We start from the raw sequence: 243,793 nt of genomic DNA on the forward strand, positions 1-243,793 counted from the left end.
CCAATTACGTTGGGTATAGTAACTAATGATTCCTAGGATCATGCCACTTATTTCCAAGCTTTCAAAGTATAATTATGGTGTAAATCAGATAGAGCGTAAATCTTTTCCATACGTTTTGGTTGGTAATTGAGGGATAAAATGGTTTCCAAATGTATTCTCCCCCCCCCACACACACACCCAACTTTTCGTTTTTTTTGTTCTGCAATAGATTTCTCTTGGGACTCTTTAAAGCATACGGAAAAGGTGATGTCAACAGCACTATATGCTGGGCAAATGGAGACGGGACTAATTAATAGAGATACAAAAGAAAATATTTCCCCTTTCAAATTTTTGGTTCAGACATTAAACACAGGCGTTGCCCCGCAGTCCTGAGATGAAGGAAAGCAGGTCAGTGAACGCCTAAGTTCCATCCCTCCCTCCCACCAAAAAAATAGATTGATAGGTGAATTTAAAAATCTGTTATTTGTAATGCATAACTCCTAATGCCACTGCTCCTGCTTTTAAAATGATTTAGTCTCTGGAGCCCTTCCCTTTGAAGTTTAATATGTAGTTCCATGTCTGCACAACATTTTCAATGCATTAAACAAATTAGTCTCTGGTTACAAAAGTTTTTCGACGTTTTCAAGTTGCCACTTAACTAAATCCATTATGTGTCAATGAAGCCGATCATTTAAAAGAGCGAACTTTTTGGGGGGGAATGATTAATAAATAAAACAGCTTCTCTCAACCTAAGTGTTTACTTGAAAGCAATCCACTTTAGAAAGACATTAATATCCCTCGAATTATTATGAGAATAATTGCTTTTTTACTCGCCTCAGAACGACACACTTTCCCCTCCTCGTTTCCCTTCAGCTCAGACAGCTTTTCACTCAGATGGAAACTTCCTATTATTTGTCCCCCAACCCACCCCCGCCCAGCAAAATGAAGAATAGGAATTATACACTTTTCACTAAGGAATAATTAATATGTCTCAAGTATTAGAAGAGAGAATTGCAGTGTGACTTTGAATGGTAGCCTCTGAGGAATAGCATTGTTTGTTCTCTCTGGTCTTTAATGAGCTTTAGTAAATGGCCAGGAAAAATTACCTTCTTTCTGTAATATGAGAGAAGTGAAGAATGAAGGGAAGCTATAGAATCCCTAAGAGAGAAGCAGGCAGAGCTTGGCAAACATACACACCCGATTTTACGGCTGTGCTTCTCTCTCTACCGTGGGTTTTTTCTTTTTGGGCTGTGGTCCCCAGATACATTTCCCACTCCTACTGCAATTAAAACATAAAGAATTATTTTTTAACGTTTGTACATCACCAAATGAGGCAGAATCCCACCCACCCCCCACCCCATGGCTTTCCTCAATATGATGACAGGATCTGGCTTGTGTTGGGGGACAATTACATTTGGCTGAGTGCTCGGGAGTCTTTCTTTCTGTCTTTTTTTCTTGTAAAAGTCTGTAAAAGTTTCTGTTTCCTTCCTTATTTTCATATTCGGAACCTGTAAGCTGCCACGTTTTTGAAATCAAACAGGCCGGTCTCCTTAGCCTCGCAGTTGCGCCCCCCCCCCAAAAAAAGGTAAAGTGATTTGGACGTTTCGCAAGTGGAACCTGAAATAAAATGTCCCACACAGAGCAGGGAAGTCAGAGAATTTCAACAGAAACAGAAGTGGAAATGGCTTATTTATCCCATGTCCAGCACAGAAATCAATCCAGAAATAATAATAATAATAGTTGCGTGTTCAGACCTTTAAACCTCCCCTTTAAATAAATTCACACAAGACTCAAATTTTGGTTTGGTTTTTGGCAGAGTTTAGGCCACAACTTTATTGATTACAGCAAGTGAGTGGTTGCATAGGCTCTGGTTCAACTAGCTCCCTGCACCCTTGCAGGTAGCACTGACCAGCATAGGTCAGCCTAGGGTGAATACCCAGATAGGCGGAAAGCCAGGAACAGGCTATGTCCACCACCCAGATGTCCCCCTGGACTCAGGCACAGGCACAACGCCCCTCACAGGGTTGACCAAACCATTGAGTCCCTGGATTCCTTTAACGGAATACCCTTCACATAGGGATGGCGAGAGCGTCTCCCCATCCCTATCACCTGAACCAGAGCCTATCCGCAACCTTACAAGTTGTGATGATTTGCTATGCAGCAGGCGAAACCCAAATGGCAACAGCCAATCAGCCAAGTGAGGGAAATTCCTGCCGTGCCCCAGTCCCAATGACAGATGACACATGACGGCATAGCAAGGTCAAGCACAGAAGCCCTAAAAGTAGGGAGAGGTGGGGGGGTGTTCCGATGCTCGCACCAAAAGAGGAAGCTCTGGGTCACATGCATAGGTATTTATAGGTCCCTCAATCCATTTAGTCTGCATCCCATTGGCCTGATTGAACCCTGCATCGAGAGACCTACCAATTGGATGCTCTGGCTATCCAATCATACCCACCCACAACACAGGGTTTGGTTGCCAGGTCTCACCACAACACGTGCCCTCTTTAAGGGAGGACAAGGTTAATGTTGTTAAAGCTTATTAGTTGCTTTTTCTGCCATGGAAACTCAGATGTAATAACTATGTAATTTGCATAATTCATTAAGTAAATTGCATGTTATGTAATTTGCCACAGTGGACAGGCACTAATAAAATTCAAATCCTTAAGCAGTTTACACTAGAAAAATACAATGAAAATGCGAACAGCATTTGATAAAATCACCTTTAACAAGTTCATTAAGGGGAAGCAGCCATAGGAGCCAACTCCTAGGGCATCTTTGTTCCTCAATAAAATATTTGAGGAGGCTGCCCCCCTCAAAAAGTTGATGGGCGTTGCCATTCAAATGGTGTGTGTGCAATGCATCATGTGATCAACTATGTGGGGCGGTGCTTACCTCCCCCATCCCAATATCTTGTTCAAGTTGGCACCCCTGGAAGCAGCCACACAGGCTGATTATCTTTGCATCTTGAGGCATCATTAAACACATGATCAGAAGAACATGCAAAGATATATAGGAAAAGGCAATCTCTTATGAGTATGAGGCCCAAGTCTCGGATCCCATAGGAAGTTCCCTTATACTGAGCCAGACCACTGGTCCATAGCTGCCAAGTCTCCCGTATTCCCCGGGAAACCCCCGTTTTTCCAGCCGTTTCCCACTGGCAGCCTGGATTTCAACACCCCCTATAAATCCCCCGGATTCTTACCGGCCCGGGGAGGCTCCTTCTGCACATGTCTGGAGTCTCTGGACATGCGCAGAAGTGATTTCTGGCGCTGCGGCCATTTTGGAAATGGGCAAAGCATGCGTAGAAGCAACTTCCGGTGCCACTCTGTCCAGTTCCAAAATGGCTGCACCGCGACTTCCAGTGCGCAACGCTGCCGATCCCGGATTTTTCAATCTGGGAGTTGGCACGTACGCACTGGTCCCCTCTTGCTCAGTATTGTCGCTGACGGGCAGTCGATCTCCAGGGTTTCAGGCAGGGTTCTCTCCTAGGCTTACCTGAAGATGCCAGGGATTGAACAGGGAACCTTCCGCCATAGCTGCCAAGTACCCCGTTTTCCCCGGGAAACCCCCGTTTTTACTTACCTTTTCCCGGTGGTCCCCCGTATCACTTCGTCTCCCGTTTTTCTCCGTTATTTTCTCCTGCCTGCGGCCATTTTTTCCTTTCTGATTTGCCCTTCTATGGGCACCATAAATGGCCGCCGCCGGCTTCAAAAGTTGCATCTACGCATGCCCGGAAGTGCATAGACGCGACTTCCGGTGTCGGCCATTTTTTGTGCCCATAGATGGGCAGAGCGACACCGGAAGTTGCATCGATGCACTTCCTGACATGCGTAGAAGCGACTTTCCTCCTCCTCCTCCCCCTCCCCCTCCTCCTCCTCCCCCCACAAGGGGTGGGTTGAGCAGGAACTGGGAGGAACCAAATTCCCTTACCTTTTAAAAATGAATTATATGTTGTTTCCCCCCTCTGGGGCAGCTGGAACAGCTATACACCCAATGCTGGAGCCATAACTCCACCTATATCTGTAATCAATAAAATTGTGGCCATTTCTAACCCAGAACATTACCTGCTTGAGTTTATTAATCTCATTCTACATTGAGCCACTGCCGGGGAGGAGGTGGTAACACCGCGACTGGGCCTGCAATAAAGAAACAAACTTTGTGGTGAGTTCCCCCACCTTTCTTCACTTATTGAAATATGGCAATCCCATATAACACTCATGCAAAAGCACCGGATCCTGCTCTAGCTCACCGGTTAGTGAGACCTTACTTCAAAAGCTAACTGCAATAAAAGAAACACTTGCTAACTATCTAAAGATGGAGTCCAGTGGCTCTGGAGCAGGACTTTCCAAGGTCTTGGCATCGCCACCAAGAAAGCTCTGTCTCTTGTAGCTTCCTGCCTCATTTAATGGCTGGACAATGCAGAGAGCAGGGCCTACGAGGCCATTCACAGAGGCCGGGCTAGTTCATACGGGAAGATGCAGTCTCCAAGATAAAGGAAAGGTGTGTGGGCTGCAATCAACAAATGAGTTGCAAATGTGCCATTTTGGGTGCCAGAAACTAATTAGTCAGAAAGATCCTCAGATGCAACACAGCTTCGCTTTCCAGAACTGCAAAATAACAAGCATGTTTCAGACCAGAAGACACACACACAGGAACTCTTTCTTCCTCCTGTGACTTTCCAAGTTATATCTCCCCGGTTGCCTGTGAACATCCATAGTGTTATTATTTGAGATTGTTATACTATCAGCTTTAAAATTTTATAAGCCATGCAATAGCACAGGTGTCAGCCTGAAAACTTAAACAGGGTTAATAAAGAAATCCTAGATAAAATGTGAGGCAAGGTGGGGCAGGAGGGTGGGCATTGTTGAGTTTGTTTGTTTTTTAAAGAAATAGACACAGGCAGATGAAAACCAGAAGCCTATCTCAAAGCTGCTGAAAGGATTATGCTACGGTTCCTATGAATCCTCCTACATCTTTGCATTTGTGCTCCGAACTAGGCACCCTGAGGTGGCGCTGTGGGTTAAACCACTGAGCCTAGGGCTTGCTGATCAGAAGGTCGTGGTTCGAATCCCCGCGATGGGGTGAGCTCCCGTTGCTTGGTCCCAGCTCCTGCCAACCTAGCAGTTCGAAAGCACGTCAAAGTGCAAATAGATAAATAGGTACCGCTACAGCGGGAAGGTAAACGGCGTTTCCATGCACTGCTCTGGTTTGCCAGAAGCAGCTCTGTCACGCCGGCTCCCTCGGCCAATAATGCGAGATGAGCGCCGCAACCCCAGAGTCGGTCACGACTGGACCTAATGGTCAGGGGTCCCTTTACCTTATATATATATATATATTTTAAAACTCTCTAAATTGGTTGCCCAAAGCAAAGCAACAAACAAAATGAAAAAGTAAAAGTCAGAGTCCAGGAAATCTTGGGTGAGCCTATAACTTGTGTCGCCAAATGTTGCTGGACTACAGCTCCCATCATCCCTAGCTACGAGCACCAGCAGTCACTTTAGTCTTTATGTGTTTATTCAGGTGCTGTAGGCTTGGCTACTTAATAGGCTAGTTTTTGCCTTTTAGTTTATGTAATCCAGAGTGCTTTAAGGCAGACGGAATTCTCAATAATATTTCCCCCCTTTTTTTCCTCCTTAAAACAATGATCGCACAAACAATCTTGTAAAAGGTAAAAAACAAAAACAAAACAATTTACTTGCTCAAAGTTGCGAAATAACAGATACAGCAGCTTTGTTCAGGCAGGCTCAAAATGGTAATTCAGTTTCAAAGACATGCTTAAGATAAGAGCCTGAGCCGTAACACAGACTTAGTTGTTCTCACATTTCTGGCTTGGTGATGAGATGAAGACGGAAGAGAGGGAAAAGAGGATGTACCCATGCAGGTAAGGGGAATATATATGACTGTGTAGGAGGGGCTCTCAGAGTCCTCTCTAGCAAACTTACAGGAAAACTCTGTGAGCTACAGCTCCTATCATGTGCCTATCTTGCAAACATGCAGGGTTGGTTTGACTGCATTGCATATATCCCACACCGCCAACTCATAATGTCTCTGTCTCCCCAAGATACTGGTTCTTATCCACCCCACCGCTGTGCCCAGACAACAGTCCGGATCATGCCCAGCCTCTCCTGACTCTGGTGTTACAGAGAAGGAGAACTGCATGCCATCAACATATGGCTGGCACTTTTTTCCTTTGGCTATCTATATGATTCGGAGAAATCAGGAATCACAATTCAGAAACAGCAATGGGAAAGGTTTGGGGGTGTTGGTTGGTTTGGTTTTTAAAAAATAAATAAATAAATAAAATGGAACTGCAAATGGCAGATCGCAGAGATCTGAGAATGACACAAGAAAGGAGTTTCCAGAAATGTCAATAGAATAAGACTTCATGACTGATGGAGAAAGCCCAGGCAGTATGCTGAAGTATGTTGCCTGTCCACCTTGAACACAGAGGATTATGATTTACGTGGCACTTAACCCCCACTATGCAGAGCAGAGAATTAATTTGCTAAGAGGAGGCCATCAATGGGCTGTGCCCCCACACAGCGCTTTTATGTCTCTCTTTCATCAAACACTCTGCAACTTCTTTTGAAAGTTTAATGCATAGTGCGGCTTGATTTTAATCTCCTGAAATGAAGATGTGTTCCCACTAAGACATAGCTGCCAAGTTATCCCTTTTTTTAAGGGATTTTCCCTTATGCTGAATAGGCTTCCTCGCAAGAAAAGGGAAAACTTGGCAGCTATGCACTAAGAGCCTCCTGAAACATCCCTGCATAGCACAGAAAGGCAAGGTTTTTAACGTCATGCCATGCATTTTCCCCAACCCTAATCTTGTCCTTATAAGACACCCTCATGCTTGAGCAGGCCACCTTCCTCTCTCCTCCTGCCTTCTGTTTCTCCCCATTTTTCCATTCAGCTTGCATCCTTCCTACCCAGGGATCAGCCATAGGCTAAATTGAGCAACTCACACAGTCTGCCAGATCACAATTTCCTTTTAGACAGGAAAATTAACTGTGAACCCCAACATTTGCGAGCCTCTCCAAACTGGTGCCAAAGTCCTGCAGGTTTGTTGTTGGTTTTTTGCAGTGTTTTGCACCACTTCCAAGGTGGAAATCAGAGTTACCCATAGAATTATTATACATTATAGAATTTTAGCACTGCTAAACAAAAGAACAAACAAACAGGAGAGGCAAAGACTCCCGGCTCCTCTCTTTGGTATTCCATGTTATCATGTGCAAGAACCACAAGTTGAGTTACTCCAATATCTCTTTATCTCTCTGCCTTCAATCCTGGAACCTGGTAGATATTTCCTGGGCCATCTTGGGTGTTATTTTTATTTATTTTAAAAATGTTTTTAACTTAGTGTGATATAAACTTCTGCATATTGACAGAATCCCCAACAAATATAGAAACCATTCCTTTAATTTAGGGTGGCCCCATTTGAGTTCCTTTACTCCCACCTCCAGTAAAGTTTTATTAACACTTTTCACATTACAATAAAAGACAAACTAATTACAGGTTAGTTTGGGTTAAGAACTTAATTCGTTCTGGGGGTCCGTTCTTAACCTGAAACTGTTCTTAACCTAAGGTACCACTTTAGCTAATGGGGCCTCCCGCTGCTGCTGTGCCGCCACCACCACACAATTTCTGTTCTCATCCTGAAGCAAAGTTCTTAACCCAAGGTACTATTTCTGGGTTCTGGGTCTGTAACCTGAAGCGTCTGTAACCTGAAGCGCCTATAACCTGAAGCGTCTGTAACCCGAGGTAACACTGTACACAAAAAAGATTAGAAGAACGGAGAAAAGAAGAACAGGGAAAAGATAGAATCCTGCCTCACAGGTGTATCTTAACCAGGGGTCAGCAAACTTTTTCAGCAGGGGGCCAGTCCACTGTCCCTCAGACCTTGTGGGAGGCCAGGCTATATTTTGGAAAAAAATATGAACGAATTCCAATGCCCCACAAATAACCCAGAGATGCATTTTAAATAAAAGCACACATTCTACTCATGTAAAAACACCAGGCAGGCTCCACAAATAACCCAGAGATGCATTTTAAATAAAAGGACACATTCTTCTCATTTAAAAACATGCTGATTCCTGGACCGTCCGTGGGCCGGATTTAGAAGGTGATTGGGCCGCATCCGGCCCGGGGCCTTAGTTTGGGAATCCCCTGATCTTAACTTTTGTCCCATACAGAAAAGCAGCTCACACCCAATCTCTCACCCTGAGAGATTTCCCCTTCCCTGTCTCTCACACAGGTCCTTCATCTGTAGCCCCACAGACTTCCAAGCAGGTAGACATTTGACCAAAGGAATTGCCTTCTTTCAGGTGAGACTGTTTGCCCATCTAGTCCAAAAAAGTCTCTCTGACTAGCAGTGGCAGAGCAGGGTCCAAGACAGAGGTCCTTCCCATCACCTGCTGCCTGTTCCTTTTAACGCTAAGGATTGGCCCTTCTGCATTCAGAGCATGTCCTTTAGCACCGAGCCTTGATCGAGGGAAGTAACCAGTACACTGCGTCATTCAATCCTCTTCATTCAAGGAAGTCGGCAAAGTATCACCTTTGAAATGCCACAGCGGCTATGCCAGAGATAAGAAGATACAGAGAGATCACTCAGCAAACATCCCGAGCCGTTCCCCTGGAGGCCGCAGGTTAATATCCAGCCAGGTAAATTGTAATTAAACACAGCCATTTTATAGTAACGTATGGGAAACACGTTGTTCGTCTCTGTTCGCTTCCCAATTGGCAGATATCTGCTTCATTACTCTGTGGCTGCCAGCACAGCTTACAAAGCATCAGCCTGGCTTGGACAATGACCTTTGTCTGTCAACCTTAGAAAGGGTCTCTCCAAATTAGGGATGATTAACACTCTAGGGAAGTTTGTTCTGTAAAGACACTGTAGAATCTCTCCAGGCTTGGGAGCCACAGTTTCCATCTGGCAAGTTAGCCACACATTAAAACACTATTGATTTTTATTTTATTTTTTTGCCTTTGGAAAAAAAGAAAACAAAAGTTCTGGGGAGGGAGGGGGGGGGACGACCATCAGGACTGGCCTGTTTCTGTTCTGTTTGTTTTTCAGACAGGCTACTTACCTAATTACTGCATCTTAAAAAGAACACTGAACAGCAATTCACATTGGGCCTATCGGACACACACTGTGGGCATGCCATAAAAGTTGAAAGAGTGGAAGGAGGCGCATGGCAGAAAATCAAAAGTGGAAAAAGTTAGCATTTGCTCCAAGGCGAGTATTTATAACTTAACAACTATGGTTTTGGAAGAAGATTGGGGCATAGGGACCAAATGTAATGGTTCCTACCCCAACGCAGAGTTAAAGGTGCTTAAGGCTTTTGAAATCAACATCTTTGCTGCGGCCAAAAAAAAAAAAATGTTTCCTTGATGTAAAAATGACTAACATAGGACCTTCTGTAGCCAGAATACAATAACTTTAACCACTTCCCCCTTTACTTCCTGAACCTTAAAAAAAAACCCAACCTTGTGTAATTGCAGACAATGTATTGTACCTCACCAACACAGTGGGACAGGGGTAGCCAGCATGGTGACTGGGGAGTTGCGGGCCTACCATAGTTCCCACTGTCCCTGACTATTGTCATGGACTGGTTGGATACAAAGGAATGGTGGGAAGAACCAGCAAGGGAAGAAGGCTCAGAGCCCAGGGAGCAGTGGTGGGACTGGCAGGAGGTGTCATCGCAAGCTGAAGAGGTAACAGAGTTTAGTGAGCAGGGAGAGTCTGTGGCAGAGAGAAGTCCAGAAGCTGAAGCAAGAGAGGAGGGAGACCAAGAAGCAGAGATGGGTGAGGCTTGTGAAGAGGTGTTGCTCTCTCCTACTGCGTCCAGCTCCCCTCTCCCAGAATCAGGAGGGGCATGAAATGGGAGGAGCAAAGGCAGGCGCAGTCTCTGATTGCTTGGGGGAAAACACGGAGAAGAGAAGAGAAGAGAAGAGAAGAGAAGAGAAGAGAAGAGAAGAGAAGAGAAGAGAAGAGAAGGGGAGAGCAGTCTTGGCAACTGCTTCACAGGCGCAAGACCTGACGGAGATTAGTTGCTCTGCTTGTTGGGCCTGACACTCCCGTGTAGATCCTGTTTTGCTATAATAAAGAGTTAACGCCAACTCACTCGGTGTGAATTACTGCTGCTCGCTCCTGTCATCTATTGACTGCTCTGGCAGAGGCTGGCTGGGAGCTGGAGTCCAACAACACATAGAGGTCATCCTGTTAGCTAACCTAGGACCACCATGCGGCCACCACCAAGATGGCCGCTAGGCATGCGTAGAAGCGACTTCCGTAGTAGCAACTCTACCCTATTTCCGGTGCCCACACATGGTCAGAGCAGCACCCAAAATGGAGGCTCCCTGGCAGGTAGGAAATACAGGGGATTTCTGGGATTTTTCTCCATTCGGGAGAACAGCGGGAAACAGATTAAAATCCGGGGGTTTCCCCGCGAAAAACAGGATACTAGGCAGCTAAGCCCCTTTTGCATGATGACATGTGCTCTTCCACTAAGCTGTGGTCCCAAACCCCTCCTTTAGCTTGCTGCTACAGGATGATTATGATGTATTAGATTGATATACCACCCTTCTTCAGGGCGGTTCACAAGAAAAAAGCACAAATGAATACCGTAGTTAAAACAGAAACAACAAAACAACACCTCCCACCTCCCTGAAAGGTGAGCTTCATGGTCTCACAGGTCTTAGCCTAGCACTCTAATCCCTCGCATGCTGGTTAGATTTTTGCGAGACATTTCCTTTCTAGCATAGAGAGCCACTAGCAGAGCTTTTTCAGAAGAGTAGACTATAGGACCATGTAGGAGCACCAGAAGCTACCTTAGACTCAGAGGACTATAGTGTTGTAAAGTTGGAAGGGATCCAAAGAGTTGTCTAGTTCAGACCCTTACAATTCAGGAATCACGGTCTTAATCTAAGTCAGAATATCCGTCCCTCTAAGTCAGCACTGTCTACATGGCTTGGCGGCAGCTCTCCAGCATTGCAGACAGGTCTCTCCTAGCCCTACCTGGAGGTGCCAGGGATTGAACCTGGCACCTTTTGCATGCAAACCACTCTGAGCTGTGTGGCCTGTATGTGCCCTGATGACTGAGAACATCTCCTGTTCTAGCCACGCACATGCAACCTCGAGAACTTGTTTTTGAGCTCCGCAGACGGTTGGCGGATTTGAAGAGGTGATGCAGTCACTTCAAAGAACTCAAGCTGCAACAACGGGGTTTTAATCCACTGTGTCCCAACTAACAGCACAATCCAAACCCAAGAGACGCTGGTGGGGGGAGAGTTCGGTTTCTGCAGATCTTGGGCTTTCCCAGCTCAGCCAGTGAAACTTACACCAGTATAAGTCCCCCCCCCCCAAAAGGGTCGTTCCAGCAGTGTGATGGGGACAGGACAAGGGTGGGATGGTGTAAGGAGAACCTTGCACCTATTCCAAACCCCTTTTGGGGTCAGTCACATGACCTAGCAACCTGGCGGAACTTAGCCGGGGAAAAGGTGGTGTAAGTAAAATTCCTCCTCAATGGTATAACTGGAGCTGAAATAATTGATGCCAATGTAGATAGGTAAAGGTAAAGGTAAAGGACCCCTGGCAGTTAAGTCCAGTCAAAGGCGACTATGGGGTGTGGCGCTCATCTTGCTTTCAGGCTGAGGGAGCCAGTGTTTGTCCACAGACAGCTTTCCGGGTCATGTGGCCAGCATGACTAAACCGCTTCTGGCACAACAGAACACCATGACAGAAACCATAGCTCACGGAAATGCCATTTACCTTCCTGCCACAGCGGTACCTATTTATCTACTTGCACTGGTGTGCTTTTGAACTGCTAGGCTGGCATAAACTGGGACAGAGCAACAGGAGCTCACCCCGTCACGCAGATTCGAACTGCCGACCTTCTGATCGGCAAGCCCAGAGACTCAGTGGTTTAGACCACAGCGCCACCCGAGTCCCGCTGATGCCAATGTAATTTACGCCAGCTTTCTATAGTTAGGATTGCTCTGCAAGTCAACAAGGCTAGTTTAAAGCCCAGGATCGGTCCATTTATTGATTAGCACAATAGTTGTCTCAATCCTCATATATCTTCTCACTATGTGCAGCCCTGTATTAATGTTGCTCTCTAGCAACTTTGCTTAGGACTACAGTCTAAACACAAGGATGCGGGTGGCGCTGTAGGTTAAACCACAGAGCCTAGGGCTTGCCGATCAGAAGGTCGGAGGTTCGAATCCCCGCGACGGGGTGAGCTCCCGTTGCTCGGTCCCTGCTCCTGCCAACCTAGCAGTTCGAAAGCATGTCAAAGTGCAAGTAGATAAATAGGTACCACTATGGCGGGAAGGTAAACGGCGTTTCCGTGTGCTGCTCTGGTTCACCAGAAGTGGCTTAGTCATGCTGGCCACATGACCCGGAAGCTGTATACCGGCTCCCTCGGCCAATAACGCAAGATGAGCGCCGCAACCCCAGAGTCGTCCGCGACTGGACCTAATGGTCAGGGGTCCCTTTACCTTTACCTTACAGCCTAAACAAGGCTGCGTCGCTTGTCGAGCAACTTGGGGCAGCGAAAGGATGGGAAGTAAGTGCCAGAGATGAAGTGCCTCCATTATTAGCATAATTGATAAATGTGACAATTAACGTCAGAAATTGTGACAAATCCTCCCTCGCTCGCTGAGACTTCCTGACAGCTGGGGTAACTGAATGTCCTTACATTGCCAACCTCCTAAAAACATGAGTCATCCCAACCTTCTCCCCTCTGCCTCAAAATAACAAAAAAGTGGATCTGAATTTATGAGATTCTTAAAACAGAATGGATTTTACATTGTTTCCTAATGGCATCAGATTATACTGTGGGAAGCCCGTCAATGCTGTTGCTATTCAGTCACAAAGAAAAAGAGGGGGCCTATGTGGGAATGGAGTTTGATGTAAATCAGATGGGCCCCTATCACACATCTGGTCTCTGCACATCTGGACCTGTGCAGATCCTTTCCTGGTTTCTGCATGCACATTCGACAGGTGAGACAAGAACGCAAGGCAGTTGCACCTGCAAGGGTCACTTGCATGGCACCTGCTGAAATTCTCTTTATTAAAAGTGCAAGGAGGAGTCTTGTCCTCTTTCCCAACTGACTGGACTAACAATCCTCTGGAAAGTTGAACTCCAAACATATTGCAACAAAAGCACAACACAGGCCAAAGTTCTCAGGAAGGTAAGCTCTATCACATACTGAAAGCCTCCCAGAATCACCCCTTAGGGAAAATTCCTCACACCCACCCTTTATTTTTCATTCTTTTTTGGGTGGGGTGGAAGGGCTACTGTCTTCTGTATGCAGTTCACTAACTTTGGGGTAAAACCGTAGAAAAAGCTCAACAATTTCAATCCTAAGAAAAGCTCAACAACTTTGGGGTTAAATCCTTAAAAAAAGCTCAACAGCTTTGGTCGGCCCTCACACATGTTTACTTCACCAAATTTGGCCCTCTTTGAAAAAGGTTTGGACACCCGACTAAGACAGAAAAACGAGCCCCATGCCATCTGAAAAAAGCCATCTCCAGCTTCAAATTCCTATGCATCACTTCAAATTTAAATAGACAAGGGGTAATTAATATTAAGACACTGAGACTCATATTGGCCATGACCCAACCAAAGTTGTATCATTTCAGACCTTGAACATTTCAGCCACAGTGCACCTTAAATTGTATGTAAATTCAAAGTATTATTTATGAATTTGAAGCTTGGGGTGTGTCTTTTCAGATGGGCCTAGAATCAGGGCATTTTTTTTCAGCCAGAAATCGCCAGAACTCAGTTCTGGCACCTCGCAGATGGGCGCCATTGCCATTACAATGGGACCTCGTGTTACATACCCCCTCCCTGCAAATGCTTCGGCTTACGAGCTCCGCTAACCCGGAAGTAGATGCTCCCAGTTGCAAACTTTGCCCTGGGATGTGAGCAGAAGTCGCGCGCCGGCATCAGCGGGAGGCACCATTACCAAAAGTGTGCCTCATGTTATGAGTGGTTTCGGCTTAAGAACGGACCTCTGGAACTAATTAAGTTTGTAACCGAAGGTAAAGGGACCCCTGACCATTAGGTCCAGTCGTGACCGACTCTGGGGTTGCGCGCTCATCTCGCTTTAGTGGCCGAGGGAGTTGGCGTACAGCTTCCAGGTCATGTGGCCAGCATGACAAAGCTGCTTCTGGCGAACCAGAGCAGCGCATGGAAACGCCGTTTACCTTCCTGCTGTAGCGGTCCCTATTTATCTACTTGCACTTTGACGTGCTTTCGAACTGCTAGGTTGGCAAAGGTACTACTGTATAAAAGAACAAGGCGTTCATGGTGAGTTCCGACACCTCTCTTTCTAGAAAAATAGCATCGCTTCAAATCATTTTCCCATCTTTCTTCAGGAGAAAAATGTTGCAAAAGGTTGAGGTTAAGTACACTTTTGAGCCAGATTGACTAGTATAAGCCCAGTGTGGTCTATCTATTCTCTATAGCAGGAGTGTCACCTTCCATTCAGATTATGGAATTATAGGATTGGAAGGGGTGACCCGCAACAAGTGTTTCGGTCAAGGGACCACAAGACGAATGGGCTGAGCCACAAGCTGCTTACACCTGTGTCGGTAGATCCTGAGACAATTGATCTCAGGGTTGTGGGTTCGATCCCCACCTTGGGCAAATGATTCCTGCATTGCAGGAGATTGGATTTAGGTGACCCGCATGGTCCCTTCCAACTCTATGCTTCTACCAAAGTAGAAAATCCATTTAGAAATGGAAATGGAGGAGAAGGGCTCGGACCCTGGGAAGACTCAAACAAGGCCTGTCAAGAGATTCCGGGACTTGACTTAACGCCAAACTTCTCAGAAGGAGAAATGGCTTGCATTCTTAGGTACTCAACACTGATTTGTGCTGGGGAACCAGGGAGAAAACGGGGGGGGGGGGGACAAACTGTCAAATGAAGGCAGCTTGGGTGGGGATTGAGCAACGGGATCTTTCAAAGTCCTCCAGTCTTAACTTTCTTTTCAAAAACCCAATAATAATAAGTCCTATCCTCCCGTTTCCTCTTCCAAAATGTGACGAAAGGTACCCTGGTGGGCGGATTAAAAGAGAGCAGTTGCTGCAATAAATATTTCTTTCCAGAACGTACTTGCCGTGGCAGATTTCAGTGTCTCCTAATGAAACACAGGTGTCTTCCCCATGCTGTGACCTCCCTTCCCTCCGTCTTACGCCCTCGTGAATGGGATCTCATCAGCTGGAAGGCAAACTGGGCCCTCTTAGGCGCCTCCTAATTGTTTTAGGCTTAGGACTGCGCCCAAGACAAAAGAAAGCATTCCTCAGCTGAACCTGAGCAATACTTAATGAGTCCTTGTATCTTGTGATAAATTTCATAATTATTCAGCCCCTACTACTAACGCCGAAATTCATCAGTCAAAGCAAATTAGCCGAGATTCATTAGAATAAGACATCGAGGAGCCACATGTACTTTATTAGCCTCTTACACCAATAGTTTTAATTGGGTACATATTTCACAGCTTTGGAGCTACTCAAGTGAAGGGCTCCTTTTATCTCTTTTATTTACAGTAACAAGCTATCAGACAAACAGCGCCATAATTAAACTTGCATGCAGCAAAAAAATAAAAAAATAAAAAATAGTGTGTGTGTTTTTCTCCGTTAACATCAAGACTATTGAAATCTTGAGGATTTTGTAAGCCTTATTCATTAAACGCACAAAGGACAGGAAGCAATTGTGCACACCTTCAGCAAATGACTTTTTTGTAGTCTCTTTTCCCCCTGCTTAGTAGTTTCCCTCTATTTCACCTTCAAGCTGGGGGAAGGTTGGCTGGATAGATCTCTCCATTAGATATTTTAGTGATGAGAAAAGTGATTAAAATCCTGAAGATTTTTAATTATTAATACGGAATGTAAATGATGTTATAAAAAGGGAAATGCGGGAGAAATTTTACACATTCATGGGATTTTTTTCGCTCATGCATAATAATAAGTTGAAAACACTTTGGTTATAATACTTTCTAAATTAAAAGGGAGAAAATAGCTGTTTCACGAGTGTCAATAAATGATAAATGGCGCCATCTGCTGGCTAACGTGGGAAACGCGGTGCCCCCGTTAAATCGATGCTTGAAAACTTGCTCTTTGTCTGCCGGAACATTTTGTATATCTCCAGAGATGCATATGCCAAGAACTGAACTCATTCTAAGCAGTTCCCTAATGAAGATAATGAAAGGGCAAGTTATCTGAGATCCTAAGACACAGCCGTAGTGCAAACGGTTGAAAGGGCAGCACAAGTAGAAGGCTGTGTATCGGGTATCATGTTTAATTACACGTCTTCCCTGTCTCCTCGGTTGCAGGGAGCGCGGTGCCAGCATCCTTCTCTGAGCGTGGGCCTGTGGAGGAGGGAGAGTTAATGAGCTCTTGTCTCTGCTCCTCTGGCACACAAACCACGGCCCTTGCGAGGCGTCTCCTGCGATAATCCCATTGCTTTAACACATCGCTATGCAACCCCCCATGTCCAAACATGGAGAGGCTCGAAGGGGCTCCAGCACATTCCTCCGAACGAAGGTCACTGGAGGCTGAGGGTGCGTCTGTGTCGAAAGGCAGAGCAGGAGATGCCAGGTTCAGAGCAAGGCCCAGGAGTTTCGCCGATCCTCCATGTGTCCCTGTTTTCCGGGGGCGTCCCTGATTTGGAGAAGCCATCCCAGTTTCTGATTTGATTCCGGAAGGTCCCGCTTTTCCTTAGGACGTCCCTATTTTCACGGGCGAAATGTTGGAGAGTATGGAGTTATCCGACTCCCTGAGCTGTCTGAAGGCAATCCTGTACAGTTGTACCTTGGTTCTCAAATTGAATCCCTATCAGAAGTCCGTTCAACTTCTGAAAATGTTCGAAAACCAAGGTGCAGCTTCTGATTGGCTGCAGGAGCTTCCTGCACTCAACCGGAAGCCGCAGAAGCAGCGCCAGATGTTTGAATTCCAAATAACATTCACAAGCCAGAACACTCACTTCCGGTGAGCCAAAACGTTCGAGTTGCAAGGCATTTGACAACCAAGGTACGACTGTATAGGGGAAAATGTTTAATGTTTCATTATGTTTTTATATATGTTGGAAGCTTACCAGAGTGGCTGGGGCAAACCAGTCAGATGTGTGGGGTATTAATAGTAAAATTATCATTATGGAATGGGATGTTCCTATTTTCATCAGAGAAATGTTGGAGGGTATGGTTTCAGGCCCAAGAACCTGAACCTTCAGGCCTCACCATCTGCTTCTTCAGACTCTTGGTAGGCCACACACCCATCTCAGGACACTCCTTGTCCCCACACTGCTCTCCTCGCCGACTCTGTTCCATACGTCCTTGGGCGTTGTGGCCTAGCTGATATCTGTCTTACAGCCTTAATCATGTCCTCTTGCTTGGCTGGATGGAGGATGAAGAGAGCTGGGCACTGGGTGTGGATGTAAAAGCCTTGTGCACGACTGGGATGTAGCCTACTATACAAAGATAGGGCTCACATCCATCGCTTGGCCAACTTTTGCCTCTGGCTCGGACTGCCGGTGGACCAACATTTTGGCAATGCTGTTTTTCTAGAGAAAGAGGTGCCGGACCTCACCATGAACAACCCCCTTGTTCTCTTAGAATGGCACTTCACCCACCTGAGAAGTGCCCGAACTGAGTTCCAGCAAGTTCTGGCTGGGAAAAAAGCTCTGCATTTTGGGTGCCCTGAAGCTTGAACTGTCATGGGAGGCCCTTCGCGACGAGGTTTAGGTAACTCCTGTTAAAACCTTTCATGGGGTTGTTCCGCAACCGATCTCCAAACCTTTGCCACATCTGTCAAACCTTGGTATTGTGGAAATAGAGATGACCAAAAAAAATTGAATCCATTTGGCTCAATTCCATGCAACTCCATTTGGGTCTACTAGACCCCCCCCCCCAAAAAAAAAATAAGCAAGGTGGACTCAGGTTGCTTCTGGCACTCCTCTGGGATCAGGGCCCCTGAAGCTGAAGCTTCATGAGTTTCAAAGTAGATCCGCCACTGGCATGTGACCCTTGGAGGTTTGCTGGCATCTGTCTATCTCGGGAGACAATGGAGGAGTACGCCTATTTGGGGTCAAACTGCTAGCAGGTTGCAGCACAGAGCTACAGTTGCTGTGGCTGTGGAGACAGGAGAGACATGTTTTGTTGCAGCTGGGGCAGATGAAGGTGTCGAGTTGTGCTGCTGCAGTGCTCCACTGTGTTCCTTCTCTCTGTGCTCCTCCCTGCGGTCATTCCTCCTCTGGTCGCTGCTGTGGCTGTCTGTCTCCAGGAGTTGTGGTCTTCCACAAGGGATTGCCACACAGCGGGGTTAATGTTGCCAGCCTCCATGTCACATTTGCAACATATTTAACGAACCACGGTTACCAGTATTCGGAACTGTATGGTGTGTGTGTGCAGCCAGAGAGATTTGCCAAAACAAACTTGTGCTCCTGCGCATTTGAAAAATAAAAATAAATTGGTGCACTGTTGCCATCTTACATTAGGGAGACAAAAGCCCCAAATGTTTTCTCTCTCTTTCCTTTATTCCTGCACCCTTTGCCAAACCACCTGCCTCTGTTTCAACCTCACCCTGCTCTTCAGATGCTAATTGAATAATTTTTTAAGAAAACGGTATTCCGAACAGCAATTATGCAATTATAGCACCTTCTTCTTGAATAGCTTTGCTCCAGGTGTGTGTTCTGGAATAGGCCTATTAGTTTTTGTTGCTGGGAGGCGGGGGGGGGGGGATTACAGGATTTTCTTCCAGACTTGCAAAACTCATATAAATGTGTAGCAAACACTGGAGGTTCTTTCTTGGTTTCTGAATCGCAGGCAACAATCTCAAGAACCTTCGGTAAGCACAAAATGGGAGAAAGGCTGGCATTGTAAAAGGAAGTAGGAATCCTATCATTACCTTCCTCTTCTTCTTACTGCAATACAGCTACATATCAGGTACAAGATGGTTTCAAGAGTATAATATACTTAATATAATTCAAGAGTATAATAACACCCTCCTATCGTTACCTATGGCCACTCAGTTGACATTTCAGATGGGCCAACACCTCTCCACAGGAAAAATTGTTCCCTACCTCTTTCCCAGCCGGTCTGAAGTCCAACAATCTAGAGGACACGACAATGGCTCACCCTGTAGTAGACTCCTTCCATTCACTTAATTTGCCATCACTGGTGTTTAAAAATCACCAAGCATAATACATTACTCCTCAAGGGGAAGATCACAGAACCAATTGTGTTGTGGTGACGGTCTAAGGATTGCTGTTTTTCGATTCTCATACTCTTTCAAAAAGCGCAAATTTGATCAGATTTGGCCATAAATGTGAGCTGAATAAAATTTATCCTCCACCCCTGACACTTTTGTCAAGGAAAAATCAGACCCTCCAAGTGTCCCTATTTTCCAGGGACAGTCCTGGATTTACAGAAGCCACCCTGCTTTCTGATTTGATCCTGGACTATCCCGCTTTCCCTTAAGAAGTCCCTATTTTCATTGGAGAAATGTTGGAGGGCACGAAAGATTTCTCTACCCCTGTACTACGGCAGTGCAGCAAACCACTCCTTTCTGAGGGGCAGGTGAGTAATGGGAGATGGCACAAGGAAGCACAGGAGCCAACTCCTAGGGGCCAAGGGGTCTTTACCCCCCAAAAAATATATTTGAGGGCGCCAAGCCCCTCAAAGTTGATGGACATTGCCATTCAAATGGTGTGTGTGCACCACATCATGTGTTCGGTTATGCAAGATCTGACTTACCTGGGTCCCCAATATTTTTTTCACGTTGGCACCCCTGCAAGCAAGCAAACCAGGATCCCATGCATAAAATGATGATGATGATGATGATGATGATGATGGATGATTGGTATGGCACAGAGCTCAAGTTGGTATATACCAGGGGTGGCCAACTCCAAAGAGACTGCGATCTACTCACAGAGTTAAAAATTGGCAGTGATCTGGGGGGTTCAGGTCAAAGTTGTTAAGCTTTTTAGGGAGGAGGAAAGCCCCATTTTTAGGGGTTCAGCTCAAAGTTGTTGAGATTTTTTTTTAGGAAGGTGAAGTCCCATTTTTAGGGGTTCAGGTAAGAGTTGTTTAGGGGAGCCAAAGTTGTTGAGCTTCTTTGGGGGGAGCCAGTGATCTATCAGTGATCTACCACAGATGTCCAGTGATCTACCGGTAGATCAAGATCTACCTGTTGGACGTGCCTGGTATATACCGTATTGGCCTAAATTTGAGCTGCACTCGAATACAAGCTGCACCTTTAAAATTGGAGGGGGGAATACCCAAATATAAGCCACTCCATTCCTTGCTGCTCCTGGCTGTATACCGGGGGGGGGGGCACGCTGTGTTGCCGGTGGCCTTTCCCCTTCCTTGCAGGGGGGGACTACTTGCGGGGTGGGTGCCGCTTTGCCGCTCTCCTGGCGCTGTTTGCCCTGTGCTCCTGGCTGCATGCCGTAAGGTCACGAATATAAGCCACACTTTAATTTGTCACGGTCGGAATTTGGGGGGAGAGGTGAGGCTTATATTCAGGCCAATATGGTATGAACGTGAGTTACCCCACTCACAACCGCCCTGTGAAGTAGGCAGGAGAGGCCAACTAGCGCAAGATTACCCAGCGAGTGTGAAGGATGAGTAGGGATTTGAAGCCTGAGCTCTCTGGCCAAAGTCCAATACTCTGGTCACTATACTACACCGAAGGATCGTGCTTCATCTGCCGTGGTACATGACGCTACTTGAACCACTGTCAATTACGCTGCTCTGCAGGATCCCGTTACCAGGCCTCCTAAAGTCAGCGTTAAACGTTTCAGCTTGATTGGTTTCCAGGCTAGAGTGAGTTATACTTACAAAATTGTCTTTCCATTCATTTCCTGAGATCTGTCATTTGGCTGATGGGGCGTAACACTAAACTTTGTTGATCTGCACAGGCCTGACCCGGAATGGCCGTTTCTTGCGTTCCTTAGGTTACGTACAGAAGTAGCTTTTAGACTGAAAAGAAAAGATAAAGGAAAAAGAAAGGAGTGGAGCTACGGTATATCCATAACGTATGTCTCAGAGCACACTTAACAAACTACAATTCTCAGCATTCTCTTGGAGAAGTCATTTGCTTTGAATGTATGGTGTGTACACACTACACAGCCACAGTCTGTTTTTCCTCGAAGGAGCGCAAGCCAATGTACATGGTTCTCCCTACCGCCACCATTATATTCTCCCAACAACCCTGCGAGGTAGGTTAGGCTGACAAAGTGACTGATTGGGGAATTTGAACCCCACTCTTTCCAGTTTCAGCCTGACAGTTTACCCACTATACTGGGGTATATTGTTGGCTCTTGCTGTGTGGGCTCAACAGATCAATCAATTAAAACTCATGCAATTAATTTATTAAATGTCTTCAATTGGGTGACAGCCCATTTTTAAAAATAATAATAATAATAATAACATTTCCATTATCTTACAAGAGCAATCAAAATGACCAAGGGTCTGGAAGCCAAGCCTTATGATGAGCAGTTGAAGGAGCTGGGTATGTTTAGCTTGGAAAAGAGGGGGCTGAGAGGAGATATGATCGCCATCTTCAAATATCTCAAGGGCTCTCACATGGAAGAGGGAACAAGCTTGTTTTCTTCTGCTCTGGAAGGTAGGACTCGAACCAATGGCTTCATGTTACAAGAAAGGAGATTCCGTCTAAACACCAGGAATAACTTTTTGACAGTATGAGCTGTTCGACAGTGGAACAGATTCCCTCGGGAGGTTGGTGGACTCTCCTTCCTTGGAGTTTTTAAGCAGAGCTTGGATGGCCACCTGTTATGGATGCTTTAGCTGAGATTCCTCCATTGCAGGGGGTTGGACTAGATGACCCTCGGGATCCCTTCCTAGTCTACAGTTCGATGATTCGATGATTCTAATAAATCCATTTTAAGGCACACACAGCACGGGTAGGAAGTTTGTCCCAGGGTCATCTTCCCCCCACGTAGCAGGAAGGAAACACACTTCCTGGCAATTTTCCTATTTTGTTCACCTTTCCCCCTTCCACCGGCTGGTCTGGCAAAATAAATAAAGCGCTCGTGAGATTTCCCAGGCTTTATTGTGCAGTCATTGCAGAGTCACCCAGAGCAAGTGCTTATATTTCTATTGTGCATTTCGCTGAACCGAACAAGGTGTTCAACAGAACATTTTAATTATAATCCCATTTCTAACAGTGTGCGCAAAGGTGTTGAAGAAGCACAATCAAGCATGAAACAGAACGGTAAACATGCCATTTCAATTACGCTATTATGCCTATGTACATCACTGCAAAACATAACCTTCATATCTTCCCTGAATTGACAGGGGGGCAGGGGGGGAGAAAATGTTCCAGCAGAAGAAATACCTTTTGCCTTACATGACGCATCACCTCACCTAAGGGAAGGAACAGGACAAAAATTTGGTTTGGTTCACCAGTTCAGTGGAATCCTACCTAGTTCACACTTCCCAACACAATACATGACTGAAAAGAAGAGGAGGAGGAGGAGGAGGAGGAGGAGGAGGAGGAGGAGGAGGAGGAGGAGGAGGAGTAGTAGTTTGGATTTGATATCCCGCTTTATCACTACCCTAAGGAGTCTCAAAGCAGCTAACATTCTCCTTTCCCTTCCTTCCCCACAACAAACACTCTGTGAGGTGAGTGGGGCTGAGAGACTTCAGAGAAGTGTGACTAGCCCAAGGTCACCCAGCAGCTGCATGTGGAGGAGCGGAGACGCGAACCCGGTTCACCAGATTATGAGTCTAGCACTACACCACACACAGTGATCCTTCGCAATTCACGCTTCTCCAAATTTTGCAATGCTCTTCGCCAGCCAAAAAAGCTAATAATTAATAATTAAAATGGAAAGAAGCAGAAGTCCCAGCAATTATTATTTATTTATTTATTTATTTATTTATTTATTTATACCCCACCCATCTGGCTGGGTTTCCCCAGCCACTCTGGGCGGCTTCCAACAGAAAAATAAAACACAGTAATCTATTAAACATTAAAAGCCTCCCTGAACAGGGCTGCCTTCAGATGTCTTCTAAAAGTCTGGTACTGTAGTTGTTTTCCTCTTTGACATCTGTTGGGAGGGCGTTCCACAGGGCAGGCGCCACCACAGAGAAGGCCCTCTGCCTAGTTCCCTGCCCTCGGTGCTGGACCTCAGTGTCCGGGCAGAATGATGGAAGAGTGGGTACAAAAACTTATGGAATATGCAGAAATGGCAAAACTTACTGGAAGAATAACTATATATATATATATATATATATATATATATATATATATATACACACACACACAAACGGAAATGGTTTATTGAATATTTACAGATAAATTGCAAACAGATCAAAACATTGGCAGGATTACTGTAATAACCTGCAGTTTCATAAGAGTATATATTTAAAGTACATAACTACATGAGTAAATTAAATGAATTTGGATATGCAGAAGGTATTAAAAAATAAATTTAAGGGACCGCAGAAAGAGGGGGAAGGAAGTCAAGCTTTGAAATGATAAAATGCTTGTAAAATTAATGAAATGTATAGACTTGAAAAGTATGAATAAAAACTTTTATGGGAATGTGTAGATGAAAATAGAACACATTAGTAAAAGAAAATGTGCAGTATTAGGGGGAATTGCTTGAAAAAAATAGTTACAATGCATATGAAACTTGTGTACGCTGGGAGAGATGTGCACTGGAATGCTAATGAACCTTTTGTGGGTTAAAAATGCTGATATGGAAACATGGTGAGCGGAAATTAAGATTGGGCAAAATGTGTAAATGGGAGGAACCAAAATACTCCATCCCTACCAGAAAGTTTGTCTTGGAGTCTGGATAACATCTTTCTGAGGTTGTCATCTTCAAATACGTTTGAGTAAGGAACCGGCAAGCACGTAGAAAGATTTGTGAACGGCTAAAAAACATTGCCCTAGATAAATGGTCAGCAACTACCGGCCTCCTAGGCTAAATCTGTCTTGCTAATAGATGCTGTCTGCTCTGCCAGCCCAGCGAAGCACATCTCTGTCATCTGTTGCCTCACAGCCATGAAGCCTATTCAGACGCCAGCTATTCAGGACGGATCCCTGGGCTGAGTCCTGGAGAGCCCACGCTTGACTCCAGATTTCTACTAGTTGCCAAGAATCGAATTGTAAATGAAGGGACAGGGAGAGAATATAGCTCAGCAGCAGAGCCCAAGAAGGTCTCCGGTTCAATCCCTGGCACCCCCAGTTAGAAGGATCGTGCTGGAGGCGATGGGAAAGACCGCTGCCTCAGACTCGAGAAACCCACCGCTGGTCAGAATTGAAGAGTCAGGAGGGACCACGAGGGTCATCTAGTTCAAGCCCCTGCAAGCCAGGAATCTTTTGCCCACCGTGGGGCTCAAACCCACGACTCTGAGATTAAGCATCTCATCATGTGCTACCAACTGAGTTTATCTCAGCAGAAGAGGCACTAATGGCCTCGATGGGAAAACAGCACAACGTGGTCTAAGGCAGCTTCACTCCTACAAGGTGAATGATGGGATCTTTTTATTTTCTGTTTCATGTGCAAAAGTGGGCCATGTGGTTCTCTACTCCTCATTCGCCAAACTGGCGCTTTCAAATATCTAACAACTGTTTGCCTTTTTGGTGGTGTAGCTTTATCAATGGATGGTATGAATAGCATCAGGCCCCAGAAACACAAAACAAAATGGTTTTGTTTTGGACCATTTGTTTACTGCTTTTCATAATACATATCCCAGGGCTATATGATACACATTATAAAACACAGCATTCCAATAACTGCCTTCTATGTTGGCATGTGAAAAGTCTCTCATTGGGTGGCATCTGACTAACTTTGTACTCAGAGTAGACCCACTGAAATCAATGGACTCAAATGAGGCTGCAGTCCCAACCCCATTTACCTGACAGTAAGCCCCATGCAATCGAATGGGGCATACTACAGAGTAGACATGATTAGGATTGTAGCCTTAACTTACTTACTTACTTACTTCTTATTATTTCACTGAGTTGACTCTGAGCATGACTTAGTCCAGGCATAGGCAACCTTGGCTCTCCAGATGTTTTGGAACTACAACTCCCATGATCCCCAGCTAACAGAGCCAGTGGTCAGGGAACATGGGAGTTGTAGTTCCAAAACATCTGGAGAGCCAAGGTTGCCTATGCCTGACTTAGTCGGACACCACCTTATGATCAGGGCTTCCTTTGAGATGGGACTTATTTCTTTATTTATGTCAGGGCCCGGCTTTGTAAGGTGTGACATGATAAAGAAGAGAGTGTCTCTGAGCAGGAGTTTCCACACTGGTGAAGAAGCACAACCCATTTTGGACTAGAGAGCAGGATTACTAAACCAAAGAAGAGTGTGGCTTCCAGGTAATCTTGAACCATAACACCTTATTTTTCAGCTATATATATTTAATTAACCGGTGTGTTGATTGATCTCGTTTTGAGGCTATATCTGAGGCCCTTCTCTGTGTCCCCCATCCCAGAGAGGTTTGGGGGGGGCGACAAGAGAACGGGCTATTTCTGTGGTGGCTCCCCAATTGTGGAATGCTCTCCCCAGAGAGACTTGCCTGGCACCATCATTGCATGTCAATAGGCTTCAGGCAAAAACATTCCTCTTTACCCAGGCCTATGGCTATCAAACCATCTATGGCCTGTGAAAGTGTGGGGAAGAGGACTGTTATTAGGGTGACTATTTTATTATTAGGTTGTCTGTCAGTATGCTTTTTTATTATGTATTTATCATTGATGTTCTGTAATGTGTTTTTAATATTGTGCACTGCCCTGGGATCTTTTGATAAAGGGCGGTATATAAATTGAATCAATGGTATAACAATAGTAATAAACAATAACAATAATAATACTTTTCAAATCACAAATAGCAGGGAGCTGCTTTAGATAATTGTGATCTCCACCTGCAAACAAATATACGCAACTTTTTTTGCCTTCTAATTTGCGTTTGACAGCGTATCTCAACAACTTGCATAACAGTCTTTTTTAATATGTTTGTGCGCGTTTGCCTTGCAAATGGAGAGATGTGTACCCGTGGTCTGCAGAGCTGCAAACCTTGTCATATATGTCCACTCAGCTTACAGTCTTTCACACTGTTTTGACTATATTAAATACGCTAATATCCCCTGGCGATTTAAGTCAGATCCATCTTCAGCTCCATGGCCCTTAATGGAATGGTTCAGGTGCTCTTTTCCTGAGATAGCGGTTACTGCTTTAGGGGGGGCATTAGTGCCCTTTTGTCACGAAAGATTTCAGTGCACTGATCATCGCATATCTGACAGATCCTTTGTCATCGTCAAGTGCCTTTTGTGGCTAATCCCAGCAAAGCTAAAAAACAAAAGGTCTCATAGATATTAGATCTATGGTGACATTACTGAATACACTTGAAGGCAGTAATTTTTTGTCAGGCTTGTGATAAGAAAAATGGACCCAAACAAAAAGATGATGCAAGATTGCCTTCTTAGCTGTTTTATATATCATCTGCTATGATTGACATGTGGCCAAGCACACCCCTGCATCTAAGGATGCTGATGGCATTAAGCGGCTCAGAAAATAGCAACCAGGAAAACACAGTGGAAGAGAAAGGGAGAAGGTGTTTATTTATTCTGCTTTTAAGGTCTTTAGCTTCAAACGAACAGTAACATGGGGAAGACATAGCTTTTCTCCCCACCACCGTCCATAAATTAATTTGAACTCACTTGGTTTTCTGGGTTCTTTCCTTCCTTCTGTCCTTCATTCCATCGTACCTTCTGTCCATCCATCATAACAGCAGGATCTGAAGCTAGTGAAGACTGACAAGGAAAATAAAGACACCCATACCTAACTGCCACAAAAGGTCCACGTCTTAAACAGTTGTCAAGGCTGTATTTTGCAAGACCCACCCCCACCCCCACGGAAACATTTGCACGACAGACATCTCCACATCAAATAGCAGGGCCAGCAAGTCAGTTTGGTACTTTGGCTTTTCATGTGCACAATATCTAGTTCCCATCTGTGTGGGGAAAGCGCGCTAGGAAAGGCCGGTGGCCACACTTCCTGCTCTGCTGCCATTACGTGACTCTAGGAATTAAGAAAGAGGCTATTACAGTCCTGGGACTCAGCTACATTAGTAAAGAAAAAGCGTTTTATGTGCGTTATAACACTGTGGCACCAGGTGGTGCTATGGAGCCACGTCTTTTGCCCATGATTTCCCATTACAGTGGTACCTTGGTTTAAGAACAGCCGTGTTTACAAATGATTCAGTTTACAAACTCCGCAAAACCGGAAGTAGTGTCCCAGTTTGCGAACTTTACCTCGGTCTAAGAATGCAATTCAAACAGTGGCAGGGCACTGGCGGCGGGAGGCCTCATTAGGGAAAGCGCGCCTCGGTTTAAGAACGGTTTCGGTTTAAGAACGGACTTCTGGAATGGATTAAGTTCGTAAACTGAGGTACCGCTGTATAAAGTTTACAACTCGGGGAAAGTGGAGGACAACAAGAGAACAACCCACAGGTCCTATGCTTAACGTAGTGCTCGGTTGTGGAGACCTAATCATACTGATGAATTAGTCTCAAGTCCACACTTCTAACAACACTTCGGTAACACTGTCCCAAATGAACCAGTAACAAGTGAGGCTACATTTGAACCTACCTTTAGAAACGCCAGTGGCGCTTACTCCTGTTAAATTTGATGCCCGTTATATCATGTTAACTTAATCAGTAATTTCACCGTGGCAGGGAACCAACCTCCCTATATATATATACACAACTTCTGTTTCATAGGGCCAAACACTTTTTGTTTCCTGGAAGAGGGCATCTCTTCCAGATCTTTATCTCCTCCCACCCTCCCTGGGGGCTAATTTAACAGGTGCACCCAGCTGCCAATCATTTGACAACTCTAGGATCCTGTGTCAGGTAGGCTTGCCATACGTCAGGAAAATTCATGACATGTCCTGGTTTCCGGGTGTAGAAATGGCATTGGGGGGATTTTGCTGAATCGTCTGGTAATCAAAAACCCAGATGTGTGTCAATGTGATGGAAAAAGCAGCAAAAACAGCCCCAAAAGCTTCCTGGTGCAACTGGACTTCTCTGCGACCCTTCCCCTCTGCAGGGAGGTGAGACCGATTCGGATGGTCTGCCCCCGCCACTTAATGGATCCAAATGGTTTCCAGAGAATGGTAGAGGATGCTTTATTCCATGTTGATGGCCTTTCAGCTGATTCCCTGGTGGCCCGCTGGAATGTGAAGTTAACCATTGACTATTGACTATCTGGCTCCGAAGCGCCCTCTCCGATTGCATGGAGCTCAGACAGCCGCATGGTTTTCCACGAATCTGAGGGCAATGAAACAATCGCTGAGACAGCTAGAGTGCCGGTGGTGGATAACTCATTCTGAAGCTGACCGGACACGGGTTAGCGCTCAGTGTCGAGCCTACCAAGTGGCGGTAGCGAAGGCGAAGAAGACTTTCTTTGCCGCCTCTATTGCATCTGCAGAAAACAGCAGCAGGAGACTCTTTCAGGTGGTTCGCAATTTAGCGGAACCACCTGCTCCATCGGGGCCCAGCACGGGCCACATGATCTCCTGCAATGATTTTGCAAAGTTTTTTGCAGATAAATTTGCTCAGATTCGGGAAAAGGTAGACTCCACCGTGGGAGCAGGGCCGGGGCGAGAGAGTGCTAGAGTCCTGTCTAGTCAAATTGTGTGGGATCAGTTTCAATCTGTTACCTCTGAGGATGTGGACAGGCTGCTTGGACGAGTGAAACCAACAACCTGTCTCCTTGATCCTTGCCCATCCTGGCCAGTGCAAGTAGATAAATAGGTACTGCTACAGTGGGACGGTAAACGGAGTTTCTGGTTCACCAGAAGCAGCTTTGTCATGCTGGCCACATGACCTGGAAGCTGTATGCCGGCTCCCTCAGCCAGTAAAGCGAGATGAGTGCCGCAACCCCAGAGTCATCCTCGACTGGACCTAATGGTTTACCTCGACTGGACCTTACCTTTACATTTTACGGTATCTCCTTGGAACACAGCCACAGCTGTTTTTTAATGATATTTATTCGTTTTAATCAAAGGAATCAAACAAAAATACAAAATACACAGTTATTATGGAAGATCCAGTTTCACCCAGTGTGCAAGAAAGTTAGAAATATTCCAGGTCACTCCGTCCCATGTTTTCTGGGCCACAATGTTGCATTTTTAGAGTGGATGCCCCTTTTTTAGTGTTTTACCTGATTTGTTTTTTTCTAGTTCCTCGCATAACTTCAGGGAAGCTGGTACTTTAATTCATCGAACTTGCTGGAGCTAAAAATGCCCATTTTAAAAAAATAAGTTCCCTTTCAATATTAAACACTGCCAAACAGTCGCTTCTTGCAGCGCACACTTAACTCCCATTAGCATTAATAACAGTTATGCTCACATACTGAGTGCAGAATCTATATTTCTTTGTCTCTTTGTACTGCACTGCAAGGAAAACTTTGAAGAAATTGAGAAAGGCAGGAAGACGCAGTATATTAATTTGAAGCAGATGAAAGCAGAACATGACATTCCTAAATTTCATGGAACATACACCGCCAGTAACAAAGATGAGTAGAAATTTTCTGAATAATTTTGAACAACATTAAAATCAGTCTCCCCTGATTTTCTGTTTTCTTATTCATTTCAAAGCACATACATTAAACTCATTTTATGCTTATAATGTACATAATGATTCTGGACAACATGAGAAGGATGCTATGATTTTCTCCCTCGCACCCATCCCTTCCTATTTCAATGTATAAACCAGTGAGCCAATTTATGCAGCTTAATCCATAGCTAAAGAAGATGCATCCAAAATTGTCTGTGATCATTACAAATAATAGCATAAAATGTTTGAACAGAAGCGGTTTTCTTATCATATTTTCATTAAAACATCTTTTCACCTGCTTTGCTTTTCCCCCCATGTCTGTTCCGTAACCTGCATCGTAATCAGTCTTATTAACTGAGAACATAAATATGATTTATTATGGCCTGATAATGGAAGCTGCGTGGTCCAAGAGAAGGGATATATTGTCCTTTGATAAAATGGCTCTTTTCTCTCCAATAGAGCCCTATCATGAGAGCTTGCAGGATGTTGTGAGTGATTATTTCCTAAGGGTGAGTGATGGCAAAACCCTACAGAAAATTCTTCTTGTTGGCCACGACATCCTCCGAGTGTCCCCAAATCTCACTGAGTTTGACAACCTGCAGACACTTTTGATGAACTGTATTCTTCAGTCAGAGACAGCCTGTCTGGGTGGAGAAAAGGGAACCTTTATCGTCTGATCTGCTGTTATTGTCTTGATCTTTTTATAAGCAATCTCTAATGCATACGAATATAATATCCTTTCGCACAAGTGCCAAGCATAATAGAAACGTAGTTAAAGGACCCCTTTTCTCCCCGTTATGTAAATGTCCTAATGCCATAATTAGAAAAGATGGGTTGTGAATGATAGGAGCAAGAAAGGGTAATCAAAATGTTATAACATTATCTTTCTTTTTTTTAAAAAAAGACACCCAAATCCGTGCATTTACAGCAAGAGACCCAGCTGAGACTGAAGCCTTTGCCTAAAAGAAAATAGCTTTCAGTAGGACGCAGGCGTTGTATTTTCATAAAGCAAGCAAATGGCAGCTGGCCTTAAGCCAAAAATGATTACTTCACTGATAGAACTTGGAAGAAAACGAGTATCCCGCTCAAAAATTCCCTGTATGACTGTTAACGGTGAGAACAAAAGGCTATTAATAAAGTACAGCACTTGGACAAATGACTCCTCAAACCCAAATAAAGTTCTCCAATAAATCTCTCTTTTATCTACTCCCCAAAGAGCAAACATAACAAAGCCCTTTTCAATTAAAAGATGCATCCCCAAGCATAACACCCACATTTCTCAGCCAGCTTATTTGTCTGACAACAGTGAAAGATACAGTACACAAGCAGCTTCCAAGTTGTCCCGTAAAACAAGTCACCCCACCTCTCCTAAGTACCTGGAAGTGGCATGTTCCAACATTAAATGAATTTCTGTTTTGGACAAGACGAAACAGCGCCAAAGTAGAACCTCGTTGCCTTTCTCCTGTAGCAACTGCTTAGCATGCAGAAGGTCGCAAGCTCCATTGGCCAAGGCTCCCATTTGAAAACATGGACAGCCATCGACACCGCCAGTCCTGAACTGAGCGGGTTAAAGGCAGCTTCCTATATCCCAAGTCATGTTTGGATGACAGTGTGGTTTAGACATTTTCAAAATAAAGAGAGAAAAACCCTGGAACCACTCAGTTGATTTGCATCTAACAAGGTGTCATGTAAAGGTCTGTGGCACGTCTCCAAGACCTGAAGGCCACAATTAAATGCAGCTTTAAGTGTGCTCAAGCCAGTTGAGATCTACTGCAAGCTTTATCAAGCATAGCTCTTTGTTGGATCTTGGCCACGGCATTTAATTTGCCACAAGTGGCTGGTGATTTCAAACGTCTTCATAATACGACGCAGCGCCGTCCAACTCTGCATTGCCGAGATCCTCTGTGAAACCGGAGCAACTAAGCCAATGGCAATCAGAGGGTTCTACATCGCCTCTGCCTCCAGAGCAGCCTCGAAGCATCAGTCACAGACATAATCAAGCTGGTGCGATTCCTGCGAAGTGGGTCTTGCATCTTCTCTAGAGGCAAAGCTGAAAACGGCTTGCAATCAGGCAACTTCAGTCTTTAATATTAATGTGAAACGGTTACCATTCAAGGTAAGTCAGGACAAACGCAATGTTAGTCCTGAAAATGCAAGCAAGCAAGGAAGGAAGCCCGCTCCCCGAATTTGCACAGGTGACACTCCATTTCGCAGGGGTTACAATCCAGGGATAGCACATGAAGCCAAACCTGCACATAGTCAAAACACATTGGGTTCAATGGCAAGTGGAATTGCTAAAGTCTCTCCCCTCCCCCTTTTTATTTTTTAACTTTTTTGACCAAGCTCATAAAACTGAATGTGCACAAGCTGCAAGTTACCTGTATTCTGTAGAATGGGTCACACCAGTATGACCCATCAGGTGCAATCCTAACACCTAGGGCAGGGGGGGGGGGGAGAGAGATCTGTCCATAGGCGTCAACTTCCGGATAGGGGAAAAAAGGGATCAGCAGCAGCGCAACTTCTGGTGCCGGCTCTGCCCGATTTCCGGTGCCCAGACATGGGCAAAGCGGCACCGGAAATTGGTTCTGCGCATGTCCAGACATGTGCAGTGTCCAGACATGCGCAGTGGTGACTTCCGGTGCTGGGCTGCCCGTGTCTGCATGTCTGGGCACCAGAAATCGCTTCTGCACATGCTCGGGCATGCGCAGAGGCGATTTCCAAAGCCAAGTGAGCGAGCAGCCAGCCGGGAGCCAGGATATGGCCGCCGGCACCAGCAGGAGCTGCAAATCTGGGGGATTTACGGGATCTTTTTCAATTCGGGAGACCAGCAGGAAACGGATTTAAATCCGGGGGTTTTCCGCGAAAAACGGGAGACTTGACAGCTATGGATCTGTCTCAGGGGTCACAGGATTTGGTGGATCTCTTTCCATAGGCAAAGATGGAGATCCACAAGCAGAAGAACCCATAGGCACTCTCCTGACTGCTGCCATAGAAAGCTAGGCATCTGTCCTGCAGTGGCAGCACAAAAAGGAGGCATTCAATCGGAGCGCCCTTTAGATTCCAACTTCCACACTGAAATGTGTTTTTGTCAAATGTGGAGTTTTATCCTTTTAAAGTAAGTACCACCTTTAGTTGGTGTTTGGGGTTTCCATATGGCTGGCAATGATCAAGGCACTCAAAAGCAAAACTGCTGACTTCTCCTAAACTGTCTTTATTTTTTTTAAAAAAAATATGTAAGTCATTGCTGTTCCGAAATAAAGTTGCATTGCGTCAGACACAGAGCATACATAATTAATCCAGACATCTTAAGCGCCACAAATCAAAAGTATATCAATCAAATCACAAAAAACCCTTCTAAAATATAATTTCAAATTAAGCTGCAAAATTGTACGAAAGATAGCGATCAACAAACGAGACAGAGAAGAGCAAAACAATCCCTGTACAGATGAGGAAAGTTCACTGTTGAGTTCGGAGAAGTAGGGGTTGTAAAAGTTTTGAGGCTAGGCAAGTTCTGGCTTGTGTGGCAGAGCAGTTTTCTTTATTGCCATGTGTCTTCATCATTCTCGTTCTTTTTTCTGAAGGATCTGAGGCCTGGAGCGTTCATTTTGCAATTAGATCCACATATGTCAACAACCTTTTTAAATGCAAAGTACTCTCGGGCGTATTTCACACATAGGCACCATACCATACGAATGAGGCACCGTGCACACAGAATCGCTTCTATATTTGTGCTGGTTTCCAGAAAAAATGAGGCAGCAGCTTTCCGCAGTGACCCTAACCAGTATATATGGAGAGTGTTTCTAGCATTCACCGCTTTCCTTGTCACAGCTGCATTTATGGATCCAGCACTGTTGAATGCGGATAGAAGCCAGGACCATGTGCAGTGGCAAATCTACCTGTGACATTCATGGGAAAGAATCATAGAACCATAGAACTGTAGAGCTGGCAGTGACCCCCAAAGGTCATCTTTACCTGCTGAGGTCCTACCTGCCTGTGCACTGTGTTGCCAAAGTGATACATGATCTGGTTATCTCCAGATTGGACTACTTCAATGCGCTCTACATGGGGCTGCCTTTGAAGGTGACTCAGGAACCAGAACTAATCCAGAATGTAGCAACTAGAATGGTGACTGGGAATGGCCACTGGGAGCATTTAACACCCATTCTAAAGGCTCCCAGTATGTTTCCAAGCACAATTCAAAGTGTTGGTGTTGACCTTTAAAGCCCTAAATGCCCTTGGCCCAGTATACTTGAAGGAGCGTCTCCACCCCCATCGTTCAGCCCAGACTCTGAAGTTCAGCTCCAAGGGCCTTCTGGCAGTTCCCTCATTGCGAGAAGTGAACCAAGCAGAGGGCCTTCTTGGTAGTGGCGCCCTCCCTGTGGAATGTCCTCCTATCAGATGTCATGGAGATAAACAATGATATACAACTTTTAGAAGACATCTGAAGGCAGCCCTGTATAGGAAGTTTTTAATGTTTGATGTTTTACTGTATTCTTTTATATAATTTGTTGGAAGCCACCCAGAGTGACTAGGGTAATCCAGTCAGCTGGCCAGGACACAAATAACAAAATTATTATCATTATCTAGTCCAACCCTGAGCAAAGCAGCAATCTCAACACGTGGTTCCCCATCCCATTTGAAACCATACTGGACCCTGCTTAGCTTTGCAAACATGCTAGCAGTTTGATTACTACACTACTAGGCTGCATCAGAGGACAAGATGGTTGGACAGTGTTCTCGAAGCTCCCAACATGAGTTTGGCCAAACTGTGGGAGTCAGTGGAAGACAGGAGTGCCTGGCGTGCTCTGGTCCATGGGGTCACGAAGAGTCAGACACGACTAAACGACTAAACAACAACAACAACTAGGCAGCATATATAGATTCTTGTTTCACCAGCAGTCCTGCCCATTGCCATATGCCAAACTGTGGATCTGCATCAAGATTGGAACTTACTGTCCGATCCTGTAAACTGTTGTGTTCATTCATTGGTTTACCACACTGGAATATCATCTTGCTTATAAAGTGGCAGTACAAAGCATATCCTTACCTGATCTGGGCAATACATTAAAGAACGTCATAAACAATAGTAGGATGAAAGGAAACTTCGTCAGCATAAAAAAAAGGCAACCTGTAGTATCTAAAGCCGAAGCTGTTGTCCATTAATTGCTAGAGAAAGACTGGAATTGCAGTAGGCCTTTTTAATTGCTATTTAGGGATTTAATAAGAGAAGAGCTGGTTGGGGTTTTCTTTCTAAAAGAAAGGAAGAAGAATAGTAGGCCTGTAATCAGTCTTACATGCCAATATGGGCTATCATATAAATGACTCGGACACTTTTGCAAATGCATTATTTACTCAATACCGTGTAATGGGTTCAATGCTCCTTTTACATGCTATTATGGAAGTTCATAATTGCATACTTTTCAAATGGGTTATTTCTTTTAGGCAATAGCCTATAATGGTTCTTTCAAAGCTCTTGGGCTTTTATCACATGAAATCCTAAGTAGAAAATGTTTAGTTCGCTGCTCATTGACTAATATAGGGCAACAGTACTTCAAAGCTGTTATTGTCTACCAGTTCACCACAGACAGCTTGCAAGACTTCTTCATTTTTGAGAGCAAAAAACCTCAGGTAAGATGAGCTGGGTGTCCTGCTCATTTTGGATACACCATGCCTCATCACTGTTTACAAGATGCAATTCCATAAAAAATTAAATAAAATAAAAATGACACAATAACATTTCCGTAAGCAAATCGTCCTATTTTGCCCATGGGTTGAAAAGCAGGTGGTGGTGGTTTTGAACTGGGAAATGGGTGGAAGGAAATCTCCCTGGAGACTTTCATTCTGAATACATGAAGATCGAGGAAGTAGAAGCAGAAATGATGAGGATGAGGCTGCCCCCACAAATGCACAGGGATGTTGAGAGCAGAGCTAGCAGTCCCGACTACGGTCTCCTCCCCTCCACTTCTCTTAATCGCAGCTAGCCCCCTCTGCATCCTCCGTAATTCAAACACTAGAGAGGATGGTCACTGCTCTGGAACAGTAGCACTGTATAAAAGCTTGCAACACAGTGCTGTTTTTCTAGAAAAAGATGTGCTGGAACTCACCATGAACGCCTCCCTTGTTCTCTTATAATGGCAATGGCACCCACCTGAGAGGTGCCGGAACTGAGTTCCAGTGAGTTCCTGCTGGGGGGAAAACCCTGCTTTGACAACAGTGTATATATGCACAATTCTTAGGGCAAACCTTCTCCAGACTTAAAATGGTACTCAAGCCAACTTCCCAGGAAATCCCAGGAAATGTACTTCGACTGGGTAGGGTGTTAGAATCCTCAGTGCCTTGATGGGTAATCTAATGGGAAACCAATCCAAGTTTACAACACGGATGTGCCCATCATGTGCTCCGTACTCGGGGCTGAACAAAACCCGATGTTGATTGGTCCTTATGTATTTGTCTTTTCTTTACTAAAGGTAAAGGTAAAGGGGCCCCTGACCATCAGGCCCAGTCGTGTCCGACTCTGGGGTTGCGGCGCTCATCTCGCTCTATAGGCCGAGGGAGCTGGCGTTTGTCCGCAGACAGCTTCCGGGTCATGTGGCCAGCATGACAAAGCTGCTTCTGGCGAACCAGAGCAGCACACGGAAACGCCGTTTACCTTCCCGCCGGAACGGTCCCTATTGATCTACTTGCACTTTGATGTGCTTTCGAACTGCTAGGTGGGCAGGAGCAGGGACCAAGCAACGGGAGCTCACCCTGTTGCAGGGATTCGAACCGCTGACCTTCTGATCAGCAAGCCCTAGACTCTGTGGTTTAACCCACAGCGCCACCTGGGCCCAAATCAGATTGGAAAGATGGAGTGAAGCAAGGTAACCATTTGGCCTCCATCCAAACTGGCCAATCCAAAGATTTTTCCTGCTGGGGCAAAGAGATCTGAATCATGACCATGACAGGGCAAAGAGTTTAAAGTCCCCCTCTTCCAACAACATGGCATTGATCCTGATAATTTCCCATGGCTGCTTCTGCGTAGCAAAGAAACAAACCTGCAAGGACCAAATATGTGCTTAAGGTTACATCTAGTTTGGCTATGTTGCGTTCGCCAAAATGAGTAAATGATATATATATATATATATATATATATATATATATATATATATATATATATATGGGGGGGGGAGGAAATTTATGCCCATGACATTTATAAAATGCAACTTTAACCAAGCTTGGCCAATTTTTTGTGCCTTTGGGTTCCCCCCTCTAATTCGGCAAGGTTGTGATATGGCTGTGCTGCTAGATAAAACCGGAATGGCTTATGCACGTAGCATTTAACTTTAAGGATTCTTCATGGAAACTTACATGGCAGATCATTTGCATATTCAATACCAGTGACAATTTACTTCTCCCATCTGAGCAGGGCTTTCAACTGTGCCACTTGAACTAAATTAATAAACAGTAATTACAGAATGTTGTGCGAGCTAGCTGTTGATGTTGAGCAGATTCTAATCAACACCTTCTTTTAAGGGCCAATTAAAGCTGAATGTATGCAATATAAACATCTTCTTGTATTTAGACATGAACTACAGAACAAGTTAGGGAGGGGGGATTTAAAAAATGCAATTACAGCAAGTTGATGATCGAATGGAAAGAAGCAGAGTCTTGCCCTCACACTCCATGAGCGAATTAAACCGAATTCATATCTCGCTGCTCGGCCCCCCACTTACTTTTTGCAATTCATTGCCACAAGATGTGAATATTCAATAACGTTGAAGCTAGATCAGAGTCACTCTCCATAAGAGATGAGAAAGTCTCTACCTCGGACTTAAGATGGTTTAATAACTGCCGTATCCCAGGGATCACTGGGAAATGTAGTTCTGGGCACATGAAGAGCAGAAGACAAGAGACTACAATTTAGAGGAGTCTTTCAGGGGAGCCATGGCAGTGAAAGTGGTATACAATATAAATCTGTTGCGTAGATATGCTCTAAAAAGTGGAGAAGAATTTTATGGACTATCTCCAAAGCACAAAAGTTAATACGATTTGCTTCTCGAGGAAAATATTTGGATTCATAGCACAGTGCCAAATATTTTTCCTGCATCTCCCACCCTTCAACTATTTTCCATCCATTAATAAGAAAAGAAATTGCACTCAAAAATTATCAAACGGAAGAGAACAAATCAGTGAGATACTTATGGATGAGATGCAAAGGGATTTTTTTTTGTCATGCTTACCGCTTTTTTTGTGGGTTCTTGCTTTCATTCTAGAACAATCTTACCAGTGGTCTGCACTCTGCAGCCTTTTCAGGGGCCCATGCTTCTATTAAGGCCCAAGAGGAGAAATCATCCCATGGGGCTTTTTCAGATCAGGAGGTCCAGGCACCCAGGGAGGCTGCAAAGTGCTAGATAAGTGCTCACTTGAAAGAGTGACCACTTATCTCACTTACCAATCACCTCACTAGAGCAATCAGAACAGATGGCAGCGAATCCTGTACAACATCGACAAAAGCATTAAAAATTGCTATCCTTTTACCCACACAGCCATAAGCATCACATCCAGAATTTGAGAAGCTAGCACGTTTTGCCTCCCTCATCTAATCATTTCAACCCACGACTCAAATGGCAGAGCCAGCCATTAGGCAAAGTGAGGTAGCCACCTCAGGCAGATGTTTTTGGGGTGTCATGAAGGGGCAAGACATTGTCCATTTAATATGTTTATTGTACTTTCACAGCCTGGGAGAGGGGCTAGTGGGGTTTTTCTGACTCTGGTACCAAAACAACTTGAGGGACAACACTTGGATATGGAAATGGAATGCCTCTTGTGAAAACCCCAAGAACCCCTTGCATATGTGAATGGGTTAACTCATGTCCCCGAGGTTTTCAAATATGTGCCTCTGCTGCTGAGCTGCTGTTTCTTTCCCAGGCCCAAACGGGATGTTTGCTTAATTACGTGGCATCCAGCTATGCATCTTGTTTTCTCTCCAACCATTTCAGGCACAAGGGAGCCCAGTTCTTACAGGGAACACAGCAAGCGGGGAGGAGAGGCTTATCTCTCCATTCCTCTGCCACAAGCAGAATGGAAAACCGCTGCCCCTCTGGGCACAGCTAGGAGCCTGGGGAGGGGGACGTTTCCAATGGGATACCATGCAGAGGGCCTGGTCTCCATGCTGGTCATATGGGGGAAAGAGATTAGTCTTCAGTCCCTGAGGACTGACTTCCCGGCAAGAATCAGGCTCTCCAGTGCCTGTAATTATTTAAAGAAAAGAAGTTATGTAGTTGCATAACTGCAGGCGCACACCCTGGAGAACAGCCACCAGTCAGTGTGGATGAAAGTGAGGTGGAATCTAGACACATATTAAAAACGCTGTGAAAATTCTTTTTTTTTATTATTATTTTTAAAAAGTATTTAAAAATATACAGTGGCACCGCGGGTTAAGAACTTAATTCATTCTGGAGGTCCGTTCTTAACCTGAAACTGTTCTTAACCTGAGGTACCACTTTAGCTAATGGGGCCTCCCGCTGTCGCTGCGTGATTTCTGTTCTCATCCTGAGGTAAAGTTCTTAACCCGAGGTACTATTTCTGGGTTAGCGGAGTCTGTAACCTGAAGCGTCTGTGGCCCAAGGTACCACTGTATTGAATTTGCCATTAAGCTCACGATCGTCATCTAGTGTCACTTTTGTATAACGCACTTAAAACTCTATATTTGCAGCTGTATAGCTGAGTCCTGAGTTGGAGAGACCAGGGGTCCGATTCTGCATAAATGAGTTTCCTGTTTTTCCTTGTCCAGAAGAGTGAAAGGAAACTCATCTGTCACTTTAAACTGAGGCAGAGGAGAAGGGCGGACCTTCCAACTTTCCCCCATGCAAAACCGGGATGCGCGTCTTCCGGGATACGCTCGCGGTCGAGTCACATGACCCGCGCCTTGCTCTGGGCCCCCCCAAAAGTGCTGTTTGGGGGGACAAGATCTCACGCGGTGCCAAAAAATGTGTGTGAGTACCACACAAGATGGCAGTCCCGAGAAAAGTGCTTTTTCAGGGTGAGAGCAAGGCATGAGATCTCAGCACCCAAAATGGCCGCCGAGATCGCACGTGGAAAAAAGGGGATGAGCAGGGAAAGGGTCCTGGTTGCTTATGTGATGAGGTAAAAGTATGTAAGCATTGGCTGGCTTGTTCCCCAACATGGGGTGGGGGGTGGCAAGAAAGAAAACCACCGTCTTCGTCTTCTGCCTCATGAATACACCTTGCCTAGCTCTGAGGGGGAGGAGAGTGTTGGGTAGGGATGCCATATGTCTGGATTTTCCCAGACATTACGTCTGGGGGGGATTTCCGAAATGTGGCGCTGGCTTTAACTTTTTGAAATATGTCAACCCTAGTGTTGGGGCACTATGTAGGATATCCTCCCATGAAGAATGCAACCCCTCAGAATTAAGGAAAAGGGGAGAAAAGGGGAAAGATTGCCTTTTCTAGTCTTTGGTGTTTGATGAGCTCAGCTACATGCCCCAACAAAAACCAACAGGGCATAGCCATTCTGGGAAGCTGGGTAGGGCCTACCCTTGGTATCCTAGCAACCTGATGCTTCCTATTGCAACACAGTGGTGCTATCCTGCATGTTATGACTGCCTCCCACTGGCACAATAGGAAAACGCTGCGTCCCCACCCTCCAAGACCAGTCTAGCTACAGCTAGTGATACACTCTGCTCTCTACCGCCTACTCATCTTCCCTCTTGCTCACAGAATTATTCTTGAATTCTGATCTGTGGAGAGGGTGCAGTATTTTGCCTCATCATGTAGCGGTGAACTTGATTGCTGTAGTCTAGCCTATGGCGGAAGGGAGATTGCTAACGTGTTTAGGTGACTGTAAAGGCAGAGTCAGGAGATATACATGACAAAGTCTAGCAACGCAATCGTCCGAGGGTGTTCAAAAAGCCCCTGTCCCCATATCAGATCTTGAGACACGGTTTAGAGTAGGAACAAGGCATGGGAAGGAGAAAATCTTTTTCTCCTTTGCAGTTGGATAGTTGCCACTTGCTGCATATAGGTGGGGACAGAATCATAGAATTGTAGAGCTGGAAGGGACCCCTGAGGGTCATTTAGTCCAACCTCTGCAACCCAGAAGTGCACAGCCATCCCTGGGTGGGTTTGAACCACCAACCTTCTGGTTAACCCACTGGCTCCTTTGCAGTGACAATAAACGTTGAGACCCTTCCTTCCTTTTTTAAAATGTTTATAGAACTCCAACTCATTAAAAAATCAAGACACTGTATAATATAATTATTAAAACTTCACAAAGCCATTAAATTATAAAAGCATAAATTACAGATGCTCAACACATTGCTATACCGACCGGTAAGCATTGTTTGCCTGGCCTGCCCATCTACTTGTTCAACTAGTCTGGTCTAATTTAACATAATCTGTTTTGTTTTCTCACATTCCGCTCTGCTCCTTTTGTTAATAAATTAAATCCAGTCCCTTGGGCACTTTCAAACCTAGAATATTGGTTTTCCGTTTTGGACAAGTGTGTTGTGTTGTGTTGTGTGTGTGTGTGTGTGTGTGTACATATATAACAAAAACTCAAGACTGGTTAGTTTTACCATCTCTGACATCACAAAGCAAGCCCGGGTCTCAACACTTTTCTGTGTACGCCCCAAATTCCATGCATAACTCTAACGGGTGATTAGTCCAATTAAATGGACAGCAATTTCAATGGCTTATGCAAGAGTAGATGGCACACAATATGCAATTTCAACTCTCTCTCTCCTCTCTCTCTCTATAGTCAGGGTTTTCAATCCTGCCGCGAACTAAATCATTTTATCAGCTCCTTCTTCCGTCTTTTTAAACTTGTCCCATTAAACCACAGACCTGGAACATATTCATGAATAAGTTTCTTTCGGCTTTAACTCTAGTAGTTCCTGACATAACAAAAAAAACTGGTAATTAACTGGCTCGAAGACTTTTACAATAGCCTCTTTAAATAAGTTCCAGTGTGTGGCCTTTGCAGCTTGGACTCTGCACTGCTGATGCTGCTGCAATGCACCCTCTATTAAACAAGCTGTATTGCTCTGAATCATCTATATCTAATAGCTCGGGGGGGGGGGGGTTGTTTTGTTTTGTTTTGGTTTTTTGTTCTGCAGCTTTATCTTCATCTGAGAAATACTGAGAAGTCCTCTCCTCTTTTCAGTATGTTCCAGACCTTTTGTGGGAGGTTGGAGGATATAATGCTCATGCGTTTGTGCTAGCCATGTGATCCAACATTCTTTGCAACCCCCATGGGCAGCGTATAAATATATTATTATTATTATTATTATTATTATTATTATTATTATTATTATTATTAGCTGGAAGAAGACAGGGGCAAGCCTTGCTTCCTGGGGATAGATATATTGGGTGCACAATGTTGATTACTAAGATACCCAAATCACTTATTTCATTCCCTTGCAACCTAACAATGCAAAGTTGGAAGCAAATCCTATCATGTCCTTTGAGCGGAATAATAATAATAATAATAATAATAATAATAATAATAATAATAATAATAATAATTTATTATTTATACCCCGCCCATCTGGCTGGGTTTCCCCAGCCACTCTGGGCGGCTTCCAACAGAAAAATAAAACACAGTAATCTATTAAACATTAAAAAGCCTCCCTGAACAGGGCTGCCTTCAGATGTCTTCTGAAAGTCTGGTAGTTGTTTTCCTCTTTGACATCTGTCGGGAGGGCGTTCCACAGGACAGGCGCCACCACCGAGAAGGCCCTCATAGCATCATAGAGTTGGAAGGGACCACAAGGGTCCTCTAGTCCAACCCCCTGTGATGCAGGAATCTTTTGCCAAACGTGGGGCTCAAACCCCCGTCTGTTGACATAAGTGCTATATGGATGGCACAGATTCAAAGGCCCGTGCTTAGGTATATTTAAAATTATATTGTAAAGAAACTAAAGCAGTGTCTTGTAACAGCACTGTGTGTGCACGGGATGGGAGAAATGACTGTTATTCATTATTACTGGAAAGCTGTCAATTGCATTCAATAGAAATTAATATCCAGATTAACCCTAAGGAAGAACCAAGACACAACATGCAGCAGACGTCTATTCAAATAAATGGTTCATGAGTAATTGAGGAGGTACTTGCTTCATATATTTCCTCTGTTTGTTATTTTTATTGTTTATTTATTTTTTTAAAGAGCTGTAAGAAATCCACTCCAGTTTGATCTTCTCACAATTGTGATATGATTTGCAAAACAATCCTATTTTACAGATCAAAGCTGTTTTCTTTCCTTATTCTTCAGCATTGTCTCCTTCACCTGAAATGTCATAATAAAAAAGTGTTTTATACTACAAACCTCATACCAGTGATGTAACTTTTTCCAAACCGTATACAGTGCAGCCAACTCAAAACGGAACTCTAAAATAATCTCAGACATAGTAATTGTGGGTTCCAAATTGCTGAAGGTATCAGCAGACCGAATTGCACTATTGTTCATGGAATACGTATGTGCTTAAACAGCTGTTAGAATGAATAGTTTTAATATATTAATCATGAACTGTTTTTTCCAAGCAGCAAGCCAAAATAGGACCACCCACACAACAAAGGGAAGTGTCCTCTTCTGGTCTGGTGAAGAAGCCCATTGGGCAAGGTAGGTCAGGTGTTGCCACCCCATGGAGAGTCCCAAGTACAACTTCCTCCAAGAAAGACTAGAGGTCAATGGTCACCTTTTGAGTCTACACCAGGCATCCCCAAACTGCGGCCCTCCAGATGTTTTGGCCTACAACTCCCATGATCCCTAGCTAAGAGGACCAGTGGTCAGGGATGATGAGAATTGTAGTCCAAAACATCTGGAGGGCCGATGTTTGGGGATGCCTGGTCTACACCTCCAGCCCACCTCGCCTAGGCTCCACCTTGTTTCTAAGAATGGCGATCCCTTAAAGGGCCAACTCTTTGCAGAAATTTGCAATAAAATTCTGGTGAATTTTGGGGAGGGGCTTCTTTTAAACGGATGTTGAAATGTGGAGAGGTGAACCTAAGATTGAAAAACAACCACCACCACCGAGAAACTCAGAGAAACTGAACTTGCTAGATTTGCCCATTCTCTAGTTAGGTGTCAGCTTTGGTGAGCCATTTCTTACACTTCCATTTATCCACATTATGTCTGACTATGGATGGTATACAGTGGGTGATACGTGGAACTAAGTGACAGTGTGCGAAAAAAAGCTCTGTATTCAAGAGTGAAGTAGGAAAGAGGCCTAAGTCATACTGACCTCCATATATGGATCTTCTCAGTTCTCTTTTCCCAAGCCTTCAACCAGACACTAGTCACAGGTTTCCCTACTTGACGGGCTAGAAAGCTGAACATACAGTTTCTTGGTGTCATCTTTAGTGCTTGCATAGTGAGCCCACAAAGGTGCAATTTAGACCGTTGTGACTCCCAGCTACCCCTTATTATTTAAATTTTGATATGGGTTTTCAGACATTCATAGGAAGATATACTCTGGCTCCAGATCTTTACATAAGCAGACCTTTACAAGAGGATGCTGATTAAGTATTTTTAGAAATCTAATGAATGTGTGTGCACACTTGAATACAGAGAGATAAATAGCTGATCACCTGGCAACCAGGAAGCCCAAGCCGCCAAATTCTAGCTACTAATACAGTGGTATCTCAAGTTACAAACGCCTCAGGTTACAAACGCTTCAGGTTACAAACTCCGCTAACCTGGAAGAGTTACCTCGAGTTGTGAACTTTGCCCCAGGATGAGAACGGAAATCGTGTGCCGGCGGCAGCAAGAGGCCCCATTAGCGGAAACACACCTCTAGTTAAGAACAGTTTCAGGTTAAGAACGGACCTCCGGAACGAATTAAGTTGGTAACTAGAGGTACCACTGTACAAGGAAAGAATTTGTAGGGGAGGGACTAGGGAGAAGCATCACCTACCTGGACATCACCTAGCTCCAATGAAAATAGGGACGTCCTAAGGAAAAGAGAGGGACGCGGGTGGCGCTGTGGTCTAAACTACAGAGCCGAGGGCTTGCCGATCAGAAGGTCGGCGGTTCAAATCCCCACAACGGGGTGAGCTCCCATTGCTCAGTCCCTGATCCTGCCAACCTAGCAGTTCGGAAGCACATCAAAGTGCAAGTAGATAAATAGGTACCGCTCCGGTGGGAAGGTAAATGGTGTTTCCGTGTGTTGCTCTGGTTCGCCAGAAGCGGCTTAGTCATGCTGGCCACATGACCCGGAAGATGAGCGCCGCAACCCCAGAGTCATCCACGACTGGACCTAATGGGCAGGGGTCCCTTTACCTTTACCTAAGGAAAAGAGGGACATTCCAGGATCAAATCAGAAACCAGGACGGCTTCTGTAAATCCGGGACTGTCCCCGGAAAATAGGGACACTTGGAGCGTCTGCATGTGTGTTCCTAATGCAGAGGGCTCCCCACAAAGTGTCCCCGTTTCAGCTTGGTGACCATTACTGCAGCTGTATCTGTAGGAGCTGCTGAGATCCCCTTCTTAAACACACAGAGAGGTCAGTTGTGAGTCATGGCATGGTATTTTTATCTCAGTTCCTCCTGCTCCATTTCAATCCCTTGCTCATCTTGTACATTCAGGACCTACCTTTTAAATATTTTCAGGAGGGTTTGGGGGTTGTTGTTTTTTTGGCTGAGGCTTTTCCCTCCTTCAGATTATATTTCCTCTCTTCCTGTGCAGGTTCATTGGAAACCTTTGTTAGCTGCTAGATGAGATCTGTTTAGCTTGTTTGGGCATAGTATCAAAGGAAGCTTGACTCCGAGAAGGGAATGATTACATCAAGGCCTATAAAAGACCCCAAAGCTATTGCTACCCCAGTTTTTATTCCTATGCACATGGGGACTCATTAGCTTCTACAGGTAATTCTGTCGGTGCTGAAAGATCCCATATCACTAAATCTACCATTCATGTATGGGATCCTTTGCATGGCTTCTCCTTCTCATTTCATCCCTCTGCAGAAAAGGCACGTTTGAGCCATCAAGAATGATGAATTCAGTCTAGGGCTGTTTCTTCTCCCTCACAGCAGTTATTTCCTCTTGATTATTTTAAATCTATTGTATTTTAACTTATTTTCAGTCTGAAGCCCAAGGAAAGCCTTGAAGTAGCTAGCACAGTGTGATAAAAGTCTGCAAAATGTTTTTCCCCCCCTCCAAATTTCATTCATTCTAACAGGTAGCAAAATTTCAAAGCACTCCGCTGGGATACTAAAATGGAGAGGGCTTACATTGGCAAGGAGGAATAGAGCTTGGCTCCGCAGCTAAGAATGTCTTCCGTTTCTTTAATTTTTAGCACTTTCAGAAAGGTAAGCTGTGCTTTTGCCCGTTCAGTGTTCTATGTGTGAAAAATCAATTTCTTATTGGGTTAAGTGTGCATATTTCGCTATCAAGATTTCCATTAACAATTTCTGGGCCTTTAAAAAACTCCACCTATTTTATCTGGGGACCTGCTTTCTTCCTAAAATCTGGCCACTGTGAAATTAACAAAAGCAGATTCACAACGTAATGTCAAAGGCTTCTCCTGTTTCTCAGAGTTCAACTGGACTACAGGCCGATGCAGGTAATTTTGACATTTTTCTCAATGAAAAGCAGAAGGCTGGGCGAGGGAGGTGGCTTAAGCTTTCACCATGGGCAATTTTCCATTCAAAAACCACACATTCCCACCTGTTTCCCCCCACCCCACCCCACCCCCACCCCTTGGAAGAAAAAAGAGCTTGGGCTTGAATATTTGAGTTGAAAAAAGCCCAGTAGAGAAAGAGCTAAGCATTCTCTCTCTCTGCCACTCCTCCAATAAAAAATGAAGGCAGAAAAAACTGATTGAAGTGAGTGATTTTTTAGTATGTTGAGGGATTTAAACCCCAGCCTGCCCGCCTGCCCTTGCCTTGCTAACCTTGTCCTCCTTCCTAGGGTGAGGGAGCTTCCTTGCCAGCTTAGTGGCAGGCAGGGCTGAGCATGGCTTGCATTCCGCTTTTGCACCTATAAGTGGCAGACAGAGAAAAATATATGAAAGAAAAGGCTGGTGAGCCCTGTTGGATAGGAGCAAAGGTTCATTTAGCACAGCGTCCTATTTCCCAATCGGCTAGCCAGATGCTTCTGGGATATCTACAAGTAGGAATTGTCCTCTTGCACCAGGAGCTGATATGCAGAGGTTTCCAGACTGCAGTGGAACCTTGGTTCTCAAATGCCTTGGCAGTCAAACATTTCGGTTCCCGGACGCCAAAAACCCGGAAATAAGTGCTCCGGTTTTTGGAACCCAAATGGTTCGTCTCAAGGATATCTGGCGCCCTGGTGCCGTGGTTCAAAAATCCCTCCAGAACCCCCCCACACATTCCAAGATCCCTCCAGCGCACACGCACACACACACACACACACACACACACACACACACACACACACCGTTCCACCTTTTTATAGCGGGGAAGAGGCAGAGGCTCCAGGGCTCGCCCTCAGCGACCGGCCGCCTCCTGGCAGTCCTCACGTGCTGCAAGGGTTTGGCAAAGCGTGTGCACGTAGTGGTGGACCTTGGCGCTTCAGCAGCTCCCGCCGCCATGCCCTGAGGGCCCCTCCGGGTAGGCAGCACTCCGATGGGACGGAGGCTCCGGGCGCAGCTCGGTATGGCGGAGGCGGGCGAGGGCAGCAAGCTGATGCGGGGAGGTGCCACTGCAGGCGCAGCGTGGCGCCCCCTGGCGGCCCGGTGCCCTGGCGCATTGCACCACCCAGCCTTGCCTTAGGGCTGGCCCTGTGTCCAGTGCGGTTGTCAGCTATTGTTTCTAGGGCACCTGCACCAATCGGAAGCCGCGCCTTGGTTTTCAAACGTTTCGGAAGTCGAACGGATTTTTGCAGCGGATTACGTTTGAGAACCAATGTTCCAGTGTACTTTGTTTTGTCTGCCCTGCATCTACTTCCAATCAATTCCATTCGGTGACTTTAAATTCTAGAGTTATGGAGGAAAGGGAGAAGGAACATTCCCTCTGTCCTCTTTATCTACACCAGGGATTCCCAACCTTGCTCCACATGTAGATCTTCACTCGCCTCTCCTTCCCATTTTGTAGTTCGCCTCAGGTGACTAAATGTCTTGGGCCAGCCCTGCTTCTTCGGTTTACGGTTGTAGCCTAAAATTAATGAAAAAAGCAGAACATAAAGCATCTTTTGGAAAAACTCTTCTGCTGATTCCTGGTCAAAGAATGCTAGCTCAAAGCTGGGAAAGTATTGTGTTTCTTCTAGAAGATAACAGAGAGGTTCTTCTGAGGGAAGACACCGGTGGGAACAAGTTACCAGGAAAACACTGGGATTTTTAAAAACCCTGGAACAAGGAGAGGAGGAAGTTTGACTAGGGAAAAGTGGATGAGGAAGAGGTGGATACATAAAGTGCTCCAAAATCCCTCTGGGCCAGGGCTTTTTTTCCAGCAGGAACTCAGTTCTGGCACCTCTCAGGTGGGCACCGTTGCCATTCTAAGAGAACGAGGGAGGTGTTCATGGTGAGTTCCGGCACCTCTTTCTCTAGAAAAAGAGCACTGCTCTGGACCACAAAAACATGTCCGTAACAGTGGACAACTGGGGGAAAAAACAAGGTAACTTCACACGCCAGCCATGCAGGCAGCCTAGGGAAGCAGTGTGAGCGCTCTCTCCCCCTCCAATTATGAGACGGTGCTAGCTGCAGAGTTGTTAAAGCAAAGCATCAAACAGCCTTTGGATAAAGAATGACTACTATGTTCCGCATTAAAGGTGAAAATGAAGTGCAAATTTATAGGAAGGCACAGTAAGTTTTCTTTAATTGTGTTTCATCCCTCCTAATAATTTTTAAAATTGTGCCGTTTTAAATCTCAAAGTGCGCTGAGCCACTGATTTCAGGATACCATTAGCAGCCATTTGGAAACGTTTCCAATAGGAGTCCACACCGAAATGTTTCTTGCTAAGTAGTTCTGGAATATTTGCGCCTGATAGGTTTCCCCATCTTCTCTGTTTTGTCTTTGATATAATTTTCAACGCCTCTTATTTCTCTTGATCCCTTTGGCTAGCATGAACTTTGCGGGACCTTCGTACTTTACAGCATCACAGTACTTCCCAAGATTCCCCCCCCAATAGACATTAATTAATTGCCCTGCTCTGCCAAAAAAAGGGTGTAAATATAATCAGTTGAAGTTGTGTTTTACAGATGGGGAAGTAGAGCAAGGGGGTGCAGAATCTGCCGAAGGCCACAAAATCTGTCTCTCTTCCTCCCTCTCCCCCCACCCTCTCTCAAAATAACTCATATATATATATATATATATATATATATATATATATATATATATACTTGGACCACTAGAGGATTCTATTTTCGTTTCCCCCCCTCCCCCCCTCTTTAGAATTCTCTTTTAAAGAAACAGGAAACAAATAATCTGTTAAGGGCAGCAAACTCTCTCATCTCATTTTCTACATCAATTAGAAGGCTGCACACTTTTATTGCTGACTTTAGATCTTCAGTTTATGTGTCCCTGTACCTCAGGGAGAAACTCCCCTGTTAGCATCTTGAGGAGATCTAAATATGGGCTTTTTAGGTGCCTGTAATGGCCCACAGAGCTGAAAACAAGGTGAGCCATTTGCCTTTAGGATGTGATTTTCAGATCTCGCCTCAAGTGACACCAGCACAATGTCCATTCGTTACTTTGCATAGGTGAGGCTTAGAGAGAGAGACATGGCCTTCGGGGGACAATTCTGTACATCATGCAACTGCCAAACATTTCAGGTCTCCGTCTACACTAGCGCAAACCTCGCAAGGCGGAGATATGCCAGGTAGCTGACTCCATGATCTGCAGTACAGCAAGATTGTCCCAAGAAGTGCTATCGCTTCTTGAAGAGTTCAGTCATGTTCATTCCTCTAATTTTCAGGAGCCTGTCAAGTGTGTCTAGCCTAAAAGCCAACTGATGTTTCCATTTAGCCAACTAAGAACCTCTTCCCCAAGCATAGGCAAACTCGGCCCGCCAGATGTTTTGGTACTACAACTCCCATCATCCCTAGCTAACAGGAACAGTGGTCAGGGATGATGGGAATTGTAGTCCCAAAACATCTGGAGGGCTGAGTTCGTCTGTGCCTGCTCTTCCCCATGTTGCAGCCTTCCAGGTGTCCCTATTTTCCAGGTACTGTATGTCCCTGATTTAGAGAAGCCGTCCCGGTGCCTGATTTGATCCCGGAATCTCCCGCTTTTCCTTTCCAAGCTGTGTGTCATGACACGCTACCGTGTCGGCTGCAGTGTGTAGTTGTGTCCTGGGAAATGTAGTCCCCCCCCACACACACAGCTATAGTTCCCAGCACTCTTAACAAACTACCAGGATTCTTGGGTAGTGTGTGTGTGCTTCAAATGTATGGGGGTATACATAGCCTTGGACTCTTGGTTATCATTCAAGCAGCAACTGTAGTGGAATCTACATGCATATAAAATGCTGTGGAAATACTTTTTAAAAATGTTTAGAAAAATACATTGAATTTGCCATAGCTCACTTTCGCCATCTGGTATCACATTTGTATATCTCACTTTACAACACATTTTTAAACCAAATTGGAGCTGTATAGCTGAGTCCATAGGATGGTGAACCTTATAGAAAATTAAATGTATTTTTAAAACACTTTTTTAAAAAAGCCCTTTCATAACTTTTTAATGTGTGTGTAGATTCCACCCTTCTTAGCTTGTCAAACAGCTTCTCAGAGCTGTTGTGTCCAAATCAGAATATAGCTCTTCAAATGAAGATTTAGCAATGCTGATTGAAGAGGTACTTTCCAAATCATGGTTTATTTTTTTTGCTATATACTTGTATATCATCATATACTTGTGCTTTTGGTGAGATGTTACATTTGACTTTACTGGGTTTCCTATTGCTGCATGCTTGATTCTGCTATTTGCTCAGCTATCCAGTTTACTAAGTTCATGTTTAATTTTAGCCTGTTGTCTCAAGCATCCTTCCCCAAACTGATGCTGTGTCCAGATATTTTGGGCCACAGCTTCCATCGTCCCTGACTATCAGCTATGCTATAGAACAGGCATCCCCAAACTTCGGCCCTCCAGGTGTTTTAGACTACAATTCCCACATTCCCTGACCAGGGGTCCTGCTACCTAGGGATCATGGGAGTTGTAGGCCAAAACATCTGGAGGGCGGCAGTTTGGGGATGCCTGCTATAGAAGTTGTCATTCAACGTATCTGAACAGAAGCAGGTTGGGGAAGGCTGGACCTTAGCACACCTCTCCTCTATATTTATTTAGAGAGAGTTATCTAATGCTAGGGTTGCCATATTCCCAAAAGTTAAAAGTTGAGCTTTTGTCAAAGTTGAGCTTTTGGGGGGAGCATCTCCCCAAAATTTAACTGTTTTTGTTTTATATTTAAAAACTTTTTGTTTGTTTACAAAAAAAACCCTTCTTGCCATATGTCCAGGTTTTCCCAGGAAGACCCAGACGTATGGCAGCCCAATCTAACACTGTCTCTTTTTCAGTGTTCATGGAATTGCAGCAATTGCAGTCAAGTCACTCTCGCACAAAACAAAATGGAGAATGTAATAAGATACCTCCCATGTGACCAGCATGAACCAATCACACAAGAGTTGCTGGGGAACATTCCAGAATTAGACACACAGTAATGCATTTAAGCACCTCACCCATTTCAGTAAATTAAATCACTATACCATACCCTCCAGCATTTCTCTGATGAAAAATGGGACATCCCATTCCATAATGATAATTTTATTGTTTGTACCCCACACATCTTACTGGGTTGCCCCAGCCACTCTGGGCTGCTTCCAACATATATAAAAACATAATAAAACATTAAACGTTTTAAAAACTTCCCTATACATGACCGCCTTCAGACGGCTTGGGAGTCAAAATAACTCCAAACCCTCCAACATTTCTCCAATGAAAATAGGGACGTCCTAAGAAAAAGCAAGACATTCCAGGATCAAATCGGAAACCGGGACAGCTTCTGGAAATCCAGGACTGTCCCTGGAAATCAGGGACACTTGGAGGGTCTGGTTTTTCTGCCCAGGTAGATGAGGTTTCTCCTAAAAATGTTGCGCTTCCTTGGAAGACGGCATTCAGAACATTACAAAAGCAAGAGATCCTGGGACTTCAGAGTCTTTGCAAAGCAGCCACTTCAGATATGTATAATAAGGCTTCTTTTCCTGAGCTCTCAAAAGATATCTGTGGGCTTCTGCGGGAAGCTCTTTTCTATTCGCTGAGATAAGGGGAGAGAGACTTGTAAAGTTTAGAATCATCCAAATGGCCCTGTTATCTGTCTAAAACCATAGCCAAATGACTCCTCCTTGGCGCTCATCCGTTCTATACCTTTTTACACAAATGACCTAAACCGGTCAGGTTCACATGTCCCCCGAGATGATCACATTTCAGTGCTTCAAAAGAGCTTTGGTCTGCACAGCCCTGTAGCAGCAAATTTACACTTCAAAAAGCAGACAGCTTTCCCCCACATCTTATTCACTTAATGGGTGAGAATGTAAAATTAGTTCCGTTGCTGATGAGGACCTTGAGCCAAATGAAAAGTGTTCATTTGTCAGCACAGACGTACCGCCTGCATCATGATTATATAGCTAATCCAATAATGGCTCTTGATGCCGAGCATTTATTTATACACAGCATATATTGTTATCTGTTGATCATCGGGAGTCTACAATTTTAGCCTTATTTTCCAAGTGCGTCGTTAGATACAGCAACCTCTCCCTGATATTATATGTGCTTAACGGGACTGCAAATGCTCGCGAACAAAACCTCAGGAACAGATTGCTGTATTTTGCTCTGCTTTTGAAAGAATCAATGTTGAATTTTAGCTTATGGAGCTTGAAATATTAACGACGAATCAAGCATTTTAAGATGAGAGCCTCCGCATATTATTTAACGTGGCACCAGATTAATTTTTTACACCCAAATGTTGCTGTTTCAGTATATGTTTTTATGAACTGATTTCGATTCTTCTTCTTTTTTATTCCCCTTGAGTGTTTATGTTTAATGATCTATGCCATATATATACTTTAAGAGAGAGAGAAACTTCTTAACTTCAGATCATCTTATAATATTTGACTAACTGCACCACTAATTCTCATGATTTACTCTTAAGAGTGTTAACATGTAAGATACATACAAATTGTACATTGTACACAGGATTGTATCTGGTTGATTGAAAGAAAACGTTGTAGGCAAAAAATACTTTGCAAGTAAGTGATATGAATAATATTTAGAATATGCATAATCAACAGCTGTACAATGCTGCCTTGGTTTTGAATAACTGTACATTTCTTTGAAGTTTAGCAACAAGTAACATGGCAGGTATATTTGTGTGTTTAGACCTTTAAACCTCACCCTATAAATAAATTCAGACAATACTCAAATTTTGGTTTGGTTTTTGGCAGAATTTAGGCCACAACTTTATTGATTACATCAGGTGAGTTGTTGCATAGGCTCTGGTTCGACTAGCTCCCTGCACCCTTGCAGGTAGCGCTGACCCAAGGCACCAGTATAGGTCAGCCTAGGGTGAACACCTGGAATGACAGAAAGCCGAGGACATGCTTTGTCCACCACCCAGATGTCCCCCTGGACTCAGGCACAGGCACAACCCCTCTCAGGATTGAAAAAACCATTGAGTCCCTGGATTCCTTTAATGGAATACCCTTCACATAGGGATGGTGAGAGCGTTCCCCCATCCCTATCACCTGAACCAGAGCCTATCCGCAACCTTATAAGTTGTGACGATTTGCTACGCGGCAGGCAAAACCCAAATGGCACCAGCCAATCAGCCAAGTGGGGGACATTCCTGCCATGCCCCAGTCCCAACAACAGACAACACACGGCGGCATAACAAGGTCAAGCGCACAAGCCCTAAAAATAGGGAGAGGTGGGCGGGTCTGAGGAAGCTCTGAGTCATGTGCATGGGCATATATAGGTCCCTTGATCGGTTTGGCTAGCGTCCCATTGGCCTGATTGAACCCTGTACCGCAACATGCGCCCTCTTTGAGGGAGGACATGATATAAATATTTAAGGGCAACATCCAGGGATAGCTCAGGTAGTAGAGCATGATATTCTTTGTCTCAGGGTCATGACTTCAAGCCCAACGTTGGGCCAAAGATTTCTGCATTGCAGGGGGTTGAACTAAATGACCCTTGTGCTCCCTTCCAACTTGGCAATTCATCCATTGATGTTTGCATCAATGGAAATCTGCATGCACAGCAGGATTTCTGGTTTCTCTTCTCCCCATCTCACCCACACCAGTCCTGAAAGACCTACACTGGCTCCCAGTACGTTTCCGAGCACAATTCAAAGTGTTGGTGCTGACCTTTAAAACCCTAAACGGCCTCAGTCCAGTATACCTGAAGGATCGTCTCCACCTCCATCATTCAGCCCAGACACTGAGGTCCAGCTCCGAGGGCCTTCTGGCGGTTCCCTCACTGCAAGAAGTGAAGTTGCAGGGAACCAGGCAGAGCGCCTTCTCAGTAGTGGTGCGCACTATGTGGAACGCCCTCCCATCAGATGTCAAGGAAATAAACAACTTTCTGACTTTTAGAAGACATCTGAAGGCAGCCCTGTTTAGGGAGGTTTTTAATGTTTGATGTTTTATTGTGCTTTTAACTCAGCCAGATGGGCAGGGTATAAATAATAAATTACTACTACTACTACTACTACAAACAGAAATCCCAGCGCCTTTTCCCCATTAAGTTGAAATTATTAATGCTACCATATCATACATTGTGCTGAATCATGTTCCAGATACAATACAGCATATGTAAAATAAATTTGCTGTGGTATTTAAATGATAATTTCAGATATGCAAAATACTGAGAAAACTCCTGATGTGCTTTTTATTTTATTTTATTTTTTAAAAAACCCATGGAGTTAATCTGGGGTTCATTTCCAAAAGACTCTACACACTTATTTGAGGAGATTATTAACTTTCTTTGAAATGCTCCCGGGAGAACTAGATCAGAAAAGATATAACAGAAACATCAAAGACATACAAAAGAGAACTCTGTCCACAGAAACATGCAGGACTTCTGATCCCAAACAGCATCATACACACGGAAGTGCTATTGTTGTTGGGGTTTGTTTTTTCGGAGGTTGTGGGTTAGAATTTGAAAGTGTGTGCATGCACGTAAGAATAGGCCAGTATAAACAATCTGCATTCAAAAGAAGAGACCTCAATATGAAGCGGCAACTTACAAGGTAGCAGCACAATCAAGGGGGTTAGTGCTCACACCTGATTCACAAGATCATCTATTCAATACTATTACAATCCCAGACTAGGTATCTAGACCATGGATTAGAAACCTGTGACTCCCAGGGAGTTGTTGCATTCCATTTGGCACTTGGCCCATGCACGGTGGCCAATGGTAAGTGATATGGGAGTCGTAGTCCAATAATGGGGTAAATGGGGTCTGAGGGGAGGGGTAGTACCTCCAGTGGGGGACACATCGTGTTCTTTCTGGGGTAGTTGGTCCACCTTTGGTCCCCACCCTGCACTCAGCTCTCACCTGTGGCTCCTAGAAGCTGTCGGCATGTGACAGTAGCCACATCCTGGGAAATGGCTTTGACTGGCCGGCTAGACCAGGTGAGGGTAGCCGATGGGTCTCAGACCCTTGGTGTGTTGGGGGCTTCCCCTGCATGTGAAGACAGGCTCCGGTGGATTGAGTGGGCGAGATCAATAGTGGGTCCAGCAGTCAAGAAGGCGGTTTCAGCATGTGCTGTCGAGGGAAGTGAGGGGCAGATGGGAAAACTCTGATCCTGAACCTCCATTGCCTTGTGGGAGAAGTAAAGGATAAGGAGAAAACTCTACACAAGGGTCCAGAGCAGAGACCCTGATGGTGGGATGGGGCCTTGTATGCCTCCTTCTGGCAACTCCTGCAATCAAGCTGGTGCCAAACATATTGCGGTGCTTTCCTTTGGACCACATCAGCGAGGCTGAGAACGGGGTCTTGTACTCTGGGCAGATCAGGACCTCCATACATGCTGCCCAGGCTTGCACCCCGGGCAGGGGCAGACGAAGGCGCTCTGGCACCCAGGGCAGCACCGTGGGTGTGCACCCGGGGGAGGGGCACCACCACGCAGCATGCATGTGCGGCGTTGCCACGCACGATGCATGCGCCTTACGCAGCGGCTCTGCACATGTGCGCTACGCAGCGGAGCCGCCAGCAAACCACCCGAGCGCCAAACGGGGATGTCGCCACCTGAGATCCTCCGCTCGCAGAGGATCCTGGCGCTAGAGCGACGCCACGAGCAAGCCGCGGAGCAAGGTTTTTTAAAAAGCCTCGCTTTGCTTCTTCCTGCTGGGGCGGAGGCAAGGGGTGGGCCAGGAAGGGGCATCAGCGGCCACCACTGACGCCCCTCTCTGGCCCGCCCCTTGCCTCTGCCCCAGCAGGAAGAAGCAAAGCACGCCGGCCGAGCAAGTGAGCGAGCAGCCAGCCGCCGAGCGAGGCTTTTTACTGGGTGGCGGCTGGCTGCTTGCTCGCAGGGGGCGCCGAGTGTCACCCCCCCCCAGAGTGGAACCTGGGGTGCCCCACCCCCTAGGCCCCCCTTGCTACGCCCCTGGCCCCACGGAGGTCACTACGGTGCTGCTAAAGCAGCAGTTTGACTTCACCCCCAGAGGCACACTCCATTGTCTCTTGGGACAGACAGATGCCAACAGCAAGCCCAACTGTGTCTGGAGGGTCACAGCTTCCTTATCCCTTATCTAGGGAAAATGCATTTACACAGTCCACCTCTGAGAAAAAGGAACACACACCTTCTTCAACTCAGCTGAAGACCTGTGGCAACTGAGCGAAAGGTGCATGTCTCAGAGTCAGAAGCTGTGTTACAGGCCAAAGCCTCTGACTGAGATTAGGCAGACACCCCATTTGCTGAACATTTGGGCGCATGACCCAAATGTCCTTATTCCAGCAGGCATTTTAAGGTCGTGTTCAGTTTTAGGATGACTATATATTGTTTTATTTCATGTGCACCGCTTAGAATGGCTTAATGATTTAAGTCGCAGTAAAGGCCTTTAAATAAACGAACAAATTCCTGCGCATGATCCGGCCAAACGGTAAATGTGGATAATGAACAAAATGGTATTCAAGTAACAAACGGGGGGGGGGGGATTTTGCCGCAGCTCATAACAATTTTAGTTCTGCCTCTGGTTATTAAAAATGTGGTTAAGAGGGGAATGGCCATATTTCCCTCATCCTTTGGCACATTATGCCGATGGCTGGCTGAGATGGTAGCATCCACCATGCATGGGAAGTTGGCTTGATCAATGGGCCTTCCAAAATGAATAGCTTTGGAATCCTTTTGCTTGCAATAGAAGAGTTGGGCATGTTATCAACAGTGCAATCCTACAGGAGGGTACTTTTTATCATATGTGGTGGGAATGTAGAGAAGTTGAAAAATATTGGGAGATGATATATAATGAATTGAAAAAAATATTTAAAAGAACATTTGTTTAAAAAAACCAGAAGCATTTCTGTTTGGGATTTAAGGTCAAGACCTGTCAAAGAAAACAAGGAACCTATTTATGTATGCTACAACAGCGGGAGAGTCTTGTGGGCACAAGTATGGAAGACTGAAGAAGTCCCAATGAAAGAACAATGGCAAGAAAAAGTGATGAATTATGCGGAACTGGCAAAGTTAACTTATAAATTGAGAGAGAAGGACAACCGTGATTTCAAAGAAGAATGGGAACTTTTTACAAACTACTTAAAAAGTAGAACATAGAGTAGACAAAGTAAAGATATGTACAATTTGATAACATGCAGAGGAAAACTTATGCTGATAAAACAGAGGGGGAAGTTGAGGGAAGTCCTGGGACGGGGAGGGGGGAATAAAAAGGGGGAAAATTGTAATTGATAATATGATAGGAAATGTATTGTGTTAAATATGTTTAATAAAAAATTATTTAAAAAACACAGTGCAATCCTACAATTATTTAGGCAGCTATAAGTCCTGTTGTGTAAGTGGGTATAGGATTGCAGCCCCAAAAATTCCCACTGGTATCTAAAGCAGCTTATCTTTTGTTGCATTGATGCTTTTCCTTTCATAAACTGGTTTGGGAAGGAACTGAGGATTGATAGATGTCAGCATGACTTTATTGGGTAGGTCTAGTCTCATCCCAACGCTGGCATTTGTTTCTCCTGCGCTCCACACTCCAGCGAGTTGTTCCAGTCTCTTCGCCTGAAACACGCCCCGACAGAAATACTCCTGTGTTGCTGCAGCATGATGTTTTTATTAGGTTTGCTTTACCTCACTAAAAACAACATTCTAGTCCTGGCCAAGCCTGTGGTTTTGCCTACAATTCATTTGCGCATGGAAATGCATTGGGAATGATGCAAAGCAAGATAACAAAGCAGATTAAGAAACAGCTGCATTATGTACATTTTACAATCCGTAGTGTGATTGCAAATACATTTTTCGTGGCTGCTGTTTGGCTTCTCTCTCACCCTTCTATGTGTTCCTTTTAAGTTAGGCAACTCAGTAGGTATTCGCACGGGTCCAGGATAAATGAAGACAACATACATTGCGTTGCCACTCTGGCTGCTGAAACAGATCTTCCTTGTAGCAACCAGTGTAATCTCCAGAGTTTTCCTTCTCGAAAGCACCTCAAGGGGAGAAAAATGCACCTTGGGAAGATTTACACTTTATAACTCTAATGATTCTACAAACATAGCCACGGTGTGATGAAAGGCAAAGCAGACCCGATCTGATTGAGAGCTAATAAAAATCAGTACTGAAAACTGAAAATAGCGCCCTTATCATCTTTCTTTCATTTAGACCTGATTACTAGGGGATTATAATGCAATCACAGCTATGTGTGAGAGGTAGCTATGGGAACCAGTTTTAACTGTTTATCTAGCCAAAGATCTTAATTTAAGTTTGAACACTCAGATTCATTTATATGTAAGACACCAAGGAGACAAAATGCAGAAGAAACAGATGCCTTCTTGTTCTTCCTCATTTCGCTTCGTAAGCTACCAGCCAATTTGTCTTTCAGGGGCAAAATTAATTTCCGATGACAATGTGAGCAAGTCATAAAGTAGAAGTTCCTGTCCTGGGAAACTGGGTAGGGTTGAGCAAATGTTCTGGGGTTATTTAGGAATGGGGTGGGGAGAGGCATGGAACAACCCCCCCTTCCCCCATACACAATTTGCTCATAGCTGAAACAAGGACATCTGCAACAGACACCTCTTTGTCTTCGCGCTGTTGCTCATTTTCAGCGGAATGGAGGTTGTGGCACATTTTTCCAGGAGAAAAAGAAGAAAATTCAGAAGGAAGCATATTGCCCGTCATGTTTTTCTTTCCCCCCTGTGGACTGTTTCCAAAGTTCTTTGTTCTCCTTTTGATCTGATGCCTAAATCAAGCCAACTCCCGCCTGCCTGCTTTCTCCCCTTCGTTTAAGAATGCCTCCCACACCCTGGTGCCCTGCAGATGTTCTGGCTGAAACTCCCATCAGCCCCAGTCAGCAGGACCAAAAGTCAGGGGGATGATGGGAGTTGTGGTCCAGCAACACCTAGAAGGCATCAGGCCCATTTAGAAAGACATTGGTTAACATTAATAAGAGACACACACAGAGAGAGAAAACCCCCAAAGCAAATGCAGTACATGTGCCGGCTGTTGTCACTCAAGGTTTTTATAAGAATGTACAGTCATACCTCGTGTTACGTTTGCTTCACATTGTGGCTTTTCAGGTTATGAATGCGGCAAACCCAGAAGTGTCTACTTCCGGGTTCGCCCCGCATGCATGCACAGAAGCGATCTGCATGCTTGGCGCATGGGCAGAAACGCTCTGTCGTGCTGCGCGCAGTAGTGGCACTCTACTTATGGACTTTTCGGGGTGCGAACGGCACCTCGAAACAGATCGCGTTCATAAGTAGAGGTACCATTGTACCATGAATAGCTTTCATGGCCTGCACATCATCCTTTGTCCCCTCTGGGGTAGTGATCAACTTCTACCTTGGTTTGGGGCTTTCCAGGGCACACTGGTCTATCAGCACAGGCAGGGAATCTGAAGGGAATTACCTGAGAGGAGTAGCAGTGCTTGAAGTCTGCTTCTTTAAGGCCTTCCAAAACTCCTTGAGGATGGTGTGGCACCTGGAAGTATAAAAGCCTTCCATCCAATAACAAATTGGGGCTGGATCTACACTGATCTGTTTAATGTTATTTTCCCCTATTAGAACGATATTAGATATGTCAATCTAAAACGTCACAGGGCATCCTTGTTAATTAAGACGTTTTTTAACCTTGGGTTTTGTTTTGTTTTTAATGGTCAAATGTTAGTAAAACCCGGCCATACCATTTTCCAAAACGATGTTTCTTTCCCTGCTGGTGGTCACTGCCTTCTGGAGTCCTATTTTAATTCTTCCTCCCTGAACGTTGCCCCTTGAAAATCATTGGAGGGGGCGGGTCAGAGTTTGAATGCAGTAAAAAAGAAAGAGGTAAAACTCTGCATAGGGACATATGAGCAGTGGTTCACCGACATAGCAGCACAAAACGATTAAAAAATAAATGATAAAAAAGACAAGGTCTGCATTATGAACGTAAAAAGTAGGACGTCGTGTGACCATCTATGTTATCAAAACCCTTCCTCGTCCTTTCCTGAATGTTAAAAACCATAAGTGTAGATCCACCCTCGTTTGGAGGAAGTTGCTCACTTGGAGAACGCCACAGAGTTTACTTGACCCATCATGCCATGTGAGCTTCTTGTCAAGGTCAGGAGAGATAGGCCCTCTATGGGCCTCCGGACCCTGACCCAGATGATCTCTGTGATTGCACCTCAAGATCTAAAAGAAAACAAAACAATATAGATAAGAGAGAGAGAGAGAGATGCAACACAGGTTACATACTGAAAAATGTGGTCTCTGAAGACAAATAGACACCAGGAACATATAGCATGCCACCTGCAGGACCGGCCCACCTATGAGGCAAGGTGAGGTGACCGCCTTGGGTGGCAGGATCCACAGGGGCAGCAGACCCCAATTTATTCCCCTCTTGTTCTTGATGTAGATCTTCACTTACCCCTTCTTCCCTGTTCAGGAGGGCAGCACCATTTTTTTGGTTTGCTTCAGGTGACAAAATGTCTTGGGTCGGCCCAGGCTAAAATGGAATCTTTGTACACCTTTGGTTTGGGGATGGAGCATGAGGAGCCATCAAAGTATGTGGGTTAACCATGATAATCCAATATCATCAAGTAGAACCAGAGAGAGAGTGGATCAAGTAATATGAAAGAGAGAGAGAGAGAGAGAGAGAGAGAGAGAGAGAGAGAGAGAGAGAGAGAGAGAGAGAGAGAGAGAGAGTTTCATTATTGCACCCACAAATAAGAAGAGACAAACTGAAGATATTTCTGTGTGCTGGTTATTTAACTGATACATTTACAGTCTTTTTTTTAAAAAAAAAATTTTTTAACCCTAGCAGGCATTGTCTCTCCTTTTTACTGTGTACTCCTTGAATACAATACTTCACTCTTGTAATCCTTTTATACATCTTGGCTTGACTATACATACTCAAAAGCTCTGTATCTCCTCCTTCCCACCCCCACCCCTCCACCTTGCTCTCTCCGTCTCCCCTTCCCTTCCCTTATGTAACTTCATACAATACAATATCTATCCATTAGTGTTTCTAAAAAACCTCTGCTATCTGCTGTGCTTAGCGTTCTTTTATAGTGGGATTTTTTTAATAATAAAAAAAGCCTTCCTATTAATGTTTCTTTTTTTTTATCCCTCCTTTTGAAGAAAGTTTAAAGTGAAGTTTCAAAGTGTTTTAATTTTTATTTGTACAGGAGAAATGAATTTAGGAGTAAGGAGAGAGAGCCCATGAAGAGCCTGGAGGTTTAGCGCTTTCAAATTTTCAACACAATCCAAAACACTTTTCTTGGAACACATCTATCGCGGAAAGCTATACAGCACCTGCATTTAAGCAGCAAAGCGTTCCCTTCCTCCTTCATAATGTCTTACGCTAATAGTGCCTTTAATCTAGTAAAATCCCAAAGCACTTTCCGTATAGATACGGTAATCTCTCCCATTTGCTGCTGAAATGCAGCTGTCTCTGGTATGGAACTTGGCAACGGCTAAACGGCGCAACAGTTTACCGAAAGAAATTATTAAAACATTATCCAACAGAAACAGTAGGATCAGGAAATCTGGGACACTTTCACACCAATTCACCTGGGGGCTATATATTGTGGGCAAGATCCCCCATGTACACCCCTCATTGAATGGAGATTCACAGGTGCAGATGAATGCTTATATAGACACAGTTCCTCAAACCACGGATTTATGCATGCGGCATGTCGATTAATAAATACATAATGATCTCGACTCCTCTCCTTCTAAAGAGAATTCAGGCTTCATTTACTACTTTTACATGAGCTCTGCATGGAAATTGCTTCTTTGTAGAATGAAAGTCCTCTATAAAGTGTGGGTATCTGATTTATTTCCCTGCACCTAGGCCTGGTCTGCAAAGTGATTCCCCCAAATCATGAACATGCACACAGAAATCCATGCAGGCAAATTAAGGTTGGGGAGATCAGTCTACTTATGGTTCTTGTCACTTTTACATTTGCTCGCCCATAAGCTTGTTCCATCACCTTTAAATTTTCGAATTATGCTTTCTAAAAATATGCATCTCTACACAAATTTTCTCTCAAAATATGTATTATTATAGATATTCCTAAATATATTTCGACCTGCTTTTTTCAAGCCAAGAACCACGTCAGAACATTTGGGAAATGGGGGGGGGGGAAAGTGCTAGATAATGCAAGTTATGATCCACATATGTGCCCTGGAGGTCAATTCCTCGGCAGCTGAGGGTTTGGGCCTCTTCTAGTCTGTATCACAGTTGCAGGAGTTGAGGTGTCATGTCAACCTGCCCTCCTACCTGTTGAAGCTGCTGGGATCATCAGAGCAGTCCACAATAAGGCCGACTTCATCCATGTTTTGGTTGTGGGTGAGGTGGCTGACCTGGTGTGATGTGCTGAGTTCCCCTGGGTACCACCAGAATCGGTTGCAGGCAAAGGAGCAGGAATAGTGAATGACAGTTTCATTCTCCCCCATATCTCCCACTCTTTCTTAACCTCTTTCCATAATTTAATATAATTATTTTCAAATAGTTTAGGATTTCTTACTGTTAGCCAAATTCCCAAACACCTAACATTTTTACTTATTTTCAGACGATACATCCTTTCTAAAAAATAATAATTCAACTACGCATCCATGTTTTTAACCAATGTTTTAGTTTTTTCTGAATTTGCTTTAAAACCCGCCACTCCTCCAAACCTTTTAGTTTCTTCTAATGCTTTGGGAATGCTCTCCAAAGGTTGTTCTAGTGTCAGCGCCACCTCATCAGCAAATGTCCCTAATTTATAAATGCTGCGTCCCACCTCAATACCTTTAATTTCCCCATTTCTCCTTATATTCTGAAGCAATATTTCTAATGTCATAACAAACAACGGTGGAGACAGGGGGCAACCTTGTCTCATTCCTTTTTCTATTTGGCATTTGTCTGAAAGAATATTATTTATTAATATATTTGCGGATTGATCAGTATAGATTGCTGCTAGGAAAGAGTTACCTATTTCCATTTTCTCTAAAATCTTGATCATGAATGACCATGAAATGTTATCAAAGGCTTTCTCCGCATCTAGAAAGATTAACACAGCCTGTTTTTCATTACTTACTTCCAAATACTCTATTAAATTAATTACATTTCTTATATTGTCTTTCATTTGTCGGTGGGGTAAAAACTCCAGCTAGCATCTCAATAGAAACATTAAATGCAAAATAAATAAATAAATCCCAGAACCACAACACCAAGGAAAACAAGTATACCAAGCACCTACACAGGGTGTTCTTACAAACCAGTAACCATAAGTAGCTCAAATGGAACTTCCAGGAGTGACAGCAAAATGCTAATATTTTTCTAATAAAGACTAGAGTAAATGGAGGTCTTATTTCTCCCGCACAGTCACTCAATAACTTTCCTGAGCGTTAAACTGACATAAAAATAATTGATAGGAAAGAAAATGCATTCTACTTGCAGCTCTGATGTTCCTCCATTATTTAAGATGAATCTGATCTGCTGCTTCCTGCTGTGGAGATTACATCTTGAATACTTAATACCAATTTGGTTACTTTTTAGGGGAAAGAAAAACAAACTTAAATACCACACACACAATTTATCTAATTGCATAGCACTAATGCAAAGCATGATTGTAAATGCAAGCAAGGAAGTGGAGGGCGAGAGAGAACATCCAGTAGGAACCTCCCAATGTCACGCCGAGCTGCTAATAATTCCCAGGACAGCTGCTTTTTTAAAAATAAAGTTTGATCAGCAAGGGGGGGAAACTATATTAAAAGTTAAACCTATCATTAAAAAATAATTACAGTAGAATTATTCACTCTGGCATTTCATTTCAAAATCTGGTCTCAATCAACATGCTTTAATGAGATAAACGTTGGCTTTCAGAGCTTTTATTCTTCCTATGCTGAATATATAAAATGGCTCCGAATGTGCTCAGCAGTGAAGCATGAGGGGAAAAGACAAGCAGCTTGTGCCATGTCTCACCTAAGCTCTTTTCTCTTCTGCTGGGTCTTCACCATAACCTGGCAGTGCCAGGTCTGTGGCAAATTCAAGTGCTAAAGAAAATTGCCCCTGCATGGTAGCAATCAGAGATCAAGGAGGTAAAGGCATCTGAGGTGTAGTATAAGGGGATTCTGGACTCTTCCCTGAATCTATCCAACCCACCATGAACACAGACCCTCCAAGTGTCCCTGTTTTCCTGGACAGTCCCAGATTTACAGAAGCCGTCCCGGTTTCAGATTTGATCCTGGAATGTTCCAGGTTTCCTTTGGACGTCCCCATTGTTGTAGTTGTTTTTTCTGTAAAAAATGTTTAGGGGTATTCTCAGAAGCCAGACTATCTTCCACCAGGGCCAGGGCTTTTTCAGTGATGGCTCTGACCTGGTGGGATGCTCTGTCCCACAAGACTAGGGCCCTGCGGGACTTGATCTCCTTCCATAGGGCCTGTAAGACAGAGCTATTCTGCCTGCCTTCAATTTGAATTAGCCTGATCCTCTATTCTCTATTTCCTTTTCCCTTTCCTTTTCTATGAAGAAACCCTTTTGGGACCCCACATTTAAACTCTTCCCTGGTCTCCTTGCTGGCCCTAGTAGGACCAACTTGGCCAGTTAGCCCTGGTGATCATTTGATGTTTACTGACTGGTTTTTTGTTTTGTTTCCCCCCAAAATGACCCCTGAATTTTTGAATTTTATTGACCTTGATTTATTGACCATTTATGTTGTATTTTATGCTGTTTTTAAGTTGCATTTTAATCAATGTTTTATATTTGCTGTTAGCCACCCTGAGCCCAGTTTTTAAACTGGGAAGGGCAGGGTATAAATAAAATATTATTATTATTATTATTATTATTATTATTATTATTATTATTATTATTATTATATTTTGACTCAAGAAAAACCACCATTTTATAGTTCAAACCAGGAAAAACAAATACAGTAAATGGAAAAAGTACAAAGATTAACAAAATGTTTAGGGCTATGCGTACTACATTTCTCATCAGAGGAATGTTGGGAGGTATGGTAGGATGTCCAGAAGAAATGCTGGAGGGTGTGGAGTTATGCGACCAAGAAGATAAGCAACTATGCAACCTGAAGGCAGCCCTGTATAGGGAAGTTTTTTTATATACATTTAATGTTTTTTTTGCATTTTTATATCTGCTGAAAGCTGCCCACAGTGGCTGGGGCAACCCAGTCAGATGGGTGGGGTATTATTATTATTATTATTATTATTATTATTATTATTATTATTGAATAGGACATCCCTATTGAGCATGAGACTCTCAATCTCAGGGTCGTGGGTTCTAGCACCACGTTGGGCAAAAAGCTTCCCTTTCAATTGTACAATTCTATGATTCTATTTTCTTTGGAGGAATGTTGGAAGGTATATGAACATACGTAGCTTTTCAACTGATAAACACAAATGTTGATTGTGAGGGACGCTGTAGTAGCAAATGCGGCTCCCTCCAGATCTTGCTGAGCTACAATTCCTATCAGCCCCAGAGCAGCATGGTCAATGGTCAGGAATGGTGGTACAGTTATTGTCCAACAACTACATTGACTACCCTTGTTATAAACTATCTCAGTATCTCCATATGTTCTCAAACATCATAGCAGATGCCACAATGCCATGCTTTTCTTTCTTCTTAGCAGTCCTGTGTGGCTGTAAGGATTTCACAATGCAACAGAAAAAGTATCGGGGTGTGGGGTCGGGAATGGTTGTGAAAAAGAAAGCAATCTGTTAAATAGTGAGATACGCATCTGGAGAGAATTCTCCCTTCTCTCATAAAATAAAGAGGAATTAAGAAGGCCAAGCTTATGAGAGATTTAAAATGGTCAGCTATCTGAAAACAAAAGACATATGTCACTCTACAGTAAGAGTAGAGCATGAAAAATGGTTGCCCTGTCAATAGTCCAGGAACCCAAGAAGAAATAAGAAAAAAATTACAACTTAGCAGCTGGATAGAAAGATAAACATGTGGATAGGAGTATGGACCTCCCTGCTTACAAGAGATAACAGAATTAAAAGAAAGGGGGAAAGTCAAAAAAGTATTTGTTTTTTCTTAGGTCATTGTGGTCTATGCAGTTTGTTATCATGATCAAACTGAACTTTAGTGGGGGTGGGGATTTTTTAAAAAAAAAATAATACTGATAAAATCAACACAGAGATGTCTCTGACTTCCACTGTCTTGTCTCCTGATGGTGCAAAATCTAAGTTACTGGTGCATGATGGAAGCTGATCTGATATACCTTGTGGCCTGGGGGTTTTGCCTAAAGAGAGCAATTGCAACAGATAGAATAACTGACGGAGGAGAAAATGGAGACTGGGTTTGTTGGTTGTTGGCTTTTAAGAGAGTGAAAATAGTCTGAGTGAGATTCACTTCCCGTGGAAAACTTGTAGCCCTTCAGAAATTAGACTCCAATTTCCATCAACCCCACCTAGCATGGCCAATGGTCAGGGCTGATGGGAATCATAGTCCATGAATTTCTGGAGGGCCACAAGTTCCCCCACCCCTGGCTTTCAGGTGCATTTCATGTGTCGCAATGTAGCCTGCGATTCAACAGGTTGAGCAGGTGTTTTGAAAGAATTCAGAAACCTGCAACATCTGATTACCAGAGGCAAAAATGAGGAGTGAAGACAACATGAATATCTGAGATCTTGGCGGAGGGATTAAGTGTCCCAAAGGCTGCAAGAGGCAATAGCAGAAGCCCAGCAAGGAAGGTCAGGCATGTGACTTAACAGCCGCCTGCTTCAGAAGCACGTCAGGAGATTCAGCTGCGGGGTGGCATTTGACAGAACACCAGAGAACCAGGGGAAGAATTTACATGCACATTTGACCTACCCCCAAAACTATTTTACTTAAGGACTCTTATAAATCCAGATGGTTCCAACTCTTACATAGCAAAATCAGATCTATTGCTATTGAGTGCTCACTGGAAGGACAGATCGTGAAGCTGAGGCTCCAATACTTTGGCCACTTCATGAGAAGAGAAGACTCCCTGGAAAAGACCCTGATGTTGGGAAAGATTGAGGGCACAAGGAGAAGGGGACGACAGAGGATGAGATGGTTGGGCAGTGTTCTCGAAGCTACGAACATGAGTTTGACCAAGGCAGTGCAGGACAGGAGTGCCTGGCGTGCTATGGTCCATGGGGTCACGAAGAGTCGGACAGGACTAAACGACTAAACAACAACATTGCTATTGACTTGGAACTCTTGTATAATTCAAGTGAGCAATATATTTATCGCAATATTCAAATCAGATTGAGGGAAGTTGCAAAACAAAACATCGAGTCAGCTGCAAACAAAATTCGCTCCCCCAAGTTTTATAGTTTAAATACAACAAATAGCAGGGTCACTTATATTTCAAAATTAATAATTCCAGTCCTGCGCATGTTAGCCCGCCTGAACGTTTTCCACTCAGCTTTTGTCAAGGGCAGATATTTAAACATCTCCAGAAATGATAGACATTGCGGATGTTTTTTGAATGTGCTGGACACAGAAGAACATCTTCTTTTCTACGGTCCATTGCACAACCAGCTATGCAAATGCATGCTATCCCCTTTTCTGGGCAGTCTAACAACACGGCACAATGAAAATATCAGATTCTAACTATCTGACATTAACCTGGAAGTAACAGCAAATGGTGGCTGAGTTTTTATCAGTAGTATCTCTTAGAGTGGTAAATGGCACTATTTAGTAGAAAGAAACTCCAAAGAAAATCTTCGTTTTACATGGCTGTTTATTTGTATATATTATAAAATGTTATATAATGGATGTTTTATGATAGCCTATATTTGAAATGCCTAACAAAGGTTTGGCGAAGTAAGAATTTTAAATATACCGGTATTTTTAGCTGCCTCGAGAACGTCAGTTAGTAGAGATTGTGTTCAACAGAGCACTAAGCAGGACTTATTTTCAGCCGGAACTCTCCAGAACTCAGTTCTGGCACCTCCTAGGCAGGCGCTGTTGCCATTATAAGAGAACAAGAGAGGCGTTGGTTAGTTCTTTTTCTAGAAAAATAGCACTGTGTTCAACGTAGCGCTAAGTAAATAGTTCTGTCGGCAAAGGATTTTGGTTTGTGTAGCTGAACTTTCCCCCTTCCACACGCCCCCTAGGTTTGTTCTAGCAGTTTCTCCAACCCCCCAGAGCAGATTGGAGAGGGGTGCATGTGGTAGGGGGGGGCGGAGTCCCATTGCACATGTTGTAACCCTTGCTCAGACGGGGCAGTTCAGTCGAATGGCACCCATGGTTGGGTATAAATACTTAAAGTATACGACAAACATGTTTGAACTGTCTTCAAACATATGTTTGCACAATGTTCTATACATACTAAGTTTTGGGAGAAAGCGCTGGATTTTGTAAGTATGACTGCACAGAAAAAGTTGAAACTTTCAGCAGAGAACGTTATTTTGAATTATATGCCTACCGTATGGAAGTTAACAGCAGGATGACAGAACTGGATTTGATGTGCCCCAATGGTGGCCAAGAGATTGATACGGATGACTTGGAAGAATAAAGATACGGCCCCTTTTATTCAATGGATTGACAGTATGGCAACACTCACAACTTATGAACGGACTGCTTATAGACGTAGACTTTGCTTGGATAAAAGGGACAACATTTGGAAGGAGTTTGTACAGAATGCAATAGGCTATTAAAGAAAAAAGGGGGGAGGGAGAGGTTGAGAACTTGGAAATGAGAACAATTAAGCGCCATATTAAATCAAGCATTAAATACTTTTCTTTTCTTTAAGAAACTAGTATTCTTCTTTTGAATGTCATTATTACCCACCCACCCCTTTGTATTCCTGCCTCTGTAACATTTGTGGTCATTCAGAATATTTTTGACATTGATCAGCATCATCTTTTTTTACTTTAGCATCTTGAAGAGTTCCTCCCTCTGCTGAAGAGCGAAAGGCTCCCTCATTAAAAGGCCCCGACTGTCCTCCAGCAAGCTCTTAAGAATTTCACCCCATTACAGTCCTACCTTTTTCCTTGCAGAGGTCAATAAATGGGCAGCATCCACCTCATCATCCTTATAAATGCATCATTTGAAGCATTTCAATTAAAGTTTCAGATCAGACCACTGTACTGAGACCGCTTTAACGAGGGAAAGTAATGACCTTGCATGGCAGGTTGTTCCTGGCTCGCCATCAGTTTTAATTCTTCTTGATCTTAACTGTAACCCTTTGATACCTTTGGATCAAGAGTTGTCTCGAAATGCTCCAAGCATATTGTTGGACTTCCAGGGACTGTTGTGGGGTGGTTCCGTCACTTCTTGTCTTAGCAAAACCATTCTGTCACCTATGAATCCTCCTTGCACATTCAAATTACCCAAGATTAAAAGATTGATGGGGGGAGAGGGGGGAACCCTTCCCCCCTTTTTTAAAAAAGGTGTAGAACAGTGGATACCTTCTTATTCCCCCGCAGCAAATGAACCTAAGGAAAATTCCACAGTAAGATGAAGGTAACTTCTTTGATCTTTGGTACCGAACTGGAATGATATCATGATTAAAAGGGGCAAGGGGAAGAAAAGAACATAGGAGAAACATATCTAATATGACAGTTGGAAAGAGAAAGCTGAACTTCACAACTAGTCTGGATGGTAACGTTGATACCAGACTGAAGCCCGTCATCTGTGCGAAAGCTGTAGCAGTATTTTGGGTCTTGGAATAATCACTGGTCATGAGCAATGTTGACCAAAACTCTCCACATCTTTGCAGCCTGACGAAGAGCTTCCAGATACTAGAAGACACAAAGTCATGAAGCTCTGCCTGTTTACTTAAAAGTAAGCCCCAATAAGTTCCACGGGAGACCCACTCCCCATACAATTTTGTTTTGTTGTTATACCAACCACGTTGGACAGTGGAACAGTCTCCCTCTGGAGGTTGTGAGCTCTCCTTCCTTGGAGGTTTTTAAGCAGAGGTTGGATGGCCATCGGTCATGGATGCTTTAGCTGAGATTCCTGCATTGCAGGGGGTTGGACTAAACAAACCTTGGGGTCCCTTCCAACTCTACAGTTCTATGATTCTATGTGAAAGAGGCTTCACAGAAGAGGAGGAGGAGGAGGAGGAGGAGGAGGAGGAGGAGGAGGAGGAGGAGGAGAAGAAGAAGAAGAAGAAGAAGAAGAAGAAGAAGAAGAAGAAGAAGAAGAAGAAGAAGAAGAAGAAGAAGAAGAAGAAGAAGAAGGACAATGACACTGAGAAGCTCACAATCTAAAGTTCTATACAGTGGAACCTCGGTTTATGAACGCCTCGGTTTATGAATTTTCGGTTTACGAACACCGTGGACCCATCTGGTCCCATCTGATTAATTCACTTTCCATTACTTTCAATGGGAAAATTCGCTTCAGCTTAAGTACGCTTCAGGTTAAGTACAGACTTCCAGAACCTATTACACTCATACTTCGGGTTAAGTACGCTTCAGGTTGAGTACTCCGCGGACCCGCCTGGAACGGATTGATCCACTTTCCATTACTTTCAATGGGAAAGTTCACTTCAGTTTATGAACGCTTCAATTTAAGTACTCCGCGGACCGTCTGGAACAGATTAATCCACTTTCCATTACTTTCAATGGGAAAGTTCGCTTCAGTTTATGAACGCTTCAGTTTATGAACAGACTTCAGGAACCAATTGTGTTCATAAACCAAGGTACCACTGTACAGGGAGAAGGAGGCAATAAACAAAGAAATTAATGCATACAAACATAGGTACAGCTGCAACAGAGAAGTCTGGAATGTCAGAAAGGACAGTGGGGTTTCATTAGTGGTATGTGGAACACAGGAAGTTACTCTGTACTGAGCCAGACCATTGGTCTGTCAAGCTTGGCATTGCCTACACCAGATGTAGCCAATGTGGTGTTCTCTGCTGCTATTGGACTCCAATTCCTATCAGTCCTAGTCAATATGGCCACAGGTCAAGGAAGAGGGGAGTTCTAGTGCAACAACAGCTGGAGGGCACCATATTGAGTAATTCTGGTGTGCACTGACCAATTGTCAATAGCACACAAGGGTCTCAAACAGGGGTCTTTCCCATTCTTACCTAGAGATGCTGCAGTCTAAACTGATGACCTTCTGTTAAAAAAGCATGCAAAGCATATGGCGCTCTAGCCCTTTCCCCAAGAACCCTTTCAAACAGGTGGAGCTGCAATGGGGCTCTAGGGTTAAACCTACCTTCTGATGCCCACATTCAAATGCCAGCACCATGTAGACATACAGGTCAGAACGGCAAGTCCTAGATGGAGCATGCCATTTCGACCCTGGCCCTCTTCTTACCTTCAACCCTCGTCCAGTGTTGCCAAAAACATGAGATGGAGCAGCATTGCTCCTTCCCATGTTGCTCAGTGACACCTGAAGATCTAACTATGTAGCCATTTTCCACAGCTCCTTCCCAATCAACGTGGCGCCAGTTTCTGGGAGGTACAAAAACTGGGAGGTGAAGCACCTCCGATGCAATCTCATGATACTGCTGAGCAGCAAAAGTGGTCCTCGGGCCACCAAAGGTAGCCATTTGGAAACGAAAACCCATGTCCTTTGAGCCACAATAGGACACATTGGGGCGAGGAGATGATTTCTCTCTCATTCCTGGAATTCTCACACAAAAACTTTCTTCATTCATAGTGAAGGCATCTGATGCTGTGACCAAACATGGTGGGGAATTGCTCAGATTGTCCAGCTTGGGTTCAGATTTGGAGGAAAAGCACCAGTGTTTGGGTGTGCAAATTCCCCTCTCTGAACCTGTGTGTGGCTAAGGCATTGAGACATAATAATTTCTGGCATCATTTATTCTTCAAGCTCCTCATTGCAATCCAAGGAGGGCTTATCTGGAAGGATATCTGAAGACGGCACTAGAAGAGAATTGAAAAAGCCTCCGTAGTTGCTATCAGTCATTTGACATATGCAGGCAGCAGGCAGCAGTGATATGACTGCCGTCGCATTCTGAAATGGTTTGTCTTTCATCCTGCCCTTTAGTGGAGGGCATTATTGCACTCTCTGCTCATAACAGGCATAGTTTTGTTTATGGACAGTTGGCGATGGCGGACAAAAACCAATTTCCCAAATGAAATATAGTCCAGCATGGAACATGAAAACGTGCTCCTAGCTGACAAGGAGGATTGGCTAGAGACATTTCTGTAATGCTGTTATGTGGCAGGGGTTTCTTAACCCGAGTAGTGCAGTGGTACCTTGGTTCCCGAATGGCTTAGTTGCCGAACAAATCGACTCCCGAACGCCGCGAACCTGGAAGTAAGTGTTCCGGTTTGCAAACGTTTTTCGGAAGCCCAACGTCCAATGTGGCTTCCGGTTGAGTGCAGGAAGCCCCTGCAGCCAATCAGAAGCTGTGTCTTGGTTTTCAAACGGTTTTGGGAGTCCCAGAATGGATTAAGTTTGAGAATCAAGGTACCACTGTAATGGGATGGGTCAGTTAAAAGGAAACTTGACCAGCTCCCTCATATGTATTTAGAGGCTTCTTTGCATATTTTACCAGACCTTTAGAAGGCATCTCATTTTAGACTCACAGCTGTCCATGGAGGCACAGGTCAACTCGGTGTCCAAGGCAGCTGTCTATCAGCTCCATCTGGTACGCAGGCTGAGTCCCTACCTGCCCACTGACTGTCTCTCCAGAGTGGTGCATGCTCTAGTTATCTCCCGCTTGGACTACTGCAATGCGCTCTACGTGGGGCTACCTTTGAAGGTGACCCGGAAACTACAACTAATCCAGAATGCGGCAGCTAGACTGGTGACTGGGAGCGGCCGCCGAGACCACATAACACCGGTCCTGAAAGACCTACATTGGCTCCCAGTACGTTTCCGAGCACAATTCAAAGTGTTGGTGTTGACCTTTAAAGCCCTAAACGGCCTCGGTCCGGTATACCTGAAGGAGCGTCTCCACCCCCATCGTTCTGCCCGGACACTGAGGTCCAGCTCCGGGGGCCTTCTGGCGGTTCCCTCACTACGAGAAGCCAAGTTACAGGGAACCAGGCAGAGGGCCTTCTCGGTAGTGGCTCCCACCCTGTGGAATGCCCTCCCACTAGAGGTCAAAGAGAACAACAACTACCAGACCTTTAGAAGGCATCTCAAGGCAGCCCTGTTTAGGGAAGCTTTTAATGTTTGATGGATCTCTGTATTTTAATGTTTGATGGATTTCTGTGTTTTAGAATTTCTGTTTTGTTGGAAGCCGCCCAGAGCGGCTGGGGGAACCCGGCCAGATGGGCGGGGTATAAATAATAAATTATTATTATTATTATTATTATTATTATTATTATTATTATTATTATTGTTAGCACGCAAATTGGGAGTGCAGGAAGAACCCACTGGCAAAATAAGATAGTTTGGCATGGGGCACCCTGCCCTGCATGAGGGGTGCAGAGCCTTTGCTTCTCCAACATTGTTGAACTTCCAGGTCCCATCATCCCCAGAGAGCAGAGCTAATAGCCAGGGCTGGTGAGAGTCGCAGCCCAGCAACATCTCTGCCCTTTGTGTGTTCGGCTGTTTGAGTCTTCATAAGATCATGGCCACTGGTCCCATCACCTCCTGGCAAATAGAAGGGGAAGAAATGGAGGCAGTGAGAGATTTTACTTTCTTGGGCTCCTTGATCACTGCAGATGGTGACAGCAGTCACGAAATTAAAAGACGCCTGCTTCTTGGGAGAAAAGCGATGACAAACCTAGACAGCATCTTAAAAAGCAGAGACATCACCTTGCCAACAAAGGTCCGTATAGTTAAAGCTATGGTTTTCCCAGTAGTGATGTATGGAAGTGAGAGCTGGACCATAAAGAAGGCTGATCGCCGAAGAATTGATGCTTTTGAATTATGGTGCTGGAGGAGACTCTTGAGAGTCCCATGGACTGCAAGAAGATCAAACCTATCCATTCTTAAGGAAATCAGCCCTGAGTGCTCCCTGGAAGGACAGATCGTGAAGCTGAGGCTCCAATACTTTGGCCACCTCATGAGAAGAGAGGAATCCTTGGAAAAGACCCTGATGTTGGGAAAGATGGAGGGCACTAGGAGAAGGGGACGACAGAGGAAAAGATGGTTGGACAGTGTTCTCGAAGCTACGAACATGAGTTTGACCAAACTGCGGGAGGCAGTGCAAGACAGGAGTGCCTGGCGTGCTATGGTCCATGGGGTCACGAAGAGTCGGACACGACTAAACGACTAAACAACAACAACAAAGCCAGCATTAGTGTGCACCAAAAGTGTACCTGGAAAGCATTAGACGATCATAAAACCATAAAAATATATATAACCCACTGACAAACAACGAACAGAATTGCTTCTCTGAAAATGCACAGCGATGCGAAAATGTTTGCAACAGATGGCAAAACATCACAATGGTAGGTGCTCCTCCAATTCCAGCATGAAGAGCGTTCCAAAGTACAGCTGCCATTACCCTGAAAAGCTTGGTTTGAGTGGAAACTAAATGGTGTCAGGAAGGCTTCTCCAGATGATCACAGTGATCTATCTAGCTGCTGTATAATGGACAGGGGGCAGTTGTTCAGGTAACCTGGTCCAAGGGCTTTTAACGCTAATAGCAATACCTTGAAACTAGTTCAGTAAAATACTGGCAGCCAGTGCAGAGCTTTCAGCACTGGTTTAATACCCTGTACTTGCCCAAAGCTGGGCTTCAGCATTCCGCACTAGCTGAAATTCCCAAACCAACCTCTAAGGGTTGTATTGCAGGTTACCAATGCATGCACCACTGTGGCCAGGCTATCCTCGTCCAGTAACAGACGTAGCAGTTGAAGCTGGAAGAAAACACTGACCACAGAGGACACTCTTGTGGATCTCAAAGTACTTCCAAGCCGCTCCTTTGGGGAGAGTGCAATCCCACCAAGAACAAACAACTGGTTTGTTTCTCAGGTTTAGGAACCGTTCACCCACAGGGCTTCCATCTGGCTAGGTTTCAGCTCCATTTATCAGCCCTCATCCAGTCCATCATTGATGCCAGGCCCAGATTCGGGACATGCATAGCCTCACCTGATTGGCACAGGTGATACCTTGCTCCAAAGAAAAACAGGCAAGCCTACTAGATTGGGCCAAAGGCCCATCTAGTCAAACAACCTGTTCTCACAGTGGCAGTCAGATGCCTGTGGGAAGCTGTTGGCTCACCTCTCAAAATTTAGGCCATGAGAATCTGTCATAATTCATTGTCCTGTCACCAACCCATGATATCAACAATGTCAAAGGGCATTCAGATAGCGTGATACTGTATTTGCCATCCTGAGAATATTTTATACTAAAGGTGAAGAATATACTGTACTGTAAATACCACAAACAAACAAATATATTTCTACCATTTACTACATTTTAATATGAAATCGAAGTCATGGCAGGTTACTTCTACTAGGTCCCCTAATGTACATTCCTATCAGCTGCAAAATGCCTCACAGGTCAAGCTATTCACAACACTGAAACTAGGATAAAGAATGCAAACATTAGAAATGCTTGTACAATAGAGCGGTTTTGCCCACTAAAATCCACCATTTAGTTTACCATTTCCAGGCAGAGTTTTAGGACTATATACTTCTCTCTCTCTCTTTGGTAGCTGGTTCCTGAAAGACATAATTCAACCATTTTCTCCATAAATACAGAGAAGCGAATCAAGAATGAAGTTTAACTGTGGTCCGTCTTCCAATATCATTTCAAGTGCTCTTCAAAGATAAGGAATGGAAGATGGAAGCAAAAAGTTACAACAGATTGAAAACGTGAATGTATCGCTCTTGCATGTAAAAGCGGGAAAGATTTGTAGCCTTTGCAGCTAACAAGAAGATCAAGGCAGTCAAAAGGGAGATGCCTTGCGGAAGAGCAAGAAGCAATTTCTCTCTTGAATTTCTGAGACTAAAATTTGACAGCTTAATTCATGCCAGATAAACTTTGTATGTGTGTCAGCAATGTTTGTTTATAATTATTTGAGCTGATTCCAGTGTGTAAACCATCATCATTTCCTTTTTCTTATACCCCAACATTCCTCTCGCAAGAGCCCAAGGAAACTTAAATATAGGCATGTTGCAGAGGAAATAGTTCGTAGAATTTGTGCTTCTAAATGGGAACGCAACCGTGGCCCTTCCTTTGTCCTAATAGTTTCAAGGAGTTGATCTTACACTTTAACAACTGCATTTTGGAGATTTAACATCATGTCCTCTCTCTCATGTTTCTACCGTAGGAGTTGGTTTGCCACCTTTAAAAACGGCAGTCATGACCAAGGAGAGGAATATACGCTAATAATCTCAGCACCTATGAGGCAAATTTTAAATTTCTAAAATGACTTTAAATGAGTATTGCAACAATGACCGTTCCCCACATAAAAGGGGAGGCGCATTTTGAGCGGTCGCGCGCAGCCCCCTGGGATCCCTAGGGCAGCCCTGGAAGTTCGGAGGCCGGCACTGCCTTCCCGGGCTGGATACTGGTGATCTCCGCCCATGCAGTTACCTGTCCAATCCAGCTCAGGGAGGCGTTGCCAGGGGGATTAGCCAGGTAGGAGGAGGTAACCTTACCTTGAACATGGCTGAAGCAGAGTCATTCCTGGGAAGCAGTCAATGGCTCCAGAAGCTTTCCCACCCTCCACTCCCAAAAATAAAAAAATAATTAATGATTGCATTACAGGTTATTTTCTTCCATAGGCGTCGTACATGCATGCAGGCGCTGCTACAACAAGGCTGCTGTTGAAGGACCGGAAAGGAATTTTCCCTGCATTGGCAGGTTTCGCCTTTCCTGTAGCAATTCGTCACAACTTTGGCGGATGCAGGCCTTGGGCGGAATCCTTTAGTCATCTACATAAATAGGGGGGCATGGGGCGGTGACCCCCTGCCCCCATTGCGGCGGCAATAACAGGGTTCCTGTAAATGGGGCTAAGGGGCAGGCATTGACCATACGCTATAGGCTGTCATTGCCCTCCCTCTCCAGCGGCTGCGATCGAAGGGGGGCAGGCTATCTGCTTGAACATATGTTCTCCAGAGCTAGCCCAACCCCCACACATGTTGGATAACCCTGATATTACCTAGATCCCCGGCTGGGGGCTGGGAAGGATATACGCCCAATGCCTGAGCCAAGGTCTCCCTACATCTGAATTCTTAATAAAGTTGTGGCCAATTTTAATCCCATAGAACGTGGTCTTGTGTCATCATTCCGCTCGGGAGCTGCCTGGGGACTTTGGGGGACTCCGCCTGACCGTGCAATAAGTTACAAACCCTTGGTTTGTCTTTTGATGAGCCCATTGTTTGGCCGCTCTTAAGGCTTAAAATGCAAACACCGCCACTGTGTTGCCAATATATTAAGGGAACATGCTTCAAGTGGAAAGTTCTATCATTTATTTCAGCAAAGTCAACCTTAATAGTATTAACTAAAGTACAAATTATTCCGGGACACATTTTATCAAAAGAACCGGCTTCAGCTATCATAGTCAGGTCTGTGATGTGCTGAATATTTTTAATCTAGGTAGTATTTTTCTGTATCACTGTCATCTTCAGATGATTCTAATCAGAAGCTTTAATCGGTTCGTGAACGGGCATTATAATTGGTTAGAGACAATATTCTTCCATCTGGCTGCCTACTCCCATTATGTGTCAGAGAAGTCCCAGCACATCCACCCAAAATGTGCTGGATCCCGGTGCTATGAATTTTCTCAGTTCACGGATTCCCAAGTGTGTCTGTAGGCAATGCTCCTTGGAGGAGTCCTGCGCTTGAAGAGATCATGGAGGTGCTGCACGTAGTACATAATTGCTGTGGAACTCATACAGATTTCAGCAAAATTTTGGTATCTTAACAGGCCATTAGGTGGGAAGGCCATGCAGTGGAATCTTGTGCTTAGACTACTAAAAAAAGAATTAACTTAGACACAGCCTAGATCCTTTTGCATGATTTGCAGTGAAACCACTGATCTGCCAGGGGGGAAACGGTTCTGTAATGTGCCCCATTGTTTTGTGCCCGATACTATATTTGTGCATGCCTGTGTGTTCTGGGGTTGCTGCCGCTGTTAATGTTGGCAATTTCCCCACCTGGGTAGGGATTCGAACCTGGATCTCCCCGCACTTAAGCCCCTCACTGTAGCAACTGCTCAGTATTCCTAGACTGTCTCCTGTCCAAGAACTGAGAGCATAGGAGATGAAGCAGACCCTTCAAGTGCTCAGGGACAGTCCCAGATTTACAGCAGCTTTCCTGGTTTCTGATTTTATCCCAAAATGTCCTGCTTTCCCCTATTTTCATGTTGGAGGGTATGGATGAAGTACTACACACAAGCCACCCACTGGCGAGAAATGTTCTTCACAAAGAGTGGGGGACATGATCTCCCAGGCGTTCTAGCTCCCATAAGCCCTCAAGCTGCAACAGAAGGAATTGTGGGTAACACATCACTCACACAAGCAGCTGGGAGAGTGCGGGTGTAGCCCTGAATTCACCCATGGAAACCAGGGGAGAAAAATAAGCACTGAAAAGTCTGTTAAGTTTTGTGCTTATACGTAGAGCTGGAGTCAAGAAGAGAAACTTCCCAATGCTCATAATGTCTTTATTTCCAATTGGCCTATTTATCCCCTCCATTAAGCCATCTTTAAGCCCGTGTAATGCCATTGATTTAGAACCTCATTACAGAGTGGATAATGAGGCCCAGTCCTGAAACATTGTGCTTTTCTATTTCCACTCATTTAGCAGGGTTCTCTCCCCCCACACCAAAATTAGATCTTTTTAAAAAATCAATCAGAACCATAAATTGCATTCTCCAAAGCAATATATCTCTCTGTGTGTGTAAGGTGAGATGCAAACACAGAATATTTTATAATGAATACTGATGTTAATATTTCCTCCTCCTCCTCCTCCTCTTCTTCTTCTTCTTCTTCTTCTTCTTCTTCTTCTTCTTCTTCTTCTTCTTCTTCTTCTCCTCCTCCTCCTCCTCCTCCTCCTCCTCCTCCTCCTCCTCCTCCTCCTCCTCCTCCTTCTCCTTCTTCTAATGAAGCAAACTATGAATGCAGAAAGAGTTCCTATTCCTGCAAAGTTCAGTTCAGAGACACACAAAGTGCAATTCATGAAACCTGGCTTTAATGGTATGCATATATATATATATATATATATATATATATATATATATGCACACATATATAATTAATGCGGCATTGAAAAACATGTTTAAAATGTTTTATTTCTTGATCAGCTAATTGGACCGTTGAAACAAAGATGCCTTTCTTCTTCCCGTTTGCCATGAGTTAAATTACTGTAGTAAAGGTTCCCCCCCTCTAGTTCTTTGGCCTTCATTCATGTATTCACTACTGCCAATTAGCTTCGAAAGTCACTGGTTTTACAAAATGCTACTCTTCCCTTCCACCTTCCTGCTCGTCCTCCTCTTTTACATGTGCGCGCACACACACACACACACACAGAGAGAGAGAGAGAGAGAGAGAGAGAGAGAGATCACAGAACTGGCATTCAGACATGGGTTGTTAGACTGTCTTTCCTCATCTTTTTTCACGTTGACGTGTTTCAGCTTGGGAAGGAGGGGAAAAAAAACCCTTCCAACTTGGAAACTTGAGACGCGGCTGTCTCTGTTGCAGTGTTTTCTCCACATCCTGTTGAGTATTAAGTAGTTATTTAAAAACGGAGCTGTTATACTCAGTGACTGACTTAAAGAGCTCGATATAGTTTACAAGACGATTAATTAAATGAGAGCACTGCATGGGTTGCCCATGTGTTTCCATAATCATTCACGTTGGCCTATGGTTGCCCTTTAATTTTCATACTAATTAAAGTAACACACATTGAGTTGCAAATTGTTGATGGCTGCATTTCTCAGTAGATGTTAACACTGATGTAAGCTGAATGGTGATTTCTTTTTCTAAAAGGAGGAGAAGCATTAAACATAGCTGAGTTCTTGTTCTTTCTTTCTTTAGTCCGGTCTCCTTGCACCAGGCCTGCAAAATTGTGACCCACAAGTGTCCTATGCCAGCCGTATACTGTGGCCTGTAACTGCTCACGTCCCCACACCTTGTTTTTGATAGTCCCTGGTGGACCTGGAAAATAACAGGTTCATGAAATCACTGTGGGGAAGAGCCCTGATATCATTGATGATATGTATTGGATCGGTGGGTGTCAGGAGCTGGAGTCAGGAGCAGGTCAGTAAGAAAACACCTAATGCCAGCGAGGTTAAACTCTTTACTTAAAGAAACTAAAACAGTGCAGGCCTAGTGATCACGGCAACTCTTCCCAGTAGGTCCTGCCCCAGTGAGGCAGTTGCAAGGACTGAAGGTCCCCACCTTCCCACCGATCCCCAAGGCTCCTCCCTCTGCTCATTCCCCAGCAGCCTAAGGCTCTGTCATCTTGTCTCTCATCGCTGCACCCTCTTCATTACTCTGTGTGTTCTTGGAGATCAGCGGGGAGGGGAGCTGGTCGCAGCAGGAGGGGAAGACTCTCTGGATTCTTCAGCAGCCTGACTCATCGCTGCCTCTTCGTGCCCCTCCTCACCAGCCTCCTCTCCTGACTCTGGTTCTGCACTGCTCTCTGCCACAGCCTCTTCCTGCTCACTAAACCCTCTTGCCTCTTCAGCTTCCGACACCTCCTCCTTCCAGTCTTCTCCCTCTGATCATGCATCGCCGTACCACCACCAATCCCCTGGCTCTAAACCTTCTTCCCTTGGGGGTTACCCAGTAAGTGCTCTTCCACCACTCCTCTGCATTCACCATGACATCGGGTCACTGTTGTGACGTGGGGTTTGTGATTTCAGCTCTCTTGACATAATATGCTGGACGCAGTTCTCTAGTAACAGTTCTTTATTTAAGTGAACAAGACTGACTCTGAGGGCAGGAAGGCTACATTTATAGGGACAGGGAACTAGCTAGAAAGGGATACATTTTGGAGGGAACAATATCAAGCAATCACAGTGCTGCCTTTTGGAGGAAACCAATAAGACAGAGGATCCAAATAAAGCAGCTTAAATGAACCAATAGTAGCTGTACTCTCTGGAACCAAAAGGCAGTTACTTTATCCTAATGCACATACAGACAATAATAATACACAACAGTCACCATCATAGCTGCCAAGTCTCCCGTATTCCCCGGGAAACCCCCGTTTTTCCAGCCGTTCCCAGCTGAAAAAACGGATTTTTTTGTTTTTCCCCAGTTCACTTACCGGCCAGGGGAGGCTCCTTCTGCGCATGTCTGGAGTCTCTGGACATGCGCAGAAACGATTTCTGGCGTGGTGGCCATTTTGGAACTGGGCAGAGCAGCATCAAAAGTCGCTTCTGAGCATGCTCCGCCCAGTTCCAAAATGGCGGCAGCGCTACTTCCGGTCTGTGATCCCTTATTTTTCCAGCAGGAACTTGGCAGGTACGGTCACCATTTGTGCAGGCCTGCCCTATTGGTCACCTTCAGAGCAATCCTTCATTGGTTGAAATTAAGTGGGGAACCATGGACCCCTGGTTGTTATAGGTGGTTACCTTCCTGTAACTACACCCCTGGGTCAGGGTCATTTTGTTGATGAGTTGGCCTTTCGTTTTACTTTCCTAAAGCGATTTTCAGCCATAGTTTTTCTTCTCCTCTCCTCTCCCCCCCCCCAACTGCAATTTCTTTGTGCCAAAGCACCAGCCCACCAGAGAAACCAAACAACACAGGGGTGCTTTGTGCATTTTTGCACAGTTGGAGATGGTGGTGAGGAAGACTCCGGTGGAGGGAACTGAAATGGAGAGATTCAGCAGAAGGCAGGAGAACTGGGAAGCAGAGGGTTCAAACGTAACCTGGCACAACTACACTTGCACTTAATTCCCCCCCCCTGTTATGGCTCTTTGTTTGCTTTTCCATTTTAAAACAATTCAGCACTTTAGCAACGTTTTCTAAATAGTCCTGGGAGTGGGATTTGACACCCCATAGGTAGAAGAAACCTGCCCTTAGATGGGGAGATGTTCATTCCCATATCACCATGGACCATTCATCTCCCTGTTCCAATGTACAGCATTTTCAGCTCAGGCTACATTATGGAGCGCTTTTGCCACGACTTAGGAAAGAGAATAAACAGATACAGACAATTATCCTGCGGCTCCTCCTGCTGCTATTGGCATCTGCACTTGGCAGAGGTCCTGACAGGAACCACTCCATCTCTTTCAAATGGTCTACGTGGATGTAATGAGCATATGGTACTGGCTACTCAGTGAGAAATATAACCTTGACCTTGAGCGTACGGTACCCCTCCTCCTCCTCTTCCTCCGCCCTCGAAAAGGAAAGTTTGTCAAAAGCAACAGCAGTATCGAAAATTAAAATGTCCCACTTCTCGGTCAAAAGAAAGCATGTGATTTATTTATTTTTTGAGGGGGGGGGGTGAACCAAACATTTCTCCTCTCCAAGCTTAATAATAATAATAATAATTTTTTTTTATACCCCACCCATCTGTGGGTGGCTTCCAACAGAACATACAAAAACACAACAGAATGTCACACATTAAAAGGTTTCCGATACAGGGCTGCCTTCAGATGCCTAGGTAAAGGTAAAGGGACCCCTGACCATTAGGTCCAGCCGTGACCTACTCTGGGGTTGCGCGCTCATCTCGCATTATTGGCCGAGGGAAGCATCGTATAGCTTCCAGGTCATGTGGCCAGCATGACAAAGCCGCTTCTGGCAAACCAGAGCAGCACATGGAAATGCCGTTTACCTTCCCGCTGTAGCGGTTCCTATTTATCTACTTGCATTTTGACATGCTTTCGAACTGCTAGGTTGGCAGGAGCTGGGACCCCGTCACAGGGATTCGAACCGCCGACCTTCTGATCAGCAAGCCCTAGGCTCAGTGGTTTAACGACAGCGCCACCTGGGTCCCCTACACTAGGTCAAATAATCATTTATCTCTTTGAAATCTGGGGGGGGGGCATTCCACAGGGTGGATGCCAATTCGGGGAAGGCCCTCTGCCTGCTTCCCTGTAACCTCACTTCTTGCCATGAGGGAACCACCAGAAGGCTCTCGGAGCTAGGACCTCAGTGTCCCCAGGCTCACAATATCCCTGGATATAATTAGTGTTGATAGATTGCCCTTGGGTGTTAAGATGGGGTCATTGTTCTCCTAACAATTCTCCTACCAATTATATGAGCCGTGCCATATAAATGTAAAAAAATAACAATAAATTCATTGGAATCTCATCAAGGAGACCTCTAGCAGCAGATGGAGAAGGAGGCCCACAAAAATACAATGACCTCTCAGCTGCTAAGGATGGCTCCCTAAAATAAAGTAAAGGGGATGCAGTTTCAATGAGCTTGGAGGGAGGGCTGCGTTTGTGAATGGGGTGAGCAGCATCGATACATGGTGTTTGGAGATAAATGTGGCTTTTGTAAGAAAACCAGCGACAGACTCAACTATGGGAGAAGAGCTCCTGCTGAGCCTCCCCATCCATAATTGATTAATTAACATAATGGCCCTAAATGAGATTTTCCTCCAGAATTTAATTAATTACAATCGCAACCCTTCTAAAGGTTACGCAATATATTTGCCAGCAGTTAACTGATTAACCAAATATCTAATAATAATAATAAAAAGTGTTCTATATACAGACACACCCCTGATCACTCAGGAAGAACCAATATTTTTTTCTGTGTGCGAATTAAGTGCAAACATGAAAGGCTGCACACGCAGTACACACACACACAAAAAAGAGACCAGGAAGCTTTGGCGTGAGGTATTTGCTTCAGGCTGGTAACCGAATAGCTTAGTTGTGGGTTTACCCTCAGCATTAGCCTAATTAATCGCGGGCTGCTTTATTAAAAACCAGTTATAAAGAAAACATTCCTGGACGAGAAAGCCCTCCGGGGCTTCAAACTCCTTGTACGACAGATGAACCTAATGCCTCACAAAGTCCAGTCACTTTCAAGTTTCCACATGAAAACATCTCTTCCCACTCTTCTCTTCACTGCTTGCACTCCCCATTTGCTGCCCATGGACCAAACCTGAAGGGCTGGCTTTCTCTTCCCTGAAACTACAACTCCCATGATCCCTGACCCCCACAATGCTGCCTGGACTACAACTCCCATGATCCCTGGCCCCCACAGTGTTATAAAACGAAGACTTTAATTAGCGTTTTTGAGGATTTCCTCCTCCCTGAGATCAGCTTTCACTGCCTTCAACCAAGTGAATTGCAATGGGCAGCTATTAGGGAAAGGGACTTTTCGGTGGTGGCACCCTGGTTATGAAACACACTAACAGCAGATAAGGTTACCTAGTCTGTTCTTTGTTGGCTTTTCAGTGCCAGAAGATGACCTTTTCTTTAGACAAGAATGCTTCGAGTTTTTAAAATTTGAACTTCTGAAACCATCCAATTTTATCCCTATTGCACACCTTTAGCAAGGTGTTTCTCTAGGCTGTTACTCTCTGTTGCTGACATTTTTATGCTAAATTTCGATCCTGAGGTATGTTTCCTGTTTTTTACTGTTCCCTGCTCAGTGTGGTAGTTTAATGTTTTTTTGCTGGTAAGCTGCCCAGAGAACACGGAGATGGGGAGCATATAAACCTTGCTGAGACCCTACCTGCCTGCAGACTGTCTCGCCAGAGTGGTGCATGCTCTGGTTATCTCCCGCTTGGACTACTGCAATGCGCTCTACGTGGGGCTACCTTTGAAGGTGACCCGGAAACTGCAATTAATCCAGAATGCGGCAGCTAGACTAGTGACTGGGAGTGGCCGCCGGGACCACATAACACCGGTCCTGAGAGATCTACACTGGCTCCCAGTACGTTTCCGAGCACAATTCAAAGTGTTGGTACTGACCTTTAAAGCCCTAAACGGCCTCGGTCCAGTATACTTGAAGGAGCGTCTCCACCCCCATCATTCAGCCCAGACACTGAGATCTAGCACCGAGGGCCTTCTGGCGGTTCCCTCATTGCGAGAAGTGAGGTTACAGGGAACCAGAGAGAGGGCCTTCTTGGCAGTGGCACCCGCCCTGTGGAACGCCCTCCCAGCAGATGTCAAGGCAATAAGCAGCTATTTTACTTTTAAAAGACAACTGAAGGTGGCCCTGTTTAGGGAAGTTTTTAATGTTTGATGCTATATTGTTTTTAATATTCGGTTGGAAGCCGCCCAGAGTGGCTGGGGAAACCCAGCCAGATGGGCGGGGTATAAATATATTATTATTATTATTATTATTATTATTATTATTATTATTATTATTATTGCTCCACATATCATGCCATCACTAGTTGGAGGGTTCTATACAAAATTCTGGAAGGCCAACACAAAAGCCAAGCAGAATGTATCATGTTTTCATGTTTAAGTCTCTCAGTATATGAGGAAATGCAAAGCATCAATAAATCTGCTTAGGGGGTTTCTCAGCAGCTCTGGGCCCACAGGGGTGGGAAGGACGGGCAAGTTTAACTCTCCCTCCATGCCACTGAGGTTTCAACCCAGGGCCGGCTCTAGGTAGACCCCCGGTGGCGCGGTGCGACCTGCTCGAGACTGCCCTGTTTCAACCTCTTGGAACAGTCCGGCTCCCAGTGGTGGGTGCAAATTGCCACCACTCCCCGCTCATCCTATCAATCATTTGCTGATTGTGGAGGGAGCAATACCTGCCCAACTCAGATGATATGCATGGATCAGCCTAAGTGGAAACTGTTCTGTATACAGTGGTGCCTCGCTAGATGAATTTAATTCGTTCCACGGGTCTTTTCTTATAATGGAAAATTCGTCTAGCGAATCCCATAAGAATGCATTGATAATTTTTGGGGGGATTCAGTTCTGACCATGCCCACCACTGGCATGCAGCTTCCAGCAGATTGGCCAAAGGTTAGACACTCCTTGCTTTGCGTCTATGGTTGCGTGATCTTCGTACTTCTGCATATCACAAGCCACACAGTGCAGACTTCGCAGCTGAGTAGGAGAACCATGGGATCAGCTATTACAGTGGTACCTCGGCTTATGAACTTAATCCGTTCCTAAAGTCTGTTCTTAAACCAAAACCGTTCTTAAACCGAGGTGTGCTTTCCCTAATGAGGCTTCCCGCCACCGGTGCCCTTCCGCCATTCAGATTCCATTCTTAGACCGAGGTAAAGTTCTCAAACCGGGACACTGTTTCCGGTTTTGTGGAGTTCATAAACTGAATCGTTCTTAAACAGGGCTGTTCTTAAACTGAGGTATCGCTGTATTACTTTTTTGGCTGTGTGGGTGCTTCTGAAGCTGCCTGGTTTGCTTTGACTCAACATCAAGAGCCTCCAGACTGAAGGTTCTACAGTATTGTGGAACTGTAGGTGGTTGCAGCTTTCCCCAGTCAAAGCGTGTCATAGTCTCATGACTTAAAACTCACCCTTTCGGGGAAGGATGGGCCCACACACCCTACCTTGGGCTTTGGCATCCATGCCCAGCATCCCAGTGCTGAGGTGATGGTGATGTCCTAGTGTGCCATGCTTCAGTCCACTGCTCCAGTCCATCGGCCGTGCCCTTTCCGGGGCTACTCCATTCCGTTCCCAACTGGAGGAGGAGGAAGGAAGGAAGGAATTATATGAGAATCCGTCCTTAAACAGCAAAAGCCAGTGATGTTAACAAACCATGAGCACTGTGAAATTCCCCGGCATTTCATCAGGTGGCAAGAAGTTCATGTTACACTTGATCGCCGGATAAGTTGCCTATAAAAACTTTGCAGATATTGTTTCCTTATTTAAAGCCAACCACTGGAGTTTTCTGTTGGTCCTGTTTCCTTTCTCTCCATAACCACAGCAACAAGCTGCTGCTAGAGAGGGATTATTAGTATATCTCTTCTCTAAAAAGCTGCAGAAGGATTATGCTCGGAGAGTGTACCTGACAGCTTTGTGCCTCAGACTCAGCCAAAAGAGCCAAACAAACTCCCCTAAGATCCCAAATTACTTTGTGCAGTTTTTATGCCGGGATCTTGCAGAGAGGTAAATATCGCCAAGTTGCTCTTTAATGCTTTCGTGTGTGTGTGTGTGTGTGTGTGTGTGTGTGTGTGTGTGTGTGTGGTGTGTCTCTACAGCTTGGTTCACCATTGCCTATAATAGTTCCAAGGCTCTGGGTTTCTTTCCCAGAAACGCACTCTCACCATGCAAAAACCCAAAGCACACTGGAGAGTTATCTTAAAGCCGATTTTAAATAATTGAAATTTTAACGTTCTCAAACCGCTCACCGTTCCGAAATTTATTCCTTTAATAACGGCCACATTGGAACGAGGCCTTCATTTCTTTCCAATGTTGAGGGGCTGTCCCGCTTTGCAGGGTTATTTGTTAAATATTCAGGAGGAAATGTTGGGTGCTTGCGAAAGACTGCGGCGTTAGAAATTCATTGCGCAGGATGCAGCTGCGAGAAAGTTCTGGAAGACCGTGCCAGTGGCATCCTCGAGGACAATCCGTGGTTGGTTGGGTTAGCCTAATCCCGCCATTTGGCCCCTTTAGGGGGTACAATTCTGGTCTCTTAAGTATTTCCTAGATGAAGACTGTCAACAGGGCTCAATCAGTGCCAGATAATCAGCAGGGGTTTAATGCCTCTGAGAGACACTTCCGCTTGAGACCCTGCAAAGGAATAATAGACTCCCCAACCCCCCAGACAAAATGGACTCCAGCTATTCCTGCAGAGGTTAAAGGTTGCCGCTGCATTAGTTGAACCAGGCAGCCCGGCCGATAATGTGCTATATTAAATTCGGTGCGCAGAGCTGTTCAACTAACAGGTGTTACATTGTCAAGCGATAGCTTGGTGCTAGTTCCTATTCACGCAAACCATTTTTACAAACAAGCGAGCTTCTTATACGAGTCTTCATCACCTCCAGGCATTCCGATTCTTTCTTAAGTACAGAAACATTAATTAGATTTTGACCACAGACCCCGGATTTGACTTGCTCTTGACAGGGTTTCCATTAGCGTAATCTGTAGGGGAATTCGCTGTTTTAACATCTGTGCGCCTCAGGCCTGTCTCACATTTACTGCCATAGCCTGAAAAGCCTCCCTTGTACGGCTGTATGTTTCTTCATGCTCCCAATTTCACAGAAGTCATTTCAGCACCAAACAGCAATTAGCAAAGGGATGGGCCCCGGCTGACATGAATGCAATTTATTGTTTTCCGAAAAGGCCCTGAACCAGGCAAACAAAGAACGCAGTCTTGCTGTCTGGCATCTTATTAACTTGTATTATTACTATTACTATTATTTTGTGTGCACCTCACTGAAGGGGGATCTTCCAGCAAAGGCGGTCGCTAGTATGCAGTTGCATGCATGCTTCTGAAGAATATTAATTTCAGTTCAATTAGGCACATTTTTGTGGGCCCTCAGCCTCTAATATAGGATAGGCGCTTTCGTAATTATCTCTGGTATTAACTTTATCATCGCCAGGCTTTTGCATAAATGCAACCTTTCATCTTTAAAATGCCAACGCTTCTTCAATTTTTGGCAACCATGCAGCATTACTAATTATTTGCTCATTATGTGTGGTTAACTGATGAATCATTAATAAATGAATAGATGGATAATATATTTTTATGGTAATTGGAGATATAACTGATTGCAGATTTCCAGAGCTTTTTCAAGCTGTGCTGAAGGAGGCAGTAGCTGCATAATTGTTTACAGGCAAGATGTGGGCCTCTGACAAGTCCCCCCCCCCTTTTCTCCCCTTCTTTCCCCTTACAGTTGTGGTTTATCACTAGGGAAGAAATTATCCTATCAGGATGTCTTCTACTCCAATAAAGCACTAATGGCATATGAATGACAACTCTTGTTTCACCACACATTTATTTCCAGAATTCGTGCCTTGAAGCAAAAAAAAGCGACGCCACCTTTTGGCGTCTTATTCCTGTTTATGTAAGCACATTCAACGTACATATGATGCTCTACAGCAGAAGCAAAAAAAAGGGCAAGTCCCTAATTAAAAGTGTAGATCCGTTAACATTTATTTGTATGTACAGAATTCTGCTTGTAGTTTTAAAACAGAAAAATACTGAAATTGTTAATAAGCATGGGCAGGTTCCCTTTAATTCATTTCGTTTGTACTCATCCTGCCCCCAGTCAATGGTTATCTTTGCTTTCATCATGCGTTAGCTAATCACGTTCCATAAAAGCATCAAGTAGCCACAGCGATGAGGTACACACGCCTCTGTTGACACCTTCCACGAGTTGAACGATGATCTTCCAAAGTGGGAGACTTCCTGTACATGCGCAGCTTCCTTCACATGCGGCTGGATAGCTTAGTCGGTAGAGCATGAGACTCTTAATCCCAGGGTTGTGGGTTCGAGCCCCACGTTAAGCAAAAGATTGCTGCATTGGAGGGGATTGGATTAGATGGCCCTTGAGCATACCCTCTGACATTTCTCCGATGAAAATTGGGGCGTCCCCCATTCCATAATGATCATTTCACTATTTACATCCTCCACATCGTATTGGGTTGCCCCAGCCACTCTGGGCGGCTTCCAACATATATGAAAACATAACAAAGCATTAAACATTTTTTTTTAAAAAAAAAACCACTTCCCTATACAGGATTGCCCTATACAGGAAGGCTCGGGGGTCAGATAACTCCATACCCTCCAACATTTCTCCAATGAAAATAGAGACATCCTAAGGACAGGTGGGACATTATGGGATCAAATCAGAAACCAGGACGGCTTCTCTAAATCAGGGACGTCCCTGGAAAATAGGGACACTTGGTGGGTCTGGTATTTGTGGGCAGTTGCATGCTAAGGCTTTATTGGGGTAAGCGAACAGAAAGAGTGAAGCAAGAGCTTCTCTGGTTTTCTTCATCTTCCAGCGCTTGCATCCAGGAGTCTCCAAACCAGAATAGATGCTTGTTAACTAGCCAATACTTTGGCCACCTCATGAGAAGACTTCCTGGAAAAGACCCTGATGCTGGGAAGGATTGAGGGCACAAGGAGAAGGGGATGACAGAAGACGAGATGGTCGGACAGTGTTCTCGAAGCTACCAACCTGAGTTTGACCAAATTGCGGGAGGCAGTGGAAGACAGGCGTGCCTGACGTGCTCTGGTCCATGGGGTCACGAAGAGTCGGACACAACTAAACGACAACAAATAGCCAATGCCATCTAATCTCCCTCCATATACATCAGAATGAATGCTCAATGAACAGGTTGTCTGGAAGCACCCAAAGTCGTACCCAGTGTAGACCCATGGAAATCAAAGTCCTTTTTTCCAATAGGTGACTTGGGTAGGGGAAACAAAGTTGCCGACTTATAGATCAACAGCAAAGATATTGCTTCAAAAACAAGGCATTGAAACAAATCCACCTTAAGCAACAACAACAGCAGCAGCAGCAAAAATGGGGGCAGGCACACATAGCTGAGAAACACGGCTTTCCTTGTTTGATGCTTAGGAAACTCAACAGTGGAAAAACCAGTGACAAATGCAAGAGAGATTTCCAAATCTGAACTGTAATTATTTAACCAGGTGGGCCGTCTTTTCCTAATGATCCTTTCCATGAAAGCCGAATAACTAATGAGGGTCCTAAAGAAACCTTTGTCTTTCCATGTACTAATGATCACATTTATAAATATGCAGAGAGGGCCCCCCCCCATGCATGTTGCTAATGATAAGTAATTAAGCACTAGGCATGAAAAGCTACAGAGGAAGGGTCATGTTAATGCAGGAGAAATTAAGAATGCAATAAAATAAGTTGTCTTGCAAAGATTAAACTTTTGGCCTCTGCCATTTTTGGTATGAAAAAACATCTTTCTTCGCAGTTAAAAAAAAATATCTGGGTCTGGCGCTCTGGTAAACAGAGTGCTCATTTTCTTTTCAGTTAATTTTATGTGCTTCTTTGCTCACTTAAAACAAAAAAAACAAGCAATACACTATCCACAGAAACCAACGATCATCTCCCAGCCAAATTGCAGTGTCTTTAGAAAGAGAGTGAGAGAGAGTGAGAGAGCCAAATTTGCCATTAGTTATAATCTTCCCTCTCCAGAAGTGGTTTCTAACTTTTCTTGGCAGTGGAAAACAGGGACATACTCAGATTAGAATCTTAAAATGTATCCCCAATGATGATCGTACACACAGGAGCCTTGCCCCAAGAAGGTTTTCTCAGTCGGAGGAACCACCGTGAGAGTAAAATGTTTAATATAGCTTCACTTATTGGACTCAAAGGATCTGTGACCTTCACAGGACAATCCTAGGTATGTGATTGCAAAAGTAAATTCCAGCAAGTTAAAAGTAGGGTGAGCAACATGCCCTCTTTTTTCCAGAGGACAGTCTTCTGCTTAAAGGGCTGCCTGTCCAGGTTAAAAATAAAAACAAAACCTTTAAAGATGTTAGGAGCCTTGAAGCTGCTGACCAGTAGTTTGCAGCTTGAGAGCAGGGGGAGGAGGCCCACTGTGGTGAGATGTATTGTGTTTCAATTACAGTATATCATGAGTGGCACTCAAAATGGAGCTGACTTCCCCAGAGCATAGGGGTGCCATATTTCAAATCCAGACAGAAAAGGTGTTGAGCTTTTTTTGAGCAAAATCACAATTGTTAATAATAATAATAATGCAGTTTTTGAGCTATTTGAATGGAAAAGCGGCAAAAGTGGAACTGCCGACATGGGCTATCGTACGTCCAGATTTTCCCATACATTTTCACACCCGGATACTGCTGCCGACGGCTGTATTCCAGATATGTCCTGACATATGGCAACCCTACCAGAGCAGGGAGCCTGTGACCCTTCAGCGCTTGTTGGACAGCAGCATGGCCAACAGTGAGGCATCATGGGAGTTGTAGTCCAACAACATCTAGAGAGCCGCACTTTCCTTGCTCTAGTACTGTGTTTCTGAATCACAGCCTAAAGCACCTCAAAACATTTCAGAACAGCTGCATATGCTCACACAGCTAATGATTTCAAGGTTGCCAGGAACAATATCACACCCTCCAACATTTGAGAATAGGGATGTCCTAAATATTATAATAATAATAATAATAATAATAATAATAATAATAATAAATAATGATGATGATGATGTCCCAGCCACTCTGGGTGGCTTCCACCATATATAAAAGCATAATAAAATACTGAATTTTTTATTTAAAAAAATATCTATACAGGGCTGCCTTTGTTGTGGTTTAATCGTTTAGTCGTGTCCGACTCTTCGTGACCCCATGGACCAGAGCACGCCAGGCACTCCTGTCTTCCACTGCCTCCCGCAGTTTGGTCAAACTCATGTTCGTAGCTTCGAGAACACTGTCCAACCATCTCGTCCTCTGTCGTCCCCTTCTCCTAGTGCCCTCCATCTTTCCCAACATCAAGGTCTTTTCCAAGGATTCTTCTCTTCTCATGAGGTGGCCAAAGTATTGGAGCCTCAGCTTCACGATCTGTCCTTCCAGGGAGCACTCAGGGCTGATTTCCTTCAGAATGGATAGGTTTGATCTTCTTGCAGTCCATGGGACTCTCAAGAGTCTCCTCCAGCACCATAATTCAAAAGCATCAATTCTTTGGCGATCAGCCTTCTTTATGGTCCAGCTCTCACTTCCATACATCACTACTGGGAAAACCATAGCTATAACTATACGGACCTTTGTAGGCAAGGTGATGTCTCTGCTTTTTAAGATGCTGTCTAGGTTTGTCATTGCTTTTCTCCCAAGAAGCAGGCGTCTTTTAATTTCGTGACTGCTGTCACCATCTGCAGTGATCAAGGAGCCCAAGAAAGTAAAATCTCTCACTGCCTCCATTTCTTCCCCTTCTATTTGCTAGGAGGTGATGGGACCAGTGGCCATGATCTTGGTTTTTTTGATGTTGAGCTTCAGACCATATTTTGCGCTCTCCTCTTTCACCCTCATTAAAAGGTTCTTTAATTCCTCCTCACTTTCTGCCATCAAGGTTGTGTCATCTGCATATCTGAGGTTATTGATATTTCTTCCGGCAATCTTAATTCCTGCTTGGGATTCATCTAGTCCAGCCTTTCGCATGATGAATTCTGCATACGGTATAAGTTAAATAAGCAGGGAGACAATATACAACCTTGTCGTACTCCTTTCCCAATTTTGAACCAATCAGTTGTTCCATATCCAGTTCTAACTGTAGCTTCTTGTCCCACATAGAGATTTCTCAGGAGACAGGGCTGCCTTTAGATGTCTTCTAAAGATATAGTTATCTGCTTCGGTTTGGGGGGGGGGTGTCCACATAACTCCATGCCCTCCCACATTTCTCCAATGAAAACAGAGATTGTTGAGAGTTCGCAACAACAACAAAACACCAAAAAAACTCAACAACTTATTTGTCCAGATTTTCACTTTTTGAAATATGGCAACCCTACTTTAAATGCTGGCATCAAGCTATTTCTATATTGGGAGTAGGAAACCTGGTGACTCCAGATGTTGCTGGGCTCGAAAACATCTGTCGGCTTGGCCAATGCTCAGGGATGGGGATGGTAATGTCTCAGGGGCCACAGATTCCCTTCCCCGTACAAAAAGTTGTTTCTTGACTGAAATGCAAATGGACGGGTTTTGATTGATGTGCAAAAATTCACCTAGCGCCTAACTGTCTCGAATCCACTGGGTGTGCCCAGACCTGGAGCTACTGCTGAACATAACTCTGCTTCATGTGCATTAAATATGAAAATACACAGGGATGGGCTGGTGCTATCCCTGGACCTGGTGGGTAAGTGGGGACAAGACCAAGGAGGTCTTCAATGGGATAATAACATTGAGGGTCATACACAAATGTGCAAGATTGCCACAAAGGACCGTCATGGCAATTACCACACAGAATTTATTTCTGTCTGGTCTGCATAGGAATTTTGTCATGTGCAAAGTGCTCCTCGGAGTCCAGGAAAGCTTTTAGGAAGACTCAAGCACAAAGAAGGGACTTTGTGGGTGTTTTCCTCTCTACGTGTTGTTTGTAATTCCCAGCAAAGTACACTCAGACTATTAGGGCCGTTCCAAACTGCATTTTTCCTGATATTAAAACCAAGACAGCCGCTGTATATGAAGAGCCAGAACAAACATTTCTAATTTTTTTATATATATGAAGGGAAAGCAGTTATTTATATATTAAAAAAAAATATTAAGGTGAAACCCATAAACCCAGGCCTTTGAAGATTTCCTTTAACACATTCCTATTAAATTTCCAAACTGACCTTTAATTACTTTGCAGACCGTTTCTGACACCCACCCACCCCCCCTCCGGATTGCTTCCCTGACTCCAGAATGAAGCCCCATAAATAGAAAAGCTGTGTTGTCCTTCCACAGGCAAGTGTAGCGCACATACGACAACCCGCCAAGTTGGTTTTAACTTTTATGGGCTGTGCTGCTCGGCCTCCCTGCTAAAGCTGTTTCATTTTGACTGAAGGGGTGGGGGTGGGGGAATCAAATAACCTGAAATAAACCCCTGCCAAAAAGGCCTGACCTGCAGCGTGCAAGCCAAGGCAGTTGGGCTTGGAGAAGATCAATGGCTGTCATTGAGACAAGCGCCTCTCCCATCTTCCCACCCTTAGCGAGGCTGACAGATGTTCTTTCTTTTACTGCAGCATTAAGTCTAGTGGATCAGAAGAGCCAGGCAAAGTCTCTTCCCCCCCCCCCACTTCCTGTGATTGGCAGGACTCCCCTTCCTCAAATAGCCGCGACTGAAACTGGAGTGATTGCTTGGGGATTGTCTGTGTGAAAGAACTACAGAAATTATTTCAAAAAGGCCCTAGTAGCGTGGAACGAGACGTGACAAGGGCAGGCCTGTGTCTTCCAATGCAGTTAATAATAATAATAATAATAATAATAATAATAATAATAATAATAATAATACCCGCCCATCTAAATGGGTTGCCCCAGCCCCTCTGGACCACTTTCAGCACATATAAAAGCATAATAAAATGTTAAACATTGAAAAGGATCAGGGGAGCAACGGAGTAGAAAGTAAGGTGCGGGAAGAGACTGCAGAATCCCTCCTTCTTCTCCAATCTAGGCTTGGGAATTAGCCCAGTTATGGAAGGAAAACATCCCGGATGAGGAGAGAAGAGACCGCAGGGCATTTAAAGGGGCTTTGAAATGGAAAACAGAAATAAAGCTCTGGTCACAACAGAATCGATACAAAGTCCAAAAAAACCCAGACACAGAATTGAAAGCGCTATTCTGAAAAGAACGACGCCAATAAAAAAGCATTCAATGAACCAAAAATGCTGTCGGTGTCACAGAACCATATCATTGTGGAGCTGGGAGACCACCTAATCCAACCCTCCGCAGTACAGGAATGATCAATAAGTGAGCTGTGATGAGGCCAGGTTTGATGCCTGCGATGGTCACAGCAGCGTCTCTCTCCATATGAACTGAACCAGACCCTGCAATCATCACCTGAAGCCCTCCTTTGTGTGCCCCCTCCAGAAGAGGACTAGAGGGCCGCAGCAGAAGAACGAGCCTTGTCTGCAGTGGCTCCCCATTTTATGGGATGCTCTCCCCAGGGAAACTCGCCTCGCACCTTCACTACATTCCTTTAGGCTCTCCTCCTCAGCCTTTGGCGAATTAAGCAGTTTGCGGCCTTTTAAATGTGTTTGTGGGAGAGGGGCTATTGGCTCGTTTTTCTTTTTCTTTTTATTATGCATTTATTTTGTATTTTTATCTTGTCAACCGTTCTGCGGCCTTCGGGTGAAGGGCGGTATGCAGATTTGAATAATACTTTTGCAAATTCCGTGCAAAGAAATTCTAAGTGCAGAGAACATATAGCCATAGGCAGGGATGACCTAATATGTTAGTTCTGGGTTTGTTTTTTCTCAGTTACTCATTTTCCAACTGTCAGTTGCAAGTTGGCCCCATCGCTACACAGATCTGCCTTAGAAAAAGAAGCCTGCATAGAAATCCATACACATTTCTGTTCTAACATACAAATAATTTTGTGTACATATTTGCATTTCCTCCTATTAGAAAACATTCTTGTACATTATGTCCACTAATAAAAGTCGTACAGTACCTTGGATCTCAAATGCCTTGGCTCCTGAACAAATCAGCTCCCCAATGATTGAAGCCCAGAATTGAGTGTTCCGGTTTTCAAACAATTTTTGGAAGCCGAACGTCCAGCGCAGCTTTCGATTGACTGCAGAAGCTTCCTGCAGCCAATCAGAAGCCACGCTTTGGTTTCTGAACATTTTGGAAGTCGAGCAGACATCCGGAACGGATTCCATTCGACTTCCGAGGTATGACTGTATAAACATTATAATTAATTTTTTGCACCAGTCACCAGCAGGTGCATTTTTGCACACGTTGTTTTGTCAGAGCGCCACATCGCAGAGTTTGGAGAAGTGCCAATTTTGAAAGAGAGCGAGGTTTCATTTGCAGGTTACCTTGGGGAAGTGAGGATCTGCGAGCTGTCCGTGAAAACCCCTAGCTGCAGGCAAAGGCCATCACTACCATGTGGTAAAAGGAGGTTGTGTGCCAAAGGGTGTGACAGCAACAAGGAAAAGTGACCCATGCCCAGAGACACTGCCTATGCTATGCTACTAAAATAATGGCATCCGCATCTTTTTGCCCCAAACAGGCAAATCTGATGTTGGAAATCTGTAGAAGACAACTTCGGCTCTCCTTCTAGAAGTCTGTTAGCTGATATCCAACGGACAGGACTGCCACATCTGGTGCGTGGGCTTTGCATTGCCACTCTGGGTCTATAAATAATTGCTGGGAAATTGACTGAGTTTGGGGAGGAGGGGAAATGTTGTTTCTCGTTCCCCTTTCCTTGCGCAGAGGAAAGTTCACAGAAGCTCTACAGGGTAATTTTTCTTCAGAGCAAAGTGCGAAAGACTTTGGCTGCAAGCCAAAACACAATTGCGAGGGAGCAAGTCCTATTGAACTCGATGCGACTTCCTTCTGAGTAAACACATTTCTGTCAGCATTAGATTATCACAGCAAAGAATTTTATTATTATTTTAAAAAGTACCTGTATAGGCCAAGCAACCATATATGGTTTTCTTATGCTGCTGTTCCTTGCTCTGGGTACTTTTAGCAGAAGATCATGGTATAAATAAATGATCTGGGCATTTATTTATTTTTCTTGATACCCCTGCCTTCCTTCCAAAGGGGGAATGCAGCAGCTTGCAAGAAAACGACCAATAACTGTCTTTAAATCCATAAAACAAGCTTGCAATAATACTTTAAGTCCAGGCCTTTGAGATGTAGTAGATGTTGGTTTTTGCTGCTGTTTAAATTAATTTGTCAAAGTATTGTGTTCTTAAGTTGTGCCTAAACTCTCTCTCTCCCCCCCCTCTCTCAGGAGAGAGTTCCCTAGATGGGGGGGCACCACTGAAAAGGCCCTGTCCTGTTGTCCCCCACCCCACAAGCAATGCTTTATGTATTTATTGCTATTATTATCTAAATCAGGCACCCCCAAACTGCAGCCCTCCAGATGTTTTGGCCTACAACTCCCATGATCCCTAGCTAACAGGACCAGTGCTCAGGGAAGATGGGAACTGTAGTCCAAAACATCTGGAGGGCCGAAGTTTGGGGATGCCTGATCTAAATCATGCTCTTGAAGAACTAGGTGGCTCAGTGCAGTTCTTCTATGGGGAAGGTGCTTGTGAAGAGCAGTCTGTTGTATCGAAACTTCTGCTCAACAGCTGGGTTTGATCCTGTGGCGTGCTGCTTGGGGGGGCAGAACTTTGGGCAGGATGGAGAGGTCAAGGGCCTTTCACAAAGAAGACCACCCCACCCCACCATCTCCCAGGAAAATGCAGGTGATTTGGTAGGTCGCTCCACTCTCCTTCTAAGCCTTTCTGTAGCTTCTCCTTCTTCCCTGCCTGCTGCTTCCAAACCCCACTCTCTCACAGCCCCAGATCACTCTGGGTGGAACCAACCCACAGTGGTCCAGCCCTGACTCCACCCAACTTGGGCAAAGCCAGGCTCTCCCCCAAATCAACCTGAATTAGGTCGGGTTTTGATCTTTGGTCAAATCTGGTGCACAGCCCTACTGGTATTCATATTTTCACAAACCAGCTTTCCCAAGGACGTAGCGCACTTCATGTGCTATTTTCACTAATATGCACACCCTGACTTGTGCATTTTTGTATACGTTCCTTGGATGGAGAGCTTAATAGCAAAATTCAGAGGAGTGTGACTTTCCAAAGATGGCTGCATTCGCACATTTCGGAAAGTGCAAATTAGGCACTTTAAATGTGAACTGAATCAAACTTTCCCCCCATCCCTAAGAGGCTCACGCAGGCAGTTTGAAAGCTTTTGCCTACAAAAACTCATGCCACCATAAATTTCCTAGTGCCACCGGGTTCTGTTCCTATTTCTCAGACTGAGGATGGGCCAGACAGCCATTGGCCCAGGACATCCAGTATTTCAAGTGCATACATGGAAGATGTCACTGGATCCAAAGTCTGAATATTTCACTGAGGACTCCAGTCCACAGATGTTTGTGGCTTGTGGGGTGGGGTGGGGTGTGGAGAGACAAATGCAACAAAAACAGCTTGGGTCAAAACCTGACCTCCGGCAAGTTTATTGTGGTTACATTTTATGGAAGGTCAGCATTGAGCCCCATGCAAAGCGAGTGCAGCTCTGCCCGGCAATTTTTATAGCTGCGTTTCTGAGTCCGTGTTTGCTCTAAGCAGATGGCGGAGAGAAAGCCAAAGAGAGAGAGAGAGAGAGAGAGAGGAAAAAACCCAGGGACCATTATTTAGAGAGAAACAATGTCTTTCATTGCAGCTGGTATTTAAAAGGACAGAAGCATAATTTCATTGCACGGCTGTTTGTGTTGCAGCGTCTAAATTAAGTGTGGGAGGGAGGTCAGGGGAACGCAAAGTTTTGAATTACAGTTAGCTCCAATTAAGAAATGTTTTTGTCCTTGCGAATGCAGATCTGTTACAGACAGGCTCCCCCCCCCAAAAAAAAACCCACCACTCCAACCTTGTCAGTAAAAACCGAATGTTAAGCGGAAAATATTTGCCAAGATTTAAAATTAGACCCGCACATTACTTACAGATGTTTTCAACAAGGGGTAAGGAGGGGAACCAAAAAAAATAAAAAAACAACATTTGCAATCCAACCACACTAAATAATAAAGCCAACATTGGTGTGTGCTTTCTTTACTCGCCCCACCCCCCCACACTTTAATACTCCAAGTTAATTTTTATTATACAAGTAGCCATATGAAGAAGCCGTTGCATACTGCTTAAATTAAATGCGGAGGAATGAAATCAGCAGTATCCTTTTACAGCATATGGTCCCGCAAATCAAATTACAAAGCTTTCCACATCTCATTAACTGCAATGAGTACGGTGAGTTTTATAAGTCACTTCCCTCCACCCCTGCCCCTCTCCCACGTGAGCTGGGAACGTCGACTTGTCATAGCTGTATTCTCACAGGATGACCCTTGCGCTGGGATTAAGAACTAATCTAAAAAGGGAAGGGGTCATTTGGTCAAATCTGAGCATAACATTTCCGCCTTATTGTTTCCCTTGGCATCGCAACCTATGCTTTTTCCTGCAGACCTGGCCGGGATAGATTGGGGAGGGGAGGGGGTGGGAGGTTCAGGGGAAAGCCTCCAGTCATTTCACCAACGACAAGTAACCCGCCTGTTGCCATTTAATGAGCTTGGGCAGGCTTAGCTAACAATCGAGAAAACCAAAATGTTTGTAGAGGAGGAGGAGGGGGGGGTTTCCCTTCCGCAGCCAACTTTCGCAAGGCTAATTTATTATTTCCATCAACTAATGGGATATTGCTACGAATGAGAAGAAGAAATCTGAAATCCTAAACGTACCGTTATCCTGGCTGTGCAACAACTGAGGCACGCCCCACTAATTTGGCCCGGGTTGATCAGAGGGGCGCCATATTTCTACATAGATTTCTTCAGAAACCGACCCCAAAGGAGCCCACCCTTCCATGGCTGGCTCTTAGACCTAGTGGCACCCCGGCAAGGAACATCATCTCTGGCGCACCCCTTCAGTTGCTCGGCTGTTGCATGATTTCTATGATATTTCCAAATGTGATTTCTCCCTGCCCTGTAAGATGCTGCATCTGCACACATTAATCTGATTGCCGCTTTCCATATGAACTTACCCGGACCCTGAGATCATCTTCTGCGGCCCTTCTTCATGTGCCTCTTCTATGAGAGGTCTGGAAGGTGGCAACATAAGAATGGGCCTTTTCTGCAGTGGCTCCCCATTTGTGGAACGCTCTCCTCAAGGAGGCCCATCGGGTGCCTTTATTGTACCTCAGGCAAAAACCTTCCTCTTCAACCAGGCCTTGGGCTGATTAACATTCTATATCCTTTTTAATGTGGGAGGGTGTGTGTTCTTGTTCTTGTTTTTGTTATGTATTTTGTGTTTTTATATTGTGTTTTTATGTTGCAACTGCTCTAAGTCCTGCAGGTATAGGGTGGTATAAAATAAGAATGAGAATGAGAATGAGAATGAGAATGAGAATGAGAATGAGAATGAGAATGAGAATGAGAATGAGAATGAGAATGAGAATGAGAATGAGAATAATAGTCCAGAGTGGCTGGGGCAACTCAGTCAGAAGGGCAGGGTATAAATAATAGAATTATTATTGTTGTTATTATAATTGCCATGACACACAGGGCACCATTTGTCAGAAGGAGCCCCAACCAGGGCAAGGCTGGGTGGTGCAATGCGCCAGGGCGCCAAGCCACCAGGGGGGAACCGTGTGGCTGTGCCTGCGGCAGCCGCACTGCACGGTGCGCCCGCCAGACAGCCATACTGGGATATGGGGGGGCACCGGAGGGATCTTTGCACCATGGCACCAGGGCGCCAGATACGCTTAAGATGGCCCTGGCCCCAACGTAGATTTCCCCATGGGAAAATCTGCGGGTACAGGGTGGTATATAAATCCAGTAAAATAATAGCAGCAGCAGCAGCATGCTGTCCGTGCACATCAGAGCCAAACAACTTGACAGGCAGAGAAGTGCTGTAGCTCCATGGTTCAATCCCTAGGACCCCCAAGTAGACATGGGAAAGACTCTGGAGTGTTGCTGCCATTTTGCAAAGGGAAAGCATGGAGAACCTCTTGCCCTTCAGATGTTGTGGGTCTCCATCTACCATCAGACCCAGCCAACATGGCCAACAGTCAGGGGTGATGGGAGTCATGGTCCAACAACATCTGGAGAGTCACAGCTTCCCCGCCCCACCCCATAATTCCTGACCATTGGCCATGCAGGCCGGGGCAATATTTAGCTCAGCATCGTCTCTGATAAACATCTCCAAGCAGTCTTGGGGAAGACCCCTGTCTGAAACTGCTACCCTTCAGGCCAGACCAGGGAAGGCAAACCAACCCCGTTGGCCCTCCAGATATTGCAAACGTCCTTTGTAGAACATTTGCAGAGCACCCAGTCAACTCAGAGCTGATCTGAGATGCACCATGGTTTTAACATGCATAACTTCCACAAATCCTGAGAGCTGCAGTTTTTCCCCTCACAGAGCTTGAATTCTCAGCACCCTTAACAAACTACAGTTGTACCTTGGATCCCAAACGCCTTGGTACTCGGACATTTTGGCTCCCGCGCACCGCAAACCCAGAAGTGAGTGTTCCGGTTTGCAAACATTCCTTGGAACCCAAATGTCGGACGGGGCTTCCGCGGCATCTGATTGGCTGCAGGAGATTTGGTTTCCGAACGTTTTGGAAGTCGAACAGACTTGGATTCCGTTTGACTTCCAAGGTACGACTGTACACTTCCCAAAACTATTTGGGGGGAAGTGATGTGCTTTATCTGTGCATTGAATGAGCTCAAATGTTTTGTATGGACCTTCCCTTTACAGCCCTCTAGTTCCTATATTCTAGCTCTAATCTGGGAGCTTGAATTTGACTTGGGATAAAAAAGGAATAAAAATTTTCCCCAAGTGTGGATCTTTCCTACTTCTCCTGCAAAGAGATGGTCTCCGGTTGGGAATCACGTGACCTTCATTTTAAGTGGATTCCTAATTTTACATCAGAATTAGTGGCTTCCTGCTCCTATTCTCAGTCATTAAAAGGAATACAATTCCTCTCTTTCGCCCACAGACTTAAAACTGTCTCTTGTCGGACATGTTGGTCATAAATAACAAACCTGAGAAAACATTAGGATTTCAAGATAGGGGATTTTATTTTACACACACACACACACACACGGTGGGGAGAAGCAGCCACACAGCCTGGCCAGCTTTAAAAAGCATGGGAGGAAAGAAAAGTCAACCAACTGTTTTCAGACAATTACGATGTTGTTGGCCGATCTGATGTAGCCAGGCAGGAAATTCCGCAGCTTTTGGAAACCATTTGAGAAAGGAAGAAAAAAAAACAGGGTCTGGCACTTGCTGTCCTCCAATTTATACTTCAAGAAGAGTTAATGTACTGTAGCTTAACTGGGAAGGCCAAGACGAACAGAGGGAAGGCAGAGGCGGACCGAGAAGGCAGCGGCGGGAAAAAGACTCGCGATAAAGAAAAATGCACTGTAAGAAAAAGTCGCAGCAGCTTCCCCTTCCTGCAAGATTACAGCTGGTGAACAATAGCAGATTATTTAAAAGGAGCTCTGGATGGCTTGTGAATAAGCTTAAGGCAAGCAAAACATGGACCACAATACACACACTGTGTCTCTTCACATGTAAAATATGGCACCCGATGGAGAGCCCAGTCTGAGATAGTGTCAAACTAGGACCTGGAAGACCAGGGTTCAAATCCTTGCTTGGTTGTGAAGCTCACTCAGTGACCTTGAGCCAGTCGGGGATTAAATGAGGACCATGTATTTCACCTTGAGCTCCCTGGAGGGAAAGTGGAACGGCCTCCCATCAGATGTCAAAGAAATAAACAACTCTATGACATTTAGAAGACATCTGAAGGCAGCCCTGTTTAGCGAAGTTTTTAATACTGATGTTTTAATGTATTTTTAACCTTCTGTTGGAAGCCCAGATAGGCAGGGTAGAAATATATTATTATTATTATTATTATTATTATTATTATTATTATTATTATTAATGCAACACATAACCCATTCCATTTGGGTAAGTCCCTAAACCAGGCATCCCCAAACTTCGGCCCTCCAGATGTTTTGGACTACAATTCCCATCTTCCCCGACCACTGGTCCTGTTAGCTAGGGATCATGGGAGTTGTAGGCCAAAACATCTGGAGGGCCGCAGTTTGGGGATGCCTGCCCTAAGCTATTAGCCTGCCATTGAATCCCTATGTACCTTCAGGCCTGGTCCTCAACTAGCCTTGTCAAAGCACCGCTTTGAGAATGAGATGGGGGGTTGGAGGGACAAAGCAGCCCACAGGCAAGACCCCCTAGACTCATTTCCTTTTCATTTCCGGGTTACCAGCTTCATGCGGCAAGGCTGGACCAAGGGGTCTTGGCCAATGCTCAACATTAACCAACCTCTGGTGCCTGCTCTGAGGAGGAGTCAAGCAACCCTTGGATAGGTAGGGGTGGGAGACTTAATAGAAGAATGCTTCCTTGGGTTACAGGAAACAGAAAACAAAGTAGGGGAAAGTACATTTTTCTCGTCTATACTTCGCCTCTTTTGAATCTGTTGATGTTGCAATCCAAAATCTGTTTCAAGGTTTCCACCCCTTGTCCAGGAAACACTAGTAGATGGACAACGTCTGTATGTGAAAAGAGCAATACGTGACCACAGCCTGATAGCCTATTTCTTCCAAAGTTTCATTTTTTAAAAAAAGGAAAATTATTTGTCCCTCTCTAGCTAAGTATCTCTGATCAACTTGATTAAGGAAAATTGTAGGGCATGTGCCTTAATAGCCTAGAGCTCAAGAGTCGTGATTTTTAGGCTCATCAGCCACATTAATGAGCAAAGGGGGGGGAGACCCTCTCTTCTTTCCAGCGCTCGCCTTGCAAATGTTTCTGTAAAAGGAATCCCACCCTCTCACAACCTTCCAAACAAGAAAAAGCAACCTATGCAAAATAAACATGCGTTCTGAATGTGCCTGTGTGCATTACAAAGTATAATGCGAACATGAAATCCAGACATGGACCGCAAACTATCAGCAGCGTGCTGTTCCTTAAGGAAAAACTGTGCCCAAGTCGGCCTGGTGACTCAATAATGCACCACAAACCACATGTATCTATTCCCCCATTAGCTGCCGTTGAGTCACCTTTTGACTTAGTTCCTGGTTGGCTCGTGATATTTCTCCAGATGAAGATTAGTCAGTTGGTTCCTGTTATCCTCACAGCCATACAAGACGTGCTCTCTGTTTTCTCCTCTCTCTCCTTGGAAAATATGTAGGCTCATGATTCCTTTGAAAGGGATCAACCTCAACCCAGAGAAATTTAGTTGCAATGGGGCTTCAGTTAATCAAAACTAGTGTTTAACATTGATTTCGGTGGGAATTGTGGGGATGTAACATCACTGTTGCAGTCAAATGCACCATTTCCTGTTTGCCCAGAGTGGACACACAGGGGAATGTTGCTCCAGCCAGGAGGACTTCCTGTCACACCTGGTCTGGAGCATCCTCCCCCTGTGTGTGACCAGGTAGATGGGCGTGACCCTGGCAGACCCTACAAAAGGGCCAATCACACAGCCATCTTCCTCTATTGCTTCTCTCTTTTGCTACTGCTCTTTTGGCTGCCTGCTGGCTCTCAGCCAGCAGCACATGGGCTCATCCCTCACAATGGATGAACCCGCACTTTTCTCTGTAACTGTAACTACAAGCTAAAGCCTGCCTTCAGGACCATACTGTGAACTGAATGTAAGTAAACATTATCATTACTCTTAAAAGAAGACTGTTTGTGTCATAATTGTTTTTAAGAGGGAACTAAAGGGGATTTACCAGGAACATTCCAATCAGGACACGCCAGACTGGATTGCTTAACTCAAATGGTTCTAATGAATCCATCAACTAGCTTCCCACAATGTACAAGGGAATGTGCTCTGCTACTAGCTCACTAGCATGAGTGAGGAAGGATAATATTTAATCAATACATCCTCTCCTACTATCCTCAACATTCCCACAGGAATGAGCAGGACCAATGGAACCTGGTCTTCACATAAGTTCAATACTCAGGTGAGTAATAGCAGGAGCACAGAACCTATGATCCTTAAGATTTTTTGCTGGACTACAGTTCCCAGTATCCCTGACCATTGGCCATAATGGCAGGGGTTGATGGGAGCTGGAGTCCAAAAGCATCTGGAGGTAAGGGGTGTTGGAATCCAGCAACAATCTGCCTAGCAAAAGGTATACTTGCCAAATTTGGACCATTAGGATCTCCCTTTACAGATTTTTCTGGCCCTCTTGCCCGTATCCTGTCCAAATGCCTCCTCTTACAACTATGTTGCCCTGGCTGCTTTGGTACAAAGTCAGTTAATCAAACTTATCCAAGTATTTCAGGGCTATGGGTTATCTGGGCTCTCCGGTGCAATGGCTGACTGCTCAATGGCCCAACATGAGACTTACAAAACAGCGAGAAATCTCACTGCCAGAATCAAACTATGGTCTAACATTCTGACTCATTTTGGCTAACCATAGTTAGAGCAAACCACAGGAACTGCGGCTGGTTCCATGGTGGAAGCTTTGGGTCTCCTTATGCAGGAGGAGGAGAGAGGAAGCAGAAAAGCCTAAGGCCTTGCAGACTTATCCCCATCATGCTAAACCATGACTTAGCATTATGTCTGAACTGGGTACAGCTCCAGGGGATATTTCTCTGCTTTCCCTGTAAGTAACCTTTGCTTCAGCCCTGCATTGCAACTTGTATTTTGAAAGTTTCCTCTGCCAGGAGATACAGACGCACGGGTGGCAGCGCCCGCAAGTATGATTCAGTATTGTCTGCTCAACTTTTGCATAACAATTCGGCAAGCGTGCCTTTTAAGCATTCAATTCTACTTCTGCAGCTTCTTAAAATTCCCTGCAATATAATTATCCTGATGGGAATGCGGGGAGATAATTGCTTTTAGAGGAAAGTTCTCTTTTGTTTCATGTTCATCTGGCTCCCACAAATGGAACAAGAGACCTTGAGCAGCATAAATACGTCTCTAGTTATTTATTTACAAAGATAGACCTTGACAAATGTAATTTGTTCAGTACAATTAAGAGGACGCACGATAATTCATTTAGACAAAAAAGGCTTAAAAAGGAATGTCGGAGCCGGCAACTCGCACTGCATCACGGAACACAATCAGCTGACTTTGAAGCAGCAGCAGGTGTTCCCGCTTATGGAATGCAGGCCTGAAATAATATTTGAAAGGGGCGGGAGGGAGGGAGTTAAGAACCCGAGCCGTTCTCTATGCAAGCAATAATTATACAAATTAGATCTGTGAAAGCTGAGGGATGGCTATACCTTGAACCCTGTCTTGCACACAATGGGAGAATGGGAAAATTAATAATTAAATCCGTTACCTCCATTTGCGGCTCCCACTCCAAAGATACCCGGCTAGTTCAAAGGCTTTGGCACTTGCGCTTCAATCAATGCTTTCATGCGCTTCCCGCACTACGGATGCACGCGTTGTCTTCTAAATGGAACGGCTTTTTTTGTTGTTGTTGTTGCTGCCTTTATATTCTGAATTAGCAAGGTCATCCCTTAACGCCGCCCGTGCGGAACGTTTGCCAACTTCACCTTCACCCTAAACAGTGAAACAAAGCACCCATCCCCAAGCTCAGGTGGACTTATCGAGGGGGTCAGCAGACCCTCCAAGTGTCCCTATTTTCCAGGGACAGTCCCGGATTTGTAGAAGACGTCCCAGTTTCGGAATGTCCTTAGGACGCCCCTATTTCTGTTGGAGAAATGTTAGAGGGTATGGAGTTATGTGACCCCCCCCCCCCGAGCCAAGGAGATAAGTAACACCTGAAGACACCTGGAGGCAGCCCTATTTAGGGACGTGTGTTAATGCTTAATGTTATGTTATGTTTTTATATATGTTGGAAACCAACCAGAGTGGCTGGGGCAACCCAGTCAGATCTGCATGGGTATAAATGTTACTATGATGATGATGATGATTGAATAGGAGGTCCCTATTTTCATCGGAGAAATCTTGGAGGGGATGGACCCACCCCTCGCTTTCTCTCCCCTCCCTGCTCCTACAAAAACTGGTGCGGTTGGAGGTGAGGGAAGAGAACAGCCACTTCCCCCCTGCCAAAAAACCACCCCCAAACCTTTGTGCAGGTTGAAAGAGTAAGAAAAGCTCTTGGGAACTTCATGATGTTGTCTGAAGGCCCATGCAGGCTTGATAACTCTTCTCTCTCTTTTATTTGCTGTGTCTTCTTCAGCCTCAGGAAAGGAAAGGCTGTTCGCTTCCAACTACCCATCTTTGCCTTGGGTTGCCTTGAATGGTTGTTCTTGGGGAGATTTGCAGTCTCATCATTAAAAATGTTAACAAATATTGATATAAAGTTAAATGGCAAAAGGCTGGTGATTTTGGATGACAACGTTTTTAGCATTGTACACTTTTCTTTGCTTCTCCTGAATGACTCCTACCGGTATCCTTCTAAACAACAATGACACAGCCGGAAAGGTTCTGACCTTTAAAGCCCTAAACGGCCTCAGCCCAGCATACCTGAATGAGCGTCTCCACCCCCATCATTCAGCCCGGACACTGAGGTCCAGCGCCGAGGGCCTTCTGGCGGTTCCCTCACTGCAAGAAGCAAAATTACAGGGAACCAGGCAGAGGGCCTTCTCGGTAGTGGCGCCCGCCTTGTGGAACGCCCTCCTATCATATGTCAAAGAAATAAACAACTATCCAACTTTTAGAAGACATCTGAAGGCAGCCCTGTTTAGGGAAGTTTTTAATGTTTGATGTTTTATTGTATTTTTAATATTTTGTTGGAAGCTGCCCAGAGTGGCTGGGGAAACCCAGCCAGATGGACGGGGTATAAATAAATAAATTATTGACATTGCCAATTGTGTGTCTGAGAAGGATCCAATCCACCTTCACTGTTCCCTCTTCCATTGAACAGGTGGAGCATCTGCTAAGCACAGGTGTGTCCCAGCAATATGGCCATTGGACATTGGGCATTTAACTTGCCTTACAATCCTCTATTGGAAAGGCTCATCACTTGCTCCCTGGTCAGGAGAGACCAATTGTTAAGATAGCAGAAGTTGCTATTAAGGATGGAGGAGAAATGAATGTTGCGTTCACATTTAAATGAGGATCCACCTAATTTGCACTTTCTGAAACATTATGCAGACCAGAGCACAGCCATCTTTCAAAATGTGCATTTCTTCTAATTTTGCAATTCGGCTCCCCAGCCAATTAATATGTACAGAAATGCATATACTAGGGCAAAGCGTGCATAAAATTGCATATATTCATGAAAATAACCTATATAAAGATTTTCTATTATGGAAAAAATGTTTTACAAACATGTGCCTATTTGAAGTGTAAGAAGAACACAATCGCATACAAGAATATGTATATTAGGAAAATCACAAAAAAATGCTGATATGGACTTTCTTTAAAAACAAAAAAACCTGTGACATGGAGAAGTTAAGATTGGAAAAAATGAGAACTGAAGAAAAACTGATTCACCCATCCCTAGTTGCTATAGAACAGCCCTGTGACCTTTGTCCTCTCGTTTTTCTCTTCTACAGAAGGACAATATTTTCAGCCGGAACTTGATTCTGGCACCTCACAGGTGGGCACCATTGCCATTATAAGAGACCAAGGGAGGCGTTCAATGGTGAGTTCAGGCACCTCTGTTTCTACAAAAATAGCACTGTGTGTATCAATGTGTGTGGAACCAAGAAAGAGAAATTTTAAAAAGTATGCAGGAAGAATAACTCGGTGACACAGAGGAAAGGCTACTCAACTGAGAGAACCACTACCAGAGAGGAATAAATAGGCACAATTGATGACCCACACAAAAATAGTTGTCATATACCTGAGTGGTTTTCCTTAGCAACAGCTCTTGGAAGCCATGTGGGAAAATGCACCCTATGTGCCACGAACAAGCCACAATGAGAAGCTGTAATAAGAGCAATTGACCCTCATAATATCCTTGTGCCTAGGGTTTACCTAAAGAAGATTTGAAACCGTTCTGTGAGGTGCAGAAAGAGGAAACACAAAAGAAATTCCATGCCCACTTAAACAGCAACAGGGATATTCCAAGTCTCCTTGAATCAGATTCAACTTCTCTCCATCAGCCGCAAAGTGTATTACATTTGGCACCGGGGCATTCCTTTCCCTGGCGCCTCTGCTGAATAGAGATGTTATTCCGTCGTGCTTATTTAAGCAGAAAGGGCATTATGATTCCTCCGTACTGTAGCAGCGGCTCGCCCAAGGTGTAATAGGGTTTCAAGCGATATGCCAGAAAGGTTTGGGGAAATAAGTAATGAGCGGGTTGCCCTGCTAAATACCATCATGACAAATTTGCTAAGTGTTCGGCGAGATAAAACACAGCACTTTAAATGCCCAGCAAATCAATACTAAGCACCTACTGGGCTATTCATTTTATAAAGGAGGGCAAACCTTTGAAGGCTTATTCTTCTGGCACGGAGTCCGTGCCTGAGTCCTTTCAGAATCTGAGCAATTTATAGATATATGTATGTACACAAGGTTAATGTGAATAGTTGAGCCCTTTGCAATCTTTATAACAAGTTCCATGTGGCCATTGCTTTGTTCCTTACATCAGCTGGACAGGTCATAGAAAACTTGCTTTAAGACAATATTCAACTCTCTTATGAATAGGACAGCAAAAATAGGTTCCAGGCACTCCTCTCGGGGTGACCCAAGGTGGCTAGGAGGGCCTTTTACCAGCTTCAGCTGGCAAGACAACTATGGCTGCTTCTAGACTGGAATAGCCTGAACACTATCACCCTTGCGCTGGTAACCTCTGGGGTGGATTGCTGCAATGTACTCTCTGTGGGTCCACCCTTGAGGATGGCTCAAAAGTGGCAGCTGGCGCAAAACGCAGCAGCTGAAATGCTGACTGGGGCAGGATATTGCCAACGTATTATCCTGCTGTTGACAGATTTCATTAGCTACCATTAGCTAAGTTGAAGGTACTGGTTTTGGTGTCAAAAGCCCTATACAGAGTTTGGCACCAGGATAACTGAAATTTTGTTTGCTTATTAAATTTCTAGACTGCCCTTCATCTGAAGACCACAGGGCGGTTTACAATATAAAAACAGAAAAATATATAGTCTCACCCTTTTCATACCCAACTGATCACTGTGCTCCGCAGGTAGGGCTGGCAAATGGCATCCGGGCAGAATTTTGCTGAATCAGCAAAATGTCCTGGAAAACCTGAACGATTTTTTTTTAATGCTTTAAAAATCCCCCCGAATGTTGGAGACATTCCCCTCAACATCTTTGATCAAAAAAGAAAAAATACAGTCGTACCTCGGAAGTCAAATGGAATCCATTCTGGAAGTCCGTTCGACTTCCAAAACGTTAGGAAACCAGGAAGCATCTGCAGCCAATCGGAAGCCGCGGAAGCCCCGTCAGACGTTTGGGTTCCAAAGAACATTCACAAACCGGAACACTCACTTCCGGGTTTGCGGCATTCAGGAGCCAAAACGTTCGACTCACAAGGTGTTCGACTTCCGAGGTACGACTGTAGAATATAATAAAAGCTCAACAACTTTGTCCGGATTTTCATTTTTGGGAATATGGCAACCCTATCCGCAGGTCTCTGGCAGATGCCATCTTATCAGGATGTCCATTCCACACAATATAGGAATCGGGATTTTGTCGCAACAGGAGGGAGAAACACCCATGTTTCTTCACAAGCCTCACCCATCTCTGTGTCTTGGCCCTCCTCCTCTCCTGCTGCAGTTTCTGCCTCTGGTTCTGGACTTCTCTCTGCCACAGACTCTCCCTGCTCACTAAGCCCTGTTCCCTCTTCCGTTTCTGGCACCTCCTCCTCCTCCCAGTCTCCTCCCTCTGACCACTTTTCATCATTCCACCACCAATCCTCAGACTCTGAGCCTTCATCCCTTGGGGATTCCCCTAGCTCAGGGGTAGGCAACCTAAGGCCCATGGGCCGGATGCGGCCCAATCGCCTTCTCAATCCTGCCCACGGATGGTCCGGGAATCAGCGTGTTTTTACATGAGTAGAATGTGTGCTTTTATTTAAAATGCATCTCTGGGTTATTTGTGGGGCCTGCCTGGTGTTTTCACATGAGTCTGGGTTATTTGTGGGGCAAAGGTTGCTGACCCCTGCCCTAGCTGGTTACTTCCACCCTTCCTCTGCATCTGCAACCAGTCCGTGACAACATACATTAAACCCCAAGGTGGCCTATCTCCCAGAAAGAGCTGTGATACTTTCCCCTTTGGACTAGCATTCCACTGGCAGGATGAGTTCCAATTGTACTTTGGGCTAGTTGTGTGTACGCGCGCATGCGCGCACACTTTCACATTTTCACCCATTGTTACCTGCCATGAGTTACTGGGAAGGCGTGGGAGAGAAATGGAAACAAATATTTCCAAATATTAAAGGTTTTGGAACCTCATATGCATATTAATTGTTATATGCTTGTGCAGGTGGTACGTCAGCTTGTCAGATCTGGCACCCGCGCAAAGGAGCTGTCAATCTGCAAGCCTAATTTGGAGATAGGCATCAGCATATGAGGCACAGGTCTGGGGCAGGCCCAGCAACTAATAGGCTGGATCCATGCAAAAGTGAGTCACATTGAATTCCCATGGAACTCCAGTCAGTGACAACCTGTTTTGTGGGGCAGATCCAGTCACATACTGGAAATGTGAGTGTGTGCAATTGAAGTGGGTTGATGCACTTTCAAAGCCGCTCTTTCAAAACAGACTTGCTGCAGTTAGGAAAGTGACAAAGGAGTGTCAGATAACGACTGACCGGGAGATGGCTAATTCCCCCCCCAAAACAAAGCAGTCTGGCCGCTCAGAGAGGAGCCCTTAGCCTTAACTTTGGGCTTGCCTTAACTTTTAACTTTGATTTCGGTGGGGCAGCAGTACCAGGTTGGTCGCCTTTCGAGCAAAGTTCCCTCCTCTGCCACAGAAAAGGGCCTTACACTATAAGCCTGCCTGAAATGAACGCAGGCCCTTTCAAGTCCTGCGAACTTGATTTCGGGATTAAACGCGAGCAGAGAGACTCTTCTTTGCCCTCTGTGCAGAAAGGAAGACAGTTGACAGTGAAACCAAGCGTATCTCCACTGAAGCTGCAAAATGGGGAGCTGAATGAGGCCATCTGAAGGGCTTCTACGTACTTTCCGCGGCATACGGTGCGAATTCCTCTTGCACCACCTAGTGGCGAAAATACAAAATGAGTTTTGTTTTTAATTCGTGGTCCGGATGAATTTTGTCCTCTCTTTCTCCTCTGCCACCAGCCTCCCCCCCCCCACAAAGCAGGAAATGTATCAATCTCACGTTTTCTCTAACCATGAAAACAGCCACCATTGCCAGATGCACAAAGCCTTTTCAGCAGCTGCACAGACATATTAAAACAACGGAGAGGGGAAGGAATATTGCTGTGTGTGTGTTTTAAAAGAAGAATGCCTTAAAAAATAAAATCAAAAGTTCTACGGGAAGGTGAGGCAGAGAAGAAACAGCGAGAGCTGTATGTTTGTCGCTACTTATCTTTCATGGTCACTGGGCTTGCAGTTAGATAATTGCCTCTTGATAATTGCTCAACGCTAGATAAGAGCTGAAGTAAGGCAGTTGGTTTTATCGGCCTTAACATAAGATCCGTCAAGCAGAAGATTAAAGGGGAGGCCCATTGGCAATGGAACCCATGGTAAAGTACACAAATTGCCTATTGCTAATTAGTCCCCACTTTGCATCATGGCTGCAGCTCTACTTGAATCAGAAAGGCGGGGGGCAGGATACCACAGAACTGCAGATCTGTTTGCACAAATCAGCAGAATCTAGCTGCAACGCTTTTCCTAGACTGTTCTTCTCCCAATTGTTTTTTTTTGGGGGGGAGAGATTTGTTGGAAATACTTCTCACTATGCATGCTCGTACCTTCACATAGGAAAAGTAGCTCATCAGGGACGTCTAGGCTGACCCGTGGTCTGCTTTGGTAAGAGCAGGGAGTTCATTAGCTAAGGAAGCAGTCAAAAAGATTTCTCAAAGTGGAAACGCTTCTGGAAACGCTTTGCCTCCTGTTGCGAGTATAGAAGTTGGCCTTGCCCTGTGGCTGCAGGTTGGATGCAGAGGAGTGGGGGGGGCACCAGCTGGGGAACCCCCAGGGGAAGAAGGCTCAGAGTCCAGGGGATTGGTGGTGGGACGGCAATGCATGGTCACAGGGAGAAGAGAGAGCAGACCGGGAACAGGAGGGGTCGGAAGCAGAAAAGGCAACAGGGTTTGGTGAGCAGGAAGAGGCTGTGGCAGAGAGCAGTCCAGACATCGAGGCAGAAGCGGAGGCTGGAGGGGAGTGGGGCCAGGAGACAGAGGCAGGTTGCTGAAGAAGCCAGGGAGTCTCCCTTTCCTACTGCAACCAGCTTCCTTCCCACCGGTCTCCTAAGAACAGACAGAGAGATGAAAAGGACAGAGCAGAGGAAGATTGCGCATTTGCGACTGCTTGGGAAAGACTCTGGAGAGGAGGGAAGACACATCACAACTGCCTTGTTGGAGCAAGGCCTACTGAAGAGCTGCTAGGATCGCCAGTTTTGGTTTCTTGAACAAAGAGTTAACTTCACCGACACCGTGCTTTGCTTTGATTGCTGGCCTATGCTTGACTCCAGCTCCTGGCACTGTGGCTCCACTCAAAGGCCAAGCGCATGACTTCTTGCCAGGTTGCCATTTCAGCCTTAGCTCTGCACATTCCATGGCCACAGTAGTGGATTACAGAAATGTAAGAAGCGGACTTATGTGGCCAGACCCCTGGGCCTCTACGTTCAGGGATGTCTACTCTAGGTGGTCTAACTATGACTCACCATGGTCTCAACACAGAGGGTGTTGCTATTCTCAGCTGGGATTCCATCGCATGCCTGCTTATTATAGTCAGTCGGGAAGCTTCATGCAACAGACCCACTTTCTCAAAAGAGCAAACTTATTGCTGTAAGGGAAGTGATGGGGAAAACACACTGGAAAGTGTGCAGGGACGCTTGCTTTGATGCAGCAGCATCTAACCTCCCTGCAATGGATCAGAATGAACGCTCATTAAATAGCCAACATCAACTAATCTCCCTGCAAGCGGATAAGGGTGGATGCTCAATCAATAGCCAATGACAACTAAATCTCACTGCAAACAAATCAGGGTCTTCTCCAGCTCCACCTACAGATGCTGAAGGTAGACCTGTTCCATGCAAGGCACTTGGCTCCCTGCACTGAGTTATAGCCCTTCCCTTAAAAGCCGATGAGCACAGAAATTCATGTGAACTATCTTTGTTTCTATTTAGTGACCTTAGCTTTACATCTGTGCCAGAATCAGGAAGTTCCCTTCTTTGTGGATTCAAGGAGTGAGCAAGTCAGATGGCTAAAATTAAAAATTACAGTAAAACTCCATGACCAGATTCCTTAGCCTTCAAATAGCAGGATGAACAAGCAGAAACTCAGCATGTGAAACGTTACCCATCGGCATGCCAGGGGCAAAAGAACAACACCTTTCACAGTAGGGTGTTCAGTCTCATTGAACTCAGTAGGGCTTGCTTCTGAGAAAACATGCACAAGATCACTTATTATGCTACAGGGTTGTTGTGCTGTTTCCAGATTCCGTTTTCAAATCTGCCTACGGATAGCCTGTTGGGTCACTCAAAACAGATCTGCTACGTATGTATGTATAATCGTGGGATTAGCTTTCAGCTTTAGCAATATGGTTGTGGTCCTGTTATTAAGCTCACTTGGTTGGGAAAAAGTTTCGCCGAACTAAATGGGATTTAATTTTGAACATACATGCGCAAGGTTTAAATGTTGCGGTGCTGAGCATATTTGGGCCGCAATCCTCAGCCTGGGAATTTCAATTGCATTCGGCGGGCCTCACTTTTGAGTTAATGTGGGGTGCATTTGCCTCCACTGTATTCTCTTCAGACCTGGCAGTTTAAAAAAAGTAGCACGACAGGTTATTAAAGTTCTGTTTACCTATTGTATAAAAGGTATAGTATCCATAAAGGATTTTAAAAGGAAACATTTGGTTTATTCCCTTGCACTTGAGTCATTTATGATACGTAGCCAAAGAGACTCGAGTTTATTGACCTAGTTCATTAAGTACTCAGACAGAAATAATAATAAACTCAAAACTCCAGCACGAACTAGACAAGGCATGCTTGGGACATGTTTCAAGTGAGGCCTGGAGAACAATAGTCATAAGCCAAATGATGTACCCCTTTCTCAAAAAAGGTACCACTTCACTGGGTTAGCGTGGACCTTTTGACAGGGAGATTAAACAGATAACTAAAAATAAGAGAGACGGTTTCTGTAAAACTGAAGAGACAGGACAAAAGGGCGGGGGGAATCCGCAGACAGTTGCTATGCGTACAAGCAGGGAAACACTTGTGTGACAGTTGGCCCAAGTGTATCAGATGGAAGACACCATGCCCAGGAAGGTCACTGTACTCCATACATAAAGTGGGGCTGAGAGAAAAACCTTCTTAAAGGGGGTGGAGGGGGGGAAAGGGAGACACCAGGGTTCAAACAAAGTTTTATGAGGACAGCTAAAGTGCACACAGCTTGTAAAAGGCCTAAAAATGACAACAAGCTGTAGTTTGATACGGAGTCATCTCCTAAAAGTATACTATAAGGATATACTGTAGATTTTATGAGATGGTTAACATTGCCAACAGGTGACTGAATAGCTTTTCATAGGACCATCAGAGGAGAAAACTTTCCCTACAGATCAGAATGGAGAGAAGTAAAGCGCTTAGACCTCTTCCTGTCTTCCGGCAAACACCATCCCCTGGTAGAATGTCTCATGGCAGGGTCAAAGAATAAAAAGTAGAGGGGAAGATACGGGAAGTGCCCTTTAAAACCTTCCATTTGAACAAATTGTTCCACCCACATGGACATATCACATGGAGGATTTGCAAGAGGGTCAGCTTTGGCAAATTAAAACAGGAGCAAGATCTGCCCTGGCTGAACTTTGCGATCTGCTGTTGCATCATGTCCAATCTCAGTTATCAACCATGTTTCCAGGTGTGTGTTTTGGCCCCCAGTGGTGGTGCACTCATCTCCCCAGTTTTGCTGCATTTTAATATTCGTTTGTAAAAAAACCGAACCCTCTTTCTAGCAGGATAATCTTAAAGAGCGCAAAGCAGCATTGAGTGCTACACCAGGGCCCTTAAATGGTTTATTTCCATCAGAACGCTTTACACTAAACCAAACTCCCAACACGTTTGCCACAAATACAGAGGTGGCAGAAGAAGTTGCACTGTGGTATATTTAGGCAGCATGAAGCAAAGACTGATGCTGTCGCAGAAAAACAAAATGAAGAGATCTGGGAAGAGAGATGTTCTGCTCCCATGGTTGGAAGCAGCGTGTATCTTCACGTTGGCATCTGCTTGGCCACTATGAGAATAGGATGCTGGATGAGGTGGGCCTTTGTTTTGATGCAGCAAGGGTCTTCTTACGCTCTAACGACAAGCCAGGAAATGAATGGCCTGAATGTAATCCTGAATTTTAATCTGCTAAGCAAGAGCAGCAGATTGAAACCGAACTTACTTTTGTTTAGAGCAGCCAACAGCTGGATGACTGTTTGAGAAGACAGTCTTTTTATTCCCCCATATCCTAGTGGCCATTGGCAAGTGGTGTAAACTAGCCACAAGAGAATTCATGACTAATATAAGATGGGAGTCAAGGATTTGCCAGCTCGTTCTCTTTAAAAAAAGAGGAAAAAAAGTGCTGCACTGGTCTCTCAAATACCTGCTCACAATGTTAAGAGTTTCTTTTTCAGGAATGCCACATAGATTTGGGTTTATTGTTTTCTAGAATGGCAAGATCTGCTTTCATTGTTTTAAGAGATTTTTGTGGATGATTCAATTGCTTTTAGAAATAGGGTTTTGTGTTTTATCCTATTTTTTAAATTTTGTATACTGTACAACTTTGATGGTCTCTAGCCACAAAGCAGCTTATAAATCTGGTAAATATAATAACTTAAAAGATATTCTGGGCAGAAGCACAGGGGTCCTAGGCCTGTGATTCTGACATCCCATTACTGCGTATGAAACTGTGTTACACACACCAGTGTTTAGAATCTGAACCAGAGTCAGAATGAAACACCCCAGAAACTTAGGAACAGAGCAGTTGAGTGCATGTGAGTAAACACAAGCCATAACCTTTGCAATACTTTATTCTGAAGTGTAAGAAAACAGGCTGGCGAAACCATTGCACAAAACAGCGTTCACCCGATTTAGAAGTGTGCACATCTGCTCTGAGCCCTGACCGAAGGGAGGGTCAAATGTGCTAGTTCCGTTCTTCTTCTTCTTCTTCTTCTTCTTCTTCTTCTTCTTCTTCTTCTTCTTCTTCTTCTTCTTCTTCTTCTTCTTCTTCTTCTTCTTCTTCTTCTTCTTCCTCTTCTTCCTCTTCTTCCTCTTCTTCTTCCTCTCCTTCTCCTTCTCCTTCTCCTTCTCCTTTTCTTTTTTGCTGCTCATGGCATTTTCCTTCCTAGACTAATTGGAGGGTTTTATATCTATATATATATATATATAATTAAGCCCCAAAACTCAGAGGAGCACTATTCTAGCCAGCTTGGATTCTACCACGCTATAAAAACCTACTGAAAGCTAGGGGATTATTCCTCAGCAAACACAGCTCTTTACAAAAAACCTTCTTCAAACTGTTAGGGCCCTCCAGATAAGCTTGCAAAGGGTTTTATGGAGGTCTCTTTATAGTTTTCACTGTAGCATTACAGGCTGGGTAGTACACAGTAGGGAACTGCTAAACTAAGCCACACCATTGGTCCACCCGGTTCAGTATCACCGACACTGGCTGGCAGCAGCTCTCCAGGCAGTTTCAGACAAGGCTCTCTCCCTGCCCTACCTGCAGATACTGGGGACTGAACCCAAGACACTTTGCAGGGTACCTTCAGGAGAAGAAAAGGCTAAGGAGTAAAACCTACACAGATCTGGAGTCCCCTGGAGCCTTATATGCCTCCTTCTTGCAACCCCTGCAGCCCAGCTGGTGTGAAATATCTTGGTCTGCTTTCCCTTGGACCACATCAGCGATGTGGGGTCCTGTTGTCTGGGCAGACCAGGACCTCCATCCACACTGCTCAGGCTTGCGCCCCAGGAAGGTTCCTTTGGTGCTAACTGTAGAGGGTAGTTGTAAAAAGTAATCTGAACAGTTGAAAGCACACCATGCAAGCAGCAGTACCGCCACCTAAAAAGTAGCCTTTCATAGGGCCTGCAAGGGAAACTCTATACGCTGCTATCATTTCTTAAGTCTTACCTTTATTTGCATCAGGGAAAATTGTAGTCATCCATTCATTTTGTATTCTGGCAGGTTTATCTGGAATGCCAGAAAGACAATTTATGATGATCTCATCAGTATCCGGCACTATGAAAAAAATGCCACTGAGTCCAGCCATCAAGACTCTGCTATTATTGCTTTGCATAAGACTAGGGCAAGATCGGAAACAGACTAAACAGTATTGCTTTGTATCCAGAAGAAACCCTTCCCTAACCAACAAGCATCTTCTCAGTGCAATAGTACTAATTTGTATTCAGACTTCCGCTTAAGAATGTGGTCCCTGGCCTTATGCTTGTCCCCCTCAAAGGTCTGCCCATTTCCCAGGTCTGTCTACTGCCTTCTCCAAATCGGTTTTCCTGTGTTTGCCTGAGTGAAGTCCTGTAGAGTGTAAAGGTAAAGGTAAAGGGACCCCTGACCATTAGGTCCAGTCGTGACTGACTCTGGAGTTGCGGCACTCATCTCGCATTATTGGCAGAGGGAGCCGGCGTACAGCTTCCAAGTCATGTGGCCAGCATGACAAAGCCGCTTCTGGCGAACCAGAGCAGCACACGGAAACGCCGTTTACCTTCCCGCTGTAGCGGTACCTATTTATCTACTTGCACTTTGACGTGCTTTCAAACTGCTAGGTTGGCAGGAGCTGGGACCAAGCAACGGGAGCTCACCCCGTCGCAGGGATTCGAACCGTCGACCTTCTGATTGGCAAGCTCTAGGCTCTGTGGTTTAAACCACAGCACCACCTGCATCCCATCCTGTAGAGTGTAGATAACATAAAACATCCATGTTGTACCAGGAAGTGTTGTCTGAACATCTTAGCAAGGTCTTCTCAAAGCAGCCAAGCTTCCGGTGGGTCATGCATACTTGAAGCAGTACATCTTGTGTGTCATATCCCTGTTTTAGTAGAAAATCCAAATTGCACTTGCTTTGAGGATCCAATTAAAAGTATGTGAATTATCTTGCAATCACATTCATTTTAAACAGCTTAATGCTCAAAGCGGGGAGACAACTTGAAAGGGCACCATCTAAAACAAGTGTGTTTATGGGGGGGGGACTGGCAAACTCTTGCCTGGCCCCTTTAATTTTGATGGGGTTACCCTGGGTTATTATCAGAAGTTGAAAGGTCCCGAAGCTTTTGTTTTGAACCCACAGGTGTTCTTTGTAGGGCCTATTTTTTAATAAAGAGTCTTATTTGTTTTTTTAAATTAGCTCATATTGTGAGTTACCACATCTGTGCTATGTGGTAATGAAACCCAGGGGGAGGTCACAGCAGGAGGGGGGCTTTAGCAGGCAGAAAACATCTGGATATCGCTTTCGAGATTCACTTGCAGCTTCTTGCATTTTATTAAGCAAAGAAACTTACACTGTGCTCAACTGTGGCACCCAGGAAAAATTTATTTCTATAAAAATACACAAGCACTCTCTCTGCTCAGTAAGATTGGGGATATCTAGCAGGCCATCGGCAAGACAGTATCCACCTTTAAAGAAATTTGCACAACTTATATGACATCATTAAAAATGTGCCTGTTTTATTTCACAGCATGCTGCCCTTGAAAACTGTGATATTGTCATGCTCCTTAGTAACCGAATGGCTCCATGTTTCAAGTTGGGGGGAAAGTGACCTAGTTTTACAGGCCATGCAACTGCCCATTTCTAGAGCATAAAGCTGTATTGGACTGCACCTGTAGCAAAGTTGTACATAGGGCCAGGGCAGTCTCGAGCAGGTCGCGTGCCCTGGCGCTGAGGGGTGGAGATCGCTCCGGCGCCCCCGCCCTCGCAGGGCGCAGCAACCGCGCCACCGGGGGTCTACCTAGAGCCAGCCCTGCATAGGGCAGGTTCTACATTCAAGTTTAGAACTACAACAGACCACTCTCCTTTCATCTGCTTCCCAAGCTAACAGTAGATTTAACCTTCAGGAGCCTCCTTGTCTGGATGTGCAGGTCATCCTAAAAAAGGGCTGAAACTCCAGACAACAGTTGCTTCGGCGCGTAAAATGCTGATGACTAAATATTTAGGAACTATCCCATTAAGAGATCAAAGCAAGCACTTAAAAGCGGAGTCAGCTGACCGTCCCTCAGCTAAAAGGACAGCTGCGGCAGAGAACTGCTAAGAGCTCAGAATTTCCATAAAGGTTGCATTGATGCATTACAGCTTTGGGGTAACAAATGGGCAGCAGGAGGGGGTTGTACCGCCTCAATCGCATACTGAAACATTCCTCTCTGGAGATAGCTCACTTTTTACAGAAATCAGAACATTTCAAGAGGGCAGTTTAACATGTGTGTGGGTAAGCCTCAAAACAAAAGCTTCCCTGTTTTTCAAAACTAGGGGAGCTTTCCGAGTCCCAGTGGCATGGCAGCAACTGCCACCACCTGGAAGTCATCTTCAAGCCTGTGCTGGTAATTAGAGCTGCACTACCATTTCCTCGGGGAGGAAAGTCAGGCTTGGGTAGGCCAAGGTTATATGTACTGCTGGTCGGGGTGGTGGCTGGCTCAGGCTTCAGCTATCCTACTTCCAAATTAGTTGCTTTCCGGAGCCCTAACCCCAATGCTGTGTGTCTGAGCCTTTGCGTTCCTCCTATTCACAATTTCATTAAGGCCTAGGGGTGATGCCCAAGAGTTTGGTTTCAAAGGCAGACGCTCTTACTGCGTTGCCTACCTTAGCAAATCGGGAATCTGTTCCAATTGGAACCTCTTAAAAATGTGGACACTCAATACTTAGCTAGGCCTTGCCACCATTTACTCAATCACCCATTCAATTTCATAACACAAGGCTTCTAGCCGTCCTACCTCTGTGTACATGACTAATGAAGGCTTTCACCGCTGCTTCCTATCTGAGACTGGTTTGACTGCAGAAATGGGACGACGATAAAGAGAAACCACCCCTGTGATATTTATACTTTTAAACCCAATTGTGTGCATTTTCTTACTTACTCCCCGCCCCCCCCCCTCGGCCATTTGAATATCAGAGACTTTCTTTTCTGGAGGAGAAAAAAGACACTAGACTCTCCTCCCCCTTTCCCATTGGGCATTTTATTTTATATATCATTTGCATTAGGTAATCAACTGAAACACTTCAACAACAGAAAGCTCTCAGCAAAGTACAGGGGGGGGGAGGAATGAAGCAATTATCTCAAACAGATGTGACAAAACGGTTTTAGATTTGGGAGTATTGCACAACTGAAATCAGCACGTGAAGAGGAAGGAAAACAAGAGAGAGGAGCGAGCATCTTCCAACATGGATTGTGAGGGGGGAAAGGCACCATTTAGCTGTGTGTATTAAAAAAATAATGAGGCACAATCCAAGTTCTCAATATTACATTCGACACTGCTTCTGAAATACTTGAACTAACACAGAAGCTACGGCTTCCATTTTCTAAAATTTCGGTACGAGGGGAAAAACAAGCATCCAAACAGATTTTTTGAAAGCAAACCTGCTATTAAAAAAAAAATCTTTACAAGGGTTTCGGTTTATAAATAGGTGCCACAAAAGTTTACATAGCTACATGGTCTTAAAATAGGATATATTCTGGCAGCTGATCGTAGATTACACGCTTTTTTTCTCAAAATCTCTTTCTGGTCTGATCTCTAGGACTCACAAAATGATCCACCTTTTAAGAGCTAAATTGGCAGTGTGTGAGGCAGGCTTTTCAGCATGCTTTCTCTGCAGCATAGTTTAGGCACCATATTTTCTTTTATACAAAACACTTCTAATGCCACATGATGTATTCCCCCTCCCCTTCTGCTTAAAAAGCCACAACTTGATCTGCTGTTCTGGCTGCAATCCTATGCATACTTATTTGGAAGCAAATCTCACGGAAATCAGTAAGGCTTTGTTGCCAAGGGCATGGATGCAGGACCAGAGGGTTTTAAACACAGGCAAACGTTTAGGATGAGAATGACGTGGCAGCTGCCTGTATTCAGAAATGTAAAGTGTCTCGGCAGCAATAAAGATTCATAAAGAGAGTGCTTTTTCAGAAACCATTGCTCAAGCCTCTAAGAATATAGTGTTTGAACAAGTCCATGAATGAACACATTTGTATATTTTGAAGCACTTGCTCACAAAAATATTCTATGTATAAAGCTTTGCTTCAGACCACATGGCTCTGCACGTTAAGGGTTTCCAAAAAGGTACCAATAATTAGAACCTGCTACAAATACTGTTCAGCTCTTCAATTTGCATGCTTTCGTAAGTGAATTTGCGGGTTGCGGATTCTAGAAGAACGAAATTCAGTGAATTCAGGAGGGAGGGAGGGAGCATCTTTCATTTGTAAGGAAGAAATATAGGCTATTCGTCAGATTTCTAATCCACCTTCCAGAGCCTAGCTGTTCATAATTTTTAAACAAAAACAAAGGGCCCCAAACAATCCTCTAATGAGCAGTAACAAATAAAATGAACCAGCGCATCAAGCACACATGGATTGAAATAAAGCCTTACAAGTTATTTTAAAAGCCAGTATCAATGTGGCCATGCATATTTCCCTGGAGAGGGCATACTGAAGCCAAGAGTCACCACTAACAAGGCCATGTCTCTGGTACCTGCAATTTAATAATTGTATTGGTGAGCCAGACAGCAGAGCCTGTGAAGCTGATCTTAACACCTTGTCAGGCTCATATGGGTGCAAGCGGTCATTCAGATATACTACTGGGGTCCATTTTAAGGGCTGCAAAGGTTAAAAGCAGCACATTAAACTGGACCCAGAAATGAATGGGATATACCTAGGGTGCTTGACCTGCCAAACCATGACTAAAACAGTTTCACTTGCAGAGTAGACAAACACTCATAGACCAATGCCACAATGCAATGTCTCCATACTTGCGTCCCAATTCCAGAGTGCTTGCATGTGTAGATCTCCCATATAAATTCAACACAGCAAGGCAAGCATACAATGATCCGAGTCTCCCATCCACGTGAATAATACTGTCCTTCCCTGTACGGATGTGGACTCTCATACAATAATTTGTAATAATCCAATAGCTCAAGGAAATACTATCATTATCAGGAATGCTATGGCAGATATAGAAACCCACCTAGAATTCCAGGTTTTACCAAATATGTATAAACTAGCAAAGAGAAACACAGTCCCTCGCTAACTAGCGATTTGTAAATGAATTCCATAAGACTTATTCCAATGTTCCTAACTGTACTTTTCAATGCATGCATCAAAATATTTCAGTGAACTTAAATCTACAGGCAACTGTCACCAGGGATTGTGGGCTACAATTTGAAAGAATGTATTTTATTCAATATCCAATACAAGTTTATTTCTGGCTGACAATTAAACTGGGAAAACACGGTTTCAAACTGGTTTGCAAACCTTGCCTGCAGAACAATGTTCCAACAAGCCATCATGGCTTGTCAGCAACACAAAATCACTGTCTGGGTTGGGATGAGGTTTCACACTCTACACCAGACATCCCCAAACTGCGGCCCTCCAGATGTTTTAGCTTACAACTCCCATGATCCATAGCTAAGAGGACCAGTGGTCAGGGATGATGGGAATTGTAGTCCAAAACATCTGGAGGGCCGAAGTTTGGGGGTGCCTGCTCTACACCATGGTTTGGGAGGTTATCCAGGGATTTGCAGGGGAAAAAGGGGAAGAGAAACCATGGCTTGCCTGTATGTCTGAAGGACCTGTATTGTGTGAGCAGAGCAGCCACTCATACTTGATTATGTCCCAGGCAATTTTCTAAGCACTGCCAATGAGAACACAATCTGTATAACCATGCTAGTTGTAAGGGTTAGCTTTGAAACCTTGAAAAACAAGGTTTCGAAGTATTTGGAATTGTCAGAAAAATGGGGTGGGAAGAAACGGTTTAAGGAACAGCAGAAAAGTAAACCGTGATAGCAAAGTCCAGAGTATTTTAGTGCTGAGTGAACAAGACCCCAGAGACCTAAGCTCTGAACTTCCTCCCTCTTACCCCTGAAATTCAGATAATGAACCCCCAAAGCTTCTCCTTGCAGCTGTTATGAACCAGAAATTGGGTTTTAGTTTTTGCACTTGCAAAGCAGATCTTATACATGCAGAACATAAAAACAGCCACAGGTAAACCATTCCTTTCTAAACTTTTAAATACTGTCCATATGAGCAGACGGTACGAGTCACATTTTCAGTCTCTTTGCAAAGGGAGTTTTAAGTGTTTAGATGCCTGTGTTTCACTTGGTAAGCACCTTTATTTGGTGCTCTTCTTAAAAGTAGTTTGCCACAGCTACATGAATAAAGTATATATTATGGAAGAGAGCGCAGGGAGGATGCCCATTATAAATTTCTGTCAATATCTTTCAAAATTGCCTGCCTCTCAGTTCTGCAACATCTTACACAAGAACCAATAGTCGTGAGAAATGTTTTATTCCCCAACTAGAGTGGGGCATGGCGACGTTGTCTACCGAAGCCAAACGCAACTCAAGAAATTTCATTCATGACTTAGGTCTTTATGACTTAAGCCGTCCACAATCACTCAAGCTTAAGATGAGCACATGGGAAACCAACACTTTCTACTTTTATTATCTACCCGCCAACTATTTTTCGCTTACTGTGCTGCCAGTGTGGTCTTAGACTTGGTTATTCAGAAGCCCCGCCAGGTTCATTAGCGTTTTATCCTCCGATTACTGTACACTGGACAGACGAAATATCTAAAATAAACCTTAACTACCAAAGCCGTTTGTACAGGCTGCCTAAATATCTTAACACCTAATTAATATACATGCACCTCTTGTTTTGAGGACATGTCAACACAGTGGCTATAGTATTGGGAATTGTAACCAGCCTACCTCGTGAAGTCTGTACCGAGGCTCTGAGTTAAAAGGGTCCAAATGGCAGCTTTGCTAATTGTTTGCACAATCATACTTTCAGCCAACTTGCTACAGAAACCCTTGGTTTCTGAGGCACTCAGACTCTCTTCCTAACACGTAAGAATGGAATCAACAGGCCCACTAACATATCAATCAGCCTGGACAATTGTGATTCTAGTTGTGCTCCGAGCATCAGCACCTGACGTTGAACACATTGCTGCAAGTAGCCAATTGGTCTAATGATAGTTTGTTTTGTTTTTATTTTTTCTGCGTCTCGTTCAGTTGAACCAACACAGCTACGAAAACACTCTGGCTCATGGTCATACATTGGAAAAAAATTAACGAAGAACACTACGAATGACTGCTAACTGAAAAGAAGAAACTGCCTAGGAAGCCGGCGCTATTTTTATATCTTTAAGAGCAAGGCAAAAGAAAGAAGAGGAGCAGCAAATTAAAAGCTTTCCTTAATAGTCTCATTACCCCTTTGTAACAGGATCCTGTTTTTGGCATCAAAACATTTCAGTTTACAGACAGCTAACAACTTTGTGTTCGTATAGCGGACAAATTTGGTAACGTTCTTCTATCAATACATCTATGCTGCACTTTGACATCTTATAGAATATGACGCTCAAAGGCTGGATTTAAATGAACTAAAAAAAACCCTGCAAACTTTAGTAATTTAAAAAACAAACAAAACATAAACCTTCCAGTAAAAACATATGCAACTAGGGAATTTGCCATTTTTCTAGAATTTTGTTAAAATGTAGCTTCCCAATATACAACCAACTGCTAAACAACCTCGTGTATAGAAGTTACTATAAGGTGCTAATCAAGGCAAAAATGCACATTTACTGAAGTAACATAAAGCAGTGCCCTGAACACATTGACGTCACTTTCTTTGTATCTCTTTTGGCCAGGCAACAGGCATCCGTTTCCCTTTCCCTTTTAAGCGTGATAAAAGGATGCAGATTAAGGAGAGTGTTTCTTTCTCTTCTTTGCAAAGGGGGATCCTGGACAGACCCACTGTGTATTTAAAGTTGTTGAGGTCATTGAAGTTCATTTCAGCGATGTCCAAGAGTTAACTCAAAACTGGAATTTGAATGGCAGGTGGGATGCTTCTACTTCACATACGGCAAAACTGGTGCAAAAATGTGTTAAACTAGTTGTCCGTAACCTTTTGGTCCAAATACATAAAATATGCATTATTTACAGCATTTTATTCCTTCTTTTTTTTCAAATGCAATGCTTTAAAACACATTATAAAGCACCTTAGTAAAAATATTCTACAGGTAAAAGTATCTAAATAGGAAACCCCTAACCATACCACAGCTCACTAGTTGAGTCATAATATGGATTCACCAGTAGTTCTTTAAAGTACAAAGAATCTATGGAACAAGGATACAGAATTCACTATTTGTTTTATATTGATGTGCAGGCAAAAGCCAGCTTCTGAAGAGGTGTTTTCCCAACATTAGTTGGAAGTGCAGAGGATATTAAAGAAACACTGCCTTCGTTTTCGGCGTTCTGACAAGATCACTATGGAATTTGAATTTTCAAACACACTGATGATCAATTTAGCTCTTTAAAATGAAAACCCCACACTGATAAAATATGGGCAAGTCCAGCTGCAGCATTTCTCAGCAGAACATGATTGAACATGATTCATGTGATATGAATTCACAAGAACAAAGCACAGATGTCAGCCGGTTATTAACATTATTCATAAACGTATACAACCCAAATCTCCATGTTGAAGCTAGGGAACCAACAGCTTCCTCTTCCCAGGAGGTTAACTAAAATAAGCTGTTCTATGAATCAAAAAGAGCGTAAAGGGAAGCCTTTCATCTTTATCACTTCAGCAACGTAATTGGTAAGTGGTTAGTTTCTGTAAATGTGTATGTAGGCTTCTGCAGGAGTCGAAGAGCAGCCTTCTTTGAGATTAGACTGAAGTTTATACTTTGGATTACCAACATATCTGGTCAGCAGCCATCCTCTTTGAGGAACCCACAATTCATTTTACTGAGCTCCAGGACTGAGGTGCCTCGGTTGGTGCATCAGCAATCTACAAGTGGGGGCAGAAAATAAGAATGTGGCCCAAAGGTTTAGTCCCTAGCCTAAAAAGATGCACCGTCCTTAGTTCGATTTAGGGTAAATCTTTTCATAAAAAAAGTTTTGTGCCAGAATGTACAACTCTCCATCTTTTTCCCGGACGGCGTGTGCTCTGACAAACTGAAACTGCTCCAGTGCAAATTCATAGAACTCATTCTCCATTTTCCATATTTCAGACTGCTGCAGCTTTGCAATGGTTTCCTTTGTGGGGAGTTTCTTTTCTGTTGTCTTCCTAAGATGAGACTTCTTGCCTAAAAGCAAAAGGTACAAAGTCATAACTTCACTTTGACTCATAGCTTGAATGCTCCCAGAGGAGCAGAAATGTAGACCGGGAAAAGTTTGTGTGTCTCTGTGCAGAGTATTCTTTCATCAGCAGGTTGCTAAATGGGTACATAAAGTGACAGAACTTGGGCCAAGATTTATTAAGCCTCCGGGACTGAGAAACTGGAAGCTTTGACATTAAACATGAATGCATTTGCATTAGTGTGCTCTCTCAGTGCACATTCCTCCCGCTGTTTAAAGAGCTTAATTATTAAAACCATAAAGAGGAAGTGTTTGTATTGGGAACTGCATTTCCTCACATCACATCCATTTAAGATATCTGTTTCAATTATGATTAATGCTTCTTTGGAAATTCAGTACGATCGACAATAAAGTGAGTAATAATAATAATAATAATACTTCACAACAACCGGGCAGACCATTTGTTTCACCAAATTCACAGCAACCTCCCACATGATGCCATCAATAATTTTCATTTAAAGGCAAGGTGGTACGTGAGTCATCCTGAATATTTGTTGTGGGAATATGCTATTTGCATTCTATGCTGCAATGTGTTATATGCATTCCAACAAACGGGGACAGTCAATGTATATGGTGGGACTACAAGTTTCACCACCCCTGCCTGACTACGCTGTCTGGGGACGATGGAACTGCAGTCCAATAACACCTGCACATGGGCTACCCTTGAACTAAAGCATAACCAAGAAACAGAATCCAGAAATAGAGGTGCGAGTACAGGAGCAGGCTTCGTTCTCAATGTCACTTAATCCTTTGGGAGGTGGGATAGAAAACAGTTCCATTCCTATTCTTCCTTTGCATTAGATGGCGGCCCCAAGAGTCTGCATGCCTATACCAAGTCAAGCTGCAAACCACAATGAGCTTACCAAAGCAGGCTGGTCAGCAGGTTATGCGACGTGAACAAGCGTAGAGTCTTATCGCTAATCATTCAAATTTTACTTGAATCAATCCGGTCTGATCCCACGTTCTTTGTGGACTTTGCCTACACTGCTCAGCTTCCTTATGTCAGCCTGGCAGCCCTCTTCCTTCTTTCCAGCAACTCGCACAACTATTCTCGCACTGAATAACTACAGACATTAGGAAGAACCTCCTAACTACAGACTAACTACAGACCTCCTGACAGCAAGAGCTTTTTTGACTGGAAGGTGGTGGACCTTGGAGGTTCTGAAACCGAAGTTTTAATTCCTGCATTGCAGGTGGTTGGGCTAGCCAGATGAGCCTTGTGGTCCCTTCCAACTGTACCATTTATGATTCTATGACCCTGTGACATTGGCTGGTATTTAAAGCCCCATAAGGACCTGGGAATGCATGTAGCTTCTCACCCACAGGCAGAGAGGAGCCTAGTGGGCAATACACCCAGGTACTTGATGCAGAGGATCCAAAAGAGGAAACTGGAAACGACACTGGAATTGCACATGTACCAGCACGGGTAAGCCACAGCCAACATGAGCTTCCTTCCCTCCAAACCGCTACTACTGCAAGCAGCTGGGTCTATCCCTTCCAGCTTCTCCTCCGACCACACCCTCCAGCCCCTTCCCACTCGGCTGCCCATCAATCCCATTGCTTTAGCAGGCGCACGGGCCGCCAGGGAGGGGTGTGTGTGTGTGTCCGCTGGGAACGGACCACCAGTTCGGCAGCGGCCTCCGTGGTGGTGACCGCAACCCCCCTTCCCCGCCTGGCTTCTCCTTCTGCACACATGCTCCTCCTCCTCCTCCTCGGTTGATAGGTGAAGCAGGTCCAAAGGGGGAGAGACCAGCCCATGGACCAGCCGGGCCTGGAGCCGAGCCCAGAGGAGCTGCCACCAAGGAAAGCCTGTGGAAATGCAGGCGTAGCACGAAGGCCCAGCGGTGTCGCCAGCACCGCAGCCGGGCCAGGGGCACTGGGTCTCCAGGCCCAGAGCCTGAGGCCATGCCTCTTTCCTTTCCTTCCTCTTACTCTGTCACCCTTCTCTCTCTCTCTCTCTCTCTCTCTCTCTCTCTCTCTCTCTCTCTCTCTCTCTCTCTCGTATCCTCCCCACTGAAATACTTACAAGTTTATGCTGATTAAAACCGTTCTTCATTTTAAATATTGTATTGTTTTTCCTGGTTTTTGTGCAGTGTACATAGGAATTCGTTCATTTTTTATTTTTCAAACTATAGTCTGGCCCCCAACAGTGTCTCAGGGACAGTGAACTGGCCCCCTGTTTGAAAAGTTTGAAGACCCCTGTCCTAAAGGGTGTGTGAAAGAGAAGTTTTTGGGGGAAAGGAGGAAGATGAAAATGGCCTAGTGGGTGGCTATTTAAATACCTGTGCGATATAGTTCTGTAGCACCCCTGAAGAAGCGGGGCAAAGCTGCCTCCAGCAACATAATAAAGTCTTCAAGCTCTTCAGTAACTCCCACTAGGAAATATTCATTAATCAAGTTGTATTTGGCTTGTTCCAAAGCCCATCTGCTTCCCACATTCCTAAAACGATAAAAAGTAATTACAGGAAGGTTTTGATGTCTGCCAAGAATTTTGGTTCCCTTCATTTAGATATTCTCACACCAGGCTAAAAGAATGGCTTAGCTGTTATCTTTGCACAGGCAAGAAAACAAAGTTTCAGCCACACACATTTTTAATTTCCTTTGCTCCCCCCCTCCCCATTTTCTCTCTCTCTCTCTCTCTTCATGGCCTAGGTTAGATGTCAAAAGATTTATGGCTCTGATTTCTAACTTTTTGATAACACTAATGCCTTTTTTCCAAGTATGTTGCATGGTGTTCAGTATGGAAAATTTTGCTGTTATATCAAAGAGTTCCGAAGTATCAATTATGACGTGGCATAAAAGCAGAAACAGAAAGGCATGTTGGAACTTTGCACCAGTCTTCCACAACCGATTGCAGTCATCTGCATTTTAGCAAGATTGCTCTATAAGAGGATAAACAAAGAGAGGTTTGCAGAATGGTTGAGAATTCGTATATCTGATACTTTGAAAGCACTTGCTCAAGCCTTGGTCCAAATAATCTGAAGCGACCATATATGCATTTCTCTCCTACACAGAAATACAGTGTAGGAGATTTGTCATATGCCTTCTGACACAGCATATTAAGGATATTATCTCAATTAAAACTAAATAGATCAGAGCTGCTATTTTTTTCTCCTACTGTTAAGCAAACCGTGTAACAAGGCTTTACCCTAGTTATTGTAATATGACAAATCAACTTCTAAACTTCATTTCATGAACACCTTCAGACATTCAAAGTGGAATTGAGCACTCAAATTAATCCATGTTTACATTATAACATTATAGCAGCCACAAAGTTTGTTTCTGCCAGCTAAGAACAATTGGGTTTGAGACCTAAAGGTTGAGCATTTATACTGGGTTAGAAACTGATCTTGCTGTTACCAGTGAGCACATTTCCCTGAGCAGAACTTTGCTCAGATGCTGCTGTGGTCATTTAAAGGGAGAGGGAAGAGACTTAGGAGACCATCCACAACAGCAGAGGAATGACAGGGTGAGGAGCAAATCACTGCCACTTCTGCCAGTGGGATTGAAAGCTTTCTGTGGATGAAAGAACCCTTCTATCCACAGAGGGCTAAGTTTAGATCCAAGCCATGACATTTTGAACCGGAGCGGGGAGGGGGAGAGAATCCCATAGTTACGTGGTTTTTAATCAACATATCCAAACACTGACACTGGTGTTTAGAAAGGGGATACATAGTTCATTTTGAAAATGGTTGACCATTTTCTGTATCATTCGTGTAAACTTAATCAATAATAATGGGGGTATTGTTTTTGTTTGTTACTATGTTATGTATCTTTGTGTTTTTATTTTGTAAACCACTATGTGATCCTCAGATGATGGGTAGTATAGAAATTTAATAAATAATAATTCAACCATTTTTCAGTTTGATACTTTGAGGGAGATAACCACAAAGTACACTTGTTAATCAAATGTGTTCTTTCTCAAAATCTTAACCTCTGCTACACATTCTGATTTAATAAAATACACTTCACATGGATAATTTATTTAATCTGCAATTTAAAGCAATTCCATCGTCTTACCAGCACTCAGAGCTGTGGCCACAGAAGAACGGAATTTGAAGCCAGAGTTTCTCAGGGGCACAATCTGAGCCTCCAGCTGCTACACATTCATCAAACGTCTGGAACAAAGACAAAAACTCAAGAGTGAGCTATAAATTTCCATCTTAAATATCAAACTTCTTAGTGTAGTTATTTTTCTACATGAACTTGGGCTGCGTTACTTCACAATAGCTTACTAAGAGGCCTGTCAGTTTGTCCATCAGTACATGCTGACTCCCAGCTGTGGGCACCGCACAATGAGATAGTGTGGGTTGGCTGGCACACACAGAATTCAGTGTAGTGTGGCTTTTGGTATGCAGCTGCTAGTGTCCCCAAAGCGACAACTGCACTGGTGTGCAGAGCCACAAACCATTTTGTGGGCACTGTCAAGATTCATAATTGCTTCAACACACGGTAACCACAGCAAGAACTGAACGGTGACTCAAAATAGCCCACGATGTGTCATTAATGTGTCTGACTTCAGAAGTTCTTGGATTCCGTTTTATTAACAGCAACCAATTTAAATTCTACTTGTATTTGTTCTGCAAAAGCCAGTGTGTCAGAAAACAAGTCATATTGCTGCTACCAAGGGAAATCAAATGCTAGTGTTGAAAAGTCATTCTGTAGACCTATAGACAAATGCTGGCCTAGGGAACAGCATTGGGTGGGGAAATTTATCTAACAAGGAGGTACACCACCCTGTCCTCTGTGCCTTCTTATTTGCTCTTTAAAAATAGAAGGCCGGAGAGCTGCATGTATGCGCATGTGCCATTGGTCTACGACAGTGATGGCCAAACTTGGCCCCCCAGCTGTTTTGGGACTACAACTCCCATCATCCCTAGCTAACAGGACCAGTGGTCAGGGATGATGGGAATTGTAGTCCCAAAACAGCTGGAGGGCCAAGTTTGGCCATCACTGGTCTAAGACAATGTGGAGCTCTTCGTTCAACATTAAAGCATATTTCCATAGCTCCCTTTGTCCAGAGTTAATGCACAATTCATTGCAATCCCATCTTTACACAATAGATATTGCGTCAAACGCAACTCTCTCATGAGTGGCACTTCACTCATGGAATAAGTGCTTCTGGGACCTTCTAACAGGTACGAAGACGGAGACGGTCTTTGATGAGCCCTCCCAAGACCCCTAATAATCTGCTCCAGAGAGTTGAGAGACCATCAAGAATGGTGTAGAAGGTGGTGCAGGAAGGATTAGATTAAAAAAAAATATTAATAACAACACACACACACACACACACACACACACACACACACAAGCAGATGCCTCCATTGGACCAAAAGTTCTTGCATTCATGGAAGATTCCTGTGAGTGGGAACTGTATTTTAAGATTGAGCCTATTGTTCTGGACTAAATTTGCTTTTCAAAATTGCTACGTTTTGATTTCAGTTATTATCTCCATAATTAAAACCATGAACAAAGCTGCAAAAATGTACTTTTACTTTTTTATCCCCTTGCTTTCGTCTTCGGAGTCCAGGCCTGTAATCATCGCCAAAGCGCAGGAAGTAATAATAGGAAACCAGCCGCTCTATAGGATCTCTTATGACATTGATGTATATTGGTTTCTTTTTAACACCAAATCTGAAACAGAAGAGATAAATCCGATTGACAAATCAAAGAGTTTCCTGCATGATGTAAAAGTGGATTTGGGGTCAAGTTTGTTCCAGACCATTCTATTTTGCCATATTAAGGCAAGTCGGGAGGAGTGCTGAGAAACTGACAATACTAATTTTTCCTGTTTCAAAGGTATTAAAGGGTATAAATGCTTTAGAAAACTTTCCAAGAAATCTTATCCCAACAGCATCCCATTGAGGTAAATTTTAAACATACACATTTAATATTTACATATATTCATTCAGTTTATTGTGTCTAACAAGTATTATCAGCAAAAGTCCTGTCTGGTACTTCTCCCTCCAACAGATGCAGCCTCTTAAAACTATGCTTTGTAACAAAGAAGATAATGCAGCTGGTGTGACCACAATGACCAGATGGGGGAAAGGTAGGAGGACAAGAGAGATACTCAGAAATTGCCCTTGGTTTTCTAAAGTGCTGCTGCACGAAAATGATCATGCTTCATATGGAATAGTAGATGAAAAAGCAGTTAACTTTTAGCTCAGTGCAACAGATCTGAAATATTCTAGCACTGGCTAGAACTTAGCACTTTGGCATTTAGCATGCTTGCCATATTTAAGGCATATTTTCCATGGCTATTTTATGAAAACGCAAGCACAATTCTTAATTATGCCAATGACATCATAATCATCTGTATTATTATTATTATTATTATTATTATTATTACCACCAATATGCACCCAACACACAGTTTTAGAAGGGACGCGGGTGGCGCTGTGGTCTAAACCGCTGAGCCTCTTGGGCTTGCCGATCGCAAGGTCGGCAGTTCAAATTCCTACCATGGGGTGAGCTCCCATTGCTCTGTCCCAGCTCCTGCCAACCTAGCAGTTCAAAAACACACCAGTGTGAGTAGATAAATAGGTACTGCTGCGGTGGGAAGGTAAATGACATTTCTGTGTGCTCTGGCTTCTGTCATGGTGTTCCGTTGCACCAGAAGCGGTTTAGTCATGCTGGCCACATGACCTGGAAAAGCTGTCTGCGGACAAACGCCAGCTCCCTTTGCCTGAAGAACGGTAAGCGCCACACCCCATAGTCGCCTTTGACTGGACTTAACCATCCAGGGCTCCTTTACCTTTACCTTTAGAAGGAACCCAAAGATAATGTGTTCTATTTATCTGCAGCTCACATTGTGCTTTGACACAGAGCATGCCTCCATGCTAGGCAGGGCAACCTTCGTACACTAATTAGCACTATGTGGCTTGCAGGCAAAATAAGCATGGCCTGTCGGTTGAACGTACTCCGCACTTCGTACTGAATACTGCTGATTTAGCAGAATGCAGTTAATCTACTGTATGGTAAGAACTACAAAGATGCTTTTAAACAGCTTTGATGTATACTAGACCAACTGACTTCCAACATGCAAAAATAAATCTGTTTAAAGAAATATGAAAATCAATTACATGCCAGGAACAACCATCAAAGCTAGCCTATAAACCTGGACATTCAAAAATAGGGCTGTAAATACAGTTTCGGTGCTTTATTGCTTTAAGGACCAAAAAAGGTGCTTTTAAACTCTTCCCCATCCATTAACAGAGTTACAACAATGTTAGCAAGGCAATGGACAGAACAAAGGTATCAACTGCAACTGCTTGGATCTGCCAGCCTTGCTTGTTTTGAGGATGCCAAACCCTTCCCAATCCGGCTCATTAGGGCCAGCCAAGTCCACTGACCAAATAGTAAAATTGGGAAAACATTGGGAAAGGAGGTTCTGTCTTTTGTTGGAGCAGTCTCCACCCACGCCTGAAAAGGCAGTCTTCAGACAGGGATGTGAAGACAAGATTTAGAAGGGCAACCCAGTCAGATGGGTGGGGTATAAAAAAGAGAATAGAATAGATCTTTCCTTTTTAGAAAAGGTCACCGAGCACATGATGGCACAGCAACTGCAGGCATGGCCAGATGGAACATCTTTCCTCACTCCACTTGGAAGCAGGTTTCCAACCATGTTATGGCCCTGAGTTGCTGCCGTTCTTGATTCTGTATGCTGACTGCCATTACTTTTATCATTATTGTCTCTTTACTGGAATCCAACTCAAGACTTGGAGAGGGCAAGACACCATGTCTTTAGTTTTTCCAAAGGGAGATGAGGCCAGGCCTCTGCTGAGCCCACTCCTGCCCTTTCCTCAAGCAGAGGCAAGCGAGATGCATCTGGAAAGGCAGAGCTGATGTCACCATGATGAGAGGAGGCAAAGCTTACTGCCACCACCATCAGTCATGTCGCTTATGATTTAGGCCTGGTGAGGATTTAAGGTCCCCACCCCTAATTTACCGGTTGCCGTCTGATTAGATTTCACTTTGATTCTTATTTGATTTTAGGATGTATTTTAACTGATTGCTTGATTTTATGGTAATATGTTATATATTTGATATTAGCCACTCTGAGCCCGGTTTTAAAGCAAGTTGTTCCTTCAGATTTTTTTACTCAAACATTTAGCATAAAGTTACAGGTTGGTAGCCGTGTTGGTCTGACGTAGTCGAAACAAAAAATAAATAAAAAATGTTTCCAGTAGCACCTTAGAGACCAACTAAGTTTGTCAAACTTGGTTGGTCTCTAAGGGGCTACTGGAAGCAATTTGTTTTTTTTTAAGCATAAAGAGGGACCCAAAATCCGGTCAGGGCCCCTTGGCATTTTGAGATAACACTTGGAATCCCTGTATGCATTCATCCGCTCATTTGACAGATGATGGTTCCAAGTACCCAGAGCAATGAATAAACGAATTAAAAGGAATGAAGAATGAGGCAGAATCAGTTTTTTTAAAATAAAAATGGTGCATGAGTTTTTGTCCTCTACCACTTAGGTGAAATTTCTAGACAGCTCCACCACCACTGTCATAAAAGTTTTGAACTTCAGTGTAATTTTATGAGCGTATATACTGAATCAAAGCATTATGCCAGAGTTTTTTTAAAGGAGGATGGATCTTTGCAGAAAATTTTTACACTTCTCTAATGCAATAACGCAACATCACAACTTACTCTCACCTATTGCCAAGAGCAAGCACAGCACTCAATTTGTTATTTTAATAATCGAAACCACAAATAGAAGAAAGAAAGCTGTTGCAGGGGGGAAAATAAATCATTTAGGTGAAAGGGTAACAAACAAAAAAAGCCACAAGGATAATGCAACCCTGGAGGAAAATATGCATATGAATGAAATTTGTGAAATTGCTTAGCTGCCTTTCTTGAGGCAAAATGTTTTTTAGACTGAAGTTACAGTACCTACAAAATGTTTTAAGTTTTATTCTATGAATAATGTAGAGGATAGAGTAACACTTACCTAGCTGTTCACAAGGTTTTTATTTCATTAGGTATTCAACGCAAGAGGTTTATTAATATAGCATATTGCACTTTTGGATTTGGAGGAAGCGATGCAATTTTATGCTCAGGGATTCTTTTTTGAGACTGAAGTTTGGCAACCATTTCTTTACATGTACATTTCAGCTGCTGTTGTAACCTTCGGCACTCTCCATCTGATATTACGTCGCATGCATGAAATATACGGAATGTAAAACTTCTGGTGCCCCCCATTGTTTTCCACATTTGTCACAGCAAATAAATTAAGATGGATTCCAGATAAAATGAACAGCTGAAGTCCATTTTGCAGACCTTTCCCTTCATCTTGGTTAAGCAATAGTGCAGCCTTCACCAGCCTGGTGCATGTTGTTGTTGTTTAGTCGTGTCCGACTCTTCATGACCCCATGGACCAGAGCACGCCAGGCACTCCTATCTTCCACTGCCTCCCTCAGTTTGGTCAAACTCATGTTCGTAGCTTCGAGAACACTGTCCAACCATCTCATCCTCTGTCGTCCCCTTCTCCTTGTGCCCCCAATCTTTCCCAACATCAGGGTCTTTTCCAGGGAGTCTTCTCATGAGGTGGCCAATGTATTGGAGCCTCAGCTTCACGATCTGTCCTTCGAGTGAGCACTCAGGGCTGATTTCCTTCAGAATGGATAATCAATCAATCAATCAAGCTTTATTACGGTCATATACCAGCTATTAAAAATAAAAATGCTTTACAAGGCTATGGGAGTTGTCATTCGGGGTGGAAATAAGAGTCTATGAGTTTGAAGGGGCTATGTTTCCAGAGGGAGGGTCCAGCTGGCCTTTCCCCTGGTGCTGCTCAATGTTCTCAGTTCAATACCTGAGCGGAGGAACCACTTCCCACAGTCCAATACCGGGTTTGCTATTCCAATGGCTGTCTTGTTCTGGGGGGGAAGACAGGTCCTGCAGATCTGTGTGCAGAATCTTGCTACCGTCCGAGTTAACTTTGGAGCATTCTTTGGCACTGCCCTTCTTTGGGATTAGGATGTAGACTGATCTTCTCCAATCCTCTGGCCATTGCTGAGTTTTCCAAACTTGCTGGCATATTGGGTGTAGCACCTTAACAGCATCATCTTTTAAAATTTTAAATAGTTCAGCTGGAATATCATCACTTCCACTGGCCTTGTTATTAGCAGTAGCAGTGCTTTCTAAGGCCCATTTGACTTCACTCTCCAGGATGTCTGGCTCAAGGTCAGCAACCACACTACCTGGGGTGTACGAGACCTCCATATCTTTCTGGTATAATTCCTCTGTGTATTCTTGCCACCTCTTCTTGATGTCTTCTGCTTCTGTAAGGTCCTTACCACTTTTGTCCTTTATTATGGTAATCTTTGTACGAAATGTTCGTTTCATGTCTCCAATTTTCTTGAACAGATTTCTGGTATTCCCCATTCTATTGTTTCCCTCTATTTCTTTGCATTGCTCGTTTAAGGAGGCCCTCTTGTCTCTCCTTGCTGTTTGTTGGAAATCTGCATTCAGTTTCCTGTATCTTTCACTATCTCCCTCGCATTTTGCTTGCCTCCTCTCCCCCGCTATTTGTAAGGCCTCGTTGGACAGCCATTTTGCTTTCTTGCATTTCCTTTTCCTTGGGATGGTTTTCGTTGCTGCCTCCTGGTGCATATAAATCCATATATCTTGGGCTCCAACTCCCATCAGCCCTAAGCCAGTTTTGCCCATGGTCAGGGATGATGAGAATTGTAACCGCAGGCATCGGTAGGGTACCAGCCTGGAAAAGGCTGTAATAGAGAATTGGCCAGTAAAAAGGGGGCATACATGTCAAAAGGGTGGGAATGGAAGGGGGGGGGGTAGAATCATTTTTGACCTCCGCTTGTGACATTCTCGTAACGAGTTCCCATGATAAGAGCACATCCAGTTTCACAACCTAGATAATGTGCAAGAGATGCAGGCAGATTTGTTGCTGAGGTCAAACAGATGGGCAGAACAGAATGCAAACAATGAAGTGTACATCTGGGTGGTAGCAATCGTGATGAGCAGCTGTCATGCAGTTCGGTGTGCCTGCTTCTGGGCTCGAGAAGCTAGTATAGGACTCTGTGCTAGTTTAGGACTCTGTGTCAAAGTGGACATCAAGGAAGCTCCTGTTCAAGTATGGTTTAAAAGGGGGTGAAAGAAATGCACTTCTTTCAGAGAAAGCCTAATCTCTCCCCACCGGAACACACTGCTCAATACAACTCCTGCCATCACATGTAAGTAGGCAATTATGGAGCGATTTTCTACTAGTCAGATTGGCTACAGCAGGCAATACGAGGCCATAAAACATGATGTTTCTCAAGAGGCAGCTAGCCCGATAACACTGAATCCAAACTACCACAGTCTGTTGTTAGGGTTGCCATATTCCCAAAAGTGAAAATCTGGACAAAGCTGTTGGGCTTTTAAAAGAAATTTTCTTTAAAAAAAATCACCCTAGTTGCCATACACCCTGACGTCATTTTTGCAGCCCGATTTTCCAACGTGTCCAGGGAAAACCCAGACGTACGGCAACCCTACTGTTATGAAGTAGGCCTGAAGAGATACTGACTGAAACCTAAACAGAGAGTTTGTTTCCATGTGTTCTGGCACTACCATCAAGTACTCTGTGCTACTGAAACACTGCACTGCTGAAGGCAGTAAGTTGATTTGTTATTCTAAAGGAAGGCTGAAAGCACTGAGCGGAGTCGTTAACAGCTCAATCAAATATTAAAAATAAATAATTGCTTCTTTCATTTGCATGGCAGACAAAATTACCAGATAGTTGTTGTCAAGCGCATATATCCATTTTTGGCTAGTGTTTCAAATTTGTAGTGGGGATTAAGATGACAGGATGATAGTCCAGCTTCTTGTGGTTCTCTTGTATGATACAGTAGAGTCAGCCCAGGGAATAGCAGGCTTTTTTAAAAAAAATTTTTTTACAAAGCAACTTCTAATATGAAAGGCTTTATGGGAGAGCAGGTGGTCACTAGTAAGTTTTGGGAAAGGGGTGGCACCAACAGAATAGTAGCAATTAGAAGACAAAATAAAATGTGGAGAATCTTAACTACTTAAAGGACTAAAAATCACCAAGCGGGAACTGGTTAATTCCTTGATTTGCTGCTCAGCAAGACTGTTCTGAGGTTTATCCTCACACCCTTCTCTGCTCCAGTTATATATTTCTGCTTTCAGACAGCACACAGATTTTTTTGAAAATTAGGAAAGTATGTATTCCAAGAGCTTAGTCACCAAAGCACATCAATAGGAAAGGATGGTGCATGTCCAGGAGAAAAAGACTGAAATCAATCTGAATGAGAAGTCAGTGGGGAAGAAAAAAAGCTTTACTAAAAGTAATAGCGGGGAAGAAAAAAGCGTGTTCAGAATGTCATGGTGCAATTTCTGTTCAAGACCATTAGAGGGCAGTAAACTCTTAAGTGAATCAGTGCAGTGTTTGAACAATAAAAATAAGCTGACAAGGACTGAAAATGCTGCAAACAGAATTGTATGTTATGTGGCTTACTTTGCAAAATCCAGGAAGGATATATGTCCATGGTAAAACCCTGGTTTCATTTCTTTCCAGGAAGTTACATTCTTCACAAATCGTACCTGGGAGGGAAGAAGAAAAGTTTCTTTAATGCGTAGAAGAAAAAGAATTTACGATCAATGAAATAGGCTAGTATTAAGAGATGCAACTCAGCTAATAGCAAGTGATAACAGTAAATGCTCCACTCGAAAGCATTCTTAACATAGCCATAATGATACTTCATATTGATACAGCATTTTCCAAAAGGGCTCAAAGTGCCTCTCAGAGATCCTCTTAGCAATCCTTAAAAGCTGCCATTTTGCTGGGCAGCATGATCTTCCGTCTATTACTGGTGAGAGGCTGAGAAAGCAGTGGCATGTCCTTGTCCTAGGCTACCAAGAAACCCATAGGTGACCTGGGTTATGAACTAGGGGCCTCACAGCATAAAACACACACTATTAAGATTAAAGTGCAATAATTAATGGAACAGCTCAAAGGGACCCACATATAAAATTCTGTAAATCTGTTTGCTTTCTCCTGAGTGATTTGTTTTAAAAATAAGAGTGCTGAAGTCCTCCTCTCCTAATGTCTGTATTCCAGGACAACTGCACCATAACCTGAGCTTAGTTTATGGGCCTGTTAACTGCAAACCCCAAAATGGCTCAGCTTGCCAAGTAGAGTCTGAAATTTGCAAACATATAAATAGGTGTGAGTCGAGGGAGAGTTATCTATTGGCTCATTTCACATAAAAACTCCTATTGATTCTGCACCCTGAGATTGCTACTGGAAAAGATATCCAGCAATGCATTTCTGGCACTTCCAGCAAAAAGGTTACTTGCTTCCCAAGTAGGTCTACCACCTTCCCTTCCTTTCAGCTTTTGAACATATCCCACGATCCCTTTCACTCATGCCAGTGCCATAATTTGTGTGAAGGCAGACAGATGCACACGTGAATGTGGACACACATAACGTTGGGACATTATTCAACTGGGCTTTCTTAAAGCTGGTGCCCTCCAGATGCGGTTGGACTATAACCCCCATCAGCCCTTGCCAGCGTCACCAAAAAACAAGGAAAGATGAAGGCCAAATAGACACAGGTAAAGCTTATGGAAGCAGACATAACAAGTGGGACCTGCAACAAAATGTGTTTCAGATGTCAATTCACTGTATTCCTGCTCCCCCAAACTCAGGTGGGGGCAAGCAGTAGCATACAGCAAAGGATGCAAAACCAAAAAATAGGATTTGAAATTCAACCTGCCAAAATAGTGACATGACCACTTTTAGTAAATACCGTTGTTGTTGTTGTTGTTGTTGTTTTGGGGGGGGGTTATTGGGGAAATAAGATGGCTCTCTGCTACCATGCTTGTTGTAAACTACCCTGTGATGTTTGGATAGAGGGTGGTATGCAAATTCTAATTCTAATTCTAATAATAATAATAACAATGTTTCTCTGTCATCCTGATCAAGCCATTCCATTTTATATACCTTGCCCAGGATTTCCCCCTCTTGATTTCTCAGCTTCATGGGGCTGTTCGGGAGTGCCCACTTTTTTTTTTTTCTTTCCCTGCAGACTTCACCTTGGGTCATGTCTGCTGGTAATTCTCTCTTCTGTGTAGGTGGATGTGGTTTTGGCTACATAAACATGAGTACAGGAAGATTTGAACTGGTGCTAAGAGAAGGAATTATGACATTCTGAAGGTAGCAAAGTGACTCAAAAGGTCCAAACCAGATGCCATTTTTGGGTCGTTTAACCAAGTGGAGCAGCCACTTGGTTGTTCGTTTGGCTTTAGAAAAAGAGTGGATAAATCTGAATACCACCATCTGTTCGGTTCTTAATAGTGCAATTTCAGAAACTGATATACTAAGGCACACGCAAAATGAACACACCAGGAAGTATCTCTTTACCGTAACAGATAAAGGCATATGGTCTTAACAATTAAAGCAGAGATGTCCGACTGTACTGATCTCATAACTGATCAAGGAGCCCTATATTCATGGTAACATATAACAGTGCTTTCACATTATAATGAATGCATGGGGTATGTGTAGATACATAAATATATGCATAGAGAGATCATAAATGACAAACACAGAGAAATATATGTCTGTAATGTTTTCTATCTAACTGTGGAATGTAATCTGAAGTTAAGCTCTGATGTGCTGCTATTTCCTCTAGCACTCAACCAGATAGCTTTAGCTACTTGCGCAAAAAGAAAGAAAGAAAATGACCGAGTACTCGACATAAGCTGAATTTTGCTTTCCCTGGCATTGTCTGTATTGATGTTTACTTGAGGCAGCAAGATGGTTTAAAATGGAGAGTACTTCCAACTGCAGGATGCTGATATCTCTCCCTCAAATAGCAAACGCAAGTGATGACAGCCAGCAGCCACATGTCGAAATGAGGAGCAGCTATCGGTCTACTAAGGTGGAACTTGAGGTTTAGAGAAGTCCAAATACACACATATACATGAACCTAAGAGAGAGTGAAAAGCCCCACAGAAGTAAGCAGGCTCACTAACCACTATCAAAAGAGAAATGGCATGGCAAGGGGATGGAAGGGCAAATAGCTGGCCGGCATGAGCACTGCTGATAGGTGATTAAAAGCTGCAATATTTTTATAGCATGTCTCATATGTGGTTTTCTGATGAGGCCAACACTTGCTAGTTATTTAAGTGAGGAGCATATTGGCTTGTGTTAGAATAATGTTCAGTTCACTGTGCTATGTTGCGGGATGGGAACATGGGATATAGTAAACCGTTAATGTATTTCCTTTAATTGTCAAATACAATGATCTAACACTAAGAAAGAACCTCCAGAGGGACAGCTGCAACAAAACAGAGCCCAATCCCGCTCTGAGTTAATTCAAATAAACTTCATAGATAGGAGAGAGAGAGAGAGAGAGAGAGAGAGAGAGATGATAGATAGATAGATAGATAGATAGATAGATAGATGATAGATAGATAGATAGATAGATAGATAGATAGATGAAAATAAAATAAGCATAAGCATTTTATGGTTTATTAAATTTGTATATTGCCCTTCATCCAAGGATCACAGGGCAGTTTACAACATACAAACACAAAAATACATGCCATGGAAACAAACAAAAACAATATCCCCCCCCCCCACCAAGTTTAAAAGGCGATAGATTATTTAATTAGCCAAAGCAAAGGCCTGGGAGAAGAGGAATGATTTCACTTGGTGCCTAAACATATGTATTGAAGGTTCCACATGGCCAAAGAGCACTGCACCCTCCTTGAAATGAGCATGAAAGTAGGACTGGAACCACCGCAAAGTAGTGCCATATGTACTCCCAAGCTCAGGCAGCTGCTCTAGAAGGATGCCATGGTTGATGGTTATCAAAAGCTGTTGAAAGGTCAAGGAGAATTAACAGGGACAGATTTCCTCTTTCTTTCTCCCAGCAGAGGTCTTCATACAGGGTGCGCTCAAACTGGGCCTAAACCCTGATCAAAATGGATCTAGAAAATCAGTTTCCCCCAATAGCGCCAAGTCTGTCATAAGCAGGGTCACTGCAGTGCTCCAGGGGCTCATCTTCAATACCAACAGACTCTCAAATTGATCTGCAGGTCTTAATACTTAGCAGAGTTATGAGGAATCAAATGGTGCCCTAATTCTGAATGAAATAAAAAGGACTGGAACAGTCTTACTGGATAAAAGTTGGTGAAAAATTGTATATACATGGTATAATGTGGTATAATGAAGCAAGTATTATTAGGATGACCCAGAAGCACTCCCAACGATAATAGCCTAGTTGGCTAGGAAATATGAAACCTCTGAAATCAAGTCCCTAGTTTCCATAAGTCACAGATCCTGCCAATTTTGTTGATATTATCTGGATTGACATATGACCAATCCCCAAATGCAGTAAGAATGGATACTGCAAATAGGGTGAGTTGTCTTAATCCCCAATCTCCACCCAATTCTGCTCTCCTAGAGTCTTCATTAATGCTGGATAAGGGGTCCCAGTGAGGTGAACTGGAATGCAGAAGGCATAATTGTCCATTGCCAAATTCTTGACTATCCTACAATCTATTCTAGGGGAAATTGAGTTTTCACATTTTCTGTGGCCATCAGAATAGCATATTAGTCCAAAATGTTTTAGTTGTGGGAACCATCTGCTCTCTTTGATATCAATATTTTGTCTGTCATCTCACATCCAGACTTATCAATTAAAACTTAATTTGTGTTGATATTGCTGCATTTGGTGGCCAAAGCTTTTCATGGAACAGGTCAACAGTAAGCTAACAGAATACCCACTAGTGACCAATATATTAAAACTATTCAGGTTCAAATATAGTCTTATGGGTATTTTTGCCATTATTTAGGAATTCCACTTTACATATAGTATAGAAAATTGGGGCAATTACTTAGTATTTTAAATTCAAGATGATCTTTGGAATTTAACCAACAAAGACCAAAATATGTGAACAAGTTTCTACAGATGTATTTTCTCCCTGGCTCTTTTAGAAAAATAACTGAAAAGCTATTTTTGAACTTCTGGTATGTTTAAGCTGTTTATGTTTTAAGCTCAGATGAGCTTCACAGAATTGAAAGAGAGATCAAATGTACTCTGATGGAGAACAAGAAATCCTGCAAGGAAAAAAAGTAGAAAATGAATGGTATAAAGATTTCAGTTTTCTTGGCAGATGGGAACGTCAACAATTCTCTAAGGGTCAAAGAAAACAAGCCAGACAAGCCACTATGGGCTCAGCAAAACCTGGGAGAAATGCATGCTTTATAGCTACAGAATAAAATGGCTTATCAGTTAGAGAGTTCTCTGCCAATATGGTACAGGGCACAGTATAGGTTTGTATTTAATAAAGCTTTGTTTTGTTAAATCTCTAGGCCTTGGACCACTAAAGGTTTGCCAGCTAAGTACCCTCTGGATAACTGGTGGACACTAACTTGGCTGGCCTGGAAACTCTTGGGAGTTGAAGGGTGCTGGATATTAGTTTATTAAATGAAATTAATGAATGATGTTGTCCAGATACACAATGCCAGAGTGGTGTCTCCTCTTGACCTACAGTGGTTCTGCCATACAGCAAAATAAGCTTCTTTACTACTAAAGTGTGCCAGGCACTGTACAAAGTATGCCCTCTGTAGAAACACACATTTAAATGATTCTGACAAAACAGGGGGGGGGGGAGAAGCAGAGACACGGCTTATGAAAACTTCAAGTGATTAATTTTGACAGCTGGAAATAAGTGGAAGGGCTGAAGGATGGCAACAGAAGGCCAGAGAGTGGAAAGTTGCCGTTCTCAAGTAGGGAGACGGCTTGAGCGTCAACGAGGCAATTGCCAAGGTATTTTCACAATGCTGATGAAGGAAAGAACATTGTGATAAGCTGAGTATAAATGGCAAAAGAGAGGCAGAGAAAACCAGTGATTTGGATCCTATCAACAGCAGGGAGGGAGGCATTATCAAATCATACAAAAATTAACTAAGGAAAGAGGGGCTTTGGAGGAAAACACTGGAAATTTTGCCTTAATGTGTTAAGAAATCACTCAAGCTTACCAAGTGACAATATCTATATTATATTATTATTATTATTATTTTATCGAGTTCAATTAAAATACAAATATGGTATCAGCACCTCCTGCTCTGCCAGGTTCTAAGTCAGGGATAGTTAACATGGTGCCATTCAGATGTTGTTTTTATGTACACGTATTATACCTTTTATTTGGCAACATTTTTAAACCGCTTACTCAACAAAAGACCTCTAAGTGATTTACCATGCACCTAAGTGATTACAAAGAACCATTTGTTGGACCCCCATCAGCCCCAGTCATTACATCCAATGGTGAGAGATGATGGGAAGTGTAATCCAAAACATCTGAATTGCTTATTTTTGCTCTAAGGTAACAATTTTACTAAAACCTGTATGTTGTTGCTCTCTACTGGGTGTTACTCTCAAATGTTTCTTCATACTTGATACTTTACTTCAGCTGTACCAAAATAACTGACGTAAAAATAAAACAATTAAGGAAATGAAAGCTTATATTTTAACCAATGCAACCTACTTGATCTTGCAGAGACATCACAGGATTGTTCTTGGTTGTGTTGATATGCAGAACATGGTACTTGTTCCGTGCACAAAGATCATATGCAATGTTTGTAAAGGACGTGCTTGCAGTTTTAGGTACTCGATTATAAATGATCACCACATCATCATCTTCATCCAGAACAACATCTGACCGAAAGCCATCTATTGTGTGACGCTGCTCAATTTCTCGGACTTCGTGTTTTGCAATAGCCCTCTCTGTAAAAAGAAACAGAGTGCACAAACCATTTTATGAGTAAAATTTTCATTCATTCATTTGTCCAAATTTCAATTTAAACCTTTTTAAAATGTGGTGTTATGATACAATGCCTGGGAACTTTAATACTGAAACCTCCATTAAGGGTTAACAAGAGTAAGGGAAGAAATATATCTACGAGAAGACTTTTTCCACAATAATTCCCCCCCCCCACCAGCCAATCTAAAAATAATTGCTACAAAACATCTAGCATTTTGCAATGATAGATGAAATGATACTGCACATAATATGAATTTTACAGAACATTAGCTACTGACCATTCAGGGTTTAGTCAATTAATTGCAAAGAGGAACTGAAATTTAGATAAAATGGATGTTGTGCTTATTTTAATTAAGCCCACTCCCCTGTGTATGATATAACAATGAATGGCTTTGCAAAATCCAATTAGATATATTAATTGCAAGTCTGATAAGAATAGAAGTGGAAGCAGCTTATGACACGATCATCATAAAAAAAAAGGTGCAGAATGCCAATCTTGAATACAAAAACGTAGCAAAACAGAAGAGAACAAAGCAGGAGAGGCAACTGCAATCCTTGAATTGAACAGCAGATAAAACTGGGACAGCACACACTTCAGCTCAAGTCCACAACATCTTTCCATGTAATTGCTAACTGACCTTAGCCCACAGCATAGCCAGTAGTTGAATTAAGTGCCCTTTTTAAATGTATGCTGGGCTGGTCCCTTCTGTCTGGCCTGAAAGCAGACTTTCTTGCCTTAATACTACTAATACTTGTTGCTGTCCAGCCATGCAGCTCAAACTCAACATAGCCAAACTGATCAATGCTCTCTCTCTCAGTTGCCTTCATTTCACGGCCACCATGCTTATAATAATAATCCCTCTATTTCACAATCATTTAGCAAGCAAGGTGTACACGGCAACTCTACTTTTCTATGTATGAGTGCTTTGTTTTAAGCTTAGCAGCAGAACAACAGTGAAATGGAATGATTGAGGTATTAGGGACATGCCCATGGCTAGTTTGCAAGTAGGAAAAAGAGGAAGCATTGCCTTTCTGTATTCATTTCCTCTTTAGGTGCCCTGTCACATATTCAATTATGTATTTTTACTACGTGCACATAACCCTGGCCTCTTATGGAAGGGCTGAATGAAAACATGCGGCGCTAACAGACAAAGCATATGGGTTTTGCAAACTAAAAGGTAGGACTAGGCAACAGAGGCCTTTCTTGAAGATGGGGGGGGCTGCAACAGGCACAACTAAACATATGCAGCTGAATGCTCGATTACCTGATATGTTCAACGTTCAAAATGTTGGAAGACACAAAGTAAATCAACACACAAAAATGTCCATCATCATAATCCAACGGGGTCCACAATATAAAATTAAATTCCAAAGGTTGAATTGTGGGCATTTTTTATGACTACCAGATGCTCAGACGACCAGCTGTCTTTCTTTGTCCTGCTCTTCCTGCCAGGTTTGCTCAACTCTTCATGCAGCATTATATGCAAATTATTTAATTAGCTAACTGGCATAGTTGTCAAGAATATGCATAGGTTCATTCTTGATGTTAATTCAGCGCTACTGAATGATGTCAGACTCTCAAATCCTTGCATCTCAAAGCCTGTAAAGAAACACTCAGACGAGCCAGAGCAGACTCCAACCACACTGTCTCAATATTCAACTTGGCTCTATTCCATTTACAGATTCTAAGCATATGAGATTAAAATATTCTTCTTCCAAAATTAAGGAGAAAAGTGTTAGACCAGACAATAAGAACTTGAGATATCCTAATTAATAGCTACCTGTACAACTTCATATCTGTTCCCTTAGGGATATAAATTATGATAGGGTCTAATTACATGTGGGCCTTTTCTCTCTGTTACAGGATTTATCAGCATTTCAAACTAGGATATTCAGATTAACAGAAAAGGCTTTTCACTCAAGCTAAAAAGATGTAATTGATATAAGCATGGGGAAGTAAAACACACTCTCTGTAAATCAGAAACCCTGGTACTTGATTTTTTTATTTAGCCGAATCTTTTGTCTTCCTGTCCTGTGCACACATGTTCATCTCCCTCCTTGGTCTCATACCTGGATGTTTATCCAAGATTTTACAGGTGAGTCAGGGCTGTCAGGACCTCAACATCTCCTAGATTTGAGTTAATAAATTCCACTTTGGCTTGTCCCAAAACTTCTTACCTCATGATTCCAGCCCTTTCCAACATCACGACATCTAATGTTCAAAATCATACACAGTTTTGTGGAATGCAAAAATCACAAGACCAGGCACACACTACTTGGTCCATTCACCTAAACCAGGCACGTCCAACAGGTAGATCGTGATCTACCGGTAGATCACTGGACGTCTGTGGTAGATCACTGGCTCCCCCCCAAAGATGCTCAACAACCTTGGCTCCCCTAAAAAATGCTCAACATTTTAGCCCTTCACCCCCCCCCCCAAAAAGAGGGCTTTCCTCCCACCTCAGAAAAGCTCAACAGCTCTGACATGAACCCTAAAAATGGGCCTTCCTCCTTCCTAAAAAATCTCAACAACTTTGACATGAACCCCTAAAAACGGGGCTACCCCAAAAGGGGGTAGATCACTGCCAGTTTTTAACTCTGTGAGTAGATCGCAGTCTCTTTGGAGTTGGCCACCCCTGACCTAAACAATGATTTGTGGGATCAATCAGGGAGGCAGGTCTAGTGTCATCTAGTTTAACATGCGGTCTCCAACAGCCATCATTCATATTCCTTTGGAAACTCATAAGCAAGATATTAACTTATATGATTATGATGATTTCCCATATTCAGCATCTTGCCACCAGAGCAGTATAGGCTCTAAACCCACTGAAAGACTTAGTCTTTGTAAATCTGCCCATTCTTTAAGCCAGTTATACTTACGGCTATCACATATGACATTTCTCAATGAAATTCAAGGTTTTCAAAAATGCTGAGCAAAAAAGCCCCTTCCCTCCTGGGTATGAATGTATTTTATTGGAGACAACCACACAACTATGCATAGATCTTGTGCTATTGAATGGGATTAAAGCAAAAGGAGAAGGGGGGGGAGGCTGGTGTTACTGAATATGGCTGTCAAGTAGGCACAACTTGAAAATTTCCCTATGGCAAGCCAGAGGGACATGAAATTGCTTTTAGAACTATTGGTGGGGGTTTTTCAGTTTTGACTATAGAAGCTCTGGTCGTACATTTAATCAAGCTGGTATATCTGGGCACTTGGGTGTTGGAAGGCTGACAGAATACGCTATCTTCTCTCCCTACCCTCCAAGTTCTAAAGAGGAGGAAGCAGCTTTGGCACTCCCTTCCAGAAACTGCTAATGAGACCCGCTCCAGCTGTAGACCAAGGACAGGAAGGAATAATACACATCCTACAGCTGTCAGAAAGCTCCTCTATTTCAGGGACAGCTTCACCGGGGAGTCAGTATGCAAGGTAAATTGGATTTGTTATCATTATTTGTATTCCACCTATCAGAATGCAAACCCTTCCAAGGTGGATTGCAAATAAAATCAAAACATATTAATAAAATCACAATAAGACAGTATTAAAATGTAAGAAGTCCTTAAAATCTACCCCATGGAGCTGTTGGTATCAGTCCGCCCAGGTGCTGAGGGGTGACAATCCAGCTGCAGCAGGTCCTGAGGTGTTGGGCAAAGCTTTATAGCAATAACAGCAGCTCATAGGGCTGAGTGAGGTCCGGTTTTTAACATCATGATATATCACCAGCTAAACATCATGATATACCAATATATCACAATGTCTGAAATGAGGATGGAACTATGCAGAGGCAAACAGGGTAATGTCCTGGCAACTGCTACTACTTAGGGATCTAAAACTGATACATTTTTACTAACATATTGTTACAGCTGTTATTTTATAGTACACAGCAACAGGGGAAGCAGGAATCATGAGAGAAGTGATTACCTGCTTCACGGTTTTCCCCATATCACAATTTTTTTACACAGCACGTGCACACACACATTGTGATTCACAATATATCACCATGCCAAATATTATGAAACCATTATCACGATGTGGACTTCAAATCGATTTTGGACGATATATTGATACATTGCCAGCCCTAGCAGCTAACCCCAACTGCTCTCTCCTTGTCTGTGGTGGGCATCCCTTAAGCAGGTGAGGCAGGGGATGGCTTGCTAAGTTAATGATTAAAGAAACCAAGCACTTTTAATGGTATTTTAAGCAAATCAACAACAAAAACCTCTGTCAAGGAAGAAAGTTCTGATGCTTATGTAACAACAATATTTCCTTCAGAAAGTGGAATGACTTTTAATTCACAGACAAATAATTTGTAGAACCATGCTGCGTTTTGGATGAAAAAATGCTGGACTGGCTGATAGGTAATGAGAAGAAACCCTTGGCATTATCAGCTCTAGTGATAATGTTGGTGCCTACTTCATTCTGCCTATGGATTCAAATTATTACACACAGCAATCACAGCTGGGTTAACTTTCAAACAATCCCTGCCAAAGGATCACAATTTAAGATATTGTCTACAAAGAACAAGAGGGGAGGAGCAGGATAACAGTTCTGAATCTAAAGATGATAAGAAAAAAAATCTTGAGAGTTATGCATTTCCAATAATATGTATGTGAAGGAGATATTTATTCCTAAATCATAAAAAATCATGTGCCAGATACAAGTGGGCAGTAGATCCTAGAAGAATTCCATCAAGCACTAGGCAATGATATATGAAAATATGTGAATGAACTACCAAAGGAAGATTTAAATAATCTCTATTTGTTTTCTAAAAGAAAAGAAGAAGAAAAGAAAAGAAAAAAGACAGCAGAAGATGAACAGGATGAGAATCCATGAAAAGGAGGAAGCTAAGAAAAATTGGAAAACATAATACGTAGTTCAAACGACGTGAAATGGACAGTGTGAAACAAAGATCACCAACGAAACAAAACTTAAGAGGCACAAAGCAGCTCAAAATGAAGAGACTGAAATGTAAATTCCTCAAGCTGAATGTGAGAAGATAATTTAAACCACCAAAGGACAGAACAGTGAAGAATGTAGTTGAGACAATAAGCGAAAAAGAACACACAGACACACATAGTTAATTGTAGGAAGTGAGGTGAGAAACAAGTGGTTTAATTGTTCTCAATGTTGCTATAAACTTTAAGGGATGGGGGACTTCATAAAGTCTCTTAAAGAAAAAGGACTAAATGATCAACTCAAAGTCATAGCCAAAGATTGTGAGCAGGAACAATCAACACTGAAGCAGCAGTCTCTAAAATAATGCTGGCAAAGGAGCAGTGTTTGAAACTCCCATTGTTCGAGGTGCATTTCGCGACAGGGAATTTCAACAGCACAATAGGGAATTTCAACAGCGCGAGCCGTTTCTGAGCTCTGGGCGTAGTACTGCGCCTAAGATTTCAGGAGGACCTTTTTCTGCCTCCCCACTTCCAGCTACTCTCCAAAGACTGGAGAAGGGACATAAGAATATTAGGGGAGCAGGAAGGGGAAGGACTAGACCCTGTGAAAATGAACATAAGATTTTAGCTGCAGTTCATTCATTTCCAGCACTGTACTCTTGATATAAAAAAGTGTGCCTGGACAGTCCGTTGTTGCGTCCATAACCTCCGTTTAAGGTGCCATTTGGCTCCTAGCTTTCATATACAGTATCAGTTTCTAACATAAGTAGAAAATAAGCTGAGTACCAAATGTCTTGAAGTGACAGCAAAACTTTTGAATGGTATCCCCATGAAATAGGTGATATAGGTGAGCAAAGTCCAGTTTATGTCAAAGTAGTCAAGGTTTGTGAATAAGAACAATGAACATTCCCAAATGCCCCATTCCCGATAGTGTAACTAGTTGGAAGAAAGCTACCCAGACTTCACACTTCTTGGCAGCCTAGGCAGCCCTCTCAGGAGAAGACTCCCTTTCAGGAAAGCCACTCAGCTTGCAGCACAGAACAGCTGACACAGCAGCTTTCAGCTTCAGCAACCTCCTTCTCTCAGCTACAGCAATGTGCACAGTGTACAAGCGGCAAGTGATGATTTTCCTATGTAGGAAATTAATCTGTTCAATGTGTGCAGGTGCTCCCTGAGTTTGAGACATTTCTAACTATGTCACAGTTTCCCTAATTCTTCTGCAAGCCTGTGAGATGTCCCACTAAGCTATCTTCAAGACCACGGAGCAGGGTTCAAAATTATCAGGCGCATTTTGCGCCTAAGATTATCGATTTGCGAGCACCTCCAAAAGTCTGCCATTTTTTGTGCCTGGCTGACACTCAAGGATTACTGAAATGTACGTGCTTTGAAGCCTTGAAGTATATGTTAAGGATAGACAATATGTTAAGGAGTTTAACAATAAAGAGTAGAGCGTTTTGAAAACTGAAGTATGATACCAGTATTTTTTCTTGTAAACACCAAATTAAACATGCATTAATGATTTCTGCTAAAAATGTGACATTAACATTAAATGTGACATGTCGCTTACATGAATTGCGTATTAGTTCATGCTTATCAAAATAATAAATAAAAAGTGTTGCAAACCCCCCCTCCCCCATGGCAATTAGGCATTCTGCTTTGGCACCCACAACCCAGGTCCCAGGAGCCATTTGCCTCCTAGCTTTTCTACCCCAGTTTCTAACACTGCTACAGAGTACGGAACCTTTTTGCACCACAAAGAGGGAAAGGATTGAATTATCAAGTGCAAAAATACAGATTTATATTATCAGCTTTCACTGTGCACTTCACTTAAGTCCCCACCCCAGTTGCAGGCTACATTCCCACTGGAGTGATATGATGAAGGCCACATAATGATGGGGTCAAAGCCAGTTGTAACTGGGGTCAAATCAAAATACCCTTGGTATTTTTTCCCTCTTCCTTTCTTGGGCATCCCCTTTAACCTCACTTCCCCCTTCTTGGCAGCTGTGTAAAATTCCGTTGAGTACCCTAGGTAGCCCTGGGGCCAGAGGTTGCCTAATATTATGTGAACTATTAGTTATTTAAGGACAGAATAACCTTTTGAAGTTGGATGGTGAAATTTTCCAGATTTTAAAGGTGCTGAGTACTACAGGACTAATATTTTGCTCACTACTTCTGATGAGGTGCATTAAGTTGGTGAATGGAATTTAAAATATTCCAGAATACATTGGAATATTTTACTTGTATTACAGTGGTACCTTGGTTTAAGGACACAATTGGTTCCAGAAGTCTGTACTTAACCTGAAGCGTACTTAACCTGAAGCAACCTTCCCATTGAAAGTAATGGAAAGTGGATTAATCCGTTCCAGACGGTCCGCTGAGTACTTAAACTGAAGCATACTTAACCTGAAGCGAACTTTCCCATTGAAAGTAATGGAAAGTGGATTAATCCATTCCAGACGGGTCCGCGGAGTACTCAACTTGAAGCGTACTTAACCCGAAGTATGAGTGTAATTGGTTCTGGAAGTCTGTACTTAACCTGAAGCGTACTTAAGCTGAAGCGAATTTTCCCACTGAAATTAATGGAAAGTGGATTAATCCATTCCAGACGGGTCCGCGGAGTACTTAAACTGAAAGTACTCAAACCGAAGCGTACTTAAACTGAGGTATGATGTATTCAGAAACATCCATCAAATTGGAAGTTATTTAGCAGGTCAGGGTTCTTTTAAAATTGTCACGATAAAAATTTTCAACTCAAGGATATGTTTTTAAAGTGAGATGCAACTAGAGAGGAAACACACATTCAAAGGGCACATGATAATCCCTGGAATCAATCATTAGACCTTCAGTCAGCCCAAGTGACTCCTAAAACTGTTGGAAGAGCCATATTAAATAAAAAGCTTGCAAAAACCCAGCACTGTTAATACATCTGGCCTGTGACGCGGCTAGTGCTATAAAAGTATAGTTTTGTCTGCAGAGCACGTAACAAACTTAAGCGCTTATATCTTTCTACATGAATTAGAAACGATTCCATTAGGACCAAAATCCAGCCAATGCATTAATCAGAGTGCAATGGACATTTGGTAGGATGAAAAACGCCCTTGTTTCAAATTCTCCATACTTCATCTGGGTGTGTTAGTATGTGGCATAACCCAAATAAAATCAGTATTTTGCTTCACTTAAAAAAGCACTGCTCCTTTCAAAGACCTATTTACAAAAAAATCTTATAAGGATATAATCTGCAGCTCAGAGTAGAGATGGATTTATGATAAAGATGATGAGATTACAGCTATTTCCAGGTCTATGAGCTGGATGCAATTTAGGCTAAAGGATCACATTTGCTACACCGGTCTGCAACCCTCAAAATAAACACATTTTTTTAAAAAAAAAATACATGAAATTGGAACAACAAAAAAACCTCAGAAAGCCATTCAGATGTAATCCAAGTTTCAATGCAAAAAAATAATGATTATGTGGCAAGTTAATTTTTTTCCCTTTTGCAGTCATTAGGATTTGGTTTTTAATGGATCTGATTTTTAATTTCTATTTCACTGCATGATTTCCATACATTGACCTCATTCAGCTCTGTGCTAGCTTAATTTGAATCTGAAAAACAGTGGATTGCATAAGAGACATGTACAGACCTCTCTCATTCTTTACAATGGCCTCTTGGGTGTTGCATCTACCTTGGTGGCAGAAGGAAGAGTTGAGTGCATAAAACAACACTGTATTAAGACAAATGGGACCGACTTTGCATATAGGCACTAAGCTCATCCCTGACAGGACTGAAGCAATGCCATTTAAAATTATATCTGCTCTTCCGCACTGTGTATGTCTAAAATGCACTTAGATTTCTGCACATTTCGGCAGTAATTTAGTATTTTTTAGTCTATTTTGTCCACAAAGGGACCATTTTGTAGTTTGTAGTAATGTCCTAGAAATGTGATGTGCTTGTTTCTGCTGCTGTTATGAGATTTCAGTTAGAGTTCAATTTCTTGGGTACAAAAGCTGCAACGTATAGACTAGAAAGAAGATTAGAACACACAACCGCATGGGTTCAAATTCACATAGATTATAATGTGGACCTTCCCTAAAAGTCCTAGTGGCTATAACTGGATTATCAACAAAACTAGCTCTAGCCCACCTGAATTATTTTGTATTCTTTATTTCATTAAGGCCAGCTAGGACATACCCAGAATACCGCAGTTGGTAGCAGTGTTTAAGCAGAAATCGTCTAAGTGTCTGGGAAAATCCAGCCGTATGGTGATTTCCCCTAAAAACGTCCATGTTTGAAATATGGCAACCCTAGGGGAGGCAGGAGAAGCACATGCAACAGCAATACTGGCACTTTAAAAACAGCACAATGCCATAGCAGATGTATAAGCTGCTGCAAGTCCACTGCCAATCTTTTGCTGGTGACAGCCACAATGGGACGGAAAATGGTTGGCAAGGCTGACTTCTCCGAAGAATTATTTGCACGAATGCCGTAAATAATTGGTTTGAATATGCCCTCTGCTCATGGAAAAGCTATTTTATATTGTGAACTGGAGTACTGTGCAAGAAAGGTGAAGCTAAAGTGTGTTCATCCACTTACAGAAAAGCACAGGCAGATTTTTCTATGGAGCCTCTTAGCATTGAGCCACCTTTTACGCTACCACTTGTACAAGTGTCTGTGAGCAGCTATTTCCCTTCTGTTCATGATTCGTTGGATACAACCCCATGTAATTAAGCACTATCAAGAAACAAAACTGCCCTGGATCACATTAACAGCCAAACCCACTAGCAGCTAGTCTTCTACACTTAATTCTAGTATGCCCCTCTACCGAAGACATTAATGACTATTGTAGACACTTTGCTATAAATAGCATTAGACTAATGAACCAGTATTTACCAACAATGTCCAAAGTGTTTATTTTCTCCAACAGCGAGTTAAAAACATCTTTAGCGAGAGAGCAAATAGCATTGCTGATTATAGCCTATGCACAACAGAATTATTTCCACAGTCCAGCAAACACACCTGGTGCTCTGTTCGACTGGTAAGCAAAGTCAGCTAAGACAACTCCAGCTGGGCCTCGATATCATTAAATACAATCTAATGCAGCAGCTGTCTGAAAATTAGAGCTACTGATGCTGAAAACCTGCTAGGGTTTCATTAGCATCACATAATCCTTTTCAGGAATTCTACAATTTCTAAGATTGAATAAGCGTACTACACCCTTCGGAATACACACACTGTAAATTGGAAACCTCAAAAGGTTCAGCTTGCCGTACTAAAATAAGACCGTTATGCAATGCTGAAGTCTGCTATGCTTAGTGATGTATGGCACTGCAAGACGCATGGAGTTCCAGATTACATGGGGGTGAGCTAAGGGGGTTGCAGACTCCTGTGAAGCAGTGTTTGCCAAACTTGGGTCTCCAGCTGTTTTTGGACCACAACTCCCATCATCCTTAGCAAGCAGGACCAGTGGTCAGAAATGATGGGAATTGTAGTCCAAAACCTAGTTTGGGAAGCACACTGCTGTAAAGGTTCATTCAATAGTCATCCATACATCCCATGTGTGTGAATGCGAAGAGGCATGGAACCTTTTTCAGTTCTAGGCTTGGGTGGGGAGCCCAAATATAGGCCTACTAAGGTATACTATAAAAAAGGTAAAGGACCCCTGGACCATTAAGTCCAGTCAAAGGCAACTATGGGATGCGTGCTCATCTCGCTTCAGGGCAATGGAGCCCGCAATTGTTCACAGACAGCTTTTCCATGTCATGTGGCCAGCATGACTAAACCACTTCTGGCACAACGGGACACCGTGACGGAAGCCAGAGTGCACGGAAACGATATCTACATTTACACTGCAGTGGTATGTATTAATCTACCTGCACTGGTGTGCTTTCAAACTGCTAGGTTGGCAGAAGCTAGGGCAGAGCAATGAGAGCTCACCCCGTCACACATATTCGAACCACTACCCTTCCGATCAGCAAGTCCAAGGGGCTCAGGGGTTTAGACCACAGGAACACCCACATCCCTTTATAGGCCTGCTATACTCTTATCACCCCCTATGGCTAACTATGCTGGCTGGGCTGATGCAGGTAGAGTCCAGCAATATCTGGAAGGCCACAAATCCTCTACCCTTGCTCTAGGAGGAAGGTATATCCACCCGCCCCTTCAGGTCTTCCTGCTCAGTTATTTTCCTCACTGCTGTGCAATCAGAAAGACAATGCTGTGATATTACAGAAAAAGCAACTAATAATTCCGCATTTGACAGTTTCATTTACAGTACATACATTATATGGTCACTACCACCATGCAATCTAATACATAACTCCCAAACTACTTATTTACTGAGGGCTTCTGACAAGGGCATTAACATTTAACAACATATAGTGTCTATGGTGAGGGTTTTATGCCATGTGGGAGTGTGTATGTTAATGACTGGGGGAAGCTGCTTTCCATTCTTGCTGATGTATATGTCTCACAGCAGGAAGGTTGACTCTTGGGAAGGGCAACTGAAAGCACTAAGCATGGTCACTGGATTAAAGACTGCAATGCTAAACCAAGAGCGGCTACTTGGTGAACCTTTCCTGACAATTGTGCAATGGATGTGCGGAAGCAATGTTCCTTTCAGCAGCACACTGTATGTTTGCATTGAAGACATGCTAGAAATTGCAAGTGGGGCTTTAGAGCAGGCATCCGCAAACTCGGCCCTCCAGATGTTTTGGGACTACAACTCCCATCATCCCTAGCTAACAGGACCAGTGGTCAGGGATGATGGGAACTGTAGACCCAAAACATCTGGAGGGCCAAGTTTGGGGGTGCCTGCTTTAGAGTTAGTAAGTCTTCAGCCCAAAGAGCATATGAGCCAGCTGCATGCAGAGGATCATTGCATAGAGAAAACTTGGCTGGGAGAGCATTACTCACCACAGGCAACCAGGCCAGCTGCTAAATCAGAAGCCAGGATTTGTAACATTTTACATTAGGAAGGGAGGTGTTGTGTGTGTTAATTGTTTTTAGCAATGATAATATAATGTTAACCATATGCAAACAGGTTATCCTCCTTCCCAATTCCAGAAATAAAAAGCAAGCTATAAAGGTTTATTTCTTTTCATTTTAAATAATTTTACTGATATGTTAACAAGCACAAACGCAAGAAAGAAAACAAGAATAAAAAATGCTACAAAGATTTCTAAATTATTCACTGTTTCCTTATTAGCAAATGATGCTTTTTGATCTGCAAGACACATTTTTGCTCAACTTAGGAAATGCCATTTCTTTGAAAGAAAGGCACATATTTCATACTGGAAAATTCTATAGACATGAAACTGTACCATTCTTTCCCTATGGCTTTTTAGAAGCATAGTAACAGCCTATCACAAACTCATTTATACACTTCTTGTTCTTTTCTTCTCCTCCTGTCATTACTGCTTCTTTATTTTTTTCCCGTTCAAAGTGACTGCAATGGCTGTTTGCTACAAAGCTGCTGGATTCTCTCAGCTCAGCCAGAATCAAGCCAATACTATATTTTCTAACAGAAATGCCATCATACCCAGAATCTCAGATGAACCTGATCAAAAGAATAATTAGCGGTGAGGAAGAAGCTCTCAAAAAACGTTACTGTATCTCACACTGACAAGATGTAAAGTCTCACAGGACGAGAGATTGTTTTTTGACAAACGGACAGTGCCCAGAGAGGGAAAGGATTTAAAGAGCAATACTCTAGGTATGCAGATGAAATGCATTTGCAAAGGAATGTACTCCAGCTGGTAACAGTGAGTGGATGCTCATAAGAGCTTCTGGGAGTTAATCTAGTTCAGTGCCAGATTAAGCTTCTAATTAAAACAGTCTTCCCTGTCTGCATAAGATAATACTTTTGGCTGAAAACCAGTTCCCTTCTCTCTCTCTCTCTCTCTCTCTCTGTCTCTCTCTCTCTCTCTCTCTCTCTCTCTCTCTCTCTCACACACACACACACACACACTTGAATACAGCTTGATCAACCAAAGTATCAACATTAAATGCTTCAGCTGTATTTTGGCAGGGGTTGGCAGTATGTTCTATGCCCACGTATGCAGAATTAAACAGATTGAATACCAGCAGAAAGAAAAGTCCTACTGTAAAGACAACCAAACACTGCTAGAGTGCATATTCATGTGTGAACGTGAGGACCTGCAGTACTTTACTGCTTCTGTCACAACCTCAAGCTATGGGCCAGTGGAGTTATTCAGGATGGTCTGTAGGCTCCTGATGCCTGTATCAGCAGATCAGAGACCCTATCTGAGGACAATTTTTTGCCACTGTAGTGAGAGCTAGATGCCATGGCTGATTCAGCTCTGAGTGAGCGTTCCAATTCTCCTCTGAAATCACCATGCAGATTCTGTGTCCTGTCTCTGGCTACAACCAGTTTGAGTGTTTTAGTCCTGATAGACAAGGTGTTCCCAAACTTCATTCAGGTGGTCCTCAGCATGTTCCCATCAAATAGTCATGTGGATTTCAATTATCTTTTTATTCCTTCTTTTCTTATGTTTTATTTCACTGTGTTACATTACAATTACATTGCAATTTGCTACAACGTGCAGAAAAATCAATAAGTGGTCCACCAAAACACTCAGCAGTTTTCAAGTCACTGGGTGTGTGTGTGTGTGTGTGTGTGTGTGTGTGTGTATGTATGTATGTCAGGAAACGACTGTGTTAAGACCATTGGCATGACCAAGCAAGCCAATCTTCATGTGCTTCTAAGTGTTCGGTTCATTTAAGATTAGACACAATGAATGTTAACTGAATCAACCAAATAAAAAAAAATTAAAAAAATCCTTCCAGTGGCACCTTAGAGACCAACTAAGTTTGTCACTGGTATGAGCTTTTGTGTGCATGCACACTTCTTCAGATACCAATACACCAATGACAAACTTAGTTGGTCTCTAAGATGCTACTGGAAGGAATTTTTTTTATTTTGTTTCGCTTACGTCAGACCAACACGGCTACCTACCTGTAACTAGAACCAAATCAAAAGGTAGCCTTACATACTGCTAAATGAAGGTAGCCGTGTTGGTCTGAGTTTTCGTGTGCATGCACACTTCTCAGTGTATCTGATGAAGTGTGCATGCACACGAAAGCTCATACCAAAATAAAAACTTAGTTGGTCTTTAAGGTGCTACTGAAGGAATTTTTTTATTTTTTTATTTTGCTAAATGAAGGATTATGCACAGCAGAAAGAGTGACAGTAAATATGCAAATTTAAACAGTGAGACGATGTCAAGATGCCATTCCTATGATATTCTCATACTATGATATTCTTAAACAAGAGAGAAAGGAGAATAGCCTAAATGCCTCGTCACTGCATAATGATCTGCTCCTATTTAGACTTTTTAAATTTAAGGTTTTATTTTATGCAACCGAATTAATCTCTTTCCCACAGCAGCCAAGACAATGAACTCTCACATTAACACATTTCTAATACAGCTGAGAATCCCCTGCTTTCTACAAGGAAATAATACGTATGCTACTTATATAAACAAGTGGTTCACATCAGTAATATTGAGTCATTTAGAAATACTTTCCATAATTTGATTTCACTTCATGGATATGTTGTGGAGAAATGGAAGTGGCAGAATGGGAACAGAACCAAGGTTCATCAAGGTTCATACTCTGAAGGTTAAATCAGGGTGAGGGTGGGGATAAGCTATTTCACATCTCACAATTATAGCAATGTTTTCAGCACAGGCACTTTTTTCGAAGCGGACCTTGCTTCTGAGCAAAAGGCTTGCCGACCAACATTATTATGACAATTTTGTCGTGATTACCCTTCAATCAATACACAATCTCAAATCACAGTCAGAGAAAACCAAAATTTCAGAAGCTTGTTGTGATGACACCTCAACTCCAAGCTGACATGCTGTCATATCAACTGCAGGCAGAGCAACATTGAAAGAAAGGCACAGGGATTGGATGAACTCTGCAGAACACACTCAGGAACGGTGCCACAAATGACCACTAAATTCTGCCATGACATGACCTGCTACAAACAGGACCACAAAAATGGCCCCCTTTATCATCATGCAAATACTATCTTCCCAAATCCAGCTCTTCCAGATAAAATATGCCCCCTCCATTCCCTCTCCCCTTCTCTGAAGCACTGCCTGCAGTCTTCACCAGATAGCATAACTGTGTTGTCCCCCAGCACTGGTTGATATCACAACAGGCAATGAAATTTTGTCTTGGTGAGAGATGACAGAAAATGTTACAGTAAAGGTGACCTTGGGTACAATCTGAAATTGCAAAGATTTTGAGGAGGTGAGAATGACAACTCCTTTCCTCCCTTTCCAGCTGTGTGTCTTAGAAGCATGCAAATGATTCTGCAGCGCTAAAACAACACTAACGTGTTGGATGTATTTCCTAGAAAGGCAAAGAGGTTACCCAAAGTGTATACATCCTGCACAGCTAGGAATGTAAAATAAAAAAAATTCCTTCAGTAGCACCTTAAAGACCAACTAAGTTTTTATTTTGGTATGAGCTTTCGTGTGCATGCACACTTCTTCAGATACCTGAAGTGTGCATGCACACGAAAGCTCATACCAAAATAAAAACTTAGTTGGTCTTTAAGGTGCTACTGAAGGAATTTTTTTTATTTTACTTCGATCCAGACCAACACGGCTACCTACCTGTAACCAGAGCTAGGAATGTGTGAGACCAGTTTTTCAGTGGGTATTCTGGCTGTGTAAACAGTAACATAGTACTGTATCTGAAGAAGTGTGCATGCACACGAAAGCTCATACCAAAATAAAAACTTAGTTGGTCTTTAAGGTGCTACTGAAGGAATTTTTTTTATTTTACTTCGATCCAGACCAACACGGCTACCTACCTGTAACCAGAGCTAGGAATGTGTGAGACCAGTTTTTCAGTGGGTATTCTGGCTGTGTAAACAGTAACATAGTACTGTATCTGAAGAAGTGTGCATGCACACGAAAGCTCATACCAAAATAAAAACTTAGTTGGTCTTTAAGGTGCTACTGAAGGAATTTTTTTATTTTGCTTCGACTCAGACCAACACGGCTACCTACCTGTAACTAGTAACATATTACGTAACTGAAAGAATCCGAAAAGCATTTCAGATTTCAAAAGAAAATGACATACAAGCATTTGTCACTTTTCCACCTCAAAAGACTAGAACAGTGCTTTAATTTCAATCTAAGGATCTCAAAAAATATATATAGCGTCTGCAGTGAACCTTGCAAACTAATGATTTAGTTATGGGCCAAAATTTTGACAAGCAATCTACATATACATCTGGTCCAAGTTACAAACATTATTCCAACTGAAAAACACACAGAGAACCTTCTGTGTTTATTAAGCATTCTATTTATTTATTTATTTTATTTCTATACTGTCCTTCATCTGAGGATCACAGGGTGGTTTGCGATATAAAAACACAAAAATACATTAGCATTGAAACAAAAACAAACCAAAATAACCCCACATATTTATTTATTAAATAGATTTTATTCCACAAATGCAACATGAACAAATCATCAGTATCTATTTTTCCCATTGATTGAACAGGATGGTGGAGCTCAGAACACACACCAATTAGACCACCAAAATCTACCTATCAGCTTGCTAAATGAAATTCTAAATATTGTTATAATATTGATAAATCAACTAACGAACACTTCAATTTCTGCAACATACAGACTACAACGTATACTTCTTTCTAATGCTAGTTTTTTGTTTTGTTTTTTGAAGCGGCAACAGCACCGGTTTTATAAACAGTTTTTGAACCTGGAAGCAAACAGCACAGATAGAGCTGAGATTATGGAGATGTAAAAGCGTATCAAACTCTACTTCGGTCTTAAATATTTGAACTGACGGCATTAAGGCTCTTCCACTTATTTTAGAAATAATTTCATTTATTTTCTCTTTCTTCATAACTGCAAGTTTCACCTGCTTATTCCACCTCATTTAAAAAGAGTCCAGAATATCTTAATGCATACCAACATACTTTGTTGGAATCTACACACATATAAAAATGCTGTGAAAATGCCTTTTTAAAAAAAAGTTTTGAAAAATACATTGAATTTGGCATAATTCACTGTCACCATCTAGTGTCACATTTGTATATTGTGCTTTACAACACATTTAAAACGTTTTATTTGCAACTCTATTGCTGAGTCCTTTGTTGGTTCACCAAGATTCTTGAGGCTATTTGCAGATGGAGGAATTATAAAACCATGTGTTTGTTTGTTTTTAAAATTGCTTGTGATCATGTGGTAAATTGGGTGGCAGGAATATCGCTCTCCCATGTAGTGAAGCCCCAAACTGCAGATGCCAGGCTTCTTAGGGAAGAACCTCCCAAAATGACTTTGACCATCTGGCTGACCGCTGAGTCTTTCTGAGCCACTGATACTCGCATGAGCAATAAGGTCGTCCAGAGCTCTGGTGTGTTCCTCTATTTTGGCTTGTCCTCAGCTCTTTAGTTCCGACTCCTGATTTGTTCATGGCTCTTGCCTCGAGGTTTATTCTTCTGCCTTGCTCACTGGTTCCAGCCACTGGGCTTGTCTCACAGTTCCTGGTTCCCAACTCATTTCAGACTGCAGACATAATCCTTTAAAGATTAATTTCTTGGGTGATGTTTCCTCTCACAATATCAGGTTAATTCTCCTAAGCTGGTAACTGAAATTCCATTTGTCACATTCTCAGAAGAATGCGAGTTTGTAAATAGTATACTGTAGCTGGATCCTGATACAGCCCCCACCCCCACCTACCCGGCAACACAGTTATCACTTCATCAAGTATAGATGAGATTCATATTCGTAACTGCATCAATATTTAACTCTTAAAAAACTGAACTGGCTTTCCAACCACATCAGTTGATATTTTGGTTTACAAGGGACTTCAAATAAAGCCATTGTTTATGATTATGTAATGCCTTTGTTTGGAAGGGGAAAATCCATTCTAATGCATGCTTTAAACCAGGCATAGGGAAACTCAGCCCTCCAGATGTTTGTGGACTACAACTCCCATCATCCCTAGCTAACAGGACCAGTGGTCAGGAATGATGGGAATTGTAGTCTCAAAACATCTGGAGGGCCGAGTTTGCCTATGCCTGCTTTAAACATTGTTCGTGGCATTTCATTCAATATTTTCTAGGGTGGAGTAAAATAGGAATCAGAGAAAAAATGCATCTCCTTCCTTAAAAGAAAATATGTACTACAAATCAGTGCTTTATTAACATTATTATGTATTAAATTTTGATACCACCCTTCATCTGAGGATCACGGGGCGCTTCACAATATAAAAACACAAAATACATTTGTGAGGAATACATGGTAAGGAAGAGCACAATCAAAAGAAATGCAATGCCGCTGTCTAGCCCTTACAGAGCTCATGAACTCAGACTAGCCATCTTTCAAAATCTGTCAGAGGCAAGCATTTGAAAATCTTTATTTCCCATCTAGATTCTAATTTGTTAGATATCTTTGTAGTAGAAATGTATGAAGCTAGCCGATAATCAGCACTCAGTTCTATTTTTTAAGCCTGTTTTTTTTAAAAAATTCAGAACTGATAGTCTTTGACCCTTGAATAAAGTACCAGATCTAGAAACAAGAAAGGATTATTAGATATAAATCTTATGGGAGGCATTTGCATATAGATTATTGTAACCAGATCACCACTAGAGGGAGTGTAAGATCATGCTTCCCTGTGATACTTTTGAGGTCTAACCAGGCAAAAATAGTTTTAGTTTTTAATCATTGTTGAACAGAATTCCTCTATGGACTGATAATTCAGAACATCATTTTCAAAATATTTTCCACCTCAAAAAAAGCCATCAATGTTAACTTCCGTACAGAACAATCCTTTCTACAAGACAAATTAAGAGGGTTTTTTTGTTTGTTTTTGCTGTCAGGCAAATAAGGGGGTCTTGCAGGGTAGCCCGACAGCAAAAGACACTACCCTACAAAACACCTGGTTGACTTGGCAACATGGCAGCAAAGAAGAATATTTTTTGGAGGGTGGATGCTGGGCGAATCAGGGGTCTGCAGAGTAGCATGGCAGCAAAAGAAAAGGTTCAATGCCCGTATGGGGCAGCTGCATATTCCTGCACTGCAGTGGGTGGGACCAGATGATTCTCAGGGTCCCATCCAACTCTACAGTTCTATAATTGCAGCCTAAAACTAGCTGTGGTTCCTGGGAAGTGAAAACACTGTGCAAAATGAAAAAATAGGCTCCGTATTCTGTGTGGTTGACCTATGCCTCTTAAAGAGTCTGGGAGGTAGGAGGAGCTGGAAGGTAGCAGTGCTGCAATCTGAATGACAGTGGCTAGGAACAGAAGGCAAGACTTGAGAAACTGAAGTCTTAGCGAACATCTGTCTTGGCTTGTATGTGCTCTCTGGTAATGCCATAGAAGAACACTGCAGAGTAAGATGTGGAAAAGTGGGAGCTTTGCTGAGGAAACATGGTAAAATGAGCCCAACAGAGCTAAGGACAACTTACAGGAGCTGTGGGCGAGTACGGTTTTGTAGTAGCTCATGTTGGAAGAAAACAAGTAATTGTCTTTTTTTAAAAAAAATATCTATTTGTATATTTTTAAAAATATGACAAAATATGACAAAATACAATCAGATAAGCAGAAAAAAGTTAACATACAGAAAAAATTAAATACAGAATAATAACAAAAACAAAGACATATAGGACATAAAATTCCAATCCAGTACCCTTAGCAAAAAAAAAGGAAAGGGAAAAAAACCAAAGGCAATAAGACAAAACATACCAAAGAAAAACAAATTGACTCCCTAAAGTTTGTACACCGCTTCCCTTTGTCTAACTTTCCCTTATCTTGCTTTATCTAAGTTATTATTTACATAGATTCTCTATATTACCCTACTTATCTTTCAATTCAAGCAAATCACCAATTCAATATTCATATCCTCTTTGATCAAATAGTCCTCAACATGCTTCCATTCAGCTTTACACTTTTGTTTGGGAATATTCCTAATTGCAGCAGTCATTTTGGCGAGATTCATAAACTCTACCAGCTTTTCTTGCCATTCAAGAATTGTTGGAATTTTTTCACCCTTCCAGTTCTGGGCAATGAGAAGCCTAGCTGCTGCGCAGGCGTACAAGAGTATATTTTTCCTATCTTCTGGAAAATTATCTGGCACCATACTCAATAAGAATAATTCCGGTTTCTTTGCAAATGTTATTTTTAGCATTTTTTTAAAAAAATTCATATATTTTATTCCAGAATTCATAAATGTTAACACATTGCTACCAGCAATGGTAATAGCTTCCAATTTTTTCCTGACATTTCCAGCACTTGTTCGAATTATTCTTATATATTTTAGCGATTTTTTTCTGGTAATTGTCTAGAGACATGACCCAAAACTGCCCTCCTTCCACATCCTGTGAATTGCTCCTCCCTCATGGACAACTATGAGGTTTCTCCCTGATTCTGTTCTTCCCACCACCCTTGGCTCTGAAAACCACAACCTCTCCTGTGTCCGAGAGATTTCCTCACCCTTCAAACTGACTATCACCTTCCATGTCAGCAGCTACACTGCTTTCCCAGGATCAGATATTAACACGTTCTGTGCAGATTTCAATATCCCAGGACTGAATCTGAACTAACACAATAATTTCCAGATATCTGCACTATCAGTGACAGGACTCAAGTTGAGGGTGTGGGGTGGCACTGGCAGATGCAGGAGTTTTAGCCCATTATGACATATGATCGTCAAAAGCAGAGAGCCATCTGACAGGATGATTACAATACTTTTGTGACTTCAGTAACTTGCACCAAAAATAAAGGAAGCTGTTGTTCAATACAGCTGAATTCTCTTGGAAAGAATGGAGAAAATGGAACACTTATAGCTCTATGTAAAAACAGAGAGCCGGGGAAAGGTTTTTAGAGTTGAATAAGCTCAGTAAGACGGCAGAGACCTGAAAATGCCATCTCTTGCCCATCGGCGTTATGCAATCACTTGTCTCCGCCTTTTTCCTGTAGCTATTGTCACAGAACAAGCACAAATGCTTTCACTGAGAAGCCTAGGGAATTTTGGAGGAATGGCCAGGCTTTACATGTACAACGAATTAGACTAGAAAAATCTTTCCGTCTGGGGTACTTCAGGGTAACAACATTAGTGTTTCCTTAATGGATTGTATTTTAATCATTACTGTAAGAGAGAGGGCTTGCAGAGAGCAGCCCACTCTGCTTACTTCCATCAGATGAGAGAGCAGCAGCAAGTCTGGGAGTTCAAATCAGGAACAGGAAGGGTTAAGACGGGTCCAGGGCTCTGCAGAGTCCTGGTGGCTCAGCTCCAGGTTGGTAGCAGGGAAGCAGGGGAGGAGCTAGCTTCAGCAGGGGCTGGAAAGGAGGGAGGAGAGAGAACGGCACCTCAGGAGCCTGGTTTGGGACCACGGAGGACCCATAGAGCAAGGAGGAGGGGCGTTTGGAGTCTTAAAAGGGGGGTCAGAGCCCACGAGACGCCATTGTGGGCTTCTGCCCCATGCAGAGCAGACATGATTTGAGACATCTCACCACTGTATATAGCATGCACAATAAAACTATGAAAATCCAGAGGATGTGTGGAGTGCTTACTCGGGAGTAGCCAACACCCCATCTGTGACAATTACCAATCTGTGCATCCAGAACAACGGCATGCAATTTGAAAGCCTGGAAGTAATAAGGCAGCATTTCAGCACTAAGTACTGCTCCAAATCCTAACCTCCAGATTTTGGGGAGGTGATGCTCACTGTGGGCATTTAAAGATGCTGCATAAGGCAGCACAAGAATGTAGGAATTTTCACTGGTCTTCCTTGGGCAGCCAGTCATAAGCACGAGTAGATGAGAAGTTTCAAGTTAGGAGTATCTGACACAACTCAAAGCCCACAAAGTTGTAACAAACTATATGAGGGGGAAGCTGCCAAACTGACACCATCTCACTCAAGGTGCATCACAAAAAATATTCAACCCATCAAGTAAGGCAGGCAAACTTTGTCCTGCCAGGCCATTTTGGGGGAGCCACACAAATCCACCCTATACCTGATGCCAGGTCTGGGGTGGTCAGGGATGCGGGTTCAAAGCAACAAGGAGCTTCAAGTGTACTCCTGGTTGTCCTTTCACAGGAGCAAGCTGCAGTCCTACACATCTACCAGCTGGTGGCAGTAGGGGTGCACCTTGTTTAAAGAAGGGGAATTGGCTCCCACTTAAAGCACCCCCAGATGTCAACACACTGCTAAAAAGGAAGGGACAATCATCTTTCACACAATATTTGGTTCATATTAACTAATATTGGTTGACACAAGTTGGCCACGCTCACGATTTGAAGCCTACTGGTTTCAAGCACACCTTTAACCAGCTTGTCGGCTTCCAACATTGCAACCTAGCTCATTTGGTTAGTGTGGTGCTGATGATGCCAAGGTTGCAGGTTTGAATCCCATGTGGGACAGTTGTCTATTCCTGCATTGCAGGAGGGGGTTGGACTAGATGATCCTCAGGGTCCCTTCCCACTCTACAACTCAATGATTATATGATTCTAACCTGTAGTTAATCACAAATGGATGTGACATCTCTCCAGCTCCTCTTGGCTTTGTCAGAAGGAAGGAGTGCATGGGCTCAAGCCTTGCTGAGGTTCATTTGCATGTCAAAAGAACATGGTATGTCCTGGTGTCCAAGCCGGATTAGTGTCAAAAGTGAATAGATACATCTACTTTGGAAAAAGATTCCAATACTGGGGGAAAAGAGGGCAGGACAGCTAATGGAATGTGAAACAATGTGATGTGTGATATTTAAACATTAGTGCCACTGCTCTGTGGGTTCAGCCCGTAACATTAATGTTGCATTTTAAGAGCCCCACTCTTTGGACAAACAACATAAAATATTTGCATAAATCTGGTAAGCTCCAGGCTTGTGTGCGTATACAGTATTTGCATTTTAGACTGCATTAACTACCTCCAGTAGCACATTAAGGGACTGCCCCTAGGCAGCAGGAGAGCTTGAGGCAAGCAAAGAGGGCAGAACTGAGACAAAAAAACACAAACAGGAGTACAGTAAGATAGCTGAAGAAAATTGTTTTAAAAGGTATTGTTAACAGAAGCCAACCTTCAAATTAAATTAGCTATTTGCTCTGAAAGTGAAAGCCAGTAAGCAAGACTACAGAAAAACTTGAGAACAGACTAGAAGTTCCATTCTGGACATGATGCGTCTGAGGAGTTGGCAAGTAATGGATGAAGTCATAAATAAGAAAAGAGGAGGAAAGGGTCAGGGTAGAATAGCAGGGCTATGTCAGACTACCACACATGAATTTACGAGGATGAATCATTAGGATGTTAATAGCTCCTCAGTCCTGCTCCATAGAACTGATCTGTAATAGAGCATTCTTCTGGTTAAGATCACGGTCATTAATTTCACATAGTTTAAATATAGCATGACTAGTCAGTTTGTTTCTTCGGAGGACAAGCTACACTCTGTAGACAAAATCTTCTTGTGTGTTCCTCAGGAATACAGGAAACTTACGAAACCCAGAAATATTATAGTTCTTGACTTCTACAGTGCAGATTGTGTTGCACCAAAGGTGAAATGTTGCAGTTCAGAACACAGATCAACTGTTGTTGATTTTTAATCCAGAAAAACACTCTTGGAATTAATCTTGAAGATCCTAATGTCATTGGTCTATAAATGAAGAGCATAGGGCTTCTTCAAGGTCTGTCAATATAAATAGTTTAGTTGTTGTTGTTTAGTCGTTTAGTCGTGTCCGACTCTTCGTGACCCCATGGACCATAGCACGCCAGGCACTCCTGTCTTGCACTGCCTCCCGCAGTTTGGTCAAACTCATGTTCGTAGCTTCAAGAACACTGTCCAACCATCTCGTCCTCTGTCGTCCCCTTCTGCTAGTGCCCTCCATCTTTCCCAACATCAAGGTCTTTTCCAAGGATTCTTCTCTTCTCATGAGGTGGCCAAAGTATTGGAGCCTCAGCTTCACGATCTGTCCTTCCAGGGAGCACTCAGGGCTGATTTCCTTAAGAATGGATAGGTTTGATCTTTCTGCAGTCCATGGGACTCTCAAGAGTCTCCTCCAGCACCATAATTCAAAAGCATCAATTCTTCGGCAATCAGCCTTCTTTATAGTCCAGCTCTCACTTCCATACATCACTACTGGGAAAACCATAGCTTTAACTATACAGACCTTTGTAGGCAAGGTGATGTCTCTGCTTTTTAAGATGCTGTCTAGGTTTGTCATTGCTTTTCTCCCAAGAAGCAGGCGCAGTACCTAAAGCATGTTTTAATTTTTTAAAAAAATATCTAAATGAATTTCTTTAATTGATACATTTCCTGGACAAGCATATGTAGTAATTGGCTGCTATAACAATTGTTCTTGTTACTGTAACATAAACGTTTTAAATGAATAGTCTATATATAACATAAAAGCATAATTCAAACCTTTACACACCACATATGCTTGAAGCCATAGAAGAGTTTCCCTGTCTGCTCTTTCCTGCTGTAGCCACTTGCGCCCCACCCCCCAGGCTGCTTCTGAAGGTAAGGGAGCTTCTAGGAAAGTGGTATATAGATGAGAGATTGCAGCTATAGTGCTTATACACCTCTCTTGCAGACAGTGGAACTACCCATCACTCTGTACCCATGCAATGGTCCACAAACCTTTTGCACTATCCAACGGCACTATTAGCTCGTGTTAATATTTTGAATTGTAAACCATCCTAGGTGCCTTGACAGCAGTGTTAGAAACTGAGATACAGAAGCTAGGAGCTAAATGGCACCTTAAACCGAGGTTACAGGTGCAACAATGGAATGTCTAGGTGCACTTTTTTATAACAAGAATACAGAGCTGAAAATGAATGAACTGTGGCTAAAATATTATGTTCATTTCACACACACAGTCCTTCCTCTGCCCACCCCCTAATATTCTTAAGAGGGTCTCTTCTTCAGTCTTTAGAGAGTGGCTGGAAGTGGGGAGGCAAAAAAAGTCCTCCTTTCCTTTCATGCTGCAGTTTTAATGGGAAACCTTAGGCACAGTACTGCGTCCAGAGCTCATAAATGGCTCTCACGAATGAAATTCATTGTCGCAAAATGCACCTAGGACAATGGGAGTTTCGAAAACTGCTTGACAGAGAGGTGGGATATCACTATATTCAACAAATAATAAATCTAAAGACAAGGTGAGATTAAAAACCCTGCTTGGCTCACTGTACACGTCACCGAGCAACATCACCCAAGGACTAAACACCAATAATGTTCCAGAAACAGTTGTTTGTAATTAATACCCAGGACTCCATGGAAGGGAAAGGGCACAACCCATCTCAACTCCCATTGATTATATGGACGTGGAGGCCTAACACTCTGCTTTTGAAATATATGAGACTTAAATTGCTTAGTCTGTTGTCATGAAGTACCTACACTATCTGGCCAACTGCCATATTCGTAATGACCAATTGTGTCATGTTGCTTGAACTCAGAAGTCAGGGTGGTCTCCTGTTTCTTTTATATAGCTGGTTTCAGCTCACTTTATTTGCTAGAACAGGTGCTGAAAAGCATTTTGGAGCCAGTGAGAACATTGGGATATTTGAGGAAGTGTCAGTCACAAAATCGCTGTGAAGCGTAACAAAGTGGCTACCTGAAGAACCGAGCAGGTTCTTATCTGCTAATAGAGAGACAAAGTTAAATATGAAAAGTTGACTAATTTGAAGCGATGTTTTGTACTTTGTTAATTATTGCTAAAGATGGCCAACTATTAGCAAATAGTAAATTATTGTTGATTTATTGTTATTGTCAAATCTTAGATGATAATAATAATAGTACCGGTAGTAGTAATAAAAGAACCGAGCAGGAAGGACAAATAGCCTCTCATGTATTGTGAATTTGAGAGGAGTTATTTGCCAAGGCCTTTTGTGGACACCACATGGGGCACTCATGGTGGTGACTCCTAGTATTAAAAATTGAATCATGACCTTCTAAAGGATACCAAGTAAACAAATTACTTTGGTTTAAAATGTTTGTTCCCAGCAAAGTCAGCTTGTACTTTTAAAGACAGCATTGATTAAAAGTGAATTATATATATATATCTGAATCAAAATAGGATATATAGTCTACCATCTTAAGAAAATGTTGAAAAAGGAATATTGGAAAATGTTGAAAGATTCAGGGCAGGGGCCTGGGAGGGAAGAGTAAGTTCCATTGCACAATCCGAAGTCCTTGCACAGGCTTCTGTGGGTGGGAATCACTCACTGAATCCTGATGTTCTGGTCTTCAGCAGCATAATTGCGTATCCCCTTTTAAGAAGGCTTCCTCAACTTTACCTGCTATTACTCATATTCATTTTAAGCAATAGTAATGAACTACATCTTACAAGTTAGAAAAGAATTCTCTATACCCTTTCCCAATTGCTAGGAACAAGAGCTTGATTAATTTTATGTAAATACATTCCCATTTTGATCATGACCAAGCAGGAAATGTTAATTAAGATGCAAGCGAAGCATTCCAACTTCTCTGCAAGTTATTTATTAGGACTTGAATATAACATGACTATGGCAGTAGTAAGAAGTACAAAAGTTTTAAAGTGACCTCTAAACACACTGCAACGCAAAAGGTTGCTAACTAGCACTGGCATGCTGTGAAGTTTTCTTAAACAGGCTAATACTTCAGACTTCTTCTAGGTTACAAGAAACATGAGGCTAAGAGGGAAGTATTGCGTTACGAAACTGTTAACTGTTAACAAGTGGGTACCACCCTTCCTTTTCTCCTCCTCCCAATGCCTGTTTGTCCTTGCACCCTCAATCACCCTGCTTGTCCAGTTTACATTTTCAACAGATCCTCCATCTTGAACAAAAGCTACATGGCTTCATGGCAGCGCAGAGGTGAATAGAATTGCTAGTACCGGTAAATGCAAATTAGCAATTGCTCTAGCACAGCAAGTACTCAGAAATTATCTGCAAGTTGGATCTAGTCAAGCCACAATATCAGAGCAAGTGGATAAGGTAATGCCCTACAGTAGACCCTGTTCTTCAATAGGACTGCAAACAGCATAAAGATTAGTTGTGTTAGTTACTACCGTACTTCAGTATGCCCTATGCAGCCAGCACATATCTTGCTGATCAATCATTATACTCATCTTCTCTTAAAGAGTCTTGGCTGCTTCCTTCTCTTATTCGCGCTAAGCACCGCATTTATTCCTTATGAAATCATGTAGAAATATGATATCCCCATTATGCAATCTAAATAGGTTTTTTTTTGGGGGGGGGGGTGCAGAATTGTTTAATCAATATAGAAGTGATACAAGAATTTACCTTTCCAAGATAGCAAAGAGGCCTCTTTTACCATAAATCTTAATGCAATCCTAGAAATATTATGACAAGCTTTTTAGTGTATCAATAGAGCTGCTGCAATATGCTTGCTATTTTCCTTGGAAGAGATTCCATTACCTTAAAGCATACTGTGAACTAGTCACAATAACTTTCTCCCCTGGGAGCCACAGCGAATTAAAGGCTGTGTTTTAGCATTGATGTTACCAGCTCAGCTGAATTCTGCTGCCAAAATATTCAAGTAAGAGTTGCAGCAATGTTTAGAGGCATTATCAGTTGCTTGCTAGCTTGCTATTCTACATTGCAAACATAGACATGCAGGGAATCCTTAGTAAAAGGCATTATAGTAAATAATGCAGGCAGAGCATTTAATAGTCAGCAGGGGCTGATTTTCATAGACTTAGATGGGCTGTCACCTGATTGATGATATCCATTACCCAAGGTTGTAGTTTTTAAGACAACAAATCAGTAATTACGTGCATAGTCAAATGATTAATAGGTTTTTGTTGGTTTGAAGAGTTAGGTATAGATGGAAATTCTCAATGGGGTGAATTTTAGTTCTTGATCTCATTGATCAGTCCACTTTAAGACTATTGATTACTACCTGGAAATGTGTGCTGTCAGTGTTGTAGGGAAAATTGGTTTTTTCCTGGCAAAGAAAAGGAAAGCTAAAAAATTCTGTTGAACCTATTTACTTGATCCAAAACCTTTTGAACATTAGAATTACACTTCAAAATATAAAAAATAATGTTTTTAATTGATGAGGAAAAGAAAAAAATTATCCCATTTTTAAAGAAATAAATGGAAACTGAAGAAAACTGAAATAGCTGCATCATTTATTTTATTTTTAGTTCTAAACTTAACTCTACTACTTTAAGAACATGAAATGTATAACTTAATCCATAAAGTTCTTGTTTCCCATGTGGCTGATTGACAGAGTCCTAAAGTCTACTCCAACATGCTCACTCCCTCTGCATAAGATCTGTACTGTTTGATAGATTTAGTAACTTTATTAACACCTTCCTTTAATTCAAACAATAATTTCCAATTTTATCCAGTGTTAGAAATGAAGCAGCAAAAGCCTGTATTTTAAAGTATTAAACGTAAACTAATTTTTCTTTGCCAACTGGTGAAATGGGCAAGGGGAGATTTATAACAGTGCATAGAATTCAGTGCAACTGCCTCCCTATGAAGTCAGCCTCCTAGTGAATTTACCACACTTCTGTTTGTTTCAACTAGTTTTATACTGCAGTGCAAAAAAGGCAGTACATAAATCTATAAAATGAAATGTATTACCATTTATACAGCAGGTTCCATGGTATATTTCATTCTATGATAAGAAATTTAGACACTGAAGAAACTGGCATATTTCTCCCCAGCATTAGTGGATAGGAATAAAGTGGAAAAGAGCTTCACATTCCTGGTAAACCCTTTAACTACGCTTTACAATTACTTTTGAAGTGGTTAGAGTCCCTCAGCTTTGACTGGTACTTAAGTCTATCTACAAAGGCAGCAGCACTGGGCTTTAAGGCCACAATCCTGGTACATGCATATCACAGTACAAATGAGGTCACAGTAAACCAAGGCATGATTGTATGAGCACAGAATCCATTTCTGCACTAACTCCTACAAATTTTTAAAAAACCTGCACAATGCAATCTTTAAAATAAGAGTTTCTCCGAGAAATGGTCTTTTATCAATACTAGGAGAAATGAAAGCCATCGCAGTTGGCTTTCTCTTCCTTTCCATCGAAGACTAACCTATACCTTTTCTGTAATTACTCTGGTCTGTTTGTTTTCCTCCATGACACTGGCCACATTTTTGTTCTGACAACATTTGAGGACTTGGGCATTTTTCAAAAGGTATTATATCACTTCTGTGTTATTAGGTTTTATTTGATTCACATTTTAACTGGCTTTTAAGATTTTATTTGTTTTATATTTTATACTGGAAACTACCTTGACAGCCTATAAGCATCGCAAATAAAACAAAGCTGTAGTGAAAGGCAAACAACACGGTCCTTATGACCCACATCCTTTCAAGGCACCCAGTTAATTGTGTCTCTTGCGGCAGTTCATTGATACAACAGCTCTCCTGATCAAATTAGGGGGAAGCTAGTATGGCAGCATTAAGTCTTAAATGGATAAACTACGCTTTTAAATACAGCTATCCCCTTGGATGACTAGTTCTAAGGCATGATAATATTTTAAATATAGCCACATACAGCTGTTACTGAAGCCAACAGAATTCGTAAAGAAATAATATAACCTTTGCCTGTTCTTATTCTGTTTGCACATCCAAAAGCAAAGTATTCTGAGGTCAGAGCCAAGTCTAACAATAAGCAAAGCAAGAGTCTCAACAAAAGTGCCAATACCATTTGCTGCTGGTTTCTTAAAACATTCTTTGTTGCCTTTAAGCTAGACCTTGAGGTTCAGTTCTTTGTTAGTTGTTCAACTTGTTTGCATTTGGAATAATATAACAATTCTAAGTGCTGAAGAAAACCAGAGTTCTTTCAATGCAGGATGCGCATTAGAACATCCTCAGGATCACTACTACGATTAACAAATGACCCAATATATTAGCTATCCAAGAACATGCAGCACTCAGCAACACACTTTTACGGGTCAATGGGTTTTGTATAGAGCGATAGCCGAGAACTAAACTGAAAGTACCTTCTCAAGTACGCCTGTCTAAGTCAATATGTTCATTGTAAAAAATATGCTGCTGGGCATTAAAATAAAGCAGACTATTAGGCAGGCTATTTATTTTCCCGGGCACCGTACATAGTTTAGTTCCTTTCGTGCTATTTCAAAATGAAGAAAACACTATAGCTAAGGTCATTTCGGTTAAAGTTAAGTAATGAAACACACCAACTATGCAGTTTCCCTCTGCACAAATGAACTTTGTCTAAATGGCATCACAGTATTCGTCAGGGCAACTGCTGCCCAATAATAATAAACCTCTGCCAAACAAAATTATAGCTTTCTAAGGTTTTACATGGAAGCTGTAATAAAGTGCACAACTGCAAAGTGTTTTCTGCCTTTTGTTGTATCCCCTCAAGTGTAGGAATAAGGTTGTGACACAGTACCAAACTGTCCCAGGGCCTTGAATACCAGACAGAGAAAGAAGTAGGGTATCCAGCCAGTCTCTTCCCCACATCCACCAATAATACGATGGTTCCACCCCCTGGTAATAGTCCAATGGGGTCCTGGCCAATCTCCCAATCAGGAGGGGCATATTAACATACAAGCGTTGTTGGATCTGACCAAAGGTCCATCTAGTCCACCATTCTGTTTCCACAATGGGAATCTTGAAGTCTATGGGAAACAAAACATGCAGGACATGATCAGAAAGCACCCTCCCACTCTCAGACTAAGTTCTGGTTACTAGCCACCAAATTTGTAGACCCATGCAAATGTTCATGACTATCGTTCAATTTGAACTAGTTACCACAGCATTTTAAAACATGGCTTTGTGCATGGGCACAAACCTTGGGCAGTCGTCCTCCCTTCCCTCACACAGCCGAGGAGGACTACTTCAAGCAGCATTTCATTTTTGCTTTCCGTTAAAAGCCAGCTTGTTGCAGTGGTTGAGGTTTATAACAAATTCTGATTAGTTGAACAAGTCAGCTTCAGAAACCATGGTTTGAAGTTTATTCATTCAAATAAAGTGCAGTGTGGGGAATCTGCCAGAGCCATCCTTCCAGGAGGAGGAGAGAGGGAGTACAAGACCCAAACAGCTCCTTCCTGCTCATGCGTGCCTTGCTAAACATCTTACCATGATATGCAAATTTGAGGTTAATGTTAATTGAGAACCATTTCAGAAAATGCATGCACTGTTATGATCAAAACATGCAAGACATTTAAAGGGTTGATATTATATTATTGTGTAGTCAATTGGATGCCAACTACAAAGTTTTGTGGCTACCAACCACAATCCTGCCACAACTCTTCAGACTCTACTTCTACCCGGAAAACCTTGTTGCATTTTACAAACATTCCACACAACCAGGAAAACCATCAAGACACTGTGATATAGAAGTATAAGCTAAATTTTCTGTCACCCAGTTATTTATTTGAAGGATTTTTACCCCACTCCTCGGGGGGGGGGGACAATACTTCCAGAATGGTGTACTAAAGACCAATAAGAACTGACAGTCCTTGCTCTTGAGCAGGCGCCCCCAAACTAAGGCCCAGGGGTCGGATGCAGCCCAATCACCTTCTAAATCCGACCCGTGGTCAGCCCGGGAATCAGCATGTTTTTATATGAGTAGAATGTGTCCTTTTATTTAAAATGCATCTCAAGGTTATTTGTGGGGCATAGGAATTTGTTCATCTTTTTTTCCAAAATATAGTCCGGCCCCCCATAAGGTCTGAGGGACAGTGGACCGGCCCCCTGCTGAAAAAGTTTGCTGACCCCTGCGCTTGAGAGTACAATCTACAAAGATAGGAAACAAAAGGAAAAGCAGTTGGAAGGGGGGAAAGTAAACTAGTTTACAATCCTAACCTCACTTAAGAGAGTATAAGTCCCATTGAATTCAATAGGGCATACTTCCATATAAACATTTTGTGCTGTCAGACACTAGTTCTTAGTTAGAGAAAGATCACCTCTACTGGCCAATAACTGTGTTACATACCGTAGAGAATGCTGAGGAGCAACCCTTGTAAGGAGACAATATAAATAGCCATTGTAAATCATTGCATAATACACAGTCTATTATACATTTCAACCATCACATGTCATGCTGGCAGAGTCTATCAAACATTAACATTCTCCCAATACATGTATCCAAGATAGCTAATGGGAACACATTTAATTGTGCTATAATAAACATTCTTTGATATTTGGGAATTGTTAAATTACAGAAAGTAGCTGCAAGAAACTTTCACTCACTAAGTGGCACCAGAATAATAATGGAACAGGGGGGGGGGACTGTTGGTGAGAGTATTCAGGAAAAGATCAACCATTTGCAATCTTGGGTTGTACCCCAATTTAAATTTATCAGCTTAATTTATAACTTTTGTAGCATAACAACTGCATTTATCTTCTTGTTTCACATTAGTAGAACAAAAACAGGTGTTAGCTTCCAAAAACTCTTATATTCTTTCCAATCATTCTGATATACTGACTATTACACAATAACTTTTAAAATCTATGCTTTTGTTCTTCCCACAACAGACCTGCTACAAAGCCAACTATTCCAGTAAATTTACATTGAAAATGCTGAATAATGGAATTGCAGTAGTGGAGATGCTTTATGTAAAGAAAATCAATCCCACGTTATTTCCAGTTTCAAAGCGTTTTCCAGTTGTCCCACTTTTAAGCTATGACAAATGGAGACTTCTTCTCAACAAAATAGCTATTAAGCCAAAATGTACGAGGCACACACTTAATTCTCATTCTTCGAAAATCTCTGCAAACTGCATACATTAAGTGAAGAACATTTACACATACTCCATTTACTAAATTACATCAAGAGAAAATATAATCACAGTGAATTGATTATAAATTATGAAATGATTATGTTGCATTTTGCCTCAGTATAATTTTGTAAATGTAACTTTATGTAAATATAAAGCAATGTTCCACAGGTAATGTAATTTACACTTAATTTTCTCTGCCTTTAGAAGAAAGCACACAAAGAAACAGTACGCCTTTAATGTAATGCAAAACACATATAATTTATAAGCTTTAAAACATTGTCAAAGGCAAAGTTCTTCAAAACTGATGTTCCCACCTTGAAATTAACTGACTGCTCTGAAGTGAAACATGGAAGTTTCAGACTATTGCTAAAACAGTGTGCTAAAATAGGCTTGCCATACGTCCAGAATTTCCTGGACATATCTGGAATACTGCAGCCACAAGCGGTGTCTAGACAGAAATCGGTGGAATGTTTGGGAAAATCTGGACATATGGCAGCCTATGTTGGCAGTGTCAATTTTCCTCAGAAATAGCTCAAAAATGTCCCCCCTTTTTTGCAATTTTGCAAAAACAGCTCAACAATTTTTCTGTCCAGATTTTCACTTTTTGAAATATGGCAACCCTAAAATGAAAGACGGACAATTCTACACACTGAAAGCAGTACAAAGCATATTACATAGAGTCTGAATTTGTGCCTTGCTAACCCTCTTGAAGAAAAAGCTGAGGTTTTTTAAATGCTCATCTGGCAGCATTCAATCTCATCCTTAGCAACACTTGCCAATCATTAAAGTAGGGATGGAAGAGGAATCTGTTTTGGGTTTTTTTAAATCAATTTTTATTAAATTTTCACTTACAAACCAATCAGATCATATCAATTGTTCCAAATTATACAAAGGAAGAGGAATCTGTTTTAAAACAAATTTATACAAGGAATTTGGAGGTTTCAACTCTGTCAAGTTTTGCTCACACCAGACTGCCTTTTGTGTTCAGCACCCACTTATGTCAGAGACACCCATGTATTATAGAGTTAAGTATGCAAGTCTACATTCAGAAAGTATGTATAGAAGAGTCACACCCCATACAGTACCATATTTCTGCAGCATTTTAAAATACATATATAAATTATGGTTACTCTAAGAAACCGGGAGTGTATCAGCAAGGGATACATACAATTATACATGTAAGATTTTTTTGATTTTTTTTTAGTAGAACTGTGGGAGGACGAAACACTTGCTTCCTTTGCGAAGTTAGGCAGGATCCTGTTTCCAATTGGTTGGGGAGGTGGCATGTGTTGAGATTCCTGCATTGGGGGGGGGGTTTGGACTAGATGATCCTCAGGGTTCCTTCCAACTCAACAATTCTATGAAGATTGAGATGGGAATATGAGGGTGCAGAGAATCTGAGTAAATAAGCTCAATATGAAGATTTTTTAAAAAATAAAAAATCCCAAGCAGGGAGACGAATCACTTAGAACCACAGCACAATTGCTAGAGGTAGAAGACCCACAGTAATTAATCATATGATAAAGCAGTGTATTTTACACGAGAAATCTACATCAATTTGTCATAGGGAAATGTGGCCATCTATTCATATATTAATGAAGCACACTGGCCTCCTCACAATCTGATTGCACGTTAGTCATTGGAAGCAAAAGTAACATATTCACTGTCCCAAAGTTCTTCAAGATACCTTCATATTCTGTAGACTAAATAACATTTACATTTAATATGGAAATATCTAATCTATAGTGATCAGTATCAGGATTCATGTACCTTCAACACAATGCAGCTGGTCAGCATTGTTTAGTGTTAGATTCTAAAATACTTTAAAACAAGTTAGCCAACACATTTGTTGCTAGGCTACAACTCTGATTAGCAAAAGTCAGCAGAGTTGATAGTAGTGTTAGAAATTCATATATATATGGTAGGCACCAAATGGCTCCTTAACCCAGGGTTACAGACGACAAAACAGAATGCCTAGTTGCCATTTTTGAGCCAGGCGGCTCAAAAGTCATATTTTTCAATATGACTTTTTGGTTCCTGAAATTCATTCTGATTGTGCAGATAAAATATAATGGAGAGAATCCTACAGGATGTGTTGCTAGTGTGTGAAAACACTCAAATCCAGGGATCCCTAGGAATGCACCTCCTGGCTCCTGGGCATCTACACTTAGTCGCAAGAGGCCAATAGCCAGGTGCAAAATGCACCTGGCATCTGGCGAATTTCAAACCCTGATGGTTAGGAATGGTGGAAGTTTGTGCCTCCTAGATGTTGCTAGACTATATGTTGACTACTAGACTACATGTTTCAAAGGCTAACTTTGCCAATTTGTTTAATTTCTACTTTCCTATGAGCGAGTGAAACTTTGGTGAAAAGTTTGCCTAGTAGGATTTCAATATTTTCCTCTGTTGTAAGAGTTTCAGGATTTTATAGAAATCTGATGTCTGGGACTTTCTTTCAACTTTGTAGCTAGCACTGGGTTATCTTAACACCTCTACATGGTTTGTGTGGATTTCTTTGTCCTTTCTTTTTCTGCAGATACAATTTAAAATTCTGTTCAATACATTGGATACCAATATCCAATTAATTTATCAACAAAAATTAGCTGTCTTTATTCTGGAATGAGGCATCAAATGGTTGGCTAAGCAGACCTAGTTAGTAGGGTAAGGCTAACAACATGCAGACTTTACCGCCATCAAATGCATTGCTGCTTACCACTCAGCTAAATTAGCCTATGGAAATAGATTGTCTCTTTCCAGATTAGAAGTTTAATTGCATGTACTCTGCTTTCTGAACAACTTTCCTCAGACAGATTACAACAAAAGGCAGACAGAAGACAATATCCTAACCATCAGTGTTGCGTCTACCCTCAGTAAAAGACCTGTAATTCATTCTAGCTTCAGATAACTACAGGTACATCTGATACTGTTAAGCTCTGGGGGTTTTCAGTACCAGTCTTTCAGCTAAGTTTAACCAGCAACTGTGCAAACTGCACAGTGTTTTCAAGCACAACAGGGAAAGTAAATCTACGCTTATTAAAAAGAGATAAAGCTGCCCTCGTGGATTGAGAGAAGCAAGAGCTCAAGATGTTGGACAATGCACCTAATCTATTTGCCATCTCTTTGCTCTTTCATAGAAACACAGGAAAGTATGTATTTTTTCTGAGGTTTCTTAAGCCTTTGTGCAATCTTCACTTGAAGCAACCAATTTCCTCTGTATAATTCTCATTTTGCAATTCAAAGTGCACACCTATTTTATTCTCTGATGCCATGCTAGAACTTGCAATAAACATTTTAAAAAAAACTTGAACTGGGACTCAGCAATTGCTGCTGATTCCCCCAGCAATAAGAGTATAATAAGGTTTTCACACACCACCCCAAAACTTTTCATGGTGACAATTGCTTTACATACAGGTTATATAGTATGCTACCATACCTGGATTTGTCCCTGATCACAATACCCAACTAGTGATTCTATACATGGTACAAACACTAAAATGTCACAGGAGAGACATGGATGCTATTAGAAGTTAATTTTAATACAAAACATGCAAGATCACACTGAGTTCCCTATCTAACCACAGCATATTTATTTATTCTCAACTGCCTGCACAGCTAGTACTTCTCCCTTTTATTTCCCAACCATTACCAGCATGCAAGATACTATCCACTTCACCACATACTTCTGCTGAGAAATAGAATATGACAGGCTTTATGCAGACTTGTTTCTAACATACTGTGAATGCCGAAAACAGTGTTACAAATTCTGCATAGCTAAACACCCACAGTTGATCTTTAATATCTGATAGCTATCTGAGAGACTACTAACTTTCAATTTGTTACTGAATACAGTATGTGGATTGTTTCAGTATCTGAGTCATAACTACTCCCTTGTACCGTATTCCTACAGTCTGCTCTCTATGACAAGGAGACAAATCAAATGTTCTTGAAGGTCCCGATTGTGAGAAGTCTGGTTTTCATACAGCTTGTGCTACTGCACAGCAGTGTTGGAAACTCCCACTGTTCTAGGCTCATTTTGCGACAGGGAATTTCACCAGTTTCTGAGCTCTGCAGTTTCACCAGTTTCTGAGCAAGCAGTTTCTGAGCTCTGGGCGCAGTACTGTGCCTAAGATTTCAGCTTAAAACTGCAGCGTGGAAGGAAAGGGGGACCTTTTTTCTGCCTCCCCACTTCCAACCACTCTCTGAAGATTGGAGAAGAGACCCTCTTAAGAATATTAGGGGGGTGGGAAAGACTAGGCCATGTGAAAAATGAACATAGTATTTTAGCCACAGTTCATTCATTTTCAGCACTGTATTCTTGCTATAAAAAAGTGTGTCTAGACATCCGTTCTTGCACCCATAACCTCAGTTTAAGGTGCCATTTCATATCTCAGTTTCTAATACTGCTGCATGGTGAACACTGTCACCGGGCCTTCAAGCACATTTCCAACACTGTCCACTGTTAAATTAGTCTCTGGGAAAGGTCTTACCTGACTGTAAAATTTGTTCTTTCAGTTGGCAGCCTGAATAGCTCAGTTGGTTAGAGCGTGGTTCTGGTAACTCCAAGGTTGCAAGTTTGATCCCCATATGGGACAGCTGCATAGTCCTGCATTGCAGGAGGTTGGACTAGATGATCCTCAGGGTCCCTTTCCAACTTTATGATTCTACGATAAAGTCCTCATCTCCAGCCTCAAAGAAAAACTGGTAAAGGCATGGATCCTTTTTTTTTCTTCAAAGGACCTGAGCAGTGGAAAGGAATCCATTTGAGAAGGTACCTGCTCAAGCCAAGCCTCAGGAAGCAACAAACTGCTATCAGGCAACTGGACTGGCAAGTGTGGCCGTTGATTCTTGTTTGTATGACTGGCAGTTGACAGAGACAAACCATTAATCTGGTTAGTCAATAAAGAGAACACTTGCTTGCTATGAGAGAGCATGAAACACTCACTTCATTTCAACTCCTAATTTTCCCGTTATGTTACATGGGGAAGTCATTTTGCACCTAAAGATTCTCCATTTGCGAGCACCTCCAAAAGTCTGTGTGCTTTGAAGCCTCAAAGTATATGTTAAGAATAAACAATATGTTTAGCTCTCCTACTCCCTCCCTTCTTCTACTCAGAGTAGTCAGTGAACTCTCTAGAACAAGAGTTCAATAAAGCATGGCAGGTGTGAGCAAAATCATATAATAAAGAGATGTGCCTTCACTTGTACCAGGCCTTATTTCTCAAAAAGGAAGGTTCATGATCCATGATATACTATTCCAAATGCAAATTACCATTCATGTCATGTTTGCCCCTATTTTTAGTCATATATGCCCTGGGTCAACATAAGCATGGAAGGCGCCAGGTCGTGGATTATTCATCTCATGTGATCTATGTTTTCCAGTATTTGCACCACGGGTGAATTTGAATTGCAGGAAAAAGCCACAAAGTGTCAGAAGACAACCTCCTTCCCAGTGTATTTAAACCTAAATTTCAAAATAAGGTAAAAGCAACCTCCAAGCTGAATAAAAATGATGTTTACATATTCACCCTCTTCTTATGATATAAATATGGCACTACTTCTTCACTAAACACATGTGTTGTGCCAGAAATGTTTCATGCATATGTTCCTGCATGTTCAGAGTATTCCCCCCCCCTTTTTAAAGCACTCTAATTAAATCTACAGGAAGTTCAGAGAAGTAGGGATGGGAAGTGTTTGAACTTACATGACATTAAGCATTCACCTGAGTAAAAGCTTTGCAAATTCAAATGTTCATGCTGCTCATGACTGGGAATAGATGTCCAGTAGACTGCCTCACTGGGAGATGATAAAGTGACAAAGGCAGTGAGCTGCTTTACCCTAGTAACATCATTTAAAATTCAACACAGATAACTTTTTCCTATTTAAATATAAATGCAGAGCAAAGCAGCTGCTTCAGTGATTGACACACATCCAATGTGAAACTATTACCACGAGGATTTGCAACTTAGAATGTGACTCAGTCACTTACGACAGAGAAATCAACTTCAGAAGCATTACTAAAGATGTGTTTTGCTTAGAAATGATCAAGTCAAAATTCTTGCGTAGAAAATTAGTTTCCTAAGAGTGTCAAGAACTAAATTGTCCTGACCCTCACTGATGGATGTAGTACTCAGACTCCGAACAGTTTTTGCCAAAGGCTTTAATGTCAGTAGGATACATAAGTCAGCCCACAAAGCATTCAGTTTACAAGTGTCTCAGTGGTCTTCACAGCTAGGCATAAGCTAACACACTGTCCCAACACCAGTGTTAGAAACTGGGATAAAAAAGCTGGGAACCAAATGGCATCTGGGACTGGGTTGTGGGCGCCAAAACAGAATGTCTAGTCTGCCCAACACTTGACACATCCCTGATACAGTTAATTCAGTTCCCTGTACCTATCCCATTCTTCCTCACTCTCTGACCAGTCACACCAATATGTATTCACACAATTCATTACAATGATCTATAACCCAGTTAGTTAATGTAGTTCACAACACACATACCACTCCTTACGAGGTACAGTGCTATCTAATTCTGTCTGTTATTTCACATAATTCTAACTGGAATTTCAAACCTCTATATCAATCAAGGAAAACAGTTTATCCAGTCAGCTCTCACTCAAAGACCCAAGTGTGAATCAGAGCTATCTTGGATCAACTCATAAGACAGTGTAACATTCACATGCATCCTAAAACAGTATTCTGCTTAAAATCCTGGTAATTCCCACTCCCCATTTGTATCTCATAGTAGTATCTCCTCCTCCCCATTTTCTTCCCAGAACAATCCTGTAATGTAGGTTGAGCTAAGATTGAGAAAGACTGGTCCAAGGTCACTCAGTAAGCTTCCTAGGTGAGTGGGGATTTGAACCCTGCTCTCTCAGGTCCTAGTCCAGCACTCTAACCACTGCACTACCCTGAGCTGAGGACTTCTAACACACACAAAGCAGCATTAAAAATAACCAAAGAACCACAGAGGCCATTTAATAATCCTCCACAAAGCCACTAGGAAAAACGCATTTGCAAAAGAGGAACTAACACCAACATCTTATTTTCCAATTAACACACTTATATCCTGCCCCTATAAAGGAGTTAAAATGAGCAGTCATGCCTGCTACTTTGATCTGCATAATCACTCTGTTAATGTAACTTGGGCAGAAAGGCAGTGTGGTCTGAAGCATTCCAGCAGCAAGCTTCACTGAGCAAAAATTTGAATCTCCATTGCTCTTGCTACTAGATTAGGATTGAAATAAATTTTGCTTTGCATTTTAAAAGGATACATATCAGCAAGACAAAATCAAAGATGCACTCTGGACAAGCTTTCGCCATCTTCACAGTTGGAAGCTTTCTGGAAGTTCATTCTCACCATGCATAGCATTATATAGATGTTGTCCATCTCTCCCTCTTTCTGCACTATATGCAGTGTAAATCATGAAAATACAACTCATCATTGAGATACTAATGCCTTAATTTTGCTCTAAACTGTCTGCTACTTCAACATATCAGGTTGGTGTACCATGTCAGGTATACAGGTTTTTGAGTATCATGATATTTCTCAAGAAACTTATAGGAGACATTTCATGTCTGCTATCATTTCTTGCTAGGCAGGAAAGTGATTTTCTTGCCATAAAGTAAATTTCTATCAATATGAAGTAATGAGCCACACTAGACACCGAGAGGCAAATGCAGCAGCAAGCTGCATCACAACCTAGAGTAACCTATGATTTGATGGTGCTTCAAATTACCAGCCTATGTAGAAATATGCCCATAAGATTCAAGCTGGTCACAGCCATTCTCTTTACAAACCTAGTAAATACAAATAATTTTTCAGACAGTAGTGAATTCATCTCTTTCCCTTTATGTTCTGTCATCCCTAATTAGTGTATATACTTCTAAATGCCAGCTGGAGAGAGAGAAGGCATTTGGCATGCTAAGTGTATTTGCATAGCAAATTGGAGTTCAATCCTTGAATGCAGTTGCAATTTACACTGAAAATTACATACTTGTGTATTCACCACCTATTCAAATTCCATCATAGCTCCAAGTCTGCATCTAATAAGAAATGCCTGAACAGAACCTAGCATAGACCTCATTATATATGCACTTAACACATTAGAAGCAATTTTTAACTGCTTCCACTGATGCAAAATTATCGTTAGATTGATTCAAGTACATCACTGAATTGCCCTCTAAGGTCTCATATTGCATAACATATACCATTGTTCTAACTGGTCCATCACTGGTATTTTATAGTAAAGTAAGCACACCAGTGGTACCTGTTAAAATTACTATAATTCCAGTAACAATTACAATCAGACCAGAAATTTACATGCATGTTGTCCTGCCTTGATTTATTTATTTATTTATTTATTTGGAATGTGTTTTGACAGAAGAGGCCTTCATGATTGATGGGGTTGAAGCGTTGAAGCGTCATGAAGGAGGAGGAGGAGGAATTTGGATTTGATATCCCGCTTTATCACTACCCGAAGGAGTCTCAAAGTGGCTAATATTCTCCTTTCCCTTCCTCCCCCACAACAAACACTCTGTAAGGTGAGTGGGGCTGAGAGACTTCAGAGAGAAGTGTGACTACCCCAAGGTCACCCAGCAGCTGCATGTGGAGGATCCGAGATGCAAACCCGGTTCCCCAAATTACAAGTCTACCACTCTTAACCACTACACCACACTGGCTCTCACCACACATTGCTGATAGGGTGAGGCAGGGTGCTGCAAAGCAGGGATTCTAGAAAGCAACACAGAAGGAAAAGGGATGTGATCTCTCTGGTGAAGGGTCAGATTCTTGCAGAACTCCAATTGACTCCATTATTCTACCAACCTCGACCATAACAAAATGGGAGAAACTGCTTATTCATTCAGCATGTAAACATGGAGTAGCTCATTTACAACCACATCAGGAAAAAGGCCGTGAGATTGACTAGATTTTCCAAATGGGAGAGAAAACACTATAAAGCACTTTCCCTGTTAAGAAGGGTTATAGGCAGTCATCATTACAAGAGGAAAGATTCTGAAATGTGACCAATTTCAGCTCTGTGGTTTCAGATCAATAGTGTGTCTTCGAGGAAGGAATGTGACTATTTGAAAGCCAATGCGTCAACTCTGTAGACAGGAAAAACTGAATCAATAATGGAGGGTGCTTTTTCTAGAATGTTTTGTAATCTTAATATTTTACAAGTGATTCTACATGCCTTTCCTTTCACCAGCAGCTGGTGGTGTAAAATTCTGTCACTCAGGACCTGTGCAGCATTTGTCAAAATGAATTAATTTGTGTTCAGACTGCTCTAGAGGCATTTGTCCGGACACTATTGGGAAGGAATACTGTCATTATTTGTGCATTGCTGTACATTACCTTGTTTCATTAGATCACCACCCAAATTTCTATACTTGGAGGGGAAAACAATGAGCTGCTTCTGTAGATCACATCAAATTATCCCAGTGGTTTAACCCCCATTTTAATTGGTCCATTCAAATCATAGCATATGAAATATAAGCCTCTCTTTTTCTCTTGATGCCAAATATTTCTGGTATCTGCTAAAGTTCAACACTCCAAGTTTTGAAAAGTTCTCTGCAATTTTTCTCAGTCTCGATGTGCCTATAAGGATAAATGCATTCATGAGAATGAGAAATTAAGTCTAAATTGGGGGAGGGAGATGATGAAATGACTGGAAGATAAAATGTGCCCCCAAAGTGATACCATTAATTGGACATGTTGCATGGGTTTAGCACAGTTTATTTTCCCCTCTCTCCCACCTACCCTCCCCCCCCCATATGTACACCAGTAAAGGATATTCAAATAGGGCTGTGGCTATATCTGGTATAAAGCCATATCATAAAATTAATTATATCCATCATAAATTTGGCCCAAGGACAACTTCTCTCATTGGGAAAGATGTCAAAAAGCATTTAAAATAAACCTGAAAGGAAATATTATTGAATTCATATACTCTGGTCTCCCAGGCAAAGTTTGGACAAGTTATAAGAATTTATAATGGCATTCAAAGGTGCAGATCATCATTTTCAATCTAAAGACGTGTGTAGCTAATCTACAACTATTCTAAGCCTGTTAAAATAATATTAAAGAGGGAAGGCACATTGCTAGACCTGGCTACTTTTTAACATGGAAGTTCCATGAGTGTGAAGGGATTTTTAAAAGTCCAGTGGGTGTGCTAAAGACTTAGGACAGGCCTGCACAATCTGTGATCCACCATACTGAATATAGCCCACCTGTCATATGCAGTAAAAGTTCCATAAACGGGGCTGCCTTGGATGTCTTCTAAAAGTCACATACCGTGTTTCCCCCTTTTTAATACGTAGCCATAAAGTAAGCCATGGCAGCGTTTTTTAGGAGTTTCTATATCTAAGACACCTCCCGAAAATAAGACATACCTCTCATACCGTGTACAGCGAGACCGCCGAGCGCCCCAGCCAGCCAGCGGAACCCAGCCAGCCAGCGGGGCCTGGAACCAGCTGCTGCAGCGGCAAGCCACCTGCCGGAACAGGCGGCTGCAGAGTGGAGCGCTCCGCAGCACCGAGCACTCAGAGCGCACAGCAGCGCCGGGCAGAGCGCCCAGCCACCCGCTTGGCCTCTTCCTGGCCCAGCCGAGGAGGCCTGCCGCCCCGCCGCCGGAACAGGCGGCTGCAGAGTGGAGCGCTCCGCAGCGGCGAGCGCTCAGAGCGCCCAGCAGTGCCGGGCGGAGCGCCCAGCCACCCGCCTGGCCTCTTCCTGGCCCAGCCGAGGAGGCCTGCCGCCCCGCCGCCGGAACAGGCGGCTGCAGAGTGGAGCGCTCCGCAGCGGCGAGCGCTCAGAGCGCCCAGCAGTGCCGGGCGGAGCGCCCAGCCACCCGCCTGGCCTCTTCCTGGCCCAGCCGAGGAGGCCTGCCACCCCGCCGCCAGAACAGGCGGCTGCAGAGTGGAGCGCTCTTCCACCCATCCAGGGTGGGGTTCATAGTGTCATCTGACTCAGATTTTTCTTTCCTCTGCAGAACACTGGAGTTAGCCTGTTTCTGGAAAAATCTGAAAGAAGGTGAGCCCCACACCTTGGGGACAGTGAACTCCCTTGTCCCTTGTTTGCCCAAGGTCTTCCTGCTGGGAATCCTGCAGGACCTGCTCCCTGCCTGGCAGGCCTTTCCCACCTGGCCTTGGAGGGCAGCGCCCAGACTGACTCCAGCTACAAAAAGCGGAGAGGACTGAACATATTTTTTCCTCTCTTTTTCATTCTCTTCCATCCAGATGACCTCATCATCGAAGATATATGATTTTCCTCCCAGAAGGAATTGCTGTCTCTATTTGGACGTCCCTATTGGCCAAAGACTGGCAGAAGAAGAGGTGCTGAGAATCAGGAGGGGGGACAGATGATTTAACCAGCCATGAAATATGGACTGAGATTGGGTAGAACAAGAAAGAAAGAAGGAAGGAAGGAAGGAAGGAAGGAAGGAAGGAAGGAAGGAAGGAAGGAAGGAAGGAAGGAAGGAAGGAATCCATGACATATGGTCATCTAATCTCTGCTTTAAAACCTGCAAGGAGGGAGAGTCCTTCACCTTCCAGGGGAGTCCATTCCTCTGATGAACAATGTTTAGTCAGAATATCCTTTGTTGTATCCTGAAGCCATTAGTTCGAGTCCTACCGTCCAGAGCAGGAGAAAAAAAGCTTGCTGCATCTTCCATGTGACAGCCCTTGAGTTATTTGAAAATGGCTCTCTCTGGTGTCACTGAATCAAGCTGATCGATTTCCTTGCATTACTTAAACTTAATAGTTTGTAATGGATTTTGAATAAATGTGCAATAATTTGTTACTATTTTAAATTTCCTTGTGTTATTGTCTTATCTGGACACTTTTCTGTTGTTGCAGCCTAAAACAGCATTAGCATTTTTTGCTGCTGCATCACTCTCAGGTTGACTCATGTTAAGTTTGTAGTCCACTAAGACCCCTAGAAAAGGAAGCAGCCAGGCAGTGTCACTGCAGACTGACCTCTTGAGACAGTCAGTGGTATCTTTCCAGACAAATTAATATAGCTGCTTCTGAAAAACGAGTTCTGGATAAAATATACCACCAATAGATATGAACCTTAAAAATATTTGGCAATATTAAATGGAAGAAATTATATTTAAATATGTTATCACCATCACTCATAATCACTCACACATACAAGGAAGTTAGAATGGAACCCATAATTTGAAGGTTTATAAGCATGTTTTCTCCTGTGTAACTACGTTCCACAGAATTAACTCAACCCTGTAATTTACCATTCCTCAACATGCATTCTCTTCCCCACCCCCATGAGTCAAATTAGCAGTTCTACATTTAGTTCTCACCCGTCTTCAACAGGCTAGTAGTCCCTTCAGGAAAAAAGTGGAAAAGCAATGCAATGGTGCACAAACTAGCTGATCAGGAAATGCCCATTTCCTTAATTATTTCTAAGAATGAGACATTTCAGAGTAGACACTATCTTATGAACTCCTCCTTGCTTAGTTATCAGTGCAGCACACTGTCCAAATAAAAACATAGATCTAGAGTCAATTTAGGGTTTGATTTACAAAGTCTAAGGTCTGGATTCACATGAACTTAAGTCCTTCAAAGAAGTTCAAATCCTACATCAGATTCTAACACTGCTACTCCCTAAGGTTTAATACTACACATACTATAATTAATGTCCAGCGTATCCTGAAAACCAGTGTTACCTTCTATTACCTAGATCTGCACAACTACTTCTTCCCAATGGATTTTATGCTTATGCAAGTTAATATATGCCTATGTACAAACATTCTGCAAGCTGGGAGAAACATGTATTGAAAGCAGAGGCTGTTTTCAATACTGCTCTGTGTAAAGAATTCACAGATCAAGCAAGGTTCTGGGGTGAAACTGTGGGGGTGAATAGACAAAAACATATACAGGATAATTCTACAAAACAAAAACCTAAAAGTTGTCCGGAGGACCCATGTCAATTTTAAATTCATCATATGAAATAATGGTTAATTTATTAATTGTTAAATGCACAGACCATAACCTTCAGAAACATCATCAAACAGATATTCCAGTAACCTAATCACTTAAAATCCACTTCACACTTCACCATGTTAATCTTTACAAAGCTGGCTCAGATTTCTCCCTCTAGACAGCTAGACACATTCCTCATCTAGCGATACTGGACACTTCAGGCTTGCTACAAGAAATCCCTTGCTTAGACAAGTAGAAGCAAAAAAAAAAATGGGTGTGTGACCATTTAACAAATATTCAAGTAAGAAGCAGAGACAAAGCAGTCTTTTGGCTACAGAGAAACATAAAGAATTTGTAATGGTTCTACTATCTCTTAAATATGTACAAGTCAGAAAGGTCCACTAGAAGATCAGGACATTCCCATACAAATGCATTCATCCCACTTTCCAGGAAATTTTCACAGAAATTGATTAATTTCTTACAGCTTAATATATTTAAAATATCTGTAAGTGTTGCATGAAAAACTGAAGCAACAAAAGAAATCTTAAACCAAATGTTACAAAAATAAACTGTTACATATAAAAATGCTACATTAATGCCAAGTTACTAATACCTGTATATAAAAATCATTATCCATTCATTTTCCTTCTGACATATCCTCCCCTCTAGACCTCTGGGTTCTCACCCAGGGTCCAAACAAACTCTCAGCTCACCCACAAAAGTCTCACAACAAGAAAAGTTCTTGGAAACAATGGAAATCACCCTTGTCTCTCACTCTAGATTTGCTAGTGTTATGAAAAATGATTTTATAACACTAGTTAACAGGATAGTTAACTAGATTTGCTAGTTAACAGGATATCGCCTGTTAAGTATGTGTACATCTCCCTAATTTTAAAGTTCTAGCCTAGGCTAAGTTCAGGGAGCTTTATTGTTTATGGAAAGGGTCTGAAGACAACTAACAGAATTAACAGACACTGTAGGGGCCAACCATTCCCTCTCTAGCTGCTGTCTCCAGGAAATTCAACCTCCATTAAACTTGAAAAAAGGCAATCCCACCTTTTCCCAATGCAAATAGCTGGGGGGTGGGAGAAGCTTGAGTGTGTGCATGTGCCCATAATGATTGCTCAGGTTTCCAAATTTAACTATGGGCACACAAAAACTGAAGCCAACCTTTCCCAAACTTGGGTCCCCTTATATCACTAGGTTATATTGGCCCCAGTCAGCGGTCAGGGGTGATGGGAGTTGTAATCCAACAATTAAGGACCCAAGGTTGAAAAAAGCTGGTCTAAACAATACATACTAGCTGCACTCTGATGATCTTTCCTGGTTTCACGTGTCAGGCTTGCAAACTCTTCTTTTGACCCCTTCCACTCACATGGAAGCCTCGGAGCTTTATTCTGCTTTGCAGTAAACCAGAATTTGTTATGTCTGAAACAGGGAATTTTTGATTTAGTCCACCCAGGAATGTAGCACAGAAACAAGATTGTTCCAATGCAGCCACATTTAAGAATGAATCATAGTGAAAGGGTCAATGTGCATCTCTCTACAGAAGTCATGCAATTTTAAAGATTATCTAATAGTTCCAACATTTGCCATAAATAAGTTTATCTACTTTAATGGGAAAAGTCTGTCCTAACCCCCCCCCCCCGGAAGTCCAGAAAATACCTATATATTTCAGTTTCAAACTGGAAGGAGAGAAGCAGTAAGTTAAGCTGATTAACTAGTAACTAATAATAGTTTTCTTCTTTCTATAGCTTGCTGTGATTAATATGGAAATGGCACAAGGTTTAGGTTAAAATAGAACTCTGACTAAATGGAGAGAACTCTGAGACTATCATGCTGGCTGCAAAATGAAGCACATTCCCAAGGAAGTCATTGTCCTTGAACGTAAAAGAGAGTAAGGTGTGTTTTATTATTAGATTGGTCTTTCTTCCTATAAAATACATAGGAGAGTTCAAACCAAGTTTAAATGCAAGACAAAAGTTTGTTGACTGGGATGTCTGACATTCCAAATCAAATGCTTCATCAATCAAATGCTGAAGCCTTTGCCAGTATCATTTATTCATTTAAAATATTTATATTCTATCGTTCTATAATAGTATTCAGTACTATTGACATATTGTTTGAGGTTTGGCTAAAGCAGAAAGATGTACATTTGCAGAGTTCTCAAAATGGGAGCAGATCAGACTTTAAAATTAAAACATAAAACACAAAACGGGAGCGGTATAAGCAATGTTTTCTATTTTTATGTCTCTGAAGCTCTGAGTACATAATACCCATCTCAAACCATTTGTATACCCCAGGGGTCTGCAACCTTTAAGACAAAAAGAGCCACTTGGACCCGTTTCCGAAGAAAAAAAATAAACTGGGAGCCGCAAAACAGGGACGTAATTAGAAATCAGAGGGCCCCATAGCAAAATTTGCTATGCCCAATAATCAATGCCCCAAAATGCCATAGAAAATTAATCAGGGCCCCAGTGTACCATAAATCATAATCAGTGCCTGATGTAAATAATAATTAATAATGAGGGCTCAATGTCATCCTCGTCATTATAAAAATAACTTTGAGTTTGGGCTGCCTTGATTACTGGGAATGGGCACCAGCAACCACTGCCTTATGAGTTTGGGCTGCCTTGATTACTGGGAATGGGCAAAACTCTGACTCCCTTATTAGGACACCTGTATTGTTTCATGTATGTTGCTCCCATCAAGTGAACTTATAAAATTTCCTCATATTGAATCAACCCATTGATTAATACATCTACCTCAATCTCCTGACCAGGCCGGCAGGAGGCCACAGGCAGGCCGCAGGCAGGAGCAGCAGCAGCAAACACGCGCTCCGAGCCCACAAGCCTTTTCTGCTGCTGGGCGGGAAGAAGCGCGCCCGTTTTAAAAAATAAATAACTCCGCCCCCGCCCCCCGTGAGCCTATTGGCTGCAGAAATGCGGCGGGGAGGGGCTGATGCAGGGAGGGGGCCGACCACGCTCCCCCGGGCTGCTAACGTCACCTTGCGTCCTTTTTGCACAGCGCACGCGCACAGCGGAGTTGTGGACTCCGGCGGGCGCTGTGCGGGGCACAGGCGCACAGCGCGCGCCGCAGCTGTGTGCTCCGGCGGCAGTGGGCACCGCACGAGTGTCTGGCGGGCGTGGCGGGCACCGCCGCATGGCTCAGGCGGCGCATGACTCGGACGCCTCCTCCCCTCATATCCGCTCCGGAGCTGCAGCAAAGGTGTAAAAGAGCCACATGCGGCTCCGGAGCCGCAGGTTGCAGACCCCTGGTATACCCCATCGATCTGATTCAACTAACTAGTCTTGCTAGCAGAAGCCCCAGCAAGGCCTTTCCTAGCTAGCAGAAGCCCCAGCAAGGACTTCCCTAGCCCAATGGGCTTTCCCCCGTCTCCACCCCATTCCCCAAAATTGGCTGGAGGGGCCAGAAGAACCTCCAGAATCACACAAGGGGAGGGGAGAGGAGATCATTTCACCAGGCAAGCAGAATGCTTGTGCTGATGGAACATCTCCTTCAACTAGGTAAGATTCAACTGTGAATCACATTTAAACAACAAACAACCCTCCACAGTCCAACATGCTGAAGCATTTTGGGGTTTAAAATTTGTTACATATTAAATTTTTCTTTCCTAAATCAGCAGTTCAACTGAGGAATGCTGAGCTGTCATACGCTATAAAAGGCCATGGTTCTGTATTAAGCTATATCAATAGCATGGGCCCCAACAATGATATACCAAGTTTGCATCACATTAATCACCTCCACTCACTTTGGTAGCAAGAAACTGTGTTGTTGGGAATGTGTGAGTGTGTGTGTGTGTGTGTGTGTGTGTGTGTGTGTGAGAGAGAGAGAGAGAGAGAGAGAGAGAGAGAGAGAGAGAGAGAGAGATGGGGGGGGAGGGAGAAGAGAAAGAGCATGTTTTAATATCTGGTCACTTACAAGCTATTTTATTTGCCTTTTAATGTTTTGCAAGTTAAAATACTGATCAAAAATATAAAATGCATCACTTAGCAGCAATTATAAGAATGCACCAAAATCATCTCATAAAGCAGGAAGCAACATTCATTATGTATTTCAAGCATTTTATCCAATGACTTTACACTATCATAATACTCCATGTGTCATGGAGAAACATCTGTTTTTTAAGCAAATATTGAGTGTGTAAATGTGGAGCACTGTGATTAACACTGTGCAATCATCAAACAGGGCCAAACACACATTTCCACATATTGTATGGACACACCATGTTCACACATGGTATACATGTTACATAACCACTAGTTTGGCAATATAGTAGGCCCACAACGTATGTAGGAATTACGTTCTGGGGACTGCGTCTAAAGCCAAAATTGTGCATAGTGAAAACCCATTGAGTTCAGTGGCAGGTGGGATTGCCAAAGTCAGATTTTCCCGGAACCCCATCCCTTTCCGATTTTTAATTTTTGCCATACACAAAAAGCTGAATGCACACACACACACACACACACACACACACACACACACACACACAAAGGCATACTGTATGTGAGGATGGTAACCATGCTAAAAATCAAAGTCTCCATGAGGGACTTATTTTTTTGTTCCTCATGGAACTTATATCCTACATTCTTGGTGTTAGGCAATCTGGAGGCCTGGGAAATATTTGAATATGAAATAAAACTTGCACAATTAGTCCACACATCAACATTTCCTCTTATAAGATAGAAAATCTAATGAAGACTTTGATACATACACAATTTTCATTGGGGGGGGGGGGTAAGCTCCAAATTAAAACTCAGAATTGAGCCATTTAGGCTGTCCATCTATGGGGAATCCTAAGAGTTGAGTTTATTTTTATTGTCATTCTAATTCACTTTTCATTTTGAAAATTCTTTGTTGGCGGAATCACTTAAAGCCCTCTTCACCTACCATGGCACTTCCTAATCAATAACAAACAACCAAGTTAAGACAATCAATGGCAAGTCATTCCAATGTGTTTTGAGAATTAAAGGCCAAACGAATCCTATTCAACACTTAGAACGTAGAAAGTATTGATTTTATATTTGTCAGAGTATTAACTACTGATGAAAGAGTTGGCCTGTGAGAGCTACAAGCTTAACAATTCTGTTTGCCAAAGACCCAGCTTCCACAAACAAGAAAATTGCTTCATCAGTTTCGTACAACAGGTGGAAACTGCATTTTGAGATGGGAATATCTAAAGCTGGCACAGTAATAAGGCATGAGCTATACTAATACAAATCTTATTTCTTATTCATAAAGCTGTGTTACATTTTATCAGCCAGTCCTAAGTGTAGTCTTGCTTGGGCAAGACAGTTTTATTTACAAGCTAGACTTAAGTCTATAGTTCTGAATAGGTTGAGTAATTGCAGAACTCTTCATGAGTGACAGAGAACACAATTTTAATAATGTAAGAATGCAATTCTAAGCCCGTTGTTTAGAATAGGGCCATAACATTACCCAGTTAGGTTGTATATTACAACCTTTATTCTGGAGTAGTTTCCAAAATGTCAGTAGCTAGAGTAACTGGTTTGCAGATTGCTGGAGGAACCCAAGAGCTACCATGGGATTTTCAATCGGACCATTCAAAAGTAAAGTGATTTGAGGACTGCAAAGAATAGCCTGGTGTCTAATGGAGTTTGCACTTCAGAGTCTAGATGGAGTCCACACTGCAACATAACTGTGAAAATAGTCCCATTCTAAACACACAGTAAATAAAATGGTATTGGCCTAGAAGGTACCATTGTGGCACATAGCTGCCAAATCACCTATGCCTTTGCAATAAAAATTGCAACCCTCACAGTAATATGTTCAGACTTATTTCCCAAGAGATAAATCATCTTCTACTCAACAGGGTATCCTGAATTCCTATCCCGAAGCATCGGAAACAAGGAATCCAGAATGGCTATATACAAACGCAACAGAAAAGAAAATGAGAAGCACATCCTATAGGACCTGACCTATATAAACACAGCAGTTTCTCAAATGTAGCCCTATTATATCACTTGCTGTCAAAGCTTGCGGATTGCATTGACCACAAACTGCCAATGCCATAAGGCAACTGGGATAACACTCCCCCCCCCAAAAAAAATCGAAGTCAGAGGCTGCCAGCTCCCTGCCTTATGTACTGCCGGGGGGGGGTGTGTCAAGATTCTCCTTAAGGTTCTCTACTTTGCTTTTGGCATAATCAAGGTGATTCTTCCAAGATTTAGTTCGTGAAAAAGGGACCACCCAAATATTTCAAAACCAGTATCTGCAGCAAAGATTGATTGTTCAGATGCCACACACCAACAACAGTGTAAATCCTTAAGTGGACACAACCCAAAAATCTAAATATAAAAACCACATCTTAAGGGTAAAACACTTTTCTACATGTCCCAAAATGTCTGTGAGAAACCCAGTACTATGCGGAGAACTTAAAAGCTGTACTTTAGTCTACTATTCTGAACTTGTTCTGTTTTCAGCGAATTAACACACCAATGACTTTGGTGCCCAAACCTAGAAACTAGTTTTCAAAACAAGAGGAGAATATTAGCTTATTATGTTATAAATTATGGCTACTTGAAAATACACATCCAAAAGTGCAAGACAGTACACAACCTTAATGTTTACTCCAATCTGCTAACACAAACACAAGTAACCAACAGAGGAAAGACATCATAAACCAGATTGAACGGTGGGTGGTTCAGAGAGCAGGTACAGCTGCAACACAACTCTAGGGTTGCCATATTTCAAAATTGAGCTTCCCCCACCCCCAACCAACACGCCCAGAAAACGTGACTTCACATGCCTAAGATCCAGGACAAAGCACTGCCTTTCAGAAATTTTCCCTGGACATCATTTCCACCTTTGAAATCCTGGTAATGTCTGGGAGAATTTGAATGTATGGTAGACAGTCCTACACAACTCAGTCTGAGGCACCCTCATTCCTGAGGATCAATCACAACTTGCCATGCTTCTCAACCAGTAAGCATTTAGAAAAGGAAAACTACACATGCCTGAGGTGCCCATTTAGAAGAGATGCCACTGGTGCACAATGATGTACAGGCGGGTCCCTCTTCTGTTCCCAAATTTATAAACACTTCTTTATCCCTCCTCATCCATGACAATAAGCCATGCTCTATTTCATTGCTCATCTTCTCTTCATGGAAAGAAACTATTCCCTAACTTCAGGAACTATGTCCTCAGCAATTATTAATTTCATTAAAAATTTAATCAGGCAGAAGTGGCATGCCTGTGTTACCCTTTCATACAGCCTTGAAAGTAAGCCCACAAAAGCAACCAACAAAAAAATCTTACTAGCTGGCAGGGGACTTACAGAGAATGATAGAGCGCTGCAATTTTATTCCACACACGAAGAAGACGACTTCCCCCCTCCAGCAGTCTATTTGCTTTCTACGCGAGGTACTGAGACCCAGTGTTCGAAACTCTCACTGTACTAGTTGCATTTTGCGACAGGGAATTTTATTAGCGCAAGCCGTTTCTGAGCTCTGGGTGCAGTAGTGAGCCAATATTTCCCATTAAAACTGCAGAGTGGAAGGAAAGGTGGACCTTGTTCTGCCTCCCCACTTCCAGCCCCTCTCTGAAGACCGGAGAAGAGACCTTCTTAAGAAAATTAGGGGGGTAGGCAGGGGAAGGACTAGACCACATGGAAAATGAATGTGATATTTTAGCTGCAGTTCATTCGTTTCCAACTTTGTATTCTTGTTTCAAAAAAAATACACATGCCTGGACATTGTTGTTGCGCCTGTAACCTCGGTTTAAGGTGCCATTTAGCTCCTCGCTTTCATATCTCAGTTTCTAACACTGCTGAGAGCAATCCATCCCCTTGCTTCATCAGCCTGCTCACTTGGCTACATGTAATTCCTGGTTACCTATGGCTAAACAGCCCAGTGCTTAAATACAAAACTAATTTATATGTGAACTTGGCATGGTAGTGGATTAAACCTGCTAAATAAGATTACTGAGAGAAGTACTTTCTTCTTACTCTATCAGTAGAAAAAGTACAGCCTATGATTTACACCTTCTGTCTGCCAAGCAGCAGCTGAGTATATAGTCCAAATTTATTCTAGAAGATTAACTCTTGTAATCAGACCTGAGCCAATGTTTGATAGATTTAATTTCAGAACCCAATTCAGTATTTCAAGGGGAGAGAAAGTCCTGTAAGTTTACCCCTCTACGTTTGTCAGTAAAAAAAAAAAATTGCTTCATCTGCAGTCAGAAGATGCTTTTTAATGATTTTTAAAAAAACACCTAAGCACAATCCTCAAAAGTATAAAGACAGGATTATGTATATTATATATGCTGTGGAAATGAAGGAAAAAAATACAAAACAATGCTGTAATTAGATTTTCAACACCAAGAATGTAAGAATATGACAGCACATTCAGGAACTTAAACAGTGTCCTTTCAGTAATTGGCGTTGGCAACTGAAACAATCTTCTTTGTACTGTTAAACTGTCATTGTAGCACATGCCAAATATTTCAAATCCCTATACAAATCAGCATCAGAATTTAGGCGCCTGCATCAAACTTTGCAATTTTTATATTTTAATGTTTAACAAAATAATGACATTTGTATCCCACACTGCCAAACCAACTATTCCCTCCTCTCTTCTGAAGCCCCTCAGACACCTCAAAATCTTCTCCAGGGAATTGAGCAGATTTTGGAGTACCGTAGATTCTGGGGCAGAAAGGAGGCAGAAAGGAAGAGCAAGTCCCATTGCGTAAGTGGCATTCTGCTTATGCAGCCTTGGATATGACCCTGACTAGACTTAATGGCATCAAAATAGTAAACTATTCAAGAAAGAAAAACCAGGGACTAACTTTCTATTCTTTCATGATGCATCAGAGAGCTATAAATACCACTGATCAAGTTTGTTTTGCTGGGCTGCGCACAATTAAGATCCAACATGACATTTCAAATGTAATTTGTGTCAAGGTATTTATTCACAAGAAGGCAGGAAACAAACATGAATTAAGGATATGGAACAGATTGGTTTTGAACTAATTAAGCAGGAATATATGGAAGATGAGACTGAGAATCAGAAGCATGCATAATTTTCTAAGGACCTGTCACACAAGATGTTCAATGCAGGCAGAACAAACCATGCCACAGTTGCTCCAAAACCCAGTTGTACTGCCTTTTTCAATAATCAGAGACATCAAGAATTTGTGGTAAATAAATACCACCCAACTTCAAACATGAGGATTTCTTTAAATGGAGAATGCTTAAAGCATTTTATTATAGAAATGTAAGGGGAGATTTACAGCAACCAAAAAATAGCATATTACAGGTTTTATCTACAGCTTAAACTAGATTTTTTGAAGCAATACACTTAACTTAGAGGAACAATGATATACGTGGAGCACCTTACACAGCTAAGTTTCTAAGAGACATATATACTGTATACTGGCTACACATTTAGAAGCTTTCCATAAACTCCACATTTAAGAGGAGGTAATTCTTCAGTGGGACCGGGTGGAAGCTAACAAAAGTAGTGCATTAATGTAGCTGAATTAAATATAAATGTATTAACATTCTCTCTGGCTAGATTTCAATAGTGGTAACAAGCTTCTGCAATACGTCTGGGGAAAATGTGTCCTGTTATTTCTAGTTTAGAATGTTAATATAAAAGCTGCAATATCCTCTCAGAATGAAAAAGGAAAAGAAAAGAAACAACCTACCATACCTTTGAGAATTCTCACCTTGTTCTCAACTTTGAGGTTTGCATACATATTCACACCCTGGAAAGCCAGAAGTGGCTATGTCTTCCCAGTGCATACATACCACAATCCAAGGGTTTCCCCTTTACTCTTACACTGAAAATTACAATAAGAAATTTTCCACATTTGTAGGAGCTTTCAGTTCTTCCCAAAATAATCAATTTGCCCAAGAAAAAAAACCCTTTTTACAACTTCGCTAATGCTACACCTAGTTCAGGGGCTGGAAGAATAATCTGCAGGGTCTTCCCCACACCTCTCTACCACCATCAGGCTTGAAATAAGTCTTCTGTTTCAGTCAATGGACTAGGTAATGTTATATGTTTGGGGGAGGCGGTGGTACAAGAAGTCATACAGTTTTCTAAAGCACTCACAGGCCCAAAAAGCTTGTCCTAGACTGAAGCCATGATCTTATTCTAAGTATCTGCTATTAAGCAAGATAGCCAGAGTGCATCCAAATTCAAACTAAGTTTATTTTGCTGGAAACAACAACAACAACAATAATAATAATTTATTATTTATACCCCGCCCATCTGGCTGGGTTTCTTGGGTGGCTTCCAACAGAACATTAAAATACAATAATCTATTAAACATTATATTGCTTGGAGGAGGGGTTCAAATATAACCTCTCTACTTGCTCCACTTCAAATAAATGGAGCAAACAAACATCAGCACTTAAAGCTGCCCTACCCAAAGTCCAAGGCTGAACCAAAGTCCCTGCCAGCAGAATATCTGGGAGCAAACCGGCAAGGATATGAGCTCCACAAACCAACTTATCTCAAGTTGCCTCTTTTGTGGTTATCACTGCAATGGTAATCAGATTGTCAATTTTGTTGTTTCTGATGCAAGGAGCAAACTTCATGGCCCCTGTCACAAGAGCCAGTTCATTGGTCCGTCCAGCCTAGCATTGTCTACCAAGCACCTTTCTAGCAACAAGTGGCTTTGCCACTTTCACTGGACATGCCAGAGATATAACTTGTAGTCTTCTGAGGACAAAGCCATATGCTTTGCAATTGACTGGTGGGTCCCACTGGCCCAAATAAAAACATCATCTTTTAAATGCAATTAAGATATTAAGAGTAGCTTACAAGGTACGATTTAGGACTGTCTTTCCCAACCTGGTGCCTTCCATATGTTTCTCACAAAAACTTCCTTTAGCCCTAGTCAGAAAATCAAGTTTTGAAATAGTATGCAAACATTTGCTTATACTGCCAAAGAAGTTGAAAGATGGAGTACCTACAAGGCCAATGCAAGATAGGAGAAGCCCAGATCAATTTTCTTGAATGCTTGTATATCCTAAATTATTAAAGCAAAAGGTTCAGAAAGCAAATATAACCACACTCTGAACTCTACAATAAATGGGCGTCTTTTACAAAGCAATAATTTTGCAATTATAACATCATTATTTCATTCAAGATATTAGAATATATCTATCTACTTTAATAGAGAAGTTGTATTTTTGTGATATATGTACATAATTCTGTCATCTATGTATCTTGCAGAACACTAAAAGACTCAAATCAATTTCACCATTGTATTTCATCTATTTGCCAAATATTTTCTAGCTATGAAGTCAAGTCATTGTTCAGCAACTAACAAATACTGTCAAGTTCTATTATGCCTCGTAACTATTCAAGTTCTTAAAATTGCATTAGCATTTGCATATCCCAAAAATGAAAAACAATGTAATTTCATTGTGAATTCACTGTGAAACATTATAACATTTCCCCTCCGTTTCCTAATGAGGACACAACCATACCAGATTCCATTTTATTTCCCCCCAGTCACCTTTTTCAACTGATCTTCATATTTAACCGATGGCTGTCAACAGCACAGCTTCTTTATCTATTTGAATTAGCAAATATGAAATATGTTGCTGCATCTCTTGGAACCTATTCTGAAGATACCATGAAGCTTTTATCGTGAATTTAAATTATCTAATCCTTTCTCCAGTTTACCCACAAATTGAGGCTGCAACTCTATGCTCATTTAACTCCTAAATTCAGTTCAAGGGAACTTACTTCTGAGTAGACATGCAGAGGATTGCACTGCAATCACCTTAAGCAAACAAAGATAGCTGCATGTGTGCTGGGGTAAGGAAGGGTCAAATGAAAATGCAAAAGTTCTGAAGGAATATGAACACTTCTTGATAGTTTCAGTGGATTCATTTCTTCAGATCAATCATTAATCTTTAACTTTGGACTTGCTCACTTGCCCAAATCACCAGAATTGATATGGGCTGTTGCTATATTTTTAAGATGTACATGTGAAACACTTTATGAGAACATCCTAAAAAACCTGTAACTGACATGTGACTAGTAAGAACTGGAAGTGGTGGCAGCTCAATGTTCACCAGCAAATGAAGCTGCTGTTGGATAGCAGGAACATCTTAGCTGCTGCTGCTCATAAAGTGCTGCAAATCTGGAGGATGCATACAATTCAGTACCTGAAAAATCCTGCACCGCTAGGCCACTGATGTGGCTCATAGTGGCATTATTGCTTTTAGGAATGGGGACAAAGCACATTGGTACAATCAAAAAAGTGTTTATCAGGTGTACTATTGCTCTAGGCAGGGACCAACATGTTGCTTCTAAGTATTAATGATGCGGATCATATATGTTGGATCATATACTCAGCAGTTCATGATCAGTTAATTACTAGGCAAAACACCGTGTTTCCCACAACATTTAAACTGTTGTCTTCCACTCTGCAGTGCTCCTTTGATATTTCTGTTCACACAATCAGATAAGATGCTTCAAATGAGTTCTCCAAAAAGTTACCGATTTCAATAGGATAATTTAGGTTCTTATTCATTCCCATTTCACAACTCGGACACAATCACCCATATTGCATATAAACCGATGCAAAACTATGGTGCAGTTCATCTTCATCCTCAAACAGCATGTGAACTGTGACATATTAGCACCCACTATAACTAGCATCTTCATAATATATGCTAACACTGATATTAGTTTTCTGAGTGCCAACATTTATGGACCAGCACTAGCCATGTCCAAGAGGGGGGAAATTAGCAGACCAAGGGAAATACCAAGGGTTTCATAAACACAAATATGTTTAGGAGGAAAGCAGTGTTAGAAACTGGGATAGAAAAGCTAAGAACCAATGGCTTTGGAACCTGGGTTGTGGGCACGGGGGCAGTCAGCAACACTTTTTTATTTATTATTCTGATAAGCATGAACTAATATGCAATTCACATAAGTGACACATGGTTAATGTCACATTGTTAGCAGAAATTGTTTAATTTGTTTAATTTGTTTAATTTGTTTAATTTGTTTAATTAACATGTTTAATTTGGTGTTTACAAGAAAAATATTGGTACCATACTTCAGTTTTCAAAACAATATTCTCTTTATTGTTAAACTCCTTAACTTTTTGTTCATCCTTAGCATATACTTCAAGGCTTCAAAGCACATACATTTCAGTAATCCTTGAGTGTCAGCCAGATGCAAAAAATGGCACCCAAACTTATGGAGGTGCTCACAAATAGAGAATCTTTAGGCGCTGGCGCCCTGCTAATATTAAACCCGGGAGGAAACCCCAAACATTTGAATTAAGACTGAGCATGCTCAGTTGGTATAGAATGCTGACTGACTGTTTGGGGTGGAAGGAATGACCCAGTAGGTCAGGGGAAAGCAGTGGTTGGAATTACGAAAAAGAGACACCTCACACTAACATTTTGTTGGAAGCCCCACTTGTACTAATCTTCAGCAGGGATACAAGGCAGCTGAAAGTACATGCAACACATACTGAATAACAACAGAGGAAATACCATAAAGTGAAGATACCAGGGAAGATACAACAGAAAACTACAAGGAATCCTCATGTTGTGAGGAACTGTGTAGGTGCAGGTAAAGTGTAGATTTTGTCCAAGTGCACACAAAACAGAATGTACACAGTTAAATACACATAGCAATGACATTCACGTATCACATTAAGACAGGATTTCCAGCTTACTATGAACAAGCAGGATGCAATTTGCTTCTCCAGACAGTAGGTAAATCAAACCAGGAAGTCAAAACTAAGCTTGGCTTCTTATGATGTGCAAACCTGGCAACCTACCGGTAATTTGTTGCTTCCAGAACAAGCAGAGTTTGAAACTTGCTTACAAACCTTGCTTATTTCAGAGCAACAAACCAGGATGCTTGATTTGCACATCATAGAAAGCCTGGTTTAATTGTGCTTTTCTGGTTTCCTTTACCTGCTCACATGAAGGGGCGGAGGGAGTGAACAGGCTATATGAACCAGCATAGTGCTTATTCATAGTATGCCAAGAATCTTGTCTAGTCTTTCATATTGAACAAACAAGGTTTGCAGACTCTAGTCATTTAATTGAATTTTCAAACACCTCCATTATCAAAATATGCACACAGCACATATCTTTGCATTGTTGTGCTTTTTAGCATAGGAATGCTCGCAACAGAATACTAACTAAATTCTAACACATACTAAATTGGGAATGTGGAGGAAGGTACCCTGTGAAAACAATTTCCGTTTATACCAACATAGGAATAGGGGATTTAAGATGAACTGCATTATATATATGTGAAACAGAATGTCGTCTCCGAGGAGGAGAAAGAATACAACATCTCATCATATAGCCAGTTATTTTGTGTTATTCATGTCAGAATGAGAAGCCCATTTTAAGTATAAACCACACTTGCCAGAGTAAGAGAATGCTGTTTCATCAGAAAGTATCCAGAAAAATTGTTCTACAAGCAGTTTTTTTTCCAAGCCTCCAAGATATATTTTCTGCTGTCATCGTTGAAGTCATACAGCTTTGTTTGTCACAGCAGAAATGAAGCAGGCATTCAAATTTCAAATGAAGAGGCAAAAATAGCAATCTGATTTATCATGCTAAATTTTACATATAATACCATGGACTTGTTCTTAGTTCTTTTAATGAAACAGCAGTTACTGTAGTCAAACTATAGACTTTCAAAGAACAAAAGCACTTTATAGAACTAGAATGATTCAACTGCTGAAAGGAATATAACAGCATGAACACAACATAATTTAACTTTTATTGGCTGCCAGTTCACAACTGACGTTATGTGGATAATTTCTTCCTGTTAACAGATACATAGATAGCACCAGATAACTTTTATTGCTAATTTTGCGGTGCTGCTTCTGTACAGATGTTAAAAGTAACTAATATTCTTTACTCGACATTTTTCATTTTATTTTTGTGTATTATGTAACAAATTAGCACTTCTTTTAACAAGCTAAAGGCAGCAGCCCAAAGGAGGGTGGGCAAAATTAATGGTGCTTGTATTGAGAATTTTAAAAAATAATTTAGAATTTGGCATCTTAGAATTTAACTATAATGACTGTACCTAAATATATTATGCTAAAAGCTGTAGCTCTCTTAAACTTAACCCATGGCTCTCTACCACACATACCGTGTTTCTCACAAAATAAGACACCGTCTTATATTTATTTTTCCTCCAAAAAACACACCACGGCTTATTTTCAGGGGATGTCTTTTTTTTTTGTTAAGCTTTTTTATTTTTTATTAAGCTTTCAGAGAGTTTTGCTGGGTCGGGGCTCCGTGTGGTGCGCGCTGCTGCCCTTGCCGGCTCCCGCTGGGTCGGGGCGCGGCGCACGCTGCTGCCCTTGCCAGCTCCCGCTGGGTCGGGGCGCGGCGCACGCTGCTGCCATTGCCGGGTCCCGCTCAGTCGGGGCTCGGCGTAGCGCGCGCTGTGCCGAGCCCCAACTGAGCGGGACCCAGCAAGGGCAGCAGCACCGACTGCTTCATAGCATGTTTGTCCACAAAATGCAAATTACAAGTCAAATTATTTCCTTTCAATTGTGATTTAAATAATGATTTCATAGAATCACAGACCTGTAGATTTGGAAGGGACCAGGATAGTGCAGCTCCCTGCAATGCAAGACTCTTTCAACTGACATGAGGCCCGAACCTAAGAGTCTCATGGTCTAACGACTTAGCTATCCCGACTATTTAAACCAGTCCATCCTGTTTTGAATATACACAACAATAAAAAGAGAAAATCCATTTTTACTCAAAAAACTGCACTGTGTTAACTCCCTTATACTGGGGATTTACACTCTCCTAATAAAGACAATCTAAAACTGTTGGTGTCAACTTCTCAATGGACAAACTGAAAAACTTTCCTTGTTACCACTTGTAACAAATACCTCTCAGAACAAGACCTTCGTCACACGCATATGGCATGCCACACACTTAAGGGCTAGATTCACCTAAGGAGTTCCATTAGCGCAATGGGGTTTTCCCCACCTCCCCTATGCCCCCATTGCCTATAGGATAACCCACAGAACAGTGCACAGGGGGAGGAGAGGAAAATCCTTCCCTCTGGCAGACTGAAATGCTTGCGCTGATGGAATGAGCGCCAAAGCACTAGGAAGAATTGCTCCTCCCTTTCAATCCAGCAGATCAAGTTCAATGTCAGTTATTTCTGTAGGGGTAACTCAGGATAAGGTCTTCAACATGTCCTCACATATCAGATATAACAGTTATTTTGCCTGCTTATTTTGTTAGTAAAGGAATAATAAAGGCCTGTGGAAATGACCTTATTTTTCCTGGCTTTGTGTGGATACAGGCAGATAGACACAACCTGGGTAAAAAAGCAGGTTCCATCTGAACACGTTCATAGAAAGGAATATAGGAGCCAATAACATTCACTTTTAATATGTTAAACTAAAGTACTGTAACTTTTCATGAGCATGGCCCAAGAACCTGTACATCATAAAAAAACTTGATGAACAGTACTATAGAATAATCTTCTGAACCTATCATATCATAGCACACCTAACAGTGGGAAAAAACTATGTTTACGGAAACACATGGGCTTTACATATGTACTTACACACACATGCGCACATAGACAAATTATACATATCGAAGCTTTCTTAATTGTACAACTATTTCAGGGAGGGAATGGGACTTGTTCTGGCACACCCTCTTTCTACAATCGCCAACTCGCCTATCTAACGAGTCAACCCACTTCCACAAAGTTCAAACCTTAAACAAAATGTGGCCATTTCACAGGTTTCCAACAGCGGAATGATAAAACGATGATATCTATAGACTGCCTCTAAACATCATTGCTATTTCACAGCACTAACTGCGGGCCACACTGGTTTCCTTGAAATCCTCTTCTTCCAGAGCAACAACCAACCCCCCCCCCCAGAAGGTACGGTAGGTAAACTCCAATGGCTTTCAGCAATTTTGATACTGGTGGGGAGAGGCGCACATACAGATTGGCTCCAAACTCAATGCATGCTGCCGCCGGCCCAGTTATCATAGAATCGTAGAGTTGGAAGGGACCCCAGGATCATCTAGTCCAACCCCCTGCAACGCATGGACCTCAGCTAAAGCATCCGTGACAGGTGGCCATCTAAGCTCTGCTTAAAACCCTCCAAGGAAGGAGAGCCCACCACCTCTAATAGAAGTCTGTTCCACTGCCGAACAGCCCTTACTGCCAGAAAGATCCCCCCCCCAATGTTTAGTCAGTATCTCCTTTCTTGCAACTTGAAACTGGTTCGAGTCCTACCCTCCGGAGCAAGAGAAAACAACCATGCTCCCTCCTCCATGTGACAACCCTTCAGATACAGTATTTGAAAGTGGCTATCCTATCTCCTCTCAGTCTCAGCTAAACATACCCAGCTCCTGCCAACGCTTGTCATAAGGCTTAAGTTTCCAGACCCTCGATCATCACCGTCGCCCTCCTCTGCACGCGTTGGCAGCCCTCCTTCTTGCGGAGTTCTCCTCCCAAACCGATTCCCATCGTTTGGAGACACGCGCGGGAACCGACGGCGATTTTTGCTCTCCCACAGCAATCTCTGACATGCTCCCCGCCGCTGCCCCCCCCAAAAAAACCCACCCTCGATGTCCCCATCTTTACCCCCTTCCCCTTCTAGTTCCGCATTACGAGGGGGCGCCGCCGCCGCCCCCCTCAGGAGGAAGGTAACCTCATTTCCACCACGCCACCGATTCATCCAGACCTGGCCGCCCCCCACCCCGCCAGCCACCTTCTCCAAGCCCGCCCTTCGCTCACCAAGCTTCCCTCGGGATTCCTCCAGCTTCTGGATCTGGTTCTCCAGGAAAAGGACGGACACGCCGAACGCCAGCACGGCCAGCAGCTGCAACTTGGGCGGCAGCATAATCCGGAGCAGCCCCATCGGCAGCAGCAGCCGCAGCAGCCGCCCAGCAGCAGCCGCCGCCGCCGCCCGCCTGGTCGCACGTCCGCCGAGGGATCACGACATCACGCGAGGCCCGGGCAGGGAGGCCGGAGGGAGCTTCGGCTCGGCGATGAGGGGAGGGCGACGGGCAAACACACACACACACACCGCGGGCGAGGGAGGCGGCGGCGGCGGCTCACATCCCTCGGGAGACGTCGCGGCTGCACCTCAGCGACGGTCCCTTCGGCCACCGACACGTCCGAAGAAAACACCTCAGCGGCTCCGTCGGCGACTCCCGCTCGCAGGCACGAGCTCAGCCTGCGCGCACTGCTCAGCAACCGAACGCCCGGGCGTCCTCACGCCCCCCGACGTCGAACCAGCCAGGACGCGGGTTCCGCCCCGGCGCTCGCTTCTCATTGGCCGCCGTTCACCGCCCTCCCGGCGCCTATTGGCCGTGCGCCTCGCCGGACCCGCCTGCCGGCGCTACGAAGCCAAGCCCGGCCCAGGGACGTTTGGAGCTCCGATTGGGCGGCTTTTCGTCCCGAAAGCCCGGACGCTTCCACCCCACCTCCCAACCCCGCTCCGAAGGGATTGGATGGTGCGAAAGAGCCGTTCGTCGCGGTCTCATTGGCCGAGCTCCTTTGCTTATTTTCCCGTGTTCGGTAGCGCAAGAGGCCCCCGCTCAGGTGTTTCTGGAACTGCCTGACGAGAAGCCCCCCAGAAAATAAAAGGTTTTGAAGCGCACCACCACCACCACAAAGACAACGCAACTTTTCCCCTTCTTACTCTTCTTAGAAGTCATCTTGATAATTATGGGAGCGTCTGAGCGGGACTTTGCTGTTTCCTTCTGATCAGGCGGGGCTATAGACGCCTTGTCGGTGGGGGGGGGCTATCAAGGCATTTCCGTTGGTGCCGTCGTCGGTTGGGGCGCCAACATGGCGGTGGGGAAAGGAAAAATGGGTTTCGGTCGCTGCTGGGTGTGGCTGCTGGCGGCGTGGCAGGCGGTAAGGGGAGTCTTAAAACTGGGGGGTCGGGAGCGACGGAGCTCCGAGTGATGGAGTGGACCGAACCGTGACCAGGCCTGCCTGCTTGTCGTGGCACCTGGGACCATGGCTGTAGCCGGGATTTTTGTTGGGGGGGGGCAGGCCTTTTGTTGGGGGGGGGAGAACCTCATAATTAGCTATGTATTTTTTTAATGATTTTTATTGATTATTAGGGCAGCTGCCCCTCCTTGCCCCCACCCCACCCCTTGGCTACGCCCATGCTTGGGACATCTGTTTCTGAATAAACAGCCACAGGTTCAAACTGCGGATTTGTTCCCCTTAGTTTTTTCACCTTTCACTGTGCGGGAGCGTTAAAGAAAACAATTTTGTGTGTACATATAGGCATGGGTGCAGCCGGGGGTGGGTGGGAGACCCTCAAAAATTATTTAACTGTGGTTCTGCCCCCCCCCCCAATAAAGTAGAATCCAACAGGCGATTTAGGCGATCTCCCCCCCAAAACGCAACAATTTATTCAGCCTCCCCCCCCCCTAAAAACCTACGCCCATGTATATATAGATATCTCCCTGATTTAACTGGCCGTCCTTTTCTCTCCCCCTTGAAATGTTAACCTCGCTGCAGATCGTGCATTAGAAAGCCTATGCCGTGTTTGATATGCGAGTGTGTGAATCTGTGTGAACCTAGAAACACGCCTTGCGGAAGGAAACTGCTCAAGCCAGGAGGTGTTACTAATGTAACACTTAATGGCTGAGATTCAAGTCTACGTGTTACCAGTGTTACAAACAGATATGAAAGCAATGAGCTTAATGGCAACTTAAACCGAGGTTGTGGGCGCAACAACGGAATGTCTGGGTGCCCTTTTTTATAACTAGAATACAAAGCTGGAAATGAATGAACTGCAGCTAAAATACTATGTTCATTTTCCATGTGCTCTAGTCCTTCCCCTGTCCACCCCCCTAATATTCTTAAGGGGGCTCTTCTCCAGTCTTCAGAAAGCAGCTGGAAGCAGGGAAGCAGAAAAAAGTCCTCCTTTTCTTCCACTCTGCAGTTTTAATCTGAAATCTTAGACGCGGTACTGCTCCTGGAGCTCAGAAACGGCTCGTGCTAATGAAATTTCTGGTAGCAAAATGCACCTACAACAATGGGAGTTTCGAACACTGCGTGTTACGTTCTAAGAGACTTGGGTTCGAAGCCCTTCTTAGCCATAAAGCTCACTCAGCATAGCCTGCTTTGCAGTGGAGGGTGTTTTGTTTTGTTTTTTAAAGTAAGTTTATTGGTTAAAAAACGAATGCATGCCAATTCTGAATATGACATTGAGCAAAGTTGAAATATTTGGACATTTTGTGTTTTTAAAATAGACCTTTCTCTCTCCCCGCTCCGCTCTCGTCATCAGCTGTCATGATACAATGACACTTGTGAAGATTGTAAGGCATTAGTGCCTGTTTTTGAAAGGAGAAAAAAATAAGAACAAAGTATCAATTTAGTTTAGCAACTTGGAGTAGCTGTTAAATTACCTGTCTTTCTTTTGCTCTCCTCTTTTGCTCTCCTCTAGCTCTATGTTGAGTTACCACAAATTTGTAATAAGTGTTTACTGTTTAATATTATGTTAATCCATAATAAGGGGATTGTCAAAAGCCTGTTTTCTTGATTGTCTTCAACTTGTAACACCATGCACTCATTCCCCTCTTTTAATAATTTACAGCACCTTTAATGCACTTTTTCTTGGAAGTAATTCACATTGTGTCCAGTGGGGCTAAATTTAACTTGTATTTAGCATTGTCACTTTAATACATTATATTTCTATTTGTGTTTATGGCTAGCATTTAGGTATGCACTTTGTGCTGTTTTGTTTTACAGATTGTGATATTACTTTGTATATATCTTCAGCTAAGTGCCATTGCGTAGATTTTTCAGTGATGAAGTGAGCTCAACTCCTTAAAGAAAAAGCTGTGTTAGGAAGTGATGGTTGGTTATACTTTGGAATGGTATGGTTGTAGATTCTGATTTAAAAGTGAATTGTACAAATCTTAATTGCTTTTAGGCATCAGTATATGGAGCAGAATTATCATCAGAGGCCTGCAGAGAGCTGGGCTTCTCCAGTAACTTGCTGTGCAGTTCTTGTGACCTTCTTAGCCAGTTTGGCTTAAGTCAGCTAGATCCATTCTGCAGAAAGTGCTGCCAAGAAGAAGCCCAGTCTGAAACCAGAAAGGTAGGTTGAATAATTAGATTTGAAGACCTAGACTATTATTGAAAGTGTGTTAACATGAATGAATTCCAGACCTAAAGCTAATTGTTTTACTGTATTTTTTAGCAGCCATTTTAATACAGGTTTTTGACATGGTTCTTTGTTAATGTTATCTGTGATTGAGTTCCTTAATTCATGAATGTCACAACCCTCTCTTATCTTCTGTCTGCTTTCTGCATCTTGAAAAATTGAGGTATATTACAGGCTTGAACAGAAGGGAAATGCACAATTAGTGAAGGGAAGGGTGGGCAGTTTCACAGATGCAGAAAGGTTAATGTTATATTACTGACTTTTGGTAAAGGAAAGGGGTTTGGTAAAAGGGCTTGTTTTAGTATTATAATTACGTATTTGTCAATTTATATACTGCCTTACTGCCAAGATGGGTGGGGGAACTTGGAAAAGCTCCAGCTCCCTGATCATTTTCCTTCCCACCCCTTGTGTGGTGTGTATGTGTGTAGTTTGTTGTCTCTACAATATTCTTTCTGAGCTGTCGTGATCAGAACCGGACACAGTGAATCCAAGTCTGGTCACACCATAGATTTATATAAAGGCATTGGGATACTGGCAGTTTTATGCCTTGCACAAAAAGTGAAGAGTTCTTGTTGTCTTTGTACCGTTTTGTTGGAAAAAAACCACCACCCAAAACTCTATGTGGGGCCAAGTGAGGCTCCATTTTCAACTCATAATGCTATACTTATTAGTTCCAATGTAGATACATAATAACATTCAGCAATACACAGACACCATGATATAATAACTATCATCCACTTTGCAATGTGGAGGAAATTGACGTTTCTATTCTCATGGTATAGTTAAAGAAGACTCCATCAGTAGCCCTGCATCCAAATACGGATTACAATCAATCTGCACATGGGGTTCCAAATTGAGTAATGGAATCTTTGCACAGAAGCAACCTTCCTGTACATACATCTTGTGCTGGATTGACCAAGCAATATTTGCAATAGATGTAGTGTCTGAAAGGATTGTGTTGCTCAGTTTAATATCTGCAAAATAAACCTCCACAAAGTTAATGAGTCCAATGGGTCTGATTTATATTTTGGGAAATCTATTCTTATTTTGAAATTTCCAAATGTTTGGAGAACAGTTTTACAAAAAGCAATCCAACTTTGAGAGCATCAGAAATACCTTGGATAAGCATTAAAAAAAAAGCCATGCTGTTATATGAGCAAGGACTAGAGGTTGAAACCATCAGGCTGTTAAGACTTAATGAAGCCACTGGTTCTAGAACACCAACTGACTGGATTTTTTTGTTACAGTACATGACATTTTGTGCTTTTGAAGGAATTTTGGGAAATCTACATATGTTTTATGAAAATTCTACTGCTTGCAGAATCTACAGGATGCTATCATGGAATTACAGAAATCTCGGGAATATATATGTATTATTTGCCTGAAATTGGTACTGCACAAATATTCAAATTGCACACGGCATATAATCTAAGAAGAAAGACCTGCACATTAAGAAAGGGAAGAGGATTCTAGTCTTGCAGCTCAAACAATCTGGGGAGATATTTTTCCCAAAAGGATTCGGGATGCTATAGGTAATTGTAAATAATGATTTCAAATATGGAATCTGAAATAGCTTCCTGTGCTAGAAAGTATATAGGATATTCATTCATTCTCACTTCTATGGAAGTAGCTGCTCAGAAAAGTAATTGAATCAAATTGAATCAAGGTGCTCATTGGGTATGTTTTTAAAAACCCTTTTAAATCCTTGATGTTAAAACACCGATACTATTAAATTAAAATATTCATGTGCTAGAATTCATTTTGCATAAAGTGAACAGGAAGCAAATCGGGAGAGGCAAAGGAGGGTTTGGGCCCAGAAAACACATGTCCTCTGATGCCAACTTCTGTCACCAACCCCAGGATCACTTCAACAGCAAACTGGGGCTGCCCCTTCACAAACCAGAAGTAGCATGTGAAATGGACTTGCAAGATGCATGTCCTCTGACTCCAATTCTCCACCCTGCTATCAGTGATGGCCAAGTACAGCTGCTCTTCTGCTAACATAGAAAAGATGACAGCATGCAAGTTAATGGGGAAATGAGCTAATCTGAAGAATTTTTCCATTTTAAATTGCCACAGTAATTTCATTTCCTGTGGATTTTCACGCGTGCTCTCTCCTCTTCTACTTGTATACATCGTCATTTAAGCAGCAATCACTTCGCTAGGGTGTGTGTGTCCCAATTTATTCCCACTGAGAATCAACAACATCGCTTTGTACAAGAATAACCTGCTAATTTTAGTAGATGAGTTCTCCATATCCATTATACTGAGAGTATGCTGTGGGTATTCCTGTTGATTCAGGGAAGGTCTTCAATCAAGTGCCCTTCAATTGTATGCTCAGTGTTTCAGAAATCCTCTGCTCCAGGGAGCAACATTTGTCATGAAGAACTTATTTATAGAGACTTCAGAGCTGCATTACTTACAAATGGAAGCTTCTCTGAATATTTTATCTTGAAAAGAGGCATGAGACTAGACTTATCTGCCATCTTCATTATTTTCAAGAATTGAATCCTGACAGTTTTTATCAAACACATGTCCTGTGAGCAACAGAAGGAAACATTGGCCTTTGCAGATAATCCATTGTTGCTTTATATCCAAGTGCCTTCATTTAATTCAGATGTGGGGATCTTAGCTAGAATTGTTGGGTGCACCTTCAACTCGTTCAGTTTCAGAATGAGTTCTTTTAATTAAAAAGAAGAATTAAGTTTGAGCAAACAGTTATCCATACTTATTCATCCCTTTTTACCAGGGGCATACCAATTCATCTGCCATACTTGGCATGGCAAGCATCCCCCTCTCCTCTGTTGAGGACTCTGCGGAATCCAGTGCACAGAGCTTCCGAGCTTCCTATTCCTCTTGTGGTTTACTTATATAATAATAATAATTAATTTATACCCTGCCCATCTGGCAGGGTTTCCCCAGCCACTCTGGGCAGCTTACAACAGAATATTAAAATACAATAATCTATTAAACATTAAAAAGCCTCCCTAAACGGGGCTGCCTTCAAATGTCTTCTAAAAGTCTGGTAGTTGTTTTTCTCTTCTGTTTTTACTTCTGTTTCTTTTGGTCATTTTCTTTTTTCTCTCTCCCTACCAACCCCTGAGGGCCACCAGTCTTTCATGCCAAAGGTCTGAACTGATGGCTCACAGTGGGATGTTTTTCTCCCCGCTGGCTCCTCCCACCTGCATTTCTCATCTTTATTCTTGAACAAAATCAGTGGATACAGAGACTGCTATGCATGCACACACCCCTCTGACCAACCAGATATCTGCATAAGTGCTCCTATGTTGCACATTGGGGGCAATTTTGGGACTGGAAATTGCCACCAGATAGTTTTGCTCTGACTATTTCCAGGAGCGCTTTAGGAAATTTTGAAAGAACAAGCATGTTGTGGTTGCAGTAACGACAACAGTGAGACTTTGTTCCAGAGAACAGCATGCTTTACAAATGGTGAACAGTCAAGACTTTAAGGTTAATCAAAACGGATGACTTAGAGCATGCAAGTGCATTTCTGCTGACCTTTCACACTCCCTGACTCCCATCCTTCTGGGTTGGTCCTCCATTCTGCTCTGTGAGCTGTATTGTTTTAAGAATGTTTTAAAACAAATCACGTTTGACTTGAAAGAGGCCTTGCTAAGTGCTAATTCAATAAAGTTGATGATATGAGGTCAGGCTGGTCAGAGCGAGCATCAAGAGAGTAACAAGCATAATTAACCCTCTTACAAATTGAGTAAGAGAGGATATTTCTTACAAGAGTCCATTGTTTCATGACAGCTACGGTTGCTGAAGTGGCTTCATACATGGGCTTGCTGTAATTTATCGAATACTCAAACAGAGCACCCTAATGTGCCCGACTGGGGATTGGCATGACCCTTGTGGTCCCTTACAGTTCTACAGTTCTATGATTCTGTGACTTGGAGATGAGGCGAAGGAGAGAAGGAGGAATTGGAGAAGAAAAATGCTTTATTGGTCTCATCATGAGAATCATCCTTCTCCTACTTCTGCTGCCTGAAGATTAACTGCAGCTCCAGTCACCACGAAAAGAAGGATGAGTTCAGGTTACAGAAGCAAAATATGGCAAAGGGAGCTGAGCTGTTCTGGTCATATATGATCACTCTCAGAGAACCAGGAAGTGCTTTTTAGGGACACAGAAGACAAGTTTTTCAGGGACTACAGTAAGAGCAGCCGCAGAGGCTCCTGGTTACCAGTCAAGGCTACTGATTTGCTTTGGTGCACAGTGGATCTTGGGGTCTGGTCATAGGGGAGTTCAAAAAGGTGTGGCTGGGGAGGATGCTGTGAGGACACATAGAAAAGCCTGCCAGACTGAATTAGTTCTGTGGATCATTGCCATAATCTCTATCTCTTTTTTAAAAAAAAGTTAGAAATTTATAAATAATAATGGTAAAACTATTGGGTAAATCTTAGCTGCCCTAAATATGTTTATTTGAAAGTAATTTCTGCTGAGTTGAGTAGAACTTTCTTCCTGGTGAGTGTGCTTAGCTTGCCTCCTATGCTAAGGCTTAAATTGTCAGAGGGGATGTTCACCTAGGCCTGGTTCACATGGCCTTGGCTTACTGAGAACATGGAGTTCATAGTATTTTGGCCCTCTCATGGCCTTTTTGCTGCCACACTAAGCCATAGTTTAGCTTAGCATGTCATCTGAACCAGGCTTTTGGTTAAGTGCTCTTCTTTGACTACAGCTTGTGGTAAGTCAAGAGTTAACCATTAGACCCAGTTTGGACAACACATGATGTGATAAACCTTGGCTTGACTTAGCACAGCAGCACAAAGCTCATGGAGGCTTTCAGCTGCAAAACTTTTTCATAAATGAAATCCTCCAGCACACTTTTGAGAAATAATTGACAATACTAATATTTGAAGAAATTATTCTTCCATGGAAAGAAATAATGGGTTGTGTTCAGCGTAGCACTAAGTAAATCCTTATTCTAGAAGAAAGATTTCCACTTGCCCACTAGGACTTCTGCACCCTCCTTCACCCTCTCAAATTTGTTCTGGGGGTTACCTGAGCCCTTTGGATTAGATCTGAGAGAGTACACATGATGGGGGAGGAGAGGGAGCGAAGCCTTGCTGTGTTAGCAGAAGTTGCATTTGCACAAGGATTTAATTGAATACGGTCCTAAGGTTTTTAAATGAAAAAGTGTTTATTTCAAATACTTGTTTGACTACCCTTCATCACTAAGCAGTCCCAGAGTGAACCATATGGAAACAATTAAAGACCAATAAAAGCAATTCACGGAGATAAGAGTTCATCAAAAAGTAGATTTAAAGTAAACTATTACAGTCGTACCTTGGAAGTCGAACGGAATCCGTTCCAGAAGTCCGTTTGACTTCCAAAATGTTCAGAAACCAAAGTGTGGCTTCTGATTGGCTGCAGGAAGCTCCTGCAGCCAGTCAGAAGCCCCGTCAAAGTTTCGGCTTCCAAAAATATTTCACAAACCAGAGCAGTCGCTTCCGGGTTTGCAGCATTCGGGAGCCAAAATGTTTGAGCACTAAGCTGATCAGAAACCAAGGTATGATTGTATTTGATTACATTTGTAAGGCTATCAAGAAAATATAAGCCTTCCAAACAAAAAGCAAGGTGCAGTTAAATCCATACTTGCCACTATGAATTAATTGGATGACTGCCGGTTCAAGGCCTATCTGCCCTGTACTTCATTTCATTTGGACCAAATATGCCCCATTCCAGTGATCTGAGCAGGCTTCCTCACACTGCTTTGTGAAGAACTGTGGGCATAAATCACATGAACTGTGGGCATAAATCACATACATACTTTAGTGTCTCCATATTCTTGTACAACTAATTGCACTTAATGCCACATGGGACTGCAGCTGGATTGAGGTGTTGACTCTGGTAAGTAATAGCAATTTTCCATTGATTTTAGTGAAGGCAAGGATTTATCCTCTTATACAGTGGTACCTCTGGTTAAGAACTTAATTCGTTCCGGAGGTCCATTCTTAACCTGAAACTGTTCTTAACCTGAAGCACCACTTTAGCTAATGGGGCCTCCTGCTGCCACCGCACTGCCAGAGCACAATTTCTGTTCTCATCCTGAAGCAAGGTTCTTAACCTGAGGTACTATTTCTGGGTTAGCGGAGTTTGTAACCTGAAGCGTTTGTAACCCAAGGTACCACTGTACTGAAATGCCCTTTGCTCCTTGCAAAGAAGAAAATATTGCAGTAGCAATAAACAGCTACAAAGTATTGTCCTAACACTGGCAAATTTGCTCCAAACAATGCACTGACAACTTTCAGCATCCGGAAATCCTGTATCCAATTTCAGACTAATTCAGAAACTTGCTTTAGCAGCATTACTTTAGACAGCTGCACATTGTAAGCCTCACTTTCACCAGTGCAGAATGATGCTGGTTTCTGAAACACTGAAAGATGAAATGGAGGTGAAGGTAACTGTGCATGAAATTGTAGTAGTAGAAGAAATTGCCAACATTTTGCAGTTGCTGAAAATAGCTGCACTTAGGAGTGTCTGTTACCCTATATCATCTGATTGAATCAAAGAAGCTTGTGTCCTTAATTGCAGGTAAATATGATTGTTAGGAGAAGCCGGGCGCTCTTATGTTTTGGTTATGAATTGTACTAAAGTTGCATATAAAAAATGCATAGTGCTCCTAAATCTGTAGAACACACTGAAGCAATTTTAGCAACGCTATTACATACCATTGTCAGTAACATTTCTTATTTACTAAATTATTACTTTGTGTTTTCGTAAAAACGGGAATATTTTCACCGAAAGAGCAGCAATCTAAAGATATTCCAAGTCAGCTTTTACAAATAGTGTTTTTTCTTTAAAATAAGTGGTGTCTTTGTGCAGGTAGCTGGTGTCATCTCCTCATTCATGGATGGCAAACAAGAACTTAAGGGGCTTGCTTGAGTTTTTGGGATTGACAGCCCTAGCAGATTTATATGAGGAAGAGTTGTAGCTCAGCTAATGGTCATTGGCTGCATTTGGACATCACAACAAATCACTTTTGTGGTGCGTGGTTCCCATTCTGACTCCAATGCTTTCCTCCCCTCCCCAAATCTCCCCCAGCACAGCTGGTTTGGTTGAAATATGCCAAGTTCAAACCATGGTTTATAAAACAGACCTGTTTCAACAAACCATAGTTATGGTACACTACAGTATAGTGTATAGTGTAGTGGACCTTGGACGCGGGTGGCACTGGTCTCAACCACTGAGACTCTTGGGCTTGCCGATCAGAAGGTTGGTGGTTCAAATCCGTTCCTCGGTCCCAGCTCCTGCCAACCTAGCAGTTCAAAAGCACTCCAAAAGTGCAAGTAGATAAATAGGTACTGCTCCAGCGGGAAGGTAAACGGCCTTTCTGTGCGCTAATCTGGGTTCGGTGTTCCATTCCGCCAGAAGCGACTTAGTCATGCCGGCTCCCTCAGCCTGTAAAGCGAGATGAGCGCCACAACCGCAGAGTCGTCTGCGACTGGACTTAACTCTCAGGGGTCCTTTACCTTTACCTTCTTACAGTATATAGGGTATTATTATCATCATTATCATTTGTACCCTGCCAATCTGACTGAGTTGCCCCAGCCACCCTGGGCGGCTTCCAGCATATATAAAAACATAATAAAACATTAAACCTTAAAAAGCTTCCCTATACAGGGCTGCCTCCAGATGTCTCCTAAATGTTATATAATTACTCATCTCCTTGACAACTGAAGGGAGGGCATTCCACAGGGTGGGCGCCACTACCGAAAAGGCCCTCTTCCTAGTTCCCTGTAGCTTTACGTCTTGTAATGTGGAACCGCCAAAAGGCCCTCGGTGCTGGATCTCAGTGTCCGGGCTGAACAATGGGGGTGGAGATACTCCTTCAGATATGCTGGGCTGAGGCCATTTAGGGCTTTAAAGGTCAGCACCAACTTTGAATTGTGCTCAGAAACGTACTGGGAGCCAATGTAGGTCTTTCAAGACCAGTGTTATGTGGTCTTGGCGGCCGCTCCCAGTTTAGCTGCCGCATTCTGGATTAATTGTAGTTTCTTAGTCACCTTCAAAGGTAGCCCCACTTGAAGCGCATTGCAGTAGTCCAAGCGGGAGATAACCAGATAAATATGGTTATGTCCCTGGCTAATTGGGAATCAGAAGGGAATACTTCTTGTCTTGACTCTTTGTCACAGTTGCACTGGTGGTCAAGGCAGGAACATGGAACAGCAGAGAGAGGCTAGTCTTGGTCCCATCATGATAAATCATTGTTTATTGTAATGTATTGATATCTGAATTACATACTGAGAGCAATCAGATGGGGTTGATGCATATGTGAGCTGGGCCTTGGAGCAACCTGGAGTTGATCTAGGTGATCCAACATGCTTTTCATAAGGGCCCAGTCTTGAGTGTGACTTAACACTTGATGAACTAGCTCACAGTGGCTGTCATTTTTCTGTTGCAAATTTATATCCAAGTGGTGGTGAACTAATGAGCAATTTATCTGGCTTCTGAATTGAATGGTGATCCTTAAACCCATAAAGGGGATAGCAGTGCTCGCAGAACTTAGCATGAGCTTGTCCCCACAGATATGTAGGTCTTACACATAAGTAGCATGCCTGAGCAGGGCTGTGTACGCCACAGAAACTTAATAGAAGATACATGCACCTCCTTCCTTTTTGGCACAGCGTTCATCTCCTTAAGAACTATCTTTTAAGTAGCATCACACCAAGCAATAAGGATTTTTTTGGCAGGCGCGAATGCTCTGAATAACCCATGGCAAAACAAGTAATCTTAAAGAGAAGTCTAATTTTGGAAAACAGAACATAAATTCGGTGGGGCGGGGGGGCTACAATACTAGTAGTCCTGACTTAAATGGATGTTGGTTAAGTTGGAGGGAGTTTCTTAATATGAGGGTTCTTTTTAGAAAATTGCCATTCTGTGACCAAAAGAAGAAGAAAAAAGCACCCTTTTTAATAGAAGGAAGCATAATTTTATAAGGTACAAGATATTGACATTTATTGGGAGGATGATGCTCATCATTGTTTTAACTTTTGATAAGTGTATTTAGGGGGTTGCCTGTACTACAGTAGAGCCAGAAAAATATGAAACAATGCTAACAGAAGATGGTCAGGCCTGGTGGACTGAACCCCTAACATCGGTATTATTTATTTAGTTATTGAATTTCCTTCCTTTCAAAGGAGACTAGGGTAGCAATTTTTCTATTCCTATGGCTTCAGGTACTACTGGCTCTTAGGCCAACAGGAATGTTACAGTCATTGGTCAGAATCCCAGTGGTTGTGGTCTGATCCTGCACATGGAGCTTTCAGCTACCTCTTCAGTAGAAGTCTTCCTCCCCAAAGATTGGACAGCATTATGGGGTGGCACCCCATGAGGTACAACAGCCTGCTGCCATAATGAAATATAATCGCTGCTGGTATCTTGTGTGCACACATAAGCACTTTTTGCTCATGCACAGAGAGAAAGCAGAGGTGGGGAGGACGGTTTGATCACAGCTATATAGAATAGATATAGAATACAACCTATGTCCTGTGTCTGCAGCATCTGGATTTTAAGTTACTTTGTATTTTAGTTACCTAGTGTATTCAGATACAGTTGTCTACATTGTAGCAGTATATCCATCAGGAAGCTTGGTTTAAGGATGTCCTTAGCCACTTGCATATGGAATATATAGGGAGAAAAGCATCTTACCTCTTTCACCCCTTTCAATTCTATGCTTCTCGGTGCACTCAATGAATGTTGCATAGTTGTGGCGCTTTTTTGTTTTGTCTGCACCTGCTTTTCAGCAACGTATTTTGAGTATCCATATAATTTACATGCATATGAAGAAAACGATATATTTTCCCTCTCTCCCCTCCCCAATCTTAATCATTCATGATTTAGGAAGATAGTTCTGATGTTGATGTAACAATTCTTTAACATGTTGGCTTTGAAATATTTTTCCTTTTATGCAATACTCAGCAATCAGATTAGTGTGATGTCCTCCTTGAGCTTGCTTTCCAGTGAGATTTGTGCTGCAGGGTATGCCTGAAGGTATCTTGCTTGCTGCGCTTGGAACTGTGACATTTGGTCGGTTGTTCAGCTCTGTGAACCAAGGCTCTCCAGATAATTGCAGAAAAGCTCAAGGAAACCAGAACGCCACTAAAAAGGAATCCCTCTACACTTTCATATATATATATATATATATATATATATATATATATATATATAGGCAGCCTTCAGTTTCTTGCCAGTTTCATTTCACTGGAAATAGAGCAAGCAATGAAGATGTAAAATGTTCAGTATTAGGGTTGCCATACGTTCGGAATTTCCCAGACGTAGCCGGAATACAGCTATGTCTGGGTGGAAATCGCTTAAATGTCCGGGAAAATCCAGACATATGGCAACCCGTGTCTGCAGTGTCGTTTTTGGCAATTTCCCATAAAAATAGCTCAAATTTTGCCAAAACGTTTGTGTCCAGATTTCTCCTTTTTGAAATATGGGAATCCAACTCAGTATAGACATAAAGTGGCCAAATCCCAAGAGAACGAGGAGGACATGCTTCTTCCTCTTCCCCACACAGATTCCTCTTACAGCTTTTGCTCTAAGAGTTCTGCAACCACAAGACAGCTGGCTTTTCAAGCTGAATGGCAGCCTCTCTCTTTGGTAGCGGAAAGAGCAGCAGGGAAATGGAAAGTAAAGTTCTGGCTCTGAGTGTGTTCTCTTATATGCATATGTATACTCCTTTAAACATTATACATAATGCTGCTTGTCTCGGGCAGTTAACTAAGCTTTCAGACTTGTTCCCCTGTCAGACATCTTCACATCCTTGCGACTTTTTTAAAAAAATGTGGGGGGGGGGGTGTTGCCCATTTGCTTGAACCCCATTCAGTGCTTTCAGGTCCTCCTATATGCACACACTTATCAGAAAAGGGCAGAGGGAGCCAGAATGGACGGTTGCATTGTGCTTTTTCCATAATGCAGTGAAACTGCCCTTTTATCTATTAAATAGCCTGCAGAGGAAAAGAACACACTGGGGCCACTTTCAAAAGCAGTGCTAGGAAGACCCTTCTGTTCGCCCATTCAAAATAGCACTATTGTGAACACCAGGGCGGGATCTGTGGGTGTTTCTTGTAATGGTGGGAAGTTGGCAATTTTGGGGTGGGGAGCACCCTGGAATGGGAGCATAGCAGCAGACCGCAGAGTGCCAGAAAAGCATATGGTGGGGTTGGTTGGGGTGTGGAAAATGCGGGATTTAAGCAATGCATGTAAACAGAAATATTGCTCCCCATCCTACCAAGGCTAATATGCCAGTATATGAAAAGCCTTTTTACAATAACTTGATAAATCCATTTTTCCAGTAACTATTCACTTTCAAAAACCTATTTTGTGTAGCAAAGAGATAAAAGAGGTAGAAATATTTGAACAGCGCGGATCTTTGAGAATAACTTTATCTGGGTTGCCATGCAGTTCAGAGGAATTGATAATAGAATGCATTTAGTGCTTTGGGCTGATTTTACTTTGAGTGACCTGATTTCACTTCATTTTAAAGTCTGTTTCATTCTGTTACACTAATTAAAATGCAGCTGTCAGCTTTAAGGATTTTGACTTTTATTTTTAGTTCCACGCAGCCTTTATGTCTCTGGGCTACTGCCAGAGGCTCTATCAAAGTAGTGGTAATTGTTCATTGGGCCAGATTATCATCTTGCTCATGACAGTATCAATCGATAATGATCCTTTCCCCCCCCCCCCAGTTTTCCCTAGTTGTCATATCATTATTACAAATGAAACTTTGAAATTTTCTTCAGTATTTGCCTAGTGTGACCATTGCAGCTGGGAGTAAAACATAGATTTTGAGCATTCATATAGCTTGGAATGAGTCTGTGTATGCAGCTTTTATATGGGCGGTAGGCTGTCCTTGTCTTTGGCCGATACAAAGAATTATCGGACAGAAATGGAAAAAGGCACTTCATTTCAGATTACGGTATTTTCCTCTTCTCCGCACTTTTCCAGATGTATTCATTTTTATTGATTACAAATGGGGATTTCAGCTTATACTACTCGCCATTGATTCCCTCCCCCGCCACTGCAGAGCATAGGACAATTGTTCTCCACTCGAAATGGGGCTTCCTAGAGATCTGTAGATAGTTACCTTGGAAGCTCTGGATTCCTTCTTGAGCTGGTGTTGTCTCTTGGATGCTTTTGTGAGGAAGTTCCAACAGGAGCAATTAGATTGTGGATATTCAATCACTTATGTTGCTTATCAGTGCTAGGCTATCCTTCTGTTCTGAATAATGTTTTGGGTGGTGGTTGTTTTTTAGAATTGTTTTTTTTTTTTAGAATTGTTGTTTTTTAGAATTGTTGTTTTTTAGAAAACCATTTTTTAGAATGGTTTCTCCCAGAGAAATTTTAAACAGGGTTGAGGAACCTCGGACCCCCCAGAGACCCGATGAGTTTTTGCCTGTCTGGAATGTGTCCTTGAATACTGATGATGCATCTTCCTTCTCTGGATGTAGGGTTTGGAGGGCTGTGTGAGTGTATGTAGAAAACACTCTGCTTAGATCATATTTGTATTGGTTGTTCAACCCAACTTTGCCTTTGGGTCCATCCACCACTGATATCTGGCCCCCCTGAAAGTTGCGCAGAAGGAAATGCAGCCTTTGAGCTGAAATAGGTGCCCCAGCTTTGGTCTCATCATCATCGTTGCTGTTATATATTTATTTATACCCCACCTTTATCCAGCTTACGGATAAAATGAAGAACACCTAAAAACATAGAAAAAATAATAAGTCAAAAATTATACAACTCCTCACATTTGTCTCTGTTTGCTTGCTCTTTGCCAGAAACCAAAATAGTGGCTCCTTTGGTAATGGCTTGTCTTTTATTTTACATACTAGCCAGATATTTACCAGAGTTTTAGTCGGTAGATTTCCATGCTAATCGAAACCAATGAAAGTTGGAGTCCAGCAACATATGGAAGGCTAAAGTTCTTTAATTGATGTGTAAATTCTCAAATGTGTGCATATATTTACTTGTACATTTGTTTTGTGGATTACTTCAGATAAATGTGTGTACTTTCAGTTTCTGAGTGATAAATGTTGCTTTCCAGTGCTACCTGTTACATGGCTTACATGCTACTTATTCCTCTGCTAGTACCGGTATTTTCTGCTTTGCTATTTGGAATTTGAATAAGAAATTTGATTTTTTTTTTGCTAATTACATGGATTCAAGTGGTTTAGAATTATCACTTGGCCTTGACTCTTTGCAAGTATCAATAAAAACCTCAAGCTGTCATATGTCAGTGTGAAATACTATTGCAGTTGAAGTCTTGGTTTTTATAAAATAGCTGTCAAATGTTTTGTTAATAGTCCAGCATACAGATATTACTTGGAGAATGTTTGACATGATAATTAGCAGAGAAGAATTTTCAGTAGCAAAATTGTTGCCAGTCATCCTGAGAAAAGCCAGCTAGAAAATTCCCAGCCCTAATATTTGTAGACGATACAAATACAAAGGGCATAGAAAGCATTTAGACTCACTCTGGGTCAAACTTGACAGTTTGCTTGTAAATCCAGATGGTGAAATATACCCAAAGAAAGGTTAATTGTTGCTTGTACACTAAGGAGTACTTAGAAATGTCAGAGTATGCGACAAGCTGAAATAAACATAGAAACCTTAAGTATGACATTGCTTAATCACATGCACAGGAAGATTAAATTCCGTTTACTAAATTAATTCTAACTAGACTCTTGCAGTGAAACAGCTTCAAATAAAACCTGGAGATAGTTTTATGAAAATTTCTCAGATATATTTGTATAACTGAAGGAACATAATTATTTTCTCTTGAAGTGGAAGTCCATGCTTTCTGATGGTTCACAGAGTTTACTTATTCACAGTGAACAGTCTTGTGAATGTCAGTTTTTCTTTTCTTTATTCCACCCTTTTTCATTCCTCTTCTGGAAAGAAGAATTGACTAATGCAGGTCACACAACAAGTGCTTCTTCGCCCCAGTCATTAGTCACAATCCACACAATTTTCAATGTCAAAATGAAGGTCAAAATTCAAATCTGACTTGAAACTTGGTTTTAACAAAGTTGGCAGAGCTTCAATTTAGGTAAATACCAAGGCATCAAATACGTAAATGAACAGACTTACTGAGATTGCTTGCTTTTGCGGAAAAACTCTTAACTATCGGAATGATCATGCTCAAAAGGAGTAGATGGCGTGGGAATTCTGTCTTAATAATTATGAAAAAGTATTGTGTGGGGCAAACTTTGGTTAATGGCAACGACCATTGTTGCTATTGAATATCAACCCCAATCTAGAATAAGTTAAGTCGCTCTGCTTGCCCGGAGGTCCCCACTCCACCTCTCAAAAGTGTGGATGAGCGAAAGAATTTCTGCGCTTCGTGGAACTGTAGGATTGTAGAGAATTGTAGAAACAGGGACCCCAAGGGTCCTCTATTCCAACCCCTTACAATGTAGGAATCACAACACAGGGAAGCCCTGTTGTGGTGAGCGGCTGAGCCACACTGGGATTCACTGGATTACAGCAAGCCTTATTGCTAAGCCTTATAGCTCACAGCAGACTTTTGCCTGCCCACACCTTCTGCTGTGAGAAACGCCAACCCTGCCTGTTGCTGGTTTGGATTGCTCTGTCAGTTGCGGGAGAGGGGGATATTGGTTTCAATAGTATGTCAGTGCAACTGACTTTCACTGGATGTGCACCCTCACATTTGTGAAGATGTAACTCATCTTGCTCCATGAAGTTGCACATCTTTTGGTTCATCCAATCTTATAGGTGACTTTGCTTGGCCTGCAGAATGTATCCGTGGTCTGTGAAATGGAAAGTTAACACATAAGTTGTATTCTGGTGGTATTGTGGTCCTGCCCTTCGAACAACAACTGACTTAGCAATGCATTTGCTCTTGGAACGTTTTTAGGCTATCAACGCTGAGTCCTAGATGAATTCGTATTTAGTGAGTTACTATTCTGAACAGTGATACCACAGAAGCCACCTTCTCAGGTTGGAAGATTGGCAATTCTTCTAAATTTCCTTACTTCTCTTCCTAATTTCACTGAAGCCGATAGATGCTGTATCCAGAATAGATTGGACAGGTCATCATTCTTTCATTAGACTTTGAGTTTTGAATAGTAGCGATAATTTTGCAACCTAATAGGAATAAAGGGGTTCCTCAAGTCACACATTATAACCCTCTTATATCTACATCAGTTGTGTTTAATTTGTTCAGTTGATTTACTATTTTCTTCCCTAAATATATTTTTTCTGTTCTTTTGCAGCTCTATGCAGGGGCAATTCTTGAAGTGTGTGGATGAAAATTGGGGAGGTTCCCTCAAGTCCAGGGTAAGTGAATTTGTAATTTGTCCTTTTAGTTATTTAAGAAGGATCACCGAAAGGAAGACCTCATTGCACCTGAATTTTTTGCATGGATCCTGAAGCAAAACACTGTCCTATTGTGAATATACATAGATATGGCAACTTACTTTTATGTGAAACATATGAACTCCAGGAAAGGGCAGTGGAAAACACATGTCAGATTTTTTTTCTAGGTGAAGTGAAAATTGAGCTGCTAATTTTTTTTTAAGTAGTTCTCTGAAGGTAACTTTTCTCTATCATTTTCATTAGCCTTGTTTTTGAGCAAGTACATTTTTAACAGACAAGTCATGAGAATGCAAAATGTCAGATTCACGTCCTACATTTGGGACTTCATTAACCTTTTTGAACTGAATAAAGCCAGTCATTTTATGACTCTTCTGACTGGCAGACGTCTTTTTTTCCTGATGGAAAAAGTGGGTGAGATCTTGCTCATCATACTTGGAGGATAGAAACAGAAGCAGAGGAAGGATTGAGGGTGGCAGTCCAAGGCCACCGGATTTCCCCCTTTGTCATGAGTTTTTTCTGTGTGTGCATTATTCATAATGCTTTAAAATACCCACATGTGCATAGCCATGCTTGAAAAGAGAATCTTGATTAGAGCAGCTTTAAGTTCTATTCTGCCATCTGACCCATCATCTGTGATTGATAGGTAGTGGCTTTCCTTTTTTATTTATCAAGTATTTATTTAAAGCAGTGTTTCCCAAACTTGGATTTCCATGGGTTTTTTTGGAATACATTTCCCATCACCCCTGACCACTGGTCCTGCTGGCTAGGGATGATGGGATTCGTAGTCCAAAAAGTTTCGGAAACACTGATTTAAAGCATCTTTATTCTTCTCTTTGTGGCTTAAAAAATCAGTAGTAAGATCATGACCAAGCTCATGCTCTAAAAGGCATAATGCACAAGGGAAAATAGGAGGGGGGGAAGCAATCTTTTGTGCAACTACTTAAAGTTACAGTTATAACTGTCATTCCTCTCTTCCCCCACAGCTTTATTATCGAAGGCAGGGTGATGCTTCTGGAGGTTGCAGCCAGAGAGGGAGGAGTTCCTCGCTGCACTCTCCAGGAAGGTCAGCCTTGCCCCATAGCAGCTAGGCTTGAAAAGAGCCTAACTGCGGGGGGGGGGGGCAGAGACACCTGTGGTGGTGGCACTGCCTTATTAGCCCACCCCCCCAAAAAATAATGCCTGCTCTAAAAGCAGCCTCTTGGTGAAGAGGAGGTGCTGGTGTCTCCCCCCACCCTTGTTCCTGATGTAGACCTTCTTTCCTGGTGGGTACGTTGGTGCCGGTTTGTAGCTCACGGGTGCCAATATGTCTGGGGTCAGCCCTGGGCCCACCCTGCTGGCGGTTCCCACCCCACCATATGGTCTTGGGCATGCCTCCTTTGAACTCAAAATAACATGGGCTGAACCTGGGACCTTCTGTGCGCAAAGAACATGTTCTGCTGACCTACGGCCCTTCCCCAGATGGCTCTAGTAGGTCTGCATGAAATACAGGTGAGGCCCCTTTGCTCCTTAAACGAAGCCTCGTTTAGCCCTTTCTTTGCATGAAGTGGCTCATAAGACCTGTCTTCTCCCTTAAGGGTTCTTTGACTTTTTTGTGGAACGAACCTCCACTTTTTCTTTATATGGGGATTTAGACCATTCCTGCATTCTGCACACCTGAACCAAAATCTTATTGGATCTCAACTCTTCCTGTTTCTATAATTTAAGCCATGTTTGTAGCTTGTAGGGGGACCAGGCAGCTGTGTTTGCCCTATCCTCCCATAGCCAGGTTGCCAGGACTTTGAGATTACACAGTGGAAAGGCTGCTTGTCGAGCTATAGCTGCACATTGCAGTTGGTTTTAACCAGTGCTATTTTTCCTTAAAAAATGTTTAGGGGTACTCTCATTTTCCTGCCCCTCAATGAGGCCACACTCAGGTTCACAAAATGTTTAGGGCTATGCATACCCCTGCTTCCCCCCAGAAAAATGCACTGGTTTTGACTGATGGTGGAAGGTGGATAATAATTATGTTATTATTTATGGAATTTCTTATTTTAATGCTGATTCTTTTCTGAGGTGGTTTGCTTGCTCTAGTTTCATATGCACACACTTTCGGGGCTAACAAATAGAACTTCAGTGGGTAGGTTTTCATCTTGCATCAGTTTTTTGTCTAAGCTTTTGAAGCTCACTCATCCTCAGAAAGCTTCCCATGTTGAGAATATCTCATCAGAAAATGAAACTCTAGCAGGTTGTCTGCAGGGTGTTTTTTTAACCAGAAGATGTCTCAATTCATTTTTCACTAGATTTAGAAAGCTGCCAGTGCTACAATATGTCTGATAGTTTAAGTTGACATCAAACATAGCAAAGCTGGTGTTAGATTTTTTCCCTCCCTACCCTCCTGCTTCATTTTGTTCTCCGCATAGTGTGATCTGTTCTGTCTAACATCATTGTACCACTGAAATAGAAATGTGTCGACAAAGAGGTGTGCACAACTGCTAGAAACACTAGGTGCTTTTAGGTCGTCATTCAACCAAGCAACTTGTAGCTCACCTGGACAACTTAACAGTGGTCCTCAGGCGAGCAACTGAGGGACGTGTTCATCCGGCAGCTGCCATAGTGCAGAGCTTTGTAGCTACTGCATAGGATCTATTGTCATACAAGATAAATATAGGAAGAAAGAGCAAATATGCAGTGTCCGAAACGCCCATTGTTCTGGGTGCATTTCGCATCAGGGAATTTCATGAGTATGAGCCGTTTCTGAGCTCTGGGCGTAGTACTGCACTGAAGATTTCTGATTAAAACTGATTAGTTTTAATTTCTGATTAAAAAGTGGAAGGAAAGGAGGACCTTTTTCTGCCTCTCCACTTCCAGCTACTCTCTGAAGACTGAAGAAGAGACCCTCTTAAGAATATTAGGGGGGTGGGCAGGAGAAGGACTAAACCGTGTGAAAAATGAACATATTTTAGCTGCAGTTCATTCATTTTCAGCTTTGTATTCTTCTTATGAAAATAGTGTGCCTAGACATTCCGTTGTTGCACCCATAAGGTGCCATTTAGCTCCTAGCTTTCATTTCTCCGTTTCTAACAGTACACACATGCAATGATAGGGGAGGGCAAATTAAACAGGAATGTGGGACTCTGTTTTTCCATCATACCCTTTTTTAAAAAAATATATATGAAAGCCTAACCATTAGTCCAGATTGTAGTATTACTGTTTCCAATCTTTCACCCCAGGGTGGGTCACAACAGTTCAAAGCACAACATTAAAAACAGTTATATATAAAATAAGGTTTGTCTTTGAAGTATACATCTCAGATATAACTGTAATTATTTATTTGAAATGCTGGTTGTTTCTGCCTAATTGCATCTGACATGTACCTTCTTCAGGTGAGTGAAATAATTCTGGTGGGGGCAAGGGGACACAGAATGGGAAGCAGAATGTGCACATTTGACAACATTTCCAACACGATAGAACAAGTATTCATTAGAGCTTGGACCACTCGCTGCAGTTTAGCTTCGGTGAGCTGTGTATATTAAACGTCTACCAGCCCATCTGGGGTGCCACAAAATAAACCCGGGAGAAGGGTTGTTCAACAAGTGTCTGGTTCTTGTTCCTGCAAATGCTATCTATATGTGACACAGGTATGTATTGCAAGTCTGGCCCTACCATAGGCTACAAGAAGGCAGCTGCCTTGGGCAATGGCTGTGAAGGGGCTTGGAGTTGTGCCAAAGTTGTGCCATTGTGTCCTTTGACTAAAGCAGCAAAATGTCTTGAGTCAGCCCTCTGTATTGCCGTGACTTGTTCCTATCAGACAAGAGCAAAAGACATAAACAGGCACTACAATTCTGTTCTGCAATATGGTAGATTTTAGACTACAATTATACATATTTCTGTGTTTCATCTCCACTTTGAATCTTGTTTGAGGCATGAGAAGAAATATTCATTCTGTTTAGAATAATGCTTTTTCTTTGCTGCCACATTCTAGCTTTCGTCAGGAGTGACAAGCCCAAACTGTTCAGGGGACTGCAGATCAAGGTTAGTACTAGTTTCTGTTTTTTACTATTAATTTAAAACCTTTCAAATGTTACCTTAGTATTGGATAAAGATGTGAATTGTGCATCTGATGGGTGGAAATTTTCAGTGGAAGGGAGTTGGCAGAGCAGGAGACGCTTAATCTCAAAGTTGTGGGTTCAAGTCGCATGTTGGGCGAAAAGATTCCTGCATTGCAGGGGTTTGGACTAGATCAGGCATCCCCAAACTGCGGCCCTCCAGATGTTTTGGCCTACAACTCCCATGATCCCAAGCTAACAGGACCAGTGGTTGGGGAAGATGGGAATTGTAGTCCAAAACATGTGGAGGGCCGAAGTTTGGGGATGCCTGGACTAGATGATCCTCGCAGTCCCTTCCTATGCTACAATTTTGTGATCTGTAAATAACTGATTTAGCTTAGTATGGGGAGCACAACAATACTGAGTTTGTACATCAGTCCTGAGTGCATTTTGTCTTTTAAAATAATAGCTATGCTGGTGGCAATTCATTCTGTCTGGAATCAAAGTCTTGCGTAGAGTAGTCATTGTTTCAGAAAATCACCCTACATTCAGAATGTATATCCGACCACAGCAGTTAATTCAACCTGGAACTTATACTTGAACAACAGCGATAATTCTAAGTTACTTTTGGAAGCAAGGAAGTGAAGGTTGAGCTTGCCAGATGTGTTGAATCCAGGCAGACAGTAACATTTGATTTCTTTCCTGTGCAGTACGTACGTGGTTCTGACCCTGTACTGAAGCTCTTGGATGACGGTGGGAACATTGCCGAAGAACTTAGTATTCTCAAATGGAATACAGACAGCGTAGAAGAATTCTTAAATGAAAAGCTAGAGCGCCTCTAAAAAAAAATATCTTGATTATTATGTTTTGGGTTTTTTAAAGTTTTTATTTCTTGCATCATTTTTCATCATGGTAATCTTCTCAGACAAAGTGTGATAAACCCCGGAAATCATTCCAGCTTCTGCATTAATTTCAGAGCCATCCCATACTGTGTGGTGCTCAACATCTTTTAATTAGGAGCTGAAAGCTTCAAGCACAGCACATTTGACAAATTGGCAGGCTGAACAAATGGCCTGTCCTGGTACATTTCAGCTCATCTTAGTGGATGGATACCATTAATGAAATGCTTTGAGACAAATGTAATGCAAATACTGAAATTTGTAATAATTGGGCCATTTATTTTTACGGGCAAAGCCTTATTTGTCAGCTCCCAATAATTGAGATGATTACTCTGCTTTTTTTTTTATTTTTAATACGCTGCCACTCTTTGTACAGCCATGGGAAGTTGGAGCCAAATAATATGTTCTCTGCCTCCCAAAGAGACGTCGGTTAGCATCTTTGCATTTTGTATTTCCCAGCTGTCCTTTTTATAGAACCGTTATTTGCAATACTCATAATGAATGCCTGCTGTGGAAGAAGAAGAAGAAGAAGAAAAAAAAATCATTTGTAGCCTTGCTCTGACAGTGGAACTTGTGATCTGCAGTGACTGAAGAATGCTAGGGGAATGCGCTTTAATGATGACTACATCTAAAACCTCTAACAAAAGGCATGTGTAGGTCTGAGATCAGGTGCACTTTCTTGGCACAGTTTAACCTTCATTCAACAGACATGAGTTCCCTGGAGGGGAAAAGGTTGGAGAGGGCAATAAAATCTGTATCACAAAATCTGTATTGAATGCCTCAATTCTTCAAAACATTTTGCCTGAATGCACTTAAAGGTAACTGTTTTGCTATAGGCCAGTTTATCCAATCAGTTTTATCTTGCAGAACTGGGAGATCTGTCAAAACGGAATGATAGCTTAAGTATAGAATCGGTTTTTAGCCGGTGATTGTACAGATTCAACGTCTTGTTGGCACTGTGCAGTCGGGGTTGCTGGGCTGCAAGTGTTTTAAATTCTACTGTTTCAAGTCTCTTAAATATTGTACCCAGTGTTAGAAATGGAGATATGAAAGCGAGAAGATAAATGGCACCTTAAACCGAGGTTGTGGACACAACAACGGAATGTCCAGGCATGCTTTTTTATAACAAAAATAGAAGGCTGAAAATGAATGAACAGTGGCTAAAATATTATGTTCATTTTTCACATAGTCTAGTCTTTCCCTTGCCCACCCCCCTAATATTCTTCAGAGGGTCTCTTCTCCAGTCTTCAGAGAGTAGCTGGAAGTGGAGAGGCAGGAAAAGGTCCTCCTTTCCTTCCACTCTGCAGTTTTAATCAGAAATCTTTGGTGCAGTATTGCACCCAGAGCTCAGAAGAAACGGCTCACGCTAATGAAATTCCTTGTCACAAAATGCTCCCAGAACAATGGGAGTTTCGAACACTGGTTGTTCCTGAAAAAAACAGGCAACAAACACAGACTCCACAGTACCCAAAGGAGACTCCATTGCAAAATTGCTTCTCAAACATTGGTTTGATGTGCTTTCAGTTGCTCAAATGGCAAAAATATGCCAGCAGCTCTTTCATACATTTTCTTTAAGAGCGTAAGGTGGCTGTCTTGTTGTTGTTGTTTAAAAAATACGTAAAAGGTGTGAATGCAATAAACATACATCATACATTTGGCAGCCAAGAGTGGCTAGATCTCTGTGCAGAACTGCTGTGTGCCTAAATAGGTGCAGGGAGAGGGCAGGAGTGAGTGCAATGAGTGGGGACCCTGCATTTGTACCATAAATATGTTGGAGGGGTGTTTAAAGCCCAAACCAGGAAAACTGGATGGTCAGCACAAAAGATTTCCACTTGAACAATCAACACACCAACCCCTAAATCTGTCCTATGTGTTCACTCAACCCTCCAGAGAAGATTTTGGGGAGGGGGTGGAGCACAAACCCAATAGAGGAGAGGGAAGTTCTATTGTGCCATCTTTGCATAGTTGGATTCCACCCTTGGACTATAGAATTATAGGAAGCTGCAGGCCTTGCCCAGAAGCAAGAGAGGTTGCCTATAGGAAATCCACAATCAGAGCATGAAGACAATAGCTGTTCATCAATCACTGGTTTTCAGCAGCATGCTCTGTCCTGCTTTATCCCATGGGCTCAGAAGAGCTTTTATCCTATTTTCCAAAGGTTCTATCCTCAAGGGTCACACAATGTAAGGCTATTAGAATAGTTCAGAACAGCAAGACCCATGAGAGTGGGATTTAAGGGGAACAAATTGCCTGTCATGGGAAGACACTTGAGAACGTCCCACGGTGTTGGGCTCAGAAATCCTTTTCTGCAGTACATGGAACTTTGGGGTTGCTCCAACACATGACGGCCGGGGACAAAGTACCATATTTACTCTGAGTCTAATGCACCATCAAATCTATAACGTGCACCTAAATTTTCAGAACCTTGAAACAAGTACTTGCTGGCAAATAATCCAATGCGCACCTTGATTTTCGCAACGTGATTTGGCCAAAAAAGCTGAGCATTAGATTCAAGTAAATATGGTATGTGTCCATGCTTACCCTCCAGAGGTTGAGAACAGTCTAAAGCAGGCATGGCCCAACTTGGCGCTCCAGCTGTTTTGGGACTACAGTTCCCATCATCCCTGACCATTGGTCCTGTTAGCTAAGCATGATGGGAGTTGTAGTCCCAAAACAGATGGAGGGCCAAGTTTGGCCATGCCTGGACTCTAAAGGATAGCCTTTCAATGTCAAATAAAGTAGTTCTGCCAGTAAGATATGTTTGGGCCAAGGAGAAATTATAAATTGAGCATTTTGATTATCAATGAATTATTGTTCTGGTCTAGACTTCTCGCATATCCAATTAATGCTCACAGTGTTAATTGGAGGTTTAGCAGTCTGCATCACATTACCGAAGCAATAGAGATGCTGCTAAAAGGCTATCCCAGTGCTTTCCCCCTCCCTTTAATGAAAACTTTGCAAAACTAAACTTTCCTGGAAATGGCCAATGTCTGAACGAGTGTTTAATACTGCTGGTAACACCCGTTGGCACTTAACCGCATTTGCATGGAAATATGTAAAGATGGCCAGTATTTTTCTGTCAGTCCCCAAATACATACTTTTTAAAATAACAAAGAGTTAAATTTTTGTTTATTATAAGAATAAACTTCTACCTTTCAATTCCAATTACATCATTTGCTCATGCGTATCTTCAATTACTAGGCCTGCCGACTGCAATGCACACATTTCAAAGGAAGAAAAGAAAAAGAATAGTGTGAAATATTTAAGATTTAGGAAAAGGAACTGATAGTAAAGTAAAACAAGCAACAACAAACTACAGCATTAATTTGTGAAAACTATACACAGTTTTGTTCAAAGCCTGAGTGGCACAATATTATTACTATCGCATCCAATTTAAACCACACATTTCCCTTTGGATCTATGTGTCCTGCTCAACACATTTGTTAGTTCTAAGCAGTGTGTGAAAATTGTGGCTATTTAGCTGCAGAATTAAGCTGCTCATGGTTTCTCTGAAAACCCATCATCCGAATCGCGCCCAAGCAGTGCCAAACACCAGCAAAAGGCCCCCTGCAATGTTTGGTGGCAGAAACCCCATGTTTCACTGTGGCCCAAAACATGAGCCTTTGGGACCTGAAAATTTTCATCTTGGGATCTGAATAGGTTCACCTTTTTAAAAAATATTTTAAAATGGGTCTTTTCATATACCTTTTAACTGAAGAACTTTCTAAGGAAATGGCTGGAATAACTGATATTACAATTTGAGGTCTTGTTTATTCCGTTATATTTTACTTCAAAACCCATTTATCCTAAATACAACCCAATAAGGCAGACATGTATGTACAAAACATTTTTAAAGAATGTGATCCCATTGAGATCCCATGATTAAATTTTGCAGGTAGTTCTTAGAAATATTAAATGAATACATTTTGGGGGATTTTTAAATCGCATTAATTTTTTTAACCACTTTAAAATTTTCCATTTTGTAACTTAAATTTAAAATATAAAGTAAGTCCATCATGTGACATATCATAATAAAACCCATGAAGTTCTGAAGAGATTGGTGGTTTTCGTTTTGGTGTATCTCAAATCTTGGCTGAGCTTTTAAGGTTTATGTGTAGTCCGGCAAGGCCAAAATTGTCATTTTAAAAAAAAAATTCAAACCCTCATAACTCACAGATGACATGAGATTTAAAAAATTAACATTTCAGATTTAAGTGTACAAAATATTTTTAAAAATTGGATGACATGAGGTAAAAAAAGTTGGATCACTTGATTTGGAATAACCCAATGGAGGGGCACAAGCTGGATGCAACTCTTAACAGACTGTATCATAAGTCTATGTAAAAATGCATCTGTTTTGTCTGTAAGGTACCACATGGCTCTATATTGCTTTGGACTGTTTATAACAATCCAAATGCAAAAAGCTACCAAAAAAAACCAGCGCAATGCAAAAAGCTACTTAGGCTCATGTCTCCACTTATCATGGTGTCAGTCATTGTTTTCATTCAGGAAATTTGCTCAATTTCAGCAATGAAGCACCAAATAATTGCTGTTTTGTTTCTGCTCCTAGCTGAACAGGGAAGTCGCCTTTGAGGTACTGGGTATGGGGATTTGCCTCCAAAGTTAAAAAAAATAATCATTGAGGGCATTAAACAAAGCCACACACCCAGAAATGTACGTCCGCCATTACTAACCAGGTGTCCAAGCCCGACACTCAAGTATCTGCACTTGCGCTGCCTCCCTGAGAGACGCTTTCGAACTTAGCGCGCAAAGTCTCGCTAATGCTCTCATTACACGAACTGCATTAGTCACAGAGCGTCAGGTTTTATGGCTCTTCATTCCCCAAAATCCTTGGCCCCTGTTTGTGTTCTCACAAGTTGGTCCTTCCACCTGATACTCTCAACACGCTGCTAATGCTTAACCGTTTTTCATGGGGGGAATTACCTTAATGGTGTGCGAGGCTCTCGGCTGCGCAGCTGCGTCTGTCATAAATGCCAGGGAGCCCCCTTTGTTGTTACCGAGAAGCCCTTAAAAGATTTTAGGCTTTTCATCTCTGCTAGGAATTAATTGCTCAGACAGAGGTTCCCAGGAGTCAGAAAAAACTTATTTATCTACGCAACAATGGCAGCTCGGATTTTGTTAGCTCAAAAATGGAAAGTGAGAGAGGTCTCTAGGAAGGAAGATTGGCAACTTAAGATGACAGAATATAGGGCTGCCATGTTTTAAAGAGCAGAAAAGAGGATGCGGTGATTTTAAATACCCCTACTATATGTAGGCTATAGAAACTGTGATATGTTGCTAAGGGGGGCAGGAAAAGAGGAAAGCAAGACGTCAGCCGCCAGTTATGTCTGTGTCTCATCCAGAAAGTATAGCCAGAGACATTTTGGCAAATTTAAAAAATCCACCCAGACAGAAATTTTACCCCTGAAAAAGAGGATGTGTCCTGGAAAAAGAGGACACATGGCAACCCGATTAAAAATATGAATCAGTAGGTCTAACAAGTAGAATAAGAGGACAAGAAGAAGTAGTATTTAATAAGGAATGAATTTTTTTGACAAGTATATTGAAAATAATTGTGTACAGTTAAAGTAATTCAACAGTATAAAATATTTTGAACTGATGTAAGATAGGAAAATTAAATGAGATGGATATATTAAAATATGCAGGAATGGTGGGTAAGTCAAATGAACCTTGGGAGGGAAGGGAGGGAAGTCAATGAATGTATGGTATAATAAAAGATGTTTAATTTGAAGTGTAAAATTTGAAAATTTAACAAAAAATATTATTAAAAATAAATAAAAGATTTTAGGTTGGCTCCCAGTACATTTCCGAGCACAATTCAAAGTGTTGGTGCTGACCTTTAAAGCCCTAAACGGCCTCGGTCCAGTATACCTGAAGGAGCGTCTCCACCCCCATCGTTCTGCCGTCGAGTCGTTCTGCGAGGAACGCCTTTTCTGAATCCATCAGCCTGAACCACGGCGGCCCCCCGGCCCCCCAGCAGACATAACAAGCGTAAAGCTATAGCTTTGGACACGGTGTGCTAAAATCTCAAAGAAACTGTAAATCAAGCCATGACTTTTGTTTCTTAATCCTCCTTTCGGTGCAAAGTGGTGGGATTTCCTGTAGAGAAAAACAGCAGCTGCTAGCGGCATTCGAACAGGCTACCCGGTGCCAAGGAGCAAAGCTGTTCTCCAGTTGCTGCTCGTTTCTCGGACAAAGGATCGATCCTGCCATCGGAGCCACAGTAAATGTTCCCATTAACTCCGGAATGTTAAGCTACCCATTTCACTCAAGCCAAGTTAGGGCCCTCACAACTCCCATGTCAATCACAATGTGTGTGTGCATGGATGCTGTACGACGACAATATGGCTAGAGACGAACCAGTTGTCAAGTGTCAAAATGGCTTGGACTCGGTTCTAAAACGTAGGGCTTGCCAAACGTCCAGATTTTGCCGGACGGACACGACCAGGCCGGGATTTGGACAGCAGGAAGGCGTCCAGGCAGCTATTTACCGAATCGGCAAAACATCCAGGGGAAACCCAGATGTATGGCATGGGGAAGGGGAATTTTTTTATTTAAAAATCCATTGAAATGACAAAAAGAGCCCCCAAACTTAATATTTTTTTGGAGTGAATAAATGTTTTGTTTGTTTGTTTGTTTGTTTTGCTCACAACTGTGAGCAAAGAAGAAGAAGGAAAGCTCAACAACTTTTCCATTTGGATTTTCACTGTTTGAAATATGGCAACCCTAGACAATTGAAAAAAATATATTCTAGAAATTCAATGCTTTTTGTGTGTGAATTGGGAAAAGACCACTATTACTCGATTCCATTGACAGAACACCTTGATGGTCCAGCTCTCAGAACTCCAATATTCCATGGGAGCATACTTTGGGAAGCACTGGTCTCTACTGAGTGGCAGTCACTTCCCTGGGTTTCAGGCAGGGTTCTCTTCCAGCCCTCCTTGGAGATGCTATGGATGAAACCTGGGACCTTCTGCATTAAACCAAGCTATTCTGCTTCTACAATGTGAGCATCTTCTTTAGATCCCCAGGAGAATTCGGGAGTCAAGCCCAATATTTTTGGATGCTGTGGGAAGGGTTTCAGAAGGCCAAGGCATCCCTTATGAAGTGTGGCTCAGCACAATAGTCACCTCTTGGATATCACTGCCTGCAGACTGTCTCACCAGAGTGGTACATGCTCTAGTTATCTCCCGCTTGGACTACTGCAATGCGCTCTACGTGGGGCTACCTTTGAAGGTGACCCGGAAACTACAACTAATCCAGAATGCGGCCGCTAGACTGGTGACTGGGAGCGGCCGGCGAGACCACATAACCTCGGTCTTGAAAGATCTACATTGGCTCCCAGTACGTTTCTGAGCACAGTTCAAAGTGTTGGTACTGACCTTTAAAGCCCTAAATGGCCTCGGTCCAGTATACCTGAAGGAGCGTCTCCACCCCCATCGTTCTGCCCGGAGACTGAGGTCCAGCTCCAAGGGCCTTCTGGCGGTTCCCTCATTGCGAGAAGCCAAGTTGCAGGGAACCAGGCAGAGGGCCTTCTTGGTGGTGGCGCCCGCCCTGTGGAACGCCCTCCCATCAGATGTCAAAGAGAAAAACAGCTACCAGGTTTTTAGAAGACATCTGAAGGCAGCCCTGTTTAGGGAGGCTTTTAATGTTTAATAGATTATTTTATTTCATTTTTCTGTTGGAAGCCGCCCAGAGTTGCTGGGGAAACCCAGCCAAATGGGCGGGGTATAAATAATAAATTATTAATTATTATTATTATTATTATTATTATTATTATTATTATTATTATTACATGGCTAAGTCTGCAGGATCAGATTCAGGTTAGGTTGTGAAGTTGCTTTAGTGGGGAGGTTGCCTTGAGAATGAACAAATAAAGAGACTTCTTACGAGTTGTTTGCCAGTTCTCCTTAGTGAAGGGCCAGAACACTTTAGAATTTGATCCTTCATAGGCTGGATTTTTATTACCGCTCTTGTTACACTCAGTCCTTGGCCTGACCTTCTCTAAGTCTGCCACTGCCCAAACCTCCTCTTCCCACCTTTTCTTCATTGCTATTGTATCCTTTTTACATACTCCAAATACTCAAGGCACCTTTAAGGTCACCTCTGTGCAGCATTGATCTTCTTTCGGCTCGTGCTGTAGGACAGCCAGTTCCTGAAGTCCACGCGGCAAGCTGCATTGTTGCTTGCCTTTTCCAGGGACGCCTCTCTCATTTTCTCATTTCCAAGTACTGTATATGTAATACAGCATCCACATAGGTGGCACAGAGCCACCTTGAGCACCATTTGGTGGAAAGCAGTTTGGCCACATGCATTGCCATTAAGAAGAAATTCACACACACACACACACACACACACACACACACACCCAAAAAAGAGGACAAAAGGGCCATGTAAAATGGGCAAACCCTAATTTACATGTGTAGATGCAAATCACAGAATGTAGAAATAATTACTCTAATTTAAATAGAAATAAAGCACATCTCATCATCATAGGGAAGACTGTGATCAAGTGAGCCCTGTGTCTTGCTAACAGTTGGTGGGCAAGTATCTGCACAAAGGCGCAAACAAGCTCTGAACTTGGCAAGGCATAATGCAAAATGCTTAATTAAAAAATAACACAAGTTCACTGATCAAACTTGTTACAAACTATGATTGATTGATTCATGATAGAGTCAATCAAGTTGCAAAAGGTAAAGGGCCCCTGGATGGTTGAGTTCAGTCAAAGGCAACTACAGGGTTACAGTGCTCATCTCGCTTTCAGGCCAAGAGAGCCAGCGTTTGTCCACAGGCAGCTTTCTGGGTCATGTGGCCAGCATGACTAAACCACTTCTGGTACAACGGGACACTGTGATGGAAACCAGAGCTCACGGAAACACTGTTTACCTTCCTGCCACAGTGGTACCTATTTATCTACTTGCACTGGGGTGCTTTCGAACTGCCAGGTTGGCAGGAGCTGGGACAGAGCAACGGGAGTTCACCCCAACATGGGGATTTGAACCGCCAACCTTCCGATCAGCAAGCCCAAGAGGCTCAGTGGTTTAGACCACAGTGCCACCGAGTAGTGCTTGCAACTCACATGTTGCAAAACGACACAGCCAGCCCATCAATGTCTCAGTGTGCCTATCAGTCCCCTGTTGCTTGCAGCCAGCACAGCACACACCCTTAGCCACAATTCAACACAGCAATATTAGGAACAGTTGAACACACGGCAAGCATATGGTAAAAAATGAGTTGTGAGCATTGTAGTTCATGTAGAACATCCCTCATGCATAGAACATACGTTTGGACCCTTTTCCTCCATTTGTGACCTTTAGGAATGCAATGCACCCAAGCAACTCCTGTTTTCTTTTTCTTTTCTTTAAATATTTTTATTAAAGATTTCTTGAATTACAAAGGTGTGTGCAGTGTCTCTCATATTTTAACATGTATCATTTTAGCAAATCAGTTTCATTTGTTAAGACACTAAGAAGAAAGAGGGAAAACGAGGTAGATAGGGGATGGGAGGGTGGATGGGGGTGAGAGTAGGTGACGATGTTTCTGTTTTGCTTAATATATGTAGGGCTTGATGTCAGCTTTGTTTGTGTTGGTACTCCTTTATCCGCTTGTGTTCTTTTGATGCTGAGAGAGATTGGGGTTGGCCAAGGGTGTGGTTGTTCATTTCTGATTGGCTATGATGGTCTTTGTGTTCATGTGTGAGTGGGGTGGGTGGGTATTTTTGGGTCAGGTGAGCCATACTGATTTGTATGCTGGCGGTAAATTTTTGTCATTATCTTGTTGGGCTGTGTGTGTGATAAAGGAACCATACCGGGGTGAAGGCATCATCTTCTATTTGTCCCCGTGCCAGTTTCAGCTTGTTGGTTAGTTTTTCTAGTAAGGCTGTTTCCCATACTACTTGGTACCATTGGTCCATGCCTACTCCTGACAGGTCTCTCCAATGTCTGGTTATGACATTTCTGGTTGCTGAAAGTAGGTGGGTTATGAGGTCTTTGTGGCAACTCCTGTTTTCTTATGGGAATAAATAGTGCCATCTGCTGGCCAAATGATGCCATTTGGAGGAGAATACCGACATCGCTCATCTCAATGATCAGAGAGCCGCAAAATTATGGCAGATGGGTTTATGCTTGCAGAAGGAGGTTTGTATGTTGCAAGGTTCTCATGGGAGCGGGGAGTTCAGTGTGTCATTGCACCTCCTGAGCATTTGCCCAGGGCTGCACACAAAAGCAAGGCTGAAAGATACTGGTACGTCTGTCGAAGAGCAAGTAGTCTAGGAAAACATTTGCCATGCGCATGCCAGGCGCCTGGCACCAGTTTGAAAGCTGTTTTCCATTTTGTTTTGCTTTTTTGCAGAGAGAAAGAAGGAAAGATGACTAAACCCAAATCTCACCTCTTACAGACTCTTACAGACTCTTTTACTTTCTTGGGCTCCTTGATCACTGCAGATGGTGACAGCAGTCACGAAATTAAAAGATGCCTGCTTCTTGGGAGGAAAGCAATGATAAACCTAGACAGCATCTTAAAAAGCAGAGACATCACC

At 42.8% G+C, this 243,793-nt stretch overlaps 2 protein-coding genes across 3 annotated transcripts; one reads left to right on the forward strand and one right to left on the reverse strand.

Moving 5' to 3' along the window:
* Nucleotides 1–121,220: 121,220 nt before the first annotated feature.
* On the reverse strand, nucleotides 121,221–210,000 carry HS2ST1 (heparan sulfate 2-O-sulfotransferase 1). Of its 2 annotated transcripts, none has more exons than XM_035121385.3 (7): nucleotides 209,548–210,000; nucleotides 145,941–146,179; nucleotides 139,897–139,982; nucleotides 132,908–133,046; nucleotides 131,433–131,530; nucleotides 129,695–129,852; nucleotides 121,221–127,360 (listed from the first exon to the last, which is right to left on the reverse strand). In XM_035121385.3, exons 1-7 carry the CDS (start codon nucleotides 209,669–209,671, stop codon nucleotides 127,134–127,136), a joined length of 1,071 nt encoding a protein of 356 aa, XP_034977276.1. In that variant the 5' UTR covers nucleotides 209,672–210,000; the 3' UTR covers nucleotides 121,221–127,133. The 2 variants fall into 2 exon arrangements, with proteins under 2 accessions (XP_034977276.1, XP_088529972.1); XM_088673846.1 differs by lacking the exon at nucleotides 209,548–210,000 and adding an exon at nucleotides 183,314–189,082.
* A 585-nt stretch (nucleotides 210,001–210,585) lies between these two features.
* On the forward strand, nucleotides 210,586–234,000 carry SELENOF (selenoprotein F). Its single transcript, XM_035123304.3, has 5 exons — nucleotides 210,586–210,675; nucleotides 212,714–212,881; nucleotides 228,209–228,272; nucleotides 232,273–232,322; nucleotides 233,047–234,000. Exons 1-5 carry the CDS (start codon nucleotides 210,607–210,609, stop codon nucleotides 233,176–233,178), a joined length of 483 nt encoding a protein of 160 aa, XP_034979195.1. The 5' UTR covers nucleotides 210,586–210,606; the 3' UTR covers nucleotides 233,179–234,000.
* The last annotated feature ends 9,793 nt before the right edge of the window (nucleotides 234,001–243,793 follow it).

Source organism: Zootoca vivipara, chromosome 7 (assembly GCF_965207765.1).
Source record: "Zootoca vivipara chromosome 7, rZooViv2.hap1.1, whole genome shotgun sequence".
Classification (NCBI taxonomy): Eukaryota; Metazoa; Chordata; class Lepidosauria; order Squamata; family Lacertidae; genus Zootoca; species Zootoca vivipara.

Bases quoted from the DNA above. Each gene is read 5' to 3' on its own strand.
- HS2ST1 (XM_035121385.3), bottom strand. From the start codon at position 209,671: ATGGGGCTGCTCCGGATTATGCTGCCGCCCAAGTTGCAGCTGCTGGCC. The intron at 133,047-139,896 runs GTAAGCCACATA...CTTCTGTTTCAG, and splicing joins TCCTTCCTGGATTTTGCAAA to ATTTGGTGTTAAAAAGAAAC. The intron at 131,531-132,907 runs GTAAAAGTACAT...TCTTTGTTCCAG, and splicing joins GAAAGCAAGGGGATAAAAAA to ACGTTTGATGAATGTGTAGC.